The following is a 222904-nucleotide window of genomic DNA, read 5'->3' as shown; positions in this document are numbered from 1 at the left end:
GCTCTTGGTGACTGAATCTGCAGCTCCAGAGTCAAAGGGCTGGACACATGGCTTGGGCTCAGAGCCTGTGGGGAAAGGAGGGACTAGGTGTCAAGGCTGAGCTAGGAGGCCTGAAGAGTCAGGGCCTGAGTTCTGCATCTGGGCCTCACTTTTCTCATCTTTAAAATGGGGTGGTGGGGAGGGTGGTCCCAATGATGCTTTTTTTTTTGGCCGCACCTCTTGGCTTGTGGGGTTTTAGTTCCCTGACCAGGGATCGAACCCGGGCCCTTGGCAGTGAAAGCACGAGTCCTAACCACTGGACCTTCAGGGAATTCCCTCTTTAAGCCAACATACACACCACCACTCCCCACCACTCATCCTGAGTCTGGAGCAGATATTTCTATTCAGTCCCAGGGCTCTTTCTTCCTGAGCCATGGTCCCCTTGGAATTCTTCCCAGGGCATCATTTTTGGAAGCCATCTCCAGCAGATCCGAGTTAGCTCATGAGATGAAATTGATTTGTCATGCCCGCTCTCGCAAAAAGCCCTCATTTGCTAGAATGGGTCCCTAAGACCAAATGCAAGACCCACATTTGGAGGGTCTCTAATCATGGAACTTCAGACTACCTCTGTCCCTATGTTGTGCTTTGCGTTCCGGGGACCCCGGGTGGCGTGGTATAGAGGAGAAAATAAGGGCTTTGGGGGTCAACCAGACTGTGTCCTTGCCTGGACCTGTTCCTAATGGCTGCACGCCTTCAGGGAAGTCACGTCTCTGAGCCTCAGTTTCCTCGCCTGGAAGGTGGGTGTGATGGTGCCCACCTTTCAGGGCCTGATCCTGGGGTGCTTGGACACCTTCTTTGCCCTCCAGGTCAGGAGGGTGCACTGGCTTGATCTTGGATCTTGGACTGAACCTTTTGCTGCGGGAGAAACAGGTGCCCCCATGTCTCTCCCCTCGCCCCTTGCACTGCAGCTACAGTGCATCACTGCTGCCTGTACGAATCCCCACGGAGGCTCCCCACCACCTGCAGGAAGAAGGTTGAATGTCTTGGCCCAGCCACTGATGTCCGTGAGGATCTTCCTTCTGTGCCTTGTCCCTGCCACTGTAGGACCCACTGCCTAAGAGCCTCCCATTCCTGGTCCAGGGCCACCTGCCTAAAGACCTCATCCGATTGGCTCCAGAAATCTCCATCCACCCCCCACCTATGGTGCCTCTTTCCTGTGCATGGCATTGCACTGCCTTGTGTTGTACTGCACTGCATTGCCTTGCCTTGCCTTGACATCTGGACTCCTTTTCCTCCTCTACGCCCCCTGCAAAAACTTCCTGGGTCCTGCTGAAACCAGGGAGGTGAGGGGAGAGTGGCTGGAGGAGGTGGTGAAGGTGGATGTGAAGAGATCAGTGGAGGTGATACAGGGAGAAACTGACCAGCACTTTTGCAGTAAGAGCTATAGCAGTTTCAGGAGGGATGGACGTGGTTGGGGGGAGTGAGTTAGTGATACCTTTGGACAGCGCCAGTTAGGTCCTCATTCGCTCCTCAGCTTGGGTCCCCTGTGGCTGGGGGACCCCATGTCCCGGCTTGCTGGGGACAGTCCTGCTTTACGCTACTGGTCAGGTAATGATTAACAGTACCCCCTTTCACCCTCCAAAAGGTACCCGTGGGGTGATCCATTTCGTGGCCACTCCGCCTATAACCATTTCTTCTGGCAGAGGGAAAAGGGTGATGCTGTCCTTCTCTATTCCGACGTGGGGTGAGCTGTCTGTACCCACTTGCATTCCTTCTCCTCCTAGCTGTGTACATACAGCACGGCCCCAATTTTTTTTTGGGGGCTGCCACTTGTATAATTTGGGGGGCCTTCTTTAAGAAAAAGAATACAAAATTATGAATGCAAAACTGCTGGGAGGTAGCAAGAACAGCAGAAAATAGCCAAGGCAGAAATAAACACATTTGATAAATAGGTGAACAAAAGGGTGCTACATGGGCATTAAAAACTCAAGGAGATTGGGAAATTCTTCAAAAATTTCAGCACAGAGTTGGCGTACGACCCAGCCATTTCACTCCTAGGTCTATACCCCAGGAAATGGATATGTCCCCCTAAAACTTGTACATGACTCTTCATGGCAGCGTTATTCTCAGCAGCCAAAAGTTGGAAACAACCCAAATGTCCATAAATGGATGAATGGACACACAAAATGCGGTCCACCCGTACAATGGAATATTATTCAGTCATAATAAGGAATGGAGTTCTGGGAGTTCCCTGGTGGAGCAGTGGTAGGACTCTGTGCTTTCGTGGCTGAGGGCCTGGGGTTCAATCCCTGGTCGGGGAACTAAGATCCCACAAGCTGTGCAGCGTGGCCGTTTAAAAAAAAAAAAAAAAGAAAAAAAGAAAGGAATGGATTTCTGACACCCACTACACCAGGAATGACGCTTGAAGACATCACGTGACGTCCCAGAAGTCCGTCACAAAAGACCACGTTATGTGACTCCATTTATATGAAATGTACAGAATAGATGAATCCGTACAGGCAGAAAGTAGATTAGTGGTAGTCTAAGTCTGGGGAGAAATGGGGAACTTTGGAGTGATGACTAAAGGATACAGATTTCTTTTGGGGGTGATGAAAATGTTCTAAAATTGGTTGCGGTGATGGTTGCACAACACAAGCCACGCGTCTTGCGGGATCTTAGTTCCCCGAACAGGGATTGAACCCAGACCTGGCACTGAAAGTGAAAGCTCTGAGTCCTCTGTGCTGCTGCCCTCATTAAGCCTTGCACCTCACGCGAGGCAGCTTCTATGACTCAGGGAAATGTAGGAACACAAAAGGCAGGCTGTGAAGGATCAGAAAAGCCTGATGGGCGGTGGGGGTGGGGGGGTCCTGGAGGCTGATGGGAGCCTTGAAGGGGAAGGGGAGCCGCCTGGAGGAGCAGTCCCATCCTTCAGCCGAGTCCCCGGGGGCCTCAGGGGAGGCTGCAGGGTCTGCCTGCTTTCCTGAACAGGAGTCTTACAGAGGCCGTATGCCTCCCACAGCCTAGAGGCCAAAGGCAGAACCTCATGCCTTGCATTTGTGACCCTAAAGGCCCGGGATCCAAAGGCTAAAGGTGAAAGGCCAGGGCTGAGTTTACTCTTTGCCTGGAAGCTTCTGACCCAGAAACAGGCCGAGCTTGACCTTGATGACAGACTCCATTCTGATCCCCGTTGTCACATGTTGAACCTCAAACTTTGTGTCACACACCGAGTCCCTATCCCCACTGTCATAGACTGAGCCTCATCCTGGTGTCATTGACTGAGCCTTGAACCTGGTATCATAGATTTAGTTCCCGTCCTAGAGCCACGAGCTGCACCCCAACCCTCGTCTTGCACTGAACACTGACCCCAAGCGCGGACTGAGCTCTGACTCTGATGTCACACACTGAGTCCTGATTCTAGTGACAGATTCTCTCCCTCAAGCTCCAGACTTTGTCCCCAGTGATGACTGCCTGATATTCCCACCCGCACTCCAGTCTCAAGCTGTCAAGACCAAACTCCTTTTCCTTACTCATTGTGTCCCCATATCAGTGTGATGGCACTGTTTTCCCAGTGACCCCGCCAGAAACCCGGAGATGAGCTTCGACTCCTCCCTGCCCCTCAGGACACCAAGCCCTTTCAGTTTCACCCCCAAGACTTTTCTCTACTCCATCCTCTTTTCTTTCTGCCTCTGCTGCTATCTTACTGTCAGCCTCCATTATTGCTCTTTCTACACAACCACAACTCTTGCTGGGATTTTTCCTGCACAAATAATTGCCAACCACAATTGGCTTCTTCTGTCCCAGTCCTTGGTCTGTCTTTTTGGAATGACATTTCAGAGTCACTTCTCTTCCTCTGCTCCCCACCCCATAGACTCCAGTCCCCTAAGAATGACATTGGAGCCCTTTTCAGTCTACCTTCTCAACTCCCCTCTCCCACCTGAGCCTCCAACTCACCATTCTCCTGTGAGCCTCTGTGCTGTTCCCACCACCCTTCCCCACTCTTTCTTCCTGGCAACCAAAGGCTTTCTCTGATCATCTGCAGACAGTCTTAGCCAGAGGACTTTGGATTCATCTGCGCCCCCTTTCTGCCCCCTGTTGTACTCTAATTGGATTACTTTTCTTCTAGACCAGGAGTTTCACAGGCCAAACCTGGCCCAGCACCTGATTTTGTAAATAAAGTTTTAGTAGCACACAGCCACGCCCATTTGTGTATATACCATCTATAGCTGTTTTCATGCTAAAATAGCAGAGTTTAGTAGTTGCCTTAGAGACCGTATGACCTGCAAAGCTGAAGATATTTACTCTTTGGCCCTTTACAGAAAAAGTTTGCTGACCCCTGCTCCAGATCTTGAGGTCCATGGGGGCAGATACTATATCCGACCCACTTTTACATCCCCAAGTCCCAAGTGGAAAAATCTTATGCATGTTAATCAGTTCCAATATGCCTTGCCTTGTGTTAAGCCTATCATGTTCTTTGTATTCTATCCTCACAACAACCCTCTGAGTCCCCACATTATGGAAGGGGAAACTGAGGCTCAGAGAGATGTACTGACTTATCCAAGGTCATACCAGACTGGTAAGAGGCAGAGTTGGGAAGTGAACCCAGGTATTTCTTACTCCAAAGCAAGGGCTCACAACCACAAAGCTATCCTGTCGTGAGCTGATGAATGGATAGATGAGTGAATAAATGGTTGGATGGAAGGTGGATGGTTGGATGGATGAATGAACGGATTGTTGGATAGATGGATGGGTGGTTGGATAGTTGGCTAGCTGGCTGGCTGGCTGAAGAGAAAGTTGTCTGGTTGGGTGGTTGGATGAATGGATATCTAGATGAGTGGATGGTTAAAAAAATGGATGGATGGGTGGTTAGAAGGACGGATGGATGCATAGATGCATGGATAGATAGTTGGCTGGCTGGCTGATTGGATGGATGGATGAGTAGACATTTAGATGGATGAATAGTTGGGTGGTTAGATGGATGGATGGATGGATGGACAGATGGATGCATGCGTGCATGGATGGATGGATAGATGGATGGTTGGATGGATGGATGGACGGATGGATGATGGATGGATGGATGGATGGATACATGGATATATGGATGCATGGATGATGGATGATGGATGGATGGATGGACGGATGGATGCATGCGTGCATGGATGGATGGATAGACGGATGGATGGATGGATGGATACATGGATATATGGATGCATGAATGGATCATTGGTTAGCTGGCTGGTTGGATGGATGAACGAGTAGATGGTTAGATGGTTAGATGGATGGATGGATGTGTGGATGCAGGGATGGGTGAATGGATGGATAGTTGGGATAAGTGGTGTGGCAGTGTCCAGTGGCAGTGGTGCATTACATTCAGGAGATGGTATTCTGAGGGGATGAGGAGGGGAAAGACGTAGATGGAAAGAGGCAGAATTGTGGCAGAGAAGCCAGGCAAGAAGAAAACCAAGTTGAGACACAGAATGCCCTCATTCTGTATACACTTATTATGTTCTAGGGAATGAGTGAAAAAGTATGGCTGAAATGGGTAATTGACCAACTGAGGGGAAGGGCCAGTGGGGCTCTGCCCCAGGAAACTTCACTGCAGGTCCCAACCCCTCTTCCCTAGCCTTGTCTGCCTTTCCAAATCCACTCCATTATTTTCCCAGGAGGTCCCATCTGGTGCCCAGATAGCCAGTGACAGAGCTTAAGAAGGGCACAGAAAGGTTAAAGACTGGAAGGATGCGGTTAGGGAATCCCTCTCTGTTCCCCACCCCCAAGCTTCTCCCTAAGGAGCCGCCTAACAGCCTGTATTCAGGTTCTAGGCAGCCTCTTCCATCAGCAACCCCTGCAGCACCAGCCATAAAAGGGTTTAAAAGTTCCCACTGGTTCCCACTGCTCACCACCCCCCCCCCCACCTGTCGGCCGATAAATCACAGCCTCAACCTGCCTGGGCAGGGAGTCAGGGTGGGCTGGGCAGCCAGGGGTGGGTCCCAGGTAGGCACCTCGGTGATCCGTGGCCGATACCCTAATTCTCTAGTATTGCCCTCCACTGGTGGATTTAAAAACCCTCCCTAAGCCCTCCAGCTGCCCACACTGGTAGCTTTGTTCACTGGTCAGAACACACCACAGAGGTGGCCTTGGAAAAGACCCAGTTTCAAATCCTGTCTCCTTCAACATGTACTTGCTGTGTGACCTTGAGCTCATCACTCCTCCTCTCTGAGTCCAACTTCACAAGGGCTCAACAACTGGCAGCCACTTCCACCATGAGGACTGCTTTTCTGTTGCACCCCAGTCCCCCAGCCACCCTCTCCCTCCCCAGCCCCATCCTCCAGGTCCCCGATATTCCTTTCTCCTCCAGCACAGCGCCTGGCACACGATAAATCCTCAACCAGAGTGCATGTAATGAACTAGCTAAAGGATCTTCTCATTGGCTGCCCCCCTGCACGGAAACTTACTCATGAAACAAGTACTCGGCGTATGCAGGGGGCACGGGCGGCTTGTGTCGCACTATCCCCTGTGCCCTGTGGCCTCGAACACCATCTGGCTATCTTCCAGGACTAAACTCCTGCTAAGATTTAAGAAGTGCCTTTTTGCAAAAGCAATTCACCCAGACCTCGAGGGCTTTGACATGAGGGTCTCTCCAGCCCCCACATAGGTAAACAGAGGTCCTGGAACCCAGGGAGGCTACCAATCAGTGTGTGTGTGTGTGTGTGTGTGTGTGTGTGTGTGTGTGTGTGTGCGCGTGTGTTTGAGGGAGGTGTTTACCAGAATTTCTGCAAGTCTCAAACCTCCTTCTTTTTGCTGCCTCCCTGAACCTCTGTCCCACAGATGTCTGGAAACAAATAGCATCAGGAACCACCAGGAAGCCGCCAGCCTGCCCCAGTTCTAGGACGGATTCTGCTTCCACCAATTTACCTCCCGAGGCAAGTTCCTGGCTGAGCCTGGGAAGACGTTTCCTCTGAGACAAGAGGGACCGCACAAGTCTGTGATGTTCTGTAGGGGACCCCTGGGGAATCAGAGATCATGGAATCTGGGCCCGGCTCAGGCAGAGTCTATGCCTCGGGCTGTGGAAAGGCTCGGAGTGGGATGGTGGGCTGGCTGCCCAGGGAGCCCTGCCTGGGTGGCCGGTGCCCACTGCCTGCCCCCTTACCTCTCTTGAAGGCCCACCGCTTCATCCAGAGCTTGGAGAGGGCTGGCCAGGAGTGGTTGAGTGCTGAGCTAGCCATGGGGGCCGTGCGTGCGAGAGTGTGAGTGAACAGCAGGATGGAGAAGGCGACCGGCTGGGAATCCCTGCCAGGACCGGGCTGCCAGCAAGAGGGGCGGAGACTGCCTGCAGGAGCTGCCAGATGTGTCAGCTGATGGGAGCTTGGGGCTGGGGCAGGGGGGCCCAGGGACTTCAGCCTTGGGGTAGGCCACGTCTTTAGCACTACCCCCTGCTTCTCCTGCCCTATAGGCCTCTCACCCTGGCTGGGCGAGACATTCCCAGGAGGAGCTGAAGAGTGCCGTGAGGGGTACTCAGAAAACAAGTCTAGACCGGGTCCAAAGGTGGGCCTGAGTATGCACCCGATGTCTGAGTGTTTCTGTGCATGCGTGTGTCATTGTCTCGGCGCTTTTGACAGTGCATTTGTGTGTCAGCGCAGAGTGTGTTTTCAAGTCTTGAATGACAACTTGTGGGGGTATGTATAAGCATTTTAGTGTTTTTTTCCCAGTTTTATTGTAATATGCTTGATATACAGCACTTAAGTTTAAGGTGTACAGCATAATGACTTGACTTACCTATACTGTGAAATGATTACCACAGTAAGTTTAATTAACACCCATCATCTCATATGGATACCAAAAAAGAGAATAATATTGTTCTGTGGTTGTTGTTCTGATGAGAATTCTTAGGATTTACTCTCTTAGCAACTTTCAAATATGCCATAGAGTGGAGTTAACTGTAATCATCATTCCCAGAACTTATTTATTTTATAACTGGAACATGATACCTTTTGACCACCTTCATCCAGTTCCCCCACCCCCGCTTCTGGTAACCACAAATCTGATCTCTTTTTCTGTTAGTCTGATTGTTGCTGTTTTTTTTTTTAGATTCCACATATAAATGAGATCACATAGTATTTGTCTCTCTCTGCCTGCCTTATTTCACTTAGCATAATGCCCTCAAAGTCTATCCATGTTGTTACAAATGGCAAGATTCCCTTCTTTTTTTTTATGGCTGAATAATATTATCCAGGCAGCTTTTTAAACCTCTGTGATCCTGTGTGTGTGTGTGTGTGTGTGTGTGTGTGTGTGTGTGTGTGTGTGTGTGAATGTCCATCAGTATCTCTGGGGTTGGATCTACATGACTCATCTGGGACTTGGGGAGATCTGCTTCTGGTATTTGTGAGAAGTGGGGTTTTGTGTCTGCCTGGGTTTCTTTGTGTCCACGTTTGTGTCTTTATCTCTGTGAGCATCTGTGTGGGTGCCGGCCACCACCTGTCCATACAAGTGCTGCCCCCTGGTGCTGGAAGCCTCCTTACTTGCACTTCCACTGATGTCTGAAAAAATCCTGGCTGTCCCCTTCTCTCTTCAGGGACCTCTCAGCCTCCACACTCCCTTCTCAAAGGGTTATACACACTTCTGTCTTTACCTACATACACCTGCTTGACTCCACCGCCCACTGAAGTCTTATTTCATCCCCTCTAGTCTTCCAGCTCTCTTTGGGGCTAAATCTAATGGGCACGTTTCAGTCTCACCTTTACTGGACAAGTCTGACCATTCTCTTTTTGAACTCTCTTCCTCCCAGTGTGGAGAAAAGGGAACCCTCTTGCACTGTTGGTGGGAATATAAATTGATACAGCCGCTATGGAGAACAGTATGGAGGTTTCTTGAAAAACTAAAAATAGAACGACCACATGACCCAGTAATCCCACTCCTGGGCATATACCCTGAGAAAACCATAATTCAAAAAGACACATGCACCCCAAAGTTCATTGCAGCACTATTTACAATAGCCATGTCACGGAAGCAACCTAAATGTCCGTCGACAGATGAATGGATAAAGACGATGTGGTACATATATACAATGGAATATTACTCAGCCATAAAAAGGAACGAAACTGGGACATTTGTAGAGACGTGGATGGCCCTAGAGTCTGTCATACAGAGTGAAGTAAGTCAGAAAGAGAAAAACAAATATCGTATATTAACACATATATGTGGAATCTAGAAAAATGGTACAGATCAACCAGTTTGCAAGGCAAAAAGAGAGACACAGGTGTAGAGAACAAACATATGGACACCAAGTGGGGAAAACAGTGGCAGCGGGTGGGGGGTGGGGGGAAATGAATTGGGAGATTGGGATTGCCATATATACATTACTAATAAGAAAAAAATATCAAATTATACACATTAAATATATGCAGTCTATTGCATGTCAATTATATCTCAATAAAAGTTCTAAAAAAAAAAAAGAAATCTATTCCTCTCATGCCTCTTCTTCCTCTGTCTGCTCCTTCTCAGTCTCCTTTCTTGACTTGGCTCCTCTTCCTTTCTCTGCCTGACCTTTAAACTCTGTGTTCCCAGGGCTCTGTACGTGGCCACTTTGTGCTGTCCCCACTTTGGCCTTGGTGACCCCATCTGCACCTCCCTCATCACTTCTGCTATCCTATTATGAGTAGGTGGCTCCCAAATCTTTCTCTCACAAGAAGACATAAAAAACACACACTCTGTACACCAACACCACCCAACACACTGTCCAGCACACATAGACAATGACAAACATACACACACGAATAGTCAGACATATGTTCTCACACACACACACACACACACACACACACACACAATTACATACAAACAACCCACATGCATATATAGAAATCCAGGGAGATTTAGGAAAAGAAATCACCTCCTTGGCTGTGCTCCAGGTTTTAATTCCTCATTTCCCATCACACACCTTTCCCTGGACAAACTACAAATGCCTCTTGGATCTCCCAGACCTTTGGGTGGAGAGCAGCTATGAGAAATTCAGGGAAATTAAAGGCAGTTAGAAGAGAGGAAGGACCTCCATCAAGCTGACGGCAACAAAAGCAGGGACCCGGGAGCCCAGAAACAGAGAAACACAGCAAGTCGAGCAGAGTTAGCAGTGGAGGTTTGATAAAAATCTTATGTTAAAAACACAACAGGGGGGAACTTCCCTGGTGGTGTAGTGGTTAAGAATCTGCCTGCCAATGCAGGGGACACGGGTTTGAGCCCTGGTCCGGGAAGATCCCACATGCCATGGAGCAGCTAAGCCTGCTGGCCACAAGTACTGAGCCCACGTGCTGCAACTACTGAAGCCCATGTGCCTACAGTCCGTGCTCCACAACAAGAGAAGCCACTGCAACGAGAAGCCTGCGCTGGCCACAACTAGAGAAAGCTGGCACACAGCAACAAAAGACCCACCGCAGCCAAAAAAAAAACCCCAACAACAGAGATACTTATTTCTAACGATGGCAGGCTACCGTATTGCGGATTTACCCTCCCACCAGGGTAAATCAATTTAAAAAAAGCTTGATAAAATCAGAAGAGAAAAAAAACCACCCTCAATTTGAAGGCGTTGGCAGCCAGGGTTCAAGGGGTCAGAATCCCAGAAAGTTGAGGTAGACATGATGCAATATATATATATTTTTTCCTCACAAGCAAATTGTTGATATGAATACAATTCTTAAGTGTGACGCAGACCAGAAAGAGTTGAGAAGCTGAATGTCGCTTCTGGCAATTTTCTGGGGCTGGAGGAATAGACCTTGGAAGTCAGGGCTCACAAAGAGGAGCGAGTTGGGGTCGCCCAAGACTACACGCTAGAAGCAAGGAGAGACCAGGAATAGACCAATCTTCACCCAGACCAAAATCCAGCTTCAAATCAGCTTAATCCCTGATTAGACTAAAGTCATCTGCCTTTACTTTCACTATCTGCCAGAAGCAAAAGTAAAACCTCTCTGGAGGGAAATAACACGGTGAAGAACCACCACGCATATCTGCAGTTTTTCATAAGCGGTATCTGGCATTCAGTCAAAATCTGAGACACATCAGAAGATACAATCTCATGACCTAAAACCAGAAGAAAGACAGACAATAGCAACAGACCCAAAGAAGATACCCATCCTGCCATGAAAAGGACAGCGGAATGTGGCACAGGGATGCATTGATCTGGTGTGAAACATCACAGGGAAGGGATATTTCCAGGTATCCTCTCTGTGGGTAGGATCAAGTGTACCCACTTAGTGGTGGAAAGTTTTGACATGCAGCCATCCCTCGGTATCCGCATGGGATTGGTTCTAGGACCCACTGTGAATACCAAAGTCCTTGGATATTCAAGTCCCATAGTTGCCCCTCCGTGTCTGTGGATTCAACCCAACACAGATCATAAACATAGCACATGATCCACAGTTAACTGAATCCACAGATGCAGAACCCGTAGATACGGAGGGCTGACTATATAGTGAGTAGAGGCGGAAGGTGGCTTTTGCTGTGGTTTCACTGCCCAATTTCTCTTATTTCACTTGGGCCAGACTTAACCATGGGGTTGCTAGGGTACTAGGTTAGGAACACGTGGTCCCCACCTTGAGCTGTTGGGCGGTGATGTTGTAGGGGAGGAGGAAGGCTGGGTGGATTTGCATGGGTGGGAGTCACTGGAGGCAGAGGGCCAAGTGACCTTGAAGGTCTCAAGTTGAAGTGCTGTGATTTTATTGTTTGTCTGTGCCAGAAGGAGAACTGATGACGTTTACCTCCTCTAACCTGATGCTAGTTACTGTAGGTTGTAAATAGCCCCTTGGCCTGCCAACGGGTGATCTTCTGGTCCTGGATGTGAACAGATAATGGAAAGAGCTGGTGGAGAGTTTGAATGGAGTGCAAGGTATGGAACGTGTTCCATCTTTTTTTTTTTTAAGATTCTTTTTTGACATGGGCCATTTTTAAAGTCTTTATTGAATTTGCTACACTATCGCTTCTGTTCTGTCTTTTTGGTTTTTTTGGCCACAAGGTATGTGAGATCTCAGCTCCCCGACCAGGGATGGAACCTGCACCCCCAGCGTTGGAAGGCAAAGTCTTAACCACTAGATGGCCAGAGAAGTCCCGGAATGTGTTCCATCTCGATAGAAGTGTCTGCCATCTTGGTGGGGATAGCCTCCGGATTGGTGAGGGCATCCAGCATCTTGGTGAGGGTGTCTGACATTTTAGGGAGGTCTTTTACAGTCTTGTTGATGGGGACATCTTGGTAAGGGTACCCTCTCTTGACACAGGGTGTCCCGACCCCTGGAAAGGGCAGGTTCCAGAGAAGCTTCCATGGCAGGGTCCCATGAATCCATTAGTGAACCCGGCAGAGATTGGCTGAGGCCAGAAGAAACACCCAGCTGACGCAACAAATGAGATAAAGGCAGTTAAAATATACAAACTGCAGTTGTAAGATAAATAAGTACCAGGGATGTAGCGTACAATGTGCTAAATATAATTACCACTGCTGTGTGTTATACGTGAAAGTTGTCAAAAGAGTAAATCCTGAGTTCTCCTCATACACAAAAAATTTTTTTCTATTTCTTTAACTTCACTAAACGTATTGTGAAAATCATTTCATGATGTATATAAATCAAGTCATTATGCTGCACACCTTAAATACAGACAGGGCTGTATGTTAATTGTGTCTCGATAAAACTGGAAGAAAAAAAATCACGAGCTTGGGAGTTCCCTTGTGGCCTAGTGGTTAGGATTCCGGGCTTTCATTGTGGTGGCCCAGGGTTCAATCCCTGGTCAGGGAACTGAGATCCCACAAACTTGTTGTTGCGGCAAAAAAAAAAAAAAAAAAAAAATCATGAGCTAAATAAGTCGCTATTGTTTGAATACTATGTTTTGGGGGGTACAATGCAGGGTGCTCTGGTTATTTCCAATTGCATAACAAATCACCCCCAAACCTAGTGGATTAAAACAACAACAGTCATTTATTATTTCTCAAGGTTTCCATGGGATAGGAATTTGGAAGTGAGTGGCCTGACTGGGTGGGTTTGGTGTGGGGTTGCTCATGAGATCCCAGCCAGACATGGGATGGGGCTTGACCATCAAGAAGGCATCTTTGCTCACACAGTTGGGAAGACCCAAACAGCTGGGGTTGCATGGGCATCTCTTTTGGTCTCCATGTGGTCTTTTCTCATAGTCTCTCCTGCCTGTCATCCTCAGGGAAGACAGATTTTTCACTTGGAGGCTCTGGGCTCCCAAGGAGAGGGAGAGAGAGAGAGAGAGAGAGAGAGAGAGAGAGAGAGAGAAAGTGCTATAGCCAGGTAGAAGTGGCCTTGTGTTTTATGATCTCACATTGCTTCTGCTAGACTTTATTAGTTGAGGGACTCACGAAGGTCCATCCAAGTCTGGGCCAAAGGGACTCCACCTAGATTGCACCTCTTGATGAGGAGAGGCAAGATTCTGGAAAAGTGTATGGACCTGGAGTCCATGTGGGCAGATGTAGGGACAGGTAAGATGAGCACTGGGAGGGGTGGCAACTAGGGGGCCAGCTGTGTGGGTCATGCCAGCCTTTAGGCCAGGGCTGAAGTTATAAAAACTCAAGCTCACATTTAACAAGAGCTTATGTTGTGCCAAGCACCGGTCCAAAGGTTTTACATCAGTAGCTCATTTAGTCCTCTCAACTGCCCTATGGTCCAGATGAGGAAACTGAGACACAAGGAGGGTAACTAACAAACACCTCAAACACAGCTTCTTCTTAAACCACTTCCATCCCCTCGTTCAAACGGAAATCAGCACCTTGTCCTGGATTCCCTCTTAGCCTGAACCCTGTCTAGAGCCACCAAATGGTCCCCACGTCCGGTCCCTGGTTCTCGTCTTGCATCTGTATCCTTCTTGCCCTGACCTGGTCCAGCCACCTTCATCTCCTGAGGGGGTGTCTGCATTCCCCAGTCTACCCCTTTCCATCTAGTTGCTTCTCCGTGGGGGGTGGGATTCCCAAGGGATCTTCTAAAATGAACCTCATTGCTGTGTTCCAATGCTTCTGTGGATGCTAAAACCACACCCCTCTTGAGGAAGAGCCCACCTCAAGCAGAGTCCAAGGAGGTGGTGGCCATCTCTTGTATGAGTCCACCCTGCATACTTGATAGAGACTGAGACCCGTCTTTAGTCCCTCTTTCTAGGTGTGGCACAGAAAGTTTCTGAGGTTACACACATGTGGCATGGGTTGAGACTGCTTGGGGAAGCCGGGCTTTGGGACGGGTAGAGAATACAAGAGAATGGACAGGGCTGACAGTGTTTCAGAGCACCTACTGCATGCTGGGGTCTGTGCCATATTTTCACATGCAAGGTCTAGGACAACCCTTTTACGGAGGAGCAAACGGAAGCCCAGCGTGGTGAAGTCACTTGCCTACAGCTACACAGAGGCAGGGGAGCGGGGATCTGAACCCGCGACTGGCCGACACAGCCGTCCTCTCTTCCACAACAGTATTGAGTGCTGGCAGGTGTCCAGCCCTGTGTCAGGGGCTGGGGGGTGGGGGCCACGGTGCGTGTGGGGAATGTCCCAGATCAGGCACACTGATGGGTTTGTGGCTGACATTCCACTGGGTGTTTCAAGGTCCAGTGAAAAGCCTGCCTCTGCCAGGAAGCCCTCCCAGTGGGACTCACTTGCGGCGGTGGCCGGGGAGCTCAAAGGTGGCTGGTAGAGGCCGTGCTCCCTCGGCTATCATCGGTTGTCAAGCCCTTTCCATAGAACTGCAGGTGACCGGGCTGGTGGAATTCTCCGCGGAGAGTCCACTCTCTGAGTGCGGCATTCAAGGCCCTCCCTGACATCCCCCCAGCCTAACCGCACCAGCTCCATCCTCCCTGGCCCCAGCCGTCCACTCCAAATTCACCCCCTCCTGGCTGCTCCTGGGCCACCTTCCCAGACCCCAGAGTGCCTGAAACCTGCCTGATGGCCGTGTTGGCAACAGAGGCAGGGAGGAAGCAGCAGGCCTGGGTGTGTCCTGCAGAAACCACAGCCTTCCTCCCCCACCTTGCTCCACCCCAGGCAGCCGGGTGAGTGAGGGCCACGGGGAGGGCTCCAACCAGGAGGGCTCCCCGGGTGGAGGGTCCTCCTTCTTGGATGACCTTGGAAGACCAGGGCGAGGCTCTCCTCGGGTGAGGCTCTCCTCGGGGCTGGCTCTCCGACATCCGCCTTAAGTGGGAATTTGTTTTGAAAGTCAGACTCCCCAGTGCCACTCTTTGGATTCTGTTTCAGGGAGGTCCGTGACCTCTCTCCTTACCCCAAATCTCTAGTTGAAGACGCAAAGCATCCCTGGCGACTCTGCCACAGGGAGCCTAATCCTCCCCTCGCCACCCACTTCATCCCATCCCTTGTTCCCTGTGCAAACTCTGGCTGCAGGGGGCTCCATCCTTCTGTCTTGCTTTATTGCCCGTCATGGACCCCAGCCCCCTGAGGCATCACCCCTTACGAACACAGACCTTTGCAGAACAAACATGTCGGTCAAACGGCCTCCCCCTCTCACTTGGGAAGTGGGCTGACCAGAAGGTGGAGAGAAATTGTGGATGGTCTGCCTGCTGCCCCTCAGGCACCCCCCGGACCCCACTGCCATTCTGTCCCTGTTGGTCCATCTGTCCCCCACTCCCCAGTGATGGTCACTCACCAGATGGAGACTTGTCCTCGCTGCTGTGGGTACCCAGCTCGGCTACCAGCTCCTGCAGTCCCAACGACCCATGGCTCGGGCTTTGAGCCTGCCCCGGGGGGAGTATCGGCGGGCCAGAGACTGGGGTAAACCACAGCGTGACCCAACTCTGCCCTGACTTCCTCTTCCTCAATTGCCTGCCTGCCTGCCTGCCTGGCGCCCCCACCCCCAGCCGTTGGCTGAGGCAGGGGTCTGAGCAGAGCACAGGACTGGGTTTTAGAAGAGGGCGCTCTCTCCTCCAGCTCAGCACTGTGCATGCAGGTGTCTTGAGGAGCTGGAGGAGGGGACGGGAGGTGGAGGGAGCCGCAGCGCCCTCCCCCCACCCCGACAACTTCCTGCGGAACAAACTGCTGAAGAGGTACAGCGTGCTGGGGCCTCACCCGAGCATGTGGGTACGCACGCAGAGATGCACGGGGACACACCAGTCACATGTACCCACGGAGACACAGGCACTCACGCACACCCATGAACACACACTGGCATGTGGGCGCACACAAGGTTATATGGAGCACCCAAGTCCCCAGAGTGTGACGGTAAAGGGTTACCAACCACCTCTCTTGACCACAAAAAGAAAAAAAAAGCCGCGATGTGTAGCATTTACTGATTCCTGTGGTGTAAATACTCCCATCAGTGGCTGATTTCAACTGCCAACCTGACGTTGTTCGGTGTGGGATTAGGAAGAGATGCTCAGACTTGTCTCCAGCACGCCACTGGAGTGGGTACCCAGGCACGTGGATTCTTGCAAAGAGACACAGGCCCCCAAGCTTGCAGGTGCATAGATATCTGTGGGTCCTAAAGACCTGGGGATGTGCCAACAGAGCGGTCTGCCTGCAGACACACCTGGGTGTGTGCAAGGCACACCTAGGCTCCTTTGCACTGAAAGACAGGTGGGTGCATAGGCACACACAACATAATCACGGAGACTCTGGGAACCACACACATAGGGACACACACCTGGATGCTGAGGCTAGAAGGAGCCCATGATGGGACACAAAAGCAGGCAGGGCCAGCTGTCCCGGCTTACAAGAGCCTATTCCTAAATGTTTAGGAATTTCACCAGCTGGTTGTTCAATGCAGCCATCGTAAAAATTTATTGATATATGGACTTCCCTGGTGGCACAATGGTTAAGAATCCACCTGCCAATGCAGGGGACACGGATTTGAGCCCCGGTCCAGGAAGATCCTACATGCCACGGAGCAACTAAGCCTGTGCACCATAACTACCGAGCTCTCATGCCACAACTACTGAAGCACATGCGCCTAGAGCCTGTGCTCCACAACGATAGAAGCCACCACAGTGAGGAGCCCACACACCACAATGAAGAGTAGCCCCTGCTCACCACAACTAGAGAAAGCCTGTGTGCAGCAACAAAGACCCAACACAGCCAAAAATAAATAAATAAATTTGTGAAAAAAATTTAATGGTATGAATTTACAGTTAAATAAATTCTGTTCAGAACAAAAGTAAAAACTGCTTAAATCCATCACTGTGTACTTAATGCCACTGAACTGCACGCTTAAAAATGGTCAAAGTGGTACATTTTGTGTCACGATGTTTTACCACAATAAAATAAAAAAGAAACTCATCACTTCCTAATTATTTTGCTACATTTTTCTCTTACTCATGCTCTGGAGGTTATTTATATCTACTGAAACTGCTTGATGGAAATAGTATGTAAACGTATTGTATACTATTCCATGTCTATATATCTATATAGATCTATCTCTCTATCTTCTATCTATCAAGATATATATTTGTGTACTAGACTATATCTTTGCAATTCTGTATTTGATGACATCACATTGGTGCTTTGAAATTGACCACAGTGAGGGTGTTTGCACCATGCAAATGGGCAAATCAACACCCTCTACCTGAGAGCACCAGCACACCACTGCACAGAGTGTGCACACCTGCACGTGTGACATCTCATACATGAATGAAGGAGTCCACACACTCAGGACACCAGAGACCCACACAGGCACGACAGGCTCCTGGACTCCTGGAAATATGAACCTGCAGAGATGCATCCAGAGGGGGCAGGTGAGGAAACACTAACACAGACCACTGTGCTGATGTGCACACGGTCACACACGAGCACGTGCCGTCATGTGGACACACAGGGTGGACGTGAAGACACACACAAAGTGAACACCCCTGGACATACATGGGGTCACATAGTGACTCACACACACACACACAAGGGCAGATGCTGGGCACCTGTGGGAACACAGGTGGAGACACGGACACTATGGTTGTCCTGTGACACTCCCCCGCAAAAGCCACGAACACAAACCCTTGCTGACCCAGAGCTCCACCCTTGTCCTCAGGGACCCCCACAGGACTGCCCACAGAAACATACAAATGCAAGATACACCCGGGAACCAAGGAGGTACGAGAGCACGCAGATTCGAGGGCATGACTCAACCGGTAAACAGTTGATTATTTGCTTAATGCAACATGCATTGATTAAACGCCTACTGTATGCCGGGCACTTTTGTAGGTGTGGGATTACGGTGAACAAGACAGAGACAGCCCCCTGTTCTGGGGAAGCTCATAGTTCAGTGGGGAAGGCAAACTGTGAACCAGGAAACAGACCCAAGAGGTAACTTCAGATGGTGTTAATTGCTGTGACAGGAAGTAAACATCTTGATGTGACAAAGAGTGGGTGGGGGTGGTGGCTGCTTTAGCCTGTGGTGGGGGAGGGAGGCCAGGGAAGGCCACTGGAGCTGTGACCTGAGTGCCCAGGAGCCAGGCGTGTGAATGAAGGTCTGGGGAAAGGACATTCCAGGTGGCAGGAACTGCAGGGACAAAGGATAAGAGACAGGTATGAGCCTGATGTGTTTGAAGAATAGGAGGAGGCCAGCGTGGCTGGAAGAGGCTGGTGGGGCTCAGACCTGCAGGACGCTGAGGGCCCAGACTGTCGGTGCAATTGATGGGCACCATTGCAGGGGTTTAAGCAGGGACTGAATGGGCAGAGGATGAGGCAGCCTCAGAGACCCACACAGACACTGTCAAACAGCGTGGTGCTGCGGGAAGGTGGGATCAGGAACCTAGGCTTGGGGGTGGGCTGCTCTCTGCCTCTGTCCATCTTTCTCTGTCTCACTTCACCTTTACCCCTGTCTTTCTCCTCTTTCCTTCTCTCACTGTCTCTCTCTCCTCTACCTTGGTTTTCTCTCCATCTCTCTTCTTACTCTTCCCTTCCTGGGCTCCCCCTCCCCCAGAATTTAAACTCTCTCAGGCTTCTCCCTTGACTCCCCTGCCCGCTCCCTGCCTCCCTGTCCTGCTCCTCCCTCTTATGGTCCAAGTGCTTGAGAAAGTTGTCTAGACTCTTGGTCCAGGCTTCCTCACCGGCTGCATCCTGGCCCCCATCCCCACGGCCCCATCACCTCCCTGCTGAGGTCCCCACTGGCCTCCTGGATGCTGGCCCCTCCGCTGAGTGCCCCTGGCTCCCCTCTCCCTACCTACCGCCCCTCTCACCTCCACAAGGCTCCGCCCCCACCCCACACTACCTTTTCCAGCTTTCCTTGGTGGGGAAATATACATAATGTAAGATTTACCATGGTAACCATTTTCAAGGGCACAGCTCAGTGGCATCAGGTTCCTTCTCACTGCTGTGCAACTATCCCCCCCCCCCCAGCCCCAGAACTTTCTCATCTTCCTAAACGGAAACTCTGTCCCCATTAAACACTGACTCCCCATCCCCTCCTCCAGACCCTAGCACCCACCATCCTACTTTCTCTTTTATTTATTTTCTTAAGATATTTTTTTATATGGACCAATTTTTTTTTAACTTTAAAAAATTGAATTTGTTACAATATTGCTTCTGCTTTATTTTTTTGGTTTTTTGGCCGCGAAGCATGTGTGATCTTAGCTTCCCGACCAAAGATCGAACCTGCACCCCCTTCATTGGAAGGGGGGTCTTATGCATTGGACCACCAGAGAAGTCCCCCACCATCCTACTTTCTGTCTTTATGGCTTTGACTGCTCTGGGGACCTCATATAAATGGAATTTGTCCTTCTGTGTCTAGTTTATTTCACTGAGCTTCATGTCCTCAAGTTGCATCATGTTGTAGAACGTGTTGCAATTTCCCTGCTTTTGAAGGCTGAATAATATTCCGTTGTGTGGATGGATGACGTTTTGCTTATCCATTCATCAGTCAATGGACATTTGAGTGGTTTTACCTTTTGGCTATTGTGATAATGCTTCTGTGAACGTGGGTGTACGAATATCTGTTTGACTCCTTAACTTCAATCCTTTTGATATCTGGAGAGTTTTAAGCCCAGACATGTGAGTGGATCCTGCTTTAAGAGACGGCTTTTTCTTCAGGCTGTAGGTGCCATCACTTCCACAGCCACTAGAAGGCAGTGGTTTCCCAGGGCTTCTCTGGCTAAGCTAAACCACAGTGAGGAAAAAAAAAAGGAAAAACCAGGTCAGGGATAGAAACACCCAAGGCCAAGGGGTCAGGCCATGGCTTGAGTTAGTGAGGGACATGGATGTGGAACACAGGGTGGACATTATGTTTACCTTTCTCTCTCCCACTGTTCATGTGATTGAGTGAAATGCTTCTGTGTTGCAGAAAAAGAAAAAAAAATTCTGGAAGGGCTAAAGATAAAATGGAGAACCACCCCCCCAAACCCAACATATAAGATAGAATGAATTTCCAGGCTACTTTTACAGCTTAGGGTTAAAAACCTGTTTTTCTGTTTTGTTTTGGTTTGGTTTGGTTTTTAAGCTAAGGCAGGAAACTTGGAAAGCATAAATAAAATATATGGTTATATATAAACCGACAAAAATTTAGGGAATTTATGTTATAAATAAAACCAATAAGTAAAAATCACTTAGTTGTCTGAGAAGGGTTAGTACTTTCATGTATAAATATAAAGAGTTTCTACACATTGATAAGAAAAAGACAACATAAATAGAAAATTTAGAAAGAATGTGAGAGGCACTTCTCAGACCCAAGAGCCAAAGAATCTGTGAAAATATAGTCCCCAGGAGCCCAGAAAGTGCAAATTTCAATAACAATGAGCTATCACTTCACACCCAAGCAAGTGGCAAAAACAGCAACAAAGAGGGAAAACATGTATTTAATTATCATCTTATTGTAGTCAAATTGTGGTGGAAGTCAGAAATTTTGTGAAATCCTACAGGTTTAACTTGTCCATGATATTGGAGGTCTGATATTTTCTAAAACTGAACAAAGATTTTTCAAGCAATTTTCATAAAGTATTTTAAAAAGTGATAAACATTAAAAAGTGGTAACACCTACTGCTGATAGAGATGCAGAGAAAAGGGTACTGGCACATGTTATCATATATTTAGTTACTCTTCCTCTAACGTGTATAGACCATAAACAGTCACAGTTGAGGCTGCCTGTGTGAAAATTAATAAATAGAAAGCTCATTAAAAATGGAGTCAGATAGAGAACAGATGTATGGCTGCCAAGCGGGGGGTGGAGTTGGGGAGAGATGGATTGGGAGTTTGGTAGGCATCCTCTTTCCCTAGACCTGAAAAGTCACTGATTGGTGATTCCTTTCTGTCTCTGAGTAGTACTCTGTTGTATGGTATATACCACTGTTTAACCATTCACCCACTGAAGGTGTTTAAATTGTATCTAGTTGTTGGCAATTATGAATAACACCACTATAAACATTTACGTCAAAGTTTCTGTGTGAACACAAGTTTTTGTTTTTCTTGTTCAATATCTAGAGGTGGCATTGCTGGGTCATATGGTAAATGTATATTTACCTTTATAAGAGAGATGTCAACTGTTTTACAAAATACTGTTAATAACACACCATTTTGCATTCCCACCAGCAACGTGCAAAAGTTCTGGTTGCTCCAAACCCTTGTCAACACTTAGTGTTGTCATTTACTGCTTTTAGTTGACTTACAATATTATACTCGTTTCAGGTGTATAACATAAGGATTCAGTATTTTTATAGATTATACTCCACTTAAAGTTATAAAATATTGGCTATAATCCCTGTGGTGTACAATATATCCTTGTAGATTATTTATTTTATACATAGTAATTTGTACCTCTTGATGTCTTGCTACTCCCCCCCTTCCCCCTCCTCTTCTGGTGCCCTTTTAACTACATAACCCTGTGTATGTGTATGTGTGCGTGTGTGTGTGCACACGTGTGCAAAAAAGGTAAGATTATTTCATTAATGCCTTTAATTCATTTGTATTTTTAAAGCAAAATAGAGCCTACCCCCATTACAAAAGTAGACCTACTTATATGCAAGACACGTTATTTATTCAGAAAGGAGAGGGTCCCTAACACACCTGTAGACTCAGGGTTGCCAAGTAAATAGAGACAACCAGACATCTTGTATTTTTATTTGCTAATTGTGGCAACCCTCAGGGACCACTTGCGGTGACCCCCTACCCTCCAGGGGCTGGTTTCCGAGTTCAGACAGCAACATGATGTGGGGGGAGGCTGGGCTCCTTCTTGTGTCCACTCATTACTGAAGACCCACTTCTTCCTCTACTGCTGAACCCCCAGAGAAACCACAGAGGACATGAGAGGCTCCAACAGGAAAACCACATCTTAATATAACCCAAGAACCCAACGTTCTCACAACAAGATGCCCACAGAAGCACAGCATCGGTTCCTCACATACTTCCAATTTTAAGATGCGTCCTGAAGTGGCTTCCAGCGCTGGCTGTGAATTGTAAAAGAGAGGTCACCACTCTCTGAGTACTTTCTATGTGCACTTATTTCATCTTCACAGCTATCCCAGGAAGTGGTTATGAATCGTATCATATTGTAGCTTTCAGAGAAGAAAGGAATGTTGCTTAGGAAAGATAATCAGAGCTGTTTTAAAATACAAGTAGCAGGGTACTGCCTTTGATTCAACTATTTTAAGTCCTTGTTTTCTCAAACTAAGTGCTTGCTGTTCTCAAATATTCAAGAATAACTTTTGCACTTTTTCCCTCCAACACCTCTTGATTGGCTTTGCAGAAGTAAAGTTTTAAAATAAAGAAGGGTTACGAAGTGTAAAAGAGGGATCACCACTCTGTGAGTACTTTCTAAGTGACTTATTTCATCTTCATGGCTATCTAGGAGGTGGGGTCCCAGTGGCCCCATTTTGCAGATGGAGAAGCTGAGGCTCAGTGAGGTGAAGTCTGGTGACACACTGCCCACCAGGGGCTGCGATGTGCAGGCACCCTCAGAGCATCTGCCAAATGTAGAGAGACAGCTTTTGGGCAGCTACACAGGGTGTATTGCTAACCCTGCTTCTCTCTGCTAGTAACCTGGACTCATGTAGCTGGTGATATGTGTGGCTCTCGCCCACCTCTGCACCCATGGGAGACAGGTTGGGAACACAATGCCATGCCCCAGCTGCTCCTTTCCCACTCCTGCCTTCTTCATAAAGCACCTCCAGTTCAAATCTTCAGCCTTCCTGGGAATCAAGGAGGCACTATTATCTTTCTCTAATATCTCACCGCTCTTGGCATCCAGTCCTGTGGCTTCTTCCAGCCCAAGCTCCCTCTTGCAGTGTGTCTGCCGTGAGGCAGGGGTCATCCCCGGCTGCTGGATAGGGTACACAGAGGCTGGGGAGACATGGTGCCAAAACCTGCCTTCTCATGATCAGGGTCACCACCAGTGATAGGCAGTGAGCACCCGAACACCAGGGTTAATCAAGGTTCCCCCTGCTAAGGAAAGTTAGGCTTTGAAATTTTAGATGCTGATTCTGCCTTGGGCACCGTCGAGAAAGTTTCCTTTTTTTTTTTGGTCCATGAAGCTCGTCTTGGCTAAGAGAGCAGAGAAAGGGATCACCTATGTCCATCCTCCGTGTAGACCATGAAAAAAGGTTAGTAAAGGGCTTCCCTGGTGGTCCAGTGGTTAAAACTCCATGCTTCCACTGCAGGGGGCGCGGGTACGATCGCTGGTCAGGAAACTGAGATCCCACATGCCAAGCAGCTTGGCCAAAAAAATAAATAAATAAATAAATAAATAAAAGAATAAAAAAGAATTAAAAAAAGAATTACTAGTAAGTTCCAGGTAACCAACCACCTCCCTCAAATATGGAACAGTGGTTGGGACAGCAGCAGGCTGTCCCCTGCCGGGCACAGTCAGCCTGAAACCCACCTCCCTGTACGGGACATCACGTGTTATCTGTTAAGTATCTATTTTGGATCAGACACCATGCCAGGTGTGGGAGGCACTTGCAGAGCTCAAGTCTTCTGGGGAGACAGAGATACAGGTAAGAATAAAGCAATATGGCCTGTGCTCTAGCTGGAGCCCAGGTGAACGTGGACTTGGGAGTCCAGGAAGACACCTTCAGGAAGCAATGCTCAACAGACCCTTGAAGGATGAGGGAGATTGGGGGACCCTGTGACAAGGTGCAGGGGAACCCAAAGTGATTCCATCTGTCTGCTGCAAGCAGAAACACGATGGGGAGAGGCCATAATGAACCATGCTAGAGACAGAGGCAACAGTGTGCTAGGTTGGAGGACGTGGGTTTGGAAAGAGTTTAGGCTTGGCTCCAAGGACAGTGGGGAGCCATGGGAGGCTTTACGTAGGGGCAGGTGGTAAGGTCTGAGGTTTGTTTTAGAAAGAAATGCCTCTGGCTGGGTGGGGGCAGAATGGAGAGAGGTTGAGAGGGTGCAACCAGCAGGATGAAAAGCAGGTTAGGGGGGAGGGCTGCTATCCAGGGGAGGAGAGAGTGGTTGCTTAGCCAGGGCACAGTAGGGAGAAGTGGGTGGCTTTGAGGGGAATTCAGGAGGCAGAATGAGCTGGATTGGGTGTAGATATGGGGGCTAGGGAGCGAGGATGCCTCCTGGCTCTCAGCCAGGGTCCCTAGCAGACAGGACCTGGGGGAGGCTCCACGGGTCTGCACTTGGAACCCATGGCTTCAATTCCCTCCAGTCTATGGGTGTAACGTCCCTGCCTGCTTCCCGCATTTGCCTGTTTGTATTTCCCATGCTTGGAATTTTCCAGCAACCCCTGTGGTCACCCTGGAAGGGAGAGGGCTGGGAAGAAGGTCCCCCACCCCAGCGGCTGGCCCACCCCACAAGGCAGAGGCTGCCCCGGGCTGACGCTCTTCCTTTTCCTTCCGCGGGAGCCCGTGGCAGGGCGTCTGGGAACTGGGAGGAAGGGCAGGGAATCTCAGCCTTGGGGACCTCTCTTCCCATGCCCTCAAGGACTCAGGGGTCAAGGAAGCCCAGGTCTGCTGTGAGGGGCTGGGGGGCTGGTTGTCTGGACGTGTGTGTGTGCACGTTGCCCTGGGGGTGTGTCTCCCATGCTGGAGCAGGTGTTTCTGCTGAGTGCCTTCCTTCTGCCCTTCATTTGCCCATCACAGCTGGAATTGAAATGACAACACCAGCCTGACTTAAAGTGGTCCCTTCCCTATCTTTCAGCTACTCTGCCTCTCCCCCTCCCACTCTCCAGACTCCCTCCCTGTTTTATTTTCTCTATTGTCTTCATTTTCTTGCCACTTTCTGAAATCATTGTTTTTTCAATCTTTAGATTTGCTTTACATTAATTTTTTTTAATTAAAAAAGTTATACTGGAGTATGGTTGATTTACAATGTTGTGTTAGTTTCAGGTGTACAGCAAAGTGAATCAGTTAGATTATCACAGTTCTAAGGCTGGCAGATACTCTTCTGTACCTTCAGTGAGTGCTTTGTTACATTTTATTACAGCACGACTTAGTTCCTTCATTTAAAAAACAATTGAAAGCATTAGAACACAAAACAAAATGAAACAAAAAAACAGACAAAAACCCCAAAGTGAATCAGTTATACATATACATATCCCCCACTCTTTTTTAGATTCTTTCCCCATATAGGTCATTACAGAGTATTAATTAGAGTTCCCTGTGCTATACAGTAGGTGCTTACTAGTTATCTATTTTATATATGTGTGTGTATATACATATATAAATTTTAAAATTTTTATTGGCATATAGCTGGTTTACAATGTTGTGTTAGTTTCTGCTGTATCTGAAATCATTTTTTGCTCTGCACATGTTGACCTGCCTTCTGCCTTTGAATGCAAGTTTTTTGGGAGCAGGGATTTTTGCTTATTTCCTTTGCCCACCAGGCACACAGTAGCTGCTCAATAAACATTTCTTAAAAGAAAGAAGGAGAGGGGACTTTCCTGGTGGCGCAGAGGTTAAGAATCCGCCTGCCAATGCAGGGGACACAGGTTCGATCCCTGGTCCAGGAAGATCCCACATGCTGCGGAGCAACTAAGCCCACGCACCACAACTACTGAGCCTGCGGTCCTACAGCCTGTGCTCGGCAACAAGAGAAGCCACCACAATGAGAAGCCTGCGCACCGCAGCTAGAGAAAGCATGCATGCAGCTACGTAGACCCAATGCAGCCTAAATAAATAAATAAATAAAAGAAAAAAAAAAAAAGAAAGAAAGGAGAAAGCCCCATCCCCAGGGGAGTGAGAGATGGATAATAGATAAATTAACAACAGCAACAGTAACGTCTAACATTTACTCAGCTTTAAGGGATATTTATGGGACACCTACTGTGCACCCACACCCTTTGGAACAGAGATACCAGCAGAAGACGAAGCCCACGGACATTCTTGTCTGGAGTGACCTTTCAAGTGGCAGGGGACAGAGACCAGAAATGAAGACTGAAGGAGGTTAAGGGAGTGAGACTGAATATCAGGGAGAAGAGTCGTGTGGACAGAGGGTACAGCCTATGCAAAGGTCCTGGGGCAGTGATGTACCTGTCTTGTTGGAGGAACAGCGAGGAGGCCGGAGTGGCTAAAGCAGAGTAATTCAGGGGGAGAGAGGAAGGAGATGAGGTCAGGGAGGGGACAGGAGCAGGCCGCACATGGTCTTGTGTGCTAAGGGGATGACTCGGGGTTTTATCCCGAGGGAGGTGGGAGCCCTGGAGGGCTGTGGGCAGAGGAGGGACACCTTAGTCGGGTGCTCACCGGCGCCCTCTGGTGGCGGATGCGGGAGGACAGACTGTGAGGGCCCAGGCGGGAGCCAGGGACGAGGGCGGAGGGGACTGCACGGGTCCAGGTGAGAGATGCTGGAGCCAGACCAGGTGAGGCAGCGTGGGAAAAGGAAGTGATTGGATTCTGGGTATATTTTGAAGACTGAGCGGGTGGTAAGATTTGAGATTGGGTACAGTTCAAGATGGAGGACAGACTGTTGCGGGGGCGAAAGACAATTGGGGGGGTGGGTGGGCAAGGATGACCCTGAGAGTTTTGGCTGGAGCACCTGGGAAGCCGGAGCTGCCTTTAACGGCGATGGAGAAGACGGAGTAGCAGCCGCCTGCGGGGAGTGTGAGCGTGTTGGGTGCAAGACACTCCGGAGACCCCGATGTGGGGGCTTCGTGGAGGCGGGAGATCCCAAGAGGTGGAGGCTGGGGAGAGGCCTGCAGGTGCTCCTCTGTGAGTCGTCCCCTCCGCTTGAGTCCTTTGGGCTTCTTCTCTTTACTTTGGGAATAAATACCGTGCCCGGTATGGAATGCAGGAGTGCTAGGGAGGTGGGGGAGCAAACATGTGTGTGCCTTCCAGCGTGTGCGCGTGTCCCGGATGTGGCACGTATGAGTGTGTCGGCGAGACACACCGTCTGTCAAAGTCTCGCTCTGACATCACCTTTCCTGACTCCCAAATCGAGTTTGGGTCCCCTGACCCGCCCCCACCTGACTACCTCAGTGGAACTCTGGGAATGCACGTGTCCCCCAGACTTTTCTCCCCACTTCAGGTCTGTGCTGGCAGGTAGCTGGATTTGAGCTTTGGATTCCCCTCTGGTCTCTCTACACTTCTGCAGGGCAAGGACTGCTTGTTTTTTGGTTTTTGGTTTCTTTTTAATTGGAGTATAGTTGATTTATAATATTGTATTAGTTTCAAGTGTAGAAAAAAGTGATTTATATATATATATATATATTCTTTTTTCTGATTCTTTTCCATTATAGGTTATTCCAAGATACTGAATAGAGTTTCCTGTGCTATCAAGTAAATCCTTGTTGCTTATTTTACATATAGTGGTGTGTATCTGTTACTCCCATACTCCTAATTTATCGTTCCCCCCTTTCCCCTTCGGTGACCATAAGTTTGTTTTTTATGCCTGTGAATCTGTTTCTGTTTTGTATATGTTTATTTGTATTATTTTTTAGATTCCACACATAAGTGATATCATATGGTATTTGTATTTCTCTTTCTGACTTACTTCACTTAGTATGATCATCTCTAGGGCCATCCATGTTGCTGCAAATGGCTTTATTTCATTCTTTTTTTTATAGCTGAGTAGTATTCCATTGTGTATATGTACCACATCTTTATCCATTCATCTGTCGATGGACATTTAGATTGCTACCATGTCTTGACTATTGTAAATAGTAAGACCAGCTTGTTTTGTAAGTCCCCACTGGATCTCAAGAGCAGAGCACAGAGGGCACCCCCCCCGCCACCATATACAAGGTGCTCAGTAGACATTTGTTGATTGAATCTGACAAGTGTGTATGCAGCCGGGCACTGGGGGTGGTGGTATGAGTAAACAGGACATGGGTGTTGGTCTGTTGGTCTGTGTATGGGTCTGAACACATCTCTTCATTTGTCACGTGTGTCCTTGCATGTGCTGAGTATGTGTGTATGTGTGCCCAAGGCTGGCTAAGGTGCATACCCACACGAGTGCCATCCTACCTCGCAGACAGGAATCTGTGCACGTCTGCCCAGTGAGCACATGCACGTACCTGAGCGCGCCTGTGTGTGCGCCCACGTGGGTGTGTTGGAGCGTATCTGTGAGTGTGCGATCACATGGGTGTCCACGTGCTCCCGAGCACGTCGGTGTGTGTGTTTGCAGGGGTGTATTGGAGTGTATTCTTACCTGTGTGCTCAAGCATATCTGCGCGTGTGCCCACATGAGCGCACATGTGTCCCCAACATGCCTGCATGGGTACCCAGGTCTATGTCCATGCACCTTCAGAGCTAGCCTGTCCTGAGCCAAGGGATCTCCCAACCCCCCAGCACTGACTCATTTCAGACCCAGAGAGGGGCCTGACCGGCTGTGACTTCCTCTCTCCCCCAGCCTTGACTCTGAGCCCCTCTGGCCATCCCCCAAGCCAAACTCGCCTTCAAAGAACCAGGATGCAGGGGAGGAAATTCCTCCCGGCAGCTTCCGGGCGTCCCAGTGGTTCTCATGGAGGGATCCAGAGCTGTCTGGAGTGGGAACAATGTTCTTGCACTGGGGTGGGGGGGGTCAGTGGGGGGGCAGTGAGGGTGGGGTCGGCTCCCAGGGAGCAGGATCTGGGACCACAAATTCTGGGATGTTCAGGGTCTGATTCTGCTGGCAGGATCCAGCTCCATGAACTCACTGCTGAGTTCACACGTGGGCCTGGATGATAGTGGACAAAACAGAGGTGATCTATCGCACAGCAGTGTATACCTGGGTGGTGCACCTGGGAGGCTATGGTCCCACATCCTCAGTAGTGTCCCAGTTTCAGAGCTAGGGAGACCCAGATGGACTCTACTCAAGCATGGGCCACTCGCAGCCAGTGGTCCTTAACTACAGGGTGACTTTGTCCCCAGGGGACACCTATCAACATCTAGGGATGTTTTTGATCGTCAGTCCTGTGGAGGCGGGGATGGGGTGGGGTGGTGTGCTAGTGTCATCTAGTGAGAAGAGGCCAGGGACGCTGCCAAACATCCTACAAGGTGCAGGACTGCCCTCCCACCCCCGCGACAAAGAATGAGCCAGCCCTAAATTTCAGTACAGTAAGTCCCCGTATGTATAAACCTTTAAGTTGTGAACTTTCAAAGATGCGAACATGCATTCCCTCCACGTCAGGCGTGAGGGAAGTTGCAGCGTGCCCTCTGTCTCCTACGGCTGACCATCCTTCAGCTCTACCATCTCCCACCTCCTATCCCTCCTCCAGTCAGTAACTCTCCTTGCCTGTTCACTGGATGACCGCCCCTGTGTGCCAGCTGTTGTACTGGACTACCGTACCTTTCGAGGTACTGTACTGTAAGAGTTGCAATGTGTTCTTTACTTTTTGTGTTTGTTTTTTATGTATTATTCATGTGAAAAGTATTATAAACCTATTACAGTACAGTACTATATAGCCAATTGTGTTAGGTGGGTATCTAAGGTAACGTCATTGGACTTACGAACCAATTTGACTTGGCACTCCTGGAACTGAACTTGTTCGTATGTAGGGGAATTACTGTCGTGCTGAGGCTTAGAAGCTCTCCTGTAAGTCTTTTGGGGGCACAGACAGGATCCTGAAGCATGGGCTGAATTTAAAGACATAAAAGTATCTCAGGTACAAAAGACTTGACAGATGCTTCAGAGCAAAAAAACCAGATGAATAGCCAGTGAGCCCATGAAAAGATGTTCAGAGTCCTTACCCATCTCCAATTAGAACCACCATGAGATACTACAACACACCCACCAGAATGGCCAAAGTGGAAATTTCTTTCTTTCTTTTTTTTTATTGAGATAATTAACATACAGTAAACTGCATATATTTAAAGTGTACAATTTGATATTTTTTTTCTTATTGGTAATGTATATATGGCAATCCCAATCTCCCAATTCATCCCCCCCCGCCCCACACTTTCCCCTCTTGGTGTCCATGTCAAAGTGGAAATTTCTGATGATCCCAAATGTTGGCAAAATTGTGGAGCAACTGGAACTCTCTGCACGTTTGCTAATGGAACGTTAGATGGTGCAACCACATTCTGTTGGTCAGACCAAGTTGTAAAGTCACCCAGCCAGCCCAGATTCCAGGGCTGGGGAAGTGGATTCCACTTCTAACAGACTTGCAAAGAATTGCAGTCGTGTTTTCTGATCAAGCAGAGTAGCCCTGCACAGCCTCAGGACTGGGGGGCTTAGGGTTCATGGTGCTTCTCACTGGAAGGAGGAACCCAGTTCAAAGGCCATGATTCAGGATTTTAAGTCCCTGGTAGACACAAGCATCTGTGAAAACCCTGCACTGATCGTCAGTCATCGCAGTGTGCTTTAAATATAGTGAATACCTACAAGCATTGTGAGTAAAGATGAGTTTTGAATGAAGCTTCCTCCCTCCCTCCCTCCTTCCCTCCCTCCCTCCCTCCCTCTCCCACTCTCTCTTTCTTTCTCTCTCTCTTTCTTTTTTTCATTTTTAAATTTTTTGGTTGCACTGGTCAGCATGCAGGATCTTAGTTCCTCGACCAGGGATTGAACCCATGCCCCCTGCATGGGAGCTTCAACCACTGGATTGCCAAGGAAGTCCCTCTTTCTTTCTTTCTTCCTTCCTTCTCTTTTTATAAATTTATTTTATTTTCATTTATTTATTTTTATTGGCTGTGTTGGATCTTCGTTGCTGTGCATGGGCGGGCTTTCTCTAGCTGCAGAGACCAGGGGCTACTCTTTGTTGTGGTGCACGGGCTCCTTATTGCCATGGCTTCTCTTGTTGCAGAGCACGGGCTCTAGGAGCGTGGGCTCCAGTAGCTGCAGCACATGGGCTCAATAGTTGTGGCTCACAGGCTCTAAAGCACAGGCTCAATAATTGTGCCACACAGGCTTAGTTGCTCCGCGGCATGTGGGATCTTCCTGGAGCAGGGATCGAACCCGTGTTCCCTGCATTGGCAAGCGGATTCTTAACCACTGAGCCACCTAGGAAGCCCTCTTTCTTTCCCTTTCTCTCTTTCTCTCTCTCTTTCTTTCCTTTTCTTTCTTTCTTTCCCTCTCCCTTTCTTTTTCTCTTTCTTTCTTTCTTTCTTTTTCTTTTTTCTTTCTTTCTTCCTTCCTTCTTTCTTCCTTCCTTCCTTTCTTTCTTTCTCTTTCTTTCTTTCTTTCTTTCTTTCTTTCTTTCTTTCTTTCTTTCTTTCTTTCTTTCTTTCTTTCTTTCTTTCTTTCTTTCTTTCTTTCTCTCTTTCTCTCTTTCTCTCTTTCTCTCTTTCTCTCTTTCTTTCTTTCTTTCTCTTTCTTTTGTCTCTCTCTCCCTCCCTCCCTTCTCTCTCTCTTTCTTCTTCCTCTTCTTCTTCTCCCCTCCTCCTCCCCCCCTCTTCCTCCCTCTTTCTCCTCCCCCTCTCCCCCTCCCCCCATCTCCTCTTCCACCTTCTCCTCCCTCTTCACCTTCTTTTTGGTTCTTCCTTTCCTGAGTTTTGCTATTGTGTGAAAAAGAGTCACTGACCTCTGACAGAGGCATCTTGGCAGAGTGGGAAGGTGCTGCTGACTCCCCAGCCCAGTTTCCGGCAGGTGGGTGTGGGTGACCTCAGGGCAGTGTTTGAGCTCTTGAGGAAGGATGATGCACTGCCTGGTCAGGGCTTCCCAGGCAGGGTCTTCCTGAGCCAGGCCCTGGAGAGGTTCCCACGGCGACACTTGTGCCTCGGCCACACCTAAAGGTCAGGGAACTTCCCAAGGTTCAGCCTCTGAGGCAGCAAAGGCAGCTCCCACCTCTTTGAATACAGTCATAACAATTGTTATGTTTATTGAGTGTGGGCTGTGAGCCAGGTCCAGGGCTGTGATGCTATAAACGCTGTTTTATATTTTCATCCCAACAAATTGGGCCCATCTCCTCTTGCTCACAGCCCTCCAGCCACACCAGCTGCCTTTTTGTCCTTCAGACAGACCTCTCTCCAGCCTCAGGGCCTTTGCACTTGCTGCTTTTTCTCTGTGGTACTCTTTTCCCTCCTAGATCTTCATGGCTGGTCGCTTTCTCATTCTCTGGGTCTCAGCTCAAATGTTACCCCTCTTCCAAAGTTAAACACCACCCCCCCATCCCATCACTCACTGTGACATCACTTGACTTTATTTTCTTTATTATGTTTGTGACACTCTTTGAGTTTTCTTTGTTGTTGCTGGGCTTATTCTTTCTCTCTCTGCAGTTGGAATAGAAGCTTTGTGTGCTCAGGGTCCTGTCTGGTCTATTTCCAACTGGATCTCAAACTCCACTACTTACCATCCATGTGGGCAAGCGCTTTAACATCTCTGTGCCTCCTTTTTCTGGTCTATAAAATGGGTATGATAATAATTCAGAGTAAACCCATGGGAGATGCTTAGAATATGGTGCCTGGCACATGTGGGCTTAAAAGTTATCTATTATTATTATTACCAAGTATTCAAAAAATCTACTAGAAGGAAGGAAGGAGGGAGGGAGGGAAGGAAGGAAGGAGGGAAGGAGGGAAGGAGGGAAGGAAGGAAGATTCCATTAATATACCTCCATTAATGCAAAGATTCATTCATTCAACAAATGTTAGTTGAGAACCTGCTGTGTGTCAACTACAGAAGAGAGGCACAGACCAGTAAGTTCACACTGTACAGGCTGAAGTTAAAAATAATAGTAATCATGATACCAGTGAGTATTTGCCGAGCACCTACTATATGCCAGTCTCATTGAATTTTCATTCCCTCCTTGGGAGGTAATTTCATCTTCCAGGTTGGGTTGCTGAGGTTCAGAGCAGGTAGGTGTCTTCCCCCACCATACAGTCCATAGGTGGTTCAAACCCTCTCTATTTAACCTCCTTTCAAGGTGCTGTTTTCCTTTGTCAAAACTGAGATTTGTAAAACAAAAACTGAATCAAAATGATATGACAATCTGATTTAAAAAAATGGGTAGAGGAACCAAATAGACATTTTTTCCAAAGAAGGCATACAGATGGCCAACAGGTACAAGAAAAGATGCTCGGTATCACTAATCATCAGGGAAATGCAAATCAAAACCACAGTGAGATCATCTCACACCTGTCAGAATGGCTGTTATAAAAAAGATAAGAGATAGCAAGTGTTGACCAGGATGTGGAGAAAGGGAACCTTCCTGCTTTGTTTGTGGGAAATTAAATTGGTGCAGCCACTAAGGAAAACTTTATGGTGGTTCCTCAAAAAGCAAAAGTAGAGCTACCATATGATCCAGCAATTCCACTCCTGGTATATACCCAAAGGAAATGAAAACAAAATGTAGAAGAGGCACCTACACTCCCATGTTTATTGCAGCTCTATTCACAATAGCCAAGATATGGAAACAACCTAAGTGCCCATCAATGAGTGCATGGATAAAAAATATGTGGCATACAAATACATTATTCATCCACAAGAAAGAAGGACATCCTGTCATTTACCTCAACATGGATGGACCTTGAACACATTATGCTAAGTGAGATAAATCAGAGAAAGACAAGTACTACATGATATCTTTATATGTGGAATCTTAAAAAGCCAAATTTGGAACCTCCCTGGCGGTCCAGTGGTTAAGACGTCGTGCTTCCACTGCAGGGGAACGGGTTCGATCCTTGGTCAGGGAACTAAGATCCCACAGGCAGTGCAGCACGGCCAAAAAAAAAAAAAATTAATAAAAAATAAAAAATGAGACATAAATAAAAAAGTCGAATTTGTAAAAACAGAGAGTAGAATGGTGATTACCAGGGGATGGGGGTGGGGGTGGGGTGGGTAAAAACTTGCAACAGGTAGTAAGTAAAAGTCCTAGAAACCTAATGCACAGTACAGGGAATATAGATACCATATTATATTATAATCACTAAAAATCATTAAAATATGTAGATTTACATATTCACAATAGCCAAAAGGTGAAAGCAACTCAAATGGCCATTGATGGATGAATGGGTAAACAAAATGTGATATACATACAGTGGAATATTATTCCATCTTAAAAAAGAAGGAGATTTTGACACCTGCTGCAACATGGATGTACCTTGAGGACATGATACTCAGTGAAATAAGCCAGACACAAAAAAGAAAAAGACCGTGTGGTTCTATTTATATGAGGTCCCAAGAGGAGCCAAATTCATAGAAAGAGAAAGTTTAATGGTGGGTACAAGAGCTGGGAGGGGAGTTAGTGTTTAATGGGGACAGAGTTTCAATTTGGGGAGGTGAGAAAGTTCTGGAGATGAATGGTGCAGATGGTTGCCCAACAATGTGAATGTCATTTAATGCCACTGAGCTACGCACTTAGAAATGGCTGAAATGGTAAATTTCACATTATGTGTATTTATTTTCCCGGAATTCATCAGAACTAATCAGAACGGGGAGGTATTCTGGCCGAGGTTCCTGGGTCTGCCCCCTACAGGAAGCTTCTTCGATATCTCATTCTGGGACGTGACCTGAGTCTAGGCTGTGGTCCACAGCTCTACACCCATGGCTCTGCTGGACTGCGAGGTTGGAGCTAATTTCGTATGGATCCCCCCACCCCCACCCCTTAGTCTGCCGGCCTATGACCATGTGGGTGAGCGAGTCAGCTGGGCCAGGGCTAGAAGCCGAATCAAAACTCCCAGGTCGTGGGACTTCCTAGGTGGCGCAGTGGGTAAGAATCTGCCTGCCAATGCAGGGGACACGGGTTCAAGCCCTGCTCCAGGAAGATACCGCATGCCGCGGAGCAACTAAGCCCGTGTGCCACAACTATTGAGCCTGCGCGCTAGAGCCCGTGAGCCACAACTATTGAGCCCATGTGATTGAGCCCATGTGCCGCAACTACTGAAACCCACGTGCGTAGAGCTCGTGCTCTGCAATAAGAGAGGCCACTGCAATGAGAAGCCCACGCACCACAACGAAGAGTAGCCCTTGCTCACCACAACTAGAGAAAGCCCCTGTGCAGCAACGAAGAGCCAACACAGCCAATAAAATAAATAAATTAATTAAAAAAGAAAAACACACACACAAAAAACTCCCAGGTCTGGGATGTCAGGGTGAACTTGGGAAGATGCTTCTGACTGAAGGTCCCAGTAGGGTCACTGTGTGGACAGAGTAAGGACAGGGGAAGTGCAGAGAGAAGGCTTTTGGCACCTCTGAGGAGAGCCTGAGCTCAGCTCAGAAAATGCTAATTGGCACTTCTTCCCACCACAGACGGGAGAGACCTTGGGTATCAGGGAAGGCTTCTTGGAGGAGGAAGCTACCACTGGACCAGCTTGGGGTAGCATATTGTGATATTGTGATTTATAATAAGAAATATCTATTTGGGGACTTACCTGGTGGTCCAGTGGCTAGGATTTGGTGCTTTCACTGCCGAGAGCCCGGGTTTAATATCTGGTCGGGGAACTAAGATCCCACAAGCCACATGGCACAGGAAAAAAAAAAAAGAAATATATATTTTGTCTTCATCCTTGGCTCTGGCACAGAGCTTCTAGAATGCTCGGAATTTCCCAAGTGTTGAGAGTGACAAAGGTATCTTTTGTTATGTTAATGAAGTAACTTTGTTATGTTAATGAAGTAACTTTTGTAAAGCCCCCCCACCCCAGGGTTACCTAAGGATGGTGCTGGTGACCAGGGGAACCAACTATGTGATGAGGAGAAGGTTGGAACTTTCTTTTTTTTTTTTTTTAAAGATTTTCTGGATGTGGACCATTTTAAAAGTCTTTATTGACGCTGTTACAATATCACTTCTGTTTTATGTTTTGTTTTTTTTTTTGGCCACAAGGCATGTGGGATCTTAGTTCCCGGACCAGGGATCGAACCCACACCCCCTACATTGGAAGGGGGAGTCTTAACCACTGGACCGCCAGGGAAGTCCTAGGTTGGAACTTTCAGTCTCACCCCCTGACCTCTGGGGGGGAAAGAGAGGCTGGAGGTTGTCAGTCACCAGTGGGCAATGATGTAATCAAGCGTGCCTACGTAATGAAGCTTCCATAGAAACCCAGAAGAATGGGGTTCAGAGAGCTTCTGGGTTGATGCACACGTGGAGCTGCTGGGAGGGTGGTGCTCATGGAGAGGGTATGGAAGCTTTGCCCCACCCCCCGTGTTTTGCCCTGTGCATCTCTTCCCTTGGGCTGTTCCTGAGTTATTTCCTTTTTTTCTTCTGTATATCAGGAATAGGTATGTTAAAAATTTTTTTTTTCTTAGTCCACAGTTTCAAATCTTAAAAAATAAAAAATAACTTTGGCCATATTCTGAAACATATTGTAAGCTGACATAAAACGTGCCTTTGTTGTGAATGTTGATAGGCTAAAGCGCAATGAAGAGAGTTTTAGAATGTTTAAGATACAATTATCTAGAATTCATTATCTTTTTTTCCCAAAGAAAGAAAACTAAAACGTATGCAGGTAATTACATAAAGTTCACATTTTGACTGGATAGGCAAGACACAAGAAAACATGTACGCCTATATTAATCCTGTTCTAACTTTTGTCTTTTTTTTAAATTCATTTTTATTAAAATTTTATTTAATTCATTTAATTTTTATTTGTTTCTACAATGTTGTGTTAGTTTCTGCTGTATGGCAAAGTGAATAAGCTATATGTATACATATATCCCCTCTTTTTTGGATTTCCTTCCCATTTAGGTCACCACAGAGCATTAAGTAGAATTCTCTGTGCTGTACAGTAGGTTTTCATTAGTTATCTATTTTATACATAGTAGTGTATGTATGTCAATCCCAATCTCCTAATTCATCCTACCCCCTGAGTTATTTCCTTTTATAATAAACTAGTAATCTAGTAAGTAAAATGTTTTTCTGAGTTCTGTGAGGGGCTCTTGCTAATTAATCAAACCTAAGAAGGGGGCTGTGGGAACCGCCTATTTATACACCAATGGGTCAGAAGCACGAGTGATGACCTGGACTTGCAACTGGCATCTGAAGTTGGAGGGCGGTGCAGTTTTGTAGGACTGAGTCCTTAACCTGTGGAATCTGATGCCATCTCCAGGTAGACAGAATTGAGTTGAACTGTAGGACACCCAGCTGCTGTCTGAGAATTGCTTGAGGGGAAAAGCTCACACTTCGGGATGGATGTCATGTTCTGATGTTTCCAACCTTAATTCCCGATGGAATCTCTTGGCTGCTGTGTTTGAGATTCTTAGCTAAAATGGGGTTGAAGCAGTGATCTGATTTACAGAGGGAAGCGGGCTCTGGATTGCACCCCACCCCGACCCCCGCTGCCAAGTGATTGCCTGGGATTCACATCTTTGTGTAAGCCCCTCCTCTGAGTGGCAGCTGGGTCTGTGACTTGCTTCTCACCAATACAACATTGCAAAAGGGATGGGATGCTTGTGATTATGTGCTCAGGATTATGTGATATTAGGATGCTACTGTCCTCTGCTACCAGTCTCTCTCTCTCTCTCAACCTTGATCGCTCTGAATAAGCAAGCTGCCAAGTTGTGAGCCGCTCTAGGACCATACGGCACAAAGCTGAAATTGTCCCTTGCCCAACAGCCATCAATAAATAAGTCAATTATTCCAATAATTTGAGCGGATTTTAGGGGCTTGGAGGCTACTGTCCATGGAGGTGGTGAGGGCAGGGGAGAAGGAAAACTATTGAAAACTTGTGCACGCTTGTTCTTTAAGGAAATTACTTTTTATTCACAGCTCACCAATGAAATTCTTAGTGCATGGGCTTGGATGGAGTTTTCTTATGGAATTGATAGCTTGGGACAGAAAACATACCATCACTTTGGATATGTTGTGAAGACAACATCTGTCCAAAAGGTTGACTCTATATCTGGTACATAGTAGGTGCTTTATGACAAAAAAACTCATGCAAGGTCATACTGGCTTCTTTTTTTTTTTTTTTATCATAGCACTGTAAAAAAAATTATAATGTATATTTATTGTGAAAAAATACAAGTGCAGATAAAAGGAATGACATAAAAGCAGTTGTGATTTTATGTTAACACTTTGGCATACATGTCCAGAGTTCTTATCTATGTCTGTGTAATGAATGCTTAAACAGTCTTTAAAAACTTAATTTGTAAATAATTTTGAATTTATAGAAAAGTGGTTAAAGCAGTACAGAGAGTTTCCATACATCCTGTACCCAGCTCCCCCTAAAGCTACCATCTTATACAACCATGGTACTTTTCTTGAAACTAAGAACTTGGCATTGATGCATTACTATTAACTAAACTGCAAACATTGTTCAGATTTCATCAGCTTTTCCACTAATGTCCCTTTTCTGTTCCAGGAATCAATCCAGAACCCCATATGGATATTCTACGGTCCACTGTGTCAGTCCATGGTTATTATACAGTTAGATTGTTCTAAATGATTCCTTTTTAAAAAAAATTAATTTATTTATTTTTGGCTGTGTTGGGTCTTTATTGCTGTACACAGGCTTTCTCCTGTTGCGGTGAGCAGTGGCTAGTCTTCATTGTGGCTTCTCTTGTTGCGGAGCACGGGCTCTTCAGTAGTTGTGGCACTCAGGCTCAGTAGTTGTGGCTTGAAGGCTTAGTTGCTCTGTGGCATGTGGGGCTCTTCCTGGACCAGGTATCGAACCCGGGTCCCCTGCCTTGCCAGGCAGATTCTTAACCACTGTGCCACCAGGGAAGCGCTAAATGATTCATTTTAATGTATTATGTTATGACAACCATCTGTATACACAATTCTTTGCATACATTCTTCCTTAAGATAATTCTTTTTAAAATTTTAGGTTTACTGAGGTATCATTTACATACAGTAAGATTCTCCCAGTTCAGTCTCTACTTTTACGGGTTTTGACAAATACTTGCAGAACGTTCTGTCATCTGCCCCAATTCCTGCAGGCTCTTTTGTATTCAACTTCTTCCCTCCACCCATGTCCCTGGAAACCACTGCTCTGATGTCTGTTACTACAGTTGTGATTTTTCCAGAATATTGTATAAATGGAAGTATGCAATATTTAGCTTTTTGAGCCTGGAGTCTTTCACTCAGAAGAATGCATTTGAGATTCATCCCTATAGTTGCGTGTATCTGTCATTTGTTCATTTTTGTTGTTGAGAAGTATTCTAGTGTATGGATTATGCCACGGTTTGTTTATCCCGTGGGAGGACATTCGGGTTGTTTTCAGTTTATGGCAACTATAAATAAAGCTGCTATAGTATACGGTGTATGCTGTGTATACACAATGGAATACCTAAGGTTTTTTTGGTGAACATAGTTTTTGTTTCTTTTGAGTGAGTATCTACTGGTTGGTCACAGAGGTGAATCTTCGAAAGACTTCAGGGTTGAATGGTGTTTACGTTTTTTACCTAAAGTAAAATTGATCTCAGAAGAGATGGACCAGATTTATTCTCTCATATGCTGTATACAAGTTTATTCGTTTCCCTGCATCCTCACCAGCAGTGGGTATTATTATGTTTTGCCAAACTGATAGAAACAAATACTGCATCTCATTTTAATTTGTAAAATTTTGATACCTAATGAAGCTGAGCCTTTTTTATGTGTCTCTTGCCCATAACTCTTTTATCTTTTCCTTACTGATTTCTCAGATTTCTTTTTCTTTAAAGATATTTATTTATATTTTATTTATTTATTTATGGCTGCGTTGGGTCTTTGTTGCTGCCCACAGATTTTCTCTAGTTGCGGTGAGCATGGGCTACTCTTCGTTGCAGTGCGCGGGCTTCTCCTTGCAGTGGCTTCTCTTGCTGTGGAGCACGGGCTCTAGGCTCACAGGCTTCAGTAGTTGTGCCACATGGGCTCAGTAGTTGTGGCTCAAGGGCTCTTGAGCACAGGCTCAGTAGTTGTGAGGTGCAGGCTTAGTTGCTCCGAGGCATGTGGGATCTTCCTGTGCCCCCTGCCTTGGCAGGTGGATTCTCAACCACTGCACTACCAGGCAAGTCCCTAAGATTTCTTACATATAAAATAACCCACTGGCAAGTATGTTTCAAATAGCCTTTTCTAGTTTTTCCCTTCTTTTTTAACTTTTTGAAAATGGTTTTGGCGCCCAGAATTTAAAAAACTTCATCTAGTCAGATTTCTCTGTCTTTTCCTTTATTATTGATACCTTCGGTAAATATTCATCTTGTATTTTGTTCTAGTGGTGTGTTACTGCAATTTTTTTTTTTTTTACATTTTACTTCTCTATCCATCTGGAATTTATTTGATTGTGAGGGTTGAAATGAAGGTCAGACGTAACTTTTTTTTCCAAACGTTTAGTCAGTTGTTCCAGATCCACTTTATTAAATAAATAGCTGTTTGCCTTCTGATTTAAAGTCCCTCATTTATAAATACCAAATAATTATCTATATTTGGGTCTCTTAAGGATTTTCTGGTTTTTTTTCCTATAATCTGTCTTTTTTGTGTTCTGAACCTTAGTAGTTCTTCATAATATCCTTCCTATTCAGAAATATTTATTTGTTTAGTTTTTTATATTCCTTAACATTTTAATGACTTCATTCACATTAACCCTATACAGTTATGATCCAATTCATTCCTAGATTATACGTATTTTGGGTTGCTATTATAAAATGAGTCATTTCCTTGTTATATTTTTTGGTAACTGCTGGTTCGTAGGAAAGCGATTAGTACATTTGTACTTTTTTTTTGTACCCTGTTGCCTTCCTGACTTCCTGTTAACTTGAATGGTTTTTTAGCTAGATTTTCTAGGGCAAATAAAGTTATTACCTGTAAATAAGGAATATGTGATCTCCTTTTCTCTTGATATTTATTTTTTCTTGTTTTATTGTAATGGTTAGAACATCCAAACATTAGCTAATAATGGCAACATATTCTTTCCTTAATTATGACAAGAAAGCTTGTGTTTCTCTGTTAAACATAATAGACTGGTTAAGAGAAAATAATTTGTTTTTAGGAAAGTGTTATCTTTTTTTCATATTTAACAATTAATAACTTATGTTTAGCAGAGGGGAAAGGTAGATTGGGAGGGATAAATTAGGAGCTTGGGATTACATATACACACTCCTATATATCAAATAGATAACCAACAAGGACCTACTGTATAGCACAGGGAACTCTGCTCAATATTCTGTAATAACCTAAATGGGAAGAGAATCTGAAAAAGAATGAATATATGTGTAGGTATAACAATCACTTTGCTGTACACCTGAAACCAACACAATATTGTAAATCAACTATACTCCAACATAAAATAAAAAAAATCTTTCACAAAAAACCCCAAAATAGCAATTACTACCATTTACTAAGTTCTTACTATTTGCTGATCACTTTTGTATGTGTTTTATAGGATTGTTTCATTTAATTCTTTCAAACAGTCTTCAGAGGTAGGTACTATTGCTATTCCCATTTTCATAGGAGGAAACGTAGGTTCAGAGAACATGAGAAAAAACAGCCAATGGAAGAATCAAGGTTTTAAAAACAGGGAATAGAACTTCTGAGCCCATGTGTGTAACTGTGCTCTAATGCCTTCCTGGACAATAAAAATGTCCCTGTATTATTAAATTTTTATATCAGGAATGGATCAAGATTTTACCAAATAGCTTTCTGACTTCTCTGGAGATGAACATCTACTATTTTTTTTCCCACTTACTGTGATAGCGAATTTTATTTAAAAGACTTTTCAATGTTCAGTAGGGTGCTGGTAAATGGGGGAAAAGTTCAGAAACATTTGCCAATTTCTGTGGCGCAAATACTCTTCCAGTGGATGACTTAAGTCTACCAACATGATATAACTGAATGAGGAGATGGAGAAATGCACTCTGATGCTTCCCATGAACCAACTGCCAACATAGATTCATCCTTACATCCTTGGCATAAACCTCTAAGGTCACGGTAAATTATTATTTTCACACACACAAACACACATACACATATACAATAGAACGCATATACTTTATTGTCACTTAACACCTCTAGTGGGTTGTAGGAGACCTTGTAATCAAGCACATTAATATTTCAGCAGCAAAGATGCAGGAATATTCACATTCTGTGCCATAAGTACTATAAAGAGGCTTACATCACTGTGGTCAAGTTGGCTATCGACTTAGTTTTGATGCTAAACTTACCAAAAAAAATGCACTTTGCAGAACTTTTTGGTTTGTCAGAATTATGGATAAGAGTCTGTGAACCTGGGTTTTATTTAGCACTTTTTCTTTTTTTTCTTTTTCTTTTTTTTGGAAGAGCTTAGTCTTTAAACATTTTTTCCCTAGCTTGTCAGGATTTGTAACAGGGTTGGGCTGTTTGCAGAATGATTAGGAAATTTTCCATTTTGCTTAGAAATCTTTACCTACTTCTTGACCTTTTGAAGACTGAGGTTTTGAAGGTTGAATGGCAAAAGCATTTGAGATTGACCTTTTGGGGAGGGTTTATTTTTGATAATATCTTTAGTTTTTTCCCCATCGTTATTTATTTATTCATTCAGGTGTTTTACGCCTTCTTGAGTTAATGCTAGTAATATATATATTTGTAGAAAGCTCAGTTTCACTGAGATCTTCAAATTTTTCAGCTTAGAGTTTATGTCCTATTCTTTTATTTAAAAAAAAAACCCCTCTATATCTGGTTTTAGATAATTGTGTTTGTTTTCTTTCTCTGTTTCTTGAATAAACAGGCTAGAGATATGGCTCTTCAGTTCCCGAATTCCTTTCTTTATTCTAGTGTTTTTACGTGTTCTCACTGATGAAGATCTATTCTGCCACTCATTACAAATTCCTTCCTCAGCTTGTTTTGTTTCTCTCTTCCTGACTTTATTGAATTAAATGCTTCAGTACTTCATTTATTTCCACAGGAGCACAGTGGAGGGAGGTGTTCATCTCATGAAGTGTAGGAGAGAGGGGAGTTAGGGAGAGTATGTTTTAAGTTGGGCTTTGGTGGATGAATAGGAGTTTTCTAGATGGAGAAGAGGTTCTTTCCAGGTGAGACACCAGCCACAGAGGAATGCAAGACTAGCTGTGTTCTAGAATTGGTCTCTGGCATGGTGCAGTTGAATGGACAAATAAATGGCATTTGCAATCCTTTATTATGTTTGCCATATAACATACTGAATTAAAACATTTATGATATGCTATAGTATATGAATATACTTATTTGTGTGATTATTTGATTCATCTGTAAGCTCCACGAGGGCAGAGACCACTGTTTTCTAGTACCAACTTGAGGACCTGGTCCAAAGTGGGGGCTCTGCAAGTATTTATGGAGGAAACGAATTCCCAGGATGCCTGCTGTGTGCCAAGCCTGGTTCCAGATGCTGGGGACACAGCGCTGGACACAGTCTATCTGTAGCTGACCAATGGTGCTGAGAGACCTCCGATGGCTGGGACATAGGGAGCCAGAGGGAGTGTGATGAGAGGTCAGCAGGCGGGCCCCACGAGTGGCCTTGCCTCATGGAGCCCAGGGAGGGACATCAACAGAAAAAGTCCCACGACTGCAGTGCTGAGAATGGCCTCTAGGGGGCAGGCGTGAAAGCTGGGATTCCTAGGAGGGGGCGCTTGGTAGTACAGGTAGGAGGTAATAAAGGATCCAGAAAGCAGTGATCATCTTCGGAACTACTTTGGACTAAACGCGCCTCCATTGTTTTTCTCTTTAGTGGCTTTGTCGAGGTGTAACTGGCATATGATAAACTGCACGTATTTAAAGTAAAAAAATTGATGAGTTCTGACATACAGCCAACATCTTAATGAAGATAAAGAGCACATACCTAGACTCAAATGGACAAGTAATACCCACACATTTTGTCAAAGTGGAATTTTACGGTGCATAATTTTTGCAACTTTCAAAAAAAACCCATAGTAATGGTGTTCCTCTTTCCGTGTCATTACCTGGAAAACAAGATTTATCATGCTACTTTTATTTACTATTTTTTAATGTTTATTTATTTATTTATTTTGGCTGCACTGGGTCTTAGTTGTGGCACATGGCATTTTTTTTTTTTAAGTTACAAAACTTTTTTCTTTTTTTCTTTTTTCAGCTCTTTATTGGAGTATAGTTGCTTTACACTGTTGTGCCAGCTTCTGCTGTACAACAAAGTGAATCAGCTGTATTGATACATATATCCCCGTACCCCCTCCCTCCCGTGATTCCTTTCCATACTGCCTATCTCACCTCTCTAGGTCTCTAGGTCATCACCAATCACCGAGTTGATCTCCCTGTGTTATGCAGCAGCTTCCCCCAGGCTATCTATTTTACATTTGGTAGAGTTTATATGTCAATGCTGCTCTCTCTCTTTGTCCCATCTTCCCCTTCTCCCCCCACCCAGTGTCCTCAAGTCTGTTCTCTACATCTGCATCTTTATTCTTGCCCTATCACTGGGTTCATCAGTACTGTTTATTTTTTAGATTCCATATATATGACTTAGCATATGGCATTTGTTTTTCTCTTTCTGGCTTACTTCACTCTGGATGACAGTCTCTAGGTCCATCCACCTCACTACAAATAGCTCAGTTTCATTCCTTTTTATGGCTGAGTAATATTCCATTGTATATATATGCCACATCTTCTTTATCCATTCATCTGTTGATGGGCATTTAGGTTGCTTCCATGTCCTGGCTATTGTAAATAGTGCTGCAATGAACTTTGTGGTACATGTTTCTTTTTTGGATTATGTTTTTCTCTGGGTATATGCCCAGTAGTGGGATTGCTGGGTCATATGGTAGTTCTATTTTTAGTTTTTTAAGGACCCTCCATACTGTTTTCCATAGTGGCTGTACCAACTTACATTCCCACCAACAGTACAGGAGGGTTCCCTTTTCTCCGCACCCTCTCCAGCATTTACTGTTTCTAGATTTTTTGATGATGGTCATTCTGACCACTGTGAGGTGATACCTCATTGTGGTTTTGATTTACATTTCTCTAATGATTCGTGATGTTGAGCATCTTTTCATGTGTTTGTTAGGGCACATGGCATTCTTAGTCGCAGCAGACATGTGGGATCTAATTCCCTGACCAGGGATTGTTTTGTTTTTTTTTTTTGGCGCACAGGCTTAGCTGCTCCGCGGCATGTGGGATCTTCCTGGAGCAGGGATTGAACTCATGTCCTCTGCATTGGCAGGCGGATTCCCAACCACTGCGCCACCTAGGAAGCCCACCAGGGATTGAACCTGGGCCCCCTGCATTGGGAGCGTGGAGTCTTACCCACTGACCAGCAGGGAAGCCCTGCTGTGTGTAAAGATGATGTAATATTCCACAGCAGGACTTGGCAAACTTTTTCTTTAAGGGCAGGAGAGTAACTATTAAGGCATTATGGACCAAATGGTCTCTGTCGTGATTAAAACTCTTCTACTTTAGCACAAAAACAGTCACAGACAATATAAAAGATGAATGAGCATGGCTGTGTGCCCACAAAGCCTTGTTTACAAAAACCAACCCTTGTTCTATGACTTGAATCTTCTTTAGTGTTTATTTACCTAGTTCTCTGCTGATGGACTGTTGGATTGTTCCTTCCCTCTGCACCCATCCCCCTCTTCCACCTTTCAAGGGATGCTGCCACAAACACGTGCAGAGATTCTAGGGATGGTAGAGGCACAAGACGGAAGGGGGCTAAATCCCCAAATTATCATCTATCAACCCAGAGCACCCATTTTACAGATGCAGAAACTGAGGTCTAGAAAGAAACAGTCACATACATGAGCAAAGAAGAACTAAAACATTGGGGTTTACTGGTTACAGCAGCTGGCATTATCCTAATACAGTGGTTCTCACTTGGTGGTCATTTTGCTTCCCAGGGGACATTTGGCCAAGTCTGGAGACATTGTTGACAACTGAGGAGGAGAGGGCTACTGACCCCTGGTGGGTGGAGGCCAGGGACACTGCTACAGGACAGCCCCTACACAAAGAATTACCCTGCCCCAAATGTTGACAGAAAGCCTCTTCCAACTGAATGAACAGGCTGTTTAGAATCACTTCCTTTCTTTTTTTATCTTGTGCCCTTGAACATATTCACATTTCTCAGTCAAGGAGAGAGAAGTGTCTTTCCATGTAGAGCAGGGCAGTCTGGGTGTGGGAACTTACTCAGAATGGAGTTGGGTTATCAGTCTCTGCTTGTTTGGGGCTTTCCTGATGGGTAGAAGGAGGATGTGACCTCATGACTGAACTTCAGGTTCTCCCAGAATGGGAACACGCCTTGAGGTCTCAGATGGACCCACTCCTTGGCCTCAGAGGTCGGGCCACTTGGAGAACAGCTGAGGCTGACTTCTAGGTGTTTTCTTGGCTGTTGGTAACCCGATACACGATGGTAGGAGATGGTTATTTTATTACTGGGGCTGTTTGTGGTGGTCTATTTTCCAATGCAATTTACAGAAGGCTCCTTTTTGTTTTCTGCTGATGGTCTCGAGAAAGCATCCTTGGCTGGTGTTGGCTTAACATTTGCTATATGCCAGGCTCTGTGTGAAGTGTCTGGCCTGTACCAACTCATTTAATCCCCGTGATGCCCTGGGAGTTGGATCTGAAGTCCTCATGATGAGATATGAGACTCTGGGGTATATGAGCATCACTCCTTACCTGTCTGATATCTTTGGTCACCTGCTCACTCTGCTTCAGCCCCACCAGCCTCCCACTTCTCCTCCAACATGCCAGGCACCATCCTGCCTCAGGGCCTTTGCACGGGCTGTTCCCGCTTCCCTGATGCCCTTCCTCCTCGTACCCACACAACGCCCTCCATCACTCCCTTCTGATCTCTGTTCAAATGCTGTCACATCAGAGAAGCCTTCCTATTTAAGATTTCACCTCTTACTCACCTACTGGCAACTTCTATCCCTGTTTTATTTTTCTCCACAGCATACATCCTGGTCCAACTTAGTCTGTATATGTCAGTCACATATTTTGTTTATTGTGTGTCTGCCTCCACTGCTGTATGAGAAAAGGGAGTTTTAACAGCTCTATACTCACCTCTAGATCCCCAGTCTCAGCCCACAGCAGGCACTCAATATTTGCAGAATGAAAGTACAAGGTAGGTGCTGTTTTAAAGATGAGGTTCTTGGATAACTGAGGTTCAGAGACGTGAAGGGACTTGTCCAGGATCGCACTCAAATAAGTGGCATGGTGGACTTGAATGGTGCCTGCCACGTCCCTCCCCCATGCTTTCTATTTTATTTTATTTTTAAGAATTTATTTTATTGAAGTATAGTTGATTTACCATGTTGTGTTAATTTCTTCTGTACAGAAAAGTGATTCAGTTATGCATATACATATATTTATTCTTTTTCAGATTCTTTTCCATTAAGGTTTATTACAGGTTATTGAATATAGTCCCTGTGCCATAGAGTAGGACCTTGTTGTTTATCTATCCTATATACAATAGTTTGCATCTGCTAATCCCACACTCCCAATCCATCCTCCCCCACGCCTCTCCCCCTTGGCAACCACAAGTCTGCACTCTGTGTCTGTGAGTCTGTTTCTGTTTTGTTCATTTGTGTCATATTTTAGATTCCACATATAAGTGATATCACATGGTATTTGTCCTTCTCTCTCTGGCTTATTTCACCTAGTACGATAATCTCTAGGTCCATCCGTGTTGCTGCAAATGGCATCATTTCATTCTTTTATATGGCTGAATAGTGTTCCATTGTGTGTGTATGTGTGTGTCATTTTTATTTACTTTTTTGTAAAGCGATTTTCTTGCCTTTTTAAAACTTATTTATTTATTTATTGGCTGCGATGGGTCTTCATTGCTGTGCCTGGGCTTTCTCTAGTTGCGGCGAATGGGGGCTCTTCTTTGTCGAGGTGTGAGGCCTTCTCATTGCAGGGGCTTCTCTTGTTGCAGAGCACAGGCTCTAGGCACGCAGGGCTCAGTAGTTGTGGCGCACAGGCTTAGTTGCTCAGCAGCATGTGGGATCTTCCCGGACCAGGGATCGAACCCGTGTCCCCTGCATTGGCAGGCAGATTCTTAACCACTGCGCTACCAGGAAGTCTTCTGTTGGAGGGGTTTGGGGTGATCCCTTGCACTATGTACAATAATCGTTTCATTCTGATTCATCGTTTGCTGCTCCGTGGGTGTATATATATATATATCTATATCTCCCACCTTCTTTACCTCCTCTGTGCTTTCCTACTAAGAGCTCATACCTATGGCTTCAGCACTGTCTTGGACTCTGGAGTGGCTCTCCCAGAGGTGAGCCAGAAATGTCTGGGACCTCCCCACCTCCTCACCTGTCATGGTCCGCAGCTAATGACTGACTGTTGCAAGGATGCAAAGCCCAGCTCCCTTCCAGGAGACAGAACAAACTCCAAGATGCATTCCACACTCCAGGGCTCCCCGCAGGATCAGACTGAGGCCAGGCTGGGACTTCACTTGGAATCACTTCCTTGTATTGCTTTCCCTTCTCTGTCTTGCCTCCCGCACTCACTTCCTGGCTTCTCCTGGGAGCTCCTCTTTAATAAATCCTTGCATCCAAATCCTCGGCCAGAAGGACATCCCATCCTTCAGGACCCCTGAATTCTGTGAGCTCAGCTAGGGCTGGGCCTGCTGCGGGTGCTTCATGAATGCGGGTGTGTGAGGTGCTGCTGCTTCAGGGGCAAAGCCAACTTCTTTTTTTTGAGGAACTTTTATTGAGATATAATTGACATACAATAAACTGCATATGTTTAAAGTGTACATTTTTTAGCTCTTTTTTTTCTTGGACACACAATAAACTGCATGTATTTAAAGTGTACAGTTTGATATATTTTTTCTTATTAGTAATGTATATGTGGCAATCCCAATCTCCCAATTCAACCCCCCCCCCCCACCCCCGGCTTTCCCCCCCTCGACATCCGTATGTTTGTTCTCTACATCTGTGTCTCTAACTCTGGCAAAGCCAACTTCTCACTCCACACACCGTCCCAGGGTCCGCTCATCCTCTCCCGCAGCGTAAGGATGACTCTGACTCCACGTCTTGCCCTGAGCTCTAGCTGCCTCCTGGGCATCCCCATCCCCAGACTCTGTGTGTCCCCAAACTGAGCTCAGAATCTTCATTCACTCGCCATGCTGCAGACAAAAGTGTGAAACATGGAAAGAATCTGGATTCTGATTCTGCTGATTTTAGGAGTCCTGGAGCCACCCAACATCAAAACTTCTTGTCCTATGAGATAATATATTCCCTTAAATAGTCTCTTCAAATGAAACACGGTCCTGTAAGTTTAAAATGTATAACACATTGATTTGATACATTTATATATTGCAGTATGAATACCACCATAGCCTTAGCTAACACCTTTATATCACATCACATAATTATCATCTTTTTGTGTGTGTGTGTATGTGGTGGGAACACTTGAGATCCAGTCTCCTAGCGACTCTGAAGTTTATAAGACCGTATTATTGATTATTATCATTATGTTGTGTGTTAAATCTCTAGATTTATTTATCAACTCTAAGTTGCAAGTTTGTACCCCCATCTCCCAGCCTCTGGTAACCACCGTGCTACTCTCTGTTTTACAAGTTTAGCTATTTTAGATTCCACATATAAGTGAGATCATACAGTATCTGTCCCTTAAGATTTCAGTCACTTACAGTTGGGGTTTCTAACACTTGCAGCTGTTAGCGTCTTAACTCACACACGTTTCTGCTCTGAGCTTACAAACCCAGTGGAGATGCTAATGGAAGAACTTACAGAAAAAACAAAAACAAAAACAAAAACAAACCCTGGGACAGAGGTGAGCCTCTGGGCATTGCCAGAGAGGAGGAGAGGCACCTAACCGAGCTTTGGGTCCCGGGATGGTCAGGGGTATTTTTCTCACAAAGGGTTAGCATTTACAGACAAGTAAGAGTTAGTTGGGCTGAAGGAGAGAGCTTTGTAGGCAGATAAAATAGCACGTGCAAAGGCTATAAGGCTGAAAAAAGTTTGTTCCGTTCACCTCTGCAAAACGTGGGGAATGGCCAGAGGCAAACAAAGGGTGCGTGTGCCTTTCGGAGAAGTAAAGATAAGATTCTGAGCTTTTGAGTGCTAAGGTGAACCTAGCCCTGGGGAGGGAGATAGAGACAGTTCAGGGTGAGGGGGTGAGGCAGATTTTGAACAGAGTGTTCAGAGAAGTCCCCACTGAGAGGTCAACATCTGAGCAGAGATGAAAAGAGAGAGAGAGCCATGGGGATATTGTAGCAAGAGTGTTCCAGGCAGAAGGAAGAGTTGGTGCAGAGGTTCTGACGCAGGACTGTGCCTGAGTCGTTGGAGGAATAGTGAGAATGCTGGAATAGTTTCACAGCCCTAAAAAGCCCCTGTGCTGCTCCTATTCACCCCTCCCTCCTTCCCTCCCATTCCCACCCCCGAGCCCCTGGCAATGACTGACCTTGTTTCTATCCTTGTAATTTTGCCTTTTTCACAAAGAGGGTGGCGTAGTTGGAATCATACATAAGCCCTTTCGGACTGGCTTCTTTCACTCAGTGCTATGCGCTGACAATTCCTCCATGTCTTTTTTGTTCCTTAAAAAAAAAAAAAACATAGAAATATACATAATGTGAAATTTACCATTTTAGTGATTTTTAAGTGTACAGTTCAGTACACCAAATACATTCACATTGTGCAACCATCACCACCATGCATCCCCAGAACTTCTGTGTTCTAGCTTTGTTGAAGTACCTTAGACAAATCAAATTGTCTACATTTTAAGTGTACAATTCAACAGACGTATATGCTGCAAAATGATTGCCACAGTCTGGGTAATCAATACATCCATCACCTCACAATGCTACTTTCTGTGTGTGCGTGGTGAGAACCCTTACATTCTACCGTCTGAGCAAATTCCCAGAACTTTGTTTTTTAATCATCCCAAACCCTGCACAAACAGCTTCTCATTACCTCCGCCCCTCCAGCCACTGGTATACTAATATACTCTGTGTGTGTGAATTTTTTTATAAATTTGTTTATTTATCTTTGTCGGGTCTTAGTTGTGGCATGTGGGATCTTTCATTGCAGCACGTGGGCTCAGTAGTTGTGGCACGTGGTATTAGTTGCCCCACGGCATGTGGGATCTTAGTTTGCTGACCAGGGACTGAACCCGCATTGCAAGGCCGATTCGCAACCAGTGGACCACCAGCGAAGTCCCGGATTTCTTTTTTTAAGCTTAAGTAATATTTCTTTGTATGTATGTACCACATTTTGTTTATCCATTCACCAACTGATGGACACTTGTGTTGTTTGCATCTTTTGGTTATTGTGGATAATGCCGCTGTGAACATTGGTTTGCAAGCATCTGTTTGAGTCCCTGCCTTCAATTCTTTGGTTGGGGGGAGGTATATAGCTAGGAGTGGAATTGTTGGATCATATGGTAATCTCTGGGTCGTTTTGTGTCCTATATCTATTTATTTTTATTTTTAATTTTTTTTAAATTTATTTTTTAAGATTTACTTATTTTATTTATGTGTTTATTTTTGGCTGCATTAGGTCTTTGTTGCTGCACACGGGCTTTCTCTAGTTGCAGTGAGCAGAGGTTACTCTTCATTGCAGTGGGCCGGCTTCTCAGTGCAGTGGCTTCTCTTGTTGCAGAGCACAGGCTCCAGGCTCTCAGGCTTCAGTAGTTCCAGTGCATGGGCTCAGTAGTTGTGGCCCGTGGGCTCTAGAGCACAGACTCAATAGTTGTGGCGCACAGGCTTAGTTGCTCCTCGGCATGTGGGATCTTCCTGCTCTAGGGTTTGAACCCGTGTCCCCTGCATTGGCAGGCGGATTCTTAACCACTGTGCCACCAGGGAAATTCCTGTGTCCTGTTTTCAAACTGGCAAGTTTCTTAGGTGAATGATGGCACCCACCTAAATTGTTTTTACTTACGTTTCTTTGCTTAAGCGCAAACCTGAACCCTTGACTCCTTGGCAGTTTTATTTTCTCTTGGAAACAGTCCCTTCATACCATCTGCTTGTTATCTTCTTGGGTCTATTTCTTTCTCCCTTATCAATTTGTAAACACCCTTTCTGAAATGCAGATATGAACCTCTTTTGTGTTATGCTCGTTGAATATATTTTCTCATTCTATTATGTTTTCATTTTGGTCATTTCTTTTTGGGTACGTCGACTTCTTAATTTTCTTGGAGTGAAATCTTGAACTTGTTATTATCATGTTTTTGATGACTTTATGCTTAGCAAGTGCTCTCTCTAGGAAGATTGATACGTACCCAATTCTACAGTCTTCTAGTTTGTTTCAGAAGGAAAGGCAATTAAAAATTCTCCATTTAGCAAATTACATTTAAATGCACTTTTAGACCTAGTTTTTAAATCCATTCATTTAAGACTCTATAGATTTCCTTCTCAAATTACCAAACAATTATCCAGTCCACTTTTATTGAATGATGGTGAAGATTTTTCTCTTTCCAGCTGGCTGGGAGTCACCTTTAAAAATAAATGATTAAAAATGGGAATACACTTTTAGTTTACTCCTGATATACAACTGCCTACACTTGTGTATATTTAAATTTATTTTAGCTTTATTTATTTTTTAAAAATTTATTTATTTGCTGCATTGGGTCTTCGTTGCTGCTATGGGCTTTCTCCAGTTGTGGCGAGTGGGGGCTACTCTTCATTGCACTGCGCGGGCTTCTCATTGCCGTGGCTTCTCTTGTTGTGGAGCACAGGCTCTAGGTGCACGGGCTTCAGTAGTTGCAGCACACGGGCTCAGTAGCTGTGCCTCTTGGGCTTTAGAGCACAGGCTCTGTAGCTGTGGTGCTGGGCTTAGTTGCTCCACGACATGTGGGATCTTCCTGGAGCAGGGCTCGAACCCCGTGTCCCCTGCATTGGCAGGTGGATTCTTAACCACTGCTCCACCAGGAAAGTCCCTATTTTAGCTTTGTAAGATTTTTGTATTTTGATATCTGAGTGTTACTGCTTTTCTGTTTACTCAGGAAAACATCTTTCTTCCCAATGCTAATTTAATTATTCTTTCAGACTAGTGGTTCTCGGTCAGTATTTTGCATCCCAGGGGACCCTTGGCAATGTCTAGAGACATTTTTGTTGTCACAACTGGGGTGATGCTACTGGCTTAGAGACCAGGGGTACTACTAAACATCTTATGATGCATAAGACAGCCTCCGCCACAAAGAATTATTTGGCCCTAAATGTCCATAAGTTCTGAGGGCGAGAAATCCCTTTCTAGATGAATTTCAGAATAATTTTCCTATATTCTTTTAAAATTATCTATTTATTTATTCATTCATTTATTTATTTTGGCTGCGCCAGGTCTTAGTTGTGGCACTCGAGATCTTTTAATTGCAGCATGCGGACTTCTTACTTGCGGCATTCGAACTCTTAGTTGAGGCATGTGGGATCTAGTTCCCCAAGCAGGGATCGAACCCAGGCCCTGTCTTATGCTGATTTTCAAAAAGGGAATGAACATACACGGTTAAAACAATCCAAACAGATAAAAAAGGAGTACCAGTTCCTGTGTCTTCTTTGAGAGAGCTTTCCTGAGAGATCACGCACATCTGTGAAGGTGGATATGCTAGTTTGTGTTGCTGTATGTCTCCTCCCCTTTTAAAATGCAAATGATAGCAGTCTGTTTATTCTTCATTTAATTATTTCTGTGTAATAATACATATCTTGGAGATTTTGTCATCTCTGTACATGTGGATGTAACACTCTTTTCTAAAAACGTCACAGAACCCTACTGAATATTTTTTCCATTATTTATTTAAGTTAGAAAACAGTTATTTTATTTTTAATTGATGTATAGTTGATTTACAATGCTGTGTTAATTTCTGCTGTACAGCACAATGATTCAGTTATACGTATATATATATTCTTTTTCATATTTTTTCCATTACGGTTTATCACAGGGTACTGAATATAGTTCCCTGTGCTATACAGTAGGACCTTGTTGTTTATCCATTCTATATATAATAGTTTGCATCTCCTAACCCAAACTCCCACTCCATCGCTCTCCCTTGGCAACTACATGTCTGTTCTCTATGTCTGTGAGTCTGGAAAACAGTTGTCTTTTAATTATAATTTTTATAGAATGTTTTTCCACCTAGATTCGGGTAACTGTCACTCTCAGCCGGTAGGAAAGAGTCCTGGACGTTGCAACCGTGAAAGGAAATATTTCTGAGAAACAAAAATATTTTACACGAGTTCTATCACATCTTCCATCTTTATTGAAAACTACATTGGGAGGAGGGAAGGAGGCAGAAGGAGAGGGAAACACCACAGTGTTAATCCTTTCAGATTCATTGGTGGTACTTCTTTCATATTTTTGTCTTATTCAGGTACAAATAGTTCGTCTCGGAAGCTTTTCCACCTCCTAAGCATTTTATTTGCCAAATCCAGTCAGAATCTAAATTCTCTGAAACTGGTTAAGACGAAGCCTCAGTTTGGACAATGGCCCCAGGAGCATCCCAAACCAGGAGAAACCCATCACTCAAAACTTCCCATGGGTTGCAACTCAGCCACGCTTCAGGTTTCAGAAAGTGTGGGTTCCAGTATAGGTGCAAAATAGGATCATGGAACGGGCCAGAGGATTCAAAATCCACATCCACTTTTATTGATAATGGAATGTCATTCAGCTATAACAAAAGAATGAAGCACGAATCCATGCTACAATATGGATGAACCTTGAAAATATTATGCTAAGTAGTGAAAGTCACAAGGTCACATAATATATGATCCCATTTATAGGAAAGGTCCAGGATAGACAAATCCATATAGACAGAAAATAGGTTAGTAGTTGCTGGGGTTGAGGGGAGGAGAGAATAAGTGATTGCTTAATGGCTATGGAGTTTCCGTTTGGGGCAATGAGGAAAAATTTGGAACAAGATAGTGATAAAAGTTTCACAACATTGTACTGAATGGCACTGAACTGTACACTTTAAGATGGTTTGAACAGCAAATTCTATGTTATGTGTATTTTACCACAATAAGAAAAAGCAAACGATAACAATAGTCCAGTGTATTTGAATAAGGGTCAGAAATGAAGATTTTACGAATAACAGAGCTATGTGGAAGTGCTGAAATAAACCTCCATGAGAACAGGACAAGCAGACATCAAGCTGTGTAAGTATAAAATGTCTGTTTTCTAATACCAGTTTCACACCCTGCATTTATAGCCTCAAAATTCCCCCAAAGGAAAAATAAAACCCAGGAAAAAATATGAGAATATTGCAAGTTACTATAACTTAATGCAAATCATGTGTGAGTGGTATCAGAGAAGAAAGAAAAGAGAGAGAAAGAACAAGGAAAATTTGAAATATTTGAATCGATGAGGCATTTTGAGGGGAACGTAGAGGTCTCTCTTTCTTGGGGGGAAAAGTGATTTAGGTTGATTCCAGGTTTTGCTGCAATAAATATCTTTGAGAATACTTCTGTTTACACCCATGGGAGGATATTTGTGTGTATATAATTTCCTAGAAGTGAGACCAGCGGGAAAAAGTGCCAATGCCGTTTACATGTTGAAAATCATTGCCAAATCTCCTCCCCACCCTCCACCCCTTGGTCGAACTCATTTATACCAGTGTTGATGAGCGTGTACTCTCACAAACCTTCACAGTGTGTTGCCCATTTTCCTGATTGTTGGCAAACACAGTGAAAATGACATGGGCACATCTCTAACTATGAAGAAGGCTGAACATCCTTCTATATGTTTGAATACCTTTGGTATTCCTTCTTTTTTTCTTTTCAGCTGTCTGTTTCTGTGAGCTGCCTATTCATGTCCTTTGCCATTTTTATTTTGGCAAATAACAATTTGGGCTTTTTTTCCTCACTGAAAAAATTAGGATATGTATTATATATTATGTAACATCCTATAATGCATGCCATTTATTTTTTATTTATTTAATTTTTCAAGTTTCCAGAGTATTTTTTATTTTTTTATTTGGGTTTTTTTTTTTGGCTCTAAAATTAATGCATGCCCTTTATCTGTCCCTTAAGTTGCATATATTTTTCTCACTTTTAAAAATCTGACATTTGGACTTCTCTGGTGGCACAGTGGTTAAAGATCTGCCTGCCAATGCAGGGGACATGGGTTCGAGCCCTAGTTTGGGGAGATCCCACATGTTGTGGGGCAGCTAAGCCCCTGCACCACAGCTACGGAGCCTGTGCTCTAAAGCCGGTGAGGCACAGCTACTGAGCCTGCATGCTGCAACTGCTGAAGCCCGTGTGCCTAGAGCCAGTGCTCCACAGCAAGAGAAGTACCGCAATAAGAAGACCATGCACCTCAATGAAGAGTAGCCCCTGCTTGCCTCAAATAGAGAAGAGCCCACACAAAGCAACAAAGTCCCAATGCAGCCAAAAAAAACAAAAAACAAAAAACCTGACGTCTGACTTTATGCATGAATTTTTTTTTTTTTTTTACTATTCATATAACTTAATTTTTACATAGCCAGATTTGTTATTTTTAGATTTTTGATTTAGGATTTGTATCTTGCTTAAAGAGATATTCCTTACTTTGCAATTATGAAACAAAATTTCCACATTGCAGAGTCTTATGGTTTCATTTTTGAACGCCTATGGAATTCATCAAATATGTTTTTAGTAGCATGGAGATGTTCAAGTACTTTCTCTCCTTGGATCTGTGAATACTGTGACCTTGATGACTAGATATCCTAGCATTGAACCATCTTTGACCTCCTGTCCCAAGTTCCACTTTATCCTGGTGTAGGTGAAATGTTCTTTCAATCTTCTGCCTGATTCTGTTAGTAAATTCTCGCAGCTGGTTTTTACACTGTTATTTACAAGTGAAATCAGTCTGTAGTTCCCCCCCCACTTCTAAATGTAATGTATTAAAGCAGGTTTCCATGACAACACAGGAGTCAGGATTTACATTTGGTTTCCTGCTTTAATGTAACGGAAAACTACTAGATTGAGGGAGATTGTCCCAAAGGGTGGGCTAAAGGAAGACCCCATCAGGGTGGTGGTGGGGCCTCCCCAAGCTCTCCTCAACGGACAACAAAAGTAGAGAATTTGGTGTTTCTACTCATGGACCATGAGATGACCTCTCTCTTTACATCATGCCTTCAGAGTACAGTGTGTTTAAAACGTCAGACCAAAGACAATCTAAGAAAAACAAAGCCAAACAAAAAGTTCCAAATGGTTTTTCAAAACTTTTAAAACTTTTAATTTTGACACGTCAGACTCCCAGGAAAGCTGCCATCTGTCCTTCTATGCACACTTTTGACCAGATTTACCAATTTTTTCACACTTTCTATCACATCTGCTTTGTTCTTTGTCTCATTTTTTTTGTTTTCTGAAACACTTGAGAGTAAGCTGCAGATATCATACTTCTTAACCCCTACCTACTTCATTCAGTGTGTATTTCCTAAAGCCAGAGACATTCTGTTACATCACTTCAGTACAATGATCAAAATTAATATTGATACAATACCATTGTCAAATTGACAGACCATTTTCAGTCTTCCCCAATTGCCTCAGTAATGTCTTTTATTACAAAAGAAAATCCAGCAGCAACTCTGATCACTTAGTTCAGTCAGCTTTCTCTTCCATGAAGCTACTATTTTTCCTTTCTTTTATTATTCACAAGTATCCTGCAGAGAGATACTTACAGACTGTGGAAATACTGGTTACTTTGCAAACTTCCAATCATCACTTTTAGCATTCATGGATGGCTTGTGCCAGAATCAATTATTTTGTAGATTAGCAAATGGTGATCTTCTACTTCCATTCCAATTTTAATAAAAGTCAGAAGTTGACTTTCAACTTTTAGATGCTGGGTTTTTTTTTTTTGGTGGGGGTGGGTGGGTAGTTTACAAAAGAAACAATGTTTTTTTTTCCCCAGGAAGTGGTGGTGCCTTCATTATCTCCCAGCAAGTCACAGCTGCAGTGATTCTTTTGACTTTATACCCAACATGGAAGTCTTTCATCCTGAAGGATTTCCAGAGGGCAGCACGTCCCCTGGAATTTCAGCAAACGCCACCTACCTGGAATTGCTGGTGGCTTTTGGGGGCTCCCATGGATCAGAGGGAAACTCCCCGCAAAGAAGGGGAACAACATAGAGCAGATCCACAATTCTTGATACTCTGGGACTGCAGCTGCCTCCTATCTGTTCTCTGTGGGTCCTTTCTTGCCCCATTGTCGACAGTGAGATATTATTGGAAAGAAAATATGATTGTAAACCCTTTGGTATAAACCTTCTAATGCATCCCTGTTGCTTTCAAGATAAAGGTGGTGGTGGGGATAACTCTTCACTTGGCATATCCAAGGTTCTACCCTTTCTAGTCCTGCCGATGAGCCCAGCTTCCCCTCTTCTCTTCCTGTGCACCAGTTACAAATCCTAGTTCAGTTGTGAGAACACCAGCCCGTCCTCCTCTGAGCCTTTGCACATGCTGTTCCCTCTACTTGGAACACTTCCCTGCTGCTTCCCTGGGCCGGCTCCTCCTCATCCTCACATTTCAGTTCAAAAATCACTTCTTCAGAGGATCCTTTCCTATCTCCCTGCCCCACTTTGTAACACATCTAATGTGCAATTAATGGCCTTCTCTCCCACTGGATTGTGAGGTCTAAAAGGAAAGGGATGGTGTTTATTTTGCTTCCTGCAAATCCCCACTGCTTATTGCATGTTGATTCTTCCATTCAACAAATATTTATTAAGCAATGGATATGTCAGGCATGGGGTGTAAAATAAGTGAACAAGACGGACAAGATTTCTGCCTTCCTGGGGAGGGGCGAAGACACACAGGAACTCAGAATTTCAGGTAGAGATACTGGTGTGGTGTCAAGAACAGGGACAGGAACAAGGAGGAGGGGATGGGGAGCAAAGTGTGGTCAGGGAAGGCTCACTGGAGCAGAGGGGGAGCCAGACACTGGAGGTACAGGACGGCAGGAATAAGTGTGACTTAGAAGACAGTGGGCCCAGCTCCTGGCCGACTAGTATTTAATAGATGTGAGAAAGAATGGAGGCCCTCGGCCAAGAGTTGTGCTGGGTGCTTTGTCGTACTTTATTTCCCCCGCAACTCCCCAAATTTGACCTGCAGATATTGTTTCATGCATCATACAGGTAAAGTTACTCGTTCAAGATCACACAGAAAGGGAAGGCAAAGAGACCCCATGCCTCCTCGGTTCTGGCTTTCCTGTACTTAAGGTCCCTCTTCAGCAAGGTGGGGTGTCCGCTGTCATGCCGTATTCGTGAATGACAATTGCCAGACATTCAAACACACATGGACTCTGGGTCTGCAGTAGTGAAAATTAGGTGTGTCCACCTGCGTCATATCCAAGATCTCCCGGCGCCTGGTTTGCGCTTTTGCAAGCTTCTGCACATTCTCCCAAGGGTCATTTCTCCGACTTGAACCACAGACCACGGGGAGGGGCCCAGGCTACCGAATACTTTGGGCAAAAAGGGTGCGCGTGCACGTGGCTGTCCCCAGGGGCCTGGCCCTGGGCGGGGGCGCACTCGGGGTAGGACGTCTGGGGCGTCCGCGCGCTCGAGGACCAGACTCGCTGGCAGGACTGGGATGAGGGGGGAGGCGAGCGCCACGTTTAAAGGAGTACCAAAAAACCGAGGAACCAAGATACACGATATTTTAATGCAACGTTTTAAAAACATCAAAATGAATTTTTCAAAGTCCACGATGAACAAAACAGCTAAACGTGAAACACGGGATCCGTCTGCCTGGGTCGGGCATCTGGGGCGTCCCCAGACTCGGAGACGAGAGTCGCGGGGCTACACCGGGCGCTTCGGCTGGGCAGGGATCTGCGGCGCCCCCTCGGCTAGGGCGCGCCAGGGGCCTAAAGAGCGGGGCCCGGGACAGGGAGGCTGGCGGGCGGGGCGGGGCGGGGCGGGGCGGGGCCTCCCCCTGCTCGACCTCCCTCCCCTCTCGGGCCTCTCCCGGGCGCCAGTCCCTTCCGAATCCGAATCCGCGCCGCTTTTTCCCGCGGCCCGCACGGGGCCCAGCTGACGGGCCGCGTTGTTTACGGGCCGAGCAGCCCTCGCTCCCGCCGCCCGCCCGCCACCCGCCAGCCCAGGTGCCCGCCCGCCTGTCCGCACGTCCGTTTGTCTGCGCGTCCGTTTGTTCGCGCGTCCGAAGGTTGGAGCCCAGGAGCGCCCGGGGCCGAGAGCCGGGAGGCAGGGGCGCAGCGTGGGGCTCCGGGCCCTGAGATCTCGGGACGGTGCCCGGGCCGTGGTGGCCCGGAGCCGGGGCCGCCTCCATCGGGCCGCGCTGCCGGATTCGCAGCGGCGGAGGCCGCGCGCCTCTCCGGGGGCTGTTTCCAGGGCCCTCCCGGGCGGAGGCTGCGGCCCGTGTGCCGCCGGCGTGGAAGAGGAGGACGCGCGGCCCCCAGCGCCTCTCGGGCGGCCGCTTTGGAGCATGCACCCCGCGGGCCGGCGCCGCGCGCTCTGATCCTCCGGGACCCCGCGCTCCCGCAGCCATGAGCGCCGGGGGCGCGCGGGGGGCGGCGGCCGTGCCGCTGCTGGTGGCCGTTGCCGCGCTGCTGGTGGGCGGCGCCGCGGGCCACCTGTACCCTGGAGAGGGTGAGTCTGGGGGTCCAGGAGTGGGCGGGGAGCAGCGCGGTGGGGAGGGGACCCTTTGCCAAAATGGAACCCCCGCTATGGACCGCGAGCCCTCCTCCGTGGGAGGGCGGGTGGCCGGGACGGTCGCTCCAGGCTCGACGGGGACGGAAAGCCTCTGACCTTGGCCTTTGCCCGCCTGGTCTCGCGGCTCCACGCCCCGCGTGCGGGCCCCGGGCTGGAGGAACCCTGCCTCAGTGTCTGCTCCTCCGCGGGCGCCTCTCCCGAGCGCTCCTCGGACCCGTGCCTGGACCGCTCCGAGCCCAGCTGGCTCCGGAGATGGGGCACGCGTCCTCTCTGGGTCGCCTCCGAGAAGTGGGGTCACTGGACACTCTCGGACAGCCAAATGCCCGGGACACAGACGGTTTGGAGCCAGAGTCGAGGGTGACGGATGGGGGGAGGGTCCCTTGGGGTCCCTGCAGGCAGGTGTCGCTGCCCGGGGTGGGGAACTGTAGAATCCATCCCTCTCTTCCTGGTGTCTAGACCCATGGCTACCCCTGACTTCAGGTCCATGTTTACACTCTTGGGTTCTGTTTCCAGATGTCGGGAGGCAAACTCTAGCGCCTTGGCAACAACGCAGTTGTAGGCGCAGTGTCGGCTTTTATGATTATTATAGTGTCACCAAATGCCTCGGGGTTGTCGGTCTCATCCCTCTGGACCTTCACGGCGGCCCCTCGAGGCCGATACTGTTGTTGGCCCGTTTCATAGAGGAGTAAACTGAGGCTCAGGAGGGACATATAACTCACTTTCCCCAAGTCAGTGCCAGAGGGAAAACGAACCTCTCCAGCGGTGTTAGAGGCCAAGGCTTTGGACTGCTCCCTACGCCCCATGTCCCCCAGATAACTTCCCTCCTCGGCCTTTTTACCTGTCAACTGGAGGAGGTCTCTAACCTGTGGTCAGCTCAGTCCCCCAAACCTCCCTCTTGAGTGTTCTTGTGCTGGCAGCCGCTGGAGGCAAATGCCACCATCCTTCTTGAGCTTGACAGCAGGTCTTTCTGACTGCAGGTCAAGGACAGAAGAATCCTTTAAGAGAATATAGCTGGGGTTTCCCACCGTGATGGCTGAGGTCCTGCTTTGAAAACATCTGTTGGGTTACTTCTTCAGATTTCTCCATAAAAGGAAATCATGCATGAGGAGGAAGGGGTCAGGGAGGGAAGGAACAGAAACTCCTGAGTTCCCTGATGGTGAGCAAGGTGTGTGAGAAAGTGCACACACACGCAGACTCCAGAGTTGACAAACCGGGTTTGCTGAACATCTTTGCCAATTAGGGAATGTCTCCAAGCACCCGAGTGCCTGGTGTATAGTGGGTGCTCCATGAAGGAAGGTGGCAGTTGGTTTAGGTTCTTATTTGAAAAATCTGAGACCAGTTGTTAGACCTGTGTCAGGCTTTCCCGTGTGTATGTGCGGTTCCCTGCTCCTCTGTTCCTGGTAGCTTTGGTAATTAATGGTGGATGTGTGCCTGGGCTTTCAGGGGTCAGGAGATGGATTTCTGCTTCTTATGTGTTTACAGTTTCCATGAGGGTAGAGCCTTCTGTTTCTTTGGTTCACGGCCACGTTTCCAGAGCTTAGAGCTCTCCCCGGCACCTAGTAGGTGTTTAGTAAATGTTTGTTTTAGATTCAGCTCCTATCTTTCCTGTCCTCTCCAGGAGTCTAAGTCATGGCTCCTTTATTCTCCAGATAACACCTAACTAACAAGAATATAAGCAAACACTCGGCAGGCGCTGTTTATACACTTTGCAGAAGTAATCTCGGTGAACCCTCAGCACAGGGCTCTGAGGTGAGGTTTGTTGTCCATTTGGAAGGTGAGGAACTGTGACGGGGTGGCAGCGCTGAGATTGGAACCCCGGTTTGTTAATAAAAGGTTTCTTAATAAAAAGGTTCTTCTTTGGAGTCGGAGCCTCCCCACCCCAACCCCTCTGGTAAAGGTTAACAAAATACTATTGAATAAATGACATGTGATGCCCTTTGGAGGTTTGAGGAGGGACAGGAAACTTTCCAGATCTCTTATCTCCAACAGCAACCAATATGGCATTTTGGCTGGGGGTGGGGGTGGGGGTGGGATGGAGGGAAATCACTGGGATTTGTAAGGACTGAGGACTCTCTCAGAGATGTCACATGGTATGTGCCAGCCCACCTCAGACCCCCCGTGGAGTCTCTGTGGGTTGGCTGAACTGGGCAATGACTTTCCCTTCCATTTCTCCTCCGGTTGACCTACTCTGGTCCGAGATGACCCCCAGGGCATTGCGAAGGGAGAGAATGACGGCAAAGTGGGGTTAATTACAATGAAAACCCACAGAGTTTTTTTGTGTGTGGTGGGGGGAGTCCAGTGAGTTGGTTAGTTGAGGTGTGAGATGTTGCTTTCAGAGCCGCACTGGATGTTCCTCTTGTATGTTCTCTTGTGGGCACCAGGACTCTCAGAGAAGAACTTACGTTTGCTGGGTCACCTCCTCGGGGTTCTTCCTCGTCTTTGCTTCCCACCTGGCGACTCGCCCCTCGCCCCTGCCGCACTCACTCATAGAGGTCACTGGGGTGAGCCGTGTGGGGTCCCAGCCTCATTCCACTCCATCGTTGACTTCCTTTCTTTTTTGGTTAGAGCAGGACCTACCTCTCGACTTCTGTGCTCTCGACAAATGGGGTTGGATAGTTCTTGGTGGCAGGGGGCTGTCCTGTGTATTTTAAGATGTTGAACACCATCCCTGGTCTCTAGATGCTAGTAGCAATTCCCCTCTCCAAGTCATGATCACCAAAAGTGGCTCCAGACATTGCCAACCATCCTGAGTTGAGAATCACTGCATTTGGGGAGGTAACTTTTTCCTTGTCTAGGACACTTACCCACCCGGGTCCTCTGCTCCCTCCCCTCTGTTTGTTCAGGGATCTCCATCCACCCAGGAGCCTCTTTCTTTTTCTTTTCCTTCCTTCCTTCCTTCCTTCCTTCCTTCCTTCCTTCCTTCCTTCCTTCCTTCCTTCCTTCCTTCCTTCCTTCCTTCCTTTTCTCTCTCTCTCTCTCCCCCCCTCCCTCCCTCCCTTTAATTGGCTGCATTGGGTCTTTCTTGCTGCGAGCAGGCTTTCTCTAGTTGCTGAGAACGGGGGCTACGCTTTGTTGTGGTGCGTGGGCGTTCTCATTGTGGCGGCTTCTCTTGTCGTGGAGCACGGGCTCTAGGTGCACGGGCTTCAGTAGCTGGGGCTCATGGGCTCAATAGTTGTGGCTCCCGGGCTCTAGAGCACAGGCTCAGAAGTTGTGGCACGTGGGCTTAATTGCTCCGAGGCATGTGGGATCTTCCCGGCCCAGGGACTGAACCCATGTCCCGTGCATCGGCAGGCGGATTCCCAACCACTGTGCCACCAGGGAAGCCCCAGAAGCCTTTTTCTTTTCAGCCTATAAACAATACTCAATACTCCCCAGGTCCCCACTACCCACCACCTAGCTCTCACCTCCTCCTGCCAAGCCTCCCCTCTAGGGGCCCTCACCACCCTTGCTGTCTCATCTTTCACCCACTGCTCTGCCCAAAGCATCTGGCTTGTGTCTGCATGACTTCGCCATGGCCCTAGAGAAGGTCACCCCTCACCTCTCAGTCACAGCCTCACTCCAGTTGCCTTCTCTGGGTTTTGCCTCCCACTGGAAGGTGCAGTCTCCTGGTGAGTTTTCACCAGCACCTGACTTCTCTCATCCTCTCTCTTTCTTTTGCTCCTTTCCTGGGCTAAGATATTAGTCCCTTTTTCACAGAGGGCCATTCCCTACTCTTGACTCTCTCCCTCCGTCACTTTTTAATGTAAATGCGGTCAAAGTCTTTATCTAGAACAGGGGCCAAATCCTGCCCGCCCACGCCTGTTTTTTTTGTAAATAAAGTTTTATTGGCACGCAGCCATGCCCGTTCGTTCATGCATCATCTGTGGCTGCTTCTGTGCTCTGAGGGCAGAGTTGAATAGTTGTGATCGCGTGGCTGCTAACAGTGTTTACACTTGGCCCCTTTCCAGAGAAAGTTTGCCGACTCCTGATTTAGAAGGAACTCCTTGAGGATCATGATGACATGCCTCGTAACTTGTGTGGTCCCTGGGACAACCTTGAATGAATCAAGTTAAATGAAATGCCCAGGGAATGCTGTGTTTTCCCCTTTACAGAGCAAGTTGTATCAAAGAAATCGATACCATTTGCTGTGCTGAATGTGTGGGTTTCGATGGTGAGAAAATAACAGTGATGTTCCCTCCGTGGGTGTGCATGTTGTGTGTATGTATGTGATCTTTGGATTTATTTGTTTAAACTGTCTTCTTGGCATTGAATGAGGATTCTGTGCTATTGACTTTGTCTCTTGTACCAAAAAGAAAGTGGTATCTGCTATGAGATGTTCTCTTGAGGCCCCCCTTATGTCAATTTCTATTAAGAACACGTTGGGAGTGGCTTAAAAATCGTATTGATGGGACTTCCCTGGTGGTCCAGTGGTTAAGACTTCCCCTTCCAATGCAGGGGGACATGGGTTTGATCCATGGTTGGGGAACTGAGATCCCACATGCCTTGCAGCCAAAAAACCAAAACATAAAACAGAAGCAATATTGTAACACATTCAATAAAGACTTTAAAAAGGGCCCACACCAAAAAATTAAAAAAAACCTCCGTATTTATGGTTTTTAAATTAAAATAAGAACAGGTAGTGCATTCTCATTGCAAACAAAACAAAAAAACGACAATTATGAAAGTATAGAGAGAAAAAAACAAAAGCCCCCCTCTGTCCCTAAAACCATTGCATTTCTGTCCTGGGAGATGACTACGCTATCAATTTGATGTGTATCTTTAAACATTTTTATTTTTAAAATGGTCATACAGTAAAATTGACATTTGTTTTTGGTGCACAGTGTTTGCATTTTAACCCCTGCACAGAGTTGTGTGGCCGTCCCCGCAGTCGGAATAGAGATGTGTCCCATCCGTTACCGCCCAAACACCTTTTGGACACCCCTTTATTGCTGTACCATCCCCACCTTGAGCCCCTGGCAATACTGATTCTTTTCCATCCCTATAGTTTTCTCTAGACTTTAAAAAATATCATTGGATCAATAGTCTTAATGTTGAAAACTTAAGTACTCATGAGATTCTCATTATTCCTGGATTCCATTTTAGTGAATTCACCTATTTGCTAAAATTTATTTGTAACTCCAAAATAAATACTCACCGCTTTAATGATTATTCCTGGACATGCACCAAGTGGCAAAACGTTGGCCGCTGACACGCATGTTCCAGCTCAGATCAAATAAGGTGACGTCTTGCCTTCTTGCTGATCTCTCCTGTTGTGAATTCATAAATCCCCAAGGATTAAAATAAATATCCTTTAAAAATTGTTTTAATTGAGGTATAGTTGGTTTACAATTTTGGGTTAGTTTCTGGTGTACAGCAAAATAATGCAGTTATACATATGTGTATATACTCTTTTTCAGATTCTTTTCCATTGTAGATTATTGAAAGATATTGAATATAGTTCCCTGTGCTATATAGTAGGTCCTTGTTGTTTATTTTATATACAGTAGTGTGTATCTGTAAGTCCCAAGCTCCTAATTTATCACCCCCCACCTTCCCTTTGGTAACTGTAACTTTGTTTTCAGTGTGTGAGTCTGTTTCTGTTTTGTATGTAAATTTGCTTGTATCACTTTTTTTTTTCGATTCCACATAAAAGCGGTATCATATGATATTTGTCTTTGCCTTACTTCACTTAGTATGGTAATCTCTAGGTCCATTCATGTTTCTGCAAATGGCCTTATTTCATTCTTTTTTTTAATGTCTGAGTAATATATTCCATTGTATATATGTACCATATCTTCTTTATGAATTCATCTGTTGATGGACATTTAGGTTGTTTCCATGTCTTGGCTATTCTAAATAGTGCTGTTGTGAACATTGGGATGCATGTATCTTTTTAAAAAAAATAAATTTATTTTATTGGCTGCATTGAGTCTTCGTTGCTGTGCAGGCATTCTCTAGCTGCAGTGAGCAGGGGCTACTCTTCGCTGCGGTGCACAGGCTTCTCAGTGCGGTGGCTTCTCTTGTTGAGGAGCACAGGCTCTAGGTACGCAGGCGTCCATAGTTGTGGCACGTAGGCTCAATAGTTGTGGCTCACGGGCTTAGTTGCTCCGCGGCATGTGGGCTCTTCCTGGACGAGGGATCGAACCCATGTCCCCTGCATTGGCAGGCGGATTCTTAACCACTATGCCACTAGGGAAGCCCCCATATATCTTTTGAATTAGAGTTTTCTCCAGGTATATGCCCAGGAGTGGGATTGCGGGATCACATGGTAACTCTATTTTAAGTTCTTTAATCAACCTCTGTATTGTTCTCCATAGTGGCTGCACCAGTTTACATTCCCACCAACAGTGTAGGAGGGTTCCCAACAAATGTGCTTTTTTTTGTCATGTATTTAGTGCCATGTTTTTCACACTTTCTTGTGCTTTTTGATGGTGATTTTGTTTGCCATGGTCCTCATGCATAGTTCTGAAGTGCTGTCTAGGGTCCTAAGAACAAGAAGGCTGTGATGTACTTTACGCAGAAAACAGCAATATATTTGCTGGATAAGCTTTGCTCAGGCATGAGCTACATTGTTTAGTGAGTCAATAATGTATATTAAGTAAGGTGTTTTTAAACAGAAACACACATACAACAAGGTTACAGTATTGATTGACTGGCGAATTAGTGTTCTTGAGAACTTTGTAGAAAATAACTTCCATAAACAAAGAGAATCTGCTGTAGGTGGTTTCCTATCATTGTGGTTTAAAATTTGTGAAATTGGGTTTGTAGAATCCTTTCGAAGGCATATGCTCTTTTTGTCATATTTTCATCTGGGCACAAATCCTTAGTTACCTCTTAGAAAGTTCACGAGATGGCACAGAACCCCTACCTGTGTTTCAAGGAGGCGTCTCCCATGTTCTGCTGACCCTGGTGCCAGGGAGTGCCCCAGTGGCTTTCAGGGGTTTTAGAAAAGAATTAAAATTTGATTTCAAATCTAAATTTTTTTTTTCAATTCCTTAAGGGTCTGGTGTCCCATCAGGTTTATAGGGTAGCTTCTGTTTTGTGTGCAGGAAGAGCAGCCTGTTATCAGGAGATTCTTGCTTCTCTACTCTGCCTTTGCGGGAATGTGGGAAACATAGGTACTTTCCAAAAACTGCGGTTGCTAACAGTGCAGAAAAAGGTAGTGATTGGACACAAAGGGATAAAGAGAGCTGGGCTCCACCTGTTTTCTGATGGCCTTTCTATGATTTCTTGTTGCTAATCTGTTTTCAAAGATATATCCTGTTTCCTTGCAGAAGATTAGAAAAGGGGAGAGTTCTGAGATTCCTGCCTAATTATATCATTCTATGACATTGTATTGAAGAAATTTGCTACTTTTTTGTTCTTGAAGGACGTCTCTTGGTTTTCTTTCTGGTGTCTTCCCTGGCACTGTCTGTCTTTATCTGTATACACGAGGAGGTAGGACTGCTGAAATGGCATGGAAGCCCCTTATAGAGTTGTGCTCTGATAGGTGATGTCCTGGGAATTACAGAACTATGGAATTGACTGGAGGAATTAGCCTAGATGTTCCAGAGCTTTCAGACAGGCTTGTAGAAGCTGTTGGCGTCAGGGTGACTGTGGGTTTTTGGTCCTCTTTCTGATTCCCTGGCCTTAAATATTGTGCTCTCTAGACGCCCCCCACCCCCCGCCCATCCTTTTCTTCTGCTGGTTTTATCACCTACTAGCATCACTTCTGCCAGCATCTGCCCCTCTTCCCAAGCTCCAGGTCCACATCTTCTCAGCGCCCACTGGACCCACATCCGAGCGCATCCGAAAGCCACTACAGACTCAACGTGCCCAAAACTGAGCCTGTTGTCCTTGCCACCCTAAACTGGTCCTATCTGGTCCTCTCCAGATTCACCAACAACCATCCCTCACTTATCTGTGCTCTCCTCCATCTCCCTGGGGACCAAGTCCCATTGATGCTAATTCCTTGTACCCACCCCCATGACAGGCCCCCTAGACCACACCATAGAGGTGGTTCCAGAGTGCCTCATCCAGTACCTTCTCTTTCCTGTTGCCAGAGATATTTTTTTCTACTTCCTGCTTTGGTCCTTCTCTAGCTGCCAGCTCAATCCACTCCACAGCTGAGCCTAGCCTCAGCTGTGTGCTGTGCAGTCACACTTCCCCAAGCTCATGACTGCGGTTCCTTGGGGTTCCCTCTTCTTTCACATGCTTGCATTTGCTTTCTGTGCCCCAAGCACCCTTTTCACCCATGGATGCCTGCTTCTTCCTTACGGAACTGGGTCAGAGGCCTCCTTCCTCCCCTCTCTGGCTTCATCATCCACCCCATTCTCCTTCCCTTTCAGTACAGACAGGGTGTGTCTGTCTGGGTCCCCATAGACATTGGTCTGCACATTGGAGGTGCATCCTTGTGACACATTGACTCCATGGGTAAATGAAACCATACTGTAAGCGTGGGTTGGAGAAGGGCTTGATACATGTTTTCCCAAAGCAGGAAGCAAAGTCTAGCCCAGAGGGCGCAGGTCCTGGAGAAGATGAGATGGCTTGAAGTCAGGAGCAGAAGGTTTGGCTGAAAAAGAACTGCTATGGTCTGAATGGCCACCTCCCTCCTCCCCATTCATGGGTTGAAACCTTAACCCCTGACGTGACTATATTTGGAGAGAGAGCTTTTAGGAAGTAATTAAGGTTAAATGAGGTCATAAGAGGATGGCCCCAACCGATAGGACTGGTGGCCTTAAAAGAAGAAGGAAACAGGTCTCTCCTTTTCTGCACGCGTGCACCAAGGAAAGACCATGTGAGGACAAGTGAGAAGGCAGCCATCTGCAAATCAGGGAGAGAGTCTCACCAGAAATTGAGCATGCTGGCTACCTTGATCTGGAATGTCCAGCTTTAGGGCTGTGAGAAATAAATGTCTGTTGTTTAAGCCAGCTGGTCTGTGGCATCTGGTTGCGGCAGCCCAAGCTGATCAAGACAAGAACTGAGGTCAGAAGTGGCTCCAAAACACAGCAGCTAGGAACTCAGGCAGATAAGATGGGTGTGGGTCCAGCTGTTATTTGAATTTCATGGGGTCTACCGTGCTTATGGGGTTCCCTCTAGCAACAATTAACAGCCCCAAAGAAGGCATCTGAAGGCATCGATCCTGGGGCAAAGTGCTCAGAGAAGTGGGTGGGGCAGAAGCATGGGGGCTGGAGAGGACCCCTGCTGGAGAGGTGGCCCAGGTTGTGTAAAGAGTATGTCTGTCCTACTTGAGTCCCTACCATACCCTTGGGGACCTCGTTTAAAATGCAGATTCTTGGGCCTGGGTCCCGGAGACATTGATTCATTTTGTCTAGAGCTAGGCCTAGGAATCTGCATTTTAACATATATCTGACCCCCCCCGCCCCCCAGGTGATTCTGATGCTGGTGGTTCACAGAGCACACGTTGAGAAACCCTGGGTGATGGCTAGGGGCACAGCTGCTGGTGTCCTAGGGACCTATGTGTGATGGATTGAATTGTGTCCTTCCCCTCCTCCCCAAATTCATGTATTGAAGTCCTAACCCTAACACCTCAGAATGTGACTGTCTTTGGAGATAGGATCTTTTTTTTTTTTTTAATTACATTTACTATTTATTTATTTTTCAGCTGCATCAGGTGTTAGTTGTGGCACGTGGGATGGTCATTGAGGCATGTGGGATCTTTCATTGCAGCACGCGGGCTTCTCTCTAGTTGTGGCATGTGGGTTTTCTCTCTCTTGTTGTGGCGTGCAGGCTGCATGGTGCATGGGCTCTGTCGTTTGTGACACGCAGGCTCTCTCGTTGAGGTGCGAGCTCAGTAGTTGTGGTGTGCGGGCTCAGTTGTGAGGGCTTAGGTGCCCTGTGGCATGTGGGATCTTAGTTCCCTGACCAGGGATTGAACCTATGTCCCTTGCATTGGAAGGCAGATTCTTTACTGCTGGACCACCAGGGAAGTCCCAGAGATAGGGTCTTTAAAGAGGTAATCAAGGTAAAAATGAGATAATTAGGGTGGGCTTTAATAAGACGGATGTTCTTATAAGAGGCGATTAGGACACAGACACACACAGAGGGAAGATCCTGTGAGGACACAGGGAGAAGATGGCTATCTACAAGCCAAGGAAAGAGGCTTCAGAAGGAATCAATCTTGCTGACACCTTGATCTTGGACTTCTAGCCTCCAGAATTGGGAGAAAATAAATTTATCTTGTTTGAGCCACCTGGTCTGTGGTCCTTTGTTAGGGTGGCCCCAGTAGAGGAATATACTGGGTTTAAGTCCCAGAGCTGTCACATCTTTGCTTTGTGACCTTGAGGAGGACATGTTCCTCTCTGAGCTCAGTTTCTTTCTTCTTCTAGAAAATCTGTCTTGGTGACAGTTTGCCTGTTGCCTGCACTCCTTGGGGTATTTACTGCCCTTCTGTGTCCAGCAGTTTCCAGCGGAATCCATCTCATTCGCTCTGGCTGAAGTCAGTGTGTTCTTTATCTTTTGGCCACGCCCCATGGCATCCCAGGACCAGGAATCGAACCCACACCCTCTGCCTTGGGAGCATGGAGTCTTAACCCCTGGACTACCAGGGACGTCCCTGGCTGAAGTCAATTTTAGGGGCCATTCTTGCAGGCAGGCAGAGAATCTTAAGGGTATCTGGTACCTCAGTGTGCCCAAGTTCTAATTTCTGAAGGGAATAAATCTGGGAATTGGTTCCATGTAGCTTGGAGTGGAGAACTTATATATCTAGAAGAACATATATATATATACACACACACACACACACACACACACACACACACACACACACGTATATACACGCGGGGTCAGACCCCGGTTCTCACCTGTTCTTCCTACTTACCTTTCATCATGCCTTCATCATCATTTACAGGTAAGAAAACTGAGGCACACGGAGGTTGAGTGTGTGGCTCCGGATTATGCAGCAGGCAGGTACCCACACTGGAGTGGGAAGCCAGATGTGTTGGGTTTGTAGCGTGCCCTGAAACTGGTGTGGATGATGGCTTGATACCCGAACCCAAGGCTTGTTGGCCAGGACGCCTGAATTTTGGAAGAAGCCGTGTTAAGACTGGAAAGAATGCAGAGAGGAACGTGTGGCCCCATAATAGGTCACCAGGGAGCGTTTGAAGAATGTCGAGACTAAGGAATGAATACATTCAGGCTTGAGAGCAGAAAGTATAACTCTTAGCATTGTAAAGGAGTTTCGGAATTGTCTAGATATCTCCCTTCCAGCTCCTCAGTACTTCTTCGCTGTTTTCATGGTAGAAAGAAGACCAGGGGAGAGGGGACACTTTCCAAGATGGCTTTCATGTCAGTCTCCTCTCCTTCTGGAAAATTCTTAGATTCTTCTGGCTGAGGGGGATCTTGTAGACCAGCACTGTCCAACAGAATGGTCTGCTTTGATGGAAATGGTCTATAGCTGGGCTCTCCAATATGGCAGTTGCTGTCCACATGACACTCTTGAAATTGTGGCCAGGGCAACTGAGGTTTTACTTTAACTTTAATTCATTTAAATGTAAAAAATGTAAATGTAAAGTCTTATTTAACTTTAGTTGATTAAATGTCAAAAAAATCAATGTTTGATTCTGTTATCAAATAACTTTTGTTTGGAACAACTTTGGGATACAAAAAAACCTATCTTTTCAGTGATTCATTTTGTGAAATCTACATATACAGATTATTTCTGATCAAAATAAAGGATCTGAATAGAGACCTGGTGCAAGTATATAAAACACATGGCGTTTGGGAGGCACAGTGTGAAAAAAACCCTGTAGATTTTTTTAGTATTGCTTACATGCTGAAGTGAAGTTTTGGGATACATTGGATTCAATTAAGAATATTTAATTTCATTGTCTTTTTTTTTTCTTTTTACCTTTTTAGAGAAAATTTAAAATTCTGTGTGGTTCGCATCATGTTTCTATCAGATAAGGCTGCTCTAGACCCTACATGCCCTGGTGACCTGTAGCAGCGAGCTATAGATCTTGACCTTCCAATGAACGGGGCAAAACTGAATAATTCTTATTGCACTGTTTGTGTAGGTTTTAGTCCTGGTGTCACTTCCTCCGAGAAGCCCTCCTTGATTGTCCTGGACTTAGTCAAACAGCTCGTTCTCATGATCTCTTCTAGCCCCTGAAGCTGTCCTTGAATAACTAAGATATCCTCCTCAGTTATACTTTCAGTTGATTTCGATAGTTAATAGCAACTCATAGTCTGTGAGCTCCAGGGCAGCCTCTGTCCTATTCCTTGAAGCGCTTCCAATCCCTGCAACAGCAGAAACAGGTCTTTTTTTTTTTTTTTTTTTTTGGGCACATGGGCTTAGTTGCTCCGCGGCATGTGGGATCTTCCTGGAGCTGGGATTGAACCCATGACCTCTGCATTGGCAGGCGGATTCTTAACCACTGCGCCACCTAGGAAGCCCCCAGAAACAGGTCTTTAACAAGCTTCCTCCAGGTTGTCTCTGCATAAACATTATTTCATTGTTTCCTTATTGAAGTCACATTCACCTGCTTTTTCATTAGGTATGGTTTTGAAAGAACAAAGATGGTGAAACTGTAACATAGTTCAAGCATAAACTTTGCATTTAATTGCTGGGTTGAATTGGTAGCGTTACGCATTAAAACTCAGCCTGCGTGAGTCTTGATGTGCCCATCACAAAAATGGGTGTGGACCACATTTCGTTAATCCCTCTCCTCTGGGATTATTTTGAGAATTCATCAAGAGAACGTGTCTGCCAGAACATGGCCAAGTGCTTCACACAGTCATTGTCATGGTCTTCCTCATGGTCCTTCCCTATCTGTGCGTAGAGTGGTGATTAACCAGGTGCCACTTCCTAAGGACCCGAAGTACCTTTCATTTCCCGCCCAGAGGTATTAAAAGCCAGTGCAAGGTCCGACATCTATTGCTGGCACCATTTCTAACATCCTCTGAGTATTTTCTGTCCCTGAAGTAAATTGCTCTATTGTCTTAGACTAATAGGGACACATACAGCTTTAATGAGTTGAGTTAGAGTCATTGGAGATTAAAAAAAAAAACCAAACAGTTCTTTGTTGTTCCCTACAGTTATAGTCGTTTACTTTTTTAATAATAACGTTACTGAGATCCAATTCAATACCATACAATTCAATTCACCCATTTAAAGTTTACAATTTAGTGGTTCCTAGGACGTTAGTACGTTCATTCACAGAGCTGGGCCACCATCACTGTGATCAATTTTGGAACATTTTCATCCCCCCCCCAAAAGAAATCCCATGCTCTTTAGCTGTCACTCCTCATGCCACGTGTGGTCTTTTGTGACTCTCTTCTTTCACGAAGCATGATGTTTTCAAAGTTCAGTCATCTTGTAGCAGGTGTCAGTGCTTCCTCCTCTATTACTGCTGAATAATCTTCCTTTTGTATGGATGTGCCACATTTCGTTTATCAGCTCATGGACATTAGCTTGTTTCCACTTTTTGGCTATCATGAATAATGATGCTGTGGGCATTTGTACACACATTTCTGTGTGGACCTAGGTTTTCATTGCTATTGGGTATCCACCTGGAAGTGAAGTTCCTGGGTTATATGGTAACTCTTTGCTTAACCTTTTGAGGGACTGCTAGACTATTTTCCATAATGGCAGCTGTACGGTTTTCCATTCCCATCAGTAATGTATGAGGGTTCTAATATCTCTGCATCCTCACCAACACTTGTTATTGTCTGCCTTTTTAATTTTAGCCATGCTGGTGGGAGTGAAATGGTATCTCATTGTGGTTTGGATTTACATTTCCCTGATGGCCAACAGCTGGTTAATCTTTGAGTGCATATTCATATCTGATTTTTGTTCTTCCACAGCTTGGGGAGGATGGTGGGCTAGTGTTTTTTGTACTTGCACTAATTTCACAATTTTGTGTGTGTGTGTGTGTATAACATGGAGTGTGAGGTTCAGACCTGAGAGGCTCAGACCTGTGGCCGAGTCTAAGCTGTATATTGCCAGTTATGATACGACACCAAATTAAATTTGAATTTAATATAAACAATGAATAATTTTTTTTTGGTGGCTGTGTTGGGTCTTTGTTGCTATGCACAGGCTTTCTCTAGTTGCAGAGAGTGGGGGCTACTCTTCATTGCAGTGTGCAGGCTTCTCATTGCAGTGGCTTCTCTTGTTGCAGAGCATGGGCTCTAGGCCTGTGGTTTTCAATAGTTGCAGCACACAGGCTCAGTAGTTGTGGTGCTTGGGCTTAGTTGCTCCTCAGTATGTGGGATCTTCCTGGACCAGGGATCGAACCACTGTCCCCTGCATTGGCAGGCAGATTTTTTTTTTCTTTAAGAACTTTTATTGAGATACAATTGACATACAGTAAACTGCATATATTTAAAGCATACTTATTAGTAATGTATATATGGCAATCCCAATCTCCTAATTCATCCCATCCCCCCCGTCCCCCCCGTGTGGCAGGCAGATTCTTAAGCACTGCACCACCAGGGAAATCCCAACAATGAGTAATTTTTAAGGATAAGTATGTCTCAAACATTGTGTGGGTTATACTTATCCTAAAATGTACTTGTTGTTCATCTGAAATTCAAAGTTAACTGGGCATCCTGCATTTTTATTTGCTAAGTCTGGCAACCCTGAATGTTACTGGTGGGTCGTATGTCCTTGCCTGATTGGCTTTGCCTCTTAGGGATCCAGTTTTCTTATCTGTGGGGTGAGGATAGAGCTTGTTGGGAGGTGTTAGTGGTGTGGTACCTGTCCAGACCTCTGTATGTAGATGCTGTTGATGTGACTGAACTGGGACTTGGGTGGCATGAGTGTGTGGGGCTGGACCTGCTGTCCTGGTCCCCTTGAAGCTGCCTCCCAACTTCCAAGTGAGTGAGTGTATATGTGTGTGTTTATGTTTTGGCAAGGAGAGGCTGTGTAAAGAATTCAGTTCAACTGAAAGTTAACTCCAGTATAAGAAACACAGGAGGAGGGAAAGATCCAAATAAGTATATGGAAGAAAGGAAATCAGAGAAGGCTTCCTGGAGGAGGTGGCATCTGAACTGGATCTTGAAGGATGATGAGCTGGATTTCAAAATAGGGAGCTAAGGTATAAAGGACTTTGACAGTCAAAGGGGCTAGGGCTACTAGCTGTTCAGTTCAGTAGCCATTAGCTACATGCATCTATTTCCATTTACACTAACTAAAATAAATCAAATATTCAATTCCTATCAGCCACATTTCAAGTGCTTGGCAGCCACAAATGGCTGGTGGCTTCCATAGTAGCCAGTGCATATATACAACATCTCTATCACTGCAGAAGTTCTGTTGCACTTCATTGGACAAAGGCAAGGGTCACCAAACCACCACCCCAGGGGGAAACATCAGCCCACAGCCTGCTTTTATTTTTTATTATTTTAATTAAAAATTTTTTTTTAAATTAAAATTAAAAAAAATTTTTGGCTGCTTGGGTCTTCATTGCTGCGTGCGTGCTTTCTCTAGTTGCGGTGAGCGGGGGCTACTCTTCGTTGTGGTGCACAGGCTCCTCATTGCCATGGCTTCTCTTGTTGCAGAGCATGGGTTCTAGGCGTGCAGGCTTCAGTAGTTGCAGCAGGCGGGCTCAGTAGTTGTGGCTCACAGGCCCTAGAGCATGTGGGTTTCAGTAATTGTGGCGCATGGGTTTAGTTGCTCCGTGGCATGTGGGATTTTCCTAGACTAGGGATTGAACCCGTGTACCCTCCATTGGCAGGCAGATTCTTAACCACTGTGCCACCAGGGAAGTTCCCCACAGCCTCCTTTTATAATAAAGTTTTCTTGGAACACAGCCATAGCCACTCACTGTCTCTAGCTGCTTTTGAGCTATAACGGCAGAGGGGAGTAGTCTAAACAGAGACTGACCACAAAGCTGAACATGTTGACTATCTGAGCCTTTATAGAAAATATTTGCCCACCCTAGTGTCGGGGAATGAGGACACAGAGCCTAGAGGTGACACTGTGGTATGTTTGGGAGAAACAAACAACAAAGTAGCTGACATTAACTGAGCACCTACTGTGTGCCAGCCACTGCTTGGGTGCTTGCACTATTTCACTCACTCCTCTTCATAGGTCATGTTATAGGGAGGGCTTGGAAGGCCCCCTTGGAACTGAAGAGTAATGGACAGGCCTGTTTCACATGGTGCAGGGAATGGAGGAGCAGAACCTCAAGGGCCGTGAGAGGAAAGTACAGGGTCATGGGGAGCCATAGAGGGTATCAGAGCAAGGGAGGGACCACCTGCAGGAGAATGGATGCACAGGGTGTTTGTGCAGGGGAGATCAGACTCTGGGATGCCCTTGCCCCACCCAGGTAAAAGGTAATTAGACCTTGGCTGCCTGCCAGGTGGGCAGGTTGGGAAGGAGAGTCGGGAAAGTGGAAGAATTGATAAAACAGTCAGCTCTCCTTGCCCCATTTCTGATGTGGGCATCTTTATCCCCATACATCTATTTCGTGAAGATCTTCCACGTTGACTCACTGGGGACGGCTCCCTTTTCCCCTTCCGCACCTGCTGCATTACTCAATCCTCTGTAATCCCAGTGTCTCCATTGCATCATATTTGATGTGATGATTTTAAGGCTTCTAACAGGTACTGCCAAAGGAATTATTATTAGTAATATTATTTGCCTTTCGAGAGTAATTACTTAGGCACAGACACTTTAGAGAGAAAGCCACTGATTGGGGCTGACTATAGAATTTGCAGGGCCCGGTGCAGAATAAAAGCTTGGGGCCCTTCGCTCAAAAATGACGAGGGATTTCAAGACGGATGGAAGCGCATTAAGCAAAGGGCAGGGCTCTTCTGAGCGGGCGTGGGGCCCAGGTCACATGCTTATGTGGCTGGCCCTGCTACTCATTCTTCTAAACCATCCGTGGGGTGTTTGCTCACCTGTCTTGCTCTCTGCTTGTTTGCCCTTCTAGTGTGCCCCGGCATGGATATCCGGAATAACCTTACGCGGCTGCACGAGCTGGCCAACTGCTCGGTCATCGAAGGACATTTGCAGATCCTGTTGATGTTCAAAACGAAACCTGAGGACTTCCGAGACCTCAGTTTCCCCAAGCTTATCATGATAACTGATTACTTGCTGCTCTTCCGGGTCTACGGGCTGGAGAGCCTGAAGGACCTGTTCCCCAACCTCACGGTCATCCGGGGCTCGCGCCTCTTCTTTAACTACGCGCTGGTCATCTTCGAGATGGTTCACCTGAAGGAACTTGGCCTCTACAACTTGATGAACATTACCCGGGGCTCCGTCCGCATCGAGAAGAACAATGAACTCTGCTACCTGGCCACCATCGACTGGTCTCGCATCCTGGATTCCGTGGAGGACAATTACATCGTGCTGAACAAAGACGACAATGAGGAGTGTGGGGACATTTGTCCAGGCACCGCGAAGGGCAAGACCAACTGCCCTGCCACCGTCATCAACGGGCAATTTGTGGAGCGGTGTTGGACGCACAGCCACTGCCAGAAAGGTATGTCGGGGTTCTCGGGTTCTAAGCCAGTTTCTCGTGGCTCGTTCATTAGAGAGAAGCCGGAGACATTCACTAGCTCAGGTGGTGGCAAACCAGCTTTGCAAAAGCTCAGATAATAAAAACATTAAACTTTGCAGTCTGTAAGGTCTCCCTTGGAAAAAAACAGCCCTGCCATTAGAGCAGGAAAGCAGCCACCCGGCAACAACCGGCAGTAAACAAGTGAGCGTGGCTGTGTTTCAATAAAACTTTATTTACAAAACCAGGTGGTGGGCCGGATTTTGCCAACTCCTGAGCTAGAAGGTTGAATGTACCTCTTGCTTGAGAGAGCAGGTGGGAATGGCCGTTATGGTAAAAAAAAAACAAAACAAGCAAAAAAACAAAAGCAAAAAACCAGATGTATTTCTTATCTGATTCTAGAAGTAAGATTGCTCGTGGCAGACATTTAGGAAAAGAAATGTGTAAAGGATAAAAGCAAAACAGCCACCCTTATTCTACAGTTATTGGGGGGTAATTCCTGCTAGTGGCTCTGTTGTGTCTGAATTTAGTTCATGTTCCCTGTCATTGGGCATTTAGATTATTTCCAGTTTTCACAAAGAGGGATGGACATTTTGGTGATGAAGCTTTATTGAACCGTTTTTTCCCCCCCTTTGGGTTTTGCTTTTCCAGAAGAGAAGTTTCTGGGTCAAAGTTTCTTGATACCGATTGCCAAATGGCTTTCCGGAAATGTTGTACCAACAGGCACTCCTGCTAGCATTGGCTGAGAGGGAATACCTTGGCGAGCGTTGAGTGTTGTTTGAAAAATCTTTCATAAGTTACTGGAGGGAGGAGCTGGTGTGTTGTCATTTTTTTTCTATTTGCATTTCTTTGATTGCCATTAGGGTTGAACGTTTTAAAACATGTTTATTTATCATTCTGATTTTCTCTTCCTGATCGTATCCTTTGTCCATTTATCTTTTAGTACCTTAGTGCTTTTTTAAATATTAATCTGCACGTGGTTTTCATAGCAAAGACACTGTTAACTCTTTGCCAATTACGTTTTCGGATGTTTTTTTCCGTGATGAACTTACTCTGTCAGTTGCCAGAAAAGTTTAAAATGTTTATGGAGTTCGGAGCTGGATTTTTGCATGCCTTTCATTATTTTGCTTAGAAAGTGCCGTTCTATCTACAAAATGAACAATTTTTTTCCTTCAAATTTTCTATCGTAACTTTATTGTCATTAATTTTTTTTTTTTTTTTTGTCCTGGGCATTTGGGACCTGTTTGCATGCATGATTAAAAAGGGTATTTGTTTTCTCCCAAATAACTAGCTGGGGTCTCAACCCCATTTAATGCAGAAATTTACCCCTTCATCATTGATTTGGGGTCCATTTCTGGGCATCCAGAAATCCATCTGCTTTTTCTCACACTGGGGCTGTTACTGTCCTAATCCCTGTAGTTTTATAATGTTTTGATATCCAGGAAGGCTAGTTCCACACACACATTCGTTGCTTCTTTATTGTTTTATTGACTGTTTCACACGTTGTGAAATTCCCTAGGAAGAATTAGCAAACATGAGATGGAAGCAGGAGAAAGTGAGTGGGTGGCTTAAGGGTTGTATCACAAAAGATAAGGGAAGGGAGAAAGGAGGGTTTTCTTACTTGAGCCCAAAGCTGTGGGGAAGCCACACAGGATGAGTCCTGAGTAGAATCCATAGACTCAGCAGGGAGGACTCCTTTGAGCTCTGGGGAGGCATCCGTCCATGCTGGGAATGCTGGATGGGAGCAAACAGGCGGTGAGAGAGTGGAGACCTCTCTTGGCTCGGTGCAGGAAATGAGAATCTGGTGGTTTGTACAGGGAGGAGGGAATGATAGTTATTATACTGTGGAAAAATCTTGAGAACGTCGGTAGGTCAGGGACACAGAGGAGTCAAGCTATGACCAAGAAGAAGGATCAAAGCTGGGACAAAGTCTTAGCGGAAGTAGAGGACCACCCGTGGGTTTGGAATTTCGTAGAACAGGGATACTTCAAGGCGGCGATGGGGTCGGGGTGTGGGTGAATAAGCTGGGTGGTAGAGACCATTTAGATGAATTTGGAGGTGAGGGGGTGGTGTTCTCTGATGGTGAGGGGAGGAGAGGCTGCAACGGGAGCTCCATTATCCTTATGTTAGAGACCAGAGAGGTTACTTAACTTGCCGAAGGCCACACAGCTACTAAAAGATGGCTGGGGTTTGCACTGCGTCTGAGACACAAAAATTGTGTGTGTGTGTTTGTGTGTGTGTATTGTGTGGGGTGCCCCCAACTGTTTAGAAACGGAGGAGCCTACGTCTAGCTGGGGCACCAGGGAAAACAGTGAACACTCTTTTATCTCAATGTTCCATTTCCCAAATGCAGATTCTTGTTTGAAATACTTCGGGCTCATGTGTCTTGAAATATAATTTAAGATATTCCTTTGTGGATTTATTTCTGTACCCGTTTTAGTCAAAATATCCAGGATGGTATTATCTGCAAAAACGTCCCTGATGTTTTGAGCAGTTTTTTTTTTTTTTCAATCTTGTGCTTTTGAGAGCAGGGCTTGTTTTTCCAGCACTGGGGGTTTCATCACTGGAGAAGGTGTGGCTTTGCACCTACGGCTGCAGCTGAGACCTGCCGAGTACCTGTTCCTGGCATCTGGCGTTGATGTTTGCTCCTGGTTTGTAATCAGTGGTGGTGTCTCTAGGAGAAGCATTGTCCTGTCGTGGTCATAGATGTCAAGAAATGATTGCTTTTTGAACCTGCACTCTTGTCTGTCAAGTACAACTCAGCTCTGGCTTTTTTCCCTTCAGTTTCTTTTTGTGGTAAAATTTCTTTTTGTGGTAAAATACACATAACATAAAGTTTACCATCTTAACCATTTGAAATGCACAGCTCACTGGCATTAAGTACATTCACACTGTTGTGCAACCATCCTCACCCTCCATCTCCAGAACTTTCTCATCTTCCCTAACTGAACCTCTGTCCCCATGAAACATGGACTCCCTACCCCCTCCCCCAGCCTCTGGTCCCCACCATCCTACTTTCTGTCTCTATGAATTTGACTCCTCTAGGGACCTTGTGTAAGTGGAATCATATAGTATTTGTTCTTTTGTGTCTGGCTTATTTCACTGAATATGGTATTCTCAGGGTTCATCCATGGTGTAGCAGGTGTCAGCATCTCCTACCTTTTTAGGGCTGAATAATATACCATTGTGTTTTGTTTATCTATTCATCTATCAACAGACACTTGGGTTGTTTCCACCTTTTTGTTGTGACTAATGGGTGTACATTTCTGGCTTTTATCTTTTTAAAGATTTATTTTATTATTTATTTATTTATTTTATTTTTGGCTGCATTGGGTTTTTGTTGCTGCATGCAGACTTTCTATAGTTGTGGTGTGTGTCTTGAGATGCTTCCTCTCCATCACTCTCTCTGTGTATTTGGGGTGGAGATGCTAACAGAGGCCAAATGCAAGGAGCCCTGGATGAGCAGAGTGGGGATAGAGTCTGTGTGAGCTGTGTCACAAAATGTGTTATTTTCAACTTACTCTGTGCCAGATAGTGGGGTCCTCGGGGCCACAGGAGGGACCAGCCCTTGCCTCCTTGGAGAGGACCTTCACAGACATTGAATATGTGACTGAATGCACTTGTAGGGAGAGTTGCAAGAGGGGGAGCTGTGGGTTAAAGGATGGGGTGAAGCCCTAAACTAGTTTCAGGGTCAGAAAATATCTCCCCTCCCCTCACATGGGTGTGTCATTATGACCCCGAAGGTCAGCCTCGCTGGACCCGTCTCCAAGTGGTACAAGAATTGTTTGGAGTCCTGTTTTGCCATTCACGGCTCATGAGCTGGACCAAGGCTGCGTTTCCCCATCTGAAGAGTGAGGATACTTACAGCACCTGCTTGTCAGGGTTGCAGTTTTGGGGGTTAAATGAAATGATACACAGGGTACACTTATCCCAGCCCCTGGCACTTTGCGAATGTCCTGGAAGTTTCTCCTAGGCGCCATGAGTCCACCACCCTTTCTGGGCAGACCAGCCACCGAGTAAGTGTCTGTCAAAGCTTGGCTCCATTTCTGACTTTGGTCTCGGGGCAGGCAGAGGAAAGCCCATTATGTGACCTGCTGATGAGAGCTGAGCGCTTGGACCTACAGCCCCAGAGGGAAGATCACTCTGCCTACCTGGTGCTTCAGCTCCCGAGGCTCTGCAGACCCCAAGATCTGGGCTTTTTTTGGGGGGGGCGGGGCAGAAACCACAGAGCTTGCTTGACCAGCTGCTCCAGCCAAACCCGTTGGCATTTTTTTTTTTCTGGGAGGCCACCCCAGCTGCTCGCTGCCAGTCAGAGGGGTGGGTGAGTCTGGGGCACACCGGGTGCCAGGAAACTGGTCAGCAATGCCACATACGGACATCGGCAGGAAAGCAGGAGCAGAAGGCAGAGGGAGGCGAGCCTTCCTTCCTGAGTTTGCGTTTCCATCGTGCTCCAGAGTCTCTGAAAGTTGAGGTGCTCTAGTTATATATTTTTTTATTATTATTATTTTTTGCTCTAGTTATATTAAACACTACCTATTTAAATGCGTGCACAGTGCTTTTGAAGGGTTTGCTTTTAGGCCGAGGTTTGAGTGTCAGATTGAAACTTTTCCGTTTTCCCCTTCTTTCATTTTTTTTTTTTAGCGTTGCCTTTGATACTGTAATAATCAGAATCTTCTCGACAGCAAATGCTTCTTTCGTGCCAGACACTGTTCTAATTGCTTTGCTTATGATCCTGCAGCAAGTTCTCCCAGCAATTCCTCCTTACAGGTGAGGCCCCAGGAGGTTCAGCCACTTGCCCCCGGGTCACATCGCTAGTGAGTAGTAGAGCTGGGATTTGAACCCCAAACCCAGGTATTCTGGCTGAGAATCTGAGCTCTTAACCATTGTGCTTCCCTGTGCTCTTTGTGGAAAGTTGGGGAGCTGCAGGTAACAGAGAAGTCTGGGGTGGGGAGACGCCCTAGAATTTGCCCCTGCCAACATTCTGGCTACCTATTCTTATAACCCTTCTCATCCTGTCTTTTTAAATTAATTTTTATTGGAGTGTACTTGATTTACAATGTTGTGTTAGTTTCTGCTATACAGCAAAGTGATTCAGTTACACCTATCCACATATCCACTCTTTTTTAGATTCTGTTCCCATCTAGGTCATTACACAGTATTGAGTAGAGTTCCCTGTGCTATACAGTAGGTTTTTATTCGTTATGTATTTTATATATAGTAGTGTGTATATGTCGATCCCAATCTCCCAATTTATCCCTCCCACCCCCATTCCCCCTTGGTAACCATAAGTTTGTTTTCCACATCTGTGACTCTATTTCTGTTTTGTAAATAGGTTCATTCATATCATTTCTTTAGATTCCACATATAAGTGATATCATATAATATTTGTCTTTGTCTGACTGACTTCACTCAGTATGTCAATCTCTAAGTGCATCCATGTTGCTGCAAATGACATTATATCATTCTTTTTTATGGCTGAGTAGTTTTCTGTTGTATATATATCCCACATCTTCTTTATCCATTCCTCCATTGATGGGCATTTAGGTTGCTTCCATGTCCTGGTTATTGTAAACAGTGCTGCAGTGAACATTGGGCTACATGTATCTTTTTTTTTTTAACTTTTTATTTTATATTGGAGTATAGCTGATGAACAAATTTTGATTGTTTCAGGTGCACAGCAAAGGAACTCAGCCGTACATATACATGTATCCATTCTCCCCTAAACTCCTCTCCCATTCAGGCGGCCACATAACATTGAGCAGAGTTCCCTGTGCTGTAGGTCCTTGTTGGTTATCCATTTTAAATACAGCAGGGTGTACATGTTGATCCCAAATCCCTAACTATCACTTCCCCCCATAACCCCCCACCCCGGGAACCATAAGTTCGTTAAGTTTGGGAGTCTGTTTCTGTTTTGTAAATAAGTTTGTTTGTATCATTTCTTTTTATTTATTTGTTTTTTTTTTTTAACAAAGGTACTTTTAATAAAAATATTAGCTATGAAAACCACAAAGCAATAATAAAATGTGAAATGTAAACATTTAATTATAATGCAGTATGTGCAAAGGCTATTTAACATTTTGACTGATTCAGATTGAACTGACTGTTAAGCTTTTCCTCTTCACAAGAGTTTGATTACTAAAAACAACATTGCTTACTGTAAAGGTAAGAAAATTGTGTCATTTCTTTTTAGATTCCACATGTAAGTGATATCGTACGATATTTCTCTGTCTGACTTATGTCAGTATGACAATCTCTAGGTCTATCCGTGTCACTGCAAATGACATTATTTCATTCTTTTTTATGGCATTCCGTTGTATATATGTATCACATCTTTATTCATTCCTCCGTCGATGGACATTTAGGTGACTTCCGTGTCCTGGCTATTGTAAATAGTGCTGCAGTGAGCACTGGGGTGCCTGTATCTTGAATTAGAGTTTTGTCTGGATATGTGCCTAGGAGTGGGATTGCTGGATCATATGGTAGCTCTATTTTTAGTGTTGTTTTTTTTTTTTAGGAACCTCCATACTGTTCTCCATAGTGGCTGTACCAATTTACATTCCTACCAACAGCATAGGAGGGTCCTCTTTTCTCCATACCCTCTCCAGCATTTCTTGTTTGTAGATTTTTTGATGATGGCCATTCTGACCGGTGTGAGGTGATACCCCATGGTGGCTTTGACTTGCATTTCTCTAATGATTAGTGATGTTGAGCATCTTTTCATGTGCCTCTTGGCCATCTGTATGTCTTCTTTCATCCTGTCTTAAATTAGGTGCCTCCTCCATCAGACTAAGTTCTCTTGAATACAGGGACCATGGCATTTATGGTTGTGTCCCCAGGACCTGTCATGTAGATAATGACATCTTTGACCTCTTATTACTAGCTAATGCTTATTGAGCACTTACTTTGTGCTAAGACCTGTGCTAAGATTTTGACAAGCACTGCCTCTTGGAATCCTCACTGTAGCCTGTGAGAAGATGTTATTCCCATTTTGCAGAAGGGGACACTCAGACTTGGATAGTAATTAAGAAACGTATTCTAGGAGACCATGCTGGGAAATGGTTTGACCTCAGGATTGTCTGGAGTAAAGCCCTTGACCAGAGGTCAGCAAACGATGACTCTCAGGCCAAATTCGGCCCTCCACCACTTCTGTATGGCCTGTGAGCTAAGAATGCTTTTTATACTTTAGAAGGGTTGAGGGGACAGGCATAGAAAACAGACTTGTGGTTGCCAAGGTGGGGGTGTTGAGGGAAGGGTGCATTGGGAGTTTGGGTTTAGCAGGTGCAAACTATTATATATAGAATGGATAAACAACAAGGTCTTACTGTATAGCACAGGGAATTATATTCAATATCGCATAATAAACCATAATGGAAAAAGAATATGAAAAAGAATGTATATATGTGTATAACTGCATCACTTTGCTATATATCAGAAACTAATACAACATTGTAAATAAACTATACTTCAATAAAATAAATTAAAAAAAGGTTTAGGGGAAAATCTAAAGAATAATATTTTTGTGAGAGGAGTAAATTACATGTAATTAACATTTCAGTGTCCCTAAATCAAGTTTCATTGGAATACAGTCATGCTTGGTCATTTATTCATTTATATCTTGCTTGTGGTTGCTGTAGTAACAGAGGTTGTATGGTTCTTTTTAAAAAAATATTTATTTACAGTCATGCTTGGTCATTTATTCATTTACATCTTGCTTGTGGTTGCTGTAGTAACAGAGATTGTATGGTTCTCTTTTAAAAAATATTTATTTATTTGGTTGTGCCGGGTCTTAGTTGTGGTAGGTGGTCTCCTTAGTTGCAGCATGCGAAAGTTGTGGCCTGCATGTGGGTTCTAGTTCCCTGACCAGGGATCGAACCCGGACCCCCTGCATTGGGAGCTCAGAGTCTTGACGGCTGTGCCACCAGGGAAGTCCCTGTATGGCTCTTTAAAGGAAAAAATGTGCCAGCATCTGTTCTTAGATGTGCACCTTATAAAGATTAGGGGGAACCTTTGGGGGTATAGGTTGTTTTCAGTGGAAGTTGGGAGCATCCCAGCATCAGGCCAACACAGTCCCTCTGCTCCTTGTCGGCACTGAAGGGAGGGGGCTGCAAAGAATGGGATGTCATCCTTGCCCCTCAGGACCTCTCAGTGTGGCTGGGGAGGTGAAAGCCAAGAGCAAATTATCCATGCGAAGCAGCCCAGCCAGCAGGAGATGTCAGAAGGCAAGATAGACCTCCCCCCTACTTTCGCTTCTAAGTGAGTCATCAGACTCGTGGTTCTAGATGTGTTTGGTGCCAGAGCACCTGGAAATCATGATGTTCTCTAGATAACACTGCAGAATATTGATAAATTAAATTCCTTTATGGCTATGCCATTATAGTCCATGCAGAAAATAGAAAAGACTAACATGTGCATGGGATCTTGAATAATAATAATAATTAGAAAAAAGATGGTAGATTGTTTAGGGTCATTTGAGTGTTTCCTTCGTGTTTATTCCTTTTTGTTTTGCCAAAGATCTCTTTAAAAATCTAGGAGAGAATTAAAAGCACCATACTGAAAAATTCTGTGGTCTTCATAATTTCTTTATCACTGAGATGATTGGTATTTTTTATTTTTATTTTTTGGCCATGCTGCACAGCTTGTGGGATCTTAGTTCCCCGACCAGGGATTGAACCTATGTCCTCTGCAGTGAAAGTGCAGAGTCCTAACCACTGGACAGCCAGAGAATTCCCTGGAAATTTTTAAATGAACTTCTAATTTTGGCGATGATTGGATTTTGTAGAAAAGAGCAAGAGCTCTAGAGAGTATGTTTCTTAGCCTCCCCTACCTTCCCCAGGATTGATGATAAATTGCCATGGGCATCTGTAGAAGGAGAGAGATTGTTCCAGATTGGAGTGGTTGAAAAGATGTGGTTTGGTTTGGGTAGCACATGATGCTTAGAAAGAAGGTAAAGGAGAAGGGTTCCAGATGAGAACCCTGAAGAATGGTAGACCAGTTGGCTGCATAGTCAGCTGGCATCTTGGGGACAATACTATCCAAAAATTTATTAGTGAAGATACAGATGTACAATTCTAGCAAGTGCTTGGCTTCCTGGAGGGGGCTTAAGGATGCCCATTTAGCTACCTTTTCACTTAGAGAAATAAATTGACCCAATCCTTTGGAAGAAGGTAGGGTAGAGTTAAATACATAATGATGGAAAGGTGGCTGTCTGGTAACTGGTCTGACAGGTTTTTCTTTTTCTCCCTCCTATTTGACGAATTCATTGACCAGTTATTTCCCACCACATCACCAGACCCTTTGTTAGAATTAAAATCTGTTCTTTGCGGCTGAACACCTGAAATGCCCCAGGGAGGTCCTGGGGACCTCAGCTCCTGTTCCGCTGGGAGCCCAGGTGCTCCTTGTGTCAGTACGTCTCTCTCCACACATCTGTGCCTGGTAGGACATTCCTTTTCCCAGTAAAAGAGAACTGATATGGGTGATGGGGTTTCAAAATTGTATCCTTTACCTCCTCTCCCCTGTCTCCTTCCTCTCTCTCCTCTGCCTCTCCCCCTCTCTCCCCTCCCTATCTCAGCTCTCCCCTTCTCTCCATCTTCTACCCCCTATCCAATCCCCACCTCCCCTTCTCCCTCTCCCCTCCCTTTGTCTTGGACTTAGAGTCTTCGCTAGCTCACGCTAAATGTCTGCCCACATTTGGAGATAAATAATGTCAAGAGTAGGAAACAAACAAACAAAAAAGGAATTGTTTTCCTTTGAGCCCCTGTTGTCCGTCACGGGGTAGGGCCATCTGAGTAGCAGTAGACTGGGCTACTTTCCTTCAGTTCTAGATTTGGGAATGGACTGAGATCTCACAACTCAGACTCAAATCATAGGACACAGAGGCACAGGATGAAGTGTGGTTATCAAATTGGCTCTGGGGGGGGGCGGGGGGCAGGGACCTGATAGATAAATCCCACAGTTGTCAAGTGCCTGTAGGATTTGGGGTAGAGGATCTTTTGACCTTTTAATTATAGAAGTTTTTTTTGCTTCTTGTTTTGTCCCATCAAGGAGGGTCTTGGGTCTTGAATGATGCCTGCAGTCTAGGAAGGGTGTTTGATTGACAGGCTTTACCTATGGAGTGTTTCCAAGTGCTCACCTATGGAAGAAACTGTTCTTTTTGGAAGATTGGATAAGGACAGGGTTTCAAGCCCTGGCACCTAGTCACATTGGCACCGAGTGTGTGCAGCGCCAGCATTGTTTATCGACTACCTGCAATGCTTGTCTGCAAGCGAATGGGACTCCCGTCACAGGTATCTCATTGGTGGTGACAAGGTTAAGGTTTTCACGTGTGCAAAGAATTTGGAAATCATAGCAGGAGATATGCAAAGCATTTCCAGCATGACTGGAAGCATTCAAGATTTCTTTTGTTTAAAAACCATCTATTTCACGGTAGTAAAATACACATAAGATTTACCATTAGTGACATTTTGCACATTCACAGTGCTGTGCAACCTTCACCACTATGTAGTTCCAGAACTTTTCATCACCCCACCAAAAAAAAAAAACTCTGTGTGTATCAGCAGTCACCCCTATTCTGCTTCCCACCAGCCCCCAGCAACCATTAATCTACTTTCTGTCTCTGTGGATTTACCTATTCTGCATGTTTCCTTTAAATGGAATTGTACAACATGTAGTCTTTTATGTCTTGCATCCTTCTGTACAAGTGGTTTGGAGGTTTAGCCACATTGTAGCATATACCAGGACTTTATTCCTTTTTCTTGCTGAATAATACTCCATCGTATGGATATATCTTGTTTATCCATTTACCATCTGATGGACATTTGAGTTATTTCCACCTTTTGGCTATTTTGACTAGTGCTGCTATGAACATTTGTATACAAGGTTTTGTTTGAATACTTATTTTACATTCTCTTGGGGGGATGTATCTAGGACTAGAATTGCTGGGTCATTTGGTAGTACTATGTTGAAGTACGTTATGTTCTTGTATAGAGTCAAGGTTTCTTTTTCTCTTTTTTTTTTGCTTTTGGTTTTACTTTTTTTAAAACCATTTTGTCAAAGAACACACACATTCAGAAAACCACGCAAAACAAATGTACAGCCTAACAAATTACTCGAAAGCAAACAACCTTATAAGTGTGCCCCCCCTCCCCCCCCCCCCACATTGAGCAATAGTACTTTGCCAGCAGCCCTACCTCCAGAGACCCTTCCATGGTCCCCATCCCAGACACAGCCCCCCCTGCCTAAAATGGTCACTGTCCTGTCTTTTCTACTGGTTACTTCTTTCTTTCTGTATAGTTTTATTACTCTAGTGTGAGTCTCCAGACAATATAGTTTAGTCTTGACCATTAAAAAAAATGGATATATCGCTTTGGGTCTACAGCAGGGATTCCCCGCGTGATTTTGCCTCCCAACCACAGGGAACATTTGCAATGTCTAGAGGTATTTTTGGGTGTCACAAGTTTCAAGGGGTGGGTACTACTGGCATAGAGTGGGTGGAAGCCAGGGATGCCTCTCAGACCCTACAATGCAGAGAAAACCCTTACCCCGTAGAATAGTCCAGCACCAAATGTTAACAGTGCTGAGGGTGAAAACTCTCATCTGTAGGGTCCCCTCCCATCCATTTCTTTTCCCTCCCCTCTTCCTGCTGGGGAACAGGGCTGTTCCATCTGGGGCATGTCCCCCAGTGTGCATGTTGCTGACTGCCCGCTCATGGCCAGGGTCAGACTCAGGTCCTATTCCATCAGTAGACTTTATTTAACATCTGCCCCACCCCCACTCCAGCACTATTTGCAGCAGACCCTTTTGAGAGGTGATCATTCTGGCCACTCCTCCTCTCGAGCATGGCTACGGCTGGTGGTGTGTTCTTCGATACTTGTTTTTTTCTTTTTCAAAAATCTGAAAATTTTGTTATGCAGTCGAATAGTACTCATTGGTCTCCCTTTTCCAGTTTATGATAAACAAGGCACAGGCTGAACTTTGTAACAAAACTCTGTGTTCTTTACCAAGGCAAGTTTTGCTAAGAAAATTATTTTTATAAGCGAGGGAGGTATGAAGGTTATTTGCAAAGGAATTTTACCAAGGCAAGAAAAAAAAAAAGAAACCAAGAAGTTGATCTTAGGATTCATGGTTGTACAGAAGACAGTGTAGCCAGAAGACCTTGAGACACACGTCAGAAGTAAAACAGTAGACGAATTCGAGAAAGGAAAGATGTCCCACGTGGGGATGAGTTTGGTGGAGAAAAAAGTTGGAGAATTGTCTTAAAGAGGCCCATGTGGTTCAGATGAGGGCGTAGTTCTTCACAGATTTTCACAGTTTCAAAAGGATGTCTTTGAGACCCACAAGCCTGGTGCACTGCGTGACTTGACTTGAAGACTCCTGGCCATTGGGAGCATTATATTTACACGTGTCCCCTGTTGGGGACAGGAAATAACAGCAATGGACATTCGGTAGAATGAAAAATAGTAGTTGGAGGACAGAAAGTGAAGGACACGTTGCCCTGTTGGCCCTGAGGTCTTGGAAGGAAGGATGAAGGAAACGATCATAGATCCACGAGAGTTACAAATTCAAAATCAAAGAAGTCAGAAAACGACCTCAGTTCTTTCCCCCTTGATGCAAAGTGCAAATGTTGCCTACACAGAGGCAAACGAATGTCTGAGTTTTTCCTGACCCTGTGAAGGAGCTCTAGAAAGGGGTCTAGCCAGGAGTGAGCAATGGAAATCAGTTCTTCAGAACCTGTTCTTGCTAGCTGAATAAGTGTAGCATGGCATCAGTTTGTAAGCAGACAGGGTAGGGGTTCCCCAGAGAAAGAGAGCCAGGGATGGCTTTCTTGACATAAAAGAACCCATTTTGGCTTAAGCCCTTTTGTGATCTAAGCCCAACTGCAATACTTGCCCTTGAATAGGTCTCAGTAATTAGTGACTTTTTTTTTTTTTTTTCCTCATTCATGTGGCTTGCAGAATCTCAGTTCCATGAACAGGGATTGAACCCGAGCCACAGCAGTGAAAGCCGGGAATCCAAACTACTAGGCCACCAGGGAACTCCCAGTAGTTAATGATCCAGTGGTTAAGAATCCGCCTGCCAATGCAGGGGACATGGGTTCGATCCCTGGTCTGGGAAGATCCCACATGCTGCAGAGCAACTAAGCCCACGTGCCACAGCTACTGAGCCTGTGCTCTAGAGCCTGCAAGCCACAACTGTTGAGCCCATGTGCCCCAACTGCTGAAGCCCATGTGCCTAGAGCCTATGCTCTGCAACATGAGAAGCCACCGCAATGAGAAGCCCGTGCACGGCAACAAAGAGTAACTTCCGCTTGCCACAACTAGAGAAAGCCCACAGCAGCAACGAAGACCCAATGCAGCCAATAAATAAATAAATAAATAAATAAAAAAGAAACAATAGTGCAGCCTTGGGGCAGGGTCCTGGTTCCTAGTAATATACATACCTATCATGTATATATATATTATATGCATAATAATATATGTATATACTACATATACACAGAAACTAAAGCCCCCACCCAAGTGGAGGATAGAATGATGATGTGGACCCTCCTGACTTCAATCAACTAAAGCTTGGGGCTCTGTCGACCATTGTCCCAATTCTATGCTGTGTTCTCCTCTGCTCAAGCCCCTTCATGAATATGCATGTACCCTTAGCTTAAAACTTCCCCAGCTTTGCTGTTTAGGGAGACACTGCTTTGGGAAAGATCCCTAATGTACTCCTTACTTGGGGCAACTAATAAAAAAATCCTTCTTTCTCCCCATCTTTGGCTTGTGTCCAGTGGTTTGACACCCACCCAGAGGCGAACCCAGTTTTTGGGTAACAAATTGTCTATTTTTTTAAAATTTTAGAGGACATTAGAATATTTATAGAGGGCTTTGCTAGGCTTGGTGGTAACCCATTTCCCTCATGCTCTTTTCCCCTTGAGATCTTATCATCTTTCAGTTGCCACTTCTCCTGGGTGGGTGGGTGGGATTCAGGGAAGGTAAGGATGTTGAGGGTCCCCCCATTTTGATGGTGGTGTGGAACCAACTAGGTGGCATTCTAGAGCTGTGCTGTCCAGCAAGGTAGCCCCAATAGCCACATGTGGCTAAGCTAAAATGAATTAAATGAAATAAAAATGAAGCATTTCTCCCTTGGTCACACTCACCACATTTTGACAATACAGTGTAGATTTCCATCACCACAGTGAGTTCTGTTGGGTAGCACTGCTCTGAAGCATTTCATTTCATGATAAAAGATAGCTCTGGCGTCTGACAGACCGGGGTTTGAATCTTGAGTCTATTGTATGACCTTGGACTTGCTCTTCTCAGCCTCTGTTTCCTCATCTAGAATGAGGAAATGGTTAAGGGAACCAGCCTCAAAGGTTTTTTTCTTAACTTTTAACTGATATCCCTTCTTTTGATAAAAGTAAAAATCCCATTTCTCTTTTCTAAATACTTTGAATTTGATTTTTCTCCCCCTTAGAGATAAGGTATAACAATGAATGTTTTTTCAACCTTTGTAAGCCCTTGATAGTCCCTGGAATAGAGGAAGGAGTGTCTTGGGAAAGTTGAACATAACAAAGAGGCCATTATAGGGACATCCGAGTGAGAAGAGGAACAAGGAAGGGGGTGATGTGTCCACCCGTGCTGAGAGTGTCATCATGTCTATGGGTGACCAAGACTGAGGAATGTGTCAGCTCCTTCCTGGCTTCTCCTCTTTCTCTGGGGAACAGAAAACTGAGTGCTTTCAGCATAAGCAGGATAGAATAGCTATGGGTAGGTAGGAAGTAGGCTCAGGATGGGTAAGGGACTAAGAGAGGGAACCTCAGCCTGAGTTTGTCTTTCTGGCTAAGCATTGAGCATCAAAGTCAGCTCATGACTGCTTGTGATGGGCATCTACTCAGGCTAACTTAAGCCACAAGGGGGCATTTATTGGTATTCTCTTAGAACCTGTATCAGCTAGCTTTTGCTGTGTAACAGACCTTCCCCAAAACATAATGGCTTTGCACAGCTGTCATTTATTTTGCTCATGATTATGTGAGTTAAGTTTTCTAAGAGGGTTTTCTGGGCAGGACTGCCCCAGCTGACCACAGACACAGGCTTGGCTATCTCCAGCGTCTGGGATCAGCTGATGGGATGGCTGGTAGCTGGATGGTCTAGCGTGGCCTCACTCATGTGGCTGGTATTTGGTGCTGGCTGTCAGCTGGGATGCTTTGCTTTTTCTCCCGGTGGTTACTTATCTTGCAGGAGCCTAGTTTGGATTTGGATCCTATGGTGGTCTCAAGGTTCCAAGAGTAACAAGAGATCAATCCCCAGTGCTCAGATGCTTTTCAAATCTTTTTTTGCATCACATGTGCTAATGTCCCATTGGTCAAAGCAAGTCACATGGCTAAGACAAGCTTGAAGGAAGAGGGTGGATATAGATGCCACCAGTTGATTGGAGGGGAAGCATTTGTGGTCATTTTTTTTTTCACCTTTTTTTTTTTTTTTGCCTTCTACCACAAAATCCCAGTGTGGGAAAACACAGTATGACTCATGAAACATTTTAGCCAGGACTTAGAGCTTGCTTAAACACCCAAGCCTGTGTGTGGTATAACTGAGAATCTAAAATTATTTTCCTGAGTAGTTATTTAATTTCCTGAATTCCAGTTGTTGAATAATCAATTCCTTTCCTAAAGACTTTCAATGTTTGCTTTATCATTTATTAAATGCAATCAAAAACCAGGATCTGCTTCAGAGACATCAATTCTATTTCAGTCATCTGTGTCTCTTCAGTACCATGCTGGTTTAATTATTATAGATTTAGAACATGTTTTATTGATGGTAGATTCAATTTTTTTTCCTATTACACTTTTTCAAAGTGTATATTCTTCTCATTGAACTTAAGAATCTCCAAATCTGTCTCCTCCAGTACACATGAAACCCATAGAAATTTTGATTAAAAAATTGCATTAGTCTGTAAATCTATAAATTAACTTGAGAAATTGATAATTTAATATTTTTCCTTTCCATGCAGGTATGTGATCAGTTTCCCCACTTTTTCAAATCTTTTTATATTGTGCTTTTAAAAGTATTTATCCTGTATATTTCTTGCTGTGATGATTTCTGATTCCTATAATGCAGAGTTTTTGTTGTTCGTTGTTGCTACTGTGAATAAGCATATTTATCGTGAATCCAGATTCTTTAGTGAAACTGATTAGTAGGTTTTAAATATTTTTGTTTATTGTGAGCAATTTTGTTCTCTACAATTAAAAAAAAAATCACATCTAAATGTTGTACCTCTCATTGCATTTTAAATCTTATTCTATTGACCAGGGCTTCAAGACTAATGTTAAAGATTTAACAATGGTATTATCTGACAATTGTGTTTAATAGATTTCCTAGTATAAAATCACCCCTGCTTTCCTGTGTGGTAAACCCTTCTTGGTTGTGATGAATTCTTTTTTTTTTTTCTCTTCAGATCTTAATGGAGTATAATTGTTTTACACTGTTGTGCCAGTTTTTGTTGTACAACAAAGTGAATCAGCTGTATTTATACATATGTCCCCATATCCCCTCTCTCTTGAGGCTCCCTCCCACCTTCCCTATCCCACCCCTTTAGGTCTTCACAAAGCATCAAGCTGATCTCCTTGTGCTCTGTAGCAGCTTCCCGCTAGCCATCCATTTTACATTTGGTAGTGTATATGTCAGTGCTACTCTCTCCCCTCGTCCCAGCTTCCCCTCCCTGCCCCTGTGTCCTCAAGGACACATTCTTTACATCTGTGTCTTTATTCTTGCTCTGCCACTAGGTTCATCAGTACCCTTTTTTTTTTTTTTAAGATTCCATGTATATGTGCTAGCATGCAGTATTTGTTTTTTTCTTTCTGACTTCCTTCACTCTGTATGACAGTCTCTAGGTTTATCCACCTCATTACAAATAGCTCAATTTCATTCCTTTTTATGGCTAAGATTCCATTGTATATATGTGCCACATCTTCTTTATCCATTCATCTGTTGATGGGCATTAAGGTTGCTTCTGTGTTCTGGCTATTGTAAACAGTGCTGCAATGATGAATTATGCTTTTAGTGTAATTTTTTTTCTTCATTTTTTCTTTTATTCATCACAAAAATATTTATTTATTTTATTTTTAAAAGCTCTTTATTGGAATATAATTGCTTTATACTCTTTTAGTGTAATTTTGATTTGCTAGGTTTGCTTTGTTTTGTTTTTATGGACCTTTGCCACCTGTGTTCATGAGTGAAACTGTGTTATGTTTTTGGTCTGTTTTATTTTGCAATCTCTTCATCAGGTTTTGTTATCTGATATCCTAGCCACATAAAATGAACTAGGCAAGTTTCCATTTCAAATGTTTTAGAATTATGGCATCAGGACTAACGTTTCCTTGAAAAGTTGATTATTTGTTGAAGAAATCACACAGTGCAACAAACTCTTGAGGAAGCAATTGTTTAATAACTTAAAAATTTTTATGTTCACTGATAGAATTTATATACTGGCTTATAGTTATAGAATTCAGTCTAAAATTTTTTTAAATGTCTAGCGAGATCTTTTTGATTTGTATTTTATTAGGGATCATTTCATTGAAGTATTTGGATTTAATAGCATGCTATTAAATATCTTGTTGGCACTTGGGAGATTGGGATTGCCATATATACATTACTAATAAGAAAAAATACCAAATTGTACACTTTAAATATATGCAGTTTATTGTATGTCAATTATATCTCAATAAAAGTTCTTAAAAAAATATCTTGTTGGCATATTCTCCTTTACTTCTGTTTAGATTTGCCAGTTTTGCATTTTTTTTTTCCTTCAGCAAAGTAGATCTTGAATTTATTTATTAATTCTCTTTTCCCTTCATTAAAGTTATAATCTGAATTCTTTTCATTTTCAGATTATTCTGAGTCAAGATTTTGCTTCTTTTTCCCCTTCTGGTGTGAAATGTTTAGATGACTCACCAGACACCTAAATCCTTTTTGGAATAAATTGGGGAATGAATGAGTGAAGAATTTAATACCATGCTTTTAATACAATTAAAGCGTTTAAGGCCATGAACATGGCTTTGGTTGCCCTCACAGATTTTGGCTATACAACATTCTTGTTTTCTAAAGAGTTTGTGAAGATAATTTTGATTTGTTATTTTTGATAATCATTATCATGAAAGCTGCTTACTCTCTTTTTTTAAAAAAATGTATTTATTTAATTAATCTATTTTTGGCTGCGTTGGGTCTTTGTTCCTGCTCCGGGGCTTGCTCTAGTTGCAGCGAGCGGGGGCTACTCTTCATTGTGGTGCGTGGGCTTCTCATTGTGGTGGCTTCTCTTGTTGCAGAGCATGAGCTCTAGGCACGTGGGCTTCAGTAGTTGTGGCACGAGGGCTCAGTAGTTGTGGCACACAGGCTTAGTTGCTCCGAGACATGTGGAATCTTCCCAGACCAGGGCTCGAACCTATGTCCCCTGCATTGGCAGGTGGATTCTTAACCACTGCGCCACCAGGGACGTCCCTTACTATCTTTTAATCACTTTGTGTAAATTATCTCATTCTGTCTTCATAGGCACCCTAAGAATAATCCTTGTTTTACAGCCTGGTTTAACAGCTCCAGAAGCGGTAAAGTGACTTGCCCAAGGTCAACAGATAGTGGGGTGGGGGCAGGGTAGGACTGGAATTTAGTTCATGGTCTTTTTTCTAAACCATGTGCCTTTTTGACTATGCTACACTGCCTCTCCAGTTGAGTGAGTTTTAATCACTAGTAGTTAGGGTTTAAAAAAAAAATTAACTGTTCATTTTAATGGGTTGTCTCAATTTCCAGTTGATGGGGTTTGAAAAAAAATTAACTTGTTGTGACCTGTAAGGTTTCTGCATTTTATAATTGCTTGTGGCTTCTTGGTACCTGAGTGACTGTTCACTCCAGCTTCTGTAAATGTTGTACAGAAGCTGGAAGAGTCGGTGAATTTAGAATGAGAGCTCGGAATCTGCAGTTCTACAAGGAAGTGTTCCTGTGGGACCCACATGCACGTGGAGTGTGAAGAGACTTAACTTCACTGGCAAAATGTCTCTGCCCTATGAGAGTTAGGAATTGTTTCTGGAGAGTTCTTCTTCCACGCTGCCTCTGTTATCCCAGCTGCCTTGCCTCTCAAGACAGCTGGAACTGGTTTTTCCAAACACACTTTCTCCCTGCCTCATCATGTGCTTATGGTTTTGTGATGCTGGCTTGAAAGAGTGAGGGCTGGGCCAGGGCTGAACCTGACCTGTGGGCTGACCTGCCGTTTGGCCCTGGTTTCTATTTCTGGGTCTGCTCTCAGCGGGAGGATGCTGAGATTCAGTGTGACTTGCTGTGATGTAATGCAGTCAAACCTTTCCTTTAAAATGGCCTGTGATTCATCTTTATTTTTATGGAACTGTATCATGTTCGAAGTATTACAGTAGGAGTTTTCATTTGAAATCTAATAGAGGTTTTAATCTGCCGTCTGGAATCTGTGCTCCTCACGCGTTTTTATTGTTCATGACTAAGAGTGGTGTTGGGGAGGGTGGGTTTGGCCACAGACTTAACATCCACCCAGAGGATCAGTTCTATTATCCAAAACCTCGTTTCCTCTGCCTTGGCTGCAGCCAGAGACTGAGGGTGGGTTGCTGATCCTAAAGGAGTCCTCCCTTGTATTTATTTCCTTTTCCTTTTAATTTTTAGACCAAAACCTTTTATATGTAATTATTCTTTTTTAATTTTATTGAAGTATAGTTGATTTACAACGTTGTGTTAATTTCTGCTGTATAGCAAAGTAATTCATATATATGATTCATATATAGCACAGTAATTCATACACACACACACACACACACACACACACACATTCCTTTCATATTCTTTTCCATTATGGTTTATTACGGTATATTGAATACAGTTCCCTGTGCTAAACAGTAGGACCTTGTTTGTTTTTTTTTTTAATTAATTAATTAATTTATTGGCTGTGCTGGGTCTTCGTTGCTGCACATGGGCTTTCTCTAGTTGTGGCGAGCGGGAGCTACGCTTCGTTGTCTTTGCAGGCTCCTCATTGCTGTGGCTTCTCTTGTAGCGGAGCGTGGGCTCTAGGCACGTGGGCTTCAGTAGTTGTGGCACATGGGCTCAATAGTTGTGGCACACGGGCTTAATTGCTCCATGGCACGTGGAATCTTCCTGGAGCAGGGATCAAATCCGTGTCCCCCGCATTGGCAGGCAGATTCTTAACCACTGCGCCACCTAGGAAGTCCCGACCTTGTTGTTTATCCATCCTATATATAATAGTTTGCATCTACTAGTCCCAAACTCCCAATCCATCCCTCCCCTGTCCCTCCTCCTTGGCAACCACAAGTCTGTTCTTTATGTTTGTGAGTCTGCAAAACCTTTTATTTTTAATAGCTCCTAAGGCATACAACATGCAGCGTGTTCAGTGTTGATTTTACATCATAAATTCTGTCTTATTTAATGTAGAATTATAGGCAGGTTTAAACTTAAAATCTATTAAATGTTGAACACAGATGTAGTGAATAAAAGTCACCATTTCCCCCCTCCCCCACATCCTCCCCCCACATTAACAAGGTCGGACTTTTTAGTCTGGGTCATGGTGGAGGGTGTGGGAAGAGGGTATATCACGGCTTTCACATGCATTTGCATTTTTAAAATTAATTTTCGTCAGAGTATAGTTGATTTACAATGTTGTGTTAGTTTTTGCTGTACAGCAAAGTGACTCAGCTCTACATGTACCTATGTTCACTCTTTTTAAGATTCTTCTCCCATATAGGTCATTGCAGAGCATTGAGTCAAGCTCCCTGTGCCTTACAGTAGGTCCTTATCCGTGATCTATTTTATATCTAGTAGTATGTATATGTCAATCCCAATCCCCCAGTGCACCCCTCCCCCTTCCCCGTAGCCATAAGTTGGTTTTCTACACCTGTGACTCTATTTCTGTTTTGTAAATAGGCTCATTTGTACCAACATGCCTTTTCTCCATTATTAACAAAATTGGTCCTCTCTTAATATGCTTATTGACTAGTTGTGTCATCTCTCGTATTTTTTTCTTTCTTCGATGGAATGAGTTTAGGCCAGGTTTCTCAACCTCAACACGACTGATGTCTCGAGCCGAATAATTCTTTGTCATGGGGGGGCATCCTGAGTATTGTAGGATGGTGAGCAGCAAGCATCCCTGGCCTCCACCCACTAGATGCCAGTAGCATCCCCCCCGCCGCCTCGCCAAGTGGTGACAACCGAAAATATCTCAGGACAGCATCGCCAAATGTTGAAACTACTGCTGTCGAGCTAACACCCTCGTTTCTTTCACCCAGTGCAAGAGTTGCCAGTTCCCACTTAATCCCCTCGATGTGCCATGTCCATCCCTGTCCCTTTCACGCCTCCCAAAGCAACAACTGTCCTGATTTATAGTAAGCACTGCCTTGCCTTTCTGTATAGTTTTTTTTTAAAATAAATTTATTTATTTATTGGCTGTGTTGGGTCTTCATTGCTGTGAGAGTGCTTACTCTAGTTGCAGAGAGTGGGGGCTACTCTTTGCTGCGATGCCCAGACTTCTCATTGCGATGGCTTCTCTTGTTGTGGAGCACGGGCTCTAGGCACGTGGGCTTCAGTAGTTGTGGCACATGGGCTCAATAGTTGTGGCTCTTGGGCTCTAGGGCGCAGGCTCAGTAGTTGTGGCGCACAGGCTTAGTTGCTCCGTGGCATGTGGGATCTTCCTGGGCCAGGGCCTGAACCCGTGTCCTGTGCGTTGGCAGGTGGATTCTTAATCCCTGCGCCAGCAGGGAAGCCCTCTGTATAATTTTAAAACCTGAAGTTCATCCCTAGATTCTATGGTTTATTCTTGCTCATTTCGAAAACTTTATGTCTTTTTTAAAATGCATAATCTTTATTTCATAAGTTATCCATGTTTATTTCAGAAAAACAGATAAAAGTATCAGGTCACTCTAATATCCACTCTCCCAGAGCTATGACTTTTTTTCTTTAGAATTAGTTAATTTATTTTTGGTTGTGTTGTGGTCATTGTTGCCACACGTGGGATCTTCATTGAAGCACACGAGCTCCTCTCTAGTTGTGACATGTGGGTGTTCTCGTCTTTAGTTGTGACATGTGGGTTTTCTCGTCTTTAGTTGTGACGTGTGGGTTTTCTCTTCTCTAGTTGTGGCGTGCAGTCTCCAGGGCTCATGGGCTCTGTAGTCTGTGGCACAGAAGTTCTCTAGTTGAGGCTCTTGAGCTCAGTAGTTGTGGCATGGGTTTAGTTGCCCCGAGGCATGTGGGATCTTAGTTCCCTGACCAGGGATTGAACCCCCATCCCCTGCATTGGAAGGTGGATTCCTTACCGCCGGACCACCAGGGAAGTCCCAGAGCTGTGACTTCCTAATTTTGATGCAAACTTCCATAATTTTCTTCGCAAATGTGTATGTGTCAATTGGAATCCTATTAAAGAAAATGAGATTACATAATGCCATATGATACCAGTGTTGCCTGTTTTTATTTTCTTCTCTTAGATCTATTAAGACTCTTTCCATGTAAATATGCATCTATGTCACACTTTTAATTCCTGAGTTGGTGGACATTTTGAGGTGGTTTCCAGTTTATCATTGGCACGGAAGAATGCTGTGACAAAAATTTGTGTATTTATTTTCGTTTGCTTTTCTGATTGTTTTCAACTTCTGTTTTTCCCCAGCTTTATTGAGACATAATTTACAAACCGTAAAATGCACACATTTGTGGAGTATGGTTCGAAGAGTTTTAACAAACCTATATACCCTGATGAAGAGAGATTCTTTCCATCAGCCCTAGAAGTTCTCTTGTGCCCCCCACCCTGGCAATCCCCCACTTCAGGCAAACTTGGCTTGTCCTGAATCACACCCCTTGTCTGCAGTCCTGCTTTGCACAGACACCCGTCATCACTCACATGGGCCCCCACTCCTTTCCCCTACCTTTCTAACTTCTCTTCCCCAACGCGTGACACATCATACTGGTCCCTCCTTATAGGGCTTCAGAGGCTTTCATTTTCTTCAGGTTGGAATCAGATCTGGATACAAAATCTGCCTCATTCTGCAGCATGTGTTTCCTGGGGGCTTCTCTATGCCTGACACTAGTCTTAGAGCTTTACAGGCAGACCTTGGAGATATTGTGGATTCAGTTCCAGACCCCTGCAGTAAAGTGAATATCCCAACAAAGCCAGTCACATGGATTTTTAAAAAAAAATTATTTATTTATTTTTGGCTGCGTTGGGTCTTCGTTGCTGCACATGGTCTTTCTCTAGCTGTGGCGAGCGGGGACTACTCTTTGTTGTGGTGCAAGGACTTCTCATTGCGGTGGCTTCTGTTGTTGTGGAGCATGGGCTCAATAGTTGTGGTTTGTGGGCTCTAGAGCGCAGGCTCAGCAGTTGTGGTGCATGGGTTTAGTTGCTCCACAGCATGTGAGATCCTCCCGGACCAGGGATCGAACCCGTGTCCCTGGATTGGTAGGCGGATTCTTAACCCCTGCACCACCAGGGAAGCCCCCACAACATATATAACTTAATTAAAGAATACTTTATTGCTACAAAATGCTAAACGTTATCTGAGCCCTCAGTGAGTTGTAATCTTTTTGCAGTAGTAACATCAAAGATCACCGATCACAGGTCACCATAATAAATGTAATGAAAATGAAAAAGTTTGAAATATTGCAGGCATTACCAGAATGTGACACAGAGACATGAAATGAGCCAATGCTTTTGGAAAAATGGCACCAAAAGACTTACTCGAGGCAGGGTTGCCACAAACCTTTGAATTGTTAAAAATGCAATCAAGCAAAGTGGAATAAAGCAAAGAGAAGTAAGACAAGGTGTGCCTGTATATGTATTGATACACTTCATCTTCTCAACAATGCTTCTCCATGCTGCTGTTATGCCCATTCTACAGATGGGAAAACCAAGCACAGAGAGATTAAGTAGCTTGCCCAGGATCACACAGCCAGTACCTGAAGTCTTCCTTCTTACCTTTATGCTCTCCTGGTTCTAACACTTCTGTAAAATGGGATAGTGATACCTCCATAATCCTGTGGTTAAGGTTTGTGGGTCTTATAGGTGGTGCCCAGCAGTTAGTTTTTTTTTTAAATTAAGTAGTTAATTAATTGGCTGTATTGGGTCTTTGTTGCTGCACACGGGCTTTTCTCTAGCTGTGGTGAGTGAGGGCTACTCTTTGTTGTGGTGTGTGGGCTCCTCACTGCGGTGGCTTCTCTTATTGTGGAGCATGGACTCTAGGCGTGCGGGCTTCAGTAGTTGCGGTGCATGGGCTCAATAGTTGTGGCTTGCGGGCTCTAGAGCGCAGGCTCAGCAGTTGTGGTGCATGGGTTTAGTTGCTTTGCAGCATGTGGGATCTTCCCTGCCCAGGGCTCAAACCTGTGTCCCCTGCATTGGCAGGTGGATTCTTAACCACTGTGCCACCAGGGAAGCCCCAGCAGTTAGTTTTTAACCCTTTGGTTCCTGACTTGAACCATCTCACCATCTGAAAGCCCTGTACCCCCACTCCATCCCCACCTACTTAGTTCCAACCTGAAATACCTCCATTAGACTGTGCCTGAGCATTTCTGCTTTCAGCATCAATTTCCCCCTGGGTTTCATCTTCAGGGAAAATTCCTGGTGGTCACCTACCGCCTTTAGTCAGTTTCAGCTGAGGACTGGCTGATTTTCCTCTGCAGCCCCTCTCCCCTCAGCCCAGTCTGGGGCGGAGCATCTGGTGGGCACCCCTTGAAAGTTGAAATTCAGGGCACTGATCGAGGTAGGTCAGACATTGATTCTGCGTGTTGATCTCTGGCAAGGCAACGTAGTGGGTTCACTTTGCATCCTCCTGTTTTTTTATAAGACTGTTTTCCTGTAATTATTGGGGCTTTTGGTATTTGAAGGATTTGTATAGGATTTGTAGTCAGAAGGAAACACCACGGCAACAGGATTCAAAGCTTGGAAATTTATTTGATCCTTACTCTGTGCTGATAACCATGCTTATCCTCATGACAGCCCTCTAAAAGGGAGAAGATTTTAATCTCCCCATTCTCCAGATGAGGAAACTGAGGCACAGTGAGGGATGCCGGGCAGGCGACTTCTGGACCCACTCCGTGCAATGTGGTGTGCACACACCGCATTCAATGCCTGGCGGCAACATTTACCCTCCATGAGCCCAGTGACTCCCTCCCTTGGTGCCCCCATTGGGACCATGCCAATGCCCCGGCGGACTCCCTGCCTGCCTTGAGGGTTGTCCCTGGAAGCAACTGCAGTGTGAGGTGTGAAGCTGTTTTGTCAGCTCTGTGAAATCCTGTACAAATGTGAGCCAAAACCCAAAGGACTCCTTCTTCCCACCTTATACTGTTTCCTTTCTTTCTTTTCCTTCCTTCCTTCCTCTTTCTTTCTTTCCCTTTCTTTCTTTCTTTCTTTCTTTCTTTCTTTCTTTCTTTCTTTCTTTCTTTCTTTCTTTTCTTTCTTTCTTTTTCTTTCCTTCCTTCCTTCCTTCCTTCCTTCCTTCCTTCCTTCCTTCCTTCCTTCCTTCCTTCCTTCTTTCTTTCTTTCTTTCTTTTCTTTTTTAAAATTTATTTATTTTATTTATTTATTTTATTGGCTGTGTTGGGTCTTTGTTGCTGTGCACGGGCTTTTCTTTTAGTTGCGGTGAGTGGGGGCTACTCTTCATTGTGGTGAGCGGGCTCCTTATTGTGGTGGCTTCTCTTGTTGTGGAGCATGGGCTCTACCGTGAGGGCTTCAGTAGTTGCAGTGCATGGGCTCAATAGTTGTGGCTCACGGGCTCTAAAGCACAGGCTCAATAGTTGTGGCGCACAGGCTTAGTTGCTCCGTGGCATGTGGGATCTTTCTGGAGCAGGGCTCGAACCCATGTTCCCTGCATTGGCAGGCGGATTCTAAACCACTGTGCCACCTAGGAAGCCCTCATTCTTCTTTTCTTTCTTTCTAAGAACTTTTATTGAAATATAATTGACATACAATAAACTGCATATATTTAAAGGGTACAATTTGATATTTTTTTCTTATTAGTAATGTATATATGGCAGTCTCTTTCTTTTTAAAAATGTGTATTTATTTATTTGGTTCTACTGGGTCTTAGTTGTGACACATGGGCTCCTTAGTTGTGGCATGAGGACTCTTACCTGTGGCATGCATGTGGCATCTAGTTCCCTGATCAGGGATTGAACCCAGGCCCCCTGCATTGGGAGTGTGGATTCTTAGCCACTGTGCCACAAGGGAAGTCCCTACTGTTTTCTTTTTAATAAAGTATGGTTTGTGTAACCCTCTCTGAGATGGAGGTGATGGGATTTGACAGTAGGTATCAGGGCCTCTGGAACTCTGAGGGGGGACCAAGTGTGGCCTGTGGCATGTTACACGTGTGTTCTGCAAAGGAGCAGATCAGACAGGTGTCTAATGCTGCAGATGCGCTCGTCATTTCTATCTGGGATGTCACACAGAGACAGGGCTCAATGACTCTAATTACCAACAGCCCGGAGCTCTCCTGGGTGGATTCTTATTATCCAACATGCATCTACCTTGCTGTCCTTGTGCCCTTGGGTCCATGTTGAGAATGAAATTCAGAGCAACAGAGCCAGTAAGGTGGCAGCAGCAGCCCCCTTGGGAGGGTGGTGGGCATTTGGGGTAAAGTGAGTCAGGATTTTCCATGTGGGCAGACCCAATGTTTGGTGGCCTTGGGCAGGTGTCTTAGCTGGGGCTGCTCTAACGAAATGCCACCCCCTGGGTGGCTCATTTCTCACAGTTCTGGGGGCTGGGAAGTCCAAGATCAAGGTGGAGGCAGATTTGGTTCCTGGTGAGGGCTCCATTCCTGGCTCGCAGATGCACGTGGCCTCTCCTTGGGTTCATGCTCCTGGAGAGAGGCGTCTCTCCTTCTCCTCCTTCTCCTTCTTCTCCTTCTTCTCCTTCTCCTTTCCTTCTTCTCCTTCTTCTCCTTCTCCTTCCCATCCTTCTCCTCCTCCTCCTCCTTCTTCCCCTTCTCCTCCTCCCCTCCCCCTCCTTCCTCTTCCTTCTTTCTTCTTCCTTCTTCTTCTTCATCTCCATCGTCGTCGTCGTCATCTTCTTTCTTCTTCTTTCTTCTTCTCCTCCTCCTCTTCCTCCTCCTCCTCCTCCTAGCCCCACCCTCATGGCCTCATGTAACCCTAATTCCCTTCTAAGGCTCCCAGCTCCAAATGCCATCACATTCAGGTGTAGAGCTTCCACATGTGAATTTGAGGGACACACAAACATTCAGCCCATAACATTGCAGGTGACAGTCTCATATGCCAAAGTATCAGGGTGAGCAGCTGAGGGACACATCTTAATTCCAGCCCTGTCCTGTGTCCAGTCCAAGGTTGAGAGGTGGGGGATACACACATGGAAGGTGGGTTGACTTTGTCTTCTGGGACCTGTGATTTTGGGGTGCAAATAATGCTTACCTTTATTTAGATCTTGTTTTTTAAAATTTTAGATATTTGTTTTTAAAAGTTAATTTGAAAAAATATTACAAATATTTTATGCTTACGGGATGAATTATGTTCTCCCAGAATTCATATGTTGATGTTCCAAGCGCCCCACCCAATACCTCAAACTATAACTGTATTTGGAGATGGGGCCTTTGAAGAAGTAATTAAGTCAAAATGAGGTCATTAGGGTTCCAATATGACCGGTGTCCTTCTAAGAAAAGGAAATTTGGACACAGACCTGTGTGTGCACAGAGAGGTAGCCGAGTGAAGACAGAGGGAGAAGACGGTCATCTGTAAGCCATGCAAAGAGGCTCACCTTGCCTTGATCTTGGACTTCTAGGGTCCAGAATCATGAGAAAATACATTTCTGTTGTTCAAGCCAAGCAATCTGTGGTAGTTTGTTATGGCAGCCCTAGCAAAGTAATACACACACACACACACACGTCAGTTTTCATGGATGAATTCTGACAAAAGTGCACACCATGTAACCACCACCACAATCAAGATACAGAAGGTTTCCGTCACCCTCAAAAGTTCAATAAAATTTTTTTTATTGAATTATAGTTCGTTTACAATATTGTGTTAGTTTCAGGTGTACAGCAAAGAAATACAGTTACACATATATGTATATATTCTTTTTCAGATTCTTTTCCACTAGAGGTTATTACAAGATATTGAGTATAGTTCCCTGGGCTATACAGTAGGTCCTTGTTTATTTTATATATAGTACTGTGTATCTGTGAATCCGAAACTCCTAATTTATCCCTCCCTTTCCCTTTTGGTAACCATACGTTCATTTTTTATGTCCGTTTCTGTTTTGTAAGTAAGTTCATTTGTATAATTTTTTTTTTTTTAGATTCCACAAATAAGTGATATCATATGGTATTTGTCTTTGACTTACTTCACTTAGTATGATAATCTCTAGGTCCATCCATGTTTCTGCAAATGGCATTATTTCATTGGTATTCCATTGCATATATACACACACCACATCTTCTTTATCCATTCATCTGTAAGTGGACACATAAGTTGCTTCCATGTCTTGACTATTGTAAATAATACTGCTATGAACATGGGGGTGCACGTATCTTTTCGAATGAGTGTTTTCATTTTCTGTGGATAAATGCCCAGGAGTGAAACTGCTGGATGATATTGGAACTCTATTTTTAAATTTTAGAGAAACCATCCATACTGTTTTCCATAGTGGTTGCACCAATTAACATTCCTGCCAACAGTATACGATGGTTCCTTGTCTCACCTCCTCGCCAGCATTTGTTATTTGTGTTCTTTTTGATAATAGCCATTCTGACAGGTGTGAGATGATGTCCCATTGTGGTCTTAACTTGCATTTTTCTTTTCTCTTTTTAAAAAATTCATTTATTTTTTAAATTAAAAAAATCAAAAAAAATTTTCTTTTTTTTTTAGCTGTGTTGGGTCTTCGTTGCTGCGCGTAGGCTTTCTCTAGTTGCGGAGAGTGGGGGCTACTCTTCATTGCGGTGTGTGGACTTCTCATTGCGGTGGCTTCTCCTGTTGGAGAGCACGGGCTCTAGGCACGCAGGCTTCAGCAGCTGTGGCTCACGGGCTCAGTAGTTGCGGCTCGCGAGCTCTAGAGCACGGGCTCAGTAGTTGTGGTGCATGGGCTTATTTGCTCCGTGGTATGTGGAATCTTCCTGGAGCAGGGATTGAACCTGTGTCCCCTGCATTGGCAGGCGGATTCTTAACCACTGCACCACCTGGGAAGTCCAACTTGCATTTTTCTGATGATTAGTGATATTAAGCATCTTTTCATGTATCCAAGGCTGTATTTTTTAAAATTAATTTTTATTGGAGTAGAGTTGATTTACAGTGTTGTGTTAGTTTCAGGTGTACAGCAAAGTGATTCAATTATACGTATACATATATCCACTCTTTTTTAGATTCTTTTCCCGTATAGGTCATTGGAGTATTGAGTAGAGTTCCCTGTGCTATAGGTTCTTATTAGTTATGTATTTTATATATAGTAGTGTGTATATGTCAATCCCAATCTCCCAATTTATTATCCCCGCCCTGCCCGCGCCCCCTGCTGCCAAGGCTGTATTTTTAAAGCTGTTCGGAAGTTTCCATCAACGTGGCTGTGTCCACAAACATCAAATTATCAAATGTAAAGATACTTTGTTTTACATAAAACAACTCAGCAGTCAAGTTCAAGGAAACACTTTGTCATTGTGATGAAGGGTTCAGATGAGTTTAAATCTCAGCCCATTGTTAACTGACAACAACTCTTTTTATCCTTTTGGGGCCCCTGCTTTCCCACCTGTAAAAGATACAATATATTTCAGGCTTCCTTGTGGAGTCACAAGGTGACACACATAAAATATTCAGCACGTAGTAAGCAGTCATTTATGCTACCACAGTTCAGATTAAGGCGTGTGAAGGAGAAAGCAGTCGTATATCAATCATGCTTTAAAAAATAGTCATCTATGTTTGTTTTCTTAAAAACAAAACACCACGTACACACATACAGAAGCGTATACTCTGTCCATTCAACTGTCAATGGACATTTAGGTTGCTTCCATGTCTTGGCTAAATAGTGCTGCTATGAACACAGGGGTGCATGTATCTTTTTGAATTAGAGTTTTGTCTGGATATGTGCCCAGGAGTGGGATTGCTGGATCATATGCTAACTCTATTTTTAGTTTTTTTGAGGAACCTCCATACTGTTCTCCATAGTGGCTGCACCAATTTACATTCCTTCCAACAGTGAACTTTGTTAAGAGTCAGAAAAATAGATCTTTTAATGGTTGGGAGAAAATAAATAAAAGATAGCTTTCCCGGGCTGCTCAGATTTGCAGGGACTGAACAGCTTTGGTATGAAGGTGTTGGATGTCCAGGATGGTGGGGAAGTTCAGCGGGTGGTGAGAGAGAGAGAGGTGGGGTTTCTGTCTTTGTTGGTGAGGTTCTGTCATCAGCAGTGGCCCAGAGCACTTAGCTTCAGGGCTTTAGTGGGGACATTTCTTGAAACCTGTTGTCATGTTTTATTTTTTTAATACCCCTACCTAGCACAGGCCAGGGCACACAGGGAGCTACTATGATGTGTAACCTGGAACTGCCACTTACTAGCTGTGGGACCCCAGGCAAGTCACTGGAATTCTCTGGGGGTACCTCAGTTTCCTCCTCTGTAAAATGGGAATACACTAGACCTCCATCTGCGGTTTCACAGTCCACAGTTTCAGTTAGTTATGTTCGGTCAACTGAGGTCCGAAAATAGTAAATGGAAAATTCCAGAAATAAATGATTCATAAGTTTTTTTAAAAAATAAATTTATTTATTTATTGGCTGTGTTGGGTCTTCGTTGCTGCACACGGGCTTTCTCTAGTTGCGGCGAGAGGGGGCTACTCTCCATTGCAGTGTGTGGGCTCTTCATTGCTGTGGCTTCTCTTGTTGCGGAGCACGGGCTCTAGGCATGTGGGGTTCAGTAGTTGTGGTACACAGCCTCAGTTGTTGTGGCGCATAGGCTCTAGAGCCCAGGCTCGATAGCTGTGGAGCACGGGCTTCGTTGCTCCGCAGCATGTGGGATCTTCCTGGAGCAGGGATAGAACCCACGTCCCCTGCATTGGCAGGCGGATTCTTAACCACTGCGCCACCTGGGGAGTCTGATTCATAAGTTTTAAATTGCATGCAGTTCTGAGTTGCTGTGATGAAATCTCGCACTGGCCCACCCTCTCCCACGCAGGAGAGAAATCATCCCTCTGTCCAGTGTATTCATGCTATATGTACTATCTGCCCATGAGTTACCTAGTAACCATCTCACTTATCAGACTGACTGTTGTGGTATCATAGTGCTTGTGTCAAGTAACCCTTATTTTACTTAATAATGGATCCAAAGCACAAGACGAACGATGTTGGCAATTGGGATATTCCTTTCAATGCCTGATTAATATGTTAAACATTGTTGTAGATATATATGTGTAGAAAAAATATAGTATGTATGGGGTTGGGTACTCTCCTTGGTTTCAGGCATCCATTGGGGTTCTTGGAACGTGGATAAGGGGGGACTATTGCAGAAATATATCACATGGTTGTAGGATCGAGTAAGATAGTGCAGGAATGATAGACAGTATAGTTACATTGTTATTACTATAATATATTGTAATTATAAATTGCAGTTACCTTGTTGCTATCATTGTAATTATATTGTACTTATAAACTGTAGTCATATTGTTGCTGTTGTATAATTCCTTTTAGTTAATTTTAACAACCGAGACGTAACATATAATGAAATGCACAGATTTAAAAAAAAATAAATTTATTTATATTTATTGGCTGCGTTGGTCTTCGTTGCTACATGCGGGCTTTCTCTAGTTGCGGCGAGCAGGGCTACTCTTCGTTGTGGTGCGCAGGTTTCTCATTGCGGTGGCTTCTCTTGTTGCAGAGCACGGGCCCTAGGTGCGCAGGCTTCAGCAGTTGTGGCATGTGGGCTCAATAGTTGTGAATTGTGGGCTCTAGAGTGCAGGCTCAGTTGTTGTGGCCCACGGGCTTAGTTGCTCCGCAGCATGTGGGATCTTCCCGGACCAGGGATCCAACCTGTGTCTCCTGCATTGGCAGGTGGATTCTTAACCACTGCGCCACCAGGGAAGTCCCGAAAAGCACAGATCTTAAGTGTCCAGTGAATTTCAGTAGGTATAGCAACCACCACAGACAAGATGACATCACCCCAGGGGTTCACTCATACCCTTTACGATGAATTCCTTGTCATTTAGACTTCTTATACCTTTCATGCAAAAAGTGCATGGTGGAGCCTGAGACACAGCCTAAGAAAAGTTTTGTTGGAAAAGTTTGAAAAGTTTGAGATGTTGGCAGGCCGTGGTGAATGAGATTCACTGCCATGAGCCATTAGGATTTGAAGACCAAGAATTTGGTGGAGGGGGGAAGGACGAGTGGCAGATTGCTGGGTGGTAGATATACAACCCAGGCTTTGAACTGTATCAAGACGGCGGGAAGCGTTTGAACCAGAGCAGTGTTGGCGGAAGCAAGTTCAGGATCAGGAACTTTTTTCCCTCTTTTGCCGAACAGCCAGAATGCTCCACAGAGATTTTTCAGTTTCTTCGGGCACAGGCTATGCAGATTAAGTGGGCAATTCTGAGTTTTTGCAATTCAGCAGGCTGATGCAGCTCGTGGCTTCTGGCTCTTGCTCCGGAGGCCGCCCAAGGTCTTGGACCAGCCAAAGGAGTGAGTATCCCGAGCGAGGCGGGGAAGCTGGATGCTTTTAAAGATCATATCTCCGGCTATAGACACGTGTTCCTTTGGCGTTTGCTTTGTTGAAAACAAATTCCCTAGATATTTTGTCTTCTGCAGAGACCTCTGGGGTTCTCGGGTGTGCTGGAGAGCCTCGCTGTGTGAGGAATGGCCTGATTTAATCTCTCCTAGGGGAGACCATGAGTTAACATGGGTGGAAGGTGGTGTGCCGTGTGGCAAGCTGGACCCTTTGCACAAACTATCTCACCAACTCTTTGGTGACCCAATGAGGTGGACGCCGTCACTATTCCCATTTTATAGAGGAAGAAATTGATGCTTAGAGAAACATCAGGACCACACTTAAGGAGACCCATCTGCTATCAAGATGGGTAGCTCTGCCCCCGAAGATGCAACTCCACCCCACTTCACTCCCCCCATCCCTCCCCTTCATAGCCTGACCTGGGCCTGGAGAGGGAAACCCTTCTCTCCCTTATCCTTTTACCTGATCAGTCATGGAAGCCTGTCTCTTTAACTCCTTAAACGTCCTTCAAATCCATCTTCCCTGTCCAAGCGGCTCCTTGGTTGACGTTTGCTTTCAATCCATCTGCTAAGTGCTAGTTACTGTTCCAGGCTCTGAGGTTGTGGCTGGGGACAGTAGAGATAAGAGCTCTTGCCCCTTTGAGGCTGACATTCCACTGGGGAAGCAGTCGATGCCGTTGATAAGTTGTAGGCCAATGAGCCTTCACACCCAGTAGGATGGCTACTGTCAAAAACACAGAAAATAGCAAGCATTGGTGAGGATGTGGTGAAACTGGAACCCTTGTACACGTCTGGTGTGAATGTAAAATGATGCAACCACAGTGGAAAACAATATGGTGGCTTCTAAAAAATTAAACACAGATTTACCATCTGATCCAGCCATTTCAGTTCTGAGAATAGACCCCACGTCATTGAAAGCAGAGACTTGAAGAGACATTTGTACACTCATGTTCACAGCAGCGTGATTCGCAATCGCTAAAAGGTGGGAGCAACCCAAATGTCTGTCATCAGATGAATGGATAAGGAAAATGTGCTATATCCTTAAAACAGAATATGATCCAGCCTTGAAAAGGAAGGAAATTGTGACATATGCTACAAATGAGGACTTCATGCGAATTAAATAAGCCCGTCACAAAAAAGACACAAATACTGTCTGATTCCACTCATAGGAGGTTCCCTGAGTAGTCACATTGGTAGAGATGGAAAGTAGGATGATGGTTTCCAAGGGCTTTGGGGAGGGGAGAATGCAGAGTGAATATTTCATGGGGGCAGAATTTCAGTTTGGGAAGATGAAAAAGCTCTGAAAGTGGACGTGGTGATGGCTGCACGACCTCATCAATGTATGTAATGCTACTGAACGCTACACTTAAAAATGGTTAAAATGGTCAGTGTTATGTTCTGTATATTTCATCACAGTTTAAAACATAAATTAAAAGAGGAAGGAAAGAAAAAAAGCCATAGGCCACAGGGAAAAGCTGGGATTTCATTCCAGTGGGTCCTGAAGCCTGTGGCAGGCTTGGAAGTTGTCTTGTCTCACTTGGAGAGCTGTGTACCCTGTTCATCTTTTACGTCTCCAGTATTTGCTTGTTGGCTGCAACGTGGCAATCAGCAGTGACATTTAGTGGATGAAGGAGTGAGGAATCTGGGTCTGTTGTGGGAAAGAAGTAGGTACTGTAAGTGTGTCCAGGGCAAAGGAGGACTGGAAAGTGGAGGAAAGAGAGGTGGGTTCTTGTGTCCCATCACTGGTGGGCTTGCTGTGGTCCGGAGGTGGTGTGTACCACATCCTAGGACCCCACCCACCGCCGTGGCCCCAAAGGGCTCTATTCTGGGTTGGAATGTGTGCTCCCCAAAAAGATATGTTGGATTCCTAACCCCCAGGAGCTCAGAATGTGACCTTATTTGGAAATAGATTCTTTAGAGAGGCAACCAAGTCAAAATGAGGTCATTAGGGTGGGCCCCAATCCAATATGACTGGTGTCCTTATAAGAAAAGGAAATTTGGACACAGAGACGAACATGTACAGGAACATGTACAGGAAGATGACGAGAGATAGAGGGAAGACAGTCATCTCCAAGAGAAGGACAGAAGCTTAGAACAGATCCTTTCCTCATGGCCCTCAATAGGAACCAACTCTGCTGACACCTGGATTTCGGACTTCTGGCCTCCAGAGCTATGCGATGGTCAGTTTCTGATGTTTTACCCACTTTATCTTTGGTACTTTGTTACAGCAGCTGTAGCAAATGGATACAGGCTCCATCTCTGAAAAGAAGTGGGTTGGAAACCTCAACAGGGTTCATGTGATCTGGGTCTGGGGTTTACATTGCTATCTCTTTTGTGTGTGTGTGTGTGTGTGTATGTTTAATTTTTATTGGAGTATAGTTGGTTTACAATATTGTGTTAGTTTCTGCTGTACAGCAAAGTGAATCAGTTGTGCATATACATATATTCACTCCTTTATTTATTATTCTTTTTTTAATTTTATTTATTTATTATCTTTTGGGGGTACACCAAGTTCAATCAGCTGTTTTTATACACATATCCCCGTATTCCCTCCCTTCCTTGACTCCCCCCCCTCAAGTCCCCCCCACCCTCACTCCTTTATTTTTTAAAAATATTTATTTATTTTGATGTGGAACATTTTATTTTATTATTATTTTATTTATTTATTTAATTTATTTTTGGCTGCGTTGGGTCTTAGTGGAGACACACACTCGATCCTTCATTGCCACGCGGACTCTTCGTTGTGGCCCTTGGGCTTCTCTCTAGTTGTGGCGTGTGGGTTTTCTCTTTCCAGTTGTGGTGTGCGGGCTTAGTTGCTCCGAGGCATGTGGGATCTTAGTTCCTAACCAGGGATCGAACCCATGTCCCCTGCATTGGAAGGTGGATTCTTTACCACTGCACCATCAGGGAAGTCCTGATGTGGACCAATTTTAAAGTCTTTATTGAACCTGCTACAATATTGCTTCTGTTTTATGTTTTGGTTTTTTGGCCTCCAGGCATGTGGGATCTTAGCTCCCTGACCAGGGATAAAGCCTGCACCCCCTGCATTGGAAGTGATTGGTCTCAGTCACTGGACCACCAGGGAAGTCTCTATTTATTTATTATTATTATTACCACTACTACTACTACTATTATTATTTTTATTAGTTGCGCTGCATGGCATGCGGGAGCTTAGTTCCCCGACCAGGGATTGAACCCGTGCCCCCTGCATTAGGGGGGCAGAGTCTTAACCACTGGACCACCAGGGAAGTCCCCAGTTATCTATTTTATATACAGTAGTGTGTATGTGTCAATCCCAGTCTCCCAATTTATCCCTCTCACCCCGTAACCCTGTTTGTTTTCTACATCTGGTGCCTCTGTTTTGTAACTAAGTTCATGTGTACCTTTTTTTCAATTCTGCATATAAGCCGTATCATATGATATTTGTCTTTCTTTGTCTGACTTACTTCACTCAGTATGATAATCTCTAGGTCCATCCATGTTGCTGCTGGTGGCATAATTTTGTTCTTTTTTATGGCTGAGTAGTATTCCATTACACTCCTATCTCTTAAGTCTCCTAATTTGGACTTGAGCTCCTGCTAATCCTCCAAACTGTGATGCCACCTTTGCTTCTATTCTGAAAAGTTTTTCTTGTGTCACGTGTATGAAACATCTGGGGTCTAGTACACCTTTGCTCAGAGGTGAGAATGTGACATAAATTCGTACAGCAGTGGCCCACTTCATGGGCAGGTGAATCACATTTCCTCTGTTTTTTTGAGGGTGACGTACATATATAGCAGAAATCTGTTTTTAGAGCCACGTATTCTAAACTGTCCTTCTTGGCATTCCTTTTGGCCTTCATGTCCCAATGAAAACGATTGTAAAATGATCCTAAAAGGATCTTCCAGGTAATTCTTCCTTCCCATTTTTGGGAAGCACCCTAGCTTTGTTTATTCTTAAAATGTAGAAAATGTAACCAAGATTCAAGAAAGAAAAAGAAGAGAAAGTTAAAGAAAAAAAGAAGACCCAGAGACTCTTGGAGAATTTTCTTGTGGGATGTTAAGCCTATAAATTGATTTGGAGAGAAGTGACATCTTGATAATACTTTCTTGTACCTCTCTGTTTCCCATGGGTTCTTTTCTAGTCTTGGAAATATTTTATGATTTTTCTTCAGACATAATTGAATTCTTATGTAGGTTGGCTGGCTTTCTATACATCCATCCATCTGTCCATTTACCCACCTACTCATCCACCGTTACCCACCTATTCTTTCATCTAGACATCCATCTACCTACTTATCTATTATCTATCTATCTGTCTGTCTGTCTGTCTGTCTATCTATCTATCAATCATCTATCTTCTATCTGTCTATCTATCATGTTAGAGAGATTTTTGAAAATGCATTCAACGAAATAATGCCATTTGCAGCAACATGGATGGACCTAGAGATTAGCATGCTAAATGAAGTCAGACAGAAAGACAAATATCATATATCACTTATACGTGGAATCTAAAAGAATGATACAAACTTATTTACAAAACAGAAACAGACTCACAGACATAGAAAAAAAACTTATGGTTATCAAAGGGATGGGGGTGCAGAGGGATAAATTAGGAGCTTGGGATGAACAGATACGCCCTACTATATATAAAATAGATAAACAACATGGATCTACTGTACAGCACAGGGAACTATTTTCAATATTTTGGAATAACCTATAATGGAAAAGAATCTGAAGAAGAATGTGTCTATCTATACATATATATGCATAACTGAGTCACTTTGCTGTACACTGAAACTAACACAAGCGTATAAATCACCTGTACTTAAAAAAAAATCATTTTGCATCCCACCCCCTCCACCACCAGAAGCATTCAAAGTGGTAATTTTTCAGAATATGGGACAGGGATTGTGTTTTCTCATTTCGCTGCTACTTTATTAAGTGCTTCCTAATTCTAAAAGCCATGCAGTTGGTTCCCATCAATTTTCCAATGCTATAATCATAGCACCTGCAGATAACGATCATTTTCTGCCCTTTTACCAATAATTATGTCAGTTATGGCTGTTAACCTCGTTAGGGCAGGAACTTTCCGAACAGTGTGAAATGACAGATTTGAATGTGGTCAGCCCAGGCTTGCTTCTAATTGGAGTGGAATACTTCAATTGTTTTACTGCAGAGGATAATTATATAATTGTTAAGACTCTTGACCTTCCTGTTTTGAGCCTCGCTTAGTAAATGGGATGCAATCAGGACCTCTTGACTGTCTCTTATAGCCAAGAGATACAGATGGCTTTTGTCCATTTATGAGGACAGCAGATTCCATGTGTTAAGCTGTTAAAATAGCCTTTAAACCCCCACCCCAGTTTTCAAGCAGCGTCCAGATGGCCACATCCATTCTGGAGCACCTTTCCATGGGAGGTGGGGGGGGGGTGGGAGGGTGGTGTGGGTCCTGGTGGGCTGCAGACTCGGGAACTCTTGAGACCCCATGGGTAGGTTTCAGAGCTGCCCTGCACAGTGGTGGCCAGAGAAAAACTTCCTTCGTGAGCAGGACTTATTTGGACCCTTCAAAGCTGTTTCTTATGCCCCAAGTTTGGGACAGTCTGGTCCAGATTTGCTAGCAGTTTTTCTAGGTGATGCCACCCTAATTCCTGTGTTGAAATAGGATCTTCGTGTGAAGGTACAGGTGTCAGACTACCTCGTTCCAGGTATATGAAGAAACAGAGAAGCACCTTTCAGTGTCCTATGTTAATAGTTGATGATACACGATGGTTTTCAGGGAAAAAAAAAATCTGAAATGATCGTGCCCCTGATGTGGTTATCATGGAGGTGGACTGCTTTTCTAATCCATAATCCTTTGTGGCTCGATGGAGAAATTGTTGTGTAACTTGCAAGAGGATGTGTAAGAATAGCAGTCCTCTTGGTGAAAGGGGAGACCCACGTCAGGAATTGTTCTGAGCTGGCTGGAATCGATATGAAACTCGGAGTGCTTTGGAAAACACAAGTGGTTCTTAGGCAGGAATACAAGTTTTTGCTCAATTTTGCAGTGGTTATTTAACACGCAGCTCATTTTGTCCCAGAGGGACTGTCCAGCAGCCAACAGTGAATGTGTTAATTTTCTAATCTTCTCGGTCACTTATTTCCTGGTTATCTAATCTTTCACACTAAAGCCTCTTGAAAATAAATGAAAAAAAAAAAAGGTATGCTGGGAAACTCATGCCATTCTTGAAACATTCATATTTAAGACCTCAAGAGCAAAAGTCACAGAAAGTCTGATGCTTAGTGTTGAGAGGAAAGGATTCTGCATGGCCCTGTGGCTGGCTTTCCTTGTTTCATAGTTTTCCAAGGTAAGATTTGAACTGTTTACTAAAGGAAATTAGCGTAATAAGTCTCCTCTGGCATATATTTCCAGTGTCCAAGTGGAATTGCTGAGATGTTGCTTAAGAGTAGCAGAAGGCGGGGTTGGGGGAGGGGGCGTCCTGTCAGCTTAAGGGATTTTTTTTTTTTTAATCAGTGTTTTTGCAATTTGGAAACCTGTTTGAAGTGGGGGTAAAATTAGACTGGTTCTGGGATTTACCTCCTCATTCAGGCATTTTTTTTTTTTAAGTATTGCAGCCAGCCATTTGAAAGACAAAACTTTTCCCCTAAGCTTGTTTTAGAATTGGAAACATCAAGATCTTGGCTTTGATGCTGTTGAGAGGGCATCGTCTCCCTCTGGGACAGAATTTCTCTGCCTCGGCATTTATGACGTTCAGGGTGGGATAATTCTCTGTGGTGGAGACGGTCCTGTGCTCTGTGTGAGGGGTGTTCAGAAGTATCTCTGGTCTCCACCCTCTCGGTGCCAGAAGCACCCATCTCCCCAGTTGTGACAACCACAAATGTCTCCAGACAGCGCATTGTCTGGAGCGGCAAACTCGCCCCTGCTTGAGGACCACTGGATGAGGATAATGGAATCTGGGGGAGGGAGGGCACCCTGCAGTTGTTTTCTGCTCCTTTTCACGGCAAAATGGAAACCAGGGGCTAGTTGTCAGCCACGTGTGTGTAGAATCAGTGGGTTGGCATCTCAGTGCTGCCTGCTGACAAAAACCACATCTCCACCCTTGAGGGACCAAGGAATCCGAGGAAATGTGATTACAATCCAGTGCGGGTGGGTTTATGGATTTCCCAGGTGCCGTGCGAGGAGACAAGGAGGACACAGAAGTGGGGAGGGAAACGGGCGGGTGCCGGCCCCCTTGGAAGCCATCTGTTAAACATCTGATCAGTGACATCAGAGACTAGAAAAGCCCAGGGCGCCAGTCAAATTTCTTTGGTTCAAGGTGAGTGCTGGGAACTCAAGCACCCCTAAACTGATTTGGAGGAAGAATCAGAGAAGGGAACTTTCAGCATTTCCCCCTGAGTGCATCACACACCGTAGGGCGGAGCAAAAAGGAATCATCTCATACCCACGATGGCAGCTGGCTCGTGGCAGTTGGGTTGTCTTGACTGTGGCTCAGCCACTCACTAGCTGTGTGGCCATGGGCACTGGCTTAACCTCTCTGTGCCTCTCTTCTCATCTGTTAAATGCAGATAACAGTAGTGCCTAAGGTTGTTGAGAGGAATAAATGGTTAACCATCGGAACAGTGCTTGGCATGTAGGAAACGCTATCTGAGTAGCAGGCAGTGCGTGGGGACAGACTCTCCCTTCCCGTGCTGCCCTGGTGGGACAATCCCCTCTCTCTCCATGGTCCTCTTTTCTCTCCTCTGTCAGCTGTGACCTCACCCCTGGCTCCCCACGCCGTCCCTCCCCCTCCCCCCCCGCCACCTCCCCCAGCCCCTAACCTGGCTGCCTTTTCTTCTCTCCACCCTCCTCTGGTGCGGTTTGGCCCCAAATCTATCTCAGCCAGCCAGCCTAGAGGTAAGCGTAACCTGGATATTTCATAGAGTTTAGAATCTTCTATGCAGTCCCCAGGCCCCTGTGTAAAAGGCCCTGGTTTATTTGTGCAAAAGCCCACCCGCGATTGGTTAGCCTGGACCATCTCCACTTTCAAACATGAGCTTCATCAAAATACGCCCCGCTATATTTAACCACAGCGCATCTCCTCAGGACTGCACATCTCTCTGCTTCTTTGCCCCTTGTCGGGTACTGCCTAAGACCTCTATATCCTCCGGCAGCGACAGTGTCTTTCTTTGTGCATTCTTGTTCCTCTGGTCCAGATGTAGCTTGGTCACCCGGAGTGGGGCCGTCGGCAAGTCTCCTCGGCTTCACGGTGCCTCCTTGTCCCCACGGCTGAAGACTCAGCTGTACTCTTGGGCTGCCCGACACCTTTGAGCTGCCCATGAATGGGTTTTCTGAGCTTTTCTTGTTTACTTCATTGCACGCCTCTCTGTGGGCTCTTGTGAAATCATCGGGAGAGGAAAAGCCAAGTGAAAAACAGCCCTGCTTGGTGTCAGGGCTTGAGGGTGATGGGGAAAGACTGCAGTGGAGATTTGCATTAACTGGTTTGCACATGTTATAAGATTTTATCTTTTTAAAAAATTTTTTTTAAAATTGTGTGCTAGTCTGTTCTGGTGGTTCAGGGAAGGGAAGATGGGGAACTCTGGGTCTAATGGCGGACAAGGACAGGTAACAGATACAGCAGATTAAGGGCTCTGAAGCACCCAGGAACATCCAAAAGCCAGTATTTATTAATCACCATCTACTGTGTACATGGATCTCATAACTATCTTTTCATGGACCTAGGATTTGAACCTAGGGTCTGGCTCCAGAACCTCAGCTTTTCTGCATACTCTGCCTTATAGAGGAAGGGTCCTTCTGCATTGGGTTTTGAAGGGTGAATAGGAGTTTGATGAAGAAGAAGGGCATCCTTTACTGAATTTGGCCTCCTGCTCCTCCTAAGGCTGGCCAGAGGCCAATACCTAGAAGCCAGAATTAGGTCACTAGGGTGACCAACTTGTCCTGGTTTGCCTAGGACTTTCTTAGTTTTAGTACTAAACACCCTGCTTCTTGGGAAACCCATCAATCTCAGGCAAACCAGAATAGTTGGTCATCCTATGTTTCACCCAGCAGCAGACTCTTACACCAGAGCCTGGAGACCTGTTGGATTCTCTTTGACCCATCCCCAACAATGGTCATCTCCCCAAATGCCCCCTTGCATCTTCATGCTGGGCTCCTTTCTCTGGATGGTTCCATTTCTTGGTCTGGGTGAGAATAAAATGAGGTAATTAATGCTTGTGACGAGCTAGGCAAAGCATCCGGCACACAGTAACCTCTGGGGTTTCCGTCAGTGTTGTACCTTGACCTGCCTCTTTGCCCTGCGTGGGAGCTGGCGCCTCCGTCCCTGGAGGGAGCAGGCTTCCTTGTATACTTCTTCCAGCCTGGCTCTCCCCAAGGACAGAGCTGCCTCCTCGCAAGAGTGAGGGGTGAGCATGTCCACCGTTCATGAGGGAAGCTGCCTGTGTCCAGTGTCAGGACTTAGCAGTGTAAATAGGAAACAGGTTCAGGGCTCGGACTCAGGGCCAAGACAGCTCAGGGTCATTGGAGGCCAGGGATCTCAGTGCAGGCTGCAACCCAAAGGGGCAAGCTGGGTCAGATGTTGGTTAAGAGTCCCTTCTTCTTCCCAGTACCACGGCCATCTTTCCTTTCCCAGTGCTGTTGGCGGACCCCTGGGCACCCTGCCGGTTTATCGAGGATGTTGTCTCTGTGTGTCCCCGCCTCCTTCAACTCACCCAGACTCTGATGCAGCCTCTCCCAGATGGTATCGTGCAGAAGAGTGATGACTGTTTCTTGGGTGCTTATTATGTGCCTGGCATATAAAATGTTCCCCTAAAATGAGGCTCGAAAACCTCTTTCAGGTTTCATCTGAATTCCCAACAGAGCTGTGCCTCGTGGTGTGAACGTGTCATCGGAGGAAGGGGCGGGGAGCAGAAAGGGGAAACGTCCTCAGCCAAGGAGTCTCAGTATTTGCCGGGGCTTGCTGATTGTTCATGAAGAGCACTGTGCTTTGAGTCTTTCTCTGACTTTGGAGGCGTGATGACGTGGAGCGGGTTCCTTTGCATCCTGGTTAGAAGCTCTTGACACTCTGGAAGAGAAGCCTGAAGGTGCCCGAACTGACTGGTGATGGCATTAACATACCTGGACAGGAGCCCTAGTCCTGGGTTCAAATCCAGGTTCAACCACGTCTTTGCTGTGTGACCTGGGGACTTACTTAACATCTCTGTTTCCGCTGCTATAAAATTGAGATAAATAATCACAGCCACCTAGTATGGTTGTTGAGTGGATTTCATGAGACGGTGTTTGAAAATTCCCTAACACAGTGCCCGCTGTGGATCTGGCCTCCGTTCTGTCTCCTTGGGCTCTACCTATGGTAGGTTTAAAACCTCCAAATATTTGCCCACCTGCAAAGAAAGTCATTGTCTAACCTATGTAAGCCCAGCAGAGAGGAACAAAGACCTCAGGCCAGGTTAGAGTCCTGGCTCCGTGACCTTGGGGAGGCTTTTAACTTTTAACTCGAGTGCATACAACTGGTTCCCTCCAGTCAGGCGGCTGGCGGCCCACCGTCTTGAGGTTTCTGTTGCCTCCAACCCATTGGTTTATTTGTTCAGTAATGTGTATGGAAGGCGGGCACAGGGGGAAATTTGACCCAGGCCTTGCTTTCTCAGGCGCTGCGGTGGACGTAAATGACAAGGCCTTGGAAGGAATGAGTTCAGGGGCCAGGGGAGGAAAGGCGGTCACCGCCTCCTTCCAGAGGAAATGTTTTCTCTCTTACCTGGTTTGCTTCTTAGACTGAATTTCCCCCTTCAGATGAGCACGTAGTTTAATTACAAAGAGAAAATCCTTTCACCTTGCCATCCTTTAAAAAAATTTTTTATTTAATTTTTGGCTGTGTTGGGTCTTAGCTGCAGCACACAGGATCCTTCTTTGTGGTGTGTGGGCTTCTCTCTCAAGTTGCAGTGCGAGGGCTCAGTAGTTGCGGTGCATGGGTTTCGTTGCCCCATGGCATGTGGGCTCTTAGTTCCCCAACCAGGGATCGAACCCGCGTCCCCTGCATTGGAAGGCGGATTCTTAACCACTAGACCACCAGGGAAGTCCCTGCTATCCTTAAAAGGAGCTGATTGATAGAATGTTTGGTGAGGATGTTAATAGCCAACTGGCCTGGATCTTAGGACGTTCAAGTGCCTCTGTCCTACGTATTAGCCGTTGTTTCCTTAAAGACCCTATATTCCCACGTACCTCTTCCAGGATGCCTTCTCAGACGTGGAGAATTCTGTCTCTTTATTCTGGGTCCTATGTGAGCTCATAGGTTTCTCCTGTTGACTATGACTAGGATTGTTAGGGAGTTTAAATTTTGTAATATGATATACAACAGTAGCATCTCCCGTTGATCAAGGGTGTCTGGTTTTTCTAGGACTTGGGCTAGTTGCTTTCCATGGTTACACATGTTTTATTTTCTAATCAGTTGCTATGGAGGGAGAGTTATTCATTACCCCTGTTTTACAGATGGGGAAACTGAGGCCCAAGAATTCTCAGGACCTCACATAAGGGCAGATAGAGTTGGTTATTGAATCCGGATCTGCCTGACCTAAGAGCCTGAGCTCCGAGCCCTACTTGGTATTAGTTCTGTCCTGTTCCCCACTGGACTGGAAGCCCCTTGTCCCCCTGTGTGTCCCCAGGGTCCAGGTCAAGGCCAGTTGAACTAGAGAAGGATGTGTGTGTGGTCCTGTGATCGTCACAGTTCCCTTGTGTTGTGGAGATGGTCACGGGCAGAAAGGCAGCTATTGGAGATTCATGTGAGGAAGTGCAAGGACTTTACTGGAAAGCAGAGGGTATTGGTAGATGTGAAGAGTCAGGAAGCCTGAGCTGGAAGACTCTACAGTGGGGACATTAAAAGTTACAGCTCTGGAGCCAGGCTGCCTGAGTTCAAATCCTGGCTCCATCCACCATGACCTTGATGTGTGACCTTGAGCAAATGGCCGAACCTTCTGTTCCCTCACTTACAAAATGAGGAAAATTGTGTACCTGATGTGGTGAGTGGGAGGATGCAGATCCCTCTACTACAGTGCCTGGCATAGGGCTGGCTACCGTTATTGTTCCTTGAGCTTTTTTTTTTTTAATGGTGGTAAAAGATATGTAATGTGAAATTTATCATTTAAAATATTTTAAAGTGTCCAGTTCAGTGGCATTAACTCCATTTACACAGTTGTGCAACCATCCCCACCGTCCATCTCCAGAACTTTATCTTCCCAAACTGAAACTCTGTCCCCATGAAACACTCACTCCCTGTCCCCTCCCCCAGCCTCTGGCCCCCACCATCTTACTTTCTGTCTCTGTGGATCTGACTCCTCTAGGGACCTTGCACAAGTGGAATCACACAGTATTTGCCCTTTTGTGTTTGGCTTCTTTCACCGAGCATCATGTCCTCAAGGTTCATCCGTGTTGCAGCAGATGTTGGAATCTCCCTCCTTTTTAAGGCTGAATAATATTCTGTTGCATGGATGGACCACGCTGGGTTTATCCAGTCATCTGTCGATGGTGCTTCTTGGGTTTTAAAACCTATCTCCTGCACATCCTGCACGTGTGCCCAGGCCGTGAGCAGCTAGTGGATTTTCCGCCACATGCAAGTAAGTACAGGATAAAGCCCTGCTTTTCCACCCCTGGCTGTGTGTGCCCTCAGTCAAGTCTCTAGGAGAGATGAGAGAACCCAACCTGCTTCACAAGATGACCTTGGGGAATGGAATGGAACAAGATACTCGAAATTGCATGGAAATATCCAACAAACTCAGACCTCAAAGCGTCTACTTCCTTCTTCTCACATCCAGCTGTTCTGACCATTTGCCGTTTTCTGTTGGAAGCCTTTCCCCGCTGCTCTTGGGTTGCGGATGGTGTCCTTTAGTTCGTGAGTTCTTTTAGCAGCCTGTGCACTGGGCTAAGGATTATCTGACTCTAAAGGTGAGCAAATGATTTGCAACCTTTGCTTCTGAAATTGTCCTCTCTGAGACACTCTGTCTCCGAGAATTAGAAACCCAGAAAGGAGAATTTATCCTGAGTATTCCCTGGTGAGAGAAGCAAAAGGAAAATGGATGTTTATTAATAGTTCTTTGCATACTTCATCGAGGGTGTGTCCTTGCAGTGCCCTGCAGCGGTTAGAGGAATCCTCAGCATTTGTTCCAAGCCTCATGTTTTAAACGGAGCTGAGAAAGGACCCTCGTTGCTGGCCTGGGGTCCCCCTGTGCTGCAGGAAATCACCGAGGGACTGGGGCTGCTGGAGGTTGGCAGAGGGTGGCCCAGAAGCAAGTAGAAACTTCTTTCTGACTCTGCCTACCTGCTAGGCTGGAGGCACCATGAGGGCAGTGGCCACAGAACACACATGGCCTCGCACGTGGCCGGCTCTCAGCAAAATTCCGACAGGTGGGTGGTGCTTCCACGCATGTGTGCAAGTTGGGAACTGAGCTGGAGTTGCAAGATGTGGGGTGTGTGGATGACCAGAAACCGGGGTGTGACTGCAGGGAGGCCTGGGGAACGGGTGCTGGAGCCCCTGATGCTGTAAGTCAGGGTGAGATGGACAGACGGAGAAGTGCAGCCATTTCAGCCCCCTCTACTTTCATGATTTCCTTCTGTCTTTGCCACGGGTGATGCTCTAAGGCAGTGGTTCTCACCCGAGGGTGATTCTGGCAATGTCTGTGGTTGTCACAACTGGGGGTGAGAGGGTGCTTCTGGCATCTAGTGGATGGGGACCAGAGATGCTGCTCCACACCCTGCAGCGCCCAGGATGGTCCCCCATCACAGACAATGACCGGGTCCCGGATGTCAGCAGTTGAGAAACTGTACTCTAAGACCACAGCAATGGCATTCTCAGTCTGAGATCTTTCTTGGTCCAAGTCTGTGACTTGGGAAAGTTCCCTGAAGTTACCAGCTGTGAAACTGGCAAGGATAAAGGAAGGGGTGGTAGCAGGGTCCTGTCCTGCCTCCATGACCCAATGTCCCTTCCAAAGCCCTGTTTGGCAGAAGATGTGTTTGCAGCTGCTTGCCCAGGGCACCGCCTGCGATAAGCTTTGCGGATTGGTCCAGTTCGAGTCAATTTTGGGGACAGCTTCCTACTCCATGACTGCCTGTCCCGTAGCTCTCCATCCGTGGGAGAGGATGCAGCTGCTCTGCTCGTAACTCTGGCCCCTGTGTAAATGTGCTTGTGCATATTTTGGTTCAGAGGGTCACTGGGCTGTGTGCTTTGCTTCTGTCGTTAGTTAATTTAATTTGTTGCTAATAATAAAACCCGGAACTTACCTGGCCCCGAAGCCCCGGGTCACTCTTTGAGGAAACTTGGCACTCACACCCTTCTCAAAGGCTGGCTTTGGAAAAAGCAGAAGATGGAGTAAAATCCTTCCTTGGAACAGACGGGCTGGCAGGATCAGCTCCTGAAAATGGAATTTAGCTTATTGCTAAATAAAGCAACAACTTGACCCCAAAGGGGTCAATTTTTCTAGAATTACCTGGTTGTTTCAAAGGCAGTTTGACTGAAGTCTCTGGGTGAGGACCTTGGGACACAAAATATAAGGTAGCACCACCAAGTAAACAAACAAGCAAACAAACCCACCTCCATATTTTAATGCAGTATTTCTTCTTTCTTTTTTAAAAAGTTTTATCGAAGTATAGTTGATGTACAATATTCTGTAAGTTACCGGTGTACAGTATCATGATTCCCAATTTTTAAAGGTTATACTCCATTTAGAGTTATTAAAAAAATATTTCCCATGATGTATAATATATCCTTGTATCTTATTTTAGAGCTTTTTTTTGTTTGACTGTGTTGCAGGGCTTGTGGGATCTCAGTTCCCTGACCAGGGATGGAATCTGGGGCCCCGGTAGTGAAAGCGCAGAATCCTAACCACTGCATCACCAGGGAATTCCGCTTATGTCTTGTTTTATACACCATACTTTGTACCTCTTAATCCCCTTCCCCTGTATTGCCCCTCCGCCTTCCCTCCATTCAACCGATTTTAAAAAAAGAGTGTTGGACTTCCTAGGTGGCGCAGTGGTAAAGAATCCGCCTGCCGATGCAGGGGACACGGGTTCGAGCCCTGCCCTGGGAAGATTCCACATGCCATGGAGCAACTAAGCCCGTGTGCCACAACTACAAAAAAAGAGTATTATATGTGCAGTAGTCAAAACCATTTTGAAGAGATTTACAAGGGAAAGTAAGGCTTTCCCATGTCTACTCTCTCCCCAGAGGCAACCACCACTCAGAGTTTCTTGTTCACCCCAGAGAGGAGTTTATGTGTACACGGGTGTTGATGTCACACGCCTTTGCCTGCCCCTGCTTCTACACAAATACTCTTCCCCTGTTGCTCTGCGGCTTGGCTTTCTCCCTTAATAACATTTCTTGGCAGTTGTCTGAATCTTTTTCTTCTGTGGCCATGGTCATTGGTAATGTATTCATCCAACTCACCATCAGTGGACATTTCCAGCCCTTTGTTATTATCAATCGTGAAGATGCCGGGTGTCCTCATCCTTGAAAGGCACGGGGTTTTGTAATTTTATTTTGTTATTGAAGTGTAGTTGATTTACAATGTTGTGGCAATCTCTGCTGTACAGCAGAGTGACTCAGTTATACACATATACGCATAGATATTCTTTTTTAAAAATATTCTTTTCCAGTATGGTTTATCCCAGGATATTGAATATCGTTCCCTGTGTGATACAGTAGGACCGTGTTGTTTACCCACCCTATATATAATAGTTTACATCTGCTAATCCCACACTCCCGGTGCTTCCCTCTCCCAACCCCCTCCCCCTTGGCAACCACAAGCCTGTTCTCTATGTCCGTGAGTCTGTTTCTGTTTCACTGATAGGTTCATTTGTGCCATATTTTAGATTCTACATATAAGTGATATTATACAGTATTTGTCTTTGACTTACTTCACTTAGTAAAATAATCTCTAGGTCCATCCATGTTGCTGCAAATGGCATTATTTTGTTCCTTTTTATGGCTGAGTAGTATTCCATTGTGTATATATATATGCCACATCTTCTTTATCTCTTCGTCTGTGGATGGACATTTAGGTTGTTTCCATGACTTGGCTATTGTAAATATTGCTGCAGTGAACGTTGGGGTGCATGTATCTTTTTGAATTACAGTTTTGTCCAGGTATATGTGAAAGGCACAGGATTTTTGTTAGGGGGATATGATGGCATTCCGAGACCTTGCTCTGGGACTGGAGAGTGCAGGTGAAGTCGTATTCAGAGATGGAGGTGGGCTTCCCTGGTGGCACAGTGCTTGAGAATCCACCTGCCGATGCAGAGGACGTGGGTTTGATCCCAGGTCCGGGAAGATCCCACATGCTGTGGAGCAACTAAGCCCATGTGCCACAACTACTGAGCCTGTACTCTAGACCCCATGAGCCACAATTACTGAGCCTACATGCCACAACTACTGAAGCCGGCGTGCCTAGAGCCAGTGCTCTGCAAGAAGAGAAACCAGCACGAGAGGCCCATGCACTACAACAAAGAATAGCCCCCACTCTCTGCAACTAGAGAAAGCCCGCACGCGGCAATGAAAAACCAACACATCCAATAAATAAATAAATAAATAAATAAATAAAACCCCAAAGATGGTGGTGATGCAGAATGTTCTGGATTTTAACCTGCGAGTTATTCATGCTTTATTTTTATCCTCAAACCCACACGACTCTTTTATGGAGTCAAATACACAACTGGTGCAGAGTTGATCTCAGCATTTGCATACATTTAACAGCGGAACCAGAGATTCCAAATAAATGTCTGGCCTCTGCAGGCTGCCCGGGTGAGGTGTGTCCTACGTTCACTGCTCTCTGCAAGGCGTGCTTGGAGGAATTAAGCCTTAATTATGAAGGCGATGCTAGGCTTATGCTGAAACCCACACTAGCCTCAAGTGGGTCATGTGTCCAAGCTCCGGTGTGGGCAACATTATGCTGGATGCTCCCACCTAGTCTGAGTTGCTTCTGAGGTTGTTTGGTCAGCCCCACTCAAAGACTCGATGTGAAGACTTGAATTTGTTCCAACACGATACGGGGCCAATTTGAGCAGGATGCAGGTTTTGAGTTTGCTTCTGTGCCATCTCTTCTCTGAGAAACACCAGGGGAGCTGAACTTTGAAAACAGCACCCGGGAGAGACAAAGTGTGGGTACACACCTCAAAGACCCACCAGCCCCCTCAGTGTCCCTCTTGTTACCAGCCTCCACCGTCCGCATCTGAGGTTCTGACTTTGCATCCGATTTCAGACAACCCTCCCTCTGTCTTTTCTTTCTTCTTTTTTTTAAAAATAAATTTATTTATTTATCGGCTGCACTGGGTCTTCGTTGCTGCGTGCAGGGCTTTCTGTAGTTACAGAGAGTGGGGGCTACTCTTCGTTGTGGTGCACAGGCTTCTCATTGCGGTGGCTTCTCTTGTTGTGGAGCACGGGCTCTAGGCATGCAGGCTTCAATAGTTGTGGCACGTGGGCTCATTAGTTGTGGCTCGCGGGCTCTAGAACGCAGGCTTAGTAGTCGTGGCGCATGAGCTTTGTTGCTCCGAGGCATGTGGGATCTTCCCAGACCAGGAATGGAACCTGTGTCCCCTGCATTGGCAGGCAGATTCTTAACCACTGTGCTACCAGGGAAGCCCAACCCTCCCTCCATCTTTTCACCATCACTCACAAGCTACGACCTTCCGACACCCACTTATGGGCAAGCAAACGTCGGGCCCTTTCAAGGTCAAGTGTCTTATATCGTGCTGTGGTTGTGTATTTCTTAACCATTTAACATGTGTAAAACTGTTACTCTTTTTAAAAAAAATTAGATTCCTATTTTATTATGTGCCACTGATGATGTGCTTGACCGCTGTGGTCCTAACCCTCTTTTCCCCATACATATGGTGATGTTTAGGAATGCTTATGTCACATTGAAACAGAAAAGGCTGTCCTTCACTTCCCAGATAGTAACAGGAAGCTGAGATGTGGCACTGTCCTGCGGCCCAGCCCATCACTGGAGAGGCCTCAGTTTTGTCACCTCCAGGTCTGTGACCAGCTCCCGTGTTTACTGTGGGCTGGCAGAACTCTTAGCCCACATGAAGGCATCATTAAAAGCAGAAGCTATGGTTTGTGTGACTCTCCATCTGTTCTGGGCTCTGGGGTCTGGCAGTAAATTAAAAAATACAAGGGGCCTGTTCTCTCGCAGCCCATACTCCAGTGGGCCAGGCAGCAGTAAACATGTCCACAGAGATGTGGACAGGATAACTTCAGGTGGCAATAAGTCCTGGAGGGAATTATGTCAGGATGACAAGATGGGGTGAGGTGAGAGGGGTTTCCTTTAGATAAAGAGGTTGAGGGAGCCCCTCTGAGGCTAAGGTTTGAGCTGAGACCAGAAGGATGAAGGGGACATTGCCATGGGTGGCAGTGGAGGTGGGGAGGGGGGCAGAGTGAATTCTCAGGCATGTGCAAAGGCCCTGAGGTTGCCTGGGGATTTTGAAGGAATAGGCTTCTTTCCTCCCTCCCCTCCCCTCCCCTCCCCTCCCCTTCCCTCCCCTTCCTCCTATCCTCCCTCCCTCCCTCCCTCCTTCCTTTCTCCATGCTGCGCAGCTTGTGGGATCTTAGTTCCCCAACCACAATTGAACCTGGGCTCTCGGCAGTGAAAGCGTGGAGTCCTAACCTCTGGACCACCAGGGAAGTCCCTGGAACAGGTCTTTATTGCTTGTTTATTCTGTGCCACAATCGAGGCACAGAATGGACCTCGTAGCAACTCTACAAAGTGGGTGGCCTAATGATCTCCCATTTTACGAAAGGGGAAACCAAGGCTCCAAGAAGCTAAGACACTTACCCAAGAGCCCAGAGTCAGGGAGCGGCAGAGCCCACCTTGGATCTTATTCCCTGACCTTGGTTTCTAACCACTGGCACACCCTATCCTAAGTAAAATACCAAGTGGGGTGTAAGGACCACCTGTCTCACATCACTCCGTTAGACCACCCTCCCTCAGTTTAGCAGCTGCCCCCTCGGCCTTTCTGTTGGAGGGATGGTTGGCTCCAGCACCAATGGGCCAGCCCTTATCGTGGCCATACCCCCCGCCCTGCCCCCTGCCGTTTCCATGGCCCTGGCCCTTGGTTTCTCACACATGTGAGACTTGTTCTTTGAAGCTGGTCAAGGTTATGACGTTTGTGAATCTGCGTACGTGTGTGTGTGTGTGTCAGACCCCGATTCAAATGCAAAGTCTCTATCTGGGTATCTGCTATTTAATTTTCCAAGGTTTTTTTTTTTTTTTTTTTTTTGGTTGCTAAGGAAAAGTACATTGCATTTTATCTTGGCATCCTGTGGAACTCTTTGTGAATAATGGGCAGCTGGGGGCCAGGATTGTCAAGGAAACAGATAGGAAGGAAATTTGGGGGTGGGGGGAATGTCTATTTGAGAACTGAGGTGGACCTTTGATCTTCAGATTTCAAAGTGGGAAACTCAAGGTGAGGTGGGAGCAGGGGTTAAGAGTATAGGAGTAAACCCAGGAAGGTCAAATGCGCAGTTTCTTCTGGCGGCCATGCAAGCTCTACATGGCCCAGGATCAGTAACATCTCAGAGGGGGAGTGTTGTCTTTGCCTTAGACCAGTTCCAAGAAGCAGAAGTTTGTGAGCCAGACACGTGGTGATTTTCTGGGGGTACAAGGGCAGGAAGGGGGAGGGGGTCAGGTGTTCAGCATAAATCCCTTTCCATGTCCAAAGCCAAACTCCTTGCAAACTCCTGGCTGTTTTCCTTAGCCAGGGTGGGGACACATAACTGGGTGGACCCATGTTTTAGTTGAGACTGTAGCTTTGTTTCTTTGCATGGGGAGTTTTTCCAATCTCTTTGTGCCCCATCCAGCTTTCTTTCAGTGTCTGTGTGTGTGTGTGTGTGTGTGTGTGTGTGTGTGTGTGTGTGTGAAGGGACTTAGCTACACCTCGTGCTTTGGGTCAGGCTCATTTTAGTTTGAGCCCAAAGTTGTTCATGGCCCAAATTCCCAACCGTTCCCGGCTTTCCATAATCACAGACCTCGGGGAGGAATGCACCCCATAGCTCTCCAATTATGGTTTCCTTAGGAGGCTATTAAATCTTGATTTCTGAGAGGAAAATTGGGCATCTTGTGTTTTCCCTTTCAGCCCCCAGTGTTCTGCTACTGTGGGCGAGCCCTTCTAGAAACTTCCAAGGGGTTTCAGAGGCCATTGAGATATTGTTGGGAAGCGTGGTTATTTTGCGATGGAGCTGGTCTTTAGAAAGAGCACGCAGAGTGTTTTATTTAGAGCCTCGGACAGTTCTTTTAGGCTGTTGCCTTTGGAGGAAGAGGGCAGTGTGGAGTTGATGGGAAAGTGCAGAGATTGTGGGTTCGGATCTGTAAGGTGTCCTGCTGGGACCTTTCTGTGCTCAGTTGTGGGAGTGCTGGAGGGCAGGGACAGCCCATCTGTTGCTGCCTCCTGTGCCTGGCCTGGGGCTGCCTGACAGAGCAGATATATATTCGCATCTGTTGAATTGGATGTAGCACAGTGACAAGCTGGATTTGCAGGACTGGCCATCAGTCCAGTGATACCAAGTCTCAATCTGTCCCTTCCCTCATATCTGGCAGATTTGAAGAGCAACATGCAAAAGTGAGGATGAACAGTTTCCCCAAGAATGCCTCAAAGGGAAGGAAATGAATGTTTCTGGGGGCACGCTTTGTTTGGTCATTTAATCCATCCAGTGCCCCCCACCCGCTTCCCCATAGGATGTCAGAGATTCTTATAGCTGTTTTATGGAGAACACTGAGATGAGATGCCTGAAGTTGTTGCTGGTACTGATGACACCTTTGAAAACCCTGCAAGGGGCCAGATGCTGTGCCAAGCACATTTCATACATTATCCCATCTGATGCTCAAGACAGCCCAAGGTACCATTCCCCCCTACTCCATGTACACATGGGGAAACCGTGGTACAGACAGTGGAGTCACGTGAAGTGGCTGTGTCCCCTCCATACCCAGGTCTGCCTGGCTCCATAATTCTCTGTGCTCCACACTTGGGTGATGTGAAGCTGTGGATGCCAGGTCTGATGGGAGAGGCTGGAGAGAGCAGATTTGGACAATGTGAGCCCATCACACCTTCCCCATCCCGGGCCTGGAGGCTGAGGGACTGGGATGCGGGGTTGACTGTCCGTCTGTCCATCAACTTGTTCGCATGGCAAAGATGAAGAGGGAAACTGGGGTGACTAAGGCAAAGCAGAGGGTTCAGCCAGAAGATGGCATTTGGCTCTGTGGCTGTTCAGTGCAAGAAAGAAACACTTTAGCTTTTACAGAATAACAGTCTGAGGAAATTAACAGGTTAGGTGTGTTACAGCCCCACTGTGAAGTTGCTTGGAGTATCAGCACGATTTGTAACAAAATGTTCTTGATTTGTAACTAAATGTTCTTGTGCTGGTGCAGTGATTTCTGTCTGTCTCCCCAGGAGGCGAGTAGAACTGTCTGTTCTATTCACCAGCTTGTGTTGAGCGGGCGGGATGGTGCCTGCCTCTCACTAGGAGCTCAGAGCTGTTGATGAGGGTTCTAGAAGGAAGATGGTGATGGGATTGGCAATAGGGTGTGTTTTGCTGCCTAGTCAACTTTTTAATTAAGAAACTAAGAGTTGGTAGTCGGAGAGCCGCTCTGTAAAGGTCAAAGGGGTTTCTAGGGCATCTCCATGGTGCAGAAAACAATCCACCTGTGAATAAATACTGGCCAGAGAGTGAGGGTGTGCACATTGTTGATGGGGGGGGGGGGGGGGGGACTTCCTCCATGGTTGTAGTATGCATGTAAAAGAGGCTTTTTTCCAATAATTGTTCTCCTTATCAGGTGACTTGGTTTGGGAATTGAAATGCTATCCATCTTTCTTAGAACTTTCTTAGATGATACCATGCATTCAGTCAGATGGGAAAGTATTTGCACCACTTTAATTTCCTTCATGCATTTCTCCCAAGTGTGTGCTGGGGCTTGGCATCGTAAATAGAAGCAAAGCCAGGAAGTTCCAGGTGTACAAGGTGTTTATTCAGGTAGATGGAGGACTGCAAAGTGGATCCAAAGAGCCAGTAAAGTCTGAGGATCCAGTGGCAAAGGGACAAACACATTCTTCACTTCAGTTGAAATAAACATGGGCAGGAAATGGATGCCCCCACCCCCATCAGAGAAACTCCATCTTTTTCTAATAGAATAGCAGTGTCTGAAGTGTACACACAGGAGTGTCCCAAGAACAGCCACGGGGCTCCTGGAATGGACATGCCACACCAAGCTTCTCATTTCTTCTAGATGGAAAAATAAAGCAGCCAACTCAATAAGGAAATAAGCTGAACATTGTCTCTTTTTGGTCATGATGGAATTTAAAATAGGTGTTTTTTTCATTCTGACTAATGATTCCATTTCATGGTGTCTCCGCAGAAAGGCAGTACATTCTACTGTTTACTTTTGTCCTTTAGGAGTTGAGGAAATTTTCTCCATTCCCTGTCACTGTGCCTAAACTCTGCCAGCCCGTGGGTGTAGCAGCTCCCAGGAAATTGGCTTCTGTAGACCTGCACACTATTCAAGACCACTGGGTACTTGTTATTGAGAAGCCATCAGTCATGTGAGCAGACCTTTTTATGGTTGAGATTGTCCCCAGGGAAACCCTTCTTGCAATTCAGACCTTCCACAGTGACAGATTTCAGACTCTGACATTTCTCATTCCCACTTCCTTGTTCCCATGGAGGCTGTGGTTCTTTCTCTCTCTCTCACCTCTCCCCACTAGAAAATGGTTAAACCTATTAACACAACATTGTAAATCAACTATACTTCAATTAAAAAAAATGGTTATACCCAATTCCAAAAATGAGACAGAAAACTTAAACATGTGGGCAAATATGAACGAGAAAAATATGCAAAGAATTCAAGGCAGCAGGCATTATCAGGGAGAAGAGAAGAGAGAGATTTTGCATTGGGTGAAGGGAGAATCTTTAATGAGGGTCAAGTAATGCATAGAACCAGCTTTAGAGAACAAATTGTAGGAAATACAAGGAGAATTAAGAAACCTCAAGGGAGACACAAACACAGCCTTGATCATGTAGATAAACCTCAATTAGGCAACAAGGAGTTTGAATAATATGGTTCAGAAGATCGTGATAACAGATATGGGCTGAACTTTGTATTCTGCAAACAATACACATTTTAAAGTGCTCTTGGACTATTAAGAAAAACTAATCATCTGTTAAATCTCAAAAAAAAAAAAAAAAAAAAAACCCACCACCACCACCAACAAAACAAAACCAAAACCAAAAAACAAAACAAAACAAAACAAAACAAAAACAACAAAAACAAAAACCCAAACCAAAGCAAAAAAACCCCCAACACATTCCAAAAAGCAGACATCCAACTGCCTAATCTCTGGCTGCAAGTAAATGTAACTGGAAATTAATTTTTAAAAGCTTAACCAAACAAGCATGCAAAATAAACTCCCACCATGTGATAATTGAAAACAAAACACAACTCTTAATTTTTGTCAAAGGTGGACCTCAACACTGCAGGGATAGATGCTTTAGAAGACAGGGGAGATGTGAATGCAGACTTTAATGATTATAGAGAAGAATCACAAAAATGAGACAATGAATAATGAAACAGATCTACACAGGAAGAAGGAAACAATAAGTTAGCAGGGACTATCTGATTAGAAAACAAACAGAACTGACAAATTCAAAAGCTGGATCTTTAAGAGCTGTAATCGCATATGGTAGCCATTAGCCACAGGAAAATTAATTCAGTTTCTCAGTCACACTAGGCAGTTTCCAACACTCGGTGACTACATGTGGCTAGTGACTACCAAATTACACAGCACAGATACAGAACTTTTCTGTCAATGCAGACTGTTTATTGGACAGTGCCGTTTTAGCAGGGAGACTCTATATAGTGTACCCAAGGAAAAAAAAAAGGATGTGGGAAGAACAAATATATAAAAGAAAGAAAGAAAATGGAAATGTAACTTAAAATCCATGAAAAAATGATAAAGCCAGCTCTGGTAACAAATAATTTGGGGAATATTATTAAAATAACTTCATTTACTGGTTTAAGTGCTTATTTTATTTAGGTTAATCATTTCCTTTTGCAAGATACTGAGGATCTGAATTTGCCCCTGAGAACAGCTATACCCACATCTCAAACGTTTTGCACTCTTGCCATTCATTTCTAAATAGCCTGTAAAAGTTACATTGGCTCAAGAAGCAGAAAACACAAGTAGGCTAAAACTCAACAACTTAAAAAAAATTAATTGCCTAAAATGTGTATGTATCACACACATAACTGAGGGAAAACGTCCCAAATGTCCACAGCAAACCAGGGCCCAGGCACTTTAGCAAGAGTGGTTTTCAGGAGCAGGCTGCTGGATGGTTTGAAGCATGACTTAGCAACCACAAGCAATCATGCAGAAGCCCTGACATTCTGGACTCCACACCTCAAACGCAAGTTTGAGCACCTAGCTTCTTTTCTTACTCCTTCTCTTGTGAGTCTTGCATACCTGCCCAAGGTGGAAACTTGGGAGTCATCCATGTGATAAATCCTGATGACCCCACTTCCCTGATGGCTTCAGAAGCCAGCCTCTTCCTCCCTGTTCCCTCTTGCTTTCTCCAGCCATCCACCAGAGAGCCAGAAAATTGGCCCCAAATGTGATTTGGTGGTATCTTTTCTCGTTGAAGCCCTTCTTTGGCTCCTCCTGCGATGCAAAGTCCAAGCCCCTCAGCTCCCTAACCGTCCTGTCTGGCCTCATGTCCCACACCTTTTCCTCTGTACTTTGCCCTTCATCAACTCTGCACTGTTTATAGTTAAAGGCAGCCCTGATGATTCACACACTTGCACATACTGTCCCTTTCCTGCTGGGATAAAGCCAGTCACCTGATTCCTTTTTTCCCCCATGAGCTTTACGGTTCACCTGCTGTGTGTGCATGGCACGGGGATGCAGTAACAAGACAGATGCAGTAATAAGCCTCCCCTTCACTTGGGCTTACCTGTCTCTTTTGTGCAACCTGGGAGAGTAGAGACAAGGTCTCCATCCCTATGCCAGGAAGGGGCCAAATCCAGGTGGGACAGAGTGGAAAACATTATGAATAAGTGTCAAGTCCATGATGCCACACCCCTTCCCAGTCTCCCTGGGAGACCTGGGTTCCAGTTTGGCCCTGCTGCTCACTAGCTGAGCTGGCATTAGCAAAGCAGCCCTTCTGTGCTTCAGTTTTTCCATCTGTAATGGAGACTGGTTGTTTGAATAATAGAGTTAATAAGAGCTTATTAACTGATACGGGTTGAATGTTGTATTCTGCAAGCGGAATGTACATTTTAAAGTGTATTCACGTGGAAAGGGGGGACGCGTTAGAGAATACCCATTCGCTGCTTCTATCTATTGGAACTGCAAGTATGTGGACATCTTCAAAAAGGGGGGGGGGGAAACGTTGGCTGGAGGGCACCCCGAAAAGAAACCTTGTAAGTTTTCTTTAAAATGTAATTTATGAGTATGGTCCTTGGTATTCTGGGTGAATGGGGGGTGGAAACCTTGCGGGTAGGGGCTGATAGAGTGCGGCCTCTCCCCCTGCCACACCCCCTAGCCCCCAGTTTGGGAGATTTTGCTGTGCGACCCCGGCGAGCCGCTGCCCCTCTCTGGGCCTCTCCTGAGCGAGGCCTGGGGCCAGGGCCCCCCTCGGCCATCCCGGGCGCTGCCTGCCACGCGGTGACCCGATCTCCTCCCGGGCACACGCCCAGCTCCGTGCGCTGCCCAGGCCGCCCGGCGGCTGCTTGAGGCGGCCCGCACATTTCGGTTTCTCTTTTTCTTTAATTTTTTCCAAAGTTCCATCCTGTGCAGTCCCTCCCTCCAAGGTCTGCACCCTCGAGAGGCCCTCCCGGGGCCCCCGGCGCGGACCGCCCGGCGGCGGTCACGGCCCGAGCGCCAGTCGGGCGAACCGAGCCCCGCGCGCCCGGGGGTGGGGCCCGCGCTCGGCAGCACGCCCGCCCATTGGCCGAGCGCGAGGGCGGCGCTGCGGCCGCGGCCTTTGCCCGGCCTGGATTCCACGGAGCGGAGCGAGCCTTGGGCTTTGTGCCTCGCGGGAGCCGCAGGCTTGCGGGGGCGGGGCTTCTCGCTCCCTGGGTCCGCCCCTCATGAACACACACATAGATGCGTGGAACCGACCAATCCTGAGCCTGTCTTAGCGGGGGGGGGCAGGGCCCTCCCCCCGCCCCCTGGGGCTCCGCCTCCTTTCTGGCCTGCATGCGCCGTATTTCCCCGAAGAGCTCCGCTTCTCCATGCCGCTGCTCGCCCATCCCACGATTAAATCAACCAAATTCCTTGAGGAGGAATTTCCCGACTACGTGCTGCCCGCGTCCCGGGGCTCGGGGGACTCGAACCTCCGCTGTTCGGGTCTGGGGCCGGCGCAGGAGAGAAAGTCTTAGGATGGAAACACAGTAAATTACTTTAAGGAGTTTATAAAATTCACACTTTAAGGGAGAGTCACGGGGCCCTGTGGTTAATGTGTCTTCAGGCCCATGACGCAACTGTTCCGTTTGGAAATTTCTGGAAAGCAGTAATTTTTGGAATAATAAATCTTGAGGTTTTTTTTTTTCTTTTCTTTTCTACAGGCTTTGGAAAGGAACGTAGCAAAATGTTATTAACATATGTTGTGCTATGGAAACATGTAATCGTGCTTTTATTATTTTAAGTTTTGTTTTGTTTTTACCATATAGCTTCTTCATTGAGAAAAACCGAATTGGTTTGAACTTAAAAAGACAAAGAAACCAAAAGTGGTTGTATTTTTATAAGCGTGTCATTTAACGCGCGGCCTTTGTTTCTCCCAGTATTCCAGCTTTTAAACGTGCTTGGATATAAATTGGTAACTTAATTTTGATGTAGTTTGCAAGTTGACAGAAAAATTTCAAGAATTGTACCTAAATTCACTAGTTTTACCCCATTTGTTTGATCATGTCTCTGAAATATTTAAATACACATAATATACATACTGATAATTATTATGTTTTTAACCCAGGAATCATCAGAGAGTCAGATGCGGGTATCTTGCTTCTTTGCCTTTAATTCTTCGGGGGGTATTTTCTAAGAACAAGAAAATGCTCTTACACAACAGCAGTACAATGCTTAAAATCAGGACATTAACACTGACGCAATATTTGAATTCACAGTCTCTTATATAAATCTCATCCGTTGTTCTAATGTTGTCCATAATCAATAGTATTTCTTCCTGGTCCAGATTCCAGTCTTGGAATACACTTGGTATTTAGTTGCTTTGACTGTTGATTTTGTACTATGGCAAAAGAGATCTTAAGAGAAATTTTGTAAAGCTCTCACTGGTGCCTGTAGGCTGTTCTGACACCATCGCTACTGGAATATTTGGGGCTGGAGTTGTATAATGGATCAGAAACATTTCTTAATCGTCTAGCAGAGTGTTTTTTTTTTAATGTATTTTTATTTTTTAAAATTTTTATTGAAGTAGAGTTAATTTACAGTGTTGTGTTAGTTTCAAGTGTATAGCAAAGTGATTCAGTTATACTAAAAAGTGTATTTTAAAATAGATGTCAGTTTTAGAAGGGTGTTTAGAAGGGTGTACATAAGAAAAAATAAAAATCAGCTTGTGCTGATATGTAAGGATGTTGCTACCCACCCTCCATTTCATCCACATTCTCCTCCCCACAGGCAGTCACGGGGCACATTTCTTGTGTCCCTTCCAGAGAGACATGTGTCCTATTTGTCCTTTTCTTTTCCCCTCATTTTAAGATGTAATTTCCAAACAGCAGAGTTCACCCATTTTGGTGTAATGTTCTGTGAGTTTGACTAATTATATAGTCATATAACCACCACCACAATGACGATATGAAATGGTTCCATCATCCCCCAAATTTCTTTTTTTAAAAATTAATTTTTGTTAGAGTATAGTTGCTTTACAATATTGTGTTAGTTTCTACTGTACAGCAAAATGAATCAGCTGTACGTATACACATAGTCCCTATTTTTTGGATTTCCTTCCCATTTAGGTCACCACAGTACATTAGGTAGAGTTCCCTGTGCTACACAGTATGTTCTCATTAGTTATCTATTTTATACATAGTATCAAGAGTGTATATGTGTCAATCCCAATCTCCCAATTCCTCCCACTGCCCATCCCCCAAATTTCTGTGTCATTTGCAGTCAGCCCCTCACCAGTTCCAGTCCCTGGTGGCCACTAATGTGTCCACTGTCCCTATAGTTTTGCTTTTCCTGGGATGTCATGTAAGTGGAACCATAGACTGTGTAGCTTTGGAGACTGGCTTCTTATACTCAATACGATGCCTTTGAAATACAACCCCACGTTGTGGAAGTCAGCACATCATTTTTCAATTTTTTATTTATTTATTTTATTATTATTTTATATTATTTAAATGTTTTTTAAAAGATTTGTTTTATTGTATATTTATTTTTGGCTGTGTTGGGTCTTCGTTACTGCACACAGGCTTTCTTTAGTTGTGGAGAGTGGGGGCTACTTTTCGTTGTGGTGCGTGGACTTCTCATTGTCGTGGGTGGACTTCTCATTGTGGTGGCTTCTCTTGCTGCAGAGCACGGGCTGTAGGTGCGAGGTCTCAGTAGTTGTGGCTCTCGGGCTCTAGAGCGCAGGCTCAGTAGTTGCGGTGCATGGGCTTAGTTGCTCCAGGGTGTATGGGATCTTCCCGGACCAGGGCTCAAACCCACGTCCCCTGCATTGGCAGGCGGATTCTTAACCACTGCACCACCACCAGGGAAGCCCGCCTCGTGCTTTTTCAACTGCTCCCTAGAGTTCACTGTATAGAGATACAGTGTTTATCCATTCCCCACTTGAGGGACATTTAGTGTGTTTCCAGTTTGGGGTGATTACAGATGTAGCCACTCTAAACATTCACATACAGGTCTTTGTGTGAACATAAGCATTTTGTTTTGTTCTTCACTTCACCTGGGTAAACCCCTAGGTTCTGTGGTAAGGATCAGAAGTATATCTTTAACTTTATAAGAAATGACCAAACTGTTTCCCAAACTAGCTGTCCATTTCGTATTCCCACAATGTATATGTTTCCTTATTCTGCAAACAAGCTGTGTTCTTTAGACACTTTTTTTTCTTAATGCTATCTTGGAAGTGACTCCAACATCAGAATACATAGAGCCACCTCCATTTTCACAGCTGTGTACTATTCCACCTCCTTGATCCACATTAATTTATTTACACAGTCTCCTGCTTTGGACCTTTATGTTGTTTATAGGCTTGTGTAGTTATAAACCCCAATGGTTAATGTCCTGGAGGGTAAAGAATATCCTTGTCTAGGTGTCTGAGTGCACATATGCTCTCTTGTCTGCAGGATACTTCCTAGCAGTAGACATATTGGGGTCAAATTGCACCTGCCTCCTTTGCTTTATACCACCTCTCTTAAACCAGTTGACACTTCTGTAAGATCTCGCTCCGCGGAAAGCATCGTTTGGTGAGAAGCTTTCCACTCACTTCAGAGGGTCCAACCAGAGGATGCTGACTTTGCGCCCTCCTTCCCACTCTGCGCCCTCCTTCCCACTCTGCTGGTTTATTTAGAGTTCAGTCTTCAATCTTTTCAGCTGGGTGTAGTGAAAAAGCCACTTGAGGTGAAAGTTGCAGAAAGGTAGTGGCTGCTTCTGGTAGTGGAACTGGAGGCCAGCGGCTTTTGGAAACTTTAGGGGAGAATTGGGAGGACATTGGGGACAGTAGCCCATGGCAGTTTGGGTGGGGCGTGGGGGACAGGAGGTGAATGAACAAGGAACTTGTGTGTGGAGGAGGGAGGTCTGGGTGGATGTTCCGTACACACACATTGTGTACCTGTCCTGGAAAGGCCCATAGCTCCCAGACTCCTGGGTGTTTTCTTGAAAAGGCTGCCACCTTCTCTGGCAAAAACAGCCTGGGGGTGGTGGCCCTCTGAGCCAGGGCTGCTGGGACTATGGCTGGGGCTTGTTTGGTGTCTATAAAAGGGCAGGGCAGGGGGCACAGGGAGGTGAGAGTCAGACCCCTCCTCCATTTTCATCTTGCCAAGTACATGGTTTTCATAATTCAACCTGGGTGGGGGGCACCCCAGAAGCATTTCTATTAATTAAGATAAAGTACTAAGAAATGGAATGGGAGACACCCAGAGTTGCCTTATCGTTATCAAAGTATAGTCTTCAAAAGTTAAAAAACACAACTCTTATGCAAAGAAATAAAAAAAAAAAAAGCACCAGAGAACACCTGTCAACACTTTTAACCCTTTAGTGAGGGCCCCAGCTGCATGGTAAAGCCAAAGCATTTACAATCACTGAGCTAGGATTGCAAAGTTAGATATGGGGACACTTAATGTCCCAGGGGCAATAAACCTGTCATCTTTGGAGGCCATTTCTTCTACGGGATAAAAAATGATTTACAACGTAACCATGTATAAGTTGACATCTGGCTTCCTGGAGTTGAGGCCCTGATAGAAACAGTAAATCAATCACAAGAACGTTTCACTGGGAACGGGGTTGGCAAATGGTCCAGCCCATGGCCTGCTTTTGTAAATAAAGTTTTATCGGACTCAATGCGTTTGTACCCATAAGCCTTCTCTGGGGCTGTTTTCACGCCACAGCAGCAGAGTGGACCAGCTGTGACATTGAACCTATGGCCCAAACATTTGCTTTTGTGACCATCTCTGGAAAAACTTTGCTGAAGAATGAAGTTGTTCTCAGGTGAGCCTCTTAGGCAGGGCTCCAGAGGAAGACTGAATAGCCCTGTGGTCAGCCTCTGGCCTTGTTTGTGAGCGTTGGATTGTTTTTCTTAGCATTGTCTAGGCAGGAAGGCTTATGTGTTTGGGAAGTTTTTGTTAGGTCTTTGCTGACACCTCTTTTGAACTTAAAGGCTGACCCTCAGATGAAGCCCCAACCCAGGAAACAGGCCCCTTCCTACTGGCACATGTGCTTTCCCAGAGGGTGGAGTCTTCGTGGGTCTTAAATAATTGTCTGCTTTTTATATTGCTTCCTGCCATTGAGTTCCTTGCGTCCATGTGGACAGATTATTAATAACGATGCCAGTAATAACAATACCCATAGTAGACAACTGACATCAAACCTATGCTGTGTCTATCAAAGAATCCAGTGCTTTACTCACATCTCTTCTTTTAGGTGTGAGAAGGCATTAAGGGTTCGTTATGCTCCCATTGGACAGACAAGAAAAACTGAGGCTGTCATGGGTTCTTTAGAGAAACCTTTGTGGCGTGCCTGTGGGGTGGAGAGCTGAGTGCACGTCACTCCTCACCTTGACTGGGTGGACCCTGTGGGTGGCCGTGTCCTTCTTTAGACCCAGGAATGTCAGGTTCAGAGCCAAAAGATCGAAGTTTGGGTTTGGGCCCTGCTGCTTCTCAGCTGAGCAAGTCTCCTCTCCTCTGTGAGATGAAGACAATGTTACTTAGCCCCCTCCCTGCCGGGGTCTGTTGGAATTAAGTAAGAATGTGATAAGGGGGTATGTAAACCCTAAAAAGCCTGCACAGACATTGGTGAGGTTAACCCCATCCTGCTTCTACTACCGCTTCTTGATTCTTTCTAGATCCATGTAGAAAATCAGACTGTGCACCTAGGCATAGGTGCTTTAAATTCTCCATGTAATTTTTCATGGTGTTTGTGAAGCTCCTGCAACTTGAAGTTCTTGGATGAATTCCTGAGCTACTGGCTAAAAATTGGGGGCTTAGAACTGCTCCCAGCGCCTTCCTTTTCCCTCCTCTCTGTCCATTCGGACATGGGTCTGCTGAGCTCCTGCTGGGTGCAAGGCCCTGTCCTAGGAGTGGGTGTCGTGGGAGCCAGTGCAGTGAATGGAGAAGGAGTGGCCCTGCCCCATAAGCTCGCCTCCAGACAGGCAGCCAACAAGCCCCCAAGATAATTTTTTTTTTTTTTGGCTGCATTGGGTCTTTGTTGCTGTGCGTGGGCTTTCTCTAGTTGTGGCAAGTGGAGGCTACTCTTCATTGCGGTGTGTGGGCTTCTCAGTGCGGTGGCTTATCTTATTGCGGAGCATGGGCTCTAGGCGCATGGGCTTCAGTAGTTGCAGTGTGTGGGCTCCATAGTTGTGACTCATGGCCTGTAGAGCGCAGGCTCAGTAGTTGTGGCAGACAGGCTTAGTTGCTGTGCAGCCTGTGGAATCTTCCTGAACCAGGGATCGAACCCATGTTCCCTACATTGGCAGGCGGATTCTTAACCACTGCACCACCAGGGATAATATTTGAGAGTGATAAGTCCTGTAAGAAAAATGCCAAAAGATCACGTGTTAGAACTTGGTTTGAGAAAGAGAAAGTGATTTCCAGTGGGGAGGTCAGGGAAGGTCTTTCTAAGGGATTGAGACCTGAAGGTTGAGAAGGAGCCAGTTATGGGAGGTTAAGGGGAGGGTGCTGCAGCCAGAGCAGCAGATGCAGAAGTCCTGAGGTAGGGCTGAGCCTGGGTGTGCGAGGGGCAGGAAGGATGTTGGAGAGCCTACTGCCTGGGGCTGGGAGAAGGACTCAGAGAGACTGCAGGCACTAGACCACACAAGACCTATAGGCTTTGGCAAAGAGTTTCTTTGGATTCACTAAGCCCTGCTGTCTGATGCAAGAGCCAATAGCCACCCATAGCAATTAAAATTAAAACTGAATTGCAATGAAAAGTTTGGTTCCTCAGTAGAAATTGGAACCTTGTGTACTCTTGGTGGGAATGTAAAATGGTACAGCTGCTGTGCCGAGTAGTATGGTGGTTCCTCAAAAAAAATTAAAACTATTTTGGAAATTAATCCTTTGTCAGTCACATCATTTGCAAATATTTTCTCCCATTCTGTAGGTTTTCTGTTCATTTTGTTTATGGTTTCCTTTGCTGTGCAAAAGCTTTTAAGTGTAATTAGGTCCCATGTGTTTATTTTTGTTTTTATTTTCATTACTCTAGGAGATGGATCCAAAAAGATATTACTGCGATTTATGTCAATATTTTGTAATAACCTAAAAGAGAAAGTATCTGAAAAAGAATATATATATATGAATCACTGTGCTGTACACCTGAAACTAACACAACATTGTAAATCAACTGTTCTTCAATAAAAATATTAAAGATAGAAGTACCATATGATTCAACAATTCACTTCTGGGTATATACATGAAAGAATTGCAAGTAGACTCTTGAAGAGGTATTTGTACACCCATGATCATAACAGCATGATTCACAATAGGCAAAAGGTCTAAGTAACCCTGGTGTCAATTGACAGATGAAGGGATAAACAAAATGTGGTATATACACACAATGAAATAGTATTAAACCTTAAAAAGGAAGGAACCTTTTTTTTTTTTTTAATGACTAAACTGGATCTCCTTATTAATCATGATTTGCACGTTTTACATCTCTTATTCAATGACTGTTTTCTCCCCTGTGCCTTTGGATCAAGACAAGCTTGGAGAGAATTAAAATTCCAGAAAATTTTGCCTAAGAACATATGCAAAGCTTGGATTCTCCCTTTCTTGACATATATGATTCATTTTCATTGTATAAATGTAAGCAGCTACACTTATTCAAGCAGCTTCATCTCCCTGTATATAGATATTTTCCTCCTTATCGAGATACAGTCAAGCACCCATTGGTGACATTGTCAATGAGAATTCTGCCTTTGGTGAAAAGGGAGGAGATTCTGACACCTGCTGCAACATGGATGAACCTTGAGGACATGATGCTCAGTGAAAGAAGCCAGACACAGATGGACGAACACTGTCTGACTACACTCATAGAACATCCCTAGAGGAGTCAGCTCCACAGAGATGGGAAGTAGATATTGGAGGTCAGAAGCTGGAGGAGAGGATGAGGAGTCAGTGTTTCATGGGGACAGAGTTTCAGTTTGGGAAGATGAGAAAGTTCTGGAGATGAAGGATGGAGATGGTTGCATGACAATGTGAATGTACTTAATGCCACTGAGCTGTGCACATAAAAATGGTTAAGATGGTCAGTTTTATGCACATTTTGCTGCAATTAAAAAAATTGGTTCTTTTTTGCACTAACTGCATGCAGCAGCCACAGGGAAGTGGCTACCGTGTTGGACAGCGCGGATGGAGACCATTTCCATCATCACAGAGAGTTCCATCCAACAGTGATGCTCATGTGGAAGTATGGCTTCAGAAGCCTCTTCAGTTCCCTGGGTCTGGTTGATGGGGTCCACGTGGGCTGTAATGTTCATTGCAGCAGTCAAAGGGCCTAAGGATTTGGGGTGAAGAACATTCCCCACCTTCCAAACCATGTTTCAAGCTGTGCAGGGAATGAGGAAAGAAGGCACCCAGGGAACAGGCTCTGCTGTGGCCGAGGTCTTTCCAGCCTCAGGGAAGCCATCGGTCCATGGACAGATTTGCTGGCAGCCTGGGAAGGGAGGGCTGGTCACTGGGGCCCAGGTCAGATGCTGAGGGGCCTAAATCAAGGGGAATCAGGAAGTCATGAGTAGTGAGACATCAGGAGAAAGCGGATGTGTTACAAGCTGCTGGAGGAAAGCTGCTGGAGGAAGGCAGGGTGGAGTCCAGCCTTCAGTGGACAAGTTCAGTTGCATCCAATAAGAAACTTCAGCCGCAAAATCCATGCACACCCTCTGCCTCCCCCCATCTGCAGAGCCCTCTCTTTCCTTCCCATTCACGATCTCCTGCAGGTTACAGCAGATATGCCACCTCCCTTTACCTCCAGCACGGTGCTTGCTGTGTGTGCAGTTATACTCCCCCCACCCCCGCCCCAGGTCTTTATTGGAGTATGATTGCGTTACAGTGTTGTCTTAGTTTCTGCTGTACAACAAAGCTATATTTATATGTACGTCCCCATATCCCCTCCCTCTTGAGCCTCCTTCCCACTCCCACTATCCCACACCTCTAGGTTGTCACCAAGCATCTTGTTGATCTCCCTGTGCTATGCAGCAGCTTCCCACTAGCTGTCTATTTTACATTTGGTTGTGTATATATGTCAGTGCTACTCTCTCACATCGTCCCAGCTTCCCCTTCCCCCTCCGTGTCCTCAAGTCCATTCTCTATGTCTGTGTCTTTATTCTTGCCCTGCCACTAGGTTCATCAGTACTATTTTTTAGTGGGTAGATTCCATATATATGCATTAGCGTATGTATTTGTTTTTCTGACTTACTTCGCTCTGTATGACAGACTCTAGGTCCATCCATCTCCCTACAAATAACTCAATTTTGTTCCCTTTTATGGCTGAGTAATATTCCATTGTATATATGTGCCACATCCTCTTTATCCATTCATCAGTTGGTGAACATTTAGGTTGCTTCCCTGTCCTGGCTATTGTAAATAATGCTGCAGTGAACATTGGGGTGCATGTGTCTTTTTGAATTATGGTTTTCTCAGGGTATGTGCCCAGTAGTGGGATTGCTGGGTCATCTGGTAGTTCTATTACTTTTAAATACCTTTTAAATACTTTGAAATAATGAATATGCCTCCTCCATTGGACCATGTGGTCCCGAAGGCAGGGTCTGTGGCCACCGTGTCCCCTCAGCAGCTGTAATTTCTAGATCAGTGCAAGCAAATGTGTGTTGAAGCAATGAATGACCTTTGGGCTATTTGCTTAACCTCCTTGTGCCTCGGTTTCCCCATTTGTAAAGTGGAGAAAATGGAGATCAGGATATATCTATTACACCAGTACTGCAGCTGTTTGCTGGAGCTGCCTTGCTAAAGCCAATTGTGTAATTTTCAGGAAATTTGCAGACTGATTCTTAAACAAGCTGTTATTAAGATTTAAATGTGGGACTTCCCTGGTGGCACAGTGGTTAAGAATCCGCCTGCCAGTGCAGGGGACAGACATGGGTTTGATCCCAGGTCTGGGAAGATCCCATATGCCATGGAGCAACTAAGCTCATGCACCACAGCTATTGAGCCCGAGTGCCACAACTACTGAAGCCCTCATGCCTAGATCTTGTGCTCTGCAACCAGAGAAGCCACTGCAACCCGAAGCCTGTGCACCACAATGAATAGCCCCTGCTCACCGCATCTAGAGAAAGCCCGCGTGCATCAACGAAGACCCAATGCAGCCAAAAATAGTTAAGAAATAGTAAAATAAGAAATTTTAAAAATTTAAATGACATCAACTTATAAATAAAAAAATTATGTTTAAAACAAGCATAATAAATACTCCAGACTCACCACTTCCTAATCATCTCACTACGTTTTTCTGTGATTTATGCTTTTGAGGTTATTTGCTACTATTGTAGCTATGTGATGGACATATTATTTAATGCTGTGCTACTGTGTATCTCTTACTGGCTCCACATTCAGTAACTTTAGGTGGGGTAGCTTGAAAGGGAAGGTGATGGTAGTATTTACGCCACAGAAATTGGCAAATACTACAAAGCAGAGTCTCTCTGCCCCCGCTCCCGGAAGAAGCTGTTAAACATTTACGAGCATGTCACTGGCTTAGGGGCTGAAATGAGTTAATAGTTGTGCCTGGCACATAGCAAGTGTTGTAGAAGTGAGCTGTTATTGTTATTATTTTGTTTGGCTTGCACTTCCTCATCCAGAATTGCTGTCGTGCAGACAGGAATTGGGCAAAGCCGCTGACCAGCTGTTTTCTTTCTCTCTCCAGTGTGTCCAACCATCTGTAAGTCGCACGGCTGCACTGCCGAGGGTCTTTGCTGCCACAGCGAGTGCTTGGGCAACTGCTCTGAGCCCGATGACCCCACTAAGTGCGTGGCCTGTCGCAACTTCTACCTGGACGGCAGGTGCGTGGAGACCTGCCCACCCCCCTATTACCACTTCCAAGACTGGCGCTGCGTGAACTTCAGCTTCTGCCAGGACCTGCACAACAAATGCAAGAACTCTCGGAGGCAGGGCTGCCACCAGTATGTCATTCACAATAACAAGTGCATCCCTGAGTGCCCCTCTGGGTACACGATGAATTCCAGCAAGTGAGTCCTGGGTGTGAATTCCGGGGGTGGGGGGGAAGGGCAGGTGGTAAAGAGGGGAAGGAACGTGCGGTTGGTGCTGGTGGTGTCACCTGTTGACACTGTATGGAAAACTAGAATTAACTGGCTATGAGTGAGGAAGCTGCTGATGAGTAGTGACATGCATGGGTCTCTCAGATGCCATTCCTGCCTCCTGGTTTTGCTGCTGGCCTTTGGATCAGGAGTCCACAAACTTTCTCTTGCAAAGGGCCAGAGAGTAAATATTTTTACATCCTGCATACCAAAAATTTAAAGCTTTTTGTGCTTAGCATTGGAAATAGAGGTCTTTGGTTTCGTACACAGCCCTTTATATGGTCTGATTGTTCTCACTGATGTAGCTGCCTGATTATCATACCCAAGATCAGAGCTCAGATTTTTAAAATGTTTTCTCCAAGCTGGATCTGGGTGGTGTCCTGAGATTAGCCCGGAGTGCAAGGAGGAAGGACTCAATTCTAGGTTATTCTCAAGGCTTTGCTGTCTTTTGAAGGACAATGCCATCAAACCATTTCCTACTATTTGGGTGAGAAAAAGCAGGGTTTTCTCTCCCTGGGGGTGAGTCAGATTTCCTACCGACATGTCAGACTTTTTGTTCGTGTTGTTAGCTTCTCAGATGAGCTATTTTGGTGTCTCAGGGCTGTAACTGAGTTTAAAAAATCTGTTTCCTGGTTTTTGTGTTGAGGGACTGAAAAAAAAAAAACAACCCCACAAAACAACACAAAAACAAATCAGAAACAGACGCACGTCGAGAGGCCTTGAGCTGACCTGCTTACGTAAAAAATCTTCCTCTTCAGACTTGAAAATTAGCCAAGCGAGAGTGCTCTGGTGGGAAATTTTATTTCCCTGGGTGGGGAGGGTGGGAAGGAAAACAGTCTTTATTCCGCTTCCTAGGAGCCTCTCTTTGAGTGTTTGTGAAACCTGCAAGTACAGTACGTTTTGTTTCACTCATTTTTGAGAAAACCTATCAAGTGGCTTTGTTGACCAAAAATAGGCTTCAATAAATAACCTTTGCATGCCAGACAGAGCTATTTTTTTTCCTTTTGGGGGCCAGTTTATCTGTAAGATTGAGAAAATGACCATATTCCTCTTGATTTATTTATTTATTTTTCATGTTTGAAATAAAGCATGGGTATGAGCATCTTCCGCTAAAAGATGTTGGCTTTAAATAAAAGTTTTTTTTTTTTCCCCGATTATAACAAAGATCTGAAAAATAGAGCAACTTCCTTTGATGTTTTGCTGATGGTAGTGGCCCCAGGATTGTAGCCCCAGGGAATTGACAGCCTGTCCTGTGATGCTTGGGACCTTTACTGAGTGAAAGAGGGGAAAGTGAGAGATGTTAGTTATGACTTATTGTGGCAGTATTTTACTTTGTAGGTTGAAATTTCTTTTTCCTTCTGAAGCTTTTATTTTGTTTTGTGAAAGACTTCAGTGATATCATGTTTTCTACTGTGGTTTGATATCGAATAGGGCCAGATATGTTTTCTTCCATTCTTGAGGCTTATCTGGAAGGTAGTTGTTTTTCCTTTTCTTTTCTTTTTTCTTTCTTTCTCTTTTTCTTTCTTTTCTTTTCTTTTCTTTTCCTTTCCTTTCCTCTCCTCTCCTCTCCTCTCCTCTCCTCTCCTCTCCTCTCCTCTCCTCCCCTCCCCTCCCCTCCCCTCCCCTCTCCTCTCCTCTACTCTCTTCTTTTCTTTTCCTCCCTCCCTCCCTCCCTCCCTCCCTCCCTCCCTCCCTCCCTCCCTCCTTCCTTCCTTCCTTCCTTCCTTCCTTCCTTCCTTCCTTCCTTTCCCTGTTTGGCTGCACCAGGTCTTAGTTGCAGCATGCGGGATCTAGTTCCGTGACCAGGGATCAAACCTGGGCTCCCCGCATTGGGAGCATGGAGTCCCAGCCACTGGAGCACCAGGGAAGTTCCTGAGAAGTAGTTCTTGATGTTTTTAGAGCAGAGGTCTGGGAACCCACATGGGTTCATTAAGAGACCTCACTATATATGGTCACTCTCAGATACCTGGTGGGGTTCTCTTTAGTGAGATGAGGAGGGTTAGATATTTGGGATGCATGCTAAGGGTGTGATAGGTGAGGGGCATCCCTGTTCCCTCCTTCTAGAATTCTCTGCCTCTTGATCTTTGCATGGCTGGTTTCTCCTTGTCATCCAGATCACAGCTTAAAAGTCACTTCCTTTGGGACTCCTTCCCTGGGTGGCCACCCTGTCTGAATTAGCCATCTGGCTACTCTTTGGCACATCACTCCATTTTAACTCTTTTCATGCTCTTTACTGCTAGCTGATATTTTAACTGTCAATTTATTAATTTTCCCCAAGACCATAGGCTTCACAAATGTATCAGCTAGCTCATGCTGTGTAACAAACCACCCCAGCATGTAGTGACTTACAACAACACTCATTTATGATTTTTAATGAGTTTATGGGTTGACTGGAGCTTTGTCTGGCTTGAGCTGGGTCCGCTCTGATGAGATGGTACAAGCTAGCCTCTCATTTCCTTCATGGGCAGCTGGGGCCTCTTTCCATGTATAGCCAGGAGGGGCATGCTTTACTGTGTAAGTACTTCTTAAGCCACTGCTGTATCACATTTACTAATGTCCCATTGGCCAAAGCCATTCATATGGCCAAGCCCAGATTCCTTGGATGAGGAGGCAGACTCCACTTCTTGGTGGGAAGGGCCGGAAAGAATGTGTGGATTTCCCACAGGGAAAGTAGGTTGTTTGTTCACTCCTGTGTGCCTGTGGTTTACAACTGGCATTGGCAGAGGGCCAGATAGTAAATATTTTCAGCTCTGAGGGCCATATGGTTGTAGCTACTCTACTCTGGCCTTACAGGGTGATAGCAGCCATAGATGATACTCTGTTGGTGGGGGTGTGTTCCAATATAGCACTATTTACAACAACAGGTGGCCAGCTGGGGTTGGCCTGCAGGCTGTAGTTTGCTTACCTTTGGCTTAGAGCATCATGTATCACCTGATAAGTGCTCAGTGAATATTTGTAGAACCAACGAAAGAACCTAAATATTTGGTCATTATTCTTTTTCCACCCCAGCTGCTCTGACACCAACTGGGTATACTACAATAGAACTCACTCAACACCAACACCCGCAGTTAGCATCAGACCCACAAGTTAAAGGCTTGGTCCTCTGACAGATCAGCTTTACTTCACATGCCAGCCACAATTTGCGGGTCCCCAGGACACCCACAGTTCTGATCAGCTGGCTATAAATTTCGAGGCTCCCACAAACCCACTGGGTTCGATAATTTGCTAGCACAACGCACAGAGCTTTAAAAAAAAAAAAAAGCTGTACTATTCTGTTGGTCCAAGCCTATTGATGGTAGCACCCTGGGTTAGGAATGCCTGCAGTACTTGCCTAGACACACATTACTTGCAGTGAGCTCTACAGATACTTCCCCCATGGGGGTCCCTATTTGTGGCTGGGCCAGCTCTTGTGGTGCTTATTACAATTCCAGGATGCACTTCAATGAGCAACCACCAGGGAATTTTGAGGAACAAGATTTGTTACTCACAGGTCCTGAAGGGCCATCCAGTGATGTCATGGGGAGGGGGGAGAGGAGTGGGAAGAGAGAGGGAGGGAGAGAGGGAGGGAGGGAGAGAGAGAAAGAGAGGAAGAGAGGAATACTTGGCGGGGGGGGGGGGTGTCTGCTTCTTTTAGGATCTGAGGGTGAGGTGTCTAGGGTTTTGTGGGTTCACTCTATGGTGAATTTGAAACTTCAGAGCAGGAATTAGGGCACAGACATGGGGAAGCAGGGTCAGTAAAGTGGTCAGTTATCTATGTTCCCCAGGGCTTTCTGAAAGGGGGACCTTCAAGGGTGGGGGCAGCCTAATTCCTTATCTGGTTGTTTTGCTAGTGGTTGGGTCATAGACCTAGTATTACATTTACTCAAGATGGATGTCTTTTGAAATCCATGCCTCCGTAGTCAAAAAGCTTCATGTCAGACACTTACAATTACAGCTTTATTATTAAGGATGCACAGAGGGTGAGGGCTGGGAGAGTTCCAGACACAGGGCTCCCATTCCCTCGTGGAATCAGACGCGTCACCCTTTCAGCTGGCTGTGTGTTCACCAGCCAGAAAAATGGGCTGAGTTGTTACCCAGACTTTTCCTCAGGGTTTTATTACATAGGTGTGATCGACTGAATCTTTGGCCACAGGTTTGAACTCCATCTCCAGCCCCCCTTCTCTCTCTGGAGGTCAGTTGGTTGGTGCAACCCTTCAAGTCACACATTTGGTCTTTCTGGTGACCAGCCCCCATCCTGAAGTGAGCAGGGTCCACCACAAGTCACCTCATTAGCACAACAAAGTTGCTCCTATAACTCAGGAAATTCCAAGGGCTTTTGAAGCTCTGTGCCAGGACCTGGGACAAAGACCAGATGTGTTCTTTATTGTACCACCGTGACAAAGATCTTTTTGAAGAATCAAATATGCAGGGGTGTAGAAATAACAACAGTAGCAACAGTGATACCGCTGGTAAAAAGTGATCATCGTAGCAGAGGACTAACGATTTTTGTTTTCTATGTGCTGAGGGCATAGGGGTCATATAGCCTCCAATCCTCATCACCACCTGCCCTGTGAAGCAGGTACTGTTATTGTCTTCATTTCACAGATGAGGACACAGACCTTGAGAATGTAACAGTTGGGAATCTTGAGGTTTCATACCACAGAACCCCAATTCAAACCTGCTCAAGCAAGATCAAAGGAGTTTATTGGTGACTGTAACCAAAAAGTTCAGGGAATTGCTTCAGGTACAGCTGTATCCAGGAGCTCAAGGGATGTACATGAGCAGTTTCTTTCCATCCTTGGCTTTATTTCTATCTCTGTTTTGTTCTCAGACAGCCTCACCCTTGCTCCATGCTAGCAATATAGCAATACCCTCTTAGATACTGCAGAAGGAAGACAATTTTTCCTTCCAGGAAGTTCTAGCAAAAACTGTCACTGGATTGACTTGGGTTGTGTGCCCACTTCTGAATCCCCGGGGGGATGGAAGATGGTGCTCAGCTTGGCCTGGATCCTGTGTCCTGCCTGGACCTAGGAGGGCTGTGCCAGCCAAGAACTGACCTCAGAGACCCTGTGTAGGGGAGGGCTGGTTCCCAAAGGGGGCTATAAATTTGAAGACATCAGGCTGCAGGAAGGCAAAGCCAAAGTCGGCCTCCAGTCATCCACTATCAAATGTGAAGTTGTGTTATAGCTCATAGGTTGTGTAGTCACATCATATGTAGTTGTGTGGTCACATCAGACCCCACACAGAACAGCAAACATTCCATCACCTTGTAGTAGCAAGCCAAGTTCCACCAGTTTGGGTAACAGCACCAGCTCAGCCACTTCCGAACAGCGGCAAAACGAGTCCTACATAAGGCCCATCAGCTCTGCATCATTCCCATCACCATCGTAATGCCAGGAGTCCCATTGGTTCCATGTAATGGCATGAGTCCTGTCTCCACAGGATAGAACGTGATTCTCTGTGGGGTACAGTGTGAATCCTGTCGCTTTGGAGTAAGGCAGGACCTCCATTGTTTGGAGTAAAAGCATGAACCCCTTGACCTCGGGGTAATGCCGTAGGACCTGCCACCCTAGAGGAACACCCTAAGCCTATCACTTTAGGCAGTGGTCCTTACCTGGGAGCGATTTGCCCCTCCATCCCCCAGGGGACAATGTTGGGAGACATTTTTGGCTGTCATGCCTTGGGTGGGGGGTGCTGCTGGCGTGGAACAGGTAGAGACCAGGGGTGCTGCTTGACATCCTTAATGCACAGGATAGCCCACCACCATGGAGAATTCTCTGGCCCCAAGTGTCAGCGGTGCTGTGGTTAAAGCACCCTGCCTTATGGTCACTTGGGACCCTGTGCAACATGCCGTCTGCCGTGTGTGTGTGTGTGTGTGTGTGTGTGTGTGTCTGGTCCTGTATGCCCTGACCTCTTTCTCTCTATTCTTTCTGCAGCTTGATGTGCACTCCATGCCTGGGCCCCTGTCCCAAGGTGTGCCACCTCCTGGAAGGCGAGAAGACCATCGACTCAGTGACATCTGCCCAGGAGCTCCGAGGCTGCACCGTCATCAACGGGAGCTTAATCGTCAACATTCGAGGAGGCAGTGAGTGCTCTGGGGGGAGGGCTTGCTGCCTGCTGGGATCCACTCTCCCCGTGAGCACAGAGGGAAAACAGCCCGGAGACCCATCAGTGGCATCATGCAAGGAATCTGCTTTCGAACCTGGAGTTCACTGCTCAGTCCTGGCCCCACTCCCCCCGCTGAGATTCTGATTTTCCAAGCTGGGAGTTGGGACATCAGGAATTTGCATTTTTAACAGGCAGGCAACATGCCCTCTTTTGCAGGTCTGGGGACCATGTTTCCATAAATTCAGTCACGGGCAAAAAGGCATTCCTCCGTTTATTTATTCAGCGAAGGTTTATTGAATATGCACAGTGAACAGGGCAAAGTCTGTGCGTGGTGGATCTTGCAAATAAACGAATTAACATATAATGTAAACCCAGGCAGTGGTTCATGCTATGAAGGGAAGCAAAGCAGGGTGATGGAGGGAGTGAGCGTTGGCAACCTTTTTTTCCTAAAGGGCCATAGGATAAGTATATTTAGCTTTGCAGGCAGGACAATCTCGGTCATAGCTACTTTTGAGCAGGGCTCATGAAAATCCTTTTTAGCACGTAGGTTAACTCTTCACCATGGGGAATTCTGGAAAGGTTAAAATATTTTGGTAGAAACACACTGGATACTCATTCTTTCCTTTCCTTAGACAACCTGGCAGCTGAGCTAGAGGCCAACCTTGGACTCATTGAAGAAATTTCAGGGTATCTGAAAATCCGCCGATCCTATGCCCTTGTGTCACTTTCCTTCTTCCGGAAGTTACGTCTGATTCGAGGGGAGACCTTGGAAATTGGGTATGTGGGCCTGATGCTGTATCTGTGGCCGCATTAAGGAGTTTGTGAGTTATTGTAGAAAAACTTAGGGGTTTTTGCCGAGACATGAAAACAACCTAAATGTCTATTGATGGATGAATGGATAAAGACAATGTGGTATATGTATACAGTGGAATATTATGTAGCCATAAAACTATCTTTTTGCTGGCACTCACACCTCTTACTTGGATTGTTTCAATGACCTCCTTGCTGGTTCTAGAATGACCAGGGCCATCCAACAGAAATATAATACAAGTCACATATGAGACTTTAAATGTTCTAGCAGCCTCATCTAAAACACTTTAAAAGAAATAGGTGAAATGAGTTTTATTAATGCAATTTACTGAACCCATTACATCTAAACTGTTATTTTGACATGGACTCAATACAAAGAAGTTATAAAGAAGATCTTTTACATCTTTTTTTTTTTTTTTTTCATGCAAAGTCTTTGAAATCTGTGTGTTTTACTTCTGGTACAGTTCAGAGTGGCTACGTTTCAGGTGCCCAGTAAGCCAGATGTGGCTGGTGGTTTCTGTGTTGGATAACACAGATCTAGATGTTTGGGTGGCCTCCCTCTGTCTACCAAGGAAGGGCACATGTTCTTGGTCTTGGTCTGGCATGCACTATACTAGAGGGTTTGGCCCATGGAAGCTCTTCAGTCTTGACTGTCACCTGTTGGCCAGAGCAGGCCACTTTGCTCTTCCCCGGGCCCAGTTCAGGTGCCTCTGTGTCTTCAGTCTGTCCCCTTTGCAAAACCCGTATCTCAATCCATCACAGTCTTACCCTCCTCCCTCAACAAGACTGATCTCACATACCTTCCTGGTCCTGAAGACGTCCTCAACTTCCCCTGTCCCACTAATGCTCCCTTCAGCATGTGATGAGTATGTGTCAAGCCAGTGGTTAGGACTGGGGATGGAGTACTGAACAAGATCAACTTCAGCCATGGCCCTGCCATCTTGGAGTCGGAGATGGCAAGCTGATGAATGATTAGGCATGTGTGTGTTTCCATAGGAACTACTCTTTCTATGCCTTGGACAACCAGAACCTCAGGCAGCTATGGGACTGGAGCAAACACAACCTCACCATCACTCAGGGGAAGCTCTTCTTCCACTATAATCCCAAACTCTGCTTGTCGGAAATTCACAAGATGGAGGAAGTTTCAGGAACCAAGGGGCGCCAAGAGAGAAACGACATTGCCCTGAAGACCAATGGGGACCAGGCATCCTGTAAGTGGCGATGCCCTTGTCCTTCCACAGACCAGATAGCGTGGCTGCCCTCCCGCTTGCCCACCACACTGGCCCCCCAGGGGGATTGTCTCGTCCCTGCAATGAGCTAAAGCAACTATGTGTGTGATAGGCTTTCTCAAATACTGAGGACAGTGTGGTACATGTTATCTCTTTGCCAAATATCAAATACAGTACCTGATACTGGAAGACGCCACATGAGCGTTGAACGAATGAATGAATGTCACCTCTCTTATATATGGCCTTGGCTCAAATGCTACACCAGGCTCTGCAGTTGCTACAGCTGGAGACTGTCGGCTGACTGCCCTCCTCTGACAGGTTTTCCCCAGAAGGGACAGCTGAGCATGGAGGTGCTAAGTCTTCCTTAATACCCTTATGTGAATTTGGTTCCTTACAGCAGAATGTGGTCCAAGCTGTGGGAATTCAGGGGAGGGAAAGAGCAAAGTTGTGGTGGAGCTTAAGGGAGGGCTTGCAGTCCAGGCAGAGGGAATTACTCTCTCCAAGGCATTGTCCTTCCAAGGAATTATCACTCCAAGGTAGAATGATCTGCACACTCTCTAAACCCACTTGGCACGTGTCCATTTGCACTGGGGTTACGTCTTCTGACATGTCAGGCATGAAATCCACATGCGAGACAAAAATTGCATCAAGACAGATGTTATTCTTGAAAGTCCCCTTTTCCAGTAGCAATTGGGCACTTGTCCTTCTCCTGTTGGTGGTGACCGTGGTTCTTCAGTTGAGCATCTGGCCAAGTAACCGACTTGCGGTCAGGGCCAACTTGCATGACCTGTTCTCGCCTCTGAACACAGGAGAGGCATGTGGAAGGAGACCTCTCGAGGGAATAGCAGATTGCCACCTTCCGTCTCATGAATACTCTTGGAAATATGGAATCATCTGCTTTGGGCTGAAACAAATTGTTTAATTCTGATCCTGGGTGTTTTTGGTTTTTTTTTTTTTTTTTTTAAACTTTTCTAGGTGAAAATGAATTACTTAAATTTTCTTACATTCGGACAACTTATGACAAGATCTTGCTGAAATGGGAGCCGTATTGGCCCCCCGACTTCCGAGACCTCCTGGGGTTCATGCTTTTCTACAAAGAGGCGTAAGTAGAAGGATAAAGAGGTCTGTTTGCTGCATATGTGTTCAGAGGCTCCCCTCTGAGGTTCCTCTCTATCTCCTTCTTACTCATGGAATAAATATCATAGGTTCCCTCGCTGGATCTCACCAGTTGATGGTGTACGACGTCCATAACATCCCCTATTGTTGAAAGCCAGAAATTGAAGCAGGCAGGTTTCTTTTTTGGAGGTCCAGATTGGACAATCTCCTATAGAAATCAATATTCCATTTTGCTTCTTATACGTACATCTCACCAGACATCCTCAACAAAAAGTCACTCAGTCTATGTAGTAGGTATCTTAGAGTTTAATTTTTTTAATCTATTTTGTATTTTTTCTCCATATGTAAAGAATTGTGGTAAAAACATACATGAAGTTGACCATCTTAATGATGTTTAAGTGCACAGCTCAGCCGCGTCAAGTACATTCATGACGTTGTGTGACCAACGTCATCATGCCACTCCACAGGTTATTCATCCCTCACACCGAAACTCTGTCGCCTTTCAATAACCCTTAGTCGTTTTGAGTACACGACTGTGCTGAAATATTAAAGGAAGACAATGGAAGTGGTGATCGTATTAATATGAATAATTTTTCCATCCCTCAAGATGTGTCGGGCTGTGTGTGGATAAGTCAACACATATCCTCTCGTGTAATCTTATCAATAACTCCGGTAGTTAGTTTCACCATCATGATCACAATTATTATTATTACTGGGAAATTGAGACATAAAAGAAGTGGTCCCTTTCCCTTTGGCTCTTCCCGCGTCCTTTTTCCTCATGGCAGAAGATTGTTGGTGAACCGGGTGCAAGCCTATACGAGGTAACTTTGCCTGGCCACATCTCTTTGGTCTTTAGAGCTATAGTTGAGAAATGGTAACTGCCTTTTCCTATTTCATCTTGAAAGCCCTTATCAGAATGTGACAGAGTTCGATGGGCAGGATGCCTGCGGCTCCAACAGCTGGACCGTGGTGGATATTGACCCGCCTATGAGGTCCAACGACCCCAAGTCGCAGAACCACCCTGGGTGGCTCATGCGTGGTCTCAAGCCCTGGACCCAGTATGCCATCTTTGTCAAGACTCTGGTCACCTTTTCTGATGAACGCCGCACATACGGGGCCAAGAGCGACATCATCTATGTCCAGACAGACGCCACAAGTAAGCATTTCTTGTGGATGTGAATTTGTGTGTGAATCAGACATCTTGCCTTTAACAGGCTGACCCGGCGATGTCATGTGAAATGCTTTTTTTTTTTTTTTTTTTTTTTTTTTTGCGTGGTTATTGGCTTCTAAAAGAGCCAGGCACTGAAGTTTATAGCTTCAGAAGATGGGCAGCAGCAACAAGACATCAGAGGGAAACATACATTTCTTCTTCCCGTTATGGAAGGTTTTCAAATATTTACAAAAGTAGGGAAAAAAAAAAAAAGACTCCTCCCCACCCCCATCATGTAACCATCTCTCAGCTTCAACAGCCATCAATATTTTGCCATTTTTGTTTCATCTCTCTGTCTTTTCCCCCATGTGCATTTTTTGAGGAGTATTTTATAGCAGTTTAGTTATATTTTCATAAAGCATAAGCCCCATCCAGCCACTGGGATAGGAGACATTATTGGTTGTCATGACTGGGGAGGTGGGGTTACTGGCATTTAGTGGGTGGAGACCAGGGGTACTCCTGAACATATGACAGGACACAGGACAGCCCCCGTGGCAAAGAATTATCTAGTCCCACAAGTCAGTAGTGAGAAATCCTGTTCCATAGAATAGAGTCCAAATTTTATGAACTAGTCCCAGCTTTTTTTTAAATTTTTATTTTATTTTTTAAAATTTTATTTGGCTGCATTGGGTCTTTGTTGCTGCTTTCTCTAGCTGTGGTGAGCAGGGACTACGCTTTGTTGCAGAGCATGGGCTCTGAGCACATGGGCTTCAGTAGTTGTAGCTCATAGGCTTAGTTGCTCCACAGCGTGTGGGATCTTCCCAGACCAGGGATTGAACCTGTGTCCCCTGCATTGGCAGGTGGATTCTTAACTACCGTGCCCAGGGAAGTCCCATCCCCGGCTTTTTTTGACTACTGCCTTCTCGTCCTTTATCCTCCAGCAATACCAAAGGACTTATAGCTTCTGGAAACTTCCAGCTTCCAGGCTTTTGTACACACTGTGTCCTCTGTCTTGAGACCCCCACCCCCACCCTTCACCGACTCCCTCAGCCACCTCCATTCTCGAGGAGGGGGAAGGTCTTGTGGAGCCCAGAGTTGGTGCCTTTGGGGGGATGTTAGATGGGATGCCAGCTCAGTGATAGGATCGAACGGCAACCCACTGCCAAAATTTGTCCCGTGGCTGGGTTCAATTTGGGACTAATGTTAACCAGAAAATGTAACTTTGTTTATTCCCACCATCCTGCTTTTCCCCAGCACCTTTCCAGTGCCCAGAACAGAGAAAGCTTGATCTTCCCGAGCTCTGTTTAAATGTTTGTTTCAAAAATGGTGGAACGTGAAATCAACATAGTACGTGGTACCAATGAAGTGCAGTTTTGTAACCCATGCTGTCACTGGGCAAGAATTCCTCCTCCACATGTTGCCAATTGAATCCCACTACTGGGCATATACCCTGAGAAAACCATAATTCAAAAGGACACATGTATCCCAATGTTCATTGTAGCACTATTTACAGTAGGCAGGACATGGAAACAACCTACATGTCCAACAACAGATGAATGGATAAAGATGTGGGTACATGTACACCATGGAATATTACTCAGCTATAAAAAAAGGAATGAAACTGGGTCATCTGTAGAGATGTGGATGGACCTAGAGTCTGTCATACAGAATGAAGTAAGCCAGGAAGAGAAAAACAAATATCGTATATTAATGCATATATGTGGAATCTAGAAAAATGGTACAGATGAACCTATTTGCAGGGCGGGAATAGAAATGCAGACATAGAGAATGAACATGTAGACACAGGGTGGGCAGGGGTGGGTGGGGCAGACTGGGAGATTCGGATTGACATATGTGCACTGCTGAGTGTAGAACAGATAGCTGGTGAGAACATGCTATAAACCACAGGAAGCTCAGCTCGGTGCTCTGTGACGACCTAGACAGGTGGGATGGGGGATGGAGAGGGAGGACCACGAGGGAGAGGATATATGTATACGGATAGCTGATTCACTTCATTGTACAGCAGAAAGTAACACAATATTGTAAAGCAATTATACTCCAAACAAAACAAAACAAAACAAAACAAAACAAAACAAAACAAAACAAAACAAAACACCAATGCAGAGACCATCCTCGGGATTTCTCTAACTTGGGTTTTCCCTCTCACGCCAACCCACTGGCTTGCACCCTCCTCCTCCTTCTCCCCCTCCTCACCGTGGACCTGTCTCCTTTCTCCTTGACAGATCCTTCCGTCCCCCTGGATCCCATCTCGGTGTCTAATTCTTCGTCCCAGATTATTCTGAAGTGGAAGCCTCCCTCTGACCCCAACGGCAACATCACACACTACTTGGTGTTCTGGGAGAGGCAGGAGGAAGACAGTGAGCTGTATGAATTGGATTATTGCCTCAAAGGTGAGTGTAGGCAGAGGTGGGGGAGGGGCTGCTTTTCTTTTCAAGGTTTTTTTTTTTTTAATTGATTTTTTAAAATTGAAGTCTAGTTGATTTAAACTGTGGTGTTAGTTTCAGGTGTATAGCACAGTGATTCAATTATACATATATTCTTAAAGTTTTGTTTTTTTTTTAAATTTTTGGCTCTGTTGGGTCTTCATTGCAGTACGTGGGCTTCTCAGTGGAGTGGCTTCTCTTGTTGCGGAGCATAGGCTCTAGGCACGCGGGCTTCAGTAGTTGTGGCATGCGGGTTAGTAGCTGTGGCTCATGGGCTCTAGAGTGCAGGCTCAGTAGTTGTGGTGCACGGGCTTAGTTACTCCTTGGCAGGTGGGATCTTCCTGGACCACAGATGGAACCCATGTCCCCTGCACTGGCAGGTGGATTCTTAACCACTGTGCCACCAGGGAAGTCCTGTTTTTCAAATTCTTTTCCCTTATAGGTTATTACAAAATATTGAGTATAGTTCCTTGTGCTATACAGGAGGTTCTTGTTATTTATTTTATACACAGTAGTGTGTGTAGCATCTGATCCACTTTGTTCTGCTTTTGGGGAAGCATCTCTCCCCTCCCATTTCCCAGCAGGTACATATGGGTATACACACTCCATTTTATCTCAGAGGAAAACAGGCAGATCTCAGAGCTACTGCGGGTTCGATTTTAGACTCCTGCAACGAAGCGAATATTGCAATAAATCAAGTCACGTGAATTTCTTGGCTTCCAGTGCCTGTAGAAGTTATGTGCACACTACACTGTAGTCTGTTAAGTGTGCGATAGCATTATGTTTAAGAAAAAATATACTTAAAATATACATACTACTGTATATAAAATAGATAACCAAGAAGGTCCTATGGTATATCACAGGGAACTATACTCAATATCTTGTAATAACCTATAATGGAAAAGAATCTAAAAAAGAATATATATATATGTATAACAATCACTGTGCTGTACACCTGGAACTAACACAACATTGTAAATCAACTCTATTTCAATAAAAATTAAAAAAAGAAGAAATCTAGACTAAAGAAATCTCCCAAACAATTAAAGATAATTAATTAAACAATTAATTGACTATTAATTAAAGAATACATTATTGCTTAAAAAAATGCCCAATTACTATAGTAACATCCAAGATCACTGATCACAGATCACCATAACAAATAGAGTGAAAATTGAAGATGTTTGAAATTTTGTGAGAATTACCAAAGTGTGACACAGAGATATGAAGTGAGCAAATGCTATTGGGAAAATGGCACTAGTAGATTTGTTCGATGCAGGGTTGCCACAAACTTGCAATCTGCAAAAAAAAAAACACACAAGAGGAGGTCTGCCTGCCTGTTCACATTTCTAAACATCGCAGCATGAGGACACGCTCTGAAGACTCGTGTCGAAACCAGACACTCCCCATGTCTTGGCATCATTTCCCTCTGGAATTTTCTCCTCCTCCCCTTCCTAGTCCACCTCCCTCTGGTGGGGGTGTAGCCGTGTTAACCCACGCAAGACTTCCCTGCTAAGCTAGAAACGCAGCCGACATACGGAGTGGTGATTGACAAAGTCAGGGAAGAATTTTGGCCCCTAATTTTAGACCCTTAAGTTTTAAGGATCAGAGACAGCAAAGAGTGATCATCTCTTGCCTCCTGGGCTTTCCATTAAAAATTTATACTAATGACACATTTTCCCAGTCTCTAATCTCTTTTATTTAATGGGCTTCCATCCATCTACAGAAAAAGAAAAAATATTTGAAGTCTCAAACTAGTGTGTATAAATTAGTTTAAGATTATTTTAAAACTGGGTTTTAAAAAAGCCCATCAAACTGGAGAAACAAAAGTCTTTTTTTTTCCTTTAGTTGTTTTGTTTGAGTCTATATAAAGGTTTTTTCTCCCCCCTCAATCCCTAAACTCTTTTATTTTTTTACTTTTATTTTCGAAATTGGAGTATAGTTAATTTACAATGTTGTGTTAGTTTCATGTGTACAGCAGAGTGATTCAGGTATACATATACATACTTTCATTGTTTTTCAGATTCTTTTCTTATAGAGGTTATCATAGAATACTGAGTAGAGTTCCTTATGCTATACAGTAGGTCCTTGTTGGTTATCTTACATATAATAGTGTGTGTATGTTCATCCCAAGCTCCTGATCTATTCTTTAGTTGTTTTGTTGTTGTTGGTTGGTTGGTCCACATTTATTTTTCTTTAGATGTTTTGAGTTACTGGTAGCCTTAGACGTTGGGGCCACTGGCGAGGTGTGGCTGAGGTTAGGACTCTGAGGTCTCCTCTGACCTGCTGTAAGGCTTTGGGCAAGTCATCGAGCTTGTCACTGGCTGCCTCCTTTTGGAGAGAAGGGGCGGGAGGCCAGATGATCTCCGGGAGCTGTCCCAGCTCTAAGATCATGTGCTATATGTACGCCTGTGACCTCATCCCCCGCCTGAGTAGAGGGTTGCAAACGTGATTTATCTCCTTGGATGCTTTATATAACTTGAGAGCAAGCGAAGTCATCGGCTCAACTGTGAGCTGTTGGCCCTGCATTTGAGTAACTGAAACCGCCAGCTAGAACTGCCACCCGCATCGGGGCAGGCAATGTTTTCTTTCTTTCCTTTCTTTTCTTTTCTTTCTTTCTTTCTTTCTTTCTTTCTTTCTTTCTTTCTTTCTTTCTTTCGAGCAACAACTTTTATTCTGGAAGTCTGAATCTATCATTACAATATGACAGTCTGATGTGGTTTTATTTGTAATGATGCCAAAGTTTATGTAATTAAAAAATAAACTTACTGAGGATGGATATCATATGATTCAACTCTTAGGAGGTCCCTAGAGGAGTGAAATCTATAGAGAAAAAGGAAGTTGGATGGTGGGTGCCAGGGGCTGGGGGAGGGATTGGGGGGTGAATATTTAATGGGGACAGAATTTCAGTTTGAGAAGGTGAGAAAGTTTGGAGATGGGTGGTGGGGATGTTTGCACAATAATGTGAATATACTTAATGCCACTGAATCGTACACTTAAAAATGATTAAGATGATAATTTTTTTGTTATGTGTATTTTGCCACAATTAAAAAACCCAAATATACAAATAAACTTTCTAACACACACAAGATCAACAGTTGATTAACCGTGCCCAGTCGTAGCTTCCTTTAGTATCACAAGTGTTTGGGTTTTTTTTTTTTTTTAGCTTTATTGAGGTAGAACTGACAAGTAAAATCATAAGATATTTAAAGTGTAAATTTTGATGATTTTATATCTATACACATTGTGAAAGGATTCCTCCCATCTAGTTAATTAATACATCTATCATGTCACATATTTATCTCTTTTTTTGGTGAGAACTTTTAGCTTCTACTCTGATACTGAGTTGTATATTGCAGTTATACTGTACAGCCTTATCAACTATATGGCTTTTTATTGTAAAATATACATAACACAAAATTTACCATTTGAACTGCTTTTAAGTGCACAGCTCAGTGGCATTAAGTACACTCACAGTGCTGTGTAACCATCCCCACCCTCCATGTCCAGAACTTTCTCATCTTCCCAAACTGCAAACTTTACCCCCATTAAACACTGACTCCCCATCCCCTCTCCCAGCCCCTGGTACCCACCTTTCTCCTTTGTCTCTATGGATTTGACTGTCCTAGATACCTCACTTTACTTTATACTCACAGAAAATCCACGGGGCAGCAAGTGTCATGCAGAAGGGGTGACAGGTGTCAGGAGCTATGTCTATGCCTGATCAAAAGTCCCTTCCTCCCCAGAAAAAAAAAATCAGGACCCCCCCCCCCGCCCCACACATGCACACTTTTCTAAGGAAATCCCAAGTTTTTTTTCCATCCATAATGCCATCAATAGCCCCTCTAACAGCTAACCCACACAGGTTATTCCATGTCTATGAATAAACACTAAGAAGAATTTTAAGGATTTGCAAAGCTTCCATTCACAGGAAAATACTTTGAGCTCATTGTCTACCGGAGCCATTGAAAGGGAGAGGAAGAGATGGAATTTCCTTTGCTCAATAGACACAAGTAGGCACCCAGCATCAAGGGCATGGTTTTTTCCCTTAAAGAGTAGCCTGCATCCTCCAGGCTGTACCAGAAGTGACAGGCACCAGGCATCCCTGGGACTGGACCTCAGGGGTCAAGACACACCAACTGTGGTACTTAAAAAAACCGTGTGGTATTTTTAAGAGCAGGACCTTGAGAAGTTCTTTTTTACTTTTTTCCTCTTTAAAAAATTCTCTTTTCTGTGCTTCTCTGAAAAAGTCCTTCCCCCAATTTCCTCTCTTGTCTTTCATCCATCACTGTTGACATTTGGGGCCGGATAATTCTTTGTGGTGGGGGCTGTCCTCTGTAAGGTAGAATGTCCAGCAGCATCCCTGGCCAACACCAAAATGTCACCAGACCATGCCTGTTGTCCAGGGTGGCGGGGGTGGGGGAAGCAGTGCTGAATCACCCCTGCCCTGCTGAGAACGATTGCTCTGCTCTAATTTCTGTTTTCCTGAATGCATTGTAGATCCTTTCATTTGTACCGTGCAGCTTGACTGCTCAGTATAACCACTGCCTCTGTAACTCTGACCCCTTAGAATTCCATTGCAGTTCTGCTCTACTCTCTTATCCTTTTATAGTTACCTGGTTGGTTGATGATTCATTCATTCATTCAGCCCCCAAGTCCCCAAAGGACTTGGCCCCCAGTCCTTTTCTAATCTAACCTCCCACCATTTTCTCCCTCATCCCCCTTCCAGCTACACTGGGTCCTTGGTGTCTTCTGACATGCCAAGGAAATTCCTACCTCAGGGCCTTTGCACTTGCTCTTTGCTGTCTGAATTGCCTTACGGCAGGATATGTACATGGCTCATTCCGTTACTTACTTGGGGACTGCTTAGTGGTCACTTTCTCTGAGACATTCCCCTCTCCCAGACACCCTCTGTCCTTTCACCCTGCATATGTATTTATTAATTTATTCTGTATTCCTCCCACCCCCGTGCACCTCGTCCACTGGAATGTAAGTTCCACAAGGCCTGGTTACCTTCAGCCTCCAGCCTTGTGGGGTTATGGTGTCCGACACTGCTGCACACTGACAGGCACTTTCTCAGTTGCCAGGACCCTCCAGTGAGAGAGCTCATTTTTCCCAGTAGAGCTTGAGCCCAGACCCTGGCCCTGAGCTCTGCCCTGTGTGCCCAGCCTCTCTGAGAAGGTCCCCTTTGCTTGCATGTGTGTGTGTGTGTATAGTGGGGGTACCTGAGCCCTGCTCTGTCTTTGTCCAGGGTTAAAGCTGCCCTCCCGGACCTGGTCTCCACCGTTTGAGTCTGAGGGGTCCCAGAAGCACAATCAGAGTGAGTACGAGGAGTCTGCTGGGGAATGCTGCTCCTGCCCGAAGACCGACTCTCAGATCCTCAAGGAGCTGGAGGAGTCCTCGTTCAGGAAGACATTCGAAGATTACCTGCACAATGTGGTTTTCATCCCCAGGTCAGGATTTGTCACTGGCTTGGGGTCTGGGGTCTTTAGGGAACAAGATGAAGTGGGGACGCAGAGGGTGGGCAGAGTCCACGCTGAACCACTTCCCTGGATGGAGGAAGAGATTTTGCGATTTCAATAAATACCTTACCAGGAAGAAGGAATAATCACCACTAAAGAGGGGATGGGGGGTGGGGAGTGTTAAAAAACTCAACCTTTGCTTTCTGATGTCTCATGAACTCTTTACTGCCGTCTCCTGTCTCAATCTCAGTTCTGAAACGAACTCCATTAGATTATCGACAATTGATTATTATCTAATAGATGATTATAGATAATAATCAATAATCGATAGCTTCAAGTATCATATTAGATGACAGAGAAATGCCTGCCCGGCCTCATGCTTGATTTGTGGCTGAGTCTCAAGCTCAGTGCATTCTCTTTTTAAAATCTGTAATTTTTTTTATTCTTCCAGAACTTTCCATGACCTCTTCAAAACCCCAGAGGCTTCTATTTAAATGTTTCCTTTAGTGAGTGAAGGGGCTTGTTTGCTGATGTACATCTGATCTACGGAGAGGGTTTGCTGTAAAAATGATTCTTGGTTTTTCACACTTTACCTTTCCTGCAAGCAGAGACACTTAGGTAGAATGCAAGTTTCTGTGGGTCACAGGTTAATTTTACCTCTCTCAGGTGCCTCCGTTTATTCATCTGAAGAGTGGAGAGAAAAGTAGTTCCTGTTTTTTAGGGTTGTGAGATTATACGAGTCATACGGGGATTCTCAGCCTTGGCCCTATTGATGTTTAGAGCCTGAGTATTCTCTGGGGTGGGACCATCCTGTGCCTTGCAGGTTGTTGGGCAGCATCCCTGGCCTCCACCCACTAGGTGGCAGTAGCACTGTCTGCATCTTATGAATTCATGCATTTTTACGGTAACCTACTGAAGCAGTTTCCATCTTCCCTTTATGGGTCCAAAGCCTGTGTGTGTTTTTTTGTTTGTTTGTTTTTTGTTTGTTTTTGTTTGCTTTTTGCGTAGGAGCGACTCTGCCCAGGCTTTCAAAGCAAATGTGTGCTGGGGGCTTTCATCTGCCCCCTCCCTCTCCACTCTTGACTCTCCCCACTCCATCCCCAGACTTCACCAGATGGGTACCCAGAAATGTCCAATGCAATTGGCCATTTCCAAAGTGGAAAAAAAAGTTTGCATCAGGATAAAACCAGGTTCTAAAATGGGTCTCTTCAAAAGCCCAGCACTGCCTCTGGTAGAGGTTTCCCCAGAACCATCAGTATATAACATTCCTTCTTTTCTCTTTCTTGCACTCTTATGTGACCCTGAGTCCAAAAGAGCACTAAACGGTGCAGCCCAGGCATGGGGGCGGTTACTGTTTTACCTGTTTAAACGCAACCAGACTTAAGGATAATGGCTGAGTCAGTTCTGAGGTTTAAAAGTAGTGTTAAGTTTGACATCCCATGGGAACCCCAGATGACCAGGTCTCTGGGGGGTGTTTTCTCTGATTCTCTCCTCCCCCTCCCCCCCGCCCCCAGCCCCTTGCTGGGTTCTCCGCACCTGCTGGGAAGATGTGGTTCACGTGATGGGAATAAGTGGTCCATGGTCCAGGGCAGGTGCCCTTGGGCTGCTGGCACAGGATGTGGCTACCAGGGTGGCAGAAGCAAAAGGTCTGTCTGAAGAAGTTCTGTCTGTCCTCAAAGCGGCTGGTTTTGTTTTCACAGAAAATCCTCTTCAGGCCCTGTTGCCGAGGACGCTAGGTACGACTCACCTGTGGGACGTCCGCGTGGCCCGTGGGGGCTGCACAGCACCGGGTCAGGGGGGCCAGCTGGGCAGGAAGCATGTTGTGCCTCTTTGAGACCCCAGGGTCTTCTGTGGTTTGATGCATGTATTGTGCTGCTCTGTCGAGACTGGGCGCTTCACAAATTCACACGTTAAACGTCTTCACCCTGAATGTGGGCAAAAAAAAAATCCTAACTAACACACTCTTACTAAAATATGGAGTCAAGGGCGAACTTTCTGGGCATCTCCTAGATGCCGCGCATTTTTCCTCCATGCATTGACTCACTACCCATTTATTTATCATGCCTACTGTGTGTGCAGAACTGTGCCCCTGCACCCAGGGTCGAAACCACACTTAGCGGCAGGTAGTGGGGAAGGCTGATCTGGGAGCAGAACATTTTTATTTGGGGTGACAAGTGCGGGATGACAGGTGTGAGGACAGGTGTGCTGAGCCCCTGAATTCCACTGAGGACAGTCAAGGATGCTCCCCTTTGACCTGTGTCTCAAAGAATCAATTATACTTCAATTAAAAAAAAAATTAAGGAGATTGGGGGGGGGGGCCAGGAGGGGACAGGCAGAGAGAACTTGGGGAAGGGCAAGTAGGTGGAAAGAATCCTGAACTCTTGGGAACAACAGGAGGAGAGATTGGAAAGGCAGGATGGGGGCCACGCGGAGGGACTTTACTCTTCCAGTTGAGGGGTTTTTTTTAAATTTATTTTTCGGCCGTGTGCGGCCCCGATCTGCCCTCTAGCGGTCGTTTGGAATATAATCTGTAGTGAAGAAAGGTCTAGAAATTTGAGGTCTTGATCCAGACGAGAGTTTCTCGACGTTAGACTTTTTGGCATTTGAGGCCATATCCTTCTCAGTTGTGGAGACTGCCACGTGTATTGTAGAATCATGGGCGGCATCCTTGGTCTCCACCCCTCTGAAGTCAGTGTCACACCATCCCCCAAAAAGTCACAACCGAAACCATCTCCAGACAGGCCAAATGTCCCCTCGGGGGTGGGACCAGGGGCAGAATCACTGATGGTTGAGAACCACTGAGCTAGTGTGAGCCTGTGGATAATAAAGTGCTGTGTGTGTAGGGAGAGGGAGAAGTCAGTTGATGCTTTGTTTGGGGGTGTCTTTCATGACCACTTCGTGGTCTTTTTGAGGCTAATCCTTCTGGTTTATGCATATTTGGCCTGTTTGAAACCATTTATGTTTCCCTTTGTTCACATATCGAATTCTCAGTCATTCTTCACGAGGCCCCAGTGTCTGTCATTTTTTGGAAGGCCCACCTTCCTTGTGTGGAGATGTTCTGAACCTTGCTAATAAGTGTGTATCTTTGGTTTAATAGCTTTGGTTTGACATTCCAGTCAAGAATGTCACTGGTCTTTTCAGACAAAAAGACCACAAAGAAAATCTTTGTGAGTACCCCCCAAAGTAGGGTTTGATTTCTGACTACAACGTGATAAAAACTAAAGGTAAACTACAAACGTTTGAACAGAAAACCCTACTTCCTGGGGATTAAAAGTGGATCACTTAGACTTCTCTTGGGTGAAAGTTGATCGAAATGGGAACTTTCATCAAAATCCATTTGGAAAATAACGGAGACATGCACATCACATACCTTCACTTGTAGAGAATATTGCCAAAGCTGGACTTTGTTGCAAAGTAGTAGACTTAAATGCTTTTGAAAGTTAAGGAAAAAACTTTAAAATGTAAAATATAATGCATTGGGGGGGAGGGAAAAATCAGTATCGCTAACTTGTGGTAAAAGTAATCAAAGGAAAATACCCACAAATAACTAGAGGTAAAGAAGGTGACGTAAAACTGAAGTCTGACAAAGATTTTACTATGTTGAATTTTGTGGATAAACATGAGCTATTCAACTTGAAACTTTCAGAGAGGTGGGAAATTTTAACTTGTCTAAGCTAATTCAAGAAGAAGCAGAAAGGTTAAATATCCTAATAACCTTGGGAAAAGACTTAAAAAACTGTGTCAATTTCTAAAAAAAAAAAAAGGCCCCAGTCTCGGAGAGTTTTGCAGATGTGTTCTTTCACACTCTCAAAGAGCAACTATTTTCTGTATATATTCTTTTTTTTCCTGTATATTTTCTGTAATAGAGAAACTTTTCCAGAGCATAGAAATCTATGGCAAGTCTTCCTAATTCATTTTATAAAACTAACATAGCACCCCTTAGCAGAACCTGACAAAGATGCTACATTGAAAGAAAACCCCAGGACCAGCTAATATGGGAGTTTTAGATCCGCGTGTCCTACATAAAACCACCGTGCTGGCAATATTGTTTATCTCATGAGTGCAAGGATGGTTCATGATCAGGCATTCTGATAATAGAATCTAATTCATCAAGATGCCCAGTAAGGGAAATCATAATAATCTCATTCAATAACATTTATTAAAAATTACTAATTTAGAGAAAGGGAGGGAGAGAGGCCTTTTATAAAACTAGGAATAGAAACCTTCTGCAACAAGATAAATAAATCCTAGATGCAACCAACAGCCAAGCTAACATCTTTCTTAAAACGATTCTTGTTAGCTTTGGAAGGAAGCCAGCTGCATTGTTACTGATGAACATTTCTCTGGATATCTAGCCAATGCAGTAATACAGAAATTAGAATTGTCCGGAATGGATTGTGGGAAATAAAATCATTGATATTTTCAGGTATTCTAGGGCAAGGGTAGACCGAATACCTGTTTTTGTCAATGAGTTTTATTGGAATGTAGCCACATCCATTTGTTTACATTGTGTCAATGGCTGTTTTCAACCTGCATGGCTTGAAAGCCATTGGAAGTTGAATAGTTGTGACAAAAACCACATCCCACAAAATCCCAAATATTTATTATCTAGCACGTATGGGAAAAATTTGCTGACGCTTTTTCAAGTGTGTTCCTTGAAAACCTAAGAAAATCAACCCTGAAACTCTTAGAATGAGAGTTTGGGAAAGTAGTACAATATAAAGAAACAAAAAGACAGTAGATACACTAACAACAATTAAAATATAAATAAATAAAATATAAATCTTTCATAATTGCCCTAAAACCTTAGAAACCCCATCTAGAATTACCTGTAAAGGAAAAAATTTTTTTAATTGCTGAGATATAAACTTATATAGATAAATGTGAAAGATTGTTTCAAATCATTTCAAGAAAACTCACTGGCACACAGCAAACCAGGATAAATCGATAAAGGGTTAATGTCCTTCGTGAATGAACAGTGCAGGAATAGGAGTGATGAAGATTCTAGAACTTCATAGAAAGGATGGGCAAAGGACAAGGATGGACAAGTCCTTAGAGAAACACAAAAGAATCAATAAAGGACAAAAGACGTTATACTCAGCAGTACACAGAGGTGCAAATAAAGCAGTAGAGTAATGCGTAAGATTATTTTTTCCTCAGGTTGAAAATATGAAAAAGAAAAAACAAAACAAAACAAAAACTCCTTTTAACCCTCAGCGTTGCTGAGATTATCCAGAGATGTAGTTTCATGGGCTACTAGTGAGACCACAAGTCAGTATGAAGGATCTGGAGGGTAGCAGTTTAGCCATAGGTATGAAGAGGCATAATGTAGTGATTTCTCTTAGAATCTACTTTTGGGAACTAATGAGACACTCAGATAATGATCACAGTAATATTTATAATATCAACAAATTGGGAATACACTTACATTAAAAAAATAAGAGGATGACTAAGTCTGTTATGGCTCATGCATTAAATGGAATATTCTACAGTTCTCCAAGTTTTCTGCAATGAGCACGTGGTACTTTCATAACAAGGAGGGAAAACCTTTACATTGGGAAAGAATAAAAACATAAATTCTGTCCTACTTCAAACATTATGTTTTCAGGAGAATATCTGAGAACGCTTCTACTACAACAAGTCAGCAAAGTGGATTATAAAACTAGCTTGATCCCCGTCATACCCATATGTAATAAAAATAATTGTCCAAAGGACACATGGACAGTGGAATGATGAGTAATTCAAATTTTCTTTATACTTTTTTTTTTTTGGATTTATAATTTTTTTAGGCTGTTAACATTATTCTTCATGTATCTTTTTAAGGGGGAAAATGTGCCAAATGCATAGGCCTTTTTTGGAGGTACCCTTAGCAACCTGGATGATAAGATTCTTTTACCAAGAATTGAAGTATAATCACTTAGATTATGCAGGTGTCCAAGAGGGTCTTAAGGACCAGAAGATGCATTTCTCCTGGTTAAACTGGTGATGTTGTCAAGTAGCTTGGACCATTTGGTAGGGCTTCCTGAAAAGCTAGATTCTTACAAGCTCTTGGCATCTTATTTTTAACACTGACCCTGGCTGGACTATTAATCTGCAAGATGAAAATCTGAAATCAAGCATGTCAAGGGGAATATTGGTGTGTCTACTATGAATGGTCCCGGAACCCCCACACCCCTTCTTGGGGTGGGCCTGCCTGACATGGTGCCTATGAGGGTATCTTGAAAACTACTCTGGGTTGTAATTCCTGGAAATTTACATTGTAATCTACGCGCCACCTTGAATCTCATTGCACCTCAGTCTTTGGTTTTAAGCCTTTTATTTTCCAGCAGCATGTTTTAAAAAGATGGTGATCGTGTGACCAGGTGTGTCCTACTGTCATGACAGGCCGTCGAGGAAACGCAGGGCCCTTGGCGACGTGGGGAATGTGACAGCGGCCATGCCTACTATTCCGGGATTCCTTAATACATCCTCACCGAGCGCACCCACGAGCTCAGAGGAGCACAGACCCTTTGAGAAAGTGGTGAACAAGGAGTCACTGGTCATCTCCGGTCTGCGTCACTTTACCGGCTATCGCATCGAGCTGCAGGCTTGCAACCAAGATTCCCCCGAGGAGAGGTGCAGCGTGGCTGCATATGTCAGCGCCAGGACCATGCCTGAAGGTGGGTCAGCTCACATCATGGGGCCAAGAGACCCAGGCTGACCAAGGAAAAGCTCTCCACCCCCTAGGCAGCATATATGTGACGTTAACGTCTTTGCCTTAATCATTTTTCATTTTCCCCCAGTGTTATTGAGGTGCAGTTGACATATAACATTGTGTGCATTTAAGGTGTACAGTGTGTCGATTTGATATACTTACGTATTGCAAAATCATTACCACAATAGCATTAGCTCACATCTCCATTAGGGCACATAATTACCATTTCTTTTTTTTGTGGTGAGAACATTTAAGATCTCCTCTCTTAGCAGCTTTCAAGTATATAACACAGTACTGTTAACTGTAATCACCATGGTGTACATTGGATCCTCAGAACGAACTCAGCTTATCATTGGAAGTTTGTACCTTTTGACCACCATCTCCCCGTTTCCCTCACCCCCAACCCCTGGGAACCACCATTCTACTTTCTGTTCCTATGAATTCAGCTTTTTTATCATCCGCATATAAGTTAGATCATACACTATCAGTCTTTCTCTTTTGGGCTTATTTCACTTAACATAATGCCCTCAAGGTCCATCTGTGTTTACCTAAATTATTTTGTAATTGTATGAGTCGTCATAGCCATTATATAAACTTTAGAAAGTACATACATGCCGTAAGAAAAATAAAATAAAATTAAAACACACACACACACACACACACACACACGAGGGTGAGTCAAAGATTTTCTGCACTCTGGCTATAGAATTAATTTTAATTAACTTTTAGAAAAGACAAATACATAATTTTTCGACATAATCTCCTTGCTCTTCAATACACTTTGTCGATCTGTCAACAAGCTTTCATATTCCCTCATTAAAAAATGTTTCAGGCTTAGCTGCGAGCCATGAATGCTCCTCTGTCTTCACTTCATCAGAAGTTAATCTGGCTCCTTCTTGATGGCTAACCCTTGTGCGACCTTCCTTGAACTTCTCTATCCATTCATACACACTTCTTCGTGACAAAACACTTTCTCCATATGGCACACAAAGTCTTCAATAAATAACGGCACCAGGTACACCCTCAGACCACAAAAAACGAATCACTGCACGCTGCTCTTCTTTCATGCAGATCACAAGTGGGGCATCCAGTTTTGCTCGCACCACAGTTGCAAATGAACTGATGTAACACGTTCACACCTGCACAGCAGTGACTGGGGAGACAGTAGCCTTGAACGGAAAGCACTGATAAGACAGTGAGGTGAACAGAAGTTTTAATATAACCGGAGTGCGGATGATTTTTGACTTAACCATATATGTCTGTGTGTGTATATATATATATATGTATATGGTGTTCTCCAGAGAAACAGAACCAACAGGATGTGACATAGTTCGATTAATCCATCAATTGATAGATAGACAGACAGACATAAATATGTAGAGAATCCCATGAAGTGAGTTTCATATGTCCATCCTCCCATAAGGGAAATAGAACACAGGAAGGTTATATAACCAGTTTTAAGGTTGCTCAGCTGCTAAGTGGTGGAGGTGGGATTTGATCCAGGGATCGAGTCCCTGGCTCTAACCACTGCTCCCCTCAGCCAAGGCAGATGATATTGTTGGCCCTGTGACCCACGAAATCTTCGAGAACAATGTCGTTCACTTGATGTGGCAGGAGCCCAAGGAACCCAACGGTCTGATCGTGCTGTACGAAGTGAGTTATCGACGATACGGCGATGAGGTAAGATCCTTGATGTCAGGGGATGTGCCTTCAAGGCTGTCATTGGTACGTCCTTCCTCTTCTTAATTTCTGGCCCTTGTGCTTCTCTTATTAGATGCTTTGTCATGAGGACTCAGAGCCTTGATAGATGACTTTCCAAGGAGAGGGGTCAGAAATGCCAACTTACACATTTCATTGTAGCCAAACTATCCCCAGGACTTACTGTGTGCTCCATGCATGCTACATGCTTTACAGATGGTATCTCATTTATCCTACTTTACCACATCTAGATGTGATAAGAGGCCCTGTTATTCTTATGGATCTCTAAGGAAGAAAAAGGGTCTGCCAATTCTAAGTGTAAGATGCATTCCAATTTCAGAAATGTCAAAATGTGAAGCTAATAAAAATAAACAAGGAAGGGCAATAAATCCTGAGAATAAACCCATGAGCTTGGGACTGAGGCATCCAGAATTTAAGTTGCATCCAAGATTTATATGAATAGAGTCAGGATTCAAACTCAAGGCTATCTGATGTTCTCATCCAGGGGTTGGTAATTTTTTTCGGTAAAGGGCCAGATAGGAAACATGTTTGGCTTTGTGGTCAGATGCTGTCTGATGCAAATACTCAACTCTGCCTTTGCATTTTCAAAGCCGCTGTATAGACACTATGTAAATGGAGGGGTATGGTTGTGTGCCAATAAAACTTTACTTGCAAAAAACAGGCAGCAAGCAGGCTGGATTTGCTGGCCCCTGCTTTAAGCCTGTAACCACTGTGGGGCAGGTCTCTATCCTCTGAAAGGGTTTGGGGTATACACCTGCCAGGAGAGGCACTGCTGGGGCTTGGACCTGAGTGGGGACAATTCTTCCCTTTACCGGGTGACTTCAGGCAGATGTCAGGTCACCTTCTTGAATCTGACCCTGCTGTCAGTTGAGCACTTTTGTCCATTTGCACCTCACAATGACCCTACAAGGGAGAGTCTGCTAGTGTCTCCATTTACAGCTAAAAGAATGGAAATTCAAGGGGCTGATAGACTTTCTCAAAGTCACACACCCAACACCCAAACCCAGACCATTGGGCTCTGGCACCTGCCATCTGCAAATGAGGGTGATCATGTGGATCAGAGGTCATTTTCTAAAAGGGGCCAGGGAGTTAATATTTTCAGCTTTGGGAACCATACAGTCTCTGGATCAACGGCTCAGCTCTGCCGTTATAGCTCCAAAGCAGACACAGACAATGTGAAAGTGAATGGCAGTGGCTGTGTGCCAATAAAACTTTATTTACAAAATCAAGCAGTGGACTGGATTCAGCCTGTGGGCCCTTGATTGCCAGCCCCTAACAGAGGTTGTAGCAAAACTGCCCGATTTCCTGGAACTTTGGGGGAGAGTCATCCTGTAACCAGGTGGGCACAGCTTGGCTTCCCCAAGCCAGAAAGGACAGATGGACCTCCCTCTCTTGATCCTTCCTGGGACCATATCTTTTGATGCCCAAATATTCAGCTTTGATGATGATTTAGAACTGAAATCTCTGCAAACTCTGATCTGTGGACCAAATCTGACCCTTGGCCTGTTTTTATATGTCTTGCAAAGAGTTGTCAAAAGAAACAAGGACACACGTGCACCAGTGTGGTTTCAGTGACCATGCCTAGAATCAGTGTGGGAGGGGAGCCCTCAGGGGTATAAAGAGAGGCATGATTCATAGGGAGCTACTACTGCAGAGTTTATCTAATATCCCATATATATTAATCCCATATATTCTAAGGAAATAATTCAAATTTGGGGTGGTGGCAAAGCTTTATGCATTAGATTTTCACCACTAGCAGAAAGTACAAGCCAGTAGATGTCCATCCATTGGAGAATGGATACATAGAAGATGGTACATCCATAAAACTGGTGGATGTACAGCCTTTTAAAACGATGTTGGGCGTGACCATGGCCCAGTATAATGCAGAGGTTGAGATACAGGCTCTGGATTTCAGATCCTCCAAGCTGTTATTCTTCATCTTCCACCAGCAGCAAGAAACCCCCCATCCAAAGTAGCTTATGACAAAAAGGAAGCTTATTAGCTCCCATCACTGAAGAGTCGAAGGAGATCAGGCACAGCTGGATCCAGAATTCCTTTGGCTCTGTTGCATTTTCAGGGGTCCTTGCATGAGCCCAGCAGCTCCTGGCTGTCCTGTGATTTTAGTGGTTCCAATTCTCATATTCTTTCAGTGCCAAGCATAGAGGAAGAGAGAGTCTGAGTCCCAGGATTTCCAGCCAGGCTGAGATCACGTGACACCCAATCATATGACCAGGATAGTGCTGTGTGCTGAGTAGCTCATTCATGAGGGTTTTAAGATAACAGCTGAATTGAGGTACATTCACATACTATAAAACACACCCATTTAACACGTACCATTCAATGATTTTTTAATATAGTCACAGTTGTGCAACCATCACCACAATTTTTTTTTAATTAATTATTTTTTTTGGGGGGGGTACACCAAGTTCAATCATCTGTTTTTATACACATATCTCCGTATTCCCTCCCTCCCTCGACTCCGCCCCCACCATCCCTCGAGTCCCCCCCCCCAGCATCACCACAATTTCAGAATATTTTCATCACCCCCCAGAGAAAGCCCACCCCCCTAGCCATCACCCCCCAGTCTTCCCTGCTACCTCTCCCTCCAGCCCCTGGCAATCACTCTTCTGCTTTCTGTCTCTGTGGAGACAGGTCTTTGCTAACTGTGACCAACGCATCTCCATTTGCCTTGAATTTCCCAGGTTTGAGCACTGAAGCCCTGCATCTCAAGATAACCTGGGTAAATTGAGACAGTTGTTACCCTATTGGCATTGGACCCAAGCCTAACTTCTCCCAGCCACCTTTGCTGGCCTGCCTCTCTCATTCCTGGAGCCCAAGGGTCGCTAGTAGGAATCCCTACCACCAGTCCCCACTGTAACATCTGCGCTGCGTAGCCCAACCCTGATCCTCGACAGACCAACCTGTCTGTCTATTTGCTTTTTAGGGGAACAGAGAGATGGAAAGAAAATTAGGAGGGAGAGGTTATAATACCTGAAAAGAAAAAAAGATAACTTTTCATAAGCAAAACTTGTCGATTATCTCCAACATTGTCTTCAGTTGTCTGACATCAATTTGATAAAGTAAAAAGTAATGTAAAAAAAATTTTTTTTACACCAGTTGTACTGTTGGGATATTATTTTGCCAGTTTTACAAAACTCTCCCCAGCATTTGGTGGGAGGTCATTTCCCCCTTGATTTGCTAGTTTAACAGCCCAAATCACCTCTAGCTGCATTGTTTTTGATTCTGCCTCCTTTTGAACCTTGCAGTAGAGTCATTTCTTCCTTACCACTTTTCCTCTCACCTTGGGGAACCCTGGTCCCAGACTACCCCATCCCTGGAAAGAGCATCGATTTTCAGTTTTGTGCACTTATATCCCTTGCTTCGGTAGATTTTTGTAGTCTTGAGCTGCTTTTTTTTTTTCCCCTTGTTTGCACAAGCGTTTCTATAACTGGCTTCTTCACCCTTCATCAGATTTGCTTCTTGTTTTGCTTTTTGTTTTGCTTTTTTGGTGTCTGTGGAGAGAGCTGGTTCCCTCCACCATGCTCCCTTCTCCGTCCTCACCCCTCGAGGTGAGCGCAGGAGGATGCATTTCCCCTTTATCCCAGATAGCAGCTACCTTTGGTTTCTATATTTGTTTATTTGTCCCTTTCCACTTGGTGACTCATTCTACTTGGAAGAACCTTTGGACTAGACTTCCCCACCCCTGCCGCCAGCCCGATCTGTTTTCTTGCTGTTATTGTCACATGATAAGCATGAGAGTTTTCACGTTTCTGTCTCTCCCCACTCCCTCCTGAAATTTTCCAGTCCAGTTCTCTGCATGCACTATTAGCTTGGAGCTGTCTTGGAAAGTTTTCAAAATTCGGCCGATGTTTGCAGGGTTTGTGGTCATATTTCCCGAAGAGCCTCACGCCTTTCCTAATAAGCTCTCTGGATTTCTCTCTTTTTACATGTTTATTGCTGGGGTGTGTATGCCTTACTTATCTCCTCTCTTCTTGCCAGACATTTAAGTAGATTCCAACTCTATTAATGATAGTAAAATAAATCAAATCAAAAGCCTGCACTGTGAGACAGAAGAAGTTTTAAAATTTTTCCTTAAGACATTAAGCCCACGTAACCGGTTGGTTCTTAGGTGATTTAGGTGATCTGGGTCCCTTCTTTCCTGCTCTTCTGGAGTCCTGGTGAAGATACCCGACGGTGGTTTGAAGGAGAGTTTTGGAGCCAGACAGTTCTGGGTTCAAAGGCTGCCCTGTCACTTACCAACTATGAGATCTGGGACAAATCGTTTCAGCTCCCCAACCAGGGGAGGGCAAGCTATTTACGTAAAGCCTGTTTTTGTGCAGCTTGTGAGCTAAGAATCACTTTCACATCACATTTTCACAATGGTTGAAAAAAATCAAAAGGAGAATAGCATCTCTTGACATGTGTAAATGCCTACGAAGTTCAGCTTCCAGCATCCACCGTGTTTTGTGGGCACACAGCCATGCTCATTTGTTTACGGATGTTACAGATTCAGGATTCGGGATCTGTCTCTGGCTGCTTTTGAGCTATGATGGCAGGGTTGAGTTGGTGACAGTGACTGTCTTGCCCCCTTGAAGCCGAAAATATTTACTCTTTGGCCCTTTACAGCAAAAGGTCGCCGACCTCCACCCTAAGCCTCAGTTTCCTTGTTTCTAACACAAGGCTAAGCACGAGGTTATTGTAAGGATTAAATGACATGATCTGAGCCAAAATGACATGATCCGAGCCACGTGCTTAGGAAGATTGGCTGTTGCCATGCATCATGTGTCAGTGATAACCTGTCTGTGCCTTGTCCACAGGGCTAAGGTTCTGTAATTCCACGAGTCTCAAAGTCACTTGTCCCTTGTGGTGTTTCTGCCTTACTCCCTCCATGTCACTTCTGAGCAGGATCCTTGTCTTTCTAGGAATTGCATCTTTGTGTCTCTCGAAGGCATTTTGCTCTGGAGCGGGGCTGCAGGCTACGTGGGCTGCCGCCTGGGAATTACAGTGTGCGAGTTCGGGCCACCTCCCTAGCGGGCAACGGCTCCTGGACAGAAGCCACCTATTTCTACGTGACAGACTATTGTAAGTCTGCACGGCCACTTCAACTGGTAGGGTCTGCGCTTGGCGCTGGGCATAGCAGAGCATTTCAGAGGATGGTTGGGGAAGCCTGGAGGCTGTGGGTACTGTCTCTGACTTGACTTCTGGGTCCACTGGCTGGTGCTGTGTGACCAGAGCAAGATGGTTGCCCTCTCTGAGCCTGCATTTCTTCATCCGACCACAGATATAATAATAGGACCACCTTTGGAGGTGAAGGGAGGTTTCAGAGACATCATGAGTGTCAAGTGGCTGGCACAGGGCATATCTGATAAACACATTAGTTCCTGTTACTGGTGTCTTCACCTTTGTTTGTAGATGGGACATACCCTCCAAGGGAGGATGTGGGAGCTTATCTACTCAGTCTTGAGTGTGCTCTTGACATGCAGGTAGGAAGTGCTGCCATTGGGTGAGCTGGACACACTGTGGACAGTAGGGTGAGGAGAGGTGGGGAGAGCTGAGCTGGTCAGGGAGTGCTTCCTGGAGGTGGTGACATCTTGGTGGAAACCTGGAAGAATGTATGATCGGGGGCGGAAGAAGGTATTCAGCCTGACATGTGGTAGGAACCCAGACACTTGGAAGAAGGGGAGATTGTAGACCAAGAGGAGTGGAAATTTGAGTGGGAGGGGGCAGATAGAGCTTTTGCTTGGCTGGTTGGGTTTTCATGTACCAGTTGTGGTGAGAGTGCGGAAAGCTGGGATGGTTCTGGTCAGGGTCGGGACCAGGATGAGTGTTCTGACACCAACAGGGTATACAGCACTACGATTCTGATGCTTCCCACCAGAATTAGCACAGACTCTACAAGTTAAAGAGCGTGGTTCCCACTAAGACAGCCCTTATCTCAGATGCCAGATGCAAGCTTGGGGGTTCTCCAGGCCACCTGTACTTCTGACTGATTGGCTACAAATTTGGGCATCATCCCGACCCCCTTGGATTTGATCATTTGCTAGAATGGCTCACAAAAGTCAGGAAAATGCTGTATGACAATGACAGTTTTATTACAAAGGATGTAAGTCAGGACCACCCAAATGAAGAGCCACATAGGGTGGGGGCCAGGAGGGCCCTGGACATGGCTCCTGTGTCTTCTCCCCATGGAATCAGGACACATGACATTGCCCTCCTGGCATAGTGGTGTGTTCGCCAGCCAGGAAGCTCCTCTGAGCTTTGGTGAACAGAGTTTTTATTGGGGCTTCATCACATGAATGTGATTGGTTGAATCATTGACCATGTGATTAAACTCCATCTCCAGTCCCCATCCCTGTCTGGAGGCCTCCCCATCCCTCTTACCACACACCTGGTCTTCTGGTGACCAGCTCCCATCCTGAACCATCTCATGTCTTAGCATAAACTCAGGTGTGTTCCAAAGGGCTTACCAATAACCAAAACACTGCTAATACTCAGGACTTGTCAAGGATTTGGAGGGACACCATGAATAAAATTCAAAGGAAAATATCAAAGTGGGAAAAATATTTGTAGCATCATTGACAAAGAGTTAATATATTTAATAAAAAAATGAATATATGTATATGTCTCCTATGAGTAAAAGATATATGTTCTCATACAAAAATAAGCAAAGAACATAAACAACCAATTTAAAAGGAAATAGAAAAAATAGAAAGCAAGGAAAAAAAATGTCCAGCCTTACTCAAAACCACACCAAAAGGAAAAAAAAAGCAAATCAAAATGAGTTATAATTTTTAACTTAGCAAATTGGCAAGGTTTTTGTTTGTTTCTGTTTTTTAATTGTGTACTTAGTGTTGTCCAAGAGTGCAGACACATGGACATTCTGTTTCATGGTACGTGAGTCCTAAAATGCAGTCCTTTAATAATATTATCAAAAAAGCTTATAAAGGCTTTTACCATTTCAGCTAGCAGTGCTGACTCTAGAAATTCATCCTAAGGAAATGATCAGAGATGTCTAAAAAAGATACATGTTCAAGGAAATCCAGCACAGCTTACTAACAATAAAAAAAAAAATCTGGAGAATTAAGTGTTCAACACAATAGATTACTTTTAAAAACTCTTTTTTAAATAAGAAGGAGGAAAGCAAGACACCTACAGTGCAAAACTGAAAGAGGCATTCACCCTCAGGGGCTGACCCTGTCCTGGCATGGCCCAGAACAAGAGTTCCTCTCAAATTTTACACCCTGGGTGCCTCTCTTCCGCACCCCAGTTCTGGTGGCCACTGGATTCTAAGGAGTGAGCTGGACTGTGGGGTTTGGGAAGCAGAGATGGAGTGGGGTGAGTAACATCGCTCTCAGATTCTACCCTGAGATGTGCTGGGTTCCAATAAGGAACTGGTAGCCTCCAGCTTCCCCCATCCTAAGGGACAGGGGAGGAAGGACATGCTGACCACGGCACATGACCAGATGGTTTCCATTTTTTCATGTCCATTCAATCAGCAGATATTTAGAGAGGCTTTCTCTATGCCTGGAGTCACCAGAGATGGGAGGAGGCAGATTGCTGTCAATTCAGGGAGGTCTGGGAGGATAAGATGTCTCTGGATACAGCTGGCCACCAAAGGCAGCATGCAGCAGTGGTCAGGAATGTCCAGTCGCTCAGATGTCCCGGGTTCAAATCTGTGCTCCACTGTGGATCAGCTCTTGGATTTGGGCAAGACCCCTCACCCCTCTGAGCCTCTGTTTCCCAATCTGTTAACTGGAGTTGGTCATAGCACCTCCCACCTTGACTTATGGGTTGATTAATTAAAATCTTCAGACAGTGCCAGGCATGTTCATAAGTGTTCGGTAAACTACTATTATTAAAGACCTAAAGGACCAGGTTCCTTCTCTGGCTTCCAGAACTCACTTTCTTCCTTGGCTTGGAAGAATCTGAATACCTGCGTGAGTTTGTAATTATAGATGACTCAGCCTTGCATGTGAATTAAAAAATAAAAAGAGAGCATTACATTTCTTCAGTTGGTGAATTAAGAAGAATTAAAGGGGACTTCCCTGACAGTTCAGTGGTTAAGACTCCATGCTTCTGCTGAAGGGGGCATGGGTTCTATCCCTGGTAGGGGGACTAAGATCCCACATGCTGTGCGGCTAAAAAAATCCCAAAAAACAAAAACCAAAACCAATAGAATGAATACCAGTGTATCCACCACCAGCTTGAGAAATAAAGGCTAACTTTTAAAAAAAGAATTAAGGCTGCATAATAGTTGGCTTAGTTTTTTTGGGGATGACCCCTAACAAACACAGGGCACTTCTGGTGAATTTTCTGTCTGCCAGAGGTGCTGTTGGGATTAAAATAAGCTATTTAATTTGCAGGGTCCAGTGCAAAGTGAAAATGCAGGGCCCCTTTTTTAAAAATTATTAAGACTTTCCAGATAGGGACAGCAGGGCATTAAAGAGAGAGCAGGAGTTTTTGAGGGTGGGGACCTGGCTGATGGCTTGGGTTGCATGCCTGTGAAGGTGGCCTTCGGTGGTGAAGGGAGAAAAGCCAGTGATGGGCAGTGGTCTGGGGTCACCACAGGGGAGGCTCAGGGACTAGAGAAGGGGGGACACGTGTGGGTGGCCCATTAGACATGTAGATGTGTTTTCCAGTGTGACCTTTGATGTGAACACATTGTGATGTGAAACCTATATTTTCTTATTCTATTTCAGTAGACATGCCATCAAACATTGCAAAAATTATCATCGGCCCCCTCATCTTTGTCTTTCTCTTCAGTGTTGTGATCGGAAGTATTTATCTGTTCTTGAGAAAGAGGTGAGTGCAGTGGTGTGCTGGTAAACAGTTAACAACCAGCTCTCTGGGGGAGAAGTAGGCTACATGTAGCTAGAGTTATATCTAAATTTACTATAATTTTACTGCCCTAAAGGATGCATAGTATGCAATGTACAGATAATGCTCATAATTCAGTATACAATACTCGCCATCATAAGTTCCCTCCAGCCAGTGGGTTCTCACCAAATGTTTTTGTTAGTTTCTTTCCCCCTGAACCTTTGCATCTAAAACCAACCTATGCGTGCAACTGGTGAATGAGTGTACTTCCAGGGTGAATGTTGGTTGGTATTTTGTTTACATTAAAGAGCAAGACAAAAATGAAATAAGACATCTGTGTTCGTCGACAACAGGAGTGACTTTTGCGGAATCAGATAATAATTCTTAAATACTGAAAGCACACTTTCTCAAATTTTTGTGCCATGTGCGGTGTCATGGCTACAGAGATGACACACGTTTAAGCTTAATCTACATTGTTGACATTTTTGCCATCACTTTCTCAAGCCCGGACATACAACAGAACAATAAATCGATCTTAGTTTGTACTGTTTGCCTATGTATCCACGGTGTGAATATTCCCACCGTGGCCAGTTTCAAGCTACAGACACGATGTCACTAAACACAGTGTTGGGAAGAAATATGCAGTCAGTCACCGACATACCATATTTCTGCCATATGGATGCAGTCATATAAATAAATAAGGTAGCATAGGTGGGCTGAAAAGTGTCCTGTCCATCATAGTAAGATGTAGTATGATAATTAGGATGTGGCTGGTTTTGAATATATCTTACCTTTGCTTTGAATACGATGTATTTAACTGTAAGCATATATAATTTAATTTTAAATAGTGGTTGTATTTAACAACCGGCTTGCAGATTTCCTGAAAATTCAGCAGTTGTTTCTCATAAGCTGGAACGAGATGGTTTCAGAACAGCCATGGGTGAGTCGTTTTTAGATGTTATGTTGACAACCATACATTGTAGTTTATGGTGAGCAGTTCTATGGTGACGCACTTATGTAGCCATTTGATGGGCTTCTGTTAAAACAATAAGGGTCCTTCATCCTTACCCCTGACTGTATCCAGGATTACGTGGATGCTGCTAATAAGGGGTGACCACTTGCACTGGGGAGGCTATCACCTCCCATTAGTGACCACAGAGTTCTGTGAGGATATTAAGATGGAATGTCTCCATTTTTCTCATCCAGGCAGCCGGATGGGCCACTGGGACCGCTGTATGCGTCTTCAAACCCCGAGTACCTCAGTGCCAGCGATGGTGAGTACTATCCCCTTCCACATGGGTGACCAGAATCCTGCTGTCCAGTTTCCTTTGCTGTCACTGTCAAGTGACAGTCAAAGGTTGATACCCCAGGAGGCTGAGAAGGGTCCTCTTGTTCAGTTGAGCCTGCAGACCTGCCTCTTGCTGCAGAAACCCTGTTACTGGGAGCAGTCGGACCCCTGCTGTCTGGCATTTGTTTGGATAGGCTGATCTAGCTGGTCTGGGACCTGTGCTTGGGCTCGGCTGAGATGCCACGAGCTTGGTGCCCCAGTTGTGGAGATAGCCTGGGTCCTGTGCCAGAGAGAGTGCTGAGGGTCAGAGCCAGAAAGTGGTGACCAAACTGGCCATCCAGTCTGGGAGGTGGAATCAGAAGCCAAGGTGGGAGACTGGGGATCAGGGATGGGGCAGACAAGAAGGAGGGACAAGATGGGGAAGGTGAGAGGCTGGGTACCAGAGGCACATCTGCTACTGCTGGCAGCAGGATGCTGATGTTGGTGGCAGGAGCGTAGGACTGATGGCCATATTCCCCTGGACTCTAGCAAGGGACAGTGAGTGACCCCTGCAGAAAAGGCTTGGCGGGTCCTTCAGATGTGAAGGCAGCTGTTGCATGATGAGCTTATAAAATGCTTCATGTGGCAAAAATAAAAAAGCGACTCTCAAGGCGTGAGTGCCATTGACTGGTAGGATGCTGCCTTGGGATACAGGGGTGGTGTTTTTAAGGGTACCTGGGATTTGCTTTAAAGAAGTCTTATAAGACATGCAGACGTGGAAGTGACTGTCATGAGGAAGTTTAGACTCACAGAGTCTGGAGAAACAGGAGGCAGGGCCACATGGAGAAGCAGCAGGGTCAGTCAGGAGGCGGGGGGGGGGGGGGGGAGTGAGGGAAAAACATGAGCAAGAGGCTTTATTGTTTTTTTTCCATGGGAAAGGTGAGGGAAGTCAGGGTAAGACATAGGATGGGCTAGTTTGAACTATTTCAGCAGGGTCTGGGGCGTAGGGGCTGTCCCTGGTTGTCTGCTAACTGGACCTGGGGTGATCAGGGCAGGGAGATAGTGGCCCAGAGGGTGAGAGGATGATCATGGAGGGGGTTGGGGTATGGGCTCTGGATTGGTTGGTTTGCATTTGAAAGGTGGATGCACAGGCATGTCATTTACTGTCTGTGGGAATTGGCCACCCCTGGGATGGGCAGTCCTTCCAGAGTCAGCAAGACATCAAAGCATCAGAACTGAGAAACTAGACAAGGGGATTATTCCAAGTGGGAATAGGCACAGAGCCCAGGAGTAGGAGGGGGGTGAATGTTGATCAAGAGCCTCCTCTGCCTGTTTGGGAATGGCATTGCTAACCATATCAGAGATGGGGCAGCTGAACCTCAGGGCTACCTCTCCACCCTACTGTCCTGCTTCCGTCCAGGGATGCAGCAATGGTTGAGGGCACTGGGGTGCTCAGTGAAAGCTAGAAATTGGGGCTCCTGGGTTTTTAAGGCCAGGAAGCTCTGGGTCAAGGGATACACACAGGGAAAGGTCCAAGCTTAGGACCCTAGGGGGCCCCCAGTGAGCATCTGTGAGTTTATTTGGGTGCAGAACTTTTGTCTGATCCAGTATCTCTGCAAGAGCCATTGGTGCCTCTACTGTGTTGCTCACACTGCTGTGACTTAGTTAAAATTTGATTTCCTTAGTCCTAGAGGCTGGAAGTCTGAGATTGAGGGTTCAGCAGGGTTAGTTTCTCCTGAGTCCTTTCTTTTTGGCTTGTAGATGGCCATTTTCTCCCTGTGTCCTCACCTGTTCTTCCCTCTGTGTGTGTTTGTGTCCTAATCTCCTCCTCAAGGACACCAGTCAGATTGGATTAGGGCTGCCCTAATGACCTCATTTTACCTTGATCACCTCTGTAAAGACCCTATCTCCAAATACAGTCATATTCTGAGAAACCAGGGTTAGGATGTCAACATATAAATTTGCTAAGGACACAGTTCAGCCCGTAACAGGCGCAGAAGAGGGTAGGAAACATCCTGGCTTTTTTATGAGGACTTCATGTATTTGTCTGCAAATTATTTGCTGCGTAACAAACCACCTCAAACTTAGTGGCTTAAAACAACCACCATTGGTGGGTTGGGCACCTGGCTAGTGCTCGGCCGGTGGTTCTTTGGGTTGTCTCACTTACATGGCTGCAGCCTGTCTGCAGACCCACCAGCACCGGGTGGTCTTGGGTGGGCTCACTCACCTGTTGGTGGTTGGCAGGTTGCGTGATCCCCTGTCCCCTTGGCACTTTGCAGAAATAACAGGCTCAGATAGGAGGTAACATCCTTTGGTAGTGGGGCTCTGAAATCAGATGGAAAGGATGGGGATACAGGCTCAGCTCAGCATTTACTGGCCAGGACCTTGGACTCCTTTCCGGGCCTCTGTCGGTCCTGCTCTTGACTCTGTGCCCATTGCCTGGCACAGGGTCTGGATCACAGGAGTCGCTTAGTGAATGTTTGGGAGGGGGAGCTCGGGTGGGAGGTGGCTGGGGAATTCTTCAAGGTGCTGTGTAGATAAGTGAGGAGTAGTGTTTCCATGCTCTGTGTATGTGCCGGACGAGTGGGAGGTGCCTCGAGAGAAGATCACGCTCCTGCGCGAACTGGGGCAGGGCTCCTTCGGCATGGTGTACGAGGGCAACGCCAGGGACATTGTCAAGGGTGAGGCGGAGACCCGCGTGGCGGTGAAGACGGTCAACGAGTCGGCCAGCCTGCGAGAAAGGATCGAGTTTCTCAACGAGGCCTCTGTCATGAAGGGCTTCACCTGCCACCATGTGGTGAGTCCCGTGTTGGCTCTGGGAGCAAAGTCTTCCTTTAATATCCGTCCTTCCTCCTACTGCATAGAGCAGTGAGGATGCTGGGTGTGGACCTCCTGCCCAGCCCTGACTCTGCTGAGCATCCTAAAGGAGGTCCTTCCCTTCTCCTTTCTCTGATTCCATCCTCTCCCACCTCACGCAGACAGCGACCCTTTCATTGTCCCATTGCTTTCCAGAATAGTCCATCTCTTCCCTCTTCCTGGCTCCTTTGTAGCCTTTACACCCTGTGGTCCACCCCATCCCTGCTCCCCCAAGTCAGCACAGACTCTCCCTGCCTTTCTGCTCCCACCATGGTCCCTTAGTTTCTCCTTGAGCCTGTGTTCTTTCTTCCTTGCCCCACGCATATTCACGAAACACCTGCTCTGTACTGAGCTCTGTTCTCCTCTCTGGGATGCAGCAGATGTCTGCCCTCGTGGAGCTCCCAGTCACGCAGGTGGAGACAGAATCTAAACCCAGTAGGTTAATGATGTCTTCCACACCGAGATGATGCTATGGCCACAGGGGAGAGGAGGGCAGAGTTGGGGAATTGGGAATGCAGAAGTGGCGAAGGTGTATTTGAGCAAAGACCTCAGGATGCAGGGATGGGGGTGAGGGAGCAGAGGGAACAGCTAATGCAAAGGCCTGGAAGCATGCTCAGAGATACAAGGGTTTGCCTTGGCATGTTGCTGTGTGCGGGCAGGTCTGTCTGCTCCACCCCCCCACCCCCACCAGGCTGTGAGTCTTGAATTCTCCCTCCTTCCCTCATGCCCCCACCCCAACTCCCCCATCCAACACGATGTTGACCTTGGTGTTTCAGCCGGACAGACCAGGGCTTTCCACAGTCCACCTAGGAGCAGGGCGCTGTGTGTGATGTAGGTACCAGACAGGGAAAGCCAGGTGAGTGGACATCTTCCTAGACCCTCATCCAAGAACCGCCCCCCAACCCCATGCTTGTTCTGCAGGTCCGCCTCCTGGGAGTGGTATCCAAAGGCCAGCCGACGCTGGTGGTGATGGAGTTGATGGCTCATGGAGACTTGAAGAGCTACCTCCGTTCCCTGCGGCCTGAGGCTGAGGTGAGCTGCCTCCAGGTACCCTGCGGGGCGCCTGCTCCCGGGCCTCGGGCACCCGTGTCGCTGAACTCGACCCCATGTTTCGACTTTAGAATAACCCCGGCCGCCCTCCCCCGACCCTGCAAGAGATGATTCAGATGGCGGCAGAGATCGCGGATGGGATGGCGTACCTGAACGCCAAGAAGTTTGTACACCGGGACCTCGCAGCTCGAAACTGCATGGTCGCCCACGATTTTACCGTCAAAATTGGAGGTGTGTCTGGCTCTCTGCTTTGAAATGTATGGCCCAGGCCTTCTGATTTCAGGAGGAGTTGTCTATAGCAAGTGCTTCAATCTTTTCTAATATTGGGAAGGGGCAGGTTTGGGATGGGGGCCTGGTCTTCCGCTGTAATTTAATTACATTTGTTCATTAATTCACTCACTCACTTCAAGTAGTATTTGTGCCAGCTGCTGTGGGAGGTGTTACGGGGGAAGGTTGAATGAGTCACCGTGATTTTCCTGCCCTTGTGCAGCTTGCAATTTTTATCTGCACCATTCGGCACAGCAGCTACTGGCCACTGTGTTTAATTTGAATTCAGTGATAAAATAAATTCAGTAAAATAAAATAAAATAAAATAAAATTCAGTAAAATAAAATAAAATAAAATAAATTCAGTAAAATAAAATTAATTCAAAAAAATAAAATATTCAGTCCATAAGTCGAACTGGGAACTTTGAACAATATTGGACAGTGTGGATGTAGACCACGTTCATCATCACAGAAAGTTCTACTGGGCAAGGCTGTTCTAGATGAACAATAAAATAGTTGACACATAAATAAGATGATGGAGACTGGGAAGAGTGCTGAAGAAAGAGTTCCGTTCCATGATGGGAGGGAAAGCCCAATCTCTCTGTAAGGAGGCAACATTTTAACCAAGACGTGCTGGGTTAGAAGTTGACCTGAGAGATGGCGTCCCAGGGGGAGTTACAGCACGTGCAGAGGCCGTGAGGTTGGAAGGATGACTGATGGGGTGTGAACGAGGTGAACCTGTAGAGCAGCGTGAGATGTGAGGTTGAGGAGAGAGGCGGGAGCCAGACTGGCAAGGGCCTTGCTGGTCCTGGTAAGTTATCTAGATGTCATCCTGCCTAGCCAGTGCGAAGCAGGAAGTGGCATAATTCTATTTAGGGTCCCAAGACACCTTATCCTACATTAGCAAGGGAAGCAGGAAGTGACGTGATCCTATTTGTGTAGCTTCTCTTGGGCAGTAGGCTGTCAGGGTTAAGACTGAGGCAGGGTCCTGCAGGTGAGAGATGGTGGCAGGTCTGGGTGGGTCCAGGGCTATGGAGAAGAACAGACTAGAGGGGGATGTGGAGGGCAAGGGGGCAGGACTCGCCACTGTCTTGTCTACCACTGTCTTGTCTGAGGAAAGGGGGGTGGCCAAGGCAGGACCCAGCCCTGGGTTTCTGGCTTGGCAGCTGGGTGGGTGGTGGGGCCAGATCCAAGGGGGAAGAGTTGGTTGGCTGCAGAGTGTGAGAAGTTCAGTTTGGGATGCCTGTGAGGTCATGGGTGGGAAGGAAGTGTTGCTGAGGGTGAGATTCCCAAGACGTAGGTCAGAATGTCGCTTCTTTTCTATTGGTGGTCCTTTGCCCCTAAATGGTGGCCCATCCTCCCCCTACACATCCCCATGAGTACCCTCAGAATCCATTCTCACTGGATGTGGCTGCTATCCAGGTGAGCACACACCTGGGGCAGGTGAGCTCATCTGAGAGCTTTACCAAGGGTGGGGCAGTAAAGATGGCAGACAGCTGGGCCACAGGCTGAAGGCTAAGAGCATGTGAACTGTTTGTTGTCAGACTTTGGAATGACCAGAGACATCTACGAAACGGATTACTACAGGAAAGGGGGCAAGGGTCTGCTCCCCGTGCGGTGGATGGCACCCGAATCCCTGAAGGACGGGGTCTTTACCACTTCTTCAGACATGTGGTGAGTCATGTGTGGGTTGGCGGGCAGAACGCTGCGCTTGAATTCCAGGTTGCTCTGCTAGCATGACCAGCGTCAGAGGGGTCGCTTAAAAACTGCCTTCCTCGTGCCTTCTCCATCTAGAAAAGGAAGGGATGGCATGTCTGGAGACCCGGCACAGCTACTGTTGCATTCCAGTGCAGACTAATCTTATAGGCATTTCTGAACTGCAGCATGAATTATCTAGTGCACTGGCCAACCAGGTTCTAGTAAACCAAGAAGATGTGTGTGTGTGTGTTCTGTGTATTTTAATAGCTTCTTTTTTACTATTCCCAACTGTCACTGGCAGGTCCTTTGGCGTGGTCCTTTGGGAAATCACCAGCTTGGCAGAACAGCCTTACCAAGGTCTATCAAATGAGCAGGTGTTGAAATTTGTCATGGATGGAGGGTATCTGGATCAACCCGACAATTGTCCAGAGAGAGTGTAAGTGTAGAAATGGGGTGCAGTGTGTGGCGTGCTCATTCTAAAGTCTTTGCCCTTTCACACGGATACTCATGTTTGCATATCGTCTGTCTACGTATGTTTGTGTTTGCAAATTTTATCTTTGCATGCACACTTGTGTTGGCATGTCGTGCCTACATACGTGCTTGTGTCTGTGTATCATATCTTTACATGTATACTTTATTGCATTTCATATCTTTGGAAGATTGTACAGGAAACTGCACAGCAGTGGTTGCTTTGGGAAGGAAACTGGGGAGCTGGGGTGGGGACTTACATTTAACTATTCTTTATACGCTTAACATTTTGTCAGGAAAATAATATAGTGTTGTATGTCAATCACACGTCATTGAAAGTGGAAAAAGAAACCATTAAGTGTAAACTCTAAAAAAAAAAAATTCAGGGGTATGTATGACATCCCCTCCCAATAGCTGTCTTAAATTTTTGTTATAGGAACGTGTGGACAACATGCACACCACATGCACATCATTAAACACTTGCAAAATTGTCCGGCTTCATAATAGTCCAATAAATATAAAGTAAAATAAAGGAAATCACTATCTTCCTAAATTAGTAATAGAAGGGAGGGAGGGAGGAAGGACGGATGGACGGAAGGGAGGAAGGAAGGAAAGAAAGAAGGGAGAGTTTCAATATTCATTGCTATCAATGGTATGGCTAGATAATCATTCTTACCACCCTGATGTCATAGCTACTCACAGCAGCGTTTTTTTAAAAAAAAGAAAAAAAGAAAAATGATGTAAACATCCAGCAATATGAAAATTGCCAAGTAAATTGATAAAATAATACAGTATAGCAATTGACGTTTCAGATGATGCTTATGAAATATTGTATAACTCAGTGGATTAGCTTATGTTAAAATATTAAGTGTAGTAAGTGTGTATAAATTAACATTTCCAAATGTATCCAGATAGGAAAGACAAGAGGTTATATGTGAAGGAGAGTTGTGGGTGAGCTATATTTTTTCTATATTTTGGGGTGTTTTCTAGCAGCTGGGTGTCATCCCAGGACCAAGGGAAGTTAAGTGTAGACCCTAGGATGGGGGCCGGCAAACTTTTTCTCTGAAGGGCCACAGTATAAATATTGTTAGCTTTGTGGGCTGGGTGGCTCTCTGCCTTGTAGCTGGAAGCAGCTGTGGTCAATGCAGAATTGAATGGCTATATGCCAATAAAACTTTATTTACAAAAACACTCAGGGAGGCTGATTTGGTCCAGGGCTGAAGTTTGCCAACCCCTGCCCTAGGAGAAGTTACAGTGAGGAAAGGAGGAGGTAAAATGGAAATCCAAAGCCTTTGGGGCCTGTCCTGGGTAAAATCATAGTCACCTCCCCCTGCCCCCCTCCAGAGAGTGGGGGCTGGGCCTGCGGCACAGCCACTCAGAACTGGCCTTCTAGGATCAATCTGCCCAGTTGCCCTCATCAGGTGCAGGGATGTAAATATAAAGCAATGAACCGACAGAAAAGAGACCCACAGACTTAGGAGACAAACTTATGGTTACCAAAGAGGAAAGGCGGAGGAGGAATAAATTAGGAGATTGAGATTAACAGATACACACTACTGAATATAAAATAGGTAAACAACAAGGACCTGCTGTATAGCACAGGGAACTATAGTCAATATTTTGTAGTAATCTATAAAGGAAAATAATCTGAAAAAAAATATTCTTTTACATATAAAAGTATATATATAAATATTTAAATATATATTTAAATATATAAAGTATATATATACTTTTATATATAAAAGAATGTTTTTTCAGATTTTATATATATATTATATATATCCTATAACTGAATCACTTTGCTGTACATCTGAAACTAACACAACATTGTAAATCAGCTATATTCCAATCTTTTAGAAAATGATGGGGACTTCCCTGACGGTCCAGTTGTTAGGATTCAACACTTCCACTACAGGGGGCATGGATTTGATTCCTGGTTGGGGAACAAAGATCCCACAAGCCGGACGGTGCGGCCAGAAACATAAAAATATAAATAAATCAATAAAAAATACAAAAAAAAAATGAAAAGAAAAAGAAAAGATGAACCGTGGTCTTCACCACGTGGCAACATCAGGGGAGGCCCCTCTGGATCTGGTTGGGGGATGAGACAGCCCCTTGACTCTCTTTAAAACCATCTTTTTGGTGCTCGCAGAATTGCTATTTCGGCTTGACTGTCACCCTTCGAGGTCGGCACTTGTTCCCGTGGGTGTGGGCCACAGGTGCGGGGTGGGGAGGGGGCCGTTTGGCGGGACCCCCGGCCTTACCCTCCACATGCCCCTCTGTCCCGCAGCACCGACCTGATGCGCATGTGTTGGCAGTTCAACCCCAAGATGCGGCCGACCTTCCTCGAGATCGTGGACCTGCTCAAGGACGACCTGCACCCCAGCTTTCCCGAAGTTTCCTTCTTCCACAGCGAGGAGAACAAGGCGCCCGAGAGCGAGGAGCTGGAGATGGAATTTGAGGACATGGAGAGTGTCCCCCTGGACCGGTCCTCACACGCGCAGAGGGAGGAGGCCGGGGGCCGGGATGGAGGGTCCTCGCTGGGGCTAAAGAGAAACTATGAGGAACACATCCCCTACACCCACATGAATGGGGGCAAGAAAAACGGACGGATTCTGACTCTGCCCCGGTCGAATCCTTCCTAACGGCCCCTGCTCGGGGGAAGGGTTCCTGTCTTCACTTTCCTCTGGTTTGAAGGCCTCCAGAAAACTCAGGATTTTCACACGACTTTGCCACAGTGTCAAACGGAGCTCAGAGATCATGACTACCCACTTCTGTTCCTCTTCTGACTTAAAACACATTGATTTGATTGCCAATTTGACTAGTCATCTGAGAACTTAACTGTGAACCTAAGGCCGGAAAGGGGTTTCCACGGCTGCTGTCCTTTTTGGGCCACCGAGGTTTCAAGCTCGGATGTTACTTTTTTTTTTCCCCCTAGTAGATTGAAAGAAAGCACCTGTTTTTACAAAGTTGTGATTTTTTTTCTTTTTTTTCTTTTCTTTTCTTTTCTTCTTTTTTTCTTTTTTGCTGGTGTCTGAGCTACAGTGTAAAACATAAATGTTGTTTGCGGAACAAAAGTGAGAAAGCAAGCACGCGAGCGGGAAAGAAACCCTGTTCTAGTAGAATTCCAAGCTTTACAGAGTGGGCTTCAGGAAAGTTTTTTTCATCCAGGCTGAAGGACATTTTTTTTTTTTTTCCTTCACAGAATCTGTTCCTCAAATCGACCAATAGCTGCTGCTTTTGTACCTTGGATATGGGTCTGCAGTCCCGGCGTGTGGCTCATGTGTGTACTTGTGTGTGTGCGCGTGTGTGTGTGCAAATCATGCGTGCTGACTGGATGCTTTGGGGATCAGCTCATGAAGGTTCTGCTCTTCCGGAGCGTGTGAGCCCCTGATCCCCTTTCCTCCTTCCTTCCCATCTGCTGGGAGACTGTGCCCTCAACAGACTCTTCTGCTGTCCCAACTTTAGCCTCAGGAGCCTTCTTTCCCTTAACTTTGGTGAAAAAATGTTGTCTGGGAGCCATGGGAGTTGTTTGGAGTGATAATGGATCTTTTCAAGACCAAACAAAGTCAGGACATAAAAAAGAAAAAAAAAAAAAAAAAAAAGGTAAAAGAGAAAAAAAAAAAAAAAAGAACTGAGATGATGAAGAGCTTTGAGAATATATTTGTAACATATTTAATTTTTTAAAAATATCTCCAGCATCAGTCTCATAAGTTATTGACCATTTCCCGGGGTGGGGGTAGGGCATGCGGGTTTGTCTGCCTGTGTTTGGGGAGGGAGGTCCAGGCACCAGCGGCCTCTTTGCTTGGTCTCCAAGGCATCCATCTTTCTGGGACTGAAGCCACGTTAGCTGCTCACCCTTCTGGACGTCGTGATGAGACCACGCTGAGCATGTGGGCGGTGGGGTTTGATGGGTGGTTCGGCTTCTGCTCTGATAAGCTGAGCCCTGACTTCGAACACACTCGTGGCTCTTGAGTCTTCTGGTTCCCTGTGTGTACCTCTCGAGCTTCCTCAGCTGGGTGTGCCCGTCCTACAGGGACTGTGCAAACACGGCACAGTCGGATCCCAAAGTGGGACGGCAGAGGTGGACTTTGAGAACACTAGCAATATGAAGACGTGCCTGTCGGTCCCCTCCGCCCTCAGGGCACCCGACAGTCCTCAGAACTGACCTCCCAGAAGCTGCTCTGTGCCCAGTGACCTCAGCTGGGCCAGGTGTGGGGCCTGAGCTGAATTCCCAGGTACTTAGGATTTTGCAGTTCCTAAGAGAGTGAAGTCTGGAGGAGAAACCGCTAAGGACCTTCACACTACCGAGAACTTGCAAATGGGCGTGAAGCCACAGTTGCTTCCCTTTGGGGAAAGAACTACAGCTGCTCAAATAAAGAACACGGTGAACTCACCGCTTTGGCTCATCCAAATTATCACCCATGGGCTCTCCCTTGAGTGCATTTTCTCACAAGTTTTTGATTACTTCCTTCTTCTCCTCTTAAGAGCTGTGGGCTTAAGAACAGGATAGAGATGCCATGGGGACCTCCGAACCTTCTCAGTTCTTAATGGAGGACACAGGTAGACACACATCCCAGTTGCCTCTGGCTATCTTATTTATACGATTTGAGAAATAACAGCATGTCAGAATATTTCCGGGGAGCCTCAGTGATTGGGTACAAGGAGCACAGAAGTTATTTTCGCCAAATTTATTTTGTACAAAAAGGAGGGTCTGTACGTAAATTAAAAAGAAGACGAAACATGTAGAGCTAGGTATTTTGTTCTTTTCGTAGGAAATTTGTAGTGGCCATATACTACACTAGCAGCAATTTTCACATTTTTCTAATTCAGAAAGGTTTTCTTATATTAGGGGAAAATTATTTATTTTAATATATAAAAATCACTGTAAAAATCACTTTCGTAAGAAATGGAGCGCATGTAAATTTTTTTTCAAAGAAAAATAAACAGGTGAATGTGGGGTAATGATTTTTTTTTTCCCCAGCACAGTCTACCTCAGTGTATTGTTAGGATGTGGTTCAATAATGGACATCTTCGAGACTTCAGAATTCTGCCTGGATCCGATCTGAATCAGGGAAAATTCACATCAACTGATTTCGAATGCCAGGGACCAGTAAGAATTTTGAGGGAGGGAGTTGGGCTGCAGTATGGCTTTCATGTGAGCATAAATCCTTTTTCTGCCTGGTAATATTCTCCTCTGAATTTAATCATCTTTTTTTTTTTTTTTTTATCCTCCATCCATTGACACCATGGCCCTCAAGAACGAACCAAGTTTCAGGCCATCACGATGTATCCAGTCTTGAGCTACCCTACTCTGGTGAGGGAAGCTCCCCCGTTGGGGCAAAGACAGACTTTGGTACAGAGCCAGCAGCCCCCTTGTCCCATGGCATCCCTCCAGTGTGAGCACCTAGGTGCCCTGGGATCTCCATGGTTTATTTCCACTCCTTTCAGGCTGAGATGCTTTTTGGTGAGGGTGGGATTGGAACAAATCATTGTCATGGGTACCTCACACACAAACACCCAATGCAGTGTCTCTTTTTATTCTCTGAGTGGGAAGGGAGCATGTTGAGAAAAATCTCAACCCCAAACCTACCAAGATGCTGAACACTTTTTTTTTTAAGCAGCAAAACCTTGGACCCCGTGTATTTTGGTTTGGTTGACCTCAAGCTGATACTGTTTGACCTTGAGGAGCTTTGATAGCCCATGTGTACGTCTGGGCAGGGCCAGCAGGAATGCTGTCATACTCGCCAAACCTTGCTGCCCTTCCCATACCTACAGGCACCACCCCTGCAGAGTCACCTTTCTCCATTTACCCTGGAGAGTTACTGTAGAGTGCGGGGACCGCCCTTTGTAAACAGGATTTCCCTGACTTCGTTAAGCTATCTCTGCTGCTGCAGCGAAAGAGCAAGCAGGCTTGGGTCATAGCCTCCTTTTGCATCAGATAATGTTGACTCTATTACAGCAGAATTTTAGTCCTAGAAATGGATGTCCTGGAGGATTGTAGTGATGGGTTACAAAAAAAGCAACAAAGCCAGCTTTGGTTGACACTTCCTGTTGTTTGTTTTTTAAAGGCATCTCACTATCTTGAAACCCCTTTTTATTTGCGTGGCAAAATCCACACAGTCGTTTCTCCCTGGACCAGTGATGTCAAGCACACGTCTGGAAATGTTTGTATTCTGAGAGCTGTCCTGGGTGCTTTTCTGTCCTTTTAAGCTAGTAAGAAGGGAGAAATGCTGCTGGTTCTCTGGATAGATGTTGAACACAACCGAAAGAAGATGTGGGAATTGATGCAAAGGTCTGCATGGACAGCCCCGAGACCATTGAAGACTGCCTCCAACCGATGGACAGATCTTCCACTCTCTCCAACCAGAGCAGGCAGTCTGCCATGAAATGTACTTGTTGGGTTGGGAGGTGTTCATTTGCAGCCTCCATAACATTGGTCAATGGGCAGGGACACCATCAGGGCTTGGCCCGTGATTGCCATCCAAGTACCTGATCGGATGTGTTGTAGTCCCTAAAATGACAATCTTTTTTGACTTTGTGGTGGGTGGGTTTGGGGTTTGGGTGCCACTTTGACAGCACAGGCGATTCAGAAATGATGGTTTTTGTTGGGAGTGGGGAATGGGGATGTGCGGATTGTATATAAATGTTGCCCATAGAATGGTGTCCCTTCAGAAAATCTTCTGGAATATTCTTCTGAATATTGATTTACACCAGAATTGATGTTGGGAATGGAAAGAACAAAAGCATTTATTCTTTCAAAGACATGAAAGAATGCAGTGGACATTCAGAGGCTGCACCTGGAGGTGAATGTTTCCTTAGGGGTCCCCCAGAAACAGAGGGAAACAGTGGCTTTTTTCAGCTTACTGTCCTCTTCTCATACCAGTCAAGGTCCAGAAAAAGCCACCAGCCACATTTTAATTTGGATGTGGTCCCTAAAAATCCTTGTTAAAACTCAGATCAGGAATCTGGGGCTCTTGGACCCATATGAGAAGAAAGGAACAGACTCCCTTGCCCCAAAGTGTGTGAGTCCACACACACATGCAGGAATGGCTTGTTTACTCTCTACCTTGTGTACTTGGGGGGGTCCAGGCCCTGTGTGTCAGCAACAGACACCTCCCATCCGCCAGCAGCCTCGCAGGATCAAAAACGTGCCTCGGCTTATGCGGAAATCAACTCGGACACACAAAACCCACCAAGAGCTCAATTCTTGTTTTTTCAATGTTTTCCTACAAGAGCCAAGTAGCACCATGTACAGAATATGCCTTTTTTTTTTTTGAATATCGAAATTGCTCTGCATGTAAAATATGGGATAATTACCTGTTTATATGAAAATTCAGAATAAATTATCTGAGAATACTCTTGTTTCTGTGTGGTGTCCAAGCAAGGACCTGTGAACTGGGTGGTGTTATGACTACGGGGTGGGCTGTGTTAAGGGAAATCTCCTGGGTTGCTGTGGGTATCTGTTTTGAGAGGGGACAAACCCCCAGGTCCTTCATAACAGTGAAGAAGAAGGTTAAATGTTGTTACCAGCAGGCCTGATGATCCACTAATACATACCTGTACAGTGGAACCAACCCTTTAAATGTTGAACTATTTATATACCACTTTGTAAGCGACTGCTACCTCAAGGACCCCAGACTTCCCCAGGATCCAAACACTGAGTGGTTCACTACTAGAATACCAGGGGACCCCCAAGACCTTGCTCCATTGACTTAGATGCTAAATGTTTTAAATGTCATCATAGGAGCAGGGACCTACCCCCAGGGTGGGTGGCCAGTGCAGTGTTTAGTACTGTTCTGTTGCCCAAAGGAAGTCACACAGACATGCCCCAAGTCAGCATGGGGGGAGGGGAGGACTGCCCAAGGGTTTACATTTGGGGAGGGGTGGGTGGTGAACCACCTGAGAGTCAATCCTGCATCAATCGCCAACACGTCTCACTTTACCCTTCTATGATTGAGGATGATAGACCTTCATTCATATGACCATAGTGAGGATCAAATAAGGGTCAGATAAGGATGCTCCTTCCAGGGCATCCCTCCCACACCCCCATATCCCCCCAAGCTCCCCATCCTCCAAAAAACTGATGCCACTGCTAGGTGGTAGCCTGAATTGTGCCTTCCTGGGTTTATGAAATTCAATAGAAGCCTCGTGAGAAAGGGAAAATGCTTTTCTCCCTGGGAATGAATCTCAAGGATGCTTCAATCTCAGGTGAGCAGGTGGCTGAGTGGTCTCTTTGCCCAGAGGGGCCACGCAGACTCCTCAAGCTTGTGGCCAAGTGAAGGCAATGCAGCTTAGGGTCCCCGGGGCCCTGGCCCTGGCTCCGACTCCAGTGTGAGCAGCATGAATCTGTCAGTCTGTCAGATCTGTCAATCTATCTTATCTGAGACAGTTGTCACCAGCTTAGTGCACAAGCAAAAGGAAGCACATGGAAGCTTTGGTGTCTGCAAAGTTATCCATGAAAGAGGGAAATGATATTCTTAACAGGGAAGGCAGGGTTGGTGGGTGGTCTAGATTCTGTGTGAAGAGGTCCAAGTTTTCTAGCTATGCATCTTAGATTCTGCTGACCCATCCCCTGGGGGATGATTCCCTGCCCCTCCGTCCCCCATGAAGATGACTCTTCTGCCTGGCATTGGGTCCTCAAGGTGACTCACCCAGAATCTTCCACCCCAGGCACCTCTAGAAGCCCTTGTTGTAATCAGAGACTCACAGGAGGCCACCGTGGTGGATGCTGTGATGGGACACCTCTCTGGAACCCAGGTGCTCACTCTTCCAGCTACCAGGGAGGTTGTTTGCTGGGGGCTCACAACAGTCCTTTTTGCCAGAATTTCCTCAGCTTAAGGGAGCTGCTTGGTCCAAGGTTATGTCCCCTCCCTAGAGGCAGCCACATCTGACGACCAGCCAGTGGTACAAATGCCTGACCCCGTGCCTAAATGCATGTTACAGGTTCAGTTGCACCCCATCCCCCCAAAAGATATGTTTAAGTCCTAATCTCCAGTACCACAGAATGATGATCTTATTTGCAAAGCAGAAATAGAGACACAGGTATAGAGAACAGATGTATGGACACCAAGGGGGAAGGGGGTGGGGTGGGTGGGATGAAATGGGAGATTGGGATTGACATATATACACTATTGATACTATGTATAAAATAGATAACTAATGAGAACATACTGTATAGCACAGGGAACTCTACTTAATGCACTGTGGTGACCTAAATGGGAAGGAAATCCAAAAGAGAGGGGATGTGTGTATATGTAAAGCTGATTCACTTTGCTGTACAGTAGAAACTAACACAACATTGTAAAGTAACTATACTCCAATAAAAATTAATCAAAAAAAGGAATGTGACCTTATTTGGAAATTACATTGTAGTTGTAATTCATTCAGTTAAGGTGAGGTCGTCCTGGACTAGGCTGGGCCCCTAATCTGACATGACTGGGATCCTTATAAAAGGGAGAAAATTTGGACACAGACACACACACAGGGAGAACACCATGTGAAGATGAAGGCAGGAATTGGGGAGATTGGTCTTCAAGGCAAGGAATGCTAAAGATTGCTAGCAAACTGCCACAAGCTAGGAGAAAAACAAAGAACAGATTCCCCTCACAGCTCTCAGGAGGAACCAGCCCTGCAGACACCTTTATCTTGGACTTCCAGCCTCTAGAACTGTGAGAGAATAAATGTCTGTTAAGTATCCCCATCTTTGGAACTTTGTTACAGTAGCTCTGGTAAACTAGTGCAAATGGGACAACTCTGATGAATCACTGCTGTTTTAATGCTCCCCAGGGAATCAGGTAAGGTGCTGGTTGCAGCTGCTTTGAAGTTTAATTTCTCCCTTGTTCAGACCTCCCTCCCTTACTGATGTTGATCCCAAGTTATCCCAGATAAACCTCCTCTATGTAAACCTCCATCTCTGTTTATTGCTGGGTAAAAAACACCCCAATACTTAGTTACTTAAAACAAGCAACAGTGATTACATTTCACTATTCCATGAACCAGCCAAGTAGCTCTTCTGGTCCAGGCTGGCATGTGTAAACCCTTGGGTCATCTGATGGCTTGGCTGGGTGAAAGATTTGAGATGGTCTCACTCATCTGTCGGATGATGGCAGGTGAAAAGATCTCAGAGCCTTTTTCTCAGGGAACCCACTCTACCACAACCAGAGATGCTGGGTCCTCACGGAGACTTTCACTGGCAGGTTTAGGAATTGAAACAGAGAGGCACAGTGAACTCCCAAAGGTCACACAGCAATTTGCTTTGTCTCGCACTGGGCTTTTTTTGGTAAACCTACAGGTAAACCTGGCATTCAGCAGTGGGAGAGGCAAAGAGATGCCCTTGTGAAATTTCTGAGCACAGCCCCTCCCTGGATGTCCTGCAAAATACAGAATGCTGAACAGTAACCCATAGAAGAAGGGGAAGGAAGGATTCCCATGGTTAAGGGTATCACAGAGGTATGAACTTGTTCACTGTAACCAAAAGTGGGGTCCGGCTGCTCGCTGCTCAAAAGCTAATAGAGAGGCCAGGTTGGTGAAAAGGAAATTTTGCTTTATTTTGGATGCTGGCAACCTGGGGGGAGGGCAGACACCTGTCCAAAGGCTGACTCCTCCCCCACAATCAGGGGGCAAGAGCTTTTATAGACAGAGGGTGGGGCTACATGCAGAAACAGCACAGTCAACTCTTACAGTCATCTTGAAACTGGTCATCGGTGGTCTGACCAGTGTCATCTTGATTGTTTTAGGGACAGTTAATATTCAGTTCCAGGGTCAGTTTGTTTTCATTTCTTTGAGGCCAATTCTTGGAATTGTGGCAGCTTGTGTCATGGCTACCGTCTGGTCATCATGTAGTTAACTTCTTCTACCTGGTGGGGGTTTCAGTATCTATAAGACAGCTCACAGGACATGGCTCAGAATTTTATCTACAGACCCTGAGAAGGAACTAAAGGTCCTTGACCATGCTTAATGTCTAAACTATTATTATTTGGTTTCCTTTGACTGTTTTCCTTTGTTTCTGCATGTTCTCACTTCTCTGATTAAACTTATTCTTTGGCTAAAGTTTTTCCACAAACAAAAGGCAGGCTGATGACATGGGGGAGGAGGGGAAGGACCATAGGGTCCTGCTCCATTTCATCACCACCAGTCTTCAAAGTTAGAGATCTGTGAATTGCCCAGTTGTCCACTAGGAGATCATTACACCTCCCTAAGCCTCAGTTTCCTCATTTTTAAAAGGAGGTCATCATAGAACCTCCAATGTAGGGTTGTTGTGAGATTAAATTGCATAAGACTGGAAAGGCATTAAGCACATTTTTATCATTGATAAATACACACTTTCAAGCCTCAGGGAATGAGTGCCATGGTGTGTGACGTCATTACACGTACCTCCTATGGCAGAATGCTCAGGACAGCCCTGTGTCCCACAGATGGGGGACCCCAGCCTCAGAGACTGAAGGAGCATCACTGGATGTCCTTTTCTGTGTCCTGTCACATTGGGGATTACAGCTGTGACGGACACACTTTAGAGTGACCTCCCGTCAATAATTCCCACTTCTTGGTGTCCACAGTTTTGTATAATCTCCTCCCTTTGGATACAGGCAGGATAAACGGCAACTGTGGGAAACATGATGAGATGTCTCTCTCATGATTACAGTACATAGTATGAGTCCATCGTAGCGGGTTGGAGTGAGAAATTTTACTGGGGGCCTTGAAGAGGCTATGAAAAGGGACACTTGTAAGGAACTGTTGCAGTCCTAGGACCTTAGAGAGGCCTCCAACCAATAGCCAGTACAAAGCTGGTGTCATCTGTCCCCAAACCAGGAGGTAATGAACTCTCCCAACAACCTGAATGTGCCTATTCTTCCCCAGTCGAGCCTCTGTATGAGGATACAGCTGGGTGGACACCTTGACTGCAGTTTTGAGAGACATCGAGACCTAGCTCAGGGGTGCCCAGACTCCTGCCTGTCCACAGAAATTGTGTAACAGTAAATGTGTGTGTTGTTTCAGGTTGATAAATTTGTTACACAGCAATAGAAAACTAATACAGGGACTTCCCTGGTGGTCCAGTGGGTAAGACTCCAAGCTCCCAATGCAGGGGCGCCTGGGTTCGATCCGTGGTTGGGGAACTAGATCCTGTAAGCATGCTGCAACTAAGAGTCCACGTGCCCCAATGAAGATCCTGTGTGCTGCAACTAAGACCCAGCACAGCCGAAATAAGTAAGTAAATAAATAAATATTTATTTATTAAAAAAAGAGAAAACATACAAATTAGGAGTTTGGGATTAACATATACATGCTACTATGTATAAAGTAGATAACCAACAATGACCTACTGTATAGCACAGGGAACTGTACTCAGTATCTTGTAATAACCTATCATGGAAGAGAATCTAAAAAACAATATATCTATCTATCTGAATCACTTTGCTGTATACTGGAAACTAACACAACATTGTAAATCAACTATATTTCAGTGAAAATTAAAAAAAACAAAACAATTTTATCGGAAAAAAATAGAAAACTAATACAATGGCAGAATGACCTGATTCGAGCTATTGTGCAGATGAAGAGTTATTTCACGTATGGGGCAGAGATGGTCCTTGCTAACTGTTAGCTAATGTTCATCACAGCATTGATATTGTCAAGATGCTCCTGGTAGAAGGCTTTTTCTTTTTTTTTAAATATGGATCCTAGTTTTTTAAAAGAGGTATATATATATATATATATATATATATATATATATACATGTACATATGTATAAATATATATAATGTATTTATTTATTTATTTGTTGGCTGCATTGGGTCTTCGTTGCTGTGTGCAGGCTTTCTCTAGTTTCGGAGAGCGGGGGCTACTCTTCAATGCGGTGCATGGACTTATTGTGGCGGCTTCTCTTGTTGAGGAGCATAGGCTCTAGGCACATGGGCTTCAGTAATTGTGGCTCGCGGGCTCTAGAACACAGGCTCAGTAGTTGTGGTGCCAGGGCTTAGTTGCTCCACAGCATGTGGGATCTTACCAGACCAGGGATGGAACCTGTGTCCCCTGCACTGGCAGGAAGATTCTTAACCACTGTGCCACCAGGGAAATCCCTGGATCTTAGTTTTAAACTGAAGTATAACTGACATACAACATTGTGTTAGTTTCAGATGCACAACATAATGATTCAATATTTATATATACTGTGAAATTATCACCACAGTAAATTTAGTTAGCATCTGTCACCATACATAGTTACAATTTTTTTTTCTTGTGGTGAGAACTTTTAAGATTTACTCTTCGCAAATAAAATAAATAAATAAATAAATAAAAATAAAAAAGATTTACTCTTCGCAACATTCAAATATACAATAGAGCGCCATTAACTGCAGTCCCCATGCTGTACATTACATCCCATGACATTTATTTTATAGAAGTCTGTACCTTGTGACCGCCTTCACTCATTTTGTCCACCCTCACTCCCCACCACTGGCAACCACCACTCTCTTTTCTGTATCTATGAGTTTGTTGGGTTTTTGTTTGTTTGCTTGAGATCCCACGTATAAATGAGATCATTCGGTATTTGTCTTTCTCTGTCTGACTTATTTCACTCAGCATAATGCCCTCAGGGGCCATCCATGTTGTCGCATATGGCAAGATTTAGTTTTTTATTTAAGGTCTGAATAATATTCCGTTATATATGTGTGCATGTGTGTGTATCACATGTTTTTATCCGTTCATCCAGCGATGGACACTAAGGTTGTTTCCGTATCTTGGCGATTGTAAAGAAGGTTGCAAGGAGCATTGGGGTGCATGAACCGTTCTTGCTCCTTCTGCTGCTTCCCACTTCCCGGAGAGTGACCCAAAGGTGCAAGATGTTACGTGTGCAAAGTCCTAGAAACCTCTGCCTTTGGCCATCCCAGCGTAAGTCCCTTTAAAGATTCAGAAGCAAAGCTGTGGGTAGACTTGGACGGCTCCAACACCGACGTTCTGGCGCCCCCTTGTGACGCTAGCCTCGTTTGGCAGGTTATGTTTTTCTGGATATTTGTCCCTTTTGTGTAAGTTTTCCAAATTTGGGGGCTGAGGTTCGAAATAATCTCTCATCTTTTCTGTTATGTCTCATTTTCCATTTCTAACTTTTTTTGCGGTCAGTTTTTCTTCCCTAATCAGTCATGCTAGAAGTATGTCAATTTCATGACTTATTTTCAGGGTCTAACTTTTATCTCTCGTATCCTTTCTATTGTATCTTGGTTTTATTTATTTACTTATTTATTTATTTATTTACTTACTTACTTATTTACTTATTTATTATTTTATTGAAGAATAGTTGATTTAAAATGTGTTAGTTTCAGGTGTACAGCAAAGTAATTCAGCTACACACACACACACATATTCAATTATACACACATTTATATTCTTTTTCAGATTGTTCTCCCATATAGACTATTAGATGATATTGAGTATAGTTCCCTGTGCTATACAATAGGACCTTGTTGTCTATCTGTTTTATATACAGTAGTGTGTATATGTTTCTCCCAAACTCCTAATTTATCCCTCCCTGTATCTTTGTTTTAAATTTTGTTACTTTGTGGTCTGTATTATTGCCCTCATTCTACATGTTTATTGTGTCATTCTATTTACAATTTCTTGAGCTGCACGTTGGTCTCATTTGGTTTCAGCTTTATTTTTTTTCTTTTCAATTGTAGGCATCTCAGGTTGTACATTTCTGACTATGAAAACAGAAATAAGAACGTTATACATACTATGTTAGAAGTTATCTGTGCTGGGAGAAAAATACAGGGAAAGTGGTTAGGGAGTGTATTAGTTTGCTAAGGCTCCCATAACAAAATACCACTGCCTGGGTGGTTTAAGCCACAGAAATCTCTTTCCTCACAGTTGTGGTGGCTGGAGGTCCCATATCCAGATGCTGGCTGATTCACTTCCTGGGGAGGGCTCTCTTCCTGGCTTGCAGATGGTTATCTTTTTGTTGCATCCTCAAATGGCCTTTCCTCGGTGGCACTCAGTGAGAAAGAGGGGGGAGATATCTGGTGCCTCCTCTGATAAGGGAACAAATCTTACTGGATTTGGGCCCCGCTGACCTCATTTAACCTTAATTACTTCCTTAGAGGTGCCATCTCCAAATACAGCTATCCTGGGGGTTAGGGCTTCAAAATATGAATTCTGGGGGGGACACAAACATTCAGTCCGTTGCAGGGAGGGCTGAGAGTTTGCCATTTTAAATAAGACTATCACAGGGACTTCCCTGGTGGCACAGTGGTTAAGTCTGTGCTCCTAATGCAGGGGGCCCAGGTTCAATCCCTGGTTAGGGAACTAGATCCCACATGCATGCTGCAACTAAGAGTTCTCATGCCACAAGTGAGGAGCCCAGGTGTTGCAACTAAGGAACCAGCCTGCTGCAATTAAGACCTGGCACAACCAAAATAAATAAATAAGACAATCACAGAAACAGTGACTGTTGAACAAGTGATCACGATTTTCACAAATGTTCTGGCTATCATGTATGTGATGTTTAAGAGATTTCCTGGACTTTCTTGGTGGTGCAATGCTTAAGAATCCACCTGCCGATGCAGGGGACACGGGTTTGATCCATGGTCTGGGAAGATCTCACATACCGAAGAACAACTAAGCCTATGCACCACAATTACTGAGCCCATGTGCTGCAACTACTGAAGCCCGCCTTCCTAGAGCCCATGCTCTGCAACAAGAGAAGCCACTGCACTGAGAAGCCTGCACACTGCAATGAAGAGTAGCCCTTGATCACCACAACTAGAGAAAGCCTGTGTGCAGCAACAAAGACCCAATGCAGCCAAAAGAAAGGGAGAGAGAGAGAGAGAGAGAGAGAGAGATTTCCCTTTTTCAGAGGGAATCATTTTGTAGTTGGATTACAGAAGATCAATTTATGGTTCTTAATGGGAAGATGAAAGAAATCAAGTGCTAATTGACTTAAAAGTCTAAGTGGTGATGGTGTGTTTCAGAGGATGGACTTATATTAGTCATCAGCGGAATTATTTTAGCAAGAGCTTGAAGCCACAGAGAGATGAAAAGATAATTCTGCTGGCCAGCACCAACAGTTCACTGCAATCTTTAACTGTTTTTACTCTGTTATCTGGGCTGTGAACAAAGAAATGAGCCTGAAATGTAGATGCTGCTCACACATTGTAACCAGGCTGGTTGACACCATGCTAGGATCCCAGTTTCTTTTTAGTCACCCCGTGTCCATGGGAACCACCTGCTACCAAAATGAATGTGAAGTCACATCTCTCATACTGATAACTACAGAGTTCTTGCTTTTACTTTGTTGCTGGTCTGTAAAAGTCACAACCAGTATTCTGGTGCACAGAGCAATGAAGGGGGTGGGACTCTTATTTGGCATTTTGCAGCTCTGGGTTTGGGTCCTCTGGTTAGTGGACACATATATTGAAAGAGAAAGAAACTCCTCTCTGGGCTAGTTAACCAATGTGTACCTACAATCAGTATCTGTAGATTATAAAACAAAGTACAGCCTCACTGGTTGCTACCCTTGGTTCTAGAAACACTTTGGTTTGTGGGTTTGGAGTGGTGAAACACTGCCATCTTCAGGGCGTATTTTAGAATTAAAAAGAAGGATGCTCTACAGGTGTTTTTGTTTTTAGCCTTTGGAAAAATGGATCAAAGTAGCAGAAAATCCTAATTCAAATGGGCTACAGAGATTACAAAATCATGATGTTGAGGATCTTTTCAGATGTTTTTCTTCTCTTCTGTTTCTCTCTCTCTCTGCTTCTCTCTGTCTCTGTCTCTCTGTCTCTCTCTATCACTCTCTCTTTAATAGCAGAATGCTTAAGAGTACTGATTCTGGAGTGAGACTCTCAGATTTTTAATCCCTTAGGGCCTGTGTGACCTTGGGCAAGTCACTTAATCTCTCTGTGCCTTCCTGTCTCGGTTTCCTCATCTGAAAAATAGCATCATAACTCAGGTTCTCTGAAAAGCAGACACCAAAACAGAATCAAATGTGTGGATAAAGGGGAGGAGCTTTCAGTGCAGTTCTGGGAAAGTCTTTGCAAGGCTGATGGGGTGCCCCAGGGCAAAGATTGCCCATTGGAGGGGTCCTACATTGGGCAGAAATGACCTGGCTCTGGTCCTCCCATCCATCAGGCTCAGGCATTGGTTGGGAGCAGCCCAGGGACAGTGTGGCTTTGGCCTGAACCCTGCAGCAGGTCTGAAGATGCAGCAGCTAGAGGTGGTCAGTTTATTGTATCCCCACGACAGGTTCTCAAGAAGGGAGATCTGAGCAGCACATGACAGCTGAAAACAGGGGTAATGATATCTTCTTTACAGGGATGCTGAGAAGCTTAAATTAGTTAATACCTGAAAGCGCTTAGCACAGTGCCTGGCGATTGAAGTATGCGTTTATATGCTTTTCTATCACACTGGGGAAGTAGTGTAAATTCCTATTTTATTCACTGTTTGTTTATCAGGAAGGGAGTTTGGATTTGGATCAAACGCTGGCTTTTGTTTTTCCCTTCCCAGGACCACTTTCTATGCTACTTCACCATGTTCTCTGCCCACCAAAGCCTGACCCATGTGGGCTGCAACAGGCATCCTTGCCCTCTGGCTTCAGTGGGTTCTGACAATGACCTTGCTCCTCACCATCAGGGCGGTGGCCTGGCAGGATGGAGGATGGGAAGAGGGAGGAGAGTGAGGGCGAGGTGGTTATTCCCCGGCTCATTTCTTGTGATACTAAGTCCAATCTTGTACTGCTTGCTGCACGCCAGGCCAGTAAATCGAGAGATGCGTTGTTGGGTCAAGGAATCGTGACTTTATTCAGAAAGCCAGAAGACGGAGCAGATGGTGGTCTAGTTTCCCGAAGAAACATCTTGCCCAGGTTTGGATGCTAGTTTCTTTTATAGAGCAAAGAGCGGGAGGTGAGGAGGTAAAGTAAAACAGGTGATACGTTATTGCAAATCTCAATACTTCCTAGCTCTGGCCAGATTCCTGAGGAGATGTGTTATATTCTTCCTTTCTGCAACTGTTCACATGTGGGACTGGTCAAGAGTTTTCCTGTGAACTAAAAAAAATGTATAATATTTTAGATTAGCGCTCTTTACCTGGGAAGCAGGGTTCCCAGAGATGGGCCATTATATATATATATAGACATACCTTGTTTCATCATGCTTTGCTTTATTGTGCTTTGCAGATATTGCATTTTCCCCCACATTGAAGGTTTGTGGCAACCCTGAACCAAGCAAATCCTTTGGTGTCATTTTCCCAAGAGTATATGCTCACTTTGTGTCTCTGTATTACATTTTGGTGATTCCAGCAATATTTCAAACTTTTCCATTATTATATTTGTTCTGGTGACCTGTGATCAGTGATCTTTGATGTTACTATTGCAAAAAGATTATAACTCACTGAAGACTCAGATGGTGGTTAGCATTTTAAGCAAAAGTATTTTAAAATTAAGGTATGTACATTGTTTCTTAAGACATAATGCTATTGCACACTCAGCTGACTACAGTATGGTGTAAAAATAACTTTTACATGCACTGGGAAACCAAAAAAATTCATGTGAGTAGCTTTATTGTAGTATTTACTTTATTGCAGTGGCCTTGAACCATACCTGTGTTATCTCCAAAGTATGCTTGTATTTCAGTTTTGCACTTATGCCTAAGGCATATCCCTCACTCTTAGCACATGGTACCTATCAGACTGTGGCATTTCTAGGGTCTTAAGTTGCAACCCAGGGTTTTTTCCCAAGGTCATTCTTCTCTGGATGAGTCCACAAACCAACCTTAAGTACCAAGCATGTGTGTCCTCTGAAATTTCTCCACAACTCATCAGCTTTCAGTGGCTATTAGGTCTGTTAGGTCTCCCAGTGTCTTTACCTATCACAGTTCAGGTGTTATTCCATAACCCAAGGGAAATTTTTAGGCAGATTTTTTTTGGCTTCTACTCTGTGGCTCTTTCTTCTCCTTTAGAGGATTCTTTAGGTTGGTACCTGTGCTCTTGAGACAAAAATCCATCACTTTTTTTTTTTTAACATTTCCTTACTTTGTGGCACTTCCTTACTTATGGCCCTAGACCGGGTATCGACCACTTTTCCAGTGAGCCCTGGTCCTCACTACCTCCTAGCCCCATGCCTAACCCCCTTTAAAAAATGGTATTTAGAAGGCTTCCCTGGTGGTACAGTGGTTGAGAATCTGCCTGCCAATGTGGGGAACATGGGTTTTTTCCCTGGTCAGGGAAGATCCCACATGCTGCGGAGCAACTAAGCCCGTGAGCCACAACTATTGAGCCTGTGTGCCGCAACTACTGAAGCCCGTGTGCCTAGAGCCCATGCTCTGCAACAAGAGAAGCCACCACAATGAGAAGTCTGTGCACCACAACAAAGAGCAGTCCCTGCAATCTGCAACTGGAGAAAGCCCATGAGCAGGAACAAAGACCCAAGGCAGCCAAAACCAAATAAATAAATACATTTAAAAAATTAAAAAAAAAGAATGGTATTTAGAAACCAAGATCTGGGTGCTAGGTATTCTCATTGCTACTGGACTGTTACTTTTTCTAGGCCTTCTCTGCTGACAGAGCTTAGAAATATGTATACTATCACATGCACACACACACAAACACATCTATGTCTTTCTCTCATTTCTTTCTTCCTCTTCTGCATCAAAATCATTGTCTATTGAAAAACCACAAGTTCCTACCCATACATCTGATTCCCATCCAATACCACAGTGTTCATTCTAGCCTTCTCTTTTTCCTTGTTTGTATCATCTTTGACAGTGAGAAACTGGCTCTCATCATAAGTAAGTATAATATATTTACTTAGGAGTTGAACCCTAGTAAACACACAAAGTAATTTCAGAATTGCCAACCCATACCCTTGAGAGAAACAAATATATTAACTATAGTACAGGATTTGTGTACAGTTCTTTTTGTTTTCAGCCTTATAGCATCTGGCCAAAATACAGTTTTCCAAAGTAAATTAGTTTTCTTCTCTACCCTCTTCAGTGTTGTTATGTTATTCATTTGTAGTACAGTGAGGTTAATTTCTTACAGCCCGCATTCCATTTTGTGTTCCCTCTGTCACATGGTGGAATGATTTTTTTAATCTGTAGTAATATCCACTCTTTGTGCTGTAATGTTGTATAGGTTTAGAGAAATACATATAGATATAAAATCACCAATACAGGCATGATATAGAATAGTTCCATCAATCCTGAATTCCCTTGTGCTGCCTTTTCTAGTTATTCTCCTCTCTCACCTCTAACCTCCTGCAACCACTGTTTTGTTGTCCTTCCCTATAGCTTTGTCTTTTCCAGAATATCATATGATGGAATCATACACCATAGGACTTTTTGTCTCTCACTTAGAAAAATGAGTTTGCTTCAAAGTGAGGTATATCTGGGACAATATTAAAGGCAAAAACATTCACATTATAGGGGTCCCAGAAGGAGAAGAGAGAGAGAAAAGACTTGAAAAAATATTTAAAGAGATTATAGTCAAAAACTTCCCTAACATGGGAAAGGAAATAGCCACCCAAGTTCAGGAAGCACAGAGTCCCAGGCAGGATAAACCCAAAGAGAAACATGCCAAGACACATAGTAGTCAAACTGACAAAATTGACAAAGAAAAATCATTAACAGCAACAAGGGAAAAATGACAAGTAACATAGAAGGGAATCCCCATAAGGTTAACAGCTGATTTCTCAGCAGAAACTCTGCAAGCCAGAAGGGAGTGGCACAATATATTTAAAGTGATGAAAGGGAAGAACCTACAACCAAGAATACTCTACCCAGCAAGGATCTCATTCAGATTCAGTGGAGAAATCAAAAGCTTTACAGATGAACAAAAGCTAAGAGAATTCAGCACCACCAAACCAGCCCTACAACAAATGCTAAAGGAACTTCTCTAGGCAGGAAACATAAGAGAAGAAAAGGACCTACAAAAAACAAAAACAAAACAATTAAGAAAATGGTAATAGGAACATACATATTGATAATTATCTTAATGTGAATGGACTAAATGCACCACCAAAAGACACAGACTGGCGGCATGGATACAAAACAAGATCTGTATATATGCTGTCTACAAGAGACCCACTTCAGACCTAGGGACACATACAGACTGAAAGTGAGGGGATGGAAAAAGATATTCCATGCAAATGGAAATCAAAAGAAAGCTGGAGTAGCAATACTCATATCAGATAAAATAGACTTTAAAATAATGTTACAAGAGACAAGGAAGGACACTAAATAATGATCAAGGGATCAATCCAGGAAGAAGATATAACAATTATAAATATATGCACCCAGTATAGGAGCACCTCAATACGTAAGGCAAATGCTAACAGCTATAAAAGAGGAAATGGACATTAACACAATAATAGTGGAGGACTTTAACACCTCACTTACACCAATGGGCAGGTCATCCAGACAGAAAATTAATAAGGAAACACAAACTTTAAATGACAGAATATACCAGATAGCTTTAATTAATATTTATAGGACATTCCATCCGAAAACAGCATATTACACTTTCTTCTCAAGTGCACACGGAACATTCTCCAGGATAGATCACATCTTGGGTCACAAATCAAGCCTCAGTAAATTTAAGAAAACTGAAATCATATCAAGCATCTTTTCCAACCACAATGCTACGAGATTGGAAATAAAGTGAAAAAACCATAAAAGACACAAACACATGGAGGCTAAACAATACACTACTAAATAACCAAGAAATCACTGAAGAAATCAAAGAGGAAATAAAAAAATACCTAAAGACAAATGACAATGAAAAACCAATGATCCAAAACCTATGGGATGCAGAAAAAGCTGTTCTAAGAGGGAAGTTTATAGCAACACAATCCCACCTCAAGAAACAAGAAAAATCCCAAATAAACAATCTAACCTTTCATGTAAGGGAACTAGAGAAATAAGAAAAGGCAAAATGCAAAGTTAGTAGAAGGAAAGAAATCATAAAGATCAGAGCATAAATAAATGAAATAGAAACAAAGAAAACAATAGCAAAAATCAATAAAACTAAAAGCTGGTTCTTTGAGAAGATAAATAAAATTGATAAACCTCTAGCAAGACTCATCAAGAAAAAGAAGGAGAGGATTCAAATCAATAAAATTAGAAATGAAACAGGAGAAATTACAATGGACACCACAGAAATAAAAAGCACCATAAGAGACTATTACAAGCAACTATATGCCAATAAAATGGACAACTGGGGTGAAATGGACAGATTCTTAGAAAGGTATAACCTTCCAAGACTGAATCAGGAAGAAATAGAAAATATGAGCAGATGGATCACAAGTAAAGAAATTGAAACTGTCATTAAAAATCTTCAAATAAACTAAAGTCCAGGACCAGACGGATTCACAGGTGAATTTTATCAAACATTTAGAGAAGAGCTAATACCCATCCTTCTCAAACTCTTCCAAAAAATTTCAGAGGAAGGAACACTCCCAAACTCATTTTATGAGGCCACCATCATGCTGATACCAAAACCAGACAAAGATACTACAAAAAAAAGAAAATGACAGACCAATATCACTGATGCAGAAATCCTCAAAAAATACTAGCAAACAGAACCCAATAACACATTAAAAGGATCATACACCATGATGAAATGAGGTTTATCTCTGGAATGCAACGATTCTTCAATATATGCAAATCAATGTGATACACCATATTAACAAATTGAAGAATAAAAACTGCATGATCATCTCAATAGATGCATTGAAAAAAAAAGCTGTTGACAACATTCAACACCCATTTATGATAAAAACTCTCCAGAAGGTGGGCATAGAGGGAAACTACCTCAACATAATAAAGGCCTTATATGACAAACCCACAGCAAACATCATTCTAATGGTGAAAAAATGAAAGCATTCCCTTTAAGATCAGGAACAAGACAAGGATGTCCACTCTCGCCACTACTATTCAACATAGATTTGGAAGTCCTTGCCACAGCAATCAGAGAAGAAAAAGAAACAAAATGAATATAAATTGGAAAAGAAGAAGTAAAACTGTCACTGTTGGCAGATGACATGATACTATACATAGAAAATCCTAAAGATGCCACCAGAAAACTACTTGAGCTAATCAATGAATTTGATAAAGTTGCAGGATACAAAATTAACATACAGAAATCACTTACATTTCTATACAATAACAACGAAAGATCTGAAAGAGAAATTAAGGAAACAATCCCATTCACCATTGCAACAAAAAGAATCAAATACCTAGCAATAAACCTACCTAAGGAGGTAAAACACCTGTACTCAGAAAACTACAAGACACTAATGAAAGAAATCAAAGACAACACAAACAGATGGAGAGATATACCATGTTCTTGGATTGGAAGAATCAGCATTGTGAAAATGACTATACTACCGAAAGCAATTTACAGATTCAATGCAATCCCTATCAAATTACCAATGGCATTTTTCACAGAACTAGAACAAGAAATTTTATGATTGGTATGGAAATGCAAAAGACCCCAAATAGCCAAAACAATCTTGAGAAGGAAAGACGGAGTTGGTGGAATCAGGCTTCCTGACTTCAAACTATTCTACAAGCCTACAGTGATCAAGACAGTACTGGCACAAAAACAGAAATATGTATCAGTGGAACAGGATAGAAAGCCCAGAGATAAACTATGGTCAACTAATCTATGACAAAGGAGGCAAGGATATACAATGGAGAAAAGGCAGCCTCTTCGATAAGTGGTGCTGGGAAAACTGGACAGCTACATGTAAGAGAATGAAATTAGAACACTCCCTAACACCATACACAAAAATAAACTCAAAATGGATTAAAGACCTAAATGTAAGGCCAGACACTATAAAACTCTCAGAGGAAAACATAGAAAGAACACTCTTCAACATAAATAACAGCAAGATCTTTTTTGATCCACCCCCTAGAGTAATGGAAATAAAAACAAAAATAAATAAGTGGGACCTAATGAAATATCAAAGTGTCTGCACAGCAAAAAAAAAAAAAAAAAAAAAAAAAAAAAAAAAGTATAAGCAAGAGGAAAAGACAACCCTCAGAATGGGAGAAAATATTTGCAAATGAATCAACAGACAAAGGATTAATCTCCAAAATATATAAACAGTTCATCTAGCTCAATATTCAAAAAAACAACAACCCAATAAAAAAATGGTCACAAGATCTAAATAGGCATTTCTCCAAAGAAGACATTTGGATGGGCAAGAGGCACATGAAAAGCTGCTAAACATCACTAATTATTAGAGAAATGCAAATCAAAACTACAATATGTTTCATTGCACATTGGTTAGAATAGGCATCATCAGAAAATCTGCAAACAGGAAATGCTGGAGAGGGTGTGGAGAAAAGGGAACGCTCTTGCACTGTTGGTGGGAACGTAAATTGATACAGCCACTATGGAGAACAGTATGGAAGTTCCTTGCAAAACTAAAAATAGAGTTACTATATGACCCAGCAATCCCACTACTGGGCACATACCCAGAGAACACCGTAATTCAAAAAGACACATGCACTCCAATGTTCATTGAAGCACTATTTACAATAGCCAGGACATGGCAGCAACCTAAATGTCCATCAGCAGATGAATGGATAAAGAAGATGTGGCACATATATACAATGGAATATTACTCAACCATAAAAAGGAATGAAATTGAGTTATATGTAGTGAGGTGGATGGACCTAGAGTCTGTCATACAGAGCAAAGTAAGCCAGAAAGAGAAAAACAAATACTGTATGATAACTCATATATATGGAATCTAAAAAAATGGTACTTATGAACCCAGTAACAGGGCAAGAATAAAGATACAGTTATAGAGAACAGACTTGAGGACACAGGGTGGGGGGGAAGGGGAAGCTGGGACAAAGCAAGAGAATAGTATTGACATATATACACCACCAAATGTAAAACAGATACCTAGTAGGAAACTGGTGCATAAAACAGGAAGATCAACTTGGTGATGGGCAATGACTTAGAGGGATGGGATAGGAAGGGTGGGAGGGAGTTGCAGGAGGGAGGGGCTATGGGGATATACGTATAAATACAGATGATTCATTTTGTTGTACAGCAAAAACTGGCACAACAATGTAAAGCAATTATATTCCATTAAGGAGCTTTAAAAAAAAAAAAAGTTTCTCCCCAGAGTAAGTTAACATGTGCATTATTGGATGCTACTCCATATTAAGTAGATTAGATGAATATGCTATTCCATATTAATTAATTAATTACTTAGAAGAACTTCAGGCCTTCTAAAGGGTTTTCAGCATCCCAGGTGGTTCCCAGTGATCTCTGTTTGCTTGAATTCAGACCTTGTGTACTTCCTTTCCACAATGAGTCAGGATCTGTCTAGGTGGTCAACATGATACAGATGAAGGCAGAATATGTCCTTCTGAGGTTAGGTCATAAAAAACATTATGGCTTCTGCAATTCCTCTTTGGGATCACTTTATTTGGGGGAAACCTGCTGCCATATTGTAAAGACACTCAGCACTGTGGAGAGTCCTACATGGTGAGGAACTGCAGTTCCCATGCCAACAACTGGCTTTAGTATGTCAGGCATGTGAGTAAGCTATCTTAAAGTGGGCCCTTCAGTCTTTTTTTAAAATTAAGTAGTTAATTTTTTATTGGCTTCTTTGGGTCTTTGCTGCTGTGCGCAGGCTTTCTCTAGTTGTGGAGAGTGGGGGCTACTCTTCATTTCAGTGCACAGGCTTCTCACTGCAGTGGCTTCTCTTGTTGGGGAGCACAGGCTCTAGGCACATGGGCTTCAGTAGTTGTGGTGCATGGGCTCACTAGCTGTGGCTCACAGGCTCTAGAGTGGAGGCTCAGTAGTTGCGATGCATGAACTTAATTACTTCATGGCATGTGGGATCTTCCCAGGCCAGGCCTTGAACCCATGTCCCCTGCATTGGCAGGTGGATTCTTAACCACTGGGCCACCAGAGAAGTCTGGACCCTTCAGTCTTAATGACTTCTGATGACTGCAGTTCTGGCTGCATCTTGACTGCAACTTCATGAGAGAGCCCAAGCTAGAACTATGTAGCTATTCTGTTTCTGAACTTCTGACCTACATAAGTTGGAAGATAATATATGTTACTTTAAACCACTAGGTTTTGGGGCTCATTTGTTACCCAACAGATAATTTATTTATCCAGGGGGAGTTCTCAAGATATCTGAGGGATGAGAGGTCAGTGAACGCTCTCCCAGAGCCACTGCATACATATCTACCTATTATGGATTCTTTTGTGCACAGAAAGGTAGGAGTTACTGCTGAAAGATTTTCCACAATGATTACACTTATAGGATTTTTCTCCAGTGTGAGTTCTCACATGTTTCTTAACAGCTGAGAGATTATTAAAGGCCTTCCCACAGTCACTACATTCATAGGGTTTATCTCCATTATGTACTCTCTTTTGCACTGTAAGAGAATAGCTACTGCTGAAGGATTTTCCACAATCATTACATTCACAGGGTTTTTCTCCAGTATGAGTTCTCACATGCTGCATCAGATGTAAGCTCTTCCTAAAGGTTTTCCCACAATCACTGCATTCATAAGGCTTCTCCTCTGTATGGATTCTATTGTGCACAGTAAGGGAGCAGCTTGAGCTGAAGGCCTTGCCACACTGATTACATTCATGGTGATTCTCCCTCATATGAATACTCTTGTGCCTTTTGAGGATACATCTGGTGCAGAAGACATGAAAACACTGGTTACACTCATAGGGTTTTTCTCCAGTATGAGTTCTCACATGCAGTCTGAGGGTTGATGGATTACTGAAGGCCTTCCCACAGTCATTGCACTCATAGGGTTTCTCCCCATTATGTATTCTCTTATGAATAGTAAGGTAAGATCCGCTGCTGGAGGATTTGCCACACTGATTGCAATCATAGGGTTTTTCTCCAGTATGAATTTTCTCATCCTGAGTAAGGTTAGATTTTGTGCTGAAGACTTTAAAACACTGATTACGTTCATTGAGTTTCACTCCAAGAAGACATTTCTGCTGTTAATTGAGATGAATGACAACTATAATTTACAATATTTTTAATATTCAATGCTATCATAGGAGTTCTCCTTCACAGGAATTCTGTTATATATAACATTATTATAATTGGTGTGTTTGCTACATTGAGTGCTTGTATATGGTTTCTGCCAGTCTGAGTTCTTTTTTTTTATTATTTTTTTGGGGGTACACCGAGTTCAATCATCTGTTTTTATACACATATCCCCGTATTCCCTCCCTTCCTTGACTCCCCCACCCTCGAGTCCCCCCCACCCTCCCCGCCCCAGTCCTCTAAGGCATCTTCCATCCTCGAGTTGGACTCCCTTTGTTTTACAACAACTTCCCACTGACTATCTATTTTACAGTTGGTAGTATATATATGTCTGTGCTACTCTCTTGCTTCCTCTCTGTTTCCCCTAGTCTGAGTTCTTAGTAGCTAAAAAGATAGATGTTTTGCCACATATAAGCCATTATCCTATTCACAGAACATTTTCTGATAAGTTTAAGACTAGTTTATGTTTGAAACACTCAATATCTGAGTCACATTTGTGCAAGCAATTACTTGTAGAAATGCTCAAGGAAAAAATAACTTTGGAGATAACTTATACTTTACTCCATATTCACAACAGTTTCATGGTATCTCTCCAGAGCCAACATTTTCTCTTAGGAAAATGACTCCCTTGGTAACTTTGTGGCTTTTCTAATTTATGCCATTTTTCCACTGTGGAAAATCAGAACTCTTACCATTTTTTACCTTTAGATTGTTCTTTTCAAAAACATATTGCTTAGAAGTTAACCTGTTGGCTTTAAGTAGAGCCTCCAAATCTGAAACAAATTGAAAATAAATTGAAGTTGATGAGAAAAGAAAAGGTATAAAGCATGTTTTAGTGAAGGCAGACCCCTCACTAAGGGGTTTGGGTTTTTCAGGAGGTTTGCAATAAAAGCAACATGGGTATGATATTTTAGGTATTCATCTAAAGCCAAAATAAGGTATGAGATGAACAGAAAGTTAAAGAGAAAGGAAAAGAAAGTACCCAAGGAAGCTCATACCAAATGGTCTTGGCCTTGTCAGAAGAAAAGGGCATTTTACAATGCTTCCTGAGACATTTCCTAATGTGATACTCCATACTTCCTAGCCACATGCCATGGATGCTCCTCACAAAGACACATATCTACCTGGTGCTCACCTGGACAGGTGCCTGGGGGAATACCTCTCTCCTCTGCCATCACTTTATCTTCTTGCTCCAATTTGGAGATCAGACTAGGTTTATCAACTTGATTTCCAACATGTGGAGAAAGGACACATGACATAGGGGGACTATGCAGGGGAAACCAAGCCCTGCCATGAAACTGAAACCAATGCTCCTGGAGGTGAGCAGGCAGGAGCAATGGAATAGCTATCCCTAAATTTGTGGAATAATTAAAATATTGTAAATAATGGTAATATTGTAATATAGAGACATCATTGTTATTTTATCTAGTTTATGGAAAGAATCAGAGGTATAATTCAAAAGCTTCTGCATATTCACCACCAAGATGACATCTCCACAGACACTCAAATCACCAAAGTGATAATCAGGTACCAGAGACCTCAGGGCTCCTGGGTCTCCACTCCCACCTCACCTGCTCAGCCCCCTCCCCTGCACATGCTCTGTGGTGCAGGGGCCTTTAACACCTGGACTGTGAGGATCCCACGACTCACCACAAGTGAGGGATAGAACCATGGTCACCACAAATTGGAACAATAAGATACAAAAAGGGCAAAACCCAACTGTCTCTGTCTGAGGTGCTGGGAACAAAAGCAGGGTATTACGCATGATCCCTGCACATAGCACCACCAAGGGGGTGGGCAGACCATCTAAGCCACCCCTCCAGCAGAACCCACCCATCTGCCCCCACCATCACCTCATTTACGGGACCAGCTTGTACCCCCTCCATCCCTCTCTGGGAGCCAGCAAGGGAACCGGTTTCTTGTTTTCGCTCCCTTGAATCCCAGTAAAGCCTTGCTTGAATTCCTCCTCTGACCTCTTATCATTTCTATTCACTAAAGAGTCCAAAGACCCCAGCTGGCAACAGAACCTGTTATAAGTTCCACACAGTACTCACCTGGTCGCATAGAAAACCACAGATCACTAACAGCTGATCAAACAGACCAAAACAGCTTCACACTGTCTACATTTGACTTGCTCAACTCATTTGGCCAGATAGAGACTTCATGGTGACTCCAGACATTTAAAACATGGCTTGTCACTCAGGGGCCCTATAAGTGACTCAGCTGAATTGGAAATGAACAAAGGAACAGTTCATTCAAGACTTCAGAGCTTTTAAGGCCCTTGAGCTGGGTTTCCCCAATCTGGGCACTGCTGACAATCAGGCAGGAAAATTCTTTGTCGTGGGAGCCCTCCTGTGCATTGTGGGAGGCTGAACAGCATCCTTGGCCACCACCCTCCAGAAGCCAGCAGATCTCTCTCTCCCTCCCAACTTGTGACAACCCAAAGTATCTCCAGACATGGCCAAACTTCCCCTGGGGTGGGGGTGAAGGGGGGCAGAATGGCACCCACGTGAGGGTGATGCGGGGGACTCTCTGAGGAGGTGGCAGTGCTTGCTGAGCTGGTGAAACAGTGAAAACAGCAGCTTCTCCAACTTGAGAGAACCACTTGAGGGTCCAGGGGAGGAATGGGGGCTCCAGAGCCTATCATTGGGGGCTACGTGCAGCCCATGCCCCTCCTTGGACTCCTACTGTGGCCCACAGCTCACCCAGTCCTGCTACCCATGTGGGCTTTGGCCTGGACATCCTGACAAGTGAGGACCAGCTGCCCTGGGTGAGACTCCAGGCCCCTGTCCCCGCCCTTCACGGATGCTGGCCCCGCCCCCTGACGCCACTGCACTTCCACTTCCCGTCTGGGGCTCCCACAGAGGAGACTAGGACTTCCGGAGTCTCCCAGCAGTGTGTGCGGGCTAGGTTGGCTGCCGCGCATACGAAACTCTGGCGGAGGCCTTCCAGTCTGCTTAGTTTGTGCAAGGTTGGGTCGTGGGCTGGGTCAGCTGTGGGGTGGGATCCACCTGGGAGTGGGGACCAGACTGAAGGGGGGGCAATGGGTGGGGACCAGGCTGTGGGCGCCCCGGCCTCGATGGGCGTGGCCCTCCAGGGGCGGAGGGGGTAGCAGGTTTGCAGGAGTAGGTGGCAAGGAGAAGGCTAGAATAGGGTGTGGTATGGGCTGGGGCCCATTGTTGCGTAGAAGGAGGGAAACTTATACTGTGTGTGCATTGGTTAAAAAAAGCCAAGTGGAATCTAGAAAGAATGGTACAGGTGAACCTATTTGTAGGGCAGGAATAGAAACTCAGGTATAGAGAATGGACGTGTGTGTGTGTGTGTGTGTGTGTGTGTGGCGGGGGGGGCGGGGTCGGGGCTAGGGTGAGATGAATTGGGAGATTAGATTTGATGTAATACACTACCATGTGTAGAACAGATAGCTAGGGCCTCTGGGTAGCACAGTGGTTAAGAATCCGCTTACCAATGCAGTGGAAACAGGTTCAATCCCTGGTCCAGGAAGAGCCCGTGTGCTGCGGAGCAACTAAGCCTCTGTACCACAACTACTGAGCCTGTGCTCTAGAGCCAATGAGCCACAACTAATGAGTCCATGCTCCACATCTACTGAAGCCCATGCATCTAGAGCCTGTGCTCCGCAACAAGAGAAGCCACTGCAAAGAGAAGCCTACTCACTGCAATGAAGACTGAATGCAGACAATAAATAAATAAAAATTAATTAAAAAAATAGCTAATGGGAACCTGCTGTATAGCACAGGGAGCTCAGCTTGGTGCTCTGTGATGACCTAGACGGGTGGGAGTGGGGGCGGGGGAAGGGAAGTCCAAGAGGGAGGGGATATATATATACACACATATAACTGAGTCACTTCACTGTGTAGCAGAAACTAACACAACATTGTAAAGCAATTATACTCCCCCTCCCCCCAAAAAATAACCAGCTGTCTATACTAATGACAAAGTGGTTTACTGATCATAAGAAAATTACTGGTGACAAAGAAAGATGTTGTATCGTGAAAAAAGGGTCACTCCATCAAGAAGACAATAATTGTAACAGAATAGCAGTGTATAGGACTGAAAGGAGAAACAGACAAATCCAAAATTATAAGTTGGGGACTTCCACACCCCCTGTCAACATCTCCCTCAGCAATTGATAGTTTTATTAGACAAAGAAAGAATAAACAAGTGCTGAACAATGTCATTACACAACAGTGTCAATTGACTTTTTCATTTTAAAGATTTTTTTTTTGATGTGGACCATTTTTAAAGTTTTTATTGAATTTGTTACAATATTGCTTCTGTTTTGATTTGGTTTTTTGGCTGAGGCATGTGGGATCTTAGTTCCCCAAGCAGGGATTGAACCCATACCCCCTGCATTGGAAAGCGAAGTCTTAACCACCGAACCACCAGGGAAGTCTCTCAAATGACTTTTATAAACCACTCAATTGATGTTTATAGGACATGTCACCCAACACCACCAGAATACACATTCTAATCAAGCACCCATGGAATATTCACTAAGATAGACCGTATTCTGGGTCATGAAATAAACTTCAGTGCATTTAAAACAATTGAAATCATACAGAGTATGTTTTCTGACCATATCTCAAATCAATTTTGTTTGGAAAATCACTGAACAATTGGAAATCTACATTTATAAATAATCCATGGTTCAGATTGGAACTCTCAAAGGAAATAAAAATGAGTAGAATGGAATGAAAAAGAAAATACATATCAAAATTTTTGAGATGCAGCTAAAATAGTGACAAGAGAAAATTTTACAATACTAAATGCATATATTAGGAAACAAGAAAGGTCTCAGATCAGTAATCAAAACTCCCACCTCAAAAAATATGGCTGTTAGTTTCATCCTTGCCATGGTGTTATAAGAAAGTGCCCTGCCTTCTTTCAATCTTAGTTCTTTCGACATGAATATATTTTACTTAAAAACGTGTTTTGCTTCTTTGTTTGTAGTTTGCCTTGGATTTATTGTGCACAGTTTATTTAATTCTATGTTTTCATGTATTATCAGGAGCAAATTTGATAAGTACATGTGAATAACCTCCTGTAGATGAGTTTTATAACTCATTGTACTAAACTATTTTCTAAAGATAAAAAAAACTCCCTCCTCAAGAAACTAGAAAAA

At 44.9% G+C, this 222904-nt stretch overlaps 2 protein-coding genes across 6 annotated transcripts; one reads left to right on the top strand and one right to left on the bottom strand.

Annotated features, from left to right (window-relative positions):
* Nucleotides 1-60013: 60013 nt before the first annotated feature.
* On the top strand, nucleotides 60014-198085 carry INSR (insulin receptor). Of its 5 annotated transcripts, XR_009049127.1 has the most exons (23): nucleotides 60015-60526; nucleotides 77446-77997; nucleotides 147213-147534; nucleotides 153519-153667; nucleotides 154323-154467; nucleotides 155497-155711; nucleotides 156705-156831; nucleotides 157751-158001; nucleotides 160239-160406; nucleotides 165691-165892; nucleotides 167602-167637; nucleotides 172286-172560; nucleotides 174136-174275; nucleotides 179237-179396; nucleotides 183014-183116; nucleotides 184338-184405; nucleotides 186951-187195; nucleotides 188176-188286; nucleotides 188376-188535; nucleotides 190115-190244; nucleotides 190570-190704; nucleotides 193027-196053; nucleotides 196808-198085. XR_009049127.1 is itself a non-coding variant. In XM_057708132.1 (22 exons), exons 1-22 carry the CDS (start codon nucleotides 60424-60426, stop codon nucleotides 193379-193381), a joined length of 4149 nt encoding a protein of 1382 aa, XP_057564115.1. In that variant the 5' UTR covers nucleotides 60014-60423; the 3' UTR covers nucleotides 193382-198085. The 5 variants fall into 5 exon arrangements, 4 of the variants coding, with proteins under 4 accessions (XP_057564115.1, XP_057564117.1, XP_057564113.1 ...); XM_057708132.1 differs by having other exon boundaries at nucleotides 60014-60526; nucleotides 183017-183116; nucleotides 193027-198085; XM_057708130.1 differs by having other exon boundaries at nucleotides 193027-198085.
* Nucleotides 198086-216935: 18850 nt separating this feature from the next.
* On the bottom strand, nucleotides 216936-218939 carry LOC130837230 (zinc finger protein 558-like). Its single transcript, XM_057710044.1, has 2 exons — nucleotides 218900-218939; nucleotides 216936-217693 (listed from the first exon to the last, which is right to left on the bottom strand). Exons 1-2 carry the CDS (start codon nucleotides 218937-218939, stop codon nucleotides 216936-216938), a joined length of 798 nt encoding a protein of 265 aa, XP_057566027.1.
* Between the last annotated feature and the right edge of the window lie 3965 nt (nucleotides 218940-222904).

Source organism: Hippopotamus amphibius, chromosome 15 (assembly GCF_030028045.1).
Source record: "Hippopotamus amphibius kiboko isolate mHipAmp2 chromosome 15, mHipAmp2.hap2, whole genome shotgun sequence".
NCBI lineage: Eukaryota > Metazoa > Chordata > Mammalia > Artiodactyla > Hippopotamidae > Hippopotamus > Hippopotamus amphibius.
Note: the sequence above shows the minus strand (reverse complement) of the source record. Positions and strands in the feature narration are given on the sequence as shown.

Excerpts from the sequence above, each read along its gene's own strand:
- LOC130837230 (XM_057710044.1), bottom strand. The coding sequence starts at position 218,939 with ATGGCAGAGGAGAGAGGTATTCCCCCAGGCACCTGTCCAG. Across the intron at positions 217,694-218,899 it reads TCCCCCAGGCACCTGTCCAG|TGAAACTCAATGAACGTAAT; the intron begins GTGAGCACCAGG and ends GTCTTCTTGGAG.
- INSR (XM_057708130.1), top strand. The coding sequence starts at position 60,424 with ATGAGCGCCGGGGGCGCGCGGGGGGCGGCGGCCGTGCCGCTGCTGGTG. Across the intron at positions 77,998-147,212 it reads GCACAGCCACTGCCAGAAAG|TGTGTCCAACCATCTGTAAG; the intron begins GTATGTCGGGGT and ends TTCTCTCTCCAG. Across the intron at positions 160,407-165,690 it reads ATTGGATTATTGCCTCAAAG|GGTTAAAGCTGCCCTCCCGG; the intron begins GTGAGTGTAGGC and ends GTCTTTGTCCAG.